Genomic DNA, 288,358 nt, shown 5'->3' on the forward strand with positions numbered 1-288,358 from the left:
GAAATTCACATTTTTGAACACTTGTTCGCTAAAAACAACTAAGTTTCGTAAAAAAGAAATAATGGAACTTACAATTCTTATTCAATTTAGACCAAAAACGTCTTAAACGATTTCTCTTGTTTTTTAGATATGACATTTTTGGTTTAGGTTTAATAAAAACATAAAAAAATATTTATTTTGACCTTAAACTTCAAATGTATTTTTTCTTGTTTATGCAATATGAAACAACTAAGTTTGGATCTTACATTTCTTATTCAATTTAGACAAAAAACATCTTAAACAGTTTGATATAACAAGCTTTGTAGATATGACATTTTTGGTTTGGATTAAATAAAAACATCAAAACAATTTTTTTGACCTAAAACTTCAAATATATATATATATTTTTTTATTCTAAATAATACAGGGTTTCTCAAAGTGGGCAATAATAGATATTCAGGGGCCATGAGTAGCAAGAGATCAAGGGGGGCACGAGATCATAATTTGAAGCTTACACTAGATATTCTGGAGCTACAAATGAAGAGCAAAAAAAAAGGTCTTAGGTGTTTTTAAAGGTAATTTCTAAACTAACCCTAGATGTTCTGGAGTTGCTGATAAAGAACAAAAAAAAAAAGAAAAAAGGTCTTAGATTTTTTTAATGGTAATTTTTTGAGTAATTTTGTTGGAGGGGGCCATAGCTTTTTGAATTTCTTTAAAGGAGTCCTATTGAAAAAAAAAACTGGAAACATTGATAAAAAACAACTAAGTTTCGTAAAAAAAATAATGGAGCTATTTTATATGGGAAAACTCCATTAGACCAAATAAATGCGGGGTTACTTTTAAAATGCTTTCCGAACAAAAAAATAAGCAGAACGGAAAATGGGTTGACGATATTATTGAAACTAAAAAGGCATTTGATTTTTAAGATAACTATAACTTTAAGATAAATTATATAGTGTCAAGAAATACGAAAACCAAAGGGTTAGATTTAGATATAAATGTTTATAACATCTATGTATAATTGTTTTTAATTACTTTAAAGACACGAGTTTATAATATCAAAATGTTATACAATAGCCAAGTTAAACATTCAATTGGGCAAAGTTTTTTGTTTTGTAAAAACGTATGTTTGTAGCTTGAAAGAATACAGGTATTTGCAACAACTTGACTTTGATGTTTTTAAGTGTAGCTTCTATCTCGAGGAAAGCTTTAGATTGCTACTTCATTTATTTAAAAAAGAAAAATTCTCAAGTCTTTACATTGATGCGACTGGGCCTGTACTGAGAAAAATACCGAACGTAGGAGAGAAATATCTTAATACTGTTCATCTGTGAAAAGTTTAGTTTTATTTGAAAAAAGCTAAAACTTTAAAAACTTTTCAACTAATATGTTCAATATAAAGGAAATGGAAAAGAAAACCCTCCATTGCCACTAACCCAGTTCATACCCTGTGGACATGCTATAAAACATGAATGTCGCTGGCTTTTAGAATTTTTTCTAAAGTTTAGAAAATTTTCTACAAAAAACGTTTAAGACTTTAGATTTTAGTTGGGTTTTAATCCATTCAGTATTGCTTCCAGTAAAAAAAGAAAGCCTTAACGACTATTTAAGCAGGTAAAATACCAAAGTACAACATTTTTTTTATGTTATTAATCATTGATGAAATTTAGTTATAGTTTAAGATAACATTAAAAAAAAACTATTTTGATCGTACCAAATATTTACAAACAAAATTCTTAAATACAAAAAAAAAACATTTGTTCACTTATGCGCGGCGCATTGCATAAAAAACATAGCCAGTAAAGCAAGCGAGCTTACCAAGGACACAGGCTTAAGGGAATTGTGATGATTTTCTTCTGCAAGGATGTTAAATGCAAATGATATTGAAACTACAGGTGAATTTTTTAAAAACTTGTGTACATTATTGTTGAGAATATGGTAGCGATCAAGAAGCTAGTCTCGTTTATAAATATAACATTTTTTAGTTAAGTATTAGTTTAAATTAATATTTATTTAAGAAAAGTTGATATTTTTTGAACCAAAATATTACAAATGAGAAAAAGCAAAAAGGAAACAAAGAAGAATGCAATTTTGACTCTTCCTTTTATAAAAAAACAAGATCAAAAAAAAAAAACATATTTTTTCTTATTCAAAATCACTTTATTCAGATAAAAACCAAAATTTTGAACAGTTCAACTTAACAAAAAAATGCATACCTTCTTCCAAGTTTTATTGAATACATTCCATATATATATTCACTACATGCCGTATACTCCATTGTGGGTAGGACTGCTTTTATGGCCATTTTTATAAACAAGGTTATTTTAAACTTAGTGTATAACTATGAGGAAAAATTAAAATATTTTTCTATTGCCGTCTTTCAATGATACTAATTCTTACGCTTAAATTTAGTTCAGAAAATTGAAGCATCAAATTTTAAAGGGAGAAAAAATCTGCCTCCGAAACAGTTTGTTTTGACTATTTATAAATCAATTAAAGCAAAGTTATACTTTTGAATACTTAAGAAATAGTAATAATAACAATATTTAATTACTTATAATATATTGCAGATTAAAAAAGTATAAGACTTTAAATAACATCGTTCTCCTACCAGAAAAAAAGACACAGTTCTAGCAGGAAAACAATGTCAAGATAAATTAGCTAATAATAAAAACAAAATGTTTTAACATACGAAGTGTTTCAAAAATAACGTCAAAAGTAAGTATATTTATATATACTGACAATAAAAGGTTTATGTAATAATATTGTTAATTATGTAAAAATTAGGAACCTTACAATTAAAAGTAAGTTGAAACTTAGTAAAAAAGTAGAAAGTAAAAAAGGAAAAAAAAAACTTATTTTATTTGAAACAATACAAACAAAAAGAAAGGATTGCTGACAAGGTCTAGTTTTTATTATTATTGAATATTTCTTGTTCCGTAACTTTTTTATTGATTCAAATAGAACTTTAAAGTAAAGCTTCTAAGTATAAAGATAGATGATTTCAGTTTATTTAGATGTTTTTATTTAATCTAAACCAAAAACTTCATATCTACAAAGCAAGAAAAATCGTTTAAGATGTTTTTGGTCTAAATCATGGTTTCCTAAAGTGGGCGATTTTAGTAAGTCGGGAGGCAATGACTAGTAAAGGGGCGAAAGGGGAGGGGGGCGATTTTAAAATTTGGGCGGTCATAAACTTTTTATTTTTAGCTTGCTATTTTATTAATTGTAGCTTGATATTTAAATTTTGATCCTGAGGTAAAACTTAAAAAGTTCATTTTGTTTACGTAAAATATAGAAAAAAATTAAGTGCTTAGGATTTTAAAGTAAATTACATATTTTTATTCATATTTTTTCACATATGGAATCCCTCCCACCATTTTATAACCTGACATATATGCTATTTGGGATCATAAATTGTTTGTAAAAATCTATGTTATCTATTATAAACTATCAACTCATGATATTTCGGATTGTTTTTTGAAAAGTCACTTAGTTGGAATAGAAAAAAGTAGCTATATTAACGTCAATTTTTTAGAAAAAAAAATTGTTTTATTTAAGATATAATTTGTAAGTTATGTTATGAAATCAATATTTTGTTTTTGAGCTTGCACTACTAAATTAAAAAAGTAACTTTAGATTATCATGTACTCACATGGTAATCGAAAATTTTAAGTATAGGTAGTGTGGGTAGCTTTCAAATTTGCAGAGCGTACGAAATTACACGAAGGGACAAAATTTCACGAGTGCACAAAATTGCACAAAGATACATTTGCACGAAGATATTTTTGCACAAAGGGTCATTTCTGCACAAGCAGACAATTTTGCACTGATTGAATTTTTTTTATATAAAAATAACCTGCTGACTAAAAAAGTTGTCCACCACTAACCTAAAAGGTTCATTAGTTTAAAACAGGGTTTCCCAAAGTGGGCCAAGTGGCCCCCTAGGGGGCCATGAGCAGTAAAGGAGCCACAGGGGGCCATGAGGCTATAACTTGAAACTTACACTAAATATGCTTGAGTTGCAGATGAAGAGCAAAAAAAAAAGGTCATATGTGTATTTTATGGTAGTTTAGAAACTTACACTAGATATTCTTGAGTTGCAGATGAAGAGCAAAAAAAAAAGGTCTTATGTGTATTTTATGGTAGTTTAGAAACTTACGCTAGATATTCTTGAGTTGCAGATGAAGAGCAAAAAAAGGTCTTATGTGTATTTTATCGTAGTTTATGAGTAACCTATATGTTGAAGGGGGCCATTGCTTTTTCAAACTCTTTAAAGGGGGCCATTTGCAAAAAAGTTTTGGAAACCCTGGTTTAAAAACAATTCATATTTGAATAGAAATGATTACAGAATACATAAGGCTTTTTAATAGTTAAGTATTTCTAAACACTTTACCAGGTTTATATTAAAATAACTGCAAATTATTTTCTCCAGTCCTGTAAATTACTTTGAACACAGCTCAAAAGTGCGTACCTAAGAAGTACCAGTCTAAATTACATTTCAAACACAACTTTTTTGGCTCAAAAGTGCGTACTCAAGAGGAAAATTACTGTATAAAATCATAAGGGCGATTTTAATTTCAAATTTCTGAAAAGGGGGCGATTTAGTAAATGAGTTTGGGAAACCCTGGTCTAAATTAAATAAGAATTTTAAGCTCCATTTTTTTTTACGAAACTTAAATGCTTGAAATAAAATAAACAGAAAAAAAAAAATTAAACTTTTTGGTAAAAACAATACATTTTTTGATGTTTTTATTTAATCTAAACCAAAAATGTCATATCTAAAAAGCCAGACAAATCGTTTAAAATGTTTTTTGTTTAAATTTAATAAGAGTTGTAAGCTCTTTTATTATTTTACAAAACTAAGTTGTTTTATATAAAATAAACAAGGAAAAAATTAGTTTAACTTTTGGATTAAAAGATATAATATTTTGAAATTTTTAGTTAACCTAAACCAAAAATGTCATACATACAAAGCAAGACAAATCTTTTAAGATGTTTTATGTTTAAATTGAATAAGAATAATAAGCTCCATTATTTTTTTACGAAACTTAGTTGTTTTATTTAAAACAAAAAAAAATATACTTGAAATTTTAGGTAAAATAAAATTTTTACTTTTGATATTTTCATTTAATCTTAACCAAAAAAGTCATTTCTAAAACGTAAGAAAAATCGTTTAAGATGTTTTTGTTTAAATTCAAAACGAATTGTAAGCTCCATTATTTTTTGACGAAACTTAGTTGTTTTGTATAAAATAAACAAGAATAGAATTAGTTGAATTTTTAGGTCAAAAAATATTATTTTGATGTTTCTATTTAATCTAAACCAAAATTTCATATCTAAAAGCAAGACAAATCGTTTAAGATGTTTTATTTTAAATCTAAAAATAATTGTAAACTCCATTATTTTTTACGAAAACGTGTTTATAGCAAATAAACGTTCAAAAATGCGAGTATCTGATTTTGAATATCTACGAAACTATAGCTTCCAACTAAATAAGAGTTGTAGCTCCAGTAGTTTTTTACGCAACTTAGTTATTTTATATAGAACAAACAAGAAAAAAAAAGTTGAACTTTTAGGTCAATAAAAATAATATTTTAATGTTTTTATTTAATCTAAACCAAAAATGTCATATCTACAAGCAAGACAAATCGTTTATGATATTTTTTGTCTAATTTGAATAAGACTTGTAAGCTCCATTATTTTATACGAAAACGTATTTATGACAAATAAGTGTTCATAAATGCGATTATCTGATTTTGAATATCTGCGAAACTTCAACTTCCCCTAAACCTAAAACAATTTATCCTTTTTTTTAAACATTTTCACAAAAATAGTCGTACTGGACCTACGGATTTATAAAGTTGCAGACTCTTAGTGTTGGAAGCGATTCAGATTGTAATTTAGTTTTATAAAATGTTTTATTGCGAAAATTGTTAAGCTGGGAATCAATTTGATGAATCTTACATAGTTGCAGATAGGAAAAGAAAAATACTTAAGCATGTTAACAACACATTTTTACTCAAAGAAGTAACGAATTATGATTGTTAAATAGTGTTTAAATTTTGAATCATATCAGGAACAAAATAAATAAAATGCAGTATTTTAAACTTTAAAGATGCTTGCCTAAAAAAGCTAATTTTATTACAATCACCTGTTAATATTATTTATATTTTAAAAAGTTATAAAGTTGCTTTTTTCTCTAAAATAAAATGCATACATGTGAGTTAAAGTTGTTGACAGAAGAGATGAAAAGTTCATTAAGTTCTGAAATTCACTCTGGTGTCAGTGGTCACATGGTTGGATTGTTTGTATGATTTTATTTTGGTTTAGCCCTGGTGAAATCATTGTTTTCTGGGCGGTATTTTTCGAGTTCTTTTGCTTCAGTTTTCATAATTTTAGAGTTAAAGGTGCAAGTTTTCTCATAGTCTTACAGACAGGGTTACTTTGGCTCAAAAAGCTTTTTTTTTTTACTCAACCTTAAAACCCATTTTTTTTAATTTCTTTGATGCTAACTTGAAACTTTTTTTTTATTCTCAAGAACGTTCTTTTGCTTTGCTTTTCACACTAATTTCCATCAAATTGGGGTTTGAATTTAGTAGTGGGACTGCTTAAAAAATTTAATGTTTGTTTTTAACTTTTTTACTTATTTCTCTAAAAATAAAATGAAAATTTTGCTCTTGTAATTATTAATATAATTTCTAACTTATTAAACCATTTTTTTTGGGATGGAAATATTTGTTTTTCTTTAACATTTTTCAAATAATTTTTATTATTCTTATTTAACTAAGTTTTATGTTAAAGAAATATTAGTTTTTCCTATTTTTATTTAATTTTATGACCTATGCAATTTTTAAATAAATACACATTATTGAGGGATTTTTAGCTCAAGTGCTATAAATTTGTATTAAACTTGCTTAGGTCATATAATGAAAAAAAATGGAAAAGTTAATATTTCCTTAACATAAAACTTTTTTATAAGAATATTGAAAATAAAAATTATTTGAAAAACATTATATATTTGCAGTAAAACCATGATAAATTTGAATATTTAAAGTTTCAAAGTTTTGTTTAGCTGGTCAGGTTTGTATGCTTCGGCCCTAGTTTTACCTTTTGCTGGCTGGATTCCACTTCAATTAAAAAAAAATTGGTAGGCCAGTCTCTACAAGCCTACCTGCTTGCGTACAATGCCCACCCCTAGTATAAACAGTATATATGTAAATATTACAGCTATATATAAAATATTTATTTTATAAAGTGAAAAGACTGCGATTATTATTCAAAATAGCTAATTTTTAACAAAAAGATTAAACGTCTGTCTTGTTATTTTGTAGTTAATAAAATTTATTAATATTAAAGAAATCATTAATTTCCTGAGACAGTTACCTGAAACTGTGAAAAATATATTTTAATGAATGTGAAAATGAAAACATACAGCTAAACTTGTGCATGAATCTGCTATATTTAGCTAGATATTTTTTTTCACAAAGACAATATTTTAAGTTGGTAATGAAGATAATAAAAGAACTTGTATGATATTTTGCTTACAAGTAACATTATTTTAACAAATAAGTCATGTTTTATACTTTTAGTTTTTCTATATATCTTTTAATTATTATATAAATTCCATCTAAATAAGTACAACAAAGTTCTTTTCAAATTTTAATTGTTAAGAATAACAATAAAAAATCCACAAGACATTCTGTGAACATGGTTTTGTCCTCATTAGGAATCATACAGATGCTTGATGAATTAATAAAAAAACCAGGTTAGGAATGTTTTGTAGATTATTTTTGATGGTCATGCAACACTGTCTAGTCACTAGACTCCAGTGGTTTTTTAATGATGGCAAAAATATCTTAGTAAGGATAAATACCAGCAAAATTAAACAAGAAATTAATACTAGAAAAGGCAGGAATACCTTAGCTTCAAAATTCTTGAATAAACTTCCGAAAATGTGTAGCCGCTGTGCCATGTTGCAGTGGTCTTTAACCTTTTCAAAAGCTGTGCACACTAGACTCAGGGTTCTTATTTTCCTTGATTTCTCTTAATTTGCATGGATCTTCTTTAGTTTTTGCAGTTTTTAAAAAATACTTGATTTTCCTTGATAAGTTTGATTAAAAAAACTTTTTCTTGTTTTTTTTTAAAACTATGTTTTCTCTTATAAAAGTAACCATATAGTTTATAGACTTATTGACCATAATTAACAACTACAATGTAATAATTTAAATAGCTAAATAATCAATAGTTTATTTTTTACAACAGGTCAAATGATCTTATCAAGTTCTTAAAGTTCATATTTGAAAAAAAAATCTCTATTAGATTAGTTTTTGAATCAGTATAAACCATCTGATAAGTAGATAAAAAATTAAAAATACATATATAGTAAACTAAGGTAAACTGACATATTACTCTAGTACAGTAAAATTTAGCATTCTCAGGCCAATTTTTCTGAAAAAGTTGCTGGTGGGCAGCACTTAAAAAAAGAATTCTTTGGCAGGTAACAGTAGTTTAAATGAACATAAGGGGGGGGGGTCAAATATTATATTAATATTATATTCAAAATAATTTTTGACATGTACCATGTCTAAGTCGGAGGCAACAATAGGTTCCTTATGGGATGAGCAAACTAAAACTATGCCCTTAAAATAGTTTTACCAAATAATACAAAAATACTGTCAAAAACCAATAATGTGATAAAATAAGTAATAATAAACTATAAAGTACCTTTCAATTAAAAGCCAAATTAAAAGTTGTTACCAATTTTTAAATTTTGTTTAAATATGTTGCCACACGCTCAGTATACTCAGGGTACTCAGGATGGTTTGAAATTAAAACAAAATCTCAGACCACTTATTTTCTAGATCTTGACTGAGATTTAGTTGATCCAGTTTATAAAAATGTTATTAATTAATTTATTCCAGAACTGATTTTTTGATTTTGTAAAGTACATTAATTTTTTTTGCTTTGCAACTAGTTCTTTATTTCATATAACACAAAAATTTTTATCTAAAATCTTAAACATATTTTAATTTTATGAATTTTAATATATTAACATGATTTTTATTTATGTTAATATGAAATAGATTAAAGATATAAAATTTAAGTTTTTAAAGTCAGGCTAGTTTAAAATACTTTTAGTAGTTTTTGATTACTCAAAACAGTATTTTTGACTTGAAGAGTGGCAACTATGCGAAAAAGTAAACTTTAAGTTGACTAGTACATCACAAGCTGCAGATTTTTGTTTCAATGGTCACATTTAGCCTGCTGGCTGCAGTTTGCCAATTCCTGCTGTAATACTTAGTTCAAAGCTGTACAAAAGTTAATAGATTAATTTGCTTATAAAAAGTTTTAATGTTTCACTATTTTTTCAAATTATTTTCTTAAATGGCTTTCAAAAGTAGAAATGATTATCAATTTAACCATATAATTAATTATACCAATAATTAAGGCCTATAGTCAGTAACTGCTAGGCCCACATTACATGTTTAACCAAACACAAATCCTAAGGCGTTTTATGGGAACCAAAAAGTGCTACCTAAGAGTTTTTTTTGCTGAAAAATGTTTTACATGTGGCAATTATCACAAATACTTATTGTGCATAATTTAAGACAATTTGTAAAAAGTTTTCCAAAAGTACTTATTGATTTTTTGAAAAATCAAACTAAATTTTAAAGAAGTTACAAAACATAAAAGAAAATTATATAAAATCAGGAAGTGTCTCTGTAAAACTTTCTTCAAATTGTGCTAAATTTGGCACATTGTGTTTTTTGAGTTAATTGCCACATGTAAAACAACTTTCAGCAAAAAGTTTGCACGTTTTGGTTCCCATATAGTATTAGGGTTGTTTTTAGAAAATTGAAATTTGCCACCGTTCAAGTTTTATTTTTTTTGAATTTGCTAAAATTTTTCTTACAGAGTTTTAGTGATATTTGTCAAATAACAAGCTGAAAATTAAAGGTTGAAATTTTTACGAGCACTCTTATACATTTTATACTTAATTTTATAAAATTATTATGAAAATTTCAAGGTTCTTGAAAAAAATGAGATTGCAAATCTAATTAAAATTTACCTTGAAATATAAAAAAATAAGTAACTTTTTGGTAAGGGTCAAAAGTTTTCAAGCTGTTATTTAAAATAAAATATATGAGTATATAATAAGTATACATCAAGATAGTTTTTAAATGATTAAACAATGTTTACAATTATCAGTTTAAGTGTGTAAGTTTTAATGATTGTTATGTTTTGTTGATTAAAGAAACAGAGGCCAACTTTAAAATGCCAGTGAAACTATTGCTTCACAAAAAAACATATTTATAATTAAAACATTATTCAACTTTGAACTACATACAGGGTTGCCACTTTACCTGGAATCCTGGAAAAACCTGGAATTTGACAATTTAGGCAAAAATAACCTGGAAAAACCTGGAATTTAAGAAATTTTGAAAAAAACCTGGAAAAACTTGGAATTTTGAACAAAAAACCTGGAAAAACCTGGAATTTTTAAGAATTTTAACATGTTCAGTAGAAAAATTTCGGTTTGACTCAAAAATTTTATCATAAAGATAAAAAATTTTTGTCATCATCAAAATATTTTTTATTAAAAAACACATTTTAAGTAGCTTTACAGTATCTTTTCAATCTTTTTATACTGTTTAACACTGTTTCTTACCTTAAATTTAACTTTAAACTAAAAATAAACCTGAAAATGTGTACCTTTAAAAACTTGAAAGAAATATGAAAAACCTGGAAAAAAATTTGAAAAAGCGAGTGGCAACCCTGTACATATTATTTATTGCATTTAATTTTTTTTTGATTTAATTAAATAATGTTTTATATATAACTTTTGAAACAAAAAAAAAACTATATTAACTGACTAAATAACATTATAAAATTTAGATACTTATAAATGGACTTGTTTGTTAATCATCAGTTCAAAAACTTACTACGTTTCAATTTTTTGCATGTGAAAAATGCAAATATAGTTGGTAAAAAGCACATAGGAATAAAAAGAGCACCATTAACATCTGAACAGAAAGAGTCTGTTAATAGAAAATTCAAGGACTCTTTAGGAGATAAAGATGAATTTAGCTCACAGTTTTGGTCAGGCTCACTGACTAATAATCCAGGAAAATTTTGCTTGCCTTCAGTTAGTCTTCCTGATAAGTATGTAGAGGCTACAGAAACCTTTTTAAAAAGTTATGATAGGGGAGATTTGGCAGAAGTTGGACATAGGCTAAAATCTTTTCTAAGTTTAAGAAGACCTACAACTTATAAACAACATTCATTAGAAAAATTGTTAAACAAAAAGAATAAAAAAACTGATCTCAATGATTCAAAATTTACCATAGAAAAGTTTGAGAATCTTGTAGACCAACTTGAAGATAGAACTTCTAATGCTAACTCTAAATCCATTTCAGGTTTTCAGACTGATACTTTTTGGAAAAGTGTTTTTTATGATGAAATTATTTCAGCTGCTTACTTAATGAATTTTTCAGCAGCAAATTATGCTTCAAGTCTTAGAGTCTTAAATGAATTAAAAAGACTTGATTCTAATTTTTCACCTGTATCAGTATTAGATTTTGGTTCTGGCTTAGGATCTAATATTTGGGTTTCAAATGAGCTGTGGTCTGATTCACTCAAGCAGTATATCTGTGTAGACTCTTCAAACTATATGAATAATATTTGTAAATATATGCTCTCTGGTGGAAATGTTGATTCTTATTTACCTGGAATTTTCATAAGAAATTATTTACCTGTTGCTTTTGGGTCAACTTATGATTTAGTGACCGCGTCTTACTCAGTGAGTGAGATGAGATTACCAAAAGATAGAGAAAATATGTTGAAATTACTTTGGAATAAAACAAACAAATATCTTGTTTTAATTGAAAACGGAAATCTTCATGGTCATAGAATGTTAATGGAGGCCAGAAATTTTCTAACAAGAGGTAAAATAGGGTTTGGTAAGTCAGCTAAAACCATGAAAAGTCCAATAAAGGACTTAGGAAAATCAATTGCCCCTTGCCCACATCAAAAAGAGTGTCCTATTGTTGAAACAGCAGCTGCGTGTAAAGTTACTCAAAAGTACAACTCTCCAAAATTTGAGCCAGGCTCTTCAAATCAGACAACAACTTTTTCATATTTAATATTACAAAAAGGTATAACTAGTGATGATGAAAATAGTTTACAATGGCCAAGAGTTATTACCCTCCCTAAAAAAAGAGTTGGGAATTGTGCAGATTGTATGCTATGTACTCCTAGTGGAAGGGCTGTTAATACTCAGATTAGTAAAAACAAAGATGGTAGTCATCCATATACATTGTTAAGAAAAGCAAAACTTGGTGATTTATTACCCATTAAAAAAAAACCTTGAATATTTTTATATTTTTATTTTGAAGAGAAAGTATATTAATAACTTTTAATTAGGAAATATGCTTGTGGAAATTTAAAAATGTGATTTTTTTATTATGATCAAAACTATGAACTGATAAATAATGCTATATATATATATATAAAGATATGAAGCATAGTTTAACAAAATGTTCATGCTTTAATAAGCTACTTAACTATTATTTGTGGTTTTAAAAGTTAGTAATATATGTAGTTTTTACTTAGGAAATAATTAAACCTTTCAAAAGTAAACTATATGTTTTTGGTAAGGTAAATCAAAGTTACAATGTTTATAATTAAAATTTGTACTTACCATTAAAAGTTTTCATACAACAGTAATTTTAAGAAGATGTCTAAAAGTAATTAGATCATACTTTGTTAGTTTATGTCTTAACTTGGTTTTTATACTGAATATATTAAAGTAGAACTGTTTACATATACTATTGAGTATTAAAAAAAAAAACTAAATAAAAACTGCAAAATAACTTTTTTTTTTATAAATATGAAGCCACAATTAGCTTTACTATTTAGTAAGCAATGGCTGTTTAAGTTTGTAGAGCTGTTGTTTAGAATTTAATTTTAAATATATTCTCTACTTTTTAAACCAAAGTTTTGATATTTGTCTGATACTTATTTTAATAAAAAGTATTATTAGTTAAATAAAGTTAGTAATTATTCAAAGCTAAGATACTTGTTTTTATTTTATTTTATTTTGCAAAAAATAATGTACTAATTAGTTTATTTTTAGATGTCATTGAATTTTGTAATATTTTTTTGTTTTTAATTTGTTACTTGATTGTTTGTATATAAAAGCATAAGTTAAAGTTGTATGTACTAAAATTTTAAAAAATCAGGGGTTGGTAAACTGCAGCCGGTCAAGCAAAAAAATTGAGTTGCTACGTTTATTTTAGCCAAAATATAATTAAGGCCATAGGGGGGGAGGGGTAAGCCATGTTTTTTTACAAGTTGATCTTATTTTATATAGTTTTTTCTAAGCTTCAAGATGCTTTTTATCGTTTTAAAAAATCGAATTATTTTTTGAGATATGACCAGTCAAAGTCAGGCCGCTTAATAGGTTCCCTATGGGAAGGGAAAACTAAAACAGCAAAAAAAGACTATTTTATTTAAAATCTATCTCCTCCTACATTTTTCAAGCAATCTTCTCCAAACTTTCACAGTCTAATCTTTACACAATAACAAAAAAACATTACTTTGGAATTAAGCATTTTTTTGGTAGCTTTTTTTGTTTTTGAAAAAAAAAACTATTTTTTATAATTTTTGTGATAAAAACTTTATTTTTTCTAATTATTAAAATTTATAACTAACATTTTTTCCTTTAAATATAAGGAACACTTCCTGAAAATTTGAAGAAGATTGCTTGGAAAATGAAGGAGGAGATAGATTTTAAGTGAATTTTAAAATTTCCGAGAAAATTGACCCAAATAATTTACCCTCCATACGTTTGTATTGGAAACTTTTTACAAAAAATAAAATATCTCAAAAGTTAAATGATATTTTTGAATCCTACATAAACTGGCTTGTAGTTTGTATTTAAAGCTTTTATATAAAAGCCAAAGTTAATTTTTGTAAAAAAAAAGTTTTTTACGCTCCCTATGGCCGTTACAGTTAAAAGAAGAAAGTTTCAGTGTTTTAATAATAAAAGTTAAAAAGTAAAGTATTTTTTTTGCTTCTGAGTAAACTGCTGCTATATTATTTTTACTTTATGTATTTGTTTTCATGTATGTGTTTTTTTATATATTTTAAAGAAATATTTTAACAAATATTGTGGTGGGCGATGTTTCCTTTTCATGTGATGTTTTATAAAGTAGAAGGCTACTGACCCCTTTAATTTAAATAATGCTAAAACTTTAAAATAAAATATAACTTTGTGAAGATTGAAGTTAATTAATTTATAAGTTAATATTTGAAAAAATAAATTACAGTGACCTATTTTTAAGATGCCTGAAAAAATATCTGATGAAGTTTTGTTCAAAAACAGTATTAATTCCTGGCTCTCTAGTCAACTCGGAACTGACTCTTTAAAAAATAGATTAAAAAAAAGTAGAGGTTATGTTCAATTCTGCAAGTCTGACAGTATACAACAGGCTTTTAATCATCTTATTAAACATATTAGGGAAGATGCTTCTGAAGTTAAAGATTCAGCAAAGCTTTTTGACTTGAATGCTGAAAAAGCGGAAAAACTAGAAAAGCTAAAAGTCTTAAAAAGTAAAATTAAACATGAAGAGGCAACAGCAGCAAAATTAAGAAAACAACGGGTTCAATTTCAAAGAAGCAACATACAGAAAAGTCAGTTGGTTACTTCAAAGCTTGACCAAAGATTTCACCATAAATTAAAAGCTACTACATTGGAAGTAAAATGCCAAAATACTGACAAAAAGTGTGAACTTTTAAAACCTGTGAAAAAATATTGTAAGTTTTGCAATACAGATTTTCAGGAAAAGCAAAAAATTAAAGATACGTTTGCAAATTCAGAATATTTGGATTGCTTGAGACAAACTAAAGAACTAAATGAAAATATTTGTTTGCTTCATGATGCAAAAAGTGTCAGTAAAGAAGACCTTTTTAGTTTAAAGAAACAAGTGTCATCTGTTTTTAACAACTACCCAGCTTCATACCTATCAAAGGCTGTCTTTGATTTATCCAAAACAAGAAATACAAGCGTTAAAACTGATAATAGTTCTACTTTATCAAAAGATGCATTTGAAATATTGTTTGAAAAATGGTTAAAAAAGTGTGAAAATCATGAACAAGAATATGAAAGAATAAATGAGTACATTCGCCATTTCAACAATGAAAGTAAAATTATAGAAAATATGTTAAAAAACTCAAAAGAGTCTTTGAAAAACATGTCACATTCTGATACTTCAGTTGAGTATCTTATAAAACAAGATCACATTGACAAATTGCTGGAGAATGTTGGATTAAATGCACATTTACAAGAGCTAAAAAATGGAATTTTTCAAATTGAAACTATGATAAACAGCAACATAAAAAGTGAGTCTAGCTACGAGTATTTAATTTCAGAAGTAAAACAAGTGGAAAAAAATATTGAAGAAGACCGATTTGCTATTGCAAAAACTACAAAAGAAAACTCTACTTTAAAAAAGAAGTTAGCAGATAAAATCTATATTAACTATGTAGAAGACACATTAGTTGATATTAAACAAGCATTGTCTAATATTAGTTTATTAAATGACAAACATAGTGTTTTAGCAAGCAGTTTTTTGAAGCATTTACAAGAAAAAAGTTTATCACTATTGCTTAAATATGACAAGTTACCAATTCAAAGTTTGTGCATGAGAAGTGCACACAATAATAAACAATATCACCAGCTTATGACCAAGCTTAATTTGCCTTGTACGAGTTTCTCAAGTTCCGTCCACATTAACCTTGCTAGTAAGTTTGTGGATCATCATGAATCCGACACCTATGTCACCTTAATTGACAATAAAGTTAAAACCAATCAGCCTAAGCTTAAAACTTTAAAGAAGCTTTGTTCTAAATGGAACGCGGAACAAAAGAGACAAGTGACAAAAGTTGGTCCGAAAATAATATATCTAAACAATTTACAAAAGAAAGGAAAGCAGTTTGAGAAACAACTTATTGAAGAAACTAATGAATGGAATTGCCAAAGTGCTAGACTATGTATTGATTCAGAAAAGTACATTACAAAGCTAATAACAATGGAAAATTAATTTTTTGCTCATAAATATAACTTGTATGTGATCTTAATTTGCTATTTAATTTTTTTATGATTTAAATTTTTGACAAACATTTACTTATTTTTATTTGTTACATTTTAGATTTACTATAACACAATAAGAAATGATCAATTTTAACTTTTAGGTAATGAATTTACGTTTTAGTTATATTTTATCTATAAGGACTTATTAAAATAGTATTACTTAAGCTTAAATTTTAAGCATTTTTAAGTAATTTCGTTCTAAAAGTGTCTTATTAAAAACTATAGTTCTTTTGTTTCTACACAAAACATTTAGGCTTTATTTATAACTATAAAATTTACTTTTTATGAATTTCAAGTTTTTTATGCTTTTGTGGTTGTTTGTATTTATAAAGTAATAATTGCTTACTTTGAATAGATAGTAACTGTTATCATGGAAATTATAGCTAAATGTAGCACAACAAAAGCAAGGGTGGGAAAATTAAGTTTGCCCCACCAAGTAGTGGACACCCCGGTTTTTATGCCTGTTGGAACACAGGGAACATTAAAAGGAGTTACCACATCCCAGATAAAGAACATCGGCATACAAATTATGCTTGGCAACACATACCATTTGGGAAACCAGCCAGGGGAAGAAGTTATGAATGAAGCTGGAGGTCTGCACAATTTTATGGACTGGGACAGGGCACTTCTCACTGATAGTGGAGGGTTTCAAATGGTATCACTAATAAAGTTGACCACACTGACTGAACAAGGTACTATAATTATTTATTTACGTTTAGTTTGTATAATTAGACCTAGATAAACACTTAACAAAGTTTTATAAAATTTGGCATTGTATTTTGATTTGACGAGGAGAAGAAAAGTTGATAAGAATAAACACTAATCGAGTTTACATTATTAATTTTTTGTTGTTGTTCTATTCAAATTTCTTAGCTGGCTAAAGTCATATATTTTTCAACTACAGCTACATAAGTCTTAATATTTTCTAGCACTGAAAACTTTGATAAAACTAAGTATGTCTTTTTAAATGGTTTGTTACACTTTCAAGGCTAGTCATCGTATTTCAAGCCAACTGAGGCTAGTTTAAAGTTTTTTGAAAGTAAATTGTTGATTCAGGCTGGTTTCTGATTTTTATTTGCAAATTCTAACAAATATTTAACTTAAACTTTTTTAATATTTGTATTGCTTTTATTTACTCAATTTCTGTTATCTTTTTAAACTGCATGTAGTTTTTTAGTTCATTATGAATGTATCACCAAACTTTTATATGTGTTAAAATTCAGTCTAATTTAAGGTAATCAAAACTTTTTTTCAAAACGTGGCTGCAATAATTTAATCAAAAAATAGTTTCTCACTTCATGCACAACATAGTGATATTTTGATACTTTATTTAACGTAACATATATATTTAGTAGAACTATCTATATATTTATAAAGTTTTTATTAATATATTTTTAAGCTTATTTATTTCTTAAATAGCTTGTTGTCAACTGTGTTTAGTTTTTCATTCGTCTTCTAAATAAGTATCTTAGTTGTTAACATTTTAAGTAAACTAACACAAAAATGTTATATCTGTAAATAAAATAAACACATTAATAAATATAAAGAAGCAACATACAAATGAAGCCAGGCCAATACTCATACATTATTAAATACTATTTACTAAGTATTACTAAGTTTAATCAGTTGAGACCAATCTGATAAAACATCCTTATCGAAAATAAAAACAATGACTTAATAATCAGAAAAACACTCATGCATTCAATCAATATTATGTATTTTGTTAAAAAATTTTACTTACACTAAAACAACCAGATGCAACCAGATCTGTTTACAAAATTGAAAATAATCCAACAGGTGTGGACTTTGTTCATCCTAAAAATGGAACACGCATGTTGCTGACTCCAGAGAAATCAATGCAGATACAGAACAGTATTGGGGCTGACATCATGATGCAACTTGACGATGTCGTGTCTTCAACCATGCCTGATAAAAAACGCGTGGAAGAAGCGACTCACAGAAGTATTAGGTGGTTGGATAGATGCATTAAGGCACATTCTAGGCCTAAAGATCAGGTAATTCTAGTTATAAAAGCACTTATGCGATTAAAATTGTATGCAGGGTACTGTGGGTTTTGTCTTACTTGTTCTAAAATGTTTAAAATAAAAAATTAAAGCCTTTTGTGATAAGTTACAAAATACAACTTGACACAGAATTTAATACATTCATCACTAAAGTTTAAATATCTTCCTAAGTTCTTGCAAAGTTTCGTCTACATAAAGAACATAGTGTGTTTAAAAATACATATTCTAAAATACTATATGTTTTTTTGGTTTTAAGAAAACAAATACAGAAATCTCAACTACTAGAGGAGAAATAATGAATTTATCTTTCAAGAATTTATTTTACTTACTAAGTTTCGGTCAAAGACCTCGTCAGTGCTTAAATAAATCTTATCAAATATAATTCTATTTTAATAAGATATATTTAAGATCTGACGAGGTCTTTGACCGAAACTTAGTTTGTAAAATAAATTCTTAAAAGAAAAAATTAATATTCTAAAATACATAAAATGTGATCTGAATGAGTTTTTTTTGCGTTGCAACCGCACTTAAGTCATGCTGGAAAAATTCTCTATGATGATTTCGGTAACTAGAGCAGTGGTATTCAGGATAATAAAAATCTGTGCACCCTAAAATTAAAATTCTGTGTACCCCAACGTGCGAATATCTAGTATAAGTTTCAAGTTTGCTGTAATACTTAGTACAGCATTTCCCAAACTTTCTTTCACCCTTCAACAAGATTTCTTTAAAAAACTGCTTAAAACCTTCTTTTTTTGCTCTTCACTATCAGCTCCAGAATATCTAGTGTAAGCTTCAAACTATGTTTTTTTATTCTTTTTTTTTTCATGATAAGTAATATAAGTTTAAAACCTACCATTGAAAACCTACCATCAACTCCAGAATATCTAGTGAAAGTTTCAAAATTTAAGGTAATTTTCAAGTTAAGATTCATGCACCTTAAAGTAAACTTCGTGCACCCAAAAAGTTTCGTGCATCCCTAAATAAAAAGTGTGTACATTACTGGCACTGGTGCACACGTTGAAGACCACTTGTCTAGAATGTGATTGTCGGTCAGCATTTTTGTGATTAAGCTTATGTTCCCTTGGTTCTGGACTTGTTGACTCATCTTTAGGTTGATGCATGACTAGGAAATTTAAGACATCTAAACTGTTTCTTATAAAAGTTAACAAGTTTTGCTGATAGATTTCTGCTTAAAATAAAACTCAAACTTGAACCTTTTTTTGCTAAGTAGTTCATAAGTATCTTTAACGTTAAATTTTGTAGACTTTTTTTACGATAATATTTATATACTAATGCAAAACTATAAATAATCGGTTAATTATTTCGAAATGAAAGTTTATATTTGTGTCATCCTCTAGTGACCAATAATATTTAAAAAAAAAAATAATATACATAGTTTTAAATTTTATTTTTATGTATACAAATTATAAAAACATTGTTAATCAAAGATTTTTAAATGAAAAAGTAAAGTTGAATGTAGAAAGTAGTTAAATAAAGTTTGCATTTCTAAATTGTTTTATGATTGACTTTTAAAGTTTGAAGTTTTTATATTATAAGTTTTTAAAGTAAATTATATGCTTTTATAAAGTAACATTATTTTTATAAAACATTTAGAACCTAATAAGTTCTAAAGAGCTGTTATGTGTTTTATTTTTGTATTTATGAACTACTTTTTTAGTACTTGTTTCCAATCATTCAAGGAGGATTGCACACAGATCTCAGAGATATTTGCTTAGAAGAGATGAACAAAAGACAAACAAAGGTTTTATGATATTTTATTAATTTTTTAAGAGAGCAGTCAACAGTTTTCTAATACCTTTCAAAGTTCGATCATTTTGTACTAATGATAAATTTTGTTTTTAGTTAAAAATATATATTGTAAACAGTTAATAAAAATGTTTATAAAGATGATTAAGTATTTAAAACTAAAAAGGATCTTTCTGTAAATATAGTTAAGGAGAAAAAATAAAATCAAAACTTTTTATTATTTCTAGGGTTTTGCTGTTGGCGGTTTGAGTGGCGGCGAGAGTAAAGACGACTTCTGGCGGATGGTGACCATGTCAACCAGCGGGCTGCCCCACGAAAAGCCCAGGTACCTGATGGGCGTCGGGTACGCGACTGACCTGGTCGTGTGCACGGCGCTGGGCTGCGACATGTTTGACTGCGTATACCCGACCAGAACTGCCAGGTTCGGCACTGCGTTGGTGTCCAGTGGACAGATGAGCTTGAGAGGCAAGAAGATGGCGCTGGACATGAGGCCGGTGGAAGAAGGCTGCCCGTGCACAACCTGTCAAAAGTACACCCGCGCCTACCTGCACATGCTCTTCCGTACCAACCACCCCTCTGCCTGCCACCTACTCACCGTGCACAACGTCACCTACCAGTTCCGCTTGATGGGCAAGATGAGGGAGGCCATTGTTAAGGACAGGTTTCCCGACTGCGTCAGGGAAATACTGGGCAAATTCTATCCCGAGATGAAGGACTACCCTCGGTGGGTTGTCGACGCGCTTCACTCGGTCGGTGTGACAGTAGCCTGATGACATTCTAACTAGTTGTATATTTATGTTAATGTAGCTGTTGTTGATACTTTAAAGCAGTGTAATATGTAGCTAGAAGAAAATAATAGGAAATTATTTTGTTTTAAATTCACATGCAGTTTTTAATTATTCGTCATGCAGTCTTTAGGAATAATTTTAGTACATTTTCATTAGCTAATTTTTGTCTTAGTTTTTTAAAAGTTTTATTTAATAACTTTCTAAGATGGTTAAAATTATTTTTCGTCTTGTTTTTTTATTAACCCTGATTTTAATAAATGATTTGCTCAACATTACTCAGCGTCCATATAGTTTTCTATATTTTATTTTATCTATTTGTACTTTAAATAAAAGTTAAATGGTTTAAGACTTAAAATATTATAGATTTCCAGTCAGTAAAATAAGTATCTAACAAAAATAACTAGTTAAAATAAATTAAAATCAAAACTATAATTTAGAATATTTAATTTTATTTTAATGTTTTAAAAAAATAAGGTTTATTGTATTCAAAATATCATAACATTTTACACTATAATTTTTAAAATCAATTTAAAGACTTTAAAATAACCTACTAATATGTCATGGATACGCAACAAATTGAGCGAAGGTCCAAAACTTGACATACTGGCTTCGATCAATGACATTCACAACAAACTGTGGAATAAACAAAAAGTCGAACTTGTTTGCTTACTGGGTGCAAAAGTAGGCAATGTTATTAAGTTTAGAGAAGTCGAGTTGCAACTCAATAATTTTGTTGAGAACTATCTACCTGAAAAAATAGACTATTTTTATAAGTTAGTTTTATTAGAATCATTTAATGATATTTCAGTTAAAAAAAATTATTTTATAAGTAACTGATATATGTATAACTTAGTTATTTTGTGTAAATAATGTTTGCGTGCAAATTTGTTAAGTTTGTTACATTAGACTTCTACTTTTATAGCCAGTTTAAGCTATTGAAATAGTTAAAAATTTTAATTTTTATTAATTAAGTGTGTAATGTATTTAAAGTATTTTTTTAGTAAAAATTTATCAATTTAATTTATAATGTTTAAAATTAGATAATGACGACTATAAACTTTAGAGTATTTTATTGATTTTACTTAGTATATTTTAACTAATTTTAAACATTCAGTTAAAGTTTAATCGAATTTAACAGATTACTTGAAAAAATGGAAAGTTTTGATAACTTAGAAGTGCCTGCTTTGTTGCATTTGGTTGATGAAACTCTACAACTAGTAAAAGTAAACTATTTTTTGTAGCACTTTTTGTTAGTACAGCATATGAGTTTTTACTTTCTGTTGTAAATATGCATGTATATTATTTGTTTTTTTAATTTCACAGGAATTGCACGTAAAGTTTAATGAAGTAGAGCAAATTTATAATCGTTTAGTCGACGAATCAGACAAAAATGACTTTCAGTTTTGTATTGATCCAGCTAAAAAGAAAGCTTGGGATGTTTGTGTTTGCTTTCTTGAAACTCATAACTCGGTTTTACACAGAAGGTTGTAACTCTAGGTTTTTAAACTTCATAATTAATATTAAAAACATAAAACAAATTAAATAATTTCTTATCGGTCAAATTTAATTAAAAATTTCACTTTTTTTTTTTTTTTAAACTAGTCACATATGCCCTAGTATAGTCGTATTATAGCCAGTAAGCTCCACAAATTTATACTATATTTTATTGCAATCGTTGTATTGAAGCAAATTTTCTTTATTTAAATCTATTGATCTTAGTTTAGTAAGATGGTAACTAAACAATAATTATTTATTTTATGATATTTTTGATAAATTTAAAAAACGTAAGCCACGATTTCAGCTTAAAAAATTTAAATTAAATAAAAAAAATCTAACAAGATCTTAAACATATTTTTATTATTGTTTATTTTTTTTTACTTCCAGTTGTTGCTGCAGTTTACAGTTTAAGTTGATGCTAGTTTTGGTAATATTAGAATTTTATATTTCTTTTGTTTCAGAATAATCAATTTAAAAGTGAAAGAAGCTGTTTAAAAAGATTAAATATTATTTTTACTCTGAAATTTACTTTTTTAAGTCTTCAAGTTTTAGTTTTTTGTTAATTTAATAGGTGCAATCAGTTTTATTATCAAATTAAAGTAAAAAGGATTGCATGTTTCTATATACGTATAATATTAGTTATAAGCATCGAAGTCGTTTTCTAATTTAAAGCCACATTTTAATATATTAAACATAGATAAAAGTAAAATAAATAATATTATACTTAAATTGATGTTCAATAGTACACAAATCCATTAGTATTCTGATCCAACACAAATGTAGCAAAATGTAGCTGGATTTCAATAACTTTAATCATATTTTGTTAAAAACACGCAATTCAGTTTTTATCTAAATCTAAGTGTGTATATAACTATGCCACTTAAGCATTTTTGTAGATTCAAATACTTTTTGTATCTTGATTTTTAATAAAAACAACGTTCTTAAATATTAGTGAGAATTAATATGAAAACTTAAAGCTAATTGTAGTTTTTTTATAGAAAAACAAAGCATCGAACTACAGTCAAAGTTCGAGATTTACGGAGTTATTTGGACGAAATTTATGTAAGCGACAATGAAGAAAATAAAAATGAAGAAAGTAAGGCTTTGTCAATAGTTACGTATGTCTGTTTATTTACTAATATAGAATTTATTCATTACTAGTTCAGATGTTATTTACGACTTAACTATAGATCTTTCTCAACAAAATAAGTTGATCTGTGACCTAAATGATTTATTTGTAAATTGATTTGTAAAATTGTGTTGTTCTTTTTTTGTAACTTTGAATTATATAGTATAGTTAAATACTGGTAATTTGTTGATAGATCGCTTTTTTAATGGCAGAAAACAATTATAATTCATTTAAAGTTTTTTTGTTAAATTTTTAACCTGAATTATAATTCTTAAAGATTTAGGGTTCCAAATGGTTCTAGTACTAAATTCTCTTTTATTACAACCGTTGGGTAACATAGATAAAGTGAAAACAATAATGATTGATATTTTTTCTTGTATGATAGTAAAGTACTTTATTAACTGTTGTAGAGCATTTAAAACTACACATTGCATAAGTATTATAGTTTACATTATAATACTTCCGGCCAAATATCATTAGTTATATACTTAGAAAAAATCTAGTGGTAGGCAAACTGCGGCCAATGAATCTAATGCTTCCTGTAAAAGGCGATGAAGTTTAAACTAAAAACATTTTTAAAACTTTTGTAAAATCAAACTATTATTACCAGGCACGTAGCTTGGTACGTTTCTGCAAATCTACAGAAACATAAACATTTGTGCGAAAAAACTCGCTTTTGTTTCGATTATTCAGCTTTTAAGACATTGTTTCTTAAGCTTTCAGTCGTTTATACTAGTTTTGCACTCCTGATAGATAATTTTTACATTAACTGTACTCTCTAGCACTTTTAGTGTCGTAAATATTGAACAAATTGAATACATCTAAATTGTATACAAATTGCTTGGTGTAGGTTTCTGTTATCAAATAGAAAATTATTGTAGCTGTAGATTTGGTTTAAATGATGTGAGAGAATAAAAAAAGTAAGTGTGAGTGAGGATCTTGTACTTTTGAAATGTTTGTGGTGAGTCAAAAAGAACTTAACATTTTTTTGAAATTTACATTTTTTGTGTTACAAAAAAGCAAATACAGATAGAAGATATATAACAAGATAAATTTTAAAATAGATGAACCTTAAAGTAAACTAACATGAAGAATTTACTTTTGTTTTAAATCAAATTGACTCTCTGAGTTGAATGTCTTAAGGTTAAATCCCTGTGGTTGACAAATATACAAAAATGAAAAACTTTTGAAACAGTGATGATAATATCATTTCCTGAAGTTTTATCAAGAAGATTAGAATATATTATATCAGAAAAAACAACACAATAAGACAAATAGCTTGCAACAAAAAGACAAACTAAAAAACTCATTAATATAAACATTTTTTTAAGAATAATATAAACAAATTCTAGTTTTTTTTTTTTTTATATTTTAGAACTTTTTCTTTTAATTAAAACTAGTTTTAAAGATTTTATAACTAACTTATTTTTATTTTTAAGAATATATAACTTTTTCAATCTAAGATTAAAAATAATAAGATAATAAAATAGATTTATTTTAACAAGTGTATAGTTGTATTATTAATTCATAACAAGTTTAACAGTTTTTATTTCACAAATTTCTTTAGTAAGAAAATGTTTCATTCTTTTTTACAGCTTAAATCTTTATTCTACTAAAGCTAGAATTAACATTTACAAAGACGTGTACTCTTCATTTCTTTATGAATTATTGTTGACAATAATAAAGTAATTGTACATCTGAATTTTATCTAATTTTGTAAACTTTTTTATTTTATATCTCTTTTGGTTTTTATTCAACTCCTAGAGTTTATGATTTTTATCTAGTAAAAGCAACAATTTTTGCAAATTCTTTCTGAATTGGGGAAACTGTTTTCAAAGTTATATATTTTAGGCCTATCAGTAATACTATTAAAATTAAGTTCTTAATTAATATTTTTATTTTAATTGAAAGGTTTTATAGGTTCATAAAAGTTGCAACACATAAAAAATTATAGGGGGTCAAGAGCAGTACAAATTGCCTTGTATTCAGTTATTCATTAATTATACTTTAATATTCAATTTATTTTTAAATTTTTAACAAAACTGCACACTTTCATAAAAAATTAAAGGTAGTTAAAACTTTTCTATTCCCGCTTTGACGTTATCACACGTTATTCTTGATTTTTTTTTGCAGATTCGTAACTTTTTTGAGCTAGCTACGTCCCTGCTATTTACTATTGCTATTTTATTGCATAGTTTGTCAAATTTTTGTTTTAAATAGTATTTTTTAACTAATTTTTACCTGTGTTGAAATAATTATGGTCCAAAATTTTTTTTCTGCACAGTACTGCCCGCGAGCAAATTTTTGTGGAAAATTAGCCCGTTCCCAATGTTAGACTGCCGAACCCGTTGTATTTTAACTAAAATATTTAAGTTTACAAAATGACGTAATAATTATACAATTTTATTTTTACTACTTGAAGAGTAAATGATTAAGTATGTATTATAGACACTTAAAGTTGTATTATACTTGAAATAAAGTTTTCTCAAATATTTCAGTAAAAAAGTACGGTAGGAAAATCAATTAAGTAATATGTAAAAACATTAATAGTTGAAAAATTCTGTATTTTAATATTAATTGTAGAATTTAATGAAGATGTTAATATTGTATTTGTTCAAAGTTTTTAAAATTATAACGAATAACTTCATATAAGATATAAAAATTTCAGATAAAGTGTCGGAGTCTGAAACTGATGTTGACATTCACAGCGATGAAAGTTACAAAGAAGTTCCTGATAAGTTTAAAAATCACAAGGTTCTTTTTTACTAAATTTTTAAGGTATAAAAAGTTAGTACAATTAACAAATAAAAACTAGTTTTCTTATTTTAACATGAAATCAGTTTCTTAATGCATGAAGATACATAATTCTAATGTGGATTGTATTAGTTTTTAACTTATCCTTTTCTGTTACAAGTAATATAATATTGGTCAGATCAAGTAAAAATAGTATATAAGTTTTCATATCTGTTTGACATTTAAAAGAAGCGTTTGGTCAAAAGCTCTTACTGATACTTTTAAAAAGGTAAACTATTGTCTAAAAACAGCTTATTATACATATACAGGCTACCTCAGATTATTTTGAGCTTAGTTGTGAAAAATTTACTTATCTAGGTTAGCTTAAAGTTTTGTAATATAGTAGTTATTCATTTGGCATTCAGCTACTTTTTTCCTGAATCTTTGTTTTATATTGTGATCACTTTAAGTTTTCTAGTTATTAATATTTTCATTACTTACTATTTTATCTAAAGTTTAGCTAAATGATTAGATTCTAAACTATCAATTAACTTTTTACACTGGGCTACACTTCTATTTTAATAAGTGATTTTAATAGTCGTATTTAAAATTAGTTTATTTTTAATTAAATCACACGTGTACTTATAAAACACAAAAATTGGTTCTAGATCAAAAATAAAAGCTTAGATTAGTAAGAATATTTGAGTAAAATTTTAAAACAAATGTGTTAAAACAGTAGTACTATTTAACATAGTTAAGAACTTAGCATATTCACCTACTAGTCTTTCAATTATAAATTTAAAAAATATTTATCATTTTAAGTTAGTTCAATTGTTTACCATAAATATCTTTTTAAGCTCCTTTGCAAACATTTTAAAGATAATGTAAAATTTGCAACTAGTAGTTGTACAATCAAAAGGAAGTTGAAAGGGTTGTGAAATAAAATAGATTTAAATTAAACGCAAATTGTTTAGTAATACTTTTGGTTAATAGTTCAATATTTTTTGTTTTGTTTCAATTGCATTTTTTTATAACTCATATTTTTCTTGGTTCTTATTTTTAGTTTAGTTGTTTCGTAGTAAATGTTTTTTCATCGTTACAACAAGTATTTTTATTTGTTTTATAATGTGTGAATGTTTTAAATATTTTTACGATTATGTTACTTAATTATATAACAACTTAAAAAAAGTATAATATTTTATATTATATAATACATTTAATGGATAAAATATAATAATTAAATAATTAAGTTAGAAAATCAATTAAAAAAATCTTTGAAACTCTTCTATCCTAGTAGTTAGACCTTATTAAATTAAGTCTGAACTTCCAATAATTTAATTGTTTTACAGTACTTTACAAAGTAAAATCTAGTTACATAACAATTCAAATTAGATAACTTAAATTGTTAAAAAAATATTTAAAAATCCTTATCTCTAAATTTAAAATATATTTAAAAAAAAAAGGTATGTAGGATTATTAATGTCTACAAGCCATTTTTCCTTAAATGCAAAGTTTAAATATTTTCAATAAAATTGAAAAGTTAATAAAAATAACTGTATTTTAAAACTTGTTTGAGCCATATCACAAAAAGTATTAAAAATTTTGCAAAAAAAAAAGGCTTGTATATATTGGTAAGAACTACAAAGCTATTTTAATTAAAAGAAAGTATATAACTTTTTGAGTTGTGGCCCTTAAAAATGTTATCTAAAAATTTGAGTAGTCATGCACCCATAAAATCTGGTTAAGGTCGAATTGGCATGTTTTTTGTTTAAAGAACAACTGTTTTATCCAAAAATTTTCAATCATTTATTTTAAGTGATTGGCTGATGTATACATTTTAGATAAAAATATTTTTAGAATTAATTTTTTTGATAGTTTCAAGTTTTTTAATACTTTGATTTTGGTACTGGTTTTAAGTAAAGAATTTAAACATAGTCATTCATTAAAAAAAGCTTATTAATTAATTTCATTTAGCGCGTCATCAGAATAATGTTGCTAAAAATTGATAAGAATATAGTGTAAAGTTGATAAAGACTATAGTGTAGTTATATACAATGATTTTGAAATGTCTAATTAAAAATAGTTACGTCATAAAGAGTTAAGTATAAACGTCTGTTTAAAAGGTCTAAATTAGAGTTAAGTTAAACTTTGCTGATTTAAAGTTGTTTATAAGACAAAATTGTTAAAATAAAAACATTAAGATAGTAGAAATTCTACTTAAAATTAAATCAAAAAGTACATAACAAAACACGAAAAAACGACACTAATAATACTAAAAACACGCTATTTATAAAGTTTTGAGTAGTATAAATCTTGTTGTTTACAGATTTGACTCGCGAGTTCTAATAAACAATGATTCTAGAACTGAGATTGTAAGAGTATATCGCTCTGGATAGAATTTCAAATCTACTATCCAGGTAGTTCTCAGCACAACTAGGATTGTTGAGGAGGTGTTCATGGATGAATGATTGTTCACATTTTGGCTTTACGTCGTCATTTAAAATAAGCCTTTTTAGCTTTTTTGTGACATGCTGCGAAACGCTACGTGTTGTGTTCAAATCCAACCGCCCGCTAAAGGAATTGTGAAAGATGCCACACCTACCCATGATTTAAGTAATGTAGTACCTATTTTTGAATGTCATTGCGAAAATGACTACGTAGGTCGAACTTCTCAACGTTTCCACGTCAGGCGAGAGCAGCATGTCACGAAAAAGCTAGAAAGGTTAATTTTAATGACGACGTAAAGCCAAAAGGTGAACAATCATCCATCCATGAACACCTCCTCAACAATCCTAGTTGTGCTTAGAACTACCTGGATAGTAGATTTGAAATTCTATCTAGAGCGAGAAACATTACCATCTCTCAGTTCTAAAACCATTGTTTATTAGAACTCGCGAGCCGAAAATTTGCAAACAAAGAGATTTTTACAATTTAAAACTTTATAAATAGCGTGTTTTTAGTATCATTAATGTCGTTTTTTGTAGTGTACTTTTTGATTTAGTTTCAAGTAGAATTTCTACTATCTTGAATACTTTATTTAAACAATTTTGTCTTATAAAAAACTTTAAATCAGCTAAGTATAACTTAACTCTAACTTAGACCTTTTAAACAGACGTTTATACTTAAATCTTTATGACGTAACTATTTTTAGCTAGACCTTTCAAAATCATTGTATATAACTAAATTTACACTATATTTTTATCAATTTTTAGCAAGAGTAACTGATGACGCGCTAAATGAAATTAATTAATAACTTTTTTAAATGAGTGACTTACGTTCAAGTTTTTACGAAATTTTTTTTATAAAGTATGGATAAATTCATTTTGAAAAATATATTAATTTTTCATACAAAAAAATCTTTACTCCTTTGAATAAAAACTAATAGTTTCAAAACTTCTTATAAATTTAATAGTTTGAGATAAATATAGTTTTTTCGTAGGAATTGTCAGAGTTGTACTTAGAAATCGTACTTTTACATGAAATAGTCGAAGAAGTAGAAGATTGTTATGAAGATTGCATACAAGAAGAAGTTGAAGATGAAAAACCTACCAGCAAATCTGAAAAAGTTATAAAACTAGTCAAAGTTTGTTTATGTTTTATAGTTTTGAAACTAAGTCAAATTTTATAACTGTTAACTAATGAACTATATTTGTTAAAAATTTAGTCACATCTAAGTAAATAACTTATAAAATATAATGTATTTTTAATCTCAAAATCTAAATCCTGAAATAGCAGTTTTAAATTTTTTGAAAATTTGAGCTACTTTACAATACTACTTCAATTGATAATTTTCCGGAATTTCTTACTTAAATTCTTTCATTAAAATGAGTAGTTAAAAAAGCTTTGAACAATTTATATATAACTAATGATTGCCACCTAGATAATGAAAATTTAGTAACTGTGTATTTTTTGATATTGTTTAGTTATTTTTGATGAATTTTGTAAAATAGATTTTTGAAAATCTGTATTTTTCTTGGTAATTTAAAAGAGCAATTTAATAAGCACTAACTTATTTATTGCTCCAGATATTACTGAGTATTAGTTTGTTTTTCTTTACAAAAAGAGTTAAGTGTTAGTTAACTTTTAATGATTTTAATAAAGTGTTGAATTTATTTGTATGTAAAGTACGCCCAGTAGTCTTCAATAACAAGTTAAACCCTGTTTTATTTATACTAAGGCAAGCCAATAAAGTTTTAAAACTGCTACTAATAAAATTGTTACATACCTTTTAGCTTTTATATATTATAAATTATTTGCTTTTTTATTTTTAAATTATTTTTAGTTTTCAAAGCATAAAACAGTCATATTTAATTGTTTATTGTAAAATAGTCGTAATGAAGTCTTTGTTACTAGGTTTATGACATAGTGATTAATTTCAGTTTAGTGACTAGTTTAAATATTTTTTAACTCTTGAACTAAAATGATATGTTTTGTTAGTTTTGCTTTGAATCATCAGATTTAAAAATCATTAGTTAGTTTGCTAATCTTAGAAAAAAAAATCGAGTAAAAGTGAAGCACCGGTATATTTTAAAATCAACATTTTTTAGTATTCATTTAAATATTTGGTTCTTTTTTGAATTTTATTGGTCTTACTACTTATGAGCTAATCGTTTAACAAAAATTAAGAATTTTAGACCACAAGAATATTTTTACGAATTTTATATTAAAGCTTAGAGTATGAACTATAAGTTAGTTTTTATAAAATAGAAATATTTTCATTCACTTTTATATATATTATCTTTTTTATATTAAAACATATGTGTAGATCGCAAGTTTTTTATTGCTATTATATTAAAAACTGCTAAATTTTTTCAATGTTTTGAGCGAAAGACATCAAATTTATAGAAAATAGTTGAAAAATTTTTTAGTGTTGGAAATTTTGTAGAACTAACACCAATTTTAAGATAAAAAAGAAAAAGGATATTTTAAAATCAACCAAAGTCTTTTATTATAAACAACAAAATATTACTAATCGACTAAGCATAAAAGTTTCAAGAAGATTGATTTAAAATTGAAGGAGGAGTAAAATTTTTACTTAAGTATTATTTTTTCGCATTCTAGGTTTGCACTTTCTATAACGAACCTGTTCAACTTAATGAACTTGTGTCCCTCATGTTTAGAACTTTTTTTTGAATTCTGTTAAAAGGTGAAATGTTTTCGATAATTAAAATAAAATTTTTACAAAAATAGATCAAATTGCAAATTATAATATGGAATACCCTATTCCGTTGAACATTTTATAATATATTACATCGTTTTTGTAAAACGAGCTAGTTGTTACGAAGCATACTTTATCTTAGTCTTGAATTTTATAAAAGAAGTATAGTATAAATCGTTTAGGTGTTTCTTAGTTGAAGTTAGCAAACTTTAGTTTGTTTTACTTAATGTTTTGTTTGCTGAACTTTGATGGTTTAAGTTGATAAAAGATTCTTAAAACTGAGTGAAAAGCTTTAAAGGATAACTTACAAAGGTAAAGCTAAAAAATTAGGGCAGGCGTTTGGTGGTTGCGAACCATTTTTTTTTGAAAATAAAAATATTAGTGTACCGTAGTTTTAGTTTTTAATCTTCGATAAAAAACCTGAAATATCTGATGTAAGTTTCGGATTTCCTGAAATTTACTTGAAACTTTTTTTGCTTTTCATTTCAAATCTAAGAATATCTCGTGTAAATTTCAACATTTTCTTTCGCGGACCGCAGATTTTACATTTTATAAGCAGCATAAAATAAAAACATGATTGCAGGCCGCAGTTCGTCGACCACTTATTTAAGGGTATGTAATATTATCCGATAAAAAGTATTCGAATTAGGTTTTTCAAACTTTTGTTTAATTTTTTTGAATCATAATTTAAAATTTTATATTTTAAAACTTTTATTAAATAACTAGAGCTCTATAATCAAGTTACAAAAACATTGTAGGATATGGGTTGTGGTACACTTAATTTATTGTTACTACTCATCATAATTAAATCCTACCTTATGTATTTACTATATTATAAATACTAGATGCAATTTTAGTCTACTTTATATAAATTAGACAACACAAATTGAGTAATGTATCTATCATAAAAAAGAATCACAAAACACTATTATAACAACACTGTTTCAAAAGTATAAGTTACTTTTATAAATAACTTGGAGTAAATAAAACTCAATAACAATTTAAGTTTAAGTAAAAATTACATAAAATTTTAGATAGTGTAAACTATAAAGTATTTAATGAACTCTAAAACAATTAAGTATTGTAACCAGTGGTGTAGCATGGTATTTTTGTCAGGGGGTGCGCAAATTTTTTTCTTAAAAAATCCCCTAAATTAAAATTTTTTTGGGGTCAATTTTCTCGGAAATTTAAAAAATTACTAAAAATCTATCTCCTGCTTCATTTTTCAAGTAATCTTCTTCAAATTTTAGAAAGTGTTCCTTACATTACAAGAAAAAAATTTACTTATGAATTTAGATAATTAAAATAAATAAAAAAATTATAAAAAAACTAAAAAAAGAAGTCTTTATTTTTTCAAAAAAAAAAATTTACTACAAGTTTATAAATTCACAAGTAATGTTTTTTTGTTATTGTATGAAGATTAAACTGTTTAAGTTTGAAGAAGATTGCTTGAAAAATGTATTATGAGATATATTTTAAACAAACTAGCCTTTTTTAGCTGTTTTAGTTTTCCCTTCCCATAGGGAACCTATTATGCGGCCCGACTTTGACTGGTCATATCTCAAGAAATAGTTCGAATTTTTTGAAACAACAAAAGCATCTTAAAGCTTTAAAAAAAGTCAATAAAATAAGATCAACTTCTAAAAAACATGGCTTGACTTCTCCCTCCCCCATATGGCCTTAAACTACAAATAAATAGTCAACTAAGTATAACAATTAATACCTCAAAACATTTTTCTCTGTGCAATTTCTAAATAATGTTCAATATCTATTTTATATCAGCAAAAAAGAATTGTATTAAACTCAAAATAGCTCATACTTTTAGTTTGTTGCAGCTTTTAATATGCTATTTTAATCTTATATATAAAAATGTTAAATGTTCAGTATTAAAATTGAAAGTTCTAATTTTTTTTATTTTTTGTAGAAGAAATCTAAAGCTCTAGTTTTTTTCTTAACTTCTACATTTTTACCTATATTACAATATAAAACTGTAAAAATAAATCTTAACAAATGAAGAAAAATTATAATATAAAGAAATTAAAAATAAAAATTTCATACCACTTGAACTGCAGTCTTGAGTAATAGCAATATCTGATGTTGGTCTGCTATTTTTCAGTTCAAGCTTTTGAACTTCAGATAATTTTACTATCTGACATATTTTTAGACTTGCAACATTCCATACAATATCACTTTGCATATTTTTTTAAAAATTATACTAAAAATTAATAAAAACAAGTGTTTACTTTTTCTTTAGTATAATAAAACATATTTTACAAAAAAAAAACAAAAAACAATTAACTTTGAAGATATCAGGATTGCCTTGCCCTTCTTTGAGTCGAAATAACTGTCCTGAATTAGTTTTTTATGTCATGTGTCATCATAAGCATTTTAAATTCTTTTAAAGAATTTTTTTATTGTTTTTAAACTTCTAGAAACTAGGCAATTTAACAAAGCTTTTAAAACCACTAAATCTACCCTGAGTTAAAAAAAACAAATCTATCCTTAGTCAGCCTGAGCTTAAAAATACTTAAAACATTCTGAGTTATCCTGATTTTTACTGAGACATACTAAAGTTTTCCAAAACTTCATAAAATCCTGAGTTATCCTGAGTGTGTGGAAAGATTTTACTAAATGTTTTTGATACAAAACAAAATGTTTAAAAGATAAGTTTTTTAAGGTCAACTTTTTCAATGCTTTTAAAAATTCACAAGAAATATAACTAAATTTAAATTCAAAATTAATCTGTTATGTCTTTTAGACTAAAAATTGATTGTAAAAATTTTGTTTTACAAGTTGCTATAAATTATTTCATGATGTGACTACAGAAATTTTAAAATAACTTGCTACAAAAATTGTTTAATTTTTAAACTTTATGGCTGATAGAATAACAAAGTTTGATTTGTTTCTTATCTTAATAAAAAAAGAAACTACTTTTAATAATAATTTTAAGTTTAAATAATTTAAACAATACTTTTTGTATAGTAAGATTAAAACTAATCACAGTATGAACTGTTTGTTTATTATTTTATTTATTTTGTTATTTGTTATTTTCTTTTTAGTTATGTTGTTACTATTTTTTATTCTTATTATCAATTTATTTTTATTTATTAGCAGTTGTTTATTGCTATTTTTACTACAATTTGTTTATTCTTGAATCATTATCACTATAAAACAGGTTTAGCTTCATGGTTTGTTAACAAAATGTTAGCATTTGTCCTTGTAAAAAAATCTGTCATAAGGTTATACTACTGCGGTGCACTAACTAGTTGCGTACTGTTTGAGTCTAAATTCTTATGAAGTTAATGAAGTTATAAAATGTTTCCTTATGGAGTTTTTCATCAACATCGGTGCGCATTTGCAATTACGCACCGAATTAGTATACTGGGTAATTTCCCTAACTTGTCACTAACTGTTATTCAAAATTTCGTTACACTTTTCAAATACTAAAAAAACATAGTTGAAAAAAGGCAAATTAAGCAGAAGAAATAAACAATAAAGATATTGCATTTTATTTGGGTGGCAGGCATGCGCCAGCGTCCCTCCCCACGCTACGCCCCTGATTGTAACTTAAATGATAAACATACAAAAATAAATAACATGCTGCTCTAAAAAGGTCTAATATTAACTTTTAGCAACAGCTCCATACAAGTGCTATATCTAATGATAACCCTAATCTGTATCTTTGTAATGTTTTTGTGCAATTACACGCTTCATTGGTTGAGCTTATTTTATTAGACTCAACATTCAATGTTTAAACAGTTAACATTAAAACAATGGAAGAGCATGTGAAAGATGCATTCCATTACAACCAAAAATATTTATAAACAATGCAAGTACAAAACTTATGCAGACAACAGCGTTACCGACGGTTTGCGGTGTTGTTGGTGCGATCACGTTGGGACCGTTGGGGGCGATGGCCGGTGCGAAGATTGGAGGATTTGCCACCGTACTGGCTACTACTGGAGGAATAACAGGGTTAATAACCGGATACAAGGTATGTTAAGTTTTGTTCCAATTTTCAAAACCTGATAAAAATATGTGTAGATTTTTATTTTTCTTATATTTTTTAGATATTTTTCACTCTTATGTATTTATTCTTTATGTATCGTTTAACTCTTTTGCAATTAAACACATATTAAACTCAAAGTATTAGCAATTTTAAATTTTGTCAATCTTTTGCATGTTTAAGTCAGTACATAATTATATAATGTAGATTAAAAATTGAACACATTTATTTATCTATCATTTCAAAGTAATGAGTAAAGTTTTAATATTACAATTGTTAAGCTTTTTCTGATAGTAGTTATCGTTTCGCTTTTTAATAATAAGTACTAACATTCATATACTTAAGAATGGACAGAAAATCAATAAAAGAATAGTGCAGGATGATGTAAATAAAACTTAATTAAACGTTTTATTTTTGTTTACACAAACCCATATTTTTTCTACAATACAAGGTTAGAGACGCCAAAATACTGTTAGGCTTTTTTGGTTACCAGTAAATTTAGTTTTGCACATGTTGAAATATTAATACCGTTTTTTCCTTGCCTTGTTTTGTTCTTTGTTTTTAAAAAACATTTTTTTTTCAAAAATATATTGTAAAATAGTATGTAAACTTTTTGTTTTTTTTTGTTTTATCGAATTATATTTACCACTTTATATATAATTTTTCTTAATAAAAGTTAAAATTTATTTGTATTTATATCGTTTTTATGGACCACCGAATTAAAAAAAAAACATTGGTTTAATTTTTTTTTTCAGCATGCAACTCGTACTTTTAATTTTTATTTGATGTGTATTCCAAACAAAAAATCAACAAATATAATTCTTAATTTGAAAAAGTGCTTAATGTAAAATAAAATTGCCAAACAAAGTTTTTATGTTATTAAAACTATAAATTTCAATGTATAATATTTTTAAATATTTTTCATATTGTTTTTTTCATATAAAAATAAGATCTTTTCGTCTAAACTTTTACAAATATGTTGATGTTAGTGGTTTTATATATTTTTGTACATGGTGTATAGGTCAAGATATAAATATCCTTTTTTAAATACTCAGTATTTTTTTGTATGTTGTTTTCATTACAATAAAAAACTATATACCTTAGTGTAATTTGTTTTTAAGTAAATTAAAATGAATGCTTTATTTCAATTTGTGTACGTATCTTTTTACCATGGCAAATAAATGTTTTCGGTTACATAACCATTTTCCAAAGTTTCAAATTAAGGTGTTTCAAAAATTTCAAGTTACAACAACGGTAAAATCTATAAATTTAAAAGCGATTAATTAAAAAATTAAATAGTTGACTTGTCACTAAACAAAAACATTGAAGTTTAAATTTCTTTATAACAACCATTAAGATATTTCAGTTGTCATAGTTATAATTATTATATTTTGTCGTCGTGAACCCAAAATTTTAATGTTCAATAGTTGAGTAAATAATTTTTTAGTGGTTTAGTAATTGTAAAGCTAAATTAAATATTATTCAAACCTCAAAACCTATAAAACAGTCTAAACAAAGTTAAATACCTTTTAGATAATTATAAATATAGTTTAAGTTAGTTATTTATATGGAAATTAACAAATATAAAAAATCACTTTTGCTTAATTCAATGATATATAAAGTATCTTCACTTTATTAATAATATTATTTACATATTACACTAACAATTCAGATCCTAACAGAGATCCGGCCGGACCCCGATCTAGTTAGTAAAAAAGAGCATACTGAAAAATATTTTTTTTTCAAAAACAAACCCTGTGTAAATTGTTAAGAGTCATTTTCGTCAGTTAAAATTAAACACCTACCGTGATTGGCTCATTTTGTACACGTGACTAATTTACATTTGTGTACATTTAAACTATGAAATAAACATTTCATGAAATGCAACTCTTTACGTATGTTGTAAAATTGAAAACTTTGGAATGAATACTTGCATTATTTATTGTTTAAAGTTGAGCTCAGAGAATATTTAGAGTTTATACGGTTGAATGTACGAGCCAATGAGAATCATATGACGAAATGTTTCAAACTAAATACTGATGCAACAAAACATCAGAACATGACAGGCAATTTATATGTAAACAGTTAGTTAGTTTGGTGTGTAGCTTGAAGCAACAAAATATCTTGAACGTTTTTGTGAATGCTTATTGTAAGTAGTGTTTTGTTTTAAAAGCGAATAATTCAATTGGTTTTTAATTGTTTTAGTAGTTAATCCAGGTTTATAGTTTAATAGTTTATTAAAAATTTCACAGTTTCTTGTTTACTAAAAGTTTTATTTAATTTTTAGTTTATTGTTTTAAGTATTTTGATATAGATTTAAAGAGCTTCCAGTTTTTAAAGTGTTACCAAAGTAATTAATAATTTTGTATATGCTAGTATTTCTTGTTGTGTTTTATATAAAAGATTCATCACTCGAAACTGTCGTGTCCGACAATAGAAAGTAGTCTCAGTTAGAATTTAGTATTTGTTAGATATTAATTGAATAAGGTAGGATTTAATTATGATGGGTATTACTAATAAGTTAAGTGTACCACAATCAGTCCACAACTTTACTACCAAATTGTCAACCTTTGCTAGCTGTTCTACTGATTATTAGATTAAAGTATTTTTTTTAGTTTTTAAAAACCTCATTCTGACTCAGGCTTGTTTATACTCACTCTAGCTAGTTTTATTGACTTAAACAGTGGCAACCCTTCTAGTTTGAAAATTTTTGGGAATTTTAGAAAATCTTGGACTGCCTCAGGCTAATTTAGTTTTTATAAAAACTCAGGCTAGTTTTCTTTTAGATTTTGAATGAGTTTGAGCTGATCCAGTTTTCAATATTTTGTAATTTTCTAGTGTATTTTCTTCAAGAACTTGATTTCAGATTTTTAATTGTAAATAACACCTAAATTTGTAAACCTTGTGGTTAGCTGTTCTACTTATTATTAGATTAAAGTTATTTTTTCAGTTTTTAAAAACCTCATTCTGACTCAGGCTAGTATATACTAGTGATGTACCGAACTCACTATCCGGGTCCGGCCGGATATTGCCATTTTTGTCTGATATCCGGATCCGGCGGATTCTAGTTAAAAAAAAAAGTCCGGATCCGGCTCCGGCCGGATTCTAATTTGAAAAAAAAGTCCGGATCCGGTTGCGGCCGGATTCTAATTTGAAAAAAAAAGTCCGGATCCGGTTCCGGCCGGATTCTAATTTGAAAAATAAGTTCGGATCCGGGTCCGGTACATCACTAGTTTAAATACAAATAAATAAGAAATTCTAAACTGTAAAAAGTAGTAAAAGCAATAATTAGTTTGAAAATAATAAATCTTGAAACTTTAGACTTCTTCACTTTGGCGTCTAATAAGCACATTTGATCTGAAAGGTTCGTTGTGTCTAGATTCTCAAGATCACTTAACTTTTTTGTTTTGCTAAAGTCACGCTAAACGTTTGTCAGTATGTTCCATTACTTTTTCTATTCAGAATAAATTACTTACTGTTTTTAGTTAGTTGTGTACTACCTTAACTAATATAATACTAAATAGATAACAATACAGACATCAAGTGAGTGGAGTTCTATTCACAAAGATTGAAACTCTTAATTAAATAAATTTAAATAGTATACAAGTTAGCAGTAAGGAAACCTACTATAAAAACTCTAGCTTGTAACTTTTGAAACACAATTATTTGTTGGACATACTCGACTAAATTGCTTTTAAGTATTTTATTTTAATTACAAAACTAAACACTAAAAAGAAGGCTTCTTAATTTTTAAGACTTAACAAAACACTAAAATTGCAGCACGAATAATGTTCTTAACTGTTCAAATAACAATAATAAGTTCAAAATTTAGTTTTGGATGGGATGCAACTATATGCTGCAGCCTAGTTTGTATCAGTCCAGCTGTATTCTGAAATAACCATTAAGTTATATCAAGTAACTTAACTCTGGAAATTTATCTTTGTTAGCTGCGGCTCTTGTTATTCTTTTTAAAGTAGAAGTTGAGAACATTTCAGGTTGTTTGGGTGTATTCTGTTAAATTTAGTATAGGACTGACGAAACATTTTTTCTGTATTAATCTAGTTATGGTTCAAACTTTGTTTGCGATCCTTCAATACTATTAATATTAGATTACTTTTAATTACATCTGATTTTTATAGGATACTTAAATTAATCCGGTATATTCTTTAAATTACTATTACACTTAAACCATAGTTTTTTAGCCCATTAAAACCGACATTTTCTACTAAATGCAACATACTGTAAATTTACTATAATAACAATTTTTTATTTAAAATCTTATTGTTATGTGAAAAAATGAGATTTTTTATATAGTATCATGTAACTATACGAAAACCTATTTTTTATAACTTAACATACTATCCTTTTGAAATGCATTTAATTATGTACAAGAACTTTTAACCAGTTTTTGTTTCCACTAAATTGCAAAAAGTGTTATTTAAACAAAGAACTTTTCTTAGCATTATTCTTTTAACATTTATTTATGTTGTTTTGTCATATTAAATGAGCAATGTATTTTTGGTAGAATAATTAAAGGCTAAAATTTCTACTTTGTATAGTTTTTTAGTTTTCTGCATCTTATACTGTAATATGTTCAGTGTAACTACATCTGATAACAAAAATTATTTAACTTATTTTATTTTATAATAACAAGTCAGAAACCGGGAGCCTTTTGAAAGTCAACGGTAATTTTTTTTTTAAACGTGTTTGCGGGCAGCAGCTAATTAATAAAAAAACTGTAATTTTCAATATAAGAACACTTTTTCAAAGAAAAATATGTTAAAACAAAAATAAAGCGCTAGTGGTTAGTAGAAAAATAAATATAGAGCCTAATTGTGACAATTTACAACAAAAACTTTATTTTAATTTGTTCTAAAAAAGTATGTATTTAGCTTAAATTGCGGACTGTGGATTTTCTCTTTGCAGGTGGAAGTTTTCCGACCCATGTATTAAAAGTATTTGAAAATATATTTCAAAAGCTTATAGCACTTATTAGCTAAAACATTCTAATTAAACTAACCATTGATTATTTTTTATTATAAATGTTTAGTTTCCAAAAAGTAAATAAGTTTTTACGAGACTTTTTATCATTGTTAGTTTAAAATTCATTTATCAGTTATACAATTTTTTGTTGTTAGTACACGTTAGTAATGCGATACAAGTGTGGCAAGATTTATTTTACAGTCCTTATAAGATTTACCATAGTCAGAGAACAATGATTTTGTTTTTATCAATATATTCTAGTTTTGAATTGATATTTAATTATAAAACATTTATGTATGTATGTCCTTTAACACTAAATAAATTTTTATACTGCATACTTTTTTGTTAATAAACTATGAAACTTACTACTAGTAGAATTACAAAAAAAATTTAAAACATTTTTGAAAAAAAAAAGTGTTAATCTGTCATATTTATTAAATAAAGAATCTAATGATAGAATAACGTATTTTAACTAATAAAAGGAAAATCATTCGAATAAGCAAGTTCTTACCGAGTTTAATAATGATAAATATCTAATCATGAATTAAACACTTTTTAAAACATATGTTCTTAGCTATAGATTTTGCATTTGAAAACTTAAATACAAGTTTTGTTTTAAATAATCTAAGTAAAAAGAGCTTAAAAGTTAATCAAACAAAAAGATTAATTTTTTGAATCTAAAGAACTAGACACTTAATTTATAATACACTAAACAAGTGGATATTGATTGTAGCAATATAAAATTTAGTTACAGTATACCAAAGAGTAGAAAACCAAACCGTATACACCACTTAGATAACATGTGAGGTCAGCTGTCTTTATCTGTAAATTTTAATTCTATATAAAAACATTAAAAAGTAATATTAAAAGTAGGCATTTGTGTTTATACCATATTTTGCTTAAGCTTACCCAAAAAGCATGCACATAAGTCTGCAAAAATGCATACTTTTTAAGTGTCACGTTTTAAATTTATTAGTCTTATTAACAAAATACAAACAAGTTAGTAATTACATTTTTATTTATCATTGTCGTTAATTATATCTATAAAGTTAAGTTTTTGATTTATAAAGGTATTAAAATTTTCTTAACTCTGTGAGTTTAAAGATTAAGATTTTTAATGAGGTTGGAGAACTTACTTAAAAAAATTCATCAATATAAATACCTATTGAAAATTTTTCGTTTAAATTACACAATTTTAATAAAAAACTATTAAAAGTCACAAACACTAGCAATGCGGTTTAACACAACCTTATAACTGTTGTATCTACACATAGTACATAAAGCATAAAATTTAAAAATAAATGAAACTTTAGTTAAGCTGTGCATGTGTACCAATATAAAATATTACAATAGATATAATTCTCAAAATCGTTTGGAGTTAAATAAAATGATATACTTGAGACTGTTTATAAAAAAAAGTAAAGAAAACTTTTTTTTAGTGATCTATAAAATAACAACAAAATTTTAGAAGATCACATCCTGTAATATGACTTATGAGCAACCATTAAAATTATGCATAGTACCCGGATATTAATTACTATGGTAACAGCTAATTTGGCAGAGATTATTAAATACAGTACTTCCTCGCGTATCCAGTCTTGTTATACATTTTTTGTAAATAAGGTCGGATTAATCTTTGACCGGACTCTTAATTATCTATTAGTTTATTTTATTTGAACTTTCTCCAACGAGCTAAAAAATTAAAACTGACAAAAATAAACGAAAGAAAACTTTGTAAAGTTAAAGATTAATTTAACGAAAAAAAATTTGCATCGTAAATAGTTTAACTAATATCGAAACTTTAAAAAAAAAAATTGAGGTTTTTTTGTAATAATTTTAATTTTTCTTAGCATAAAACTCATGGAATTGGATAGGTTTTGAAACACTTTCTAGAGTGGTTTATGTTTTTTTTTTTCATCCAGCCGGTTGTGTACTAATGCTAAGATATGTACTAACAACATTTTAAATATAATCCGGTTTCATCGCAATTAAGAATTTGATGTTTGGATTAGCCCTCGGTTTAATATTCTTATATTTGTATAGCAAAAAAATATTGAAATTAAAACATTAAATTATTCTTTTCAATAAATGTCACATGACTATAAACTGCATGCTTAGTTATTAGATTCTAATTAGACAAGTATTTTTATTAAAGCATTTACTTTAGCTGAATAAAATAAAACCACTTATTGACTAAAACTAGCCGGATAAATAAGAAATCGGATAAGCGAGGACCGGTTATGTGAGGAAGCACAGTATTTATTTAAAATGAAAATTTTGAATGGTTTGTGTAATTTTTTTGCCTTAATAACTGAATATAGCTAAAAAAAATTTTTAATCGAAATCAAAAAATTCAACACTAACTGAGTTAAGGTTTATGATTAAATCTCAATAGTTTCAACAAGTTTGCTTATAAGCTTCTAAAAATTGTATAAAAATGAATTCGTTTGTAAAATTTTGTAGGTCAGTGCTATCACAATTATCACAAAGTTAAAGTTTTACAAACAAAGAATAAAATATTTTAGTTAAATAACGACATTTTAATTCTTTCCAAATGCTTAATTAATCTTTTATTTTACTGTAAACGTACTTGATAACAAAATCATAGTTTAACATTTGTTTAATTTTGAAATAAAAAAAAACAGTATCCGTTGATAAATTTTCTGTTAAACAAAACATTTGAATGAGTTTATTAAATTAAGATTAGCTTTATAGTTTATACATCATAAATGACTTCTTAAAACTTTAAGAAAGTAAGACACTAATGTTTCATATTTGTTTTTTTGATTGAAGTTTGAAGATCACTGTAAATTAATAGTTTTACACAACCAGTTTAATTTAGATAACTATATAAAAATTAGTTTATAGATATACTAAAACAATATTATAGTGTTACAAAAACGTTTTTTCCTAGTTAAAAGCTGTTTAATATAGAAGTAAACTACTAGTTGATGCTAAGCTATACGATTCATTAAAAACAAAATAGAAGTGTCAAGTAATATATTTTGCAGTTAGGAACGTGTTTCAAAAATATCTAATGTTAGTGTTTAATTACTTATGTTCAAACATCTGCATAAATAGTTACTATAAAATATAAGAAATAAAGTAAATTTAAAATATCGTTTAACTAAAGTGCTCTTAAAACTTTTAGAGCTGATTTAAATCGAGTTATTTTGTGCGGTTTTCAAAAAGCTGACAAAAAAAAAATTAAATGAAAAAATATATAGTTACTGCGTTGATAGTAAGTGTCTGAACAAAATATAATTTAATCTACTCAGGACTTTCATTTAGCATGACTTATTTTATCAGTTGGATTTTTCTATTTTTTTTAAATTAACTCTAGGACACTAGTTGAATCCTAAACTAAATATTTAAATTAAATGTTACAAGTTATTTTTGATTTAAAAATACAAACAAAGTTCCTATTACTAAAAATACATTTTATTAAAATTTCAAAACTAAACTACTCACAGTAAACAGAGACTTTAATGGATTTACAAAAATGAGTTGGTATTTAAATGGTGTACTATAAAAATAGGAGAACATAACGTGAAAACAAAAGTTTATTTTACTCTTCCTCAACTTTAGGCAATGGGGTTTCAATCGAATCTGTAGTGAGATGAACTTCTGGTTTGCCTTCTTCGTCATTTCCAAAAATTTTATCCATATCTTTTATAAACTCAGAGTCCGGTTGTATTTCAAGATTGTCTTCATCTTCTTCTTGAATCTCCTCTAGAGCTTGATTGCTTTCAGTTTTAGGTTGAATTGGTTCGGGTTCTTTTGGTGAGATTTCATTGGCTTCACTTTCTTTCTCTTCGCTTTGTTCTGTTTCTTTCGGAAAGCCCCCAAGAGGACCCGACTTATCAATCACCAGTTGTTCGGAAACTTCTCGTATGATCATGTCTGTGATCAAACGGGACGCCAACCTATTTTCTTGAATTTCAACCACTTGGTCGAGTATTCCCGGCAAAAAGTGTTCTTCGACATCTCTTTCAACTGGATCGAAAAAGTAACCTCCCACTCTCAAAGTGCTGAAAACGGACGGCACCAGATCGGCTAAGTAGCTTCTTGCAAAAGCTCTGGCAGCAATTTTATCTGCAGTTTCCTTTTCTTTAATAAGTGCCTCTTTCTGTTGTCTAACCCTCCTTTCTTTTTCTTCTGTTAGCCTCCTGTCCTTTTCTCTCAGGCGTTGTGCCTCCACCAGCTCGGCGTTTCTGAGCTCTTGGAACTGACGCTGCTGCTGACGCAAGTTGGCCAGCTCTTCTTCTTCCATGACTTCTATGAGCGCCTGCTCCACTGTCTTTCCCACAAGAACTTCGAGAATGGGCTTCACTTCGATGTCAAAGTCGAACAAGTCCCCTTCGTATATTTGCGTTTCGACGTCCATCCCGCTCTTGGCTGGGACGAACAGCGGCGTGGGCGGCCTATCAAGGAACTCGTCCGTCTGCGCCGCCACATCTGCCTCCTCAACTTGATCCGTCAGCGCTTCCAGGTATAGCTCCGTCTGCAGCTCCACGTGCTGCCTGCCTTCAACCGGCGGCGGGGTCCTCCTCCTCATTTGCTCCCGAGCCCTCGCTTTTGCTGCCGCCCTTCTGCGCGCCTCCTGCCGCCGCTGGATTTCCACGGGGTCGGGCTGCTGGGTGAGGGGTAGGGTTGATTGCGAGTAGGTGTTTCCCCTGACGACGCGCCTGTCGTACATGATGTTGCCGTAGGTAACGTATTCGTCGTCGGCGCGGTACCTGGGTCTCGACGCAATGGCAGTCGGCTTGCTCTGAAAGGTGTAAGTCGACCCTGCGTCCTGTGGGGGTTGAACTGCAGCCATTTTAGTTAACTATAGGGCTAAATAGGATTTTTATAAAGTTTTCTATAAATTTAGTTTGAGCTTATACTTTTTCAAACTATCAAAAATATAAATACTTAATTACTTAAATTAGTTTTACTCTAATGTAGTGTTTACCTTAATTCAAACTCTACTTAAAATCAATTATTATAATCTTTTAGTTGTATTCAATAAAACAGAATAATTTTTAATAAAAAAAAGTTTTACCTTTGTCCGTATAAAAAAGAAAATAAAACTTTTATTAGTAGACTGTAATAAAGTAGTATATTTTTTCAAAGATGATACGTTTCTACAATAAAAACTTTACTTTTTATATCAGTTAAGCAGAATATAATTTGTAAACAATGTATGGGTGTATGTATGGGCATGTAAATCTAACTAAGTTTATTTATTGATGAATCTGTCCTCTTTTAAAAATTTTCAATTGTATTTTAATTTTAAGATAAAAAAATATATTATGCTAGATTGAAATAAGTCATCGTTTTTTTTTATTAAATAAAGACTTAACACTAACTTTAAAACTAAAAAGTTTATTGCCATGCTGTTTTCTTTTTTAATTTATTAATATTCAAAAATTATTTAAGCTTCAAAAAAATTGATGTTTTTTTTTAACTGCAGTTGTTAAATTTTAACTTTTGTAATTTTCTTATCTTGTAAAAAAAAGAGCTTTCAACAATATTTATAATAATTCTCGAAAACACACTTAAGTTTCTATTATCAATGTTTACTGTCAAAAACAAAAGTAAAAAACAAATTTTGTTATAAAAAAAACATTTAATATTTGCTTAAATTAAAGTACTTGTATCTACTTGTTAAAAAATTATTTGATCAATTAATATTACTAAGAGGTAACATTAAAGTTTTATCGGAAAATTTCGAAGTTACATTAAAATAAACAACTTTATAAAACTGTAGCAACATGCTTTAATATACAAAACCAAAGTTATTATTCTGCTTTATAGCAAGCTTAGTAACAATGTTATTTTTGCATAGAAACCCTTTTAGCGGATAAATTCTTAAAAGTTATTTAAGCGGTATTTTGTTATTCAAAAAATGAGAAAAGTTTCACTTCACGACAAACTATAAAAAATATTTTGTTTATAAGTTATAACATTTTTTTAATTTAAAATATATTGTTTTATAGTTTAGTTGTAAATAAATTAAAACTTAACTTATAAATTAATAGTTTTATTTAAAAACATTCATTCTTTTTAGAGCTAAAACAACATGCCGATGTTTTTTTTTTATAATTTAAAACCACCAAAAAAAATCCTTCTAAATATTTAACAAGAAGAAGTTTTGCAATAACCAAATCAATATTTATAGTTGGTGTTTGTTTAAACTACTTTTAAATATATCACACAATAAATTATAAATGTTCGTTGTATATATATTTTTTTGTAAAATACTGTTTTTAAAAATATTATCAAAGTAATTCCTAAATTGTTTTAAAATTATAGAATTTGTGTACTTCCCAAACTTGTAAAACTTATTTTATAAAACTTATCTAGTTAACTTAAAAAGTGCTAAAATTTGCTAACAAAAAACCCTAAACTTTTTTTCGGTAAGGTTTTGCTGTATTTATTGTATAAAACTTGATTAGTATGAAACGAAATGCAATAAAACAAATCTGATGTTTTAATTAATAGGATAATATAGCTGATCTTGTTTAAAGTTCAATTAAAGAGAATAAAAAGTATATATATATATATATATATATATATATATAGCTTACTTTTCTTTTCAAAAAATGACGTAACAGCTTAATTGTAAAAAAAAAAGTCAATTAAGTTTTCAGACTAATATTAAAACTTATCAATAATAACAACTATTTGCTACTGATGTACCGGACCCGGATCCGGACTTTTTTTTCAAATTAGGATCCGGCCCGAACCGGACCCGAATATTTTTCTCAAATTAAAATCCGGCCGGATCCGGAACCGGATTCTTAATCTCCAAATGTGCCAAGAGTTATAGGAAAAAATTATCAAAAATATGTGTCAAAAATAAAACAAATCTGTAATATTTCCTTAATTTTATTCTAGTTTTTGAACTTTGCTTCTTTTAACTTGAAACTCTAAAACATAAATATACTTTATAAAAAATTATATTATATATATCATAAAAATTGGTCCAGCACTAAAAGAAAAGTAAAATCTAGAGAAATCTAGGAAATTTATGATTTTTTCAATTTTGTTTAGGGAAATTTAGTTTTTTTTTTGGAAAATTGCAAAAATCTAGGGATATCTAGGGATATAAGAACTATGTAAAGTGAGTATAAACTAGCCTGCGTTAGAATGAGGTTTTTAAAAACTGAAAAAAAAACTTTAATCTAATAATAAGAAGAATACCTAGCCAGAAGGTTGACAATTTTAGGTACTATTTACAATTAACAATTTGAAATCAAGTTTTTGAACAAATTTAACTAGAAAATCACAAAATATTGAAAACTGGATCAGCTCAAGCTCATTCAAAATTTAAAAGAAAACTAGCCTGAGTTTTTCAAAAAATTTTAAAACTAGTCTGAGTTTTTATAAAAACTAAATTAGCCTTAGGCAACCTAAGATTTTCTAAAATTCCCAAAAATTTTCAAAATAGCAGGGTTGCCACTGTTTAAGTCAAAAAAAAAACTAGCTAGAGTGAGTATAAACTAGCCTGAGTCAGAATGAGGTTTTTAAAAACTGAAAAATTACTTTAATCTAATAATCAGTAGAACAGCTAGCCATAAGGTTGACAATTTGGCAGTAAAGTTTTTGATTTTACAACATAGGAAAAGAGTTGCATTTCTGAAATGTATATTTCATAGTTAAAACGTAATTACATGTAAATTAGTCACGTGTACAAAATGAGCCAATCACGGTAGGTGTTTAATTTTAACTGACGAAAATGACTCTTTTTAATTTACACAGGGTTTGTATTTGAAAAAATACTTTTCTGTATACTCTTTTTTACTCCGGATCCGGATCTTTTTTCATATCAAGATCCGTCCGGATCCGGATATCAGACAAAAATAGCAATATCCGGCCGGAACCACACCCGGGTAGTCAGTCCGGTACATCACTACTATTTGCAGAGTATGACTTTATTCAGCTGACGTTTCTCTGTAGAGTTATTCCTTGTTATACCTAATATATATAAATGACTTACAGAATGGTACTAGTCTTAACTTCCTCAACTTTGCAGATGATACAATTCATACAAAACATTCACAAAAGACACTTACCTAAATGGCAGTAAACATTTTAACACAGAACTAAAAAAGGTATCAGATTAGCTTATAGGAAACAAACTAAATCTTAACAAAACTAGAAGCATGATTCTACGTTAATCAAAAAATAGTTTTTAGATAAATATAGATCTTAATGTAAAAGTAGGTAAAACAGTTATAACAAACACAAATAGCTATAAATATTTGGGAATAATTAAAGACAGAAATTTAAAATGGTCAGAACACATAGAAACTATAAAAAAATTACAAAAAAATTGGTCGTATTATATAAAACCAGACACTTCTTTAATGAAAAAGCATTATATTTGATCTTTAATTCTTTGCTTATGAGAAATGCTAGATATGGCTTGTTGTGCTGGGGAAGAGCAAATAAAAAAAGTATAAATGCTATCTATGTTCTCATAAACAGAGCACTTAGATGCATACATTAAAAAAAATGATGATATTATGAGAGAATTAAAAACTCAGTATAAAATATTAGATGTTGAAAGTCTGTATCTATATGAGTTAGGTCTGTTTATGTTTAAGTTTAACAATAATTTGTCACTAAATAGCTTTAATAATTACTATAAAAGTGTTAAAAATGTCCATAATTATCATACGAGGTCTTCAGAAACTAATTATTTTCTGCATAGATTCAACAGCAAAATAGGTCGTAAATCGCTATCTTACCAAGAAAGTAACTTATGGATTATTAAGCTACTATTATGTTTAAAAACTATAGGTCATTTTGGAAAGTTACAGGATAAACTTAAAAGTTATCTATTAAATAGTGATTATCAAGGGTATTAGTGATCATTGCTACTCGCAAATCTATTTTTGTTTAAGAAGTTAATAGTATTTGACATTTAATACCCAACTTTTTTATTTTAATTTTATTTTTTTAGCATGCCAATGAAAAAAAAAAAGTTATAGATGTATCTACTTTACAGAAAATTAAGTATTTAAAAAGTAAGCTGAGATATCTGTTACAAGCAAACTTATGTTAAAAAATCTCTTTTTCTAAGGAAATCAAAGAAAAAAAATCTTATTTTTTATGTTTGCAAATATCGTTTGTTTTATGTTATTACAATTTTAGACTTAGACTTGTATTTAAAACAATAAAAGTATATTTTAAAAAAGAAGGAAATTTGTTGTTTTTAATATTATTATTGTTCTTTTTTTTCTTCTTAAAAGCATAGAATTTACAATACTTATTTTTATATTTTAATTTATAAAAGTTAAATTAAGTTATGATTCACTTTTAAAAATTAATAAAAAATTATACAATAGTTTATTTATCTATTCAAATGTAAAACTATTATAACTTTTTAAGTAAAATTAATAAACAAAACAAAATATACACTTTTAGCACAAAATACTGATAATATTTAACGTAAAAATATTTTAGCGTATTAAATTTTTACTTTCTTTAAAAAGTATTACTTTACTGTTAGTATTATCTATCTCCTTTTATAATTTAATTAAAGGTTATATACATTTATTAGTTGTTATGTTACTAAACAAGTATTTAAATACATTTTTAAACACAAAATTTAGTTGATTTTCGTTTAGTTTTAATTTTTTTCATTTCGTTTAGTTGATTGTTAAAATACTAAAGATTTAGATATTTAAATGATGAAAAAAACATATGTATAATAGCTCGTAAGAAACATTATAAGAATGTAGTGTACGACTCGGTAACCGAAAGGTTCCTTTGTACACCAGGTCCTTAGACCAAACTTTTTGAGCGGTTTTTTCTGTCGTTCAATAAACTATATTTATATATATTCTTTAAGTTTTTCATAGTTGAAAAATTTACTCAGAGAAACTTGCGCCAGTTGAATACAAGAAAAAATGTTGTTTCTCTTAGTATTTGCTGAGTCAGCAAAAGTTTTTTTAATAGTTTTTTTATTTTTAGTTATTAAAAATATTTTTTGATAAATTTTTGTTATGTTTGGATAAGGTGGGTTAAGGATAAGGGTATAGATTAAAAAAAAACTTAAAACGTTTTTTTGTTTTACTGACTCAACATGTATTAGGGATGCACCGTTACATTACAATAGAACCCATTATTGTATATTCAATGAAATTGTTTCGTTAGGTTCTTACCAGCAAACTGTTAGAAATTATTTTTTGTATATTTATAAAAACTATCGAAAAAAAAACAGTTTTTATAAAAAGCAGAAAAAGTTGCTATAATCTTTGGATTTCTTGGTAACAATAAAAGTAGTGCTTGTTCGATTAATACCAACTATAAAGGTGTTTGAAATTTTATAAGCTTACTAAAGTCTATTATTCTAGTCCAGGGGTCGGCAAACTGCGGCCCGCGGGCCAATTGCGGCCCGCGAAGGGTAAATCTGCGGCCCGCGAGCATGTTATTTTTTTGAATGGAATGCGGCCCGCGAAAGAAAATTTTGTGGCCCGCGAGCATGTAAATGTGGCCCGCTGAGCAAAATTATATTTCTACTTAAATTTTTTCGGTAATTCGACTTAATTTGATTAGTTTGATTTTAAGTCTCTCTATAACATTTTAAATTAATTTCAAGTAATTACTGCTTTAGTTTAAAAGTGAAAAAGACAGATTAGCGTTCTAACAGGATATGTTTCTCAGTTTCATAATTACTTCTTTTTTACAACAGTAAGTAATTATCTGGAAAAAGAGTGTCAAGAGTGCTTGGATTTAATAAGTTGGTTATATAATACCTATTTATTAAATAAACTAAATGCAAATATTTTCCATTTTGTACAAAAGTAATGCACAGTAATTAACTAAAGTGTCATTTCTTTATAGCTTAGATATTCTTTTTCAATATTTTTTATACCTCAATTTCTTTTATAATTTTTTTATTTGTAAATGTTATATTTTAGTGTGAATACATTTAAAATAACATAGTAATAAGAAATAAGGTTCATTTGACTTTTGTTTTGACACATTTTAATTTTTTATAAGTTTTTTATGCACACCAACTTAAAAAAAATGCTCATATTTTAAACCACTTTTTATTTAATACTTTAGTTAGTTTAAGTTTATTTTATGCATACTTTTCTAACATTGTTACTTATACATGTCATATCTAAAATTGTACAGACACATTTAAAACAATATATATGACATAAGTTAATATAGTTTTTGTTTTGTATACATTCAATTTTTCAAACATTGTTTATTTCAAGCTAAGTTAATTTTTATGCCTTGCATATCAATACACACAATTGCTGTTTTTTCGAGCTACCTATTTAATATAAACTAGATATAGGGATGGTAAATTTATAGTTCAAAATAGTTCAAATTCAAGCAAATAAACAACTAAATATTGCCACACACTCAGACTATCTCTATTTGAAGACTTCAAATCTCAAGCAAACCAAGCCATTTTTTAACTTTTTGGCTAGAATTGCTTTTTGTATACAAAAAAATCAGGAATGTTTTTGTTGACTCAGACTGGCTTTTTTGCTTGAAAGAGTGGCAAATTAAACTTATGATGTATGTTTTGCTCAATCCACAGTGTTAGTTTGAGTTTTAATATATGTTAAATTTTAAGTCTTGCAGCTGATATAATTTAAAATACTATTTATATTATTGTTTACATTAAAGAATGAACAATCAGTGTTGCTAAAAAAATTGAATCCCGGAAAAGCTTTGAAATTGTGAATTTACGGTTAAAAATTCTAGAAAAAAACTTGAATTAGAGAATTTTTGAAAAAGCCTGGAATTTCAAACAACTTTTTCACTTAAAGTAATGAAATTTTGATTTGACTCCAAAAATATTACAAAATAAATGTTCTTTTATTAAAAAATATATTATAGTAGCTTAGTAGTATTTTAAATATTGATAAATGTTTTAAGACATTTTTTTAAACTTAAATTAAACTTTATACTAAAAATAAAAGAAGGAATTGTACTTCCAAAAACTTCGTATTGGTACATTGCACCTTTACTTGAAAAATTTCACCGATTGTTGTGCTTCGCGTTGGAACTAAACCAAGAAATTCTACTAATATGTCAAAATTAGTAAAAACATCTATAATAAAAATTCTCAGATGAGCAATAGTTTTTCTATCAGTGCTCTCATGTTAACAGTTTGATTAAAGTCCTAATTTGATTTATGAGACTTTATAACCTTAATGCATTTCCTAAACACGACTTCATGTTGTCATTGAAGAAATAAACAAAAGTTTTTCATTACTGCAAATATCAATTCTTTATAAAAGTTTTCAATTATAAACGATAACTCATTTTAGGTAACAAATTTTTCTACTTTATTACTTGCTTTAACAATAGTTACTGAAGATAATAATGTGCTTTGTCGAAATTACTTTGATGATTTTATTTTATTGTTTCTCGCAATAACTCCTAACTAACGCTTTTTTTTATTCTTGTACCTCGTCTTATATTTTACAATTAACATTTTTAAATGAAATATTCTTATTGCAAATAAAGAATTGCTATCATGCTTAATAAAAAAAAAATTCTACTGTGCTAATGACTTAATAAATTTTTATAATTTTGTTAAACTTGTTTAAGAAACTCAATTTTCTATTCCAGCTTACTTATATATTTTTAGCATGTAATTTATTTACTGTTAATAACCTTTGTTATTTCTTTATGTAGTGAACTTTATATTAACTGGATTGCTACACAAACAGGCTATTTTAAAAGCTTGAAATCTCAGGTGTGTGTGTAGCTTTTATTTCAAATACTTTAAAAAAATCTTCCATTTCTCAGAACAGTTTTTATGACTGTTGTGTAGTTTACTAATTGTATTTTTTCTTGTTTTTTTACACTTTTTGTACTTTTTGATAATGATGATATTTTAACTAGGTATATAAGCTTGATAAACAACTATTTATCAGCTTTTTCAAATTTTATTAAATTTAAGCTGGTTTGATACATCTCAGACATTTTTGCTTATTAGTTGCAACCATTTAAAAGTCTTATTACTGATAAAATATTTTATTAAAGTGTTTGAGAATTAATTATGTTAAATCATTTGTTTTAGCTTTTTGGAATACAAACAGGTATTAATTTTATTATGTTAACTAATTACTAAATTTATTAATGAGTGTAAATTATTTAAATCGCGAAAACTTTTTTTGAAGTAAATATTCTTAGAAATATGAAAAAGTGTTGATGATATAACAAATGTATAAAAGTAACCCATAAATCGTCTTTCAAGTTAGGTTCTTATAGAGAGTTAGGTTGTAAGTAAAATTAAAAAAGTATTAAGTTTAACTTATTAAGTGCTTATGAAAGTACATATATTATTAACAATATTAGTACATAATTATTAAAGTATATTAGTCAATGTAAATCATAATCTAATGAGTATTAATCTGAATAGGCATTCTATGTATAGCTAAAAGCCATTTTAAATAATAAGGTGAATAAAAGTAAAACTTTTCTCTAGTGTGACTAAAACTAAAACCATAAGATTATTCAAACGTCACTAAAACTAAAACTGCGGCCCGCGAAGACTTTGGAAACTAGAAATTTGGCCCGCGACCACCAACTGCCTGCCGACCCCTGTTCTAGTCTAATGATATAAAAATAATAATTTAAAAACTTTTTAGTTTGCTTTTCTTTATTTTTAGATTTTTTAATATAATACAATCCTTACCAAAAATATCATGTTATAACTAGTGATGTACCGGACCCGGATTTGGAATTTTTTTTCAAATTAGAATCCGGCCGGAACCGGATTCGGACTTTTTTTTCAAATTAGAGTCCGGCCGGAACCGGATCCGGACTTTTTTTTTCAAATTAGAATCCGGCCGGAGCCGGATCCGGACTTATTTTTTAAACTAGAATCCGGCCGGATCCGGATATCAGACAAAAATGGCAATATCCGGCCGGACCCGGACCCGGATAGTGAGTTCGGTACATCACTAGTATAAACTAGCCTGAGTCAGAATGAGGTTTTTAAAAACTGAAAAAATAACTTTAATCTAATAATAAGTAGAACAGCTAACCACAAGGTTTACAAATTTAGGTGTTATTTACAATTAAAAATCTGAAATCAAGTTCTTGAAGAAAATACACTAGAAAATTACAAAATATTGAAAACTGGATCAGCTCAAACTCATTCAAAATCTAAAAGAAAACTAGCCTGAGTTTTTATAAAAACTAAATTAGCCTGAGGCAGTCCAAGATTTTCTAAAATTCCCAAAAATTTTCAAACTAGAAGGGTTGCCACTGTTTAAGTCAATAAAACTAGCTAGAGTGAGTATAAACAAGCCTGAGTCAGAATGAGGTTTTTAAAAACTAAAAAAAATACTTTAATCTAATAATCAGTAGAACAGCTAGCAAAGGTTGACAATTTGGTAGTAAAGTTGTGGACTGATTGTGGTTCACTTAACTTATTATTAATACCCATCATAATTAAATCCTACCTTATTTAATTAATATCTAACAAATACTAAATTCTAACTGAGACTACTTTCTATTGTCGGACACGACAGTTTTGAGTGATGAACCTTTTATATAAAACACAACAAGAAATACTAGCATATACAAAATTATTAATTACTTCGGTAACACTTTAAAAACTGGAAGCTCTTTAAATCTATATCAAAATACTTAAAACAATAAACTAAAAATTAAATAAAACTTTTAGTAAACAAGAAACTGTGAAATTTTTAATAAACTATTAAACTATAAACCTGGATTAACTACTAAAACAATTAAAAACCAATTGAATTATTCGCTTTTAAAACAAAACACTACTTACAATAAGCATTCACAAAAAAGTTCAAGATATTCTGTTGCTTCAAGCTGCACACCAAACTGACTAACTGCTTACCTATAAACTGCCTGTCATGTTCTTATGTTTTGTTGCATCAGTATTTAGTTTGAAACATTTCGTCATATGATTCTCATTGGCTCGTACATTCAACCGTATTAACTCTAAATATTCTCTGATCTCAACTTTAAACAATAAATAATGCAAGTAATCATTCCAAAGTTTTCAATTTTACAACATATGTAAAGAGTTGCATTTCTGAAATGTTTATTTCATAATTTAATAAAAACAAATGTAAATTAGTCACGTGTACAAAATGAGCCAATCACGGTAGGTGTTTAATTTTAACTGACGAAAATGACTCTTATTAATTTACACATGGTTTGTTTTTGAAAAAATACTTTTGTATGCTCTTTTTTACTAACTAAGATCCGGCCGGACCCGGATACGGACTTTTTTTTCAAATTAGAGTCCAGCCGGAACCGGATCCGGACTTTTTTTACAAATTAGAATCCGGCCGGAACCGGATACGGAATTTTTTTTTCAGATTAGAATCCGGCCGGATCCGGATATCAGACAAAAATGACAATATCCGGCCGGACCCGGACCCGGATAGTGAGTCCGGTACATCACTAGTTATAACATTGCTAAAAATTATACAAAATGAGTCTTCCTGTTAAAAATAAAAGTAGTGTAGTGAGAATTAACTAAAAATATTATGTTTGCTGAAACATAATTATCAAGAGTAAAAAAATGTTATGTTAAATTTAAACAAAATTTAGTGATGCATTAATTTTTTTTACAAAAACATTTTAAGAATTTTGGTATTTTATATATTGCTCAGTAGGAACGGAAACATAGGTCTTTATATGTTTTTAAGTTCTAATAAAAAACTCTTTAAAGTTAATTTTCATGTAATACATTTCAACCTTTTTCGTCAGCGACGTATATTAGATATTTTTTTGCACTATACAGTAAAAGTAAATATTTTGAAGTACTTAAAAAGAGATATAAGAATAGAGTTAATAAAAGTAATAGCTATTGATAAACATAAAAACATTCAAACTATAAATATTGGACTATCAACTAAACAAAAGTTTTTTTAATCAAAATAATTTTGTGAATAAAATCTTTATATAACTTTGTTTAATTATTTAACTTTTTTTCAAAAACGTATCTGACGTAAGTTAATCGAAATGTTGTAGATGAAAATAGATACTTGAAATTTTTTCATTCATAGTTCGTAAGTAAAAGTTACATGTTGTTTGACTTTTTACTGCTGCTAAAGATCTTTTGACCTTTTTTTAAACTTAAAAAGTGTTTTTTTGAAATTAAAATATAAAACTATCATCTTTTAAATCAATCGAATTTAACACAATTAAATATAAACAAAAGAAAAATATTTATCATAAGTGCAAAAATAATGAACATTCAAAATATTTTTATAAAATACATCAATTTCCTCATGATTGACTATGAATTTGTAACAATTGATTGAATTTTAGATGCTTACTCTAAAACATTAAAAATATTCTCAGCTGAGGTGAATACTAAACATTAAAAGTATTATATATACAACCAAACAAACAAAAAAAAAGTTTGATATTAGAGTCTAAACTAAATTTAAGACCATTAAAAACATAACAGACATCAAAGATTTTTATTGATGTAAAAATGTTAGAGTTAAGATTTTTATTAAAGTTTTACATATAAATTTTTTGTTTTGATCAAAATATGTACTTAATTTATTTTTCTATAAAAATTCTTTTAAATTTTTATAATTTTTTTAAGTATAATTCAAAAATAACTGTTGCAAGCGAATTAATATTTCTAGTTTCTACGGCTGTCGAGCCGTGACATAGAAACTTTTAACATTTTTTAAACAGATTTTCTGTTCTGTTATGATAAATTATAATTTAGTTTATTTTTCTAAGTTGTTATTTTAGTCCATAAAACTAAATTTCTAAACTATTACTTTATATCTGATATCTCCTAGCTCTCTATTAAATAAATAGTTACTGTGAGACTCAAAATTTGATTGTAGTAAACAATAAGTGTAAGCACATAAACCTCTAAAAGAAAGATTTTATTGAACTTAAAAGTATAATTTAAAAATTTCCAGTATAATTTATTTTCATTTTAGTAATTAATATTAAGTTGAAGCAAAAAAAAACATACGCTTTGACTGAAACTATTTCTAAATAAAAGTTTTTATTTTTTTTCTTCAACTATTTACAAAATAAATTATTATGCTTAGCTATAAAACTTGTCATAAACTTTTTATCAAATGTAAATGTGTTATTAAGATAATAAAATTTTATTACAATGTCTATTAAAAAATTAGAACATCAACTTATATTAAAGACTCAGAATTATTTCAGTTTTATATTAATTCTAATTTTTTGCTAAGTTTTCGAATAATTTTTACGATAGAAACACGATAATTTACTTAACTAAACAGTTGTTAATAAACTTGATTTTAAATAAATATTAAAGTAAACTAAAATTTTTTATAATAACAAATGTTAAGTTTAAACATAACGCTAAAGCAATTGTCGGTAAATAAAATAATATAACAATTATCCTTTAAATTCAAGCTGTTATAATATGTTTTTATTCCCTTTTTCTGACTCTAGCCGTAATGATCGAAGATTTCGGAACAGTTTAAGTAATTGAGAGTTTATTATAAGAACAGAATAAAATGGTGTTTAAACGGCAACAATGTGAATTACCTAATAGTTTAACCAAAACAAATGTTGTTAAATTTTTTTATATTAAACACTTTTTGTAGTAAAAATTCGCACAGTTTTTTTTAATAAAAGTAAATTTAATATTCAAGTTCAACATACTTTTCTGTTTTCGTTAATTGCAATCGACAAAAGTTAAATAAAATAAGTTCAAGCAAAATCTAAAGTACACAGCTTTTGTATAAAGGAAGAAGCGTTTTACGAAAGTATCAAACATTTGAGATTAAGCTACTAAAATTTTAGCTTTGCATGTAAGTTAGGTTATAGATATATCAAGTAAACGTAAGCACTGACTCGGTGAGATTAAAAAAATAACTAAGTATCAGCAGTAGTTTTTCAAAATTGCACGATCTTAATCCCGAATATACTGCATAGCGAACTTAAGCGACTCTCCAACGCCTAAAAATCACTTATCAACGTCAGTCCAAAGTTTATGTGACGTCACATAACAGAGCACGACTTCCCGGTTTTTCGCTGCGTGGTCGTTGCCACCACTTCTATTTCGGAAAACTTTCTGTTTTGCACTTTCCTGTTTCTTTCTTCCCGACCTTGCAACGACGTAGTGTTAACGTCACCCGTGACATCACAATCGATCTTGTTGTTTTTCTTCTTTTTAGGGTGACAGTTGGCGAGGGGCCAGCCAATCGACGAGCTTCCTCCGTGCTGGATGCTCGTCGATGATGACGTGCTTGGAGTAGCTTGGTTGCCCTGTGACGTCAGCACTAGCATTGCGACGTCATCTTGTTGTTTCGGTGCGTTTTTGTTCTTTTTGCGCATGGAAGCGCGAAAAGACGATGCAAAGTGTTTTTCCCGTTTTTCGTTGAGATTCGGAGTCCCGTTTTTCTTCTTCGGCGAAAAAACAACCCTTTGAATTTCAACCTGAAAACAAAATCTGATGGCTCATAGAAAACATAATACAAACATAGTTTAATAAAAAAAAGAATAAACTTTTAACATAATCATTTTTTTATCTTTTGCACTGAATGTATTCAAAAAAACTCACTTCAAGTAGATTGTTGTTTGGTTGCAGAACAGAAGCAAGTTTCAATTATAATTTATTATTTTGAGTTTAGTAAAACGTATATATTTTTAAATTTTATTCAAAACAATAGTTAGTTTATATGGTCCCGAATTTTATTATAGAATAACAGAGATTTGTCGTAGGGCAGTTATCTCAAATATTTGGATATTTTTTTATTACTTACCTATGAGAATGAATGCATAAAAAACTAAATATACTTAAACAGATGACTAAAAACTGCTTTACTTTGTGAGTAATGAGAAAGTAAAAAAAACATAAGCATTTCTACAAGATTTTCAGATAAAAGAAACTCTTTTTTATAAAACATCGAAAATACTTAAACATACTTTTAAATTCATATTATAGTGGTAATACTTAATTTGTTTTAAGGTAAAATAAAAAAAAACTTAAACGTAAAACAATAAATAAGTTTCAAATAAAAACTTACAGGCGGAGCTTCGTCGTTAGGGTCGATTCCCCAAATAAAGTTGTCAGGATCTGCATTCCAATATTTGACCCACAAGCTTTCGTATTTTTCACCTTTTATGTCTTGCTTGTCGTCTTTTTGACTTTCTACCGACTTCTGCTCATTCTTTCGTATTTCTAACATGAATTTATCAAAAGTTGTCTAAAATTAAATACATTTTAAACAAAAAACATATAACTATTAAATAATGGTAAATCATTTAATATCACAATTAGCTTCAAACTACAATATAAAAAAGTTTAATTACAATAAACTGAACACAATTTACTCAATACAACTAAAACAGTTATCAAAAAAAAAAAGTTTTCAATTTAAATTCAAGACTAAATGGTATTGTGCAATTAAATTTTTTTGTTACTATATTCGTCTCAGATTCAGTCGTTTCATCTAGTTTTGATAAAGCTACCTAAATTTATCAGCTTACTTAACAGCTTAATCAAACTTATAGTTTTAAAATTTCTGATTTTTAAACCTGCTCTTCTAACCCACTCATCTCTGTTTTCAATAAGTCCCTGATGAAGAGGAGAAAATAAAGAACACGTATCTTTCATCATCTGTAACAATTGTTTTGGATAAGACAAAACTGTATTTACGTTATGTCTTAACTTGTTAGTACTCAACCTTTTTTTCAAACTTTAAATTTTAATTAACCAGTAAATAAAGTTTATGCATATCGACGATAGAATTAAAAGAAACTTTGAAAACTTAAAATTAAATATAAAACTACGAAAAATAAAACTTTATTTGTTACAAAAATGCTGATAGTTTTTTGGTTAATAAAATAAAATAGAATTCGTGTGTGATTAATTTTTCAACTTTGATAATTTAAGTTAGGGTTTGAACAACATTTTAGTTATCAAGCTACATTTATCAGAAAAAAATATTTTACGGGCCAGACTTGTAAGAAAATTCATAGCAGGCTGCTTAAGTTGAAAAAAAGTTAAAAAAAGTACACTATAGAAATAGTATAAAACCTTTAAATAGTAAAAATGCAATTTAAAAAAAAAGCATTACTAAGTATTGAAAAATGTTTTAAGTGCATATTTCATAATATTTGTTATCATAGGCTAATTTTTTTATATGCATAAGATGTTTCCAAACTCAAAAACATGTCGCAGGTCAGATATTTTTGTTTGTGGACTAGACCAGGCCCACGGGCCGTACATTGCCGACTCCTATTTCAAGGTAAAGTGATATTTTTTTTTAATAACTGTTACTATGTTATATAAAGTTACATAATTTCCGAAAAAACTAAAGACAATGTTGCTAATGTTTAGATTTTAGACTAAGCCTCTACTGTATTGCTTATATTTTTAACTACAGAGTGTTCAGTGTATTTGCGTTATTAGTATTTTGAGCCTTGTGTAACGGAACTACTGGAATATAAATGATTTGATGTGCCCTTGTAATAATAATATATATTGTATCTATTACTAACTATTAATCTACAACAGTCTATAGTACTTATTACTATTTAAATAAATACATTATATACCTAGTTTAGCTTTCATTCTTTCCTTACAGTATTTATTATTTACAGAGCTCTGTAGAAATGTGTTAATTTGTTAACACACAGAAATATGTGTTAGTGTAATAAAAAAAGAGTACTGTTTAAATTTGTTATTATTATATATTCTAGAGAACTTGAATAGCTAGGAAGTTTTTTAGCAAACGCTTAAATTTATATTTTGAATAGTTATTTAGATCAGTGCTTCTGAAATAGGGTTCCGTGGAACCCTAGGGTTCCGCGACGCCTCTCAGGGGTTCCGCGAAGCCTTTTGAAATTTAAAAATTTATGTAAAAATTACTTACATTTTATATAAAATTAAAATTAGGGGTTCTGCGGAAGAGTTGAACTTTGGAAAAGAGTTCCGCCACTACAAAAAGGTTCAGAATCACTGATTTAGATTATATAAATATTTATAATATGTAACTAACATACCATTCGAATGCAACTACGTTTAAAGGTATCGAATAACAAAAATAGTATTATATTAGATATACAATATCTTCAACTTTTTTTTTCTCATAGTATCCCTATAAGAATAAAAGTTGATTTGTATAAGCTCACACACTGAGTACTGCTTTGTTAATTGTATACTTTTTTGTTTATGTTTTCACATGAAGTTTCTTTTTGAAATTTCTCTATAAATAACAACTAATCATTTGATAAGTATTACAAAACTAGCATCATCACTTTTAATAACGGACATAAGTTGTCAAAGTTTTTTAAACTTCTCCAAAATCAAGAAATTAATCTCATGTTCTTCAACTTTTGTTTACCTAAAAACGTTAGGATTAAGAAACATATGACTTAACTATAAAAAAGGAAGTCACATATAAGACTTTCGAAGTAAAAATTACTTGTAAAAAAACTAATTAATTCTATGAATCTGTCAAAAAAACTTGCAGATAAAGTTTCTTTTTCATTTTATTTATATTGAATTTTTTTGTTATAGTTATCTTAAAAAAGTTGATGAGGTTATCAGTTTCTTTATAAAAGGGCTGTTTGTGCGTTGATTCTGCATTTGAGTACTAGAAATTATTTTTTTATCAGTTAAAATGTGATACCAAACTAACATTTATCTTTATTTTTTTTACAAAGAATGCTAATTAAATATTTTAATTTTAAAGAAAAATGATAACCATTTTGTTCTTTAAAACTGTGTAAAATCTTTTAAAGGACATATTAGCTTAGAAAAGAACCTGATTTTTGTACTTTCAAATCTTAAAAAAGGTAACTTTCATAAATAAACCATTTTCATGAGTTTATAAACTAAATTTAGAGGCACGTTATTGCCTCAAAGTACTCCAAAGGATTGATACGGTATTGTTTCACTTAGTTAAAAGTAATTTTGTTTCCTGAATTAAAACAAGTTATATTTATTTTGATCATTGTTAAATATGCAGTTTTATTTGAAAAATATATAAGTTATTAATGATCAACTCTTGTGTATTTATTTTCTCCGATACAAAGTTTAATAAAATTCGGGTTAATTTTATTCGCTTCGTAGAATAGTGTGATGTAGAAGCTTACAATTTTATTTGATAGTTGTAATAACCCATCAAAATCTAGAAATACAAAATATCTTTTTTTACATTCACTTTTAGTTAAATATTTAGTTCGAAAAAAATTGAAACTATATTTTATAAGAAAATAGTTTCAATTAAAAAAAAATTCTTATGAATATATTTTTTAGCGACATAGTACCCAAACAGTACTTTAAAAGAAAAAATAAATAAAAATAGATTAGATTTAATGGTTTTCAATTAATGTTTGTGTATAATGTTTTATGAGTAGTTTCCTTTATCCTATTTCAAAACTTTATAAACGCGATTTAAAAAAAACGATTGGTTTTTTTTCTGCAATTTAAAGTCTAAAATACATTTTTAAAATATGATTTAAATAAAACTTTGTAGTTGTTAAATACTTTTTTTTTCATTAGGGCATTGTTTGATTAAAAACTAGCTAAAACGTAAAATCAAAGTAAATAATAAACAATGTATACAGAGTTACTAGTTTTTGTTGTTATAAAAAATATATTAATAATTATTTAAAACATAACAAGATTAAAAGATGGTCGTTTTATCTATGAATTAATTTTATTTTAGTTTGTATAGAAACCTATCTCAAGCTGCTATATGTCAAAAAATATTTTTTTTTAGTATCAATTTTGACCTTTTTGTTTGTTATATGTTCATAAAATACATTATAAAATCTATTACCTTAAAAATATTTTTATTGCTTATGTTAATTTTCAGTTAATTTTGTTGTTTTTAAATTTTTAACTAGATCTTTTAGATAAAAAGAAAGTTTGTGTATTAATTTGATTTTTATATTTTTGAGAAAAAAATAATAACAAGCTAGATTTTTGAAAAGTTATTAAGTTACTTATCTAAATGCTATAAGAAATAATTAAATCAATCATTTTAGAAAAGCGGTTATAATAATTTTTTAGTATTTTTACTGCATGAATAACTTCAAAAAAAAAACCTTTTTTTATTTATTGTTGTTAAATGTACACTTTGAACTCAAGCAGCAAACCGGTAAGCCCTATATTTAAACCAGTAAACTTGAAAACCAAAACAACAGCGCATAACGTAGATATAAAATTACTTTATAGTAATGAAGACACTTGCATCTTGAAAACTTTGTTAAACTAGTTAATTATTTATTACTAAACGACAGTTGAAAACAATTATTTTGATTGAAAACAGGACAGAAATATCGCAAAAAAATCTTAGATAAAAGGTTACGGTGAACAAAAATGAGCACTACTTTTCCAGCTCAAAAATTTAAATATCCAGTTAAGAAATATATATTTATACTAAATTATAAAGCGTGAACGTTTTAATAAACAACAAAAATTATAAATGATATAAAAAATATTTATAACAGTTGGGTTTACTGTTCAAATTATTTACCAAAATTATTTTTAGTTACAGTTAACAGTATTTCATACAATCATATTTAAAAAAGAACGATTATTAAAAATTAAAACAAAGTGTAGTAAAACCTGGTACACCATGGAGCAGACACCGTCGATGAAACCAATTTGCATTTTTGCAATATCTCCGTCTTGCCTCCTATCCATCATTGGGACCGGTTCCGTGTCAAAAAGCTTCCTTTCAAGGTCCCCTTGATCGTAAAACTCTGAAGTTACGTTTTTTGCTGTCTGAAAGTTATTTTGTTTTTTATCTTTCTAAATCTTAATGTTTTCAGTGAGTTTAAAGTTTGCTTCCACTGTATTTGTTTCTTAAAGTGTATTATACTCCATATGTTTCTAAGGTTTATCTTTACGCGAGCTCTTGTTAAAATGACACATGTATTATAACCTGCTTAAATAAACAAGCCCTAAAAGTTTCTTTCTGTCAAATAAAGAAACAAAACGTAGAAATTATAATCTATTTTTTCCTTAGAAACATAAATAAACATTAGACACTTATTACTGAAAATTTTAACTTGAATTATATTTATTTAGTTAATTGTTAATAAAATATATAAGAAATTTAAATATTTTATAGTAGTTTATAAAAACAATGTCTTTTTGTAGACAGCTTTACGTAAGAATAATCTTGACTAAATGTTATAAATTTATAAAACATTATTGAATTTGTAAAGAATATTTTTCAATATTTTATGCTTGCGCGGCTTCTTATAATTAAGTTTATATCTGATGTCTTTATACAAATAAAATTCCAGCACTTATATTTATACTATATATAAAAGTACTGCTTTTATAAACTTTATTTATGATAAAAATAAAAACTCCCAATACAGAAAATAATGCGTTTTTATGTAACAAAACTGTATTTTGCTCTAGAAGTTGACCAAATTTTTCGCTTTTTTTAAACTTAAATACTCTAAAAGTCAAATAAGAAATCTTTAACATTTTGTAAATTTGTTATTGGATGTTCAATATAAAATGTTTAAGTTTTTAAAAGTAATTATCAAACTTTAAGTATATATTTTGTACATAAACGTTCTGTTAAGAAATCTATAAAAGATGAATTCATATTGTTTTTTTTAGCTATATGATAAAAAAAAATCTTTATTGGAAATTTGTATTTATTTATCTTAAAATTTTTAATAGTCTATTATTTTGCGTAAATTTATACAAACAACAAAGTATATATATGACAAAAGATTCTTACAACCCTAAACCTATAGCGCTTTCTAAAAAGTACATACAAAAATTTAAGTTTTATTTATTCGAACAGCTATAAACTGTTTAGATTAAAAAAAAATTAAATTAATAAAAGAAACTTTCAATTTTCTTTACTACCCCTTACAACTCTAAAAAATTATAATTTAAATTTGATAGCTAACTTCTAAAAAATTGTTTTTAAAACTAACTTGATACTGCGCTTCCCAGGGTTTAGTCGTTTGAGCCAGATCACACGCAGTCATCATCATTGATATTAGAAGTCTTTTCTTCGAGATGTCTTTGTGAAAGTCTCTTTTTTCTGGTTTTAGTTGTTTTAACATATCATTAAACTTTCCTCGCCGCCTAACAAACATACAAAATTTAGTTTTGTATCATTTATTAGAGTATGGTGTATTTATTTTGGTGTAAGCTGGATATAAAAACTTAGTTATAACGATTTATAAAAAAGTTGAGTTTAAAAGTTATACTACTAGGTCTGCAGTTTTGTTATTACAATTCAAATATAATAAATAAAGCTTACACTGAAACTTATGTATTTAAATCTAAAATTATAAGTTGGTAAAAAAATTGCTTGAAAACTTGTTGAAAAAATTAACTAATTATAAACTGAAAATATTTTCTTGCTCCGTATAAAGTCTCTTAAAACAACTGACTGGTATACAAGTTTTTATACACATCTTTTTGAAGTTTCTTAAAAGTGTTGTATAAATATATTAAAAGTTTAAAAAGTTACATAAGTAATTAAATTTTAACTACATTAATTAATGTTATAAATAAGACGTAAAGCTTTTTAAAATATCAAAAAAAACTTTTTATTTACTAAAAAAACTTAAGCAAAACCTTTATAAATTTTGAGTTTTTATTTTTCTAGATAAACATTTATTGTGCTTGAGACATGATTTCATACTGTAAAGCAAACTTAGATCATTATGAGTGCCTTTTTTGTGGTAAAAATAATCACAAAATAGTTAACATATTATCATAAAAATTAATATCAAATGTTGTTTGATATATGCTTTGAAAGAATAAAAATTAACAATTAATAACAATTCATATACATAAAAAGAATAATTTATTTTGTAACTTTTATTCTAATTACAGGTGTTCATGACAGTTATAAAGATAAGGAACCATAACAACTAAGTATTTTATTTATTGATATAAAAAACATATTATGACAATAGTGCAAAAAATCTAGTTTATTATTCTTTAAATAGATTTTTTTTGTTAACTTACTGAAAATAAAGACCAAGGTCTGTTGCCAGGATAGCTTGTCTTATAAACTGTGTCATTGATTTGATTTTTTCGTCAGAGAATGATGAAAAAATATTACAGTTTTTAATAGACAAAATTCGTTTGAAGTTATCAAAATGATGGTGTTCTAGAGTTGAGGTAGAATATAATGATGCTAAAGGTGATTGGGATCTAAAAAAATGTAATTAGTAAGTATATAACTGTTTGTTTATTTATTAATTGTTGTTTTGATAGACCATTTTATTATTTTTTTATTATTTTGCAATAAGCTCTGGCATCTAGTGTTCCTAATATTTAACTAAAGTAAAGAATTTGTTATAAAAAATTACGAATAATTAGCAGTGTCGTTGCTAAAAGTGTGAATGAAGTGTAATTTTATGTAATTTTTTACACTACCCTTTTAATTGAGAGCTTATAAACGTTTAAGGTTCAGACTTATTGTTTATTATAGACTATTTTTTGAATTTAAAGGAACGTATAAGTCTTACTGTAATAATTTTCTATTTAAAAACTATATTAGTTTGTAAAATTCAAAGAAATCTACAGAAGCTTTTCTAAGCGAGAAAAAGTAAACAAACTAATATAGTATATATGTTTGTTATGATATAGTAGTATACATTAGGTTGATTTATCCATAAAAAAGGTTATTTTGAACTTATATTAATATGGTATTAGAATTTATAGAGCCTTTCATATTTTATAAGCAGAGAAACGACGTTAGTTAAATAAAGTATTTGCGTACAAAAAAAAGTTGTTTTGATTTTCCGACGAGCTTTACTTATCTAAATTTTTAGAAATTAATGCCCTATTACGTTATTTTTTTACCTTTATATATATCTATATATAGAGATTGTTTATTCTGTAAGCATCGGAAAAAAAAGCTGACGCTTTGTATCATAAAAAAACACAAATTACTAAAGATTTTTATAATTTCCGCTGATGACTCAGAAATAATTTTATAACCATTGAAAAAATTTGAGTTTTTTAGTATTTCTACACTACCATTTACTTATATTCAAAACTAAACTATTAATACAATCGAGATTTTTTACCTTACAATCTTAAACTTAAATCAAACGAACCTAATTAAAAAAGTGTTGTTGGTCCCCCTATGATCCGTATCATGACAAAAACAAGCTACTATCAAACAAAAACTTTCTTCTAGTGTAAAAACTTCTTTAAGTTCGGGCAACTGTACAAATTAATAGGAAGAACATTAGAATTTTACAACATTTCAAATAAAAAGGGTCTTTAATACATAAGTTAAAGTTTAAATTTATTTTACAGTACAATGAGCTTTAAATTTTAGAATTTAAAAATTTCTTCATAATAGAATGTGCCTTAATAACGTACAAAAAAAGTACATTATAAAAATAGTTTAAAATATAACCATGTTCGATAAACTTTAAGCATAATTAACTAAATAAGGTCTTTTTGTTTTTAAGAAAATTGAAATACTTTAAATTTTTTTAGTTTCTCAAGTTGTTAAGTTTAAAAACTCAATTTCTAAATAAACTTTAAAAAAATACCTACAACAACCTTTATTTAGGATTATTTATTACTTAATCAAAACAGAAAAACATTTACTGTTTTATACAAATAAGTTTTAGATATTGCATACATTTTTATCCTTTTTCATGAAATGTAATAAAAGAGCCATAGTATGGGCAACGTTGAAACCGTGTCTCCAATTATGGTATCTTACATCTCTGTAAGAACTTTTTACTGTCAGCAACCATCTTAGCATTACCTATGGTATATAATATATTTCTGTAATTGTAACTTATTAAAATAACGTCAAGTTTGTGCTTAGGTTTGTGCTTAACAATAAATTATTTAATTGATATCTTAGATAAGTTGTTACAGTTGAGACACTGATAAGGTACACACTTTAAACCCAGGCAGAAGGCGTATTTTAGTTAAAATGAATACTTTACAGTTATAAAAAAAAGATTAAAAAAACTTAGATTTCCCCTATTTTCGAGACCTAGTGCGTATCTGACACGGGTGCGTTCGTTATCAATTAGTGTACCTGATCTTTCAATACTTCACTAAAAAAGACTTTTTTTTACTTAAACACGAGATTTTTGTTTTTGATTTGATACAACCAAATGAGGAATATTAGAGTAACTTATTATAATACCTATCTGCCTAAAAGACTTATGAGTTTAATAACAAAAAAAAAAAAAAGAAGGAACAACCTATTTTTTAAATACTGTTATTTATTATCTAAACCTTACAAAAAACTTAAAATTTATTTCTTTATTTTTTGGATCAAAAACCGTGGTATAAATATCAATTTTAAAAATCTACAATTTAAAAAGATTATCTTGAGCTGTTTTCACTAGTATTCTAAACAATACTGACTATTTTGACTATTTGCGACTTTCATAGCCAAGATCACACTAAAAAAATTATAAAATTATTAATTAAGCTAATTGTAGTTTTTCAGCTATCTTTTATGTGACAAATTTTTTCTATAATAAATAATAAGTTTATAAAACTTAAAAAAACAAACAATAATTAGTACAACTAACATTTTCTTCAACTTTAAATGTGTTTAAAATTTCAAGATCATTAAATATCTTTAATGAGATAACTAGAGTTTCGTCTTCACTATAACAGCCATCGATAAACTTGAAGTCGTAAATATTTAAATTTTTCTTCAGTTGTACAACCTGTAAAGATATAAAAAAATTTCAGTAACCCATTCTAAACTGTAAACTTTTTGTAATCAATATTCTAAAGTAGTGTTAAAAAAAGTGTAAACGTAAGCTAATTTTTTTCTTCTAACAATAAAAAAAAATAATAATAAAAGGATAAATATTCTATTTTGTTTTGTTGTCTTTTTTTTCGTTTTCAACAAGCTGTACAGTTTTTTTAATAAAATTAAAGAAATCATAAAGTAACTGTTACCCAAAAAATTATTTCTTTAGTTATGAAGTTTTATTTTCATTGACTTTGCACAGCTTTTAAAAGTTTCAAAAATCACAGACTTAAACTACAGTATATTATTTTGTAAAAAATAAACTATATAAGAATACCGGGGAAAACATAATAATTATTAGTTTGGAAGCATTTAATTACACCATTCTTTAAGTTTTACACTTATAAATTATGAAAAATAACTATAGTAAACGTTATTATAAACTTAAAAATGAAATTTTGTTATACAGAATCAAAAAGAATTACTTAAAAGAAACAAGCTATAACAAGCTAAAAAAGACAATGATGTTATAAATATTTTATTATCTTTAATTGTAATTTAAGTTTGATATAAAAACAATTCTAAAAAATCAATGTAAAAATAATTTATAAAACTACGTTATATTTTTATTAATCAAATATAACATCAACTGTAAATTCTTAATCAAAAACAGTTTTTCAAAATATATTGACAAAAATTGCTATTTAAATTGTTAAAAATAAACATAATTTTTTTTATAGTTTATGTTCTGAATCTTTCTAAAATACTTTTATAAAATTTTTGACCCCAAACATAAATAGTCAATCAGAGCGACTCCCTTTTGTTAAGCATTTATTTATTTTTAGTTTTACTAATTTGTTTATTTTGATTTATGTTTGATTAAAGTTATCTGACTTTAAAGTATTTTACTTAGTTAATTTAAAAACATAACTTTCATCTATTCATATTAATATATTTGTTATCAGTAAACATACATGTTAAAAAAGTTAAAAAAGAACTTTTAAGATTTAGTTTTTGTTTACTTAATTGTACGTTACTACAGCATTCAACATAATGATGTAACTTGTTTATTTGTAAGATATTTGAATTTAAATCGCATTCAAAACCCAGTTATATCCAAAATTTTTAATAACATTCATTTTTTGTTTAAAAAAAAAGTTATCTATAATAAAGTTTTTAGAAGTTATAGTAGTTTAAAAAATACAGCTTAAAATAAAATAAAAATCTCACAAAACATTTTAATTTTGTGTTTATTTAGATATTATTTAATAAATTTGAATATATTTTTAGATAAGTGAAATATTCGTTTCAATAAAACCAAAAAATAAGCTGTTAAAAATATTCTATCTTCAAACAAAAAAAAAAAACAGCTGTGTTTAAAAGTTTAACACATCATGAGCACGGCTATCCAAGATGCAAGAATTTTGATAGTGTTTAAAATTCTATAACGTTTTATAATTTTTAACATACAAAATACTCCATAAGAATAATTTATTAATAAAAGATCATTATCACCTGCAACCTTGTGATATCAGGAGTGTGAGAGTTAGAGAGGTGATAGGCGATCATTTCTTCGTAAACTTGTGATCTTGAAATTTGCATTCGGTACGAGTTAATTGAGTTCGAAAAGAACACTCCACATAAAAGGAATCCTTGCATTGACTTTTATAAAAATACAGATATTGTTTATTTATTTTGCAACTTTTGACTGCATACTTTTTTGCCAATTTAATTTACTAAATAATTTGCTCATTAGGAACTAGAAATTATGTTTTTTTTATAAGAGTTGAAAAAATGATTTATTTTAACAAATTGGTGTTTTTGACTGAAAGTATAATTATATAATTTAAAGTTTGAGGGGATTTATAATTTTTAAGAATAAGTTAAAACAACAGTAACTTAAAATAAAATAAAATTTTTAAGCATTTTTAACAAAAGTTCTAAGCATTTTAAACATGTCGTAAAACAGTCTAGATAAATATAGTTGTTAGTGTTGTATTTTAATAGTATAAACTTCCATAAATGTTAAAGTTGTTTTATTATGATTTCTTATTTTTTAATTATTAATTTTTACTTTTACTATTTCTTCATCCTCAGAAGTAAATCCTGTTGGTTTGTTTGATAGAAGTAGAACGCACATCAGTTGATCACCGGTATAGAGAGGCAAACATAATGCATTTTTTAGAACAAAACTTTTTGATGAATCCTTATAAAAATAATTGTATAAAAATATTTTATTTGACTAAGTAAAATATGTTAAATAAAAAAAGTACAATACGTAAAGTTAATTTTACTACGAGTAGTATAACGTCAATCACTTGGTTATATTTTTTTGTACCGCTATTTTACTTTTATGTACTTTTTATTTAAAGTTGTATACAAAGAATAGCTTTTATATTTTAAAAAATATCATACTACAATTAAAATTTAAAAACTAAGTGCCTAATGTCGAACTAGATTTCAAAATAACTATATTAGCTGTAAAGATAATTTATAACACCCACTTACTTCAAAATAATAAGGAGATAATTCAGTAATTTCAGAAAGTCTTTTTATCTAAAAGGTATTTTTTTAACTAGACGTATTTTTTCTGACAATAAAAGTGTTAAAGCTAATTGTGAAGCTGGTATTTAATTACTTGCTACCAAAGCTTAAGTATTTACTTAAATGAGTATTTTATACAAAAATAAAAGTTAAACAAACTCTTGAAGTTTTACTTTATTTTTTAAAAAGTAAAACTTATAAAGGTATAAATTTAAATAGGTATTAATTTAAAATAAAACTAAAGTAAATACAATCTGATACTATATAAATGCCTACGCATTATGATATCAGAAATTTTAGTTTGCAAACAAAAAGCAATTTTTTACTTAGATTTGTAAAAAAAAACTTGTTTAATTCTATTTTAGATGAAAGTTACCGTTTTTGTCTTTAATGAATCAAGAACTAATTGAAAGTCAAGAACCCAATCAGACTTTTTTGACCTAGAAGTTGAACATAAATGGTTATATATAAAATATTTACATAAATTTCTCAATACTTATAAAATATATAACAAGCAGTTGTTTCAAAATAGTACATTCTTAACTATTAAATCAACTTAATTAACGCAACTTCCTTATTAAAACATTTATTCTAAAGTAAAAAGTACTATTATGCTAAAAAGACTTACATATTTCTATAAAACCTGTGTAAGAAACTCTTTAACAAAATTAATAAGAAATTGTTCGAATAAATTTTTACGTAAAACTATAAAAACATTATAACAGTTTAGGAATACTTCTGCCAGCCACATATTAAAAGTCATTCGACACTTTTAAAAGTAAATTTTTGTTGTGTTTCATACAATTGCTAAGTAGATAACCTTGTGATTTGTATGTCATCTATCTCTTGATTTTCGTCTCTTATGATGTCAAAATAACGATTAAGGTTTGTTACATGATCTACAGATATTGCGTCAGTACTTTCGTTGGTCAATGGATTATCAAAAAGTCGAATTGCCAGTGTGTATCTTTGGCACTTAATAGTGCTTATTAGCTGCATCATAGTCGACTTTATGATGTCATCGCTTGTGATTGAAGACCACGAGTTAGAAAGTTCGTTAATAAGAGACAAGTGAAACTGCAACGAAAAAAATTGTTAAATGCCTGGCCAAATTTTTACATAAAAAAAACTACTGCAATCAGCCAGAAAATTTTAAAGTTGATATTTACCAGTTTTATCGAGAAATATTTTATAATTGGTTAATAACTTATTTTTGTATGAATTGTTTTAAGGATATATCTTTAAAATAATTAAATTCTTGATCTACAGAATAAATACTTACTTGTTTTGAGTGGTTAAGAAGGCTTATATCTTTATTCTTTTGGCTATTTGTAATTGCTAAAGAGCATAGAATAAGAAAGTGTTCAAGAACCTTGACAAGAAAAATAATTTAAAAAACATGTAGATATTTATACATTATATCAGTAAAAGAATGTTATTTTTCAACAAGCTTTACTTAAAAAATTTGTTTTACTTTAATCTTGTATTGAAATTTTAAACATCTATGAAAAATTTCTAAAACATACTTCTTTGTCACTGCTCGTAAAAACATTACTTTCAGAACTGTCCTCTGAAATAACTTTGTTTATAACTTCCACAACACCATGTAAGATATCTTTTTCTTCAGATATTATTGGGTAACAAAGCATGCTGTGTATCTCACTATTTAAATTTGCCGGAGTATAATCATTTAGCTCTACTATTTGTTCACTTTCTTCTGTTTTGATTGAACTGCCCTTTTTAAAAGCATTGTATAAACATTTCCGTAAATAAATAACGAGTTGATTTAAATATGTATGGATGTCGCTTATGTGCATTATAGTGTCTATGAAAAAACATTGCACAAAATTAAGTTCTAAGGTTTATTTTTATTTTGTAAAAATATTATACTGTGCTAACATTTTATTAAGTTTTACACAAAATATTCTAAACATAATATTCAATACTTAGTTAAAGTTAGTTTGTAGTACTATATACGATTGAAGCAATACATAATGTAAAAAAAGTATATGCTTTTATGCTATAAATGTGCATAAAGTTTATCAAGTTTATCAAGTTCAGTAAATACGTAGCTTATAACTTACTTTAAAAATAGATACTTGAACTTTATTAAAACACTTTTTTTAAGAAAAATAACTAGTAAGAGTTATTTTGTTTAATCTAAAAAGAATTTTGTTTTCGTATAAAGACAAACCATTCTATGTGCGAATTCAAAAGGTTTTCTAGTTTGGGCAACCCGCGAAGGTATTCCATCAGCAGAAGAGACTTTATTAACTTTTACATCTTTGAAATATGATTGAGGAGTTATTCCAGACAACCGAGAAACTAGCTCTTCCTGTAATAAAAACTAAAATATATTTATTACGTACGTTTTCTTCATCTACTAAATAACTTTTTAGTTCTACATCTACACCATTTGTCAGTACAACTTTTAAAGCTTTAGAAGGAAATGTTTTACAAAAAAATTTAAAACTGTGTACATAGAGAAGTTTATGTTTTAAGTTTGTTTTTTGATATAATTTAAATGTTTGCTATAGATTGAAGTTATTATTTAAAAAAAAGTGTTAAAATTTAAAGTTTTTCCAGTTATTAAAACAAATATATTTACTTTGTTAGTTGTTTACAGGAACATAGTCACAAAAAAATCTGAAAATACTGTTTGATGCTTTACTTTTTTCTGAAATAGCGATTATTTATACCTTTACAATACCTCTATTTTAAACTAAATGAATGTTACATTAAATTAGTCGTTTAGTATTTATTACTGCTGATGAAGCCCGTATTGCAATAGCTGTAAAAATATATTAAATTAACGATTTTCAGCTTTAAAGTAAACTAATCAATATCAGCAATGCTGCTGTGGTTTTAGCTCCAATACTCTTGTTTTTTGTCTTTGCCACGATAATGGTTAGCGTATTATTTTGTGTTAATGTTTTTAACCCTTTTTGCAAAAATATATCTGAATACATCTGAATGTGAGCAGAGCACTAAGAGCTTTGGGAAAAATTTTGAAACTGTTTTTAGCAGAGATAAGTGTTCGACTATCATTAGATAGTAGAGTAAATTTAAAAGAGTTTATTATTTCTATATACACTTTATGCACATTTATAATTAAAAAACAATTTTATTCTGTTCCTAAAGAAAAACAATGAAGGTAACAAAATATTGAACAGATATATAATTGATTTTAAAATTCGTTTATGTTTTTGTGTTTAAGTAAGTATACTATCTTGGTTATAGTTTAAAATCGAGCACACTTTTACGGACATACAAACTTTATTAAAGAACTTCGATTTAGTTTTTACAAAAAAAAAGAAACTTTTAATAGTTTAATGTAGTAACAAAAAATCGACTTAAAATTTTTTTTATCAAACGTGTTGTAAGTTAACTTTGACTTAAAAGTTAAATTATACGCATTTTATCAAAAAAATACTAAACGAAAATATATATTATTTAAATCAAAAGTTTTTATTGAGTTTACATTATATTAGACTTCAAATACTTTTTCCAAAACTAAACGAAAAAAAACTCAACTGTTAACAACTAATACTAATTCTAAAAATGTCATGCATAAAAAAACTACTGTTGATAAACACTAAAACTTTATTGAATAACTTTAAAGATTTTTTTTTGTAAAACAGCATCTTCTGTTGAAAATATATATTACGTAAACAATACACTTCGATATTATACCATATTACTTATTAAGTTAAAATATATTATTTTTCATTGTTATTTTATTTTTATGATACTATATAATAAAAAAAAACAAGTAACTGATTATTAAACTTTAAAACTCTTTAAAATAATTACTGTTATACGTATAAACCCTTTTTTTTAACAAGTTTTATTTAAATTTGATTAAAGTTCATACTTAAACGTAAAAAAAAAGAATTTTTATATTTTACTTCTATTGCATATTTTTGTTTGAATAAAGTTACGAAATAGGACATACGTTAAATTTTTTATTAATTTTTAAAGCAACCATTGAAATAAATAAATTAACGACTATGTTATATAAACGTTTTTAGTTATTTAGAAAAAAAAATTTTACAATTAAAACAAAAAGTAATAGAAAACAAATGTAAGTTAAATTAAAATTTATAAAATTAAAATAATCTTACGAAAAAATTTCTGTTGATAAATAAACAAAGTAAAATCAAGTAATAAGCTAAAAATATTTATTTACTTATTTGTGTTTTGTCTACTTGTTCCCTTAACATTATTGTATTTATTTCACTATTGTAAATAAAACTATATAAAAAAACTGCTTGTGTTTGAACTATCTTTTGATGTTTTTTAATTTTTAAGCCAAGTAAATGTTTTACATTATTTTAAATACAGATAAGTATTGCATTTGTAATTAAAAAATACTACTTTATTTTTAAGTAAGTAAATTCTTTAAGCATGTTATCCTCAAAATAACTAAAATAATAATACATTTTAACACTAGGAACAATATTATTGTAAGAAGATACTAGTGGAGTATTAAAATCGATAAAAGCATGTTTTAGTTTTTAAATTAATAACTCCTTAAGATACTAACTGAAACATATTTCAGTTTTAGCTTTGAAAAATGTAGTACTTTTTATTAGCTAGCTAATGTTTTGTTATTACTTTCTACTTTTATTAGCTTTGAAATGAGTATTAAGATGTAAATCATTCTTACATGAGTCCATTGAGTCTTTTTTTTTAAAGCATGTACCTTTTTATATTACCATAGTTTCTTCCTTGATTATTTCTTTTTAGTTTAAAAAATGTTAAATATGAATGTGCATATTTTTTTTACGAGAAACTGACTTTAGCTACAAAATTTTTATTAACATGAAGTTTAGTTTGAAGTATCTAAATTTTGAATATTATTTTGACATAATTTTCTTGATGTGAAAACCCTAGTTCAGTAATAAAATCACTATATGTGCTTAATGAACTTTAAGAATTTATAGTTTGTAATTTGTTATATGTTAAGAAAAATTAGTTAATGAATTTTATGTTTAAAACGTTCGACATCCTTTAAAAGATCTAAAAATAACTGCTAAAGTTCTATAAAAAAAACTGATAAATTTCTCAGTAGTAAGAATGTTGTCATAAGAAGTTTTTGTTTTTAGTTGTAGAATCATCTTTATAATTTTTTTTATTTTAAAGAGCTAAACTTATTTGAAATATTTTCTTTTAAAATAAGTATATATGATATTTCGTATAAAAACAATCAACTTGCTAGTGGTCTAAGAATTTTTAAATTTACTAAACAAAAAGTTATTTTTTCTTTTTACAAACTAAAAAAGTTTATTTATCCATTAGTTTCTTAGATTAGAAAAACTTCAGTTTTTAAAGCAGAGAATGAATATTGTTTTAACTAATGGATCAATTTACTTAATTGGTTTCTTATTTTTTCTAAAGATTCTATATATAAAAGGTAATTTACAGTTTTTAAATACTAAACTAAGTTATTCCGCTATGCTAGTTTCAAATTTTCTGCAATTTGAGCTTTTAAATTACTTTAAAATGATACAAAGCTTTATTAGTTTAAACTTTGTTATTTAAAATTTATCTTAGAATATTTTTCACGTTTAATTTTGGTATTTTATTTTAATCAATCCGAAACAGTTAGTTTATTTAATGTTGAAAACAGTTTAAAATGTTATAAAAAAAATTTTGCATACAATATTCATAAAATAAACCTCCTAAAGCTAAATCTATTAGTTGGTAATCATTTTCTTCAAATCCTTTTTAGTTATTTCGAAACTTCAAGAATGATCTGGTCATCATGTTTTTTGTCATTTAGTGTCTAATACTTAGTTCTTTTATATAAACTTTAATTTTTAACTTGCTACTTCAATTGTTTTAGCTTAATAGTATTCAAAATAAGCTAGAAATATTACAAAGAACTACATAGGATTTTAACAATTCAGTTTATAAATGACTAATGTATGTATGCGTTAGTGTATATTGAAAAAAAAAAAATAACTAAAAAACATTTTAAAATAGTTTTTTATTGAATCTATAAAAACAGATATAATTTTTTTATAAAGTTACAAAGCAGTTAAGAAAACTAACTTTCGCACTGGAATTTTGTCCACTTTGTTGAACTCGGTACAAATTGCACCTTTCGGCTTCCAGCAGAAAGCAAACGTGCTTGAGAGCTTTGAAGCAGAATTGATCGGCATCTGATGTGCTTGTCATTTCTTTCGCCAGCTGTAGAATGATCGGCCGTTCGCTGATATATATATTTATTTATTTACTTATGACTTTTAATTATAAAAAAAAAACATTTTACAGGTTTTTTTGAAAGACACTTGTCCTAATTTTTCTTAAAACCTACTGAGATTAAAACTGTTTGAACTCAATACAATTATAAGTTTTTTGTATAAAAAAATGAGTTTTGCTTTTCTTTTGAGCAGGAATTCAACAAGAAGTTATATTTAAAGTGATAAATCTGGTTTGCTTACTTTTAAACGTTTAATATTTGAAAAAATATGAACTAAGCAAAGTTATTTATTAGAGACTTTAATATTCAAATACTTTTTAAACACTTCGTTTAAGTAAGGTTATGTATTTTAAATTTTTAAGTCTAGTAAAAGTATATCTTCTAAGCTGTATATTGTAATATTGTTGTTTAACTACCTCAAAAAATCTAGTTGTTTTTTATTTCAGTAAGCTTATCTTAAAATCTAAATTTTGTTAAAAATCAGGAAATATTCTAAATACACTTTTTTAACTTTTCAATTCTTTCTGTTTTTCAAATGATCAAGATTACATAAAGTTTATAATGTGTCAACAGCACAGATAACACCAAAAATTAGAGGATGTTTTTAATTATTCTTTAAAAAGTTAGGTTTTTTATTGAACTAGATATGTATTTTTATTTTCAGGGTAATAAAAGTAACAAATTTTATGCTCGTTCTGAGCTACAAAGACTTAATAACCGTTGAAAAAAAAACAATTCATATTTTATTATACAATGTCTCTTTGAGTCTACGGTTTTTATTTTAAGCGAAATTTGTCTCTAAAAAATATATTAAAAAATAATATAAAATATTAAAATAGTTTTATTTATATGAAATAGCTTAAAATTATGGTATTTAAAAAATTTAAAAATTCCAAAAAAAAGTTTCTAAGGAATACACAAAACAGTTTAATTTAGACTTTTTTAATTTTTAATTTACATATAAATAATAATCTTAGATAGTAGTCAAGTAGTAAATGTTCTACATTAAATTTTGAATATTTAAAGCAGAACTTTATTACAATATTTTTTCTTAATCTTAAAAGTTCTTTTTTTGAATACGTAGTGGTATTTATAAAAAAAACAAATTTAAAAATTTAAATTAACAATTTAAATTTAATTTAGTAATGGAAATTGTTATTTATTTTTTATAAATTTTTACATGTTTTAATTTTTAAAATATAGAAAAAAAAACAAAGTGTATTAACAAAAATTTAAATTAAAAAAAGTAACATAAATATTTAAATAGATACAATTTTTGAAACCCAAGTATTCTAAACTAATTCGATTTTTTGTATAGAAAACATTTAAAATCTTATATGTCATAAAAGTATTTGTCATATTTATTGAATGGAGCTCTAGACAACTTTAATGTTGCTTTTTGAAGTTTTGTTTATTCTGCATAAAAGCTGAACTAATTTCAGGATAAAAAACTTAAGTTAAACTTAAAAGGAAACGCAAAATTGGTAATGCTTTTTCAAACATTTGTTTTTGTAAGATACTATTTCAACTATTCTCTTGACATATAGTATTGGCCTTTTGACGTCACAATGATTTTGAACAGACGTAAATACAAGCAAGCTGGCCGGGCAGTTTAAAAGAGCTTTTTTGCATTCGTAACTTAATTTTAGTGTTATTACGCATTTGATCAATTTAAAAATAAATCTCATTCATTCTTTGCTTCTTTGCTAGTTCTAAATGTTTTCAAAATTTCGCAAAGTGAAAGCTGGAATAGGCGTTATTTTATGAAAATTTTTATATAATAGTTGAAAAGCTGTATTTTTTTTACTCATTTTGAGATTATACCTGATAAAATTGCACAAACTTTCGACTTAAACTTACAAAGTTATTAGACTTCTATCAATTAGTTGACTTAATTTTCATAAACTTGAAGTTATCATCTAGTTTTAGAGACCAAAAATGTATAAAATTCAAAATAGCTTATCATATTTGATAGTTAGGTTTTACTAAACTAAACTTTTTTTTTAATAATAAAGTATAAAACAAAGTAATTTAACAATAAAGTTTAACCAGTTTTACTAACTTCAATAAGTATACTTCATCTTAAATGCTGGTAAAACTTAAAGTTTTTGTGTCTTTGTTTAAAAATATTGTTTTTTGAATACAAAAAAAAACTCATTATAATTTGCTTCTCTGCCGTATAAGAAAAACTAATTGAATATAAATTAACAAATTTAAGCTTTAAAACTTGAGTTGGTGTTTTGAACTTTAATAAACTATTCCTGGTCACTAAAACAGTTAGTGCTTTAGTTCAAATTAACGAATTGAAAAAATAAATTTTTATACCAAACAATGAATAAAAATATCTACTTAAAACTACATAATGTAAATAACTTTTCACCTTTCAGGCATTAGCGACCAAAGACTTTACACTACTGATCAGAACCTCTTATTTTATTTCATAAGTTTATTTGTTTTTATTGTTTCTACTTTTGTAGTGAGTTTTTATCTTAAACGCACTAAACTTTATTTGAATGCTGAAAAAACAATTGACTTCAGTAAAGCTACAAACAAAAAAACTTTTTTTTTTGTATTGTGGAATTCACTTGCGTTTAATTTTTAGACTTGTTTTAGGTTTTTTTTTTCTTTTTTTAGTTCTATCGCTTGAAAAAGATTGATCTGTTTTTGTTAGTGAAGTACTCGTGAATAGATGGCTGTTCATTAAATTAATTTTTTATACAATAAATTGCGTTATAAATTTTAAGACAACTTGTTTTAAGGTTATTTGGAATAAAAATTTCTATATTGCCTAATAAGTGTTCAATACTTTAACTATTAAACTTTATTTGTTAAATTTTTAGGAGTAGTTTTTTACACAATGTTTATATGAAAACTTAAAAAAAATTCTACTACAAAAAATCGGTGATATAAGTATAGTCGATGTTCCTAACACCTTATTTTTTATGCTTAAAGATTACAATAAATTATTCATTTTTAAGCTATATTTTGTAACTAAAAGTTTAACAGTTTTTTTTTCAAACATGCTCTGATTAAGATAAGTTAATAGTTATTACTAAATTACTGTTTTATGTTTAGTGTTATGTCTTAAATCATTATGCCATTAAAAAAAAAATATTCTAAATAAAAAGTAAAGAAAAATTTAAAAAACTTTAATGATTTACTGTAAATAAATCATAACTATAAACTATACGTTTCTTATGTTAGATAATATTTATCTAGTCTACCGTATATTTATTCAAAGTATTTTTAGAAGACAAACTGATCAAAAAAAGCTAACAGAAATCGGTCTTTATAAAAAAAATTACTGTTGTTACACTTATTTGTAAGTTTGAAAAATCAATGAGAGCTAAATTTAAATATAGGACAATCACAACGGTGAAAAAATATTTACATTGACTAAACAAGTATAACTATTTTATTTTTGCTATAAAAACCTTGCATAGGTAAACAACGTACTAAATATTATCAAAGTTTTGTGCTTAAAAATATTTTTCAGGTTAAAATAAGATTCAGTTAAATAAGTAAAATTTAAGTATTTTTTCTGCAATTACAAATTTTAATAACGGCTTTCAAATTAAAAAAACTTTTTTTCACTTATAATTTTAAAAAACCTGCTTCGAGTTTTATTAAGTTACCAAATATAGATAATCGTAAATTAAAAAGTAAGTTAGTAAATAAGCAAAATTATATTAAGATTAATAACTTTAGTTTATTTTATTTGTATACAAGTTTTAAAGTTTTCTAAGTATTTGTACTTGTTGTCTGGTTTAATATTTAAACACGTTGGACATTAAATATATTAACTTTATTAAACAAAATAAGTCGAATTGTTTTTGTTTTTAGTTTAATATTAATTCATGAGCTTTCTTCTAAAAAGCAAAAGCGTAAGTTTTTAAGCTTACAAACTTTTTAGCCCTTTTAGTTGTAAAACTTCAAAAAGTAGCGATTTTTTGTTTGCAAAGCTCTTATGTTCAGCAAACAAGCACTAACTTCAGTTCAACACACTCAAGTTGATACAAACGCCAAGTTCGCTCGAGTTTTTAACTACTAACACGAATTCACATGTAGAAAAAATATATTATTATACTGTTTAGAAAGTATTATTAAACTAACTAAATTAATATATAACGTTTACTTAAAAAGAAATCTGTAAGCATCTTCTTAAATAAACAATCTAACCTATTAGTAGTGACGCTTGTGTCATCCATGTTTCGTTTCCCTGACAACCGTCGATAACCAGGTAGGTCACGGGTGGCTGATTCTTCGCCGTTTTTATTGCTTTTTGGCGTAAAATCGCTGATTTTCTGGCAAAACTTTAAACGGCCAGATTTGAAACATTAAACAGTTTTACTGAAAATAAAATAATTTAGTATGCGGTGGGAATGCTGATATAAATATTTCTTTATTTTGTTTCCATTTTGTTTATACACGTCATTATTCGCATATCAAATTTAATGAAAACTGTTTTAATTTACTGTAATAAAAAAAAATTCTTTAACATACAAGCAAAATAAGCTCAATCTATAAAATATACTTTCTTTAGAAATAAATGTGTATGGTTTTTGTATTATTTGTATAAAACTTTGTAATTTGTTCCTAAACACTTTTCTTTTATATAGCTCAGCTATTTTTGTTTTTTACTTTCTCACTAAAAACTACGTATTATAGTTATAAAACAATCCCAATTCAATTTAATTACTTTCTAATATTGCATAAACTATTTACATAACTTTTCTATGTATGCGAACAAAACTAAATTACGCTTTTGACGTAACTGTTTAGTTCAGTAGCAAACTGTTTTTGCAGCAGACTGCAGAACATCACTTAGATTTGTAATACGAACTTTCTTTTTATTTACAACTATGAAGGAGATTTACTAAACAATAGTAAAAATTACATAAGCGCCTTTGATACTACTTGGTTTTGATTTATTTCAGTGTTCAGCACAACTTAAACACTCATGTTTGGAATAGTATATATTACTGACATTTCATAAAATGTTTTACAACAGTGCTTGAGAATTTTCAAAATCTTAGTATGATAATTATTGCATAAAGGTTATAGTTTTAACTACTTAGCAGCATCATACAAAATTAAATAAATTAAAAAAATATATATTTGATTATTAGGATTTTACGGGTGTTTAATACATTAAGTTTAATTTTGTACCAACAGATAAAAAGTTACAAGTAACAAGCTATATTAATCGATACAAATAAAAGCTTTGGTGTTAATTTTTTTCATTGAGAATAATTATTTAAGATAATTAAAAAAAAATTTTAGATTGTTATAGTGTAAATTAAAAAATATTATATGTTAAAAATAAAAGGTGTAGATCATTGACGAATGTTGTAAAACAATTAAATTAATTGAAATTATTTTTTATAAATAACATTTAACTAGTTTTTATTATGCTAGCAATAAACTAGTTATTATTTTTATACTATTTTAGTTTATAATTTTGCTATCAAGTATTTTTGGCTATTTTGACATTAAAACCGCAATTCTCACAAGAATCAATAAAACAGCCACCGGAAGCCGCTAGAGAGATCTCATTAATAATTCACTGTTGTGCAGCAGCGTATTATGACGTAACAACTTCCAGCATCAGCTTCCTAACAGTACGAATCCTAAAACATGCCGACCGTGACAAAAGTTTGGAGCATAAGGAAAACTTGTTACGTCAGAAACAAAAGTCTATAAAATTTATAAAAACTATTTTGAACTTCATTTTATTAAAAGTATCAAATAGAATAATTAAGTTTTACAAAAACAAAAGATACTTTTAATTTGTCTAAGTAAATAAACATTTTAATGCAACAAAATTAAATAGTACAACTAAAAACAAATTTACTCGCTAACAACTTTCTTTGCACTCACAAAAATTACTTTCCTCAATTATTATTCAAAGAGCTCGTAGTTTCATCACTAGTTTTGTGTAATTGATACTCTGTATACGATAATAAATGTTACCCTTGCGGATAATAAAAGCCTATTAAAACCATGTCGTTCAATTCATACGTGTAAGATCTTTTGTGTATAGTTTGCAGTGTTGTCATTTGCGCGTTGGCTTTTAAAGGTAGAACACATTTCGTTATATACGACTTTTCTCGTTCAACTTTCGAATGCAAAAACTCTGTTGAAAGTAAAGAAGAAAAATCACTTATAACAACAACTTCCTACGCTTTAAAAAGCATGCTGCCAGCAAGCGGTTATGTTGTTATATTTTTAAACGTCGAAAAATATTCTAGCCTTTATACTCAAAAAGATGCTGAAGATAGAGTTAAAACTTTGTCAAAAATAGTTTTTATAGATATAAAAAGGAAACTAAAGAAAAAGATCATTTTCTTAGAGTGGTATTTTTCATTGAAATTATATTAGAAAACATGTTAAGAGTAATAAATTGTGTTTTAAGTTTCACTATATAAGAAGTGCTTTATAGATTTAAATATAAGTTAATTTTAATTTTAATTTATTTTAGTAGGCTGTAAATTTATGTTGTTTTGATAGAAAAGAAATAATTAAGCAATAAAAAAAAACTGTTTGAAACAAAAAAAAAACGCACATAGGGAGGTATAAAATATAGTAAGCAAAATTTAATCATTCTACTTAATTGTCTAAAACTTTGTTAAAATTTTCATCAAGTAATGTAGAAGTTAAGTTTTATGTCTTTTTAATTTATTATTTTTTTAATAAGCATACAAATGACTTTTAGCTACTTTACTGTTTAACATATTGCAATCTGTTGTACTTATTCAAATAGAACCTATAATTAAATCTGAAGCTTACAAGTGTTTACAATCATATTACTTTTGTTGTTGCAAATACAAAACTTAGTTTAAAGATAGTCAAAAACAAAAATACAAAAAGTATATGTTTAATATGTTTATAGTAATATAAAACATATGCATATATTTAAAAATAATTAGTTGTTAGTAGGATAGTTTATAAACAAAAAGTAAATTGTAACAAGAAATCTATCTTTTATATTTAAAAAAATTATTGTTAAGTGTAAATATTGTTTATTGAACGACAAAAAAAACGGTTTAAATGTTTGGTCCCACGGCCTGGTGAAAGAAACACCCCTTTCAGATTTCGAGTCGTACATTACATGGATACCTTTTAACGTCTTTTCCAGGACACGATAATTAACAAAAATAAGTTAGTTAATAAAAAGGATAGTTAACAAATAAAATATTTAACTAAAAGTAAATAAAAGTGAAAGTTGTTTTTGTATTTTTAAATAAGTTTATTTTCAAATGTTCAATTTTAGATAAACTAATATTTAAAAAGTTTATTCAACCCAATATTGAATATAAAACTATTCTATTGATCTTAATCTCTGATTTTATTTTATGAAGCTCTGATTCGCTATATTAAAGATAAGTTATTAATTACCTGTAAAAATATGAATATTACTTTGTAATTAGTTTTTTTTTTAATGTATAAAATAGTTAAAGGTTAACAGTTAGTAAAACTATTGGTTTTTTAATGTAAAATTTCTAACTTAAAAACAATTATTTTGATGAATAAAGAACTGATGTTACTAATTAAATATAAGTCAATAAAGTTTAATTGAACCTGATGAACTTTAGCAGGTGCGCAATTGTAGCTAATTTGAAAATAAAATTGTTGAAAACTTTATAAGATTGAACTTTGATTTCCTAGAGTGTCATTAGTCCTTAACTTCTGACTTGTTACAGCAAGTTTTGGGTATAGCTATACTACATGTTCTATTATCTAAAACCGATTATGAAACATTTGTATGAGTTAAAGGAATAAAAGCAAAAAAAAAATATTACCAACTTAAAAGAACTCAAAAATGAAGTTTGTCCAAATCATGTAAAACAAAATATCATTTTTATTTGTAGTCAACATAAGAAAATAATGATATTTAAAAACATTAGTCTTTTCAGTAATTATTCAAATATAGCTATGCTTGTATTGTTGCGTACAATAACGTGCGTAAATAGTTCGTAGCAAACTTAAAAACTTAAATTATAAAGAACTAGAATTAAGTTTAACAATATTTTATGTTATTTTAACATTAAAAAAAACATTATACTTTTGGGTAATAACCCTGTATAAATTAATAACTGTAGCATACTAGTGTATTTTACTGTTATGTAAAGAAACTATTATATTTTTAATAATAAAAAACTATTTAAAAAAATACTAATTTTGATATTTACAAAGTATATAACAAGCATGTACAATTTTTTTATTTTTTACCCTCGAACCAATTATTTATTTAGACTTTTTTGAATTTCATTTATTAATGTACTAGAAAAATTAAAAACGTTACAACTACTAGGTTTTTGTTGAAATTAAAATCATAATTAAGTAAAATAATAATTTCATTAAACAATATTTAAGTGATAAGCTTAAATTTATGTTACATATAATTAAAAATTGCCTAATGGTTTCTATATAATAACTTCACTTATGATAATTTTATAAAGTAGTAAAACTTATAGATATTGAACCGGTAAAAGTATATTATATAATTTTTATTTTTATCATTCTTGTTAAAAGTGAAAAGTTAAAAAAAAGTATTAGTATTTATATTTAGACAAATCTAAATAAACCTAAGTCATATCATCAGTACTTTGTATTCGTATAATAATAAGTATTTACTTGTAAATTTTCGTTTGTAAAACCCACATTTATTTAAATATAAAAGACGCAGTGTATACATACTGCATGTTTACATTGAAAAATAAAGACTATAAAATGTAATAAAATTACATAAAACAAAGAAAAAATAACACAGAAAACTTTTAGTTAAAAGTATTTAAATAAAAATGGACTCTAGTTAAACTTACTTCAACCTATTAACAAAATTAAAAAAAAACTTTTATATTACTTGTAGTAATAAAAAAATTACATCAAAATTTTAACAATTTAATTGTCACCACAATAAAGTAAATAAATCAAGTATAAGTCTTTTTTATAAATTTAAAATGAAGTCAGTTTATTAGACTAGACATGTAGTCTAAGATATAATTACAAGTTTTAGTTTGGTGACTTTTTAACGAACAAAATTAGCAAAATATCTGTAAATTATATTTTGACAAATAATGTTTAAATTATTTACAAACTGCGTATTTTAGCTAATGAATTGATAAATCGTTAGTTATTTTGACGTAAGAATGTAGCAAACTTGATTAAAAGTTAAAATAAATTACTGCACAGAATTTATATTTATTATTTCCTTGATTTTCCAAAAAAGTATCTACCTTGTTTCTAATAAACTCGCTTAAAAAAAATACATATTTACTTACAGCTTATCGAAGTATGGAATAATCTTATTTTTATTTTAGTGTGCTCTTTACTTTTGAAAATTGATCCCGTTATTAACAATAAATTTAAACTAACACTTTTTTGGTTTTTATCATCTAAGTTTTATTTGATATAGATTTCTGTTCCAACATGTCTCAACGTTTAAGATCCAAAATTCAAAGTTTTTTGTATTAAATAGTATTAGTGAGCATATAGATATCATCCGAAAATCCTTTATTTTGCCAAAACAGTTTTGATAAGACCTTAAGACTTTATAACTTTCAAGTAGAAGTAATACTGGCTAAGAAGATTCTGTTTAGAATCGTCAATTTTACCAATTAAAAAGCTTAACGACCTAAACATGTCTAATAAAATAACTAATACTTAAAAGTATTTATTCTTTTAAGTGCAGTTTAAAGAAAAACGTTGGTTTTCAATATTCTAGTTGCATTTTCGTTAAAACAAATGTAGGTTACCCGATTTAGCTGTTTTTAGACTTTATTAAAAAACTTTGACTTTTAAGATGTAACTACATACTTTCATGAAAGTTGTTCGAAGACAAAATATATGAACACTACTCTAATTTCTTCAAAAAGGTGTACTTAGTTTTTTTTTAAGTTTACATAAATAGAATAAACATATATTCTAATTTGAAAGTTTGCTTTCTTAAATCTATAATGAATAGAATGTATCCTTGAGTTTACAGGTTTTTTAACTTGGTTTAATTTAAATAAATATTTTATCAAGCTTAAAGCTCAACATATCCTGAAAATATGTTCCTTTAGTGTTCTAATAGGTATAATGTATAAAAACATATTACATAAAAGTTGTCATTGTTATACTTTGAAAAATTTCGTGTTCTAAAAGTAGTTTCAAAAAAATTAAGTCTAATATCTCAACTTAATAACTAGTGTTTACAAACTAAAGATTTGAATAGTCTCCAATTGAATTATTTTCCTGTATGTTGTGTTCAATTTACTCTAAAAGTTTGACAACATGAAGCATTATTATAAAAATAACACATCAAAACTATTACATAGCTAATAACAACTGTGTACTAATCCTTTTCAAAAACAGTAAAAATATTTTATCTTTTAAATTGTCCTTCTGGTATGTCAATCGTTTTTGTTATTTTTGTCTATATCTTAACTACTTTATATTAAAATAGTCTACTTCAAAAAAATCAACAAAGCTTTTATCTTAAACTCATTATTTTAAATTTGCTCTTTGAAAAGTATAATCACCAGTGCCTACTTTAAAAAAAATCACAACTGTTAGATTGACTACAAAAACTATTTCCCAAATTTTTAAGTTATTATTATTTCTTAACTAACATTTGGACTTTTTTTAATTATATCAGGATACTATTTCTTATCTTTTGAACCCGAGCATGTAAATTAAATAAACAAAAGATATATTAATATGATTTTAATAAAGTACGTTTGTCAATTACTTAGAAAAAAACTGAACGTCGTTTAATTCTACTTTGATCATTTAATTGGAATTAAAAAAAAATCTTTTCAGCTACATATATGGAAGCCTTATGCATTCAATCTTTAAGACCCAGTTTATGTAAGCAAATAAAGTTCGTATACCAAACTGGACTTTTTAAATCCTTATATTAAGTGTAATTTTAAAGTAATTCGTTCCTTAAAATTTTTATAGAGTGTAGTTTTATTTTTATTGTTAGTTTTTATCGCTGGTTTATTTTAGTTTGATTTTAATCTAAGAAGTTTTATTAGTACAATACATACAGCAATACAGTATGTATTAGCATTTAGTTAATTTTTACGCTTTATTATTACGTCATTTTATATTTTTGAATTTTAACCTTTATTACAGTATACTTATGTTTCAATTTCAATTAAGTTTAATTTTGTAAGATACGATTTTTGACAAGAATTATTTGAAAGTACTCAAATAAATTTACGAAAGTTTAAATATGTTTTGTTATATTTTTAAACATTTTTAATATTTAGGATACAAGTTATACAATATACATGTTAATTTTAAAACTATTAACTAACTTTATTTTAAAAATTTAAAACCTCGAGTATAAGGTGAAAGAAGTTAGCAGTATAATAAGGTAGTTTGATACTAGCAGTCCAACCTCATTGATTTAAGTTGATCTTTTAAGCGTGCTCGTTATTTTGTACAGTATTTTATAAATTAATAAGCTTTCACGTTTATTTGAATTTGCCAATGCAAAATTACACAGAAAAAACGTCTTAGTACCTCAATTGTTGAAAAGTGTTTTAACTTACCCTGGTGTTATTTTTTTACAATATAAAAACACAGATAGAGTTCCAAACTTAAGTTCTATCGTGTTTTTCAAAGTATTAACAAGTATAAAATGGTTGGCTATGCTTTTCATGTTATAAATATAAAACTATTTTTATAAAAAAAATAGGAATGTTAAAACCTATATTACTAGTCCAACAAATTTTATCCTACTTAGAATATTTTGTGAATACTCGTAAGTTAATATAAATCTTTAATTAAAAATAAGCTAACAATTTCTTCATAAATTAGTATAAGAAAAAATCATTTAAGTATACCAAAACTTGATATAACAAATTTTGTTTCTGCATTTGTCATTTATTTATTTTTCTAAATTGACTTTTATTAAATATTCTAACTAGTTTTCGCCTTACAGACCAACTGAAAAATTAAAATATACATTTTTACTGTCATATAAACTCAGTTGATAAAACAAATACCATTTTTTTTATTCAAAATGTTGAAAAAACAAGTACGAGTCTCAAGTAGTTGCACAGTGATTGCTGTTATAAACATAATAATTGCAATAAAGTATTGGTCAGTTTAAGTTTTTCAAAAAGTTTTGTACAAATAAAACATATGAGCATCAAGTAAGATACAAAACTGCTTCAAAAAAACTTTTTTTTTTAAATACTCCTATGCTGCTAAAAAAAAAGTTATAAAGGTTATATCTAAAAAATTAGTATTAGTTGCTTCATTATTTTCTTATAAGAAACATAGCTGAACCAATTTATTCAAAAAAAAATTCTTAAAATTTATAAACTTGTACAAAATTGCATTAGAAAAAACTAATTAAAACAGTGAAAAGTGACGTATGTAGTAGTCTATTGTTATTATTATAACATTCTATCTCAAGTCGGCTCTTGATCTTTTACAGGCCAGCTCGTAACGGTGTCATAGCGCTGCTTGCGGTTCTTTTTTTGAACTAATCGGAGAACAAGTTGCGACAGAGAACTTTCTGCTTGGTGTTCGTCTTCCGTTGAGACTCCACCAATGATTTGTAGCAAAACCCTCGAAACTCCGATTCTTTTCGCGGCTTCTGCAGTGCAGCCGGTCAAAAAGTATGTGGGTACTTGACCAATTCCCTTCACTTGGGTAATGCTGCGGTATTTGAACAAAAATCCCCTTTCCTTCAAAACTTTGTACATTTCTTCAGGCACCTAATATGTTGGAATCACCCATAACATTACAAAAACTTAAACACAATAACTAATATTTTATTTAACAAATAAATAAACTATTTTAATATTATCCTTTTTAATAACATTGCTAATAATATTTTTTAATATACTTTATTTTTTCTATCTGAACTGTAATTACACGTTGATGATGATTTAACAACTGATAAATAATTTCATTATTATATTCAAAAGCAGTCTTTTATAGTTATTATTTGATACCTTTATTATAAAACTTGTAAGTAATGAGATCATATGTTTAAAAAAAGTTATACACCATTAAATTATCAGTAACTATTTCCTGTTTTTGTTTTTTTTTTAAACTAAACAAAACTGTTTTACAAAATAACGAAAGACTTTGCTTTAAGTTTAAAAACTAAAGTTACAACTTCTAAAAGGTACATTAGGTTAGTAAATGTTTCTGCTCGTCAAAGTAGAACTTTTAAATTTTGTTATTTTATTCTTCTGCTTTGTATACAATCTATTTTATTTGGAAAGTTATTTGTAAAATATTATTTGACCTTGATAAAAAGTTTAAATCATTTTATATTTTTTAAATTAAAGCATTAAAAACTTGATACTTCAGCCATACTTTAAATAAGGTTCTTATTTTTTGTATAAGAACTTAAGGAACAACAACATTTAGATACGTATGATGTAGTATTTTTAATCACAAATTCTTTCAACACTCACTTGAATTTGATTATTAACGCCAGTGCTGTCCATACGGCTGGCTAAGTTGACTGATTTACCCCAAATGTCATACTGAGGGGTCTTAGCTCCAATTACTCCAGCTACAACTGGACCAAATGCCATTCCTATAAATTTATTTCTATTTAAAAAAATATCCATTTTGTAAGTACAAAAGTAGGTCTTGTACAAAAAAGTATCTACACCCGTGTAGGGATGCTCAATGTTTTAATTTAAGTTTTTAGGAGTTTTTTAAGCATTCAGTTAGTTTTAAAGTTAGTAGAAAAAATAACCCTCTAGAAACAGTTTAGAAGCTAACCTATTCTGATTTTAAGGTCGTTTGCTGTATGAAGATTTATGTCATCAATAAGGTGTTTTATCAAAAGTGCAAAATGTGCCAAAATGCACAAGTGTGAAATATCACTTGGGCTAAAGTGTGTCGCGCTGTTAAAAGCTGTCTCGCTGTACTTTTCTCTGATGAAGTTATATTTCAAAAAATAGAAAAATATGATAGTAATAACAAAACATATACTTAATTATTTGTAATTATATTCTTTAGCGTTTATAAATCTCGTGAAGTTAATATTTAAATGATAAACTTAGATATATAAGTATTTTTTAGTTTTAATTTCGAAATTATATAATAGTTTTATGTGTAAAACTCTACTTATATAGAGTTATTTAAAAAACTTTAAATTTTATCAAAGTTACAGGTTATATATGTTGTTTAATAATAAAACAAATAGTATAATTTTATCTGTTTAGAAAAAAAAATATTGAGTACATACTGTTGTCTTGAGTTAAAATAAAAATATCAAAAAGTTTATCAATATTATTACTATGGATTTTGTTTTTTATTTAAAATTTTATTTCAATTATAGCCTAAACATGAAAATAAAATATAGATTAAGATAAATGTTCATAAACAGTTAAGTAAATCGTATAATAAATCTCTTAAACATAGTCTTTCTTAACAAAACTAGCAAACCTTTGTTAAATAAATTAACAACGAAAAAAAAAAAGTGTATCAAGTATTGCTCGACCATCAAAAAATTAGTTTACTTTTTTATTGTACTAAATAAATTACTTAACATAAATATTAAGTTATTTTTTATTGCTAATTTTAGTATAAAAATTCTAGTCTTTTTCAGGATTAAACAGAGCTTGTTTAATATTTACATTTTTACTACTAAATACAACCAATGCTCAGTTTTCACTAATTGTTGTTATATTTTTCGAAGCTTTGTTAAAGTCATTGTCAATTTTTATCATTAAGTTAAACTACTATGTAAATTTTCTTTTTGAATGCTTTTAATGATTTGACGTTGTATATGAGTTAAAGTTAAAAAAAGTAATAAAGTAAAGCTAAATCATGATTGTGAGGTACAGTCTAGTGTTAAAACCTTTAAGTTACTACATTTTGAATTTATTAGTTTAAATATTTAAACATTAGTACCAATGTTATAGTTCAATAAACTCGTGTTTACCGAAATAAGTGTTTCTTTAAAAACAGACATGAAAACTATCATTGAAAAAAATAAAATACAAACTAACTCTCGAAATATTTCGTTCTTTACTCGTGCTAAGTTATAAGGAGTGAGACCAGAAGCAGCCATGTAAGTTGAACCAATCGTTTTAATCTTTTCCAAGCACAAGAACTGTTCTTGAGTGATCAACTAAAACGTACAAAGTTTGTGTAAATCAGGGTTTCTTAAACTTATTTTCATAATCGCAAACTTGGATAAAATTTTGAAAATTAATCGCTTTTTTTTCTTAAATATCGCCTCTTTACTCGATAATTAGCCATTTTGCTTTTTTACTAGTTTTCGCCCCTTGATAGCAAAAATTGTCTACTTTGAAAAACCCTAGTGTTAAGTAGTAGATTATTTTTTATGTAAACTGCAATTTACTTGAAACAAGGTATTGTCGATAATAAACTTTAAAAAAATACTTACATGATCCGGTTAAGCTTTATTTAACATAAATCGTAATATTTAGAGCTAGAATTTTATTTAGATTTGTAAAGCAATAAAATATCTAGTTTAATTTATAACAAAAAAAAAATTAAAACTTTTGAAGAAAATGATGTAGAAAGTTAGAGTAAGAATTGTAAAGTTCAAGCATGCTAAAACTAATAACTTCTCGTTCAGTATTTACATCTCTTTTAAGGTTGGTCATGAAGTTTAGTATTAAAACCATGTTATGCACCTAGAATACTATTGTTTACGACAAGTATAACACTTGATTAACAAGCAAGTAATCATAAACGAATGCAATAATTTTTATAGTGACAATGTGGAATGATAAACAAATTAACACTTTTTTTAGTAACAAGTTATAAACAAGTAGAACCGATAAAAAAATTGATTTTAATGAGTTTAACAAAAAATTAAACTTCAAAAATATTTTAAATAGATAAAGGTGTTCGTGAATAACAAAATGTTTTTTATACTAATTAACTGTTGAAATTTGTCTAACTATTACTAGTAGATTGTTTGAAGCACTATAGTTTTAAACAACATTTTATTTTGATCATTAAATAATATTTCATATATCACCCCGAAAGTAAATATACAATGAATTGATGTGATAATAAAGTATCGTTCAAGTGTATAACTGTAAGTAAGAAAGTGTAAAAATTATTCCTTTTTTCCAATTACTTAATAGATGTTTATTTTTGAGCCTGCTAAAACTTTAAAAATGTATACAAGGTGCAATTCAATGATCTCAAAATTTTATCGAGTTTTCATTGAACTGATCAGTATAATTACTGCAAATATTCTAGGAAGTCAATAAGGAGTATAACTAAAGTTGCGATTTTAAGAAATACAAAAAACACCATTTAAACTACACGTAAAGTGTTATCATAGAAAGTGAAATTTATAAAAATATACTTTTAATAGATCATATTGATTTAAGTTGAGTTAAAATTAGAATAAAGTATTGTAATATCAACGAAATCCTTCTTGCGATAACTTAATACACAAATAGAGTTTATATTTTTGTTTAGAACTAACTTATAAATATTTTTAGCAGAGAACAACTTGAAAATATCTGATAAAAATTGCCAGCCAATATATAATTTATAAGGCTGAATAATAATTTATAATGGCTTTAATAAATTTTAATTCGTTACATAAAATATTATATAATATAATAAAAGTATATACAAATATTTATTTAGCTACTTTATCATACTTACATTTTAATTAAGTGAAGAAGTTTATTAAATCAAAGGTGTCACTTGCTTTATCGCTAGATAAAACTGTGTAACACAAACGTTCTTCAAATGTAAACAACATTTTGTTTGCATAAATAAGCGACCTATAAATTTTTTAACTGCAATGACTAAACTTTTTTTCTTATTGCTTATTATACTCATTATATTATCTTAGACAATAACATTTAAAAAGTGTTTTTTATGTAATACAAACAGAACTTAAATTAGTAGAAAAACGACCACAGATTTTGATCCAATGTTTTTTTCTATTACAATATATTGGTTTATCCGATCAAAATATGTTTGTATTTTGTTTTTACGTATCCCAATAACTAAAACCTTGTATTAAAAATTATGGCACTTTTTTATTTTCTGCAAAGACTGAAGTTTTGCTTGATTCGTTTTTATTTTGCAAAGCAGCTTTAATTTTTTAAGTTTTTAGTAAACAAAAACCTATAAATCCTTTAGTTTTTTAAAGATTGCAACAGGTTTAAAAAAAACTATTTAGATTTAAAATTATATTTAAATTTATTTTTTTAGTCATCATTTTTGTTTGAAAAAAAACTTTACTTTCATAAAAAAGGTTTTCAATATGGCCTCAGAACTTTGGTGTTAAAACTAGAAAAATAAATTGTAAAGTTGTAAGAAATTTCTAAAAAAACATATTTTGTAGTCTACTTCTTTTAAACATTTTAAATAGTGTTTCTAAAAATTATTATAAACGTAGTTTGAACTAAAAATATTTAAAAACATATTTTTTTTACTCTTCAACAATTTGTTTATTTAGTTTAGCTGAATGTTTAACAATTATTTTTTTTCATTTTTAAGTTTAAATTTTGACTTTAAAACTTTAGATAAGTAAAAAAATTAGTCGCTTATTTTTTAAAATTATTAGATAGTTAAAAGATTTGAAAATAAAAATTAATAAAATAAACGTTACCTTGAACTCAATCTTAATACTAAAATTTAATTTGTTTAGTTTTTTAAGTAAAAATTTTGAGAAGAAATTTGTTTTTATTTTAATTTAATTGTTTAAATGCTATTTTTCATGACTGTCATATTTTTTTAAAGATTTATTTAAGCACTGACGAGGTCTTTGACCGAAACTTAGATTGTAAAATAAATTCTTGGAAGAAAAAATTCATTATTAGATAGCCTTGATTAAGTATATCAAACATCTGTATTCATCAAAAGGGTTATTTTAGTATTTTATTTAAAGTATGTACTTATTGTTACCCTGTGTTTTGACAGTTATTATTTTTTTTTTGTATAAGTTATTTTTTTTTTACCTGTTTTTAATATAAAAGCTGTACAATTAAGGGCAAAATTAATTTATCTTACATTTATTGGTTATAAATTTCCCTAAAATAATTAAGAGATATGAATACAACGTACAAAAGTTAAATTTTTAAACAACTTACTTTGTCAATATCAAATATAATTTCATTCAAAAGGCGAAGACTGAATCTAGCGTAATCACTCGTTGTATTACCACTTAAATCATGAGCCTTACTCTTTATCAGCTTACAATCGTCAAAATTAGGTATTGATGCAAAAATGACTCCAACACAGTTATGAGCGCATGAGTATAACTCCTAAATAAATAAACTCAATAAAATAATAGTTGTTTTTAACGAATTTGATTCATTATTAACGATTATATTAAAAAAATTATTGTAATTCTAGCAAAAAATTATATATAAGTTAGTGGAAACAAATTATACAGTAATCTTCCTTTATTGTACCAAAATATGTTTCTATGTGATGGTAAAAATATGACTCGTTAACACACAGAAACATATGTTGGTACAAAATAAAGGAAGATTACTGTATATATTTTTTTATTTATATTCCAGTGAACTTTTTCCACTGGAATCTTTTTTTAGCAAACGATTAAATCTATATTTTGAACGGTTATATAAATAAGTATAAATTTGTACTGTTGTTTTTATTATTTTTGAATTTTGTTTAAAAATAACTTGTTTCTCATTTACGTTGAACAACATTAGTTTTTTACTAAGTAAATATACATGCTTTGAGATGCACTTTTTTGTAAGCAAAGTTATAAACTATAAACTTTATCTTAATTTTTATTTGTTTCTTTAGCTGTTGAAAAAAATGGTGACACTGTTGTAATATTATGCTATGGAATTTAGGTATAAAAATAGTGAGATGATTTATTAAGGTTATTTAGTATCTATTTACAACTTTTTTTACTTGAAATATTTAAAACTTTCAGCAGTATGGTAAAAAAAGTATTTTAGTTTTGAATTTTGACAAAGCTCATAAAACATTATAAAAGTAATGAGCTAATAAAACATACACTCTGATGTTGTTTACTTTTGAGGTTGAAAAAAAATCATCTTAGTGCTTTACCGTAAAGTTTCAAAAGTTAAATTTTAACGACAAGACTTCGTAAAAAACTTTGTTATGTAATGTTTACTGCTGGTAAAGTACCGTTTAAAATAATAAAACATAAAGTATAATGTACTGTAGGAAAGATCTGTAATAACCGTATTATCAGGTATTTTAAATAAAAAGTTAATTTTTATAATCAAAAAGCTTACAATTTAGGTTTGTTAAATTAATATTTATTTTAATTTCCAAAAAAAAATATATAGCTTTCAAACTTACTAAAGTAATACACAATTTTTTATTTATTTTCGTATTTAAATAATAATGATACTCTTTAATATTTTTCATAATTATAATTATTTAATTATAATTAATGGTACTTCTTTAATATTCGTAAAAATATTACAATAGTTTATTTAACAATTCAAACGTAAAACTATGTTTACTATTCAAGTTAAATAGTTGAGTAAAATTAAAATTACCTTTTTAGCACAAAATACTTATAAACAATTTTCGTAAAAATATTTCAGCGTATTACATTTTACTTTCGTTAAAGAGGTTGTAACCAATCATTCAAGTATCTAAATGTTTGCAATTAGTATTGTCTATCTCCTTTTATAAGTTAGTTTAAAGTTATATATATTTTTTATTTTTTATGTTACTAAACAAGACTCATAGAACATTATTAAACACAAAATTCACTTAATTTTCGTTGCGTTTTATTTCCTTTCATTTTTCATTTGGTTTAACTGATTGTTTTGATACCAAAAATTTAAGTACTTAGATGATAAAAAACTATGTGTAGTAGCTCGTAAGAAACTTTATAAGCATGTGGTGTACGACTCGATAACCGAAATGTTCCTTTGTGCACCAGGTCCTTAGACCAAACTTTTTGAGCGCTTTTTTTATCGTTCAATAAACAATAATCTTTAAAGTCGTAGTAAGAAAAATTAAATATGTTATTGATATCTCACAAAAGAGAGCCAAAGTTATAATTTCAAGTACTTGTAATTCTTAATGCTAAATAATCTATTTTTGTTGATGTTACTGCTGTAAAAGCTCCTATATATCAAAAATGAACGTTGTTTTTCGGTAATATGAAATATGAAAAACATGTAAAGTTTAAAATTAGTAAGCATTGGAATAGTTTATTGTTCTATGAAGATTCAAATTAATTATCTAACCATAAGTAACAAACGTATAAAATACCTCTTATAAACACTTTAACAAACAAAATGTTTACCCATAGTTGTCCTTCTTCAATTTAAAACCTATTTTTAAAATTACCAAAATAGTAGTTATTAAAGTCATAGGGTTGATTTTACCTATTTAAATCTTTACATAGTTTTTAAAAAAATACTAATTTATGACTAGCTGTTGTACGCTTAGAATTTTATGTTGTTTTTACGATTTTTAGATACTAAAATTCTTAATTATTTTTTATACGTTTTACACCACAGTTTGTATAAAAATGCCTTTCTTAAAATTCAAGCTTTTATAAAAGTTATATAATTAAAAAGAGGTTTCAATAAAAATTTAAAAAAAAACTTCATGATCTTTTTTAGCACCAAGAAAGTGATGTGTTACGTGTTCAGGCATTATATTACGTAAAAGTAATTGATTATTTGTCCGTATATTCATCAATTCATTTTTTTCCTCAGCTGCCTGAAGTTATTAAATTCATATACTATTAGCAAGTCATAATTAAAAGTTATACTGTTTTTCAAATCTCTTGTTACTTTTAAGTAATTTTATGTAAAAAATTTTAAAACTTTAGTTTCTAAATGAAAAAGTTATATAATACTCTCTCAACACTTACATATAAATTGCTAAAAAAATTGTGTATTATACCAATAAAATTTACTTTGAAAGAATGTTATCAGAAAAAGATATGTTAGCATACTAAAAACAAATAATTTTTCACGTTTATCTATATTTACTTTTAAACTAAATATGCATTTTTAATCTAAATGAACAAAACGTACAAGTGCATCAACTTATACTATAAGTCTTATAGTATCAGACTAATATTTTTGTTTCAAAAATTTAAAACTTGGCAAGTTCTCAACAAAATTTGTACAGTTTTATTTTTGTACTTTTTTTGCCAGTAATAGTTATTGTTTAGAGACTAAGAGCTGAATTACAAGTAAATCTTTGAAAATTTGACATTTTAAGTTCCAGTAGTTATAAAGCTTAAATAAATACTAAACCTAACTCTGAGTAGTATGGTTTACATTTTTGGAAAACTCTTATTTTCCCAAAAGATATTAACGTACGATTTATTAATGTACGATTTATTAACGTACGATTTTTTATTCTATTTTATTTTCTAATTTAAATTAAAGATTAAAGTCTTTTTTAACTACTGTATTGCATTATCCTTGTTTATTACTTAACTTTAAATTGGTTTAACTCTTCTTACAGTACTTTTTGTTGTTTAAATATAATTTATTATATTGGTATACATCCATTTTTTAAACTATAGATAAATTTTAATTTGACCTATAGTTAATGATAGCTCAAAGTTTTATTCTATATAATTTAAATGGTATCTTAAAGCTAAATTACGATTTAATAGAACGTTTAATTAAACTAGTGTCGAGTTTTAAATACAATAAAATTCGTTTATTTTAACAGTTTAGACAAATTTATTGCTTTTACAACAACTTAAGTAGATCTTGCGCTCTAAAACTTAAAAATACTTTAGTGAAAATGTTACCTGTTTTTTTCGTAAAAAATCCAGTCTGTTATTGTATTCTAATCTTCTCCCTTGGTAGTATACGCAAATAGCAGAAACCCATAAAATTGCTGTGTTTAGTAGCAATTCAGCTTGTATTTTCGAACTCCTTTAAAGATATTCAAACAAATTAAAAAAATTCAAAAAAGCAGCTAATTAGTAGATTATATTTTTACACTATGCTTATTTTTTTCTAAACAGACTATTTTAAATTTTAAACAACTAAATGTGTATCATAAGAAATAAAAGGGTGAGTTTTAGATAATCTATTTTGTAAAACAAAACGCTGTATAAGCTTTCTTGAAAACTACTTAATTTATATACTATACTACAATTGTAGTATTTAAATTTTTCCCAAAACTGCAAAACAAACTTAAGTGTAGTAGATTTATACTTATTAGACACTAAAAAATAAAACCTATAATTATAGTCAAATAATTTTTATCTGTTTTAGCAGATTTTAAATCTGCAAAAGTTAATCTGACTAAATACTATTATTTTTTAAGTTAATACCCTTATGTATATAAACAACTTGTTAGTATAAAAACAAGCTATTCTTTTTACCAAAATTGAATGTTTTAGATATTTTAGTTTAAAAACTGCACAAAAAAAAAGATAAAAGTGTCATTGGTTTTTAGTTATAAAATCTTTTATATTAATCGGAATTATGGTATATTCATTGCAGCTTAGAAGTATTTTATATTGTTATTTTTAAGGTTTCTTGTGTTAAAAATACTTTTTTATTCCAGCTAGTTGAAGTAGTTTAATTATATTATCAATTTATTTAAAAAAATTGTGAAAGTTGGTTAATTATACAACTTTTTTAATGATTGCAACTAAAAATTAAGCTACTTTTTTAATTTTTATATACTATGTAAACTAAGTTTTTCGTTTTTTTTAAGTTTTTGTACAAAATTACTCTTAATCGGTATATATATAATAGTGAAAACTTAAAGCTTAAAGTATAGTGATGAATTAAAAGAACTAACCTGCAAGTTAGAATGAAATAATTTGCAAATACGTTGTTGTGAGTGAAGAAGGCGATAATTGATATTGCTGTGCAGGTAGTGACAAGTAACATTAACTTGATTAAGTGATTCAGTCGGTAAGTAATACATGAAAAAAGTACCATCAACCCATTAATAAATATGTACTGTGAAAAAGTATTATATTTTAAATTAAAGCTTTAGACTTCCAGTATGCATCAATAATGATTTTTTTTTAATTTCACGAAACATTTTAGAAATAAACCGTCGGTTGATCGCAAATGCTATTGAATGAAGTTCTGCTTTGAGAATTATTGAATTGTGTACAATTTGTTTGTATCTGCACTAGGTTGTCATCATTTGTGTCACAAAGTATCTGTGTTATTATTTTTTATGTCATGTTTTTATCTCATTTGTTAATGTTTTATAGATAAGTTTAATAAACAAGTTATAACAAAAGTAAATTAGGAACCACTTTAGTAACTTGTTTGTTTATCTTACTTAAAAATTGTTCTTAAAAATTCTTAAAAATTGTTCTTACTTAAAAAGTCTATTAATGCATTACTTCTTTTTAAATATTTACAAAGCTTTTTAATACAAAAACTGTTTACTTACGGGATAAAGGCAGAACGTTTCATATGTCATTGTTTTTAGCATATTTAATAATACTTGGTTGCCAAAACTATCGAGAACCAAATATTTTTTACTGCAATTATACTGTATTAAATAAAAACCTTTTTTAGCTATAATTAAAAGAATAGTTTAAAATTCTGACGTTAAAAGGTATCCAAGTGGTGTGCGACTCGATAACCGAAAAATTCTTCATGCACCAGGTCCTACGACCAACTATTTTGAGCGTTTTTTTCGTTCAATAAACAATAAAAAATGAAAATAATATGCTACTTTAGGTGGTCATATCATATTTAGATAAAAAAGCTTACATACGCTTGTTGTAAACATTCAGTCATTTTTTAATTTTGTTTAATGCAACTACAATTTTAACTATTTTTTTACGAAAATAAAAATTATAATTTGTTTTAATAAAAAGCATAAATATACTAAACTTAATACTTTCTTTTATTTTTAGTTTTTTATTAGCTAAAAACTACTTAAAAATGTTTTTAAACTCACCAATGGAAGTACTGAGGTACATAAAATCAGCACAAAAGACAAGTACATTAAAACTTCACGAAACCTGATGCTTTTGTCTATAATCTGTTTGTACTTTTTTATAAAACATTGAAGTCTTATAAAATTGGTTGGTACAATAAACAGAAAAAGAACGAAAAATATTGACAGACCAACAGCAAAAATAAGAAAGTTTGTCCATATCCTAAAATTTGTACATATATTTGCATAGAATAAGTAAAGAAATTACATTTATAAAGTTTTTACTAAAAACTAAATAAAGTATTAATTCGCACTTAACTAAAAAATCAGACAAATTTTTGTAGTTATTAACCAATTTAAGACAATAGTTTACGCCGTATTTCAAATCTTTTTAAGGAATAAGTTTTAAATAATATGAGTATTAGTTTATTTAGTTAAAACAAGTTACTAATTCATGTTTAAAAAACTAAGCACAAACATTGCATAAGGAATAAAGAATTGTTGAACTGTGAGAAAACTGTATAAAACAAATGTTGTAAGAAAGTTTGTTTTAAACATCTCATCTTTCATACTTTTAAAACTCTTCTCCAAATGTTTTTCATGAAATTTAAGGCTAACACCTGAAAAAAAAACCAGTAGTATATATTAGTGAGCTTAAAAAAAGATAACTTAGCAACTTTTATATATTAAAATAATGTTTTTTATTATTAACCATACATTGTACTCGTACAAAATCTTGTTAAAGAATAAAATTAAATAAGAATTATGCGGCCCACGAGTTACTTTTCAGGTAAAGGATACTTTTGTTAAACAACAAAAAGAAGTTTTTTTTGGTGAAAACACTAAATCTAGGCTCTTAACACACTAATAACTGTTTATTAGTGCTTTATAATTGCTTAGTTTTTCAAAGTATTTTTTCAAAATATCAAACTTATGGTATAAAATAGTATTTTTATAGTTATTTTTATAATTAAAATAAAACAGCTGCGGCCCACGGAAAATTTTATTTGTAAAACTTGGTCCTTGACTTATAAAAGGCTGCCGACCGCTAGTGAAGGGTATAACATAGGTTAAAGGTATTTATACCCTCATAAAAAACTTAAATTTAAAAGAAATAAATTTTGAGTGAATCAAACTTTTTTAAATATGTCTAATGGAAATTTATTTACTTACTTTTTATTCTGTTGGTTAGGTGTACAAGCTAATGCTAAAGAAGTTTATCTAAAAATTACGATAATTATGTTATTATTTTTTCGTTTAACCAATTATGTTAGCTTACTGTAAATATTTAGCTTTACAGCTTTTAGATTAAGTAAACGATCCTTTACTTGTCAACTTGTTCCAGAAAAATTTTTTTTAAATTGTTTATAAAATTTACGAAGGTTAGTACTTAATGAGTAAAAAATTAACTTTTTATATTTCTACTGCCTAATTGAATTTCCTTTTTGTCAAATATTTCAAGTTTAGTGTTTGTGTTTTTTTGTATGCAGTTATATTCTCTCTCAACAATATTATTGTTGGTGATACGATCAGATTTTAATCTCGGCGACATCTGTTTAAAAAATTGAGACTATTTAATTGTTTAACCTTTTATTATATATCAACACTTTACTTTAATCTTTCTTAAAAAACATTTATATACATAGTTATTTTTAACAAATTTAGAAGTGTTTTTGTTAGAGTTGAATTTACAAACAAACCTACACTTATGTTGTGCTGGCGTATCATGTGTGCAAACGGTAGCTCAGTACTGCACCCTAAAAACAACTTTTTTGAAAATCTGTCAACATTTACGTTTCTCCGGTTACCTAAAAATATGTTTTTTGTTTTTTACTTCATGACGCAAAACTCTTTTTAATCTAATCTTTTGTTCGCCTCTAAATACTTTTATATTTTATAATGATAATTATTGTTAGTGTTTATTTTTATTATTTGATAAGATTAAAACAAATTAAGTTTTATAAAACGGTAGTTATTAACTTATGTAATATTACAGTTTAACATGGTAATAAGTTTACAGTTTTCTATTTGCATGTTTAAGTTTATAACTTTTTATGTTGTTTTAATTAAAAAGTTCTTTAAGTAAAGATTTGTTCAAAATTACAATCACTAAAACAAACAAAGTAAAAAGCTTAATAGCTTCCTTTTTTTTTATAAAGAGTAAAAATCATACATGATAAAAGTACTAGTACATCAAACGTTTTAATTAAGCTAAATTACTGTCTATAATAGTAAAAGTTTAAAATAAATCAGTTTTTTGTTAAGTATAATCTACTCTAAAACAGCTAAATAAAGTACAAACATGTGATGCTACAATTTTTTTTTAATTTATATTTTGAATTTATCTTTTATAAAATTTATAGTTAAATTTTTTTAATAAAAACCTTTAATTTTTTGTTAATTAATGTAAGTTTTTAGTATAAGAACAAAAAGATCAAATATCAAAATTTAAATTTTCTTACTACTTTTATTCTTATAACTTGAAGAACTTCTATATATTTTAAAATTGCTTAATTTTGTAATAGTTTTAAAATGAATTTCATTGTTTTATTAGAAGGTAAATATTTTTTAAAGTTTTGATATATCGCTTTACAGTTTTTACTTTAAAAACTATAATGTAATACACTATCTCACATAAATCACTTTGTTCGACTGTTAGTTTAGTTAATTCGTCTTCTTTATTGTCTTCGTCTGAATTTAAATCAGTAGCACTTTTTTCAACTAGTAGTTTAGTTTTCTGAAAATAAATGATCATCAAACTACTATTTTTACATCTCTATTTTCGAATAATAACTAACAACGTCGTTGCTTGTTTTAGTATTCACAGGTTTGCTTACAAAACTAGATTCTTCTTCAAAGCTTGTTTTGTTTTGAATAAAACTGCTAAGCAAATTTGTATTTCTTTCATTAACAACCTTTATAAGGTAAGTTCGAATTTTGTTCTGTCTTATGTATGCATTTCTACGGTAACCATTTCCTTCCTCTACCTGTTTAAATTATTAATTTGCCAGGTTGCACAATTTTAAGCCTGATGAACATAAGATTTTTGTTTTGGTTGAAAACTTAAAAAATATATCAAAAATTAATAATATGGGAACTTTAGTAACGTAATACTTTCAATCTAGTTAATTTGACAATGTAACTTTTTGTATGCGATTTTTATATATAAATACTGATTTTGTAAAAAAAAATAAATGTACCTGTTTTGTTTAGACATATACATTTTACATGAGGTAAAAGCTAAAATATTATTACTTTTTGTTTCAAAAAATCAATTCTTAAATGAAATAGTTATCTAAAATAAATAATATTTTAGAATTTTATAAAAACATTTATATTATGGTTTATAAAAAAGATTGTGAAGCTCAATAACTAAATATAAAGATGTTTTAGACTGTTTAAGAAATCGCATTCTAATTTTAAATTATTTTTATAACTAATAAACTATACAAAGATCAAAAAATTACAAAGGTTAAAAAATAATTTATTAGACAAAAAGTAAGAAATCAGGTTGGTAAAAAAATATCAATATGTTTATCCACAACAAAAACGTTTATTACATTGTTTAATCATACATAGTTTATATTTTCTGCGTAAAACTTAGGAATAAAAATAGTAAATCAAATTTAATTAAAAAAACTCAAACAAAAACGTTGGTAAATTTTTTTAATATTTTTAAGCTCAATCAAATTGTTTAACTCATATAAGAACTTTTTTAATGATTTTAAATAAAAGAAACTTTCTAAAATACTTATGCTTAATAAAGATAAGTATAGAAATGTTTAAAATAACACTAGTTTTTGAACTATATTTAAGTATATTTTTTAATATAAAATTAAATAATTTAAACTTCAATAATCTTAATATCTTCTGTTGTTGAAAATCTAAGCTACTTTGACATAAAGTTCTTTACATTTTAGAAAGCTTAAACCTTTTATATGTCGATCGATGTAAAAAGTAGTTTTTTCAATTAACGTGTGCTTTGATCTATTAGTTTTGTGTTTAGACTAGTCAAGGCTGTTTATTAAAAAACGTTCAACTTTACAATCAATCAAATAGTTGTTTTTTTTTTATCTTGTTTTACACCTGTTTACATGGATAGCATTTTTTTAGTTTTATTGATTATCAAAAATTCATTTTAAAATTACTTACAAACTAAAAAACTAACTTTGCTATAAACATAGTTTAGTCTAACACATAAAACTTAAATTCATAAATATTTTTACCTTTAAACTTGGTTTAAACTTTCTAAGGCTCTATTGAATTTATAAAGAAAAAGTTTTTAGTTTTCGAAAAAAAGGTACTTTAAAAACTGTTGGTAATAAAGTTAGTGAAACTTTTTTGTTTGGATCATGTAACAAAAAGCATCGATAACAACTAATCTATCAAACATTTGTTAACATAACAGAAGAACTGAATAAATGTTTTAATACAAGGCCTAGTTAGTTGTATTAGTTTTGAAGTATTAAAACAGAATTTTTTAAATTGGTTCAAACATAAAAATTGCTTAACTACTTCATGTTTTTTTTCATATTGAAGAAAAACTAAATTTTTAAAAAGTAGATTTACTAAAAAAGTTTTCATAGGCTTTACTTTATTTCTAATCTAGATATAAACTAAATTTAAAGTATTTATTTACTCGGTATACATATTGCACATAAACATCGTGAACATTAAAAAAGCCCCTTAATGGTAAAAAGTTAAATATTTTGTTCTAAAAATTTGTCTTAAATTAGTACATATATGTCAGATATCAAGTTATATTTAAGTTCTTAGATTTTAAGAACTTAAATTCTACAAAATCATGTTGCAATTTTAAAGTTATTAGTTACTAAATCATTTTTGAAACAGTAAACATTTTTGAAATGATTAATTTAGTTAAGTTATTTTTTGAAATAAGTCTGTTTTATTATATTGATTAATATTTATAAATTCTATGGTATAAAACTTTATAGGTATGAAAAAATGCTGATTGTACGTTACTTTAATGCTTTATTCAACTATTCCAACTTTAGTTACCGCTTAAATTAATATTAAAGTTGTTGTAATAAACTTCTACTAATAATTTAACATAACCAATTGACATTATACATCAATTTAATTAAAAATATAAAGAAAACAATATTACTTATAGTTATTTATTTTTAACCTCAAAAGCTCCATCAAGTGCGCGATAAGTCGCTTGTGACACGTGGATCCTATCGGGTATCCCCCCTGCTTCCATGGTATTCGCTATTTTTACGTCTTCCGACCAAATGTCGAATTGCCACTTGTGAGATCCGATAACACCGCACAACACCGAACCGGTATGGATACCTGAAACAATTTTTTCATTATTTTCCAGCCTGCTTGATAGGTTAAACTTTACTTGATATCCTTAAAACATTAAATGTATGACAAGACGTGACAAAAACTTTTAAAGAATGTTTTTTTTACTTAATTAACCAATTCTCATTTGCAGATCGTAGTTATTGAGCTGACGAAGCGAAGTAATGACGTCTACCATGCCAAAAGCTAATTTAACACAAGAGCTTGCATGCGATGAATTTTTTATAGGTATTCCACTAACACAAAGGTAACAATCTCCTAATGTTTTTATGCGAAGACACTTGTTATTTTGTGCTAGTCTATGAAAAATTGAAATTTATAAAGCTATAAGTTTTCAACAAAAAGTAAAATTAATATAATCAGTATTTAAAAGTTACTTTTTTCTTAAAAATTGTACTTATTCTTAAAGATTTGCTTTGTATTTGTAATTATATACATCAGTCATAAATAATTTTCTTTAGGTAACAAAATATTTAATTACTTCTTGTAAAAGTTTTGAAACAACTTGGTATAAACTAAAAGAAAATATATACTGTTCAAATAGAGAATTTTACTAAATTTTATACTTGATTTTTAAATTGTACCAAAGTATTTTCCTAAATGTTAATTTAAATGTTATAAAAATACAATTTAATGGACCTTAAACATTTAGTTTCACTTTACATTTATCACAACTAAACTATTTAGGACTATAATAATGTTTGTACCTAGTTTTATCATCTAAAATTCTAACTTTTCAAAAGATTGTTGTTTGGAAAAAAGTTTGGCACGCATTCTCTTTAAAAATAAGAAAAAATTAAATTATACCTACTTACACTAACAAAGTAAAACTGACCGATCAAACTTTCCAAATAACTCATTCAAGGTCGATACTAATTTCTGCGGTGGAAGCTTCGTCGATAACTTAGTGAAGCCTTTCACATCAGCAAACAGTATGCTAAAAAAGAGAATTATTTTTTTAATAAAATTCTAAAAGTCTTTTTAGTATTATTTTTAATAAATCATTGAAACAAAAAAAATAAATTTTAAAAAATTATCAAAAATAATTAATTTTTATATTAATAACATATTATAACTTTTTAACTTTAATTTAATTTGATTTTAATTTGTGCTTTAATATCAAATGATATAAATAAAATATCTTAAGGTTGTAGTATCATTTTATTACCTGACATCGTCAAACTTTTCAACATACATACGATTTTTGCTAGACTTAGCTCCTTGTGACTGCATACTAAAGTTTCTTTGTAGTGTTCTTGAGTTAGTAAGTGTTTGTATATTACTCGTATCGCTATTGTGATCGCTTATGAGTTTAGTCGCTATGAATGAAGGTATCACGGAAAGTATCAAATCTTCCTAGAAAATACATTGTCCATAATACGTTATAAAACTTAATACCTTATTTAGTTGTAACAAACAAACATATCTTTTGAAAGTAAAATATAAAACCAAATTTGTAGGTCTATAAAAAATTATTTTAGAAAACTACCTAATTTTCTAAAACTAATGACGTTTCTCTGTACTATAATTAAAACAGTTTGACGATTTTTTATTAAGATGACCGTTCAAAAAAAAACATTTTATTTCAATCATGATTAGCTAAAAGTCAAAACATTTCACATTTTTTGTAAACATAAGCTGTTGTTTTTATATATAACAAATAAGTTACTTGATTTTTGTTTTCTCCTTCCATTTTTTTCGTAACATTCACGAATTTCCAAGTCTCAATAAATGTTTTTCTTCGTGCTCTTTCAATAACAAAATGCGTTAACAGTCCCACAACATGACAACATAAACACGATAGCAAGACGAAGACCATTTCCTTTCCTTTTACAAGTGATGTCATCAGTACTCGACTAATTAATGACGTAGCAGTAGTTATTGATGCGTAAAAAATCGCCTAAAAAGTGTTATATTTTATAGTTATTAAAAAAAATCTAGCTTGCATTTACAATATCATTGTAGATCTTAGTAGTTCTATTTATCTAAAAAAATTTTAGTACAAAAAACATGTCATTCTTTGCTCCAGCTCGATGGTTGTTAGATATATTCACTAATAACAAAAAACAAAGTTGACAGATTGTATTCTTGTTTATGACATAAATTATCAGGAATTTAAGAAAATTTAAGATGAAAGACTCCTAGTTTGTTTGAAAACTAAGGAAGATTGAAAATCTAATTAATGATTAACTTGTAGTAAAGTTTAAAAGAATAAGTAGTTGTTGATAAAACCATATAATCTTTTTAGGTATGTTGTATAATCTGTGTTTGTTTTATATAATGAAAAAATTGAAGTTTTAAACTTATCATTAGTATATTAATAACACAGGTACCATTTACTAACATTATTGAATTTAACACTTGTAAAACAAATAAAACTCCCCATTGCTTTACCATATAAACGATATTTTTTAATTATTTTAAAATACAAAAACTTCAATCGACTTTGAAAGTGTATACTATATAACATTATAATTAAATACTATAGTAAATACTAAACATTTTAGAACTTTTGTATCAAAAGAAACACAAAAGTTTAATATTTGAATCAGATTGTTTTAGATAATCACCAATTTAGAAAATTTAATTAAATTGAAGTGTCAACATTAAATAATAGAAAAATAACAGAAGGAACTTAATTTGAAAAGTTAAATAAAATCCTCAAATTTTTAATAGAAGTTAGCTTGTTTTTCAAGTAGATTACTACAGAAATAGCATACTATATATTAGAAGTTTACTTATATGCTAATTTACACGTTATCATTAAAAGTAACTAAAAATTATTGTGTTTTGATAAAATTTAAAACTACTCGATAAATATAAAATTAATACTTAACTTAAAACTAGTTGATTATTTATTTAGTGATTTGTTTCATAGTTACTTGATTCAGTGTGAATGGAAGCATAGTATAAGTAACGTAGGTGCAAATGAGAAGAATCGTCGTGTTGTAGCTCATATAGTTGATCTTCATCAACTCCACATCACTCCGAACAATGACATTTACAATTTCAGACGTTGTGATACACGCCCAAGTTAACAGCCCGAAAACTCTTAGAGAAAATATGATTTAAACAATTTTAAATTTTTATACATGTTTATTTTAATTTAGTAAAAAAAAAAATTCTGTTTATAAAAAAATTACAAAAAGTACTATACCTAACAATTATATTATATATTGTACGTTCAAAATTTCAAAGTAGTTATCTTACTTTAACTTTCTTAAGGAAGTTTCAGAGTTATTTATACACATTACAAGTATTGATAAGATCAGCTGAATGGAAATCGGCACGGCAAGACACATTACGAGCTGAATGTTCAAAACAGTCGAGTAAAACATCAGCATGAGCATCATAAACCCCTGAAAGTTAATATTTAAAAAACAACAACACTAAAGACTGTATATATATATATATATATTAATTGTTAGATTAAATTATTAAAGTTTAGATTAAAGTTAAAAGTAACAAAAAAAGTTACAAAAACAACCCTTAATGTTATTTCACTTTTACAAAAACTAAAGAAGATTTTGGTATTTTTAATATAGATTGAATAGAAACTTTAAACAAGTTATAAATGTTTCGTTAAGCATTTAAAAATGATTATATACAAAAGTTCGATAAAAATATTTCACTTATACGATGATTTATGAGAAAAATCGAATAATTAATCAAGTTTAGATCAAATTAATACGTCGTACCTAAAAAAAGATACACCAAGCTCGAGTTACGTCACTTTTATAAATTTAATACAAAATATGCTAAAGTTAAAACTTAAAGGTCTTCTACAATTAATATATAACTTAATGGTGATTTATGCTATATTCTTAAAAATTTAACTTAAAAAATCGAGAGTAAAATTTAATGTTTTATTTAAAACGGTATATATATTTTACTTCTATAAAGAATATCAAAGAAAGGTCTGAAACTAGATTAACACTTATTTTAGCTAAAAACGAATTTCTTACTCTTATGAAGACAAACTGCAAGTTCAGAAACGTTTGAAGCAGTTTTTTTTCTTCTATAAAAAATAGTTGAAAATTTTTTTCTAGTATTTTTTCTTTGAACCTTGTGGATAAAGATGGAATGATAAACCCATGACACTCATATCCAAGTCTTTAAAATTAAATTACTGTAATAGAATACTTCATCTTATTTTTTGTAGAACTTAATTATTTTTAGTAACCATTTTCCAGGTAAGTAAGTGAGACTGATAAAAATGTAATTTCCTGTAAGTTCGTAATTTTCTATATTTAAGCAATTAAAAAGCCGAAAATTTAAATGAAAAGTTAAATAGTACTACAGTAATATATGAAGCTTATACAGGGAAATAAAATTTGATACACTAATACTATTCAAAACCTAGTTATAACTTTTATAAAAACAGTTTCAGTTTTAATCATTTTAAACAATAGTTTATTACTATAAGTGTTGAAAAAGTAAAAGTTCTGACTTATTTATAATCTAATTTTGGCATAATTTTTAGACTTTTACCTTAAGATTTATTTTTAATCAAAAAACTTTATAAATTTAAATTTATTTTTAACTTTCGCTTTAACTTCAGTAAAAAACAAAATTAATTACTTTCAAAAATTTTATTAGTTATTTAATACAATTACTTTATTTCTTCTTTACTTTGTACCTTTTATTTAAAATAATATATTGTAAATATTTGAATTTTAAGTACCAGACTATTTAGAACCACTAACTGTAAATATTTTTAGCTTCGAAAAAACTTTTATCGTTCGCTTAAATTAACTACGCAACAATAAAACTTACGCACGCACTATATCCGGTTTCATCTTTTATTGTGTCGTCATTGGAAACGGTGTAGTTGTCCTCTTCCTCATCAGTGATTAGTTTAGAAGCTTGAACGCTGCGGTTAAATTGGAAAAGGGTACTTGAAGTCGAGTTTAACTCAGCGTTGCTAGAAGTTTTTCTGCGCACGTTTTGTTAGTATGTTTTCGTGTATAAAAATGTTATTTTTAAGTTTATAAGTGGTTAGAAATAGAAATAAACCTTTATGGTCGTTTTGGATTTGGTTTCGAACAGGAGTCGGCAAACTGGAGCTCGCGAGCATGTTTTTATATTAAATGGGATGCGGCCGATAAAAAGCAAAACTGCAGCCCGCAAAAGAATATTTTGAAACTTAAACCAGATATTCTGGAGGTTGAAATTGTAGCAAAAACTAAAACTATAACCGCGATCGGAGAATTTTATTTTCTGAATTTTGCTTTCACAAAATGCCTGTTGACCCCTAATTTAGAATAACAAAATAGTAATCGACACCCGTTTTTCAAAAGGCTCAACTTTTTTTTTTAATTGAGCCTTATAAACCAAATTCAAACACTAAAACACAGACTCTACTTATGTATATATTAATTAGAAGAAATCAAAAGATAGTTTAGCAAAATCTACAAATTTATTGCTCATTACATAACTTCAAAACATTTTCAGATTTATAATCCGCCCTCAGTAAACTTATAACAAAATTAAAATATGTATTAAAAACGTATTTATTAATTGTAGATATCGAAACTATAAAACCCAACACAATAAACAATGTTTGTTTTAGAAAATTTATTTTAGATCTAAAAAAATTAACCTAATAAATAATTTTTCTTGTAGTTATAATATTAGTTGTGAAGTTTTCTAAAACTTTTTCAAATATTTTTTTTATACTTATTAAACTAAAATCCTAATAAAGAATAAAAAAGTATACTTCGTTTGAAGTATTTTAGTTTTTATTCTTAAAGCCTTATAACTTAATGAGAATAATTCGACTTCTTTATTTTTCGTGTACCAAAATAGATTATAAAAATTTTACATTATTACACACTTGATGAAAAAATATTTACTCACTTTGTACTATTATCAAACTTTTTCTGACCCTGAGGTGTTCTCATTTGACTGACTAAGGATAGCTGCAAAACATTTAAAATTATTTTTTCTTTATTTATCTAAGTTTCAACTACAAGCTTAACTTTTTACATGTAGTTTTAAAATCTAATATTCAAAACACTTTTAACATTATAAAAGTTTCTATGTCAGTTGATTTATTAGATTAGAGGTAAAAGAGAAGTGTTTGAAATATTTTTTAGCTTGTAAAACCTTAAGAAAAACAAAAAAATTTGATTTTTTTTTTCAAAAAATACAGATAATTTAATTTTCAGTACATATCAGTGCTTAATAAATGATCATATCATTTAACTTTGTATTTTAATTTTTGTAATGTCACTTTAGAAATAATGTTTATCTGGTCCGTAGACTACGAAAGAACTAAGTCCGTATTCTCATTAAGTTTCTAAAATTAAATAATTTATAATACATTGTGTATGACGTAGGTTTAAACAAAAGTATGACGTCATACTAACAGCGTGCTGCCACTTGTTGCTTTCGTCATCAGCGCTCTTCACTTTCCTCGTGCGACACAAACGAGAAACTTCTTCATTTGATTTTGGAGAAAAGGCCATTGTCGTTTTTGTTTTTCTTCTAAACTTTTGTAAAGAAAGTTTTAATTAGTTAGATTTATTTCTGTATTTTTATTTAAACCAAGTAAATTAGAGATTTAAATTTAATTAAAAGTTACATATCAGTTTTTTTTTCTAAAGTTAAGTATTATAAACATAGTAAAAAAATGTAACTTTAATTATACTCTTTAACTAAACTATTGTTTACTTGAAAGTCTTTAATTTTTAATTTTAATAAACTTTATAAATATTTACAAAGTTAAACTACACAAGTAGATAAATCTTCAAAATAAACAATTTTAGTTAAATTTTTATCAAAATCTGATAAGATAAAAAACGTTTGAAAAAACTTTGCTTTTTCATAAACAACTTCATGTATCCTTTGTTGAGCTTTGCATTTAGTTTTTCACATACACGAATTATACTTTTTTACCTGATTTTTCATTAAACTATTTTAAGGTAAGTTTTATCAACTTAAGTAGTATAATGTTTTTCCAATCTATTTTAAAAAATAAAGATTCGAAGTTCGATGTACAAAAACACTATTTAAACATGATTAATATGTTAGTAATTGTAAGACTTATTTCCTGTGTAAAAATTTAACTGTAATTGTTTTAACAATTTAATTGTAAAAAAACCAAAAATTTATTTAAATACTTTAAATGTTTAAAATAAACAAGCTCCTTTTTTAATACTTTAGAAAGCAAATAGAAATATAATAGCTATTAAGACGTTTTTTATAGACTAAAGCATGTAAATTGCACAGAAATTAAACATATATTATAATTAAAATCATGATTATAGTTTTTTTTCGAAACAAACTCTTAAAATTTAAACATTTACTGGTGTTAATTTACAACCAAATATTTAGAAAAAAATCTCATGCTAAAAAATCAAAAAAATAACTTAAAAACACAATCAAACTAAGTAGTATAGACCCGTAATATTATAAATACAAAAAAAAAAACAAGTATAGAGTAAACTCTAAACCATTTATAACTAACTACGGTATTTTCTTGCTATAAGTAATCTTACTTTTTCTGTTAATTATAAACTTTCTACATACACGTATAAAAGTAGTAAAAAAGAAGATATAAAGTAAATATTTATTTAGAAAAAAGTTTGATCATTTCGAGTAAATCTTAAACAAAAAACTGATAAATTTATATTTATAAGAAATAAAACTTTACTTCTTTTAAACGGCTGTCACTTATATTCTTTAATCTTGTTTACAAAACTAAATGGACTGATACCAGCTTTTACATAAAGTAATATGCTTGGCTAGTTTTACAATCTTATAAAACTTTATTTATTTATCTGGAATATAACAAAGTTTGAACTTGGTTTTTACAAGTCAGTTAGCTTTGACAGTAAAATATTTTTTTAGTTTGTTTATTTACCTTGAAAATTTTATGTTTTTTTAAACAAATTTTAAATTTCAAAACGTTTTATCAGAAAATATCTAGGAGACTTTTTATAAAGTTTTAAAAAATAAAGTTGAAAAAATTCTTAAACAAAGTTATTAACAAATTTACCTTTTTTAACTTAAAAGTGTATTTTTAGTATATTAAGCTGTAATAGATAACAAACTACTTGAAATATGCAAAATTATTTCAAACATCACAGGTTAAAGCTTTTAATTAAATTTAGTGTTTAGTGATTACGACTAAATTAGTCTTATTTTAGCTACTAACATAAAAATACATTGTTTTATAATATATATTTCAAGATACTTTAAAATAAACATTTCTTTCTTTTCAATAAAAACATTTACATAAACTTTTTCTAGTTTTAATAAATGAACTAAAAGTTTTTGAACTTTCATAAAAATCTAGAAATAATTTTATAAAGAAAACTTTTATATAAACAAAAGAATTACACAGTGTCATCCTACATTGAAATCTCAAGAAACATAAATCTGCAAGCTGCCTTGAAGCATGCTTGCGTCTTACTTGATCGATATTTTATTAATTAGCTTCGCTCCATGACAACTTTTATAAGCTCTTTATTTTTACCGCATCGCTTTTAACCAACAATCCTGATAGACTATTGAGCTTTTATTGAAAGTTAAGCTTCATTTTTTAATTGAAAACTAAATAATTTACACAACAAAAACTTATTTTTGAAGTTAAATGTCTATTCAAAGATACAAAATAAAAATTTAATAAAGCTTAAAAGTTATTTTCACAGTTTTTTTTTATAATTATAGTAAATTTGTATTATTACATTATATGTATTTCAACAATATATATATACAGTTTTTATTATTTTTTTTGAGTTTAGATATTTATTAAACCTTTGCTAAGTTAAATTATTTTGCAACTTTTATAACGTTTATAATCATGTAATTGATAAAATAAACTTATTTTAGAGTTAAAACTATTAAATTTATTGTATTTAAAGTTAAAAGTTTTAGCTTTTTTTTTTCATAAATTATTTATACTTTTTATGACATTACTTTTCCAAACAGTAATTCTGTAAATCGTATGTTTTAACCTATGACGATTTAAAATGATTATTATCTGAAAAGGATAGCTGTAAAATAAAAATTTGACTGCATTTTAATACAGCTTACTAAATGATAGGAAATTTTCAATGTGTAAACTAAAACACAAAAAGATATTGAAAATCTGCCGTAAAAACTGTTTTTGAAAAAAAAAAGTTTTAAGATAAAAAACTACTTTACCTATATTTTTATACTTTTAGTAAACTGTTTACTGCATCTTTTTAAATTGCAAATTACTGAACTGATTAGGTTTCTTAGTAAACAGAAAAAATTGCTTTCGTTTCCGAACTGCTTCAAAGTAGCTCATAGAAAAGCAATACTTTTGTTAGGAAATAGCCGTTGAAAAACTTTTGATGCTTTTAATAAAAATAATACTTTAGTTTTTTTTCCACACCTTTGTATCGTTGCCTGAAGCGGCTTCATTTAAATATCAAGCTCAGTTTTCAACATTTTTATTATTCTGAACTGTTTCCAAGTCATTTCCCCGCTTTTCCCTGTGTGAATAGCATCTATCAGCTAGCGTACTTGATTGTTTGACCGTTGGTTAAATTAAATACTTTACAAGCAACACACGTCGTTTAACGCTGAGCTTGTTAGTTTTTATAGTTCTTATTGTACACAAACAAAACATAAAACGAATTAAAATTTTGATGTTCTTAAATTTAAATTTACATGATACTGCTTTTTATTTGACTTTTATATTGAAATTTAAGAATTTGTATACTTTTTAACATATTGTTTTTAGAACAAAATAAAAGTTATGTATAGAAGACACTCTTAAAAATAATTCAAAGCTGATAACTCAAAACAAAAAGTTATAAAAAACCTTAAATTGGTTTTGCATTTTACATCCATTTTCAAGCTATAATTCGACCTTTTTATTTAAATTATATTGTAAGTTAAATGAAAACAATCTAGCTAGCTAAAAATCAAACTTTTTAAAGCATCAAGCAAGCTTTTTGTATATCGGTAGTATAAAGTAAACTTTAAGCATGAAATATAAACAGACATAAAGGACCTGAATTATTATTTTTTTTATCCTTTTGTTCAAAAATACGTTAAAAAAAATCATATAATTTTAAGAATAATTTAGCAGATATTTTACAGTCTTTATAAACCTTATAAAAATTAAAAGTATAATACTAATCAAAAATACTTTCCCTAATACAGGAATGGGTAACCTACGGATCAAAAACGAATATTTATTCTCAACGTTGTATTTTTAGTAGGAAAACACTCTGTGTCTGATTTCAAATAAAATTGAAACTTTTAATAACAGATGCTATTAAACACGATCTTAATTTGAACTTTTAGTAGAAATTAGTGTTTAGTAAAGTATTATTTTACTACAAATTGGCTTATATTGAAATCATTATAATTTTTTTAGTATTTATTTTAAGTAAGGAGAGCCTTAAAAGTTTTTTTTTTAAGTCCTGCCCGAAAAAAATTATTTGGTAAATCTGACCTGCCGTTTTCGAAAAGTTGCACACTTGTACCTTAACATAGTACTGCTAAACTTATTAAATTAATTTATAATTTTGGAACATGTATGGTAATTTTTTGTTAAAAAAATTTAAAAACAAAAACCAAACGTTACTTTGTTATCATTGTAAACTTTAAGAGTTAGTTAATTCCCAACTTTATTCCGAACTTCCATTTTTTTAAGATTTTCAAAACGAAGTTGATAAAATCTTAATAAAGACTTTTTTAATTATTACCACTAATGTAATTTTTAATCTAGTAATATTATGGTCATGGTAATACATAAGTTAGCTACTTTTTTGTCTGAAACTTATTGGTAACCTTAAAGATTGTTTGTAGTCTGGTGGAAAACATTAAATTATTGAAACAGTTCAATGTAGTTTTTATCATAGAAAAACTATATTTAAACGTATTTTGAACAAGTAAACACTCAATAGCAATTAATAAAGCAGGCAGTTCTTAAAAAAAAAAGTGAGAACAGCAATTATTTCATGAATAAATTACAAAAATTTTTTAAATTCTAGAAGTAGTAATCAATAAAAAGATGATAAATGTTTAGCTAATTTATAGTTAAATCATGTGTCGGCAAACTAGGGCCCGCAAAGAAAAAAAAAGGCTTGTGATGCACTTTTTAGCTTAAACCATGCTTTACAAAAACAATTAAAAGAATATCACATAATTTATTTACTTTAGTTTTTTGGAACTATACTAGTTTTTTTTTGAAACTAAATACTTAAAGGTAAATAACTTAAGTTAAACAAAACAAGGTATGAGTCCTAACTCAAAGTTTTTAACATAAAAAATGTATCAAATTATTCCATAAAATTTTGCATAGAGTAAGAAACTCATGCGTATAATTTCCTATAAACTGTAAAACACAGAAAAAGTCGTTCAAGTTAAAACATGTATGTTTTTAGAAAAATAATTTTCCTTTTACTTGATTTAAGTAATTAAGTTTTTACAGCTGTAATTAAACATTTTATCTATAAATTCAGCTATATAAAAATAAACTATGTTAATAGAGAAAAACAATTAAACTGTATAATATATTACTCTTTTTTAAGGAAGAAAAAAAGTAAGGTTTAGCTAAAATACTATCACTTTTACATCTCAAAAGTAGTTTCATTTTTTTATTTAACAACTTGACTTAAAAAAACAATTACATCAAGCTTTTGGAAAATTTACTTACCGAAAAAAAAAAAACAATAACTAAAAGAGATTTTTTAGTAATTGTGTAAATGTTATAGTAATTGCTAAAATCTAGATTAGACCAATATCATTCAACACACTTAGTAAGGAATTATCTTTCGGTATAAAATAAATATGAGTATATTTTGAAAAAATAGGATTATGATAAATAAAATTCAACTTATTTATAATTTACTTATTTTTTTTTTGTAAAGTTTTTCTTAGGTCAAACTTCCCAGAGGTTATATGACTTTTCACATTTAGACAACTTAAATTCCCACAACTAAATTTCTTATAGAAACTTTAAAAAAGCCGTCCCTCGAAAAAAAAAAAAAATTAAAAACCATTCGAAGGTCCGACAAATAAGATTATGGTTAAAAAAAATTTAAAAAGGTAAACTAGTGAAAGAAAAAATTTATAATTGTTAAAAGCATAAATACTTTAGCAAAGTTTTGAAGTCAGTTTTAGCCATACTTCAATAATAGTTTCAAAAAAATGTACTAGAAGGCTTAATTAACAAGATTGTGATGATAAAAGTTAGTAAATATTTTAAAATGTAATTTACAATAACTCAGATTTACAAAATTCCAATGTCGGAATTTAAATGACTTTAAATCGTCGTGAATCCTAAAAGATAGCTTTGGTCTTGTAAGTCATAAGCAAGTTCAGTCCTTAGTTTACTTTACTACCCTAGAGTAGCTAAGTTTTTTGTCCACATTATTTTCGTTTTAAGTAAAAAATCTTTTATGTAATTCAAATTTTGATTAGTTAGATTGTTTACTTTGAAATTTTTCTTTTATAAATTTTAAAATAAACAAATAAAAAATTTTAGATAAAATAATTGATATAAGAAGGTTCTCACACTGGCTTTAATATTTGTGAAAACATAAAGGAGATGTTTGAAAATTGGGGTATTAATGTGTATCGCACTCACGTTTTTCTGCGTGACAATGCATTTAACATGAAGGATGGTATGTTAATGTTAGTGTCCTCTTCTGTATCCTGTTTTATTCTCACGCTTCAACCAATAATTAAAGATTCACTGTTTTCAAAAAGTAACATAAGTGTGTTAATAGCCAAGGCCCGTCAAACTGTTTGCCACTTTAATTATTCTTCTTTAGCGTGCGAGAAACTTAAAAATAAACAGGCACTTAAGGTTCATCAGTGTCAATGCAAAAAACCTTAGTACTTGTGCACGATGTTAAAACTAGGTGGAACTCAGCATACCTTATGCTGAAACACTAGAAAAATTAAAAATAAGTGTCCAGAACAAAGTGACTAACAACAAATTTAGACCCAAAAATATTCTTACATCTGAAAAATGGAAATTTGTTAGCCTCCTTAATAAACTGCTCGAATCTTTTTATATAGTAACGCAGAAGTGTAGTAAAAAACCGCATTGCTGTCAAATGTAATTTCGCATGCAGTAGTACTAAAAAAGTTTTTTGATAAAAAAATAGTCCACCAGGTAAAAGTAGTTCTACAACATTGGCAACCTTGGCAGAAAATATAGAAGAGGCTTTCAAAAGAAGGTTTTATACTATTAATAACAACATACGAATAAACCTATAGGATAACGACTTGTTTTACTCACAACAGCTGTTTATTCACGGTATCCACTTGACTTTTTCTTTATAGTCTCAAACAGAAGGTTTAAGACTATGAAATCAGAAGTAAAAGTCATAGTTGTTGTGAGACTGGTCAAAAAGGTCAAGTTTATCTAGTACCGCCTAATAAACCTAAAGCTCAACTACCTAAACATGATCCCAAAAATGTTTTGTCTTTATATTCTACATTTAAATCGGAAAGAAGTGCAAACACACATGAAAAAGAGCAACAAAATTCAGTTGATCAGGAAGTTGAGACAGAAATTAAAGCTTTATTGGCTGAAGAAAATGTATCTGCTGAAGAAGTTAAAGAAGCTAAAGTATTGTCTTGGTGGAACTCAAACAAAAAAAAATACACACATTTTGCCAGGTTTGCAAGAAGGTATCTTTCGGCACCAGCATCTTCTTTTTAATCTGAAAAGATAATTTAGAAGCTGGTAACTTGTATGAACAAAAGCAGAATCGATTGCTTCCAAAAACTGACAAAAAACTTACATTTTTTTTATCACAATTAAAAAAAATAATAGGTTTCTTTGCAGCTTAATTGCGTTGATATGAGTAAATTTAATTTACTAAATTACTTACTTTTGTATATGTAAACAGTTGCTAAAGAAGTTATTGTAAGTAAAAGTTTAAAGTAAAGCCTATCATAAAAAAAATTTCTTTATTTTTTCAAATCATTGTCACATTTGATTTAATTTCCTTGTACGTCATACAAGTACAAAACTCAAAATTAGTCCTATAGGTAGTTTGAGATTTAACATTAAAATGAGATTTCTAAAAGGTAATTTTTTTGCTTTTTACAACGTTTTTTTTCAAGTGTTCAAATAAAACATTTATACAATAACATTGTGTTGTTTTTAAAAAATATTTAAATTAAAGAATTTTTACTAATTAATAGTATTATAATAATTAAGTTTTATAAGTTTTTTCTCTTTTAAAACTACTTAAAACTTAAAACACTTAGGATCCGGAACCAGCCGGATTATAAACTAAAAATTTAGATCCATATCAGAATCCGGCCGCCGGATCTTAAATTAGAAAAAGATCAGCATCGGAATCGGCCGGATCCTAAATTATAAAAAAGATCCGGAACCGGGCAGATCTTAAATTAGAAAAAAGATCTGAAACCGGCCGGATCGTAAATAGTGGATCTGGTAAATCACTAATAAAAACAATAAAATCACTAAGACAAAATCACTGCGTGAGTAACATTTATAGACGGCGGGCAAGATTTACCAGAAAGTTTCTCCGCGGACCATACTTGTTATGGTTGTGGTTAACGTTTTTTTGAAAAACTGCTATATATAAAGATTTATTAAGTGTCTAAAAAGAAAATTGAAATTATTTTATCTTTTGATAAGTAAACTACTGTACTGTGTAATGAAATTAAACTTAGGGATGATTTCAAAGCATTTGTTAAAACAAAAAGCTCAATCTTATTAGTTTTGTAAAATTTGTTTTCAGCAAAAAGTTCATCACACGAAGCAGGCCGAACGTCGCCTACCTCTATCCAAATTATTCAGCAATTCACGTTGTTTACGCTACTAAAAGCTCTAAGGCCCCAGATCTAGTACGAGGTCAGAAAACTACGATTTAAAAGTATAAAAGTCTGTGACCCGCGAAGTACTTTTTTGCAACAGCAATACTATTTCTAAAACACAAAAGTTAGCTTTTTTGTGGTAAAAAAGATCCAATTAGGCTTTTACTTCAATGTTTACTCCTTTCTAGTGCTCTATGAATATTTTATTACAACTTTGGTTTAAAATAGTATTTAAATATTGTAACTACAATTATTTCAAAACAAGTTTTGGTCGCGGCAGACTTTTTCCTACACAAAACAACTTGCGAGCTATGTTTTTAATAGGCCCGCAACTTATAAAAGGCTGCCGATTTCTGATATACTAGGGCAGCACAGCACATTGTACCTTAACCAAATGTAGATAGAACTCCTTTAAAATTTAAATAAAGCAAAGGTGGTAGAAGGGTTTTTTGAAACTAAAGCGCAAATTATTAAACGAGAGTTTAAGAATTTATATTTTGCTAACAAAAGTCTTTTGTGTGACAATACGTTATAAAGTTAATGTAAAAATTTAAAAAGTGAACATTTCTATTCAATTTACTAAAGTGGGTGCTTAGAGCTATTAAGAGAAAAAATATTATAGAAGATAAAAAGTAAATTAATTATTAAATATTAAAGGATCGATATCTAAAATAGGAGACGATTGCTTCAAAAAGTTTCTCTATATGGGCATTTTAAAAAATAAGTTAGGAAAACTTTATTACAAAGCCATTAACAAAATAAAATAAAAACACATGGGCGGCGTAATTGTAAAACTTAATTAATCTTTAAGTTAATCTATTTAAACTACAGTTATACCTTAAATCAAATTTTTGAATAGGGTATAGAAAATTCTAAAAGTTTAAGTATTAATTAAATATTACATACATAATAAAATGATTTTACTTTGTTAGTGGTTTTTAAGTTTAACAAAAAAATCCTAAACTATATAAAAAACTTTAAATTCCCGTCTTTATTACTTTTATTTTCTTGTTTTAACCAATTTAAAAGTTGCTATTAGAACATCAAGTATTTTACATAAAAACCATTACTAAACAATTTAGACATTTATATAATCGATAAAAAATTTTTTCTTAAGGAAGTTCGTCACAAATTAACCTTAAACAGGGCTACCACAAGGTTAGGAAAAGTCCGGAAGTCAGGAAAAGTCAGGAAAAACTAATAAAAAATGACAAAAGTCAGGAAAAATCAGGAAATTTGTCAAAGTTAAAAAAAATTCAGATTTTGTAAATTTAAACTTACGAAGTTCCTTAAATTCCGAAGCCTCCAAATAGTAAAAATTTAACTAAAAATCCTTTACATTTAGACTAAAATTGCGAAATTTTCCTAATAATTTTCAAAATTATTTAATTTCCAATGCCTTCATCTGGTATAAATTAATAAAATATTCTTTATAAAACTGCAAAACTTTTCTATTAAAGTAACGAACAACTACCCTACTTGAACAAGCATTTTTTATAAGTTTTTTAATATTGATGATCTGTTGCAAGGACACTTACATAGTGAAACTGTGATATATACACAAAAGTTTATCTAGCATAATTTTGAAATCGAAGTGTTTTTGTTTAAGTAAATAATTGAGTTCTTAATAATTAAGTAGTTAGTTTAGTATTTTATGTAACAAGTTGGTGTGTATGTATACTTTATCTCTACATTGCTTTTTCAAAGTTGTTTAAACTTTTGAAAAAAATTATAAGAGAGAGGGGACCAGATGAAGGAAACCATATCTTCATTAGCTTATTAGGTTAAAGTGCTCATAAACAAACGGGGAAAATGAATTTCAGCAAATTACTAAAAAAACAGTGTTTGATTAAGTTCTTTATTGTTTTAAGGTTTTAATTGTAAAAGTTCGTTATTGTTTAAAGATTTTAGTTGTGAAAGTTCGTTATTAATTTAAGGTTTTTGTTGTAAAAATTCCTTATATGTCGTTTTGTTTATTCAGTTACATTAATGTTAGTAAATGCTAAAAAATTGTGTCTTTTTTTAGACAAGCTGTTTTTGTAAGATAATAATACACGTATTTTGCTGATAGAGCTGTTTATTACAAGTACATCAATCATACACAGATGGTTCAAGTGATGTAATGGAAGTTTGATGATTGAATTCAGCAAAAAAAAACTGTCGTTTTAACCTGAATTAAAATTAAATTAAAAGCTTTCTAAAGTTTCAATTCAAGTATTAGATTATGTATTTTAAAATAAGTTTAAATTAAGAGTTTGTCTTAGAAAAGTCAGGAAAATTTTAGTAATAAGTAAGGAAAAGTCAGGAATTTTTTATCAGATTGATCTGTGGCAACCATGCTTAAACTAAAAAATATCTACTTGTTTTTATCTTTTCTGTCAATTTAGTGTTTCTGTGTTTTTGTATAATTTTAAAGTATAATGTGCAATGCATAATGATTAATCACAAGTTAATTGAAGTTTTTTTTTGAAAAACTAAGTCAGAGTGTAGATTTTAAAAATAGATAATTATATGGAAAGTTTTCAAGATATCGATCGATATTTGTAACGAAAATTTTTGTAGAGTCTATTCGTATAGTTTTAAAACTATTATATAAAAACTGTTTAAATATAATAGAAAATTAAGGTGTTTCAATAAAATGTATCTTTTTAAAATTTTACTGATTAATCTAAAATTTTACACTGATGTAAGGTTATTTATACATATTTAACTTTTTAAGACATAATATACTGTAGTTATAAAAATATTACCCAATAAAAAAAAAACTTCAAAGCGATATGCTAGCATATTTTTAAAAATGCTTAGTTCAAGATATCTTTTTAGTCGTTTTATGATAACCAGCATAGTATATGTCTTTCTGATAAAAGTACTACAGATTAATAAAAATAATAAACATTTATATCTTCATAAGCAAAACAAACGCTTATTAATAAAATTAGTTGCCAAGTTTCATAATACATACAATAAAACTAATTTTTTTTAATAAAAATGAAAAACAAATTATGGTTTAACAGCTTGCGTTTAAAATAAAATTTAATATATAGGCAAACTTTATGTAGCTCAAGTTCTTTGATTAAAACTTATAGTAAAAAAATGTAGAGGTATAAATGGCTTAATCCAATGCAATTGGTTGATAAAGAAGCTATTCCAAACAACAAGTTAAAGCATGCATACACATTTCAATAGAGAAAATAAATAAGTCAAATTCAAAAGCTATACTTTTCTCAATAATTAAAAAAAAAAAGTTGTACATAAAATTTATTTCTAACATTAAAGCTGTATACTTGTTGAAAAGGTCTTGTTTATATATAGTGTTGTGATTTCAAAGTCTTAGTTCTTAAGTTTATTATTTTATATAAATATTTAAGATTTTTTACCATAAAAATAATTTTTTTTTTAAACATCAACATTACTTTTTCATCAACAACAATATTTTTTTTTGATATTAACAATAAATTACTTTAAAAAAATAAAACAAAATTTAAATTATCTAAAAAAAGTTACAAAGTATCAAAGAAAAAGTAACTTAGAAAAATTTTATTATAATGAAAAATAAAGTTTTTTTATTTCAACTATGTATATATAAAAAAAATACAAATTAATTTCAATTTATAAAATGTCACAGATTTGTAAAAAAATATAGTATTTATAATTTTTAATAGTTTAATAATAACTTTCAGTAATTAATAATTTGTTTGTTTTAATCTTAATATGTCTTATTAAAGCCATGAAAAACAAAAATGAAAAAGCTATTTAGAAAAAAGAAAAAGTCAGCTAGTGAAGCAGGAAGCCTTGCTGGTAGTCTATCTAATTTTGGCTATGACATATCACCCAAAAAAAACTTGCCAAAACTTCATAAAGCAGCTTATGAAGGTGATTTGGATAAAATTAAGCAATTGCTAAAGAAAGGAAGTAATATAAATGAGCTAGATAAAGAAAACAGGTAAGTCTAAGTTATTTCTATCTAAAAGTTCTACTAATCATGTTTAAATGTGGTTACTTAAAAAAACATGTTTTGATTTTTTAGTCTTTTAATTAGTGTTCTCCTTGATCCATTAACCAAATCAAGATCAATGTTTTCTTTATTATCTGGATCCTAATTTTAAAATATGGAACTAGATCTAGTTCAAGTCTGTTCTTAATTTTGTGGAAGATTATTATTCACTAGTTGTGATAGCTTGTTTTATTATGAACCCCTTGATTTATAAAAGCTTGATACTTGTATATGTTTTTTATTTAGTTTAGTAAAATGTACACCATTCAAATGTTTGTAGGTTTGTTGATAAAATTTCAATGTCTTTTACAAAATCTATAAGGTTCAATAAAGAAAAAAAAAAAAAACAATAGTTACTGTTGAAAATAACAATAAATATAAGTTATAGAATAAATAAATTTTTTTGAAAATTAGTTTCTTATAGTTCAAATACAAATCAGTATTTAGATTAGGTAGTTTCTATGATGATACAACATGTTTTAGAAACCTTCTAAAATATAATTTTTTAATTATTGTTTATAGTATTTTGAAGATGAATAAAAAGTTTCCTAGTGTAAAATAAAAGTTACGATATCCCCCCTGCAACAGCATTTTTCAAAATACACACATATGTTAAAAAGTTACATATTTGCTCACTATAAGCATACTGTAATTCAGTTCAAAATGCTGCAAAAGACAAAATTCTGTTTAACTTTCATTGTTTGTAAAACTGTGTAAATTCCTTTAAACTGTTGCTAATGTGTATACATTGTTTATATACTTATATACAATGTTTTTGAGCTATGAAATCATACAATATTTACAATACCAGTCTTAAAAAACTTTTGTGTCTCAGCAAAATGTATATATACATTCTTTGAAAATTTATAAATTTAAAGTTTACTATATTTAAAATAAACATCAACGTTGTATTAACTGATAACTTATTGTTTATTTTTTATCTACAGAATAAACTTATTAATAATTATAAGATTAAGCCAAGTGGTGGTATCCTGACTTGACTTTGAAGAAAGTTTGTATACATTTTGTGAGACACCCTGTATAATATATAAACCTAGGTAGTTTATTCACCCATTAATGTTTTTTACTTTGGATTTACTTTTTTTTTTCAGAACACCATTGCATATTGCATGTTCCCAAGGAAAAATAGGTGTTATAAAAACACTTACTAGTTATTCTAAAATAAAACTTAACTTGACTGACAAAGAAGGAAAAACGTGTGTAATGAAATGCATACAATCTGAACTTAAAAGCTGCTTAGGCATTCTTCTAAAAAAAGGTTCTTTGTTTGTTATCTTGTTTGATGTTTAACCTTTTATAATATTTCATTTAGATTATCCAAAATATTTTAATGTGTCTGTCACTTGTTTACCAGTTAAATTATAGTTAGTAAGTTTAATTAGAGATTTAAACAAAACTTTGATGAAAAAAAAACAAATATAACCAAACTCAAATGTAGGATACAATAAAATTTAAATATTTTTATTAGCCGCTAAACTTTTTTTTACAAGACAATTAAAAACAGACTTAGATTTAGAATATATTAGATTGAGTAATGTAAGTAATAGTATATTTTTTATTATTCTAAATTTTTACGTGATTTATGTTGGTTTTTATTAGATCTTAAATACTAAACACTTTGTAAAACTTTTAGATTTAAAATAATTCATTTTTATAGTCAGATTTTCATTTAGATTTATTTTTCTTCAATAAAAATTTAAATATACAGGAGCAGAATTAAGCTCAACAGATATTAATGGAAATTCTGCACTTCATTTGGCTGTTAGTATACCAAATGATGAAATTACCACTATGCTTCTCGATTTCGGTATTGACATTGACACTATTAACAAGGTATTTTATTTAAGTTTAGTTTGTATTGAAATTAACTTTTTTATGTTCTATTTTGATGATTTGTTATTTTTTAAGTTTTGTGTTCAAAAGTTAAATAAGTGAAATTTCCAAAATAAGTATTCAAAAAAAAAAGAAATAAAGAACATAAATATTTCAGACCAAATTTTTTACTTATAAATAATCAATTTAAATATGTTTTTCTTAAACAATAGTTTTTAAAATTAAGTTGTTATAAAATATCAAAATTACAGTTGTACATTAACATAATAGACAAAAAAACTTTGCAGTATTTTTTATTTTTATAAATGTTATACCTAGTATAACATTTAAAATTTTCCATTTATTAAAGTATTAGTTGTTGTATTGTGTTATTCAAGTAGAGTAGTTGTACAAAAGTTTGCAAATTATGTTCAGGTAAAAAAAAAAACTAAAAGCTGACTTACTAGTAAAGTAAAATAGTTTGTAAGGTTAGTGCAAAGGTTGGCAGTTTTTTAATTGTTTTAGTACAAATTTTCGTAGCTACTGCAACTTGCAAGGCTTTTTTAACATATACGACCTGTAAAATTTTTTTAGTAGTAAATCTAACTTGTTACTTATAAAATCCTCCCAAACCCTGATGTAGAGAATCACAATATGTGTTATATAAATTTATTTAAGTACTTTTCATATCAAGTTTTCTAATGGTAATTTTTACACATGTTTTATTGTAGCTTTCTGTTTTGTTCAATATTTGACTGAAAAAGTTCATATTGAATTGAGTATTTTTTTTAATATGAAGCAGATTTATTGTTGTATAAGACAAAAAGTAGATATTCAAATAAAAACAAGTAATACCACATTTGTAAATTAGCCAGCATTGAAAGTTTTTATAGAATATATAAACTAAATTTAAAACTAACATTATGTAAATTGTTTTATACTTTTGGGATTCAATGTAAATTATTTTATGTAATTGACAAGGTTCAATCAGAAAAAAATTGAGGCACGATTATTCAAATTCAGACAATTCATGTTTTGACAATTAAAGTTATTAAAAACTTGTTTCAAGGGTCACAACTCAAAAAGTATTCTATATTTAAAAAAAGAAAGCTATATAGGTCTAATTAATTCCTACAAACTCTTTTTTTTGGCAAATTTTTATTTTATTTTGATGTATGGCTAAAACAAGTTTAAAAAAATAATAATTTTCAATAATTTGTATTGATAAATATTTTTATCATTTTTTGCTAGTAAATTTTTATTAATTAGACATTCATACGCATATATTTTTTTTTCAAATGTATACCTTTTTAGTTGTGACCCCTTTAATACTTTCAAGGAGTTTGAATTGTTAGAATCTGACCTGTCATGTACCCAAAAAAGTAATGTTAAATTTAAAAAAAAGGTATACATACAATTTTTACATTTTTTTCTTAATTTACTAAAGGTTAAAAAGCCATTATTAAGTATAACTAGTTTTAGGGCAAATATTTAAAAAGCTTCTTACGTTTTCAAGAGTTGTACATCTTCAAATATACATCAAATATAAATTTGATTTTTATGCTTAATTACACATAGAGCAAAAACAAAAACATTATTTTTTAATAATTGCATTTTTATACTTCAAATTAGTAATACCATCTATAGTATAATGTGAGGTATGATCTATATAAATAAATATATCATTATGAGTTTTCCAGCTTATAATATGCACCTTTTTCTGTAACTTTTCTTACATTTTTTTTTTGGAGTTTTCTCACAGAAAGAACAAACTACAAGAAAATATTTTAGAGTGTAAAGTTTTGCTGTTTACTTGTTAAACAATTAAATGAAAGATTTCATAGAAATAGCAGTTTTTTGTAAAAATTAAACGTATATTAAGGATGAAAGTACACCGTTGCATGTAGCAGCATCTGTTGAAAAATCTGAAAGTGTGATCAAAATGTTGCTTCGCGAAAAAGCTGATGTAAATGCAACAAATAAAGAAGGCAGGTGAGTTAAGCGGAAATTTTTTATAAATTATTTATAAATGTTTTATGCTAAAAGCAGAGTGCTTAAAAGTGATACTGATGGTTAATCTTTATTTTAGATGCATGCTCATTTTATTGAAAACTATATATTATATATTTAAATTACAGACATTTAAAAAAAAGGTCCATAGTTTATTATTAAAATATGTTTATCTCCAGTGTTGAAATACGAAAAAGTTGCATTTTTTACTTTAGGTCATAAAATATTTTGAATACAAAAGTATTTGTTTGTTGAATGTTTCACATACTTTAATTTGATTTGACGTTGGTAGTTTCTAGTACTTTCTTTACTTTTTACTTTTACAGCTTTATACCTTAAAATTAGTTTAAGTCCTTAAACACCTCCTTTTAATTAAAGCTTTTTGTCTACTAAGTTATTATTTAGTTTTCTTGATGTTGTTACGAGCTATTTTAATATTGTCATCAACCTATGAAGCGCTGTTGATTTATTCAGTTATTTTAAATTCTATTAAGTTTATGATCAAGTTTTACCCAAGTTGAAATACTTTGATAACAAAAAAAATTTAAAAGTCTTTAATAGAATTTAAGACAGGGTTGCCACACACTCAGCTTAACTCAGATTAGTTTTATTCATTTTTAAATTTTAAGGTTGTTCAGGCTTGTTTGATTTTTTTTAGAAACTCATCTAATTATTATAGTTTTTTGATATATTTGTTGCTCAGACTAGACCTAGATTATAGTCTTTCAGGATAGTTATTTTTTGCCTTAATAAGTGGATACCCTGTTAATAACATGCCTTAAAATTTAGTTCATGTCATTTGTTTTAGTATTTTACAGAACTGCACTGATGATAGCAGCAAGCCGAGGAAATACACCTGCAGTTAAACAGCTGTTAGAAGTTGGCTGCGATGTTCTTATTGAAGATTCCAAGGGTTTCACTGCCACTGACCTTGCAAATTCTAACGGACATCATCCGTTAGTTGTTCCGTAATAAACAATCATTGTAGTGTAGTTTTTGTTTTTGAAGATAGTTACTTTACTTATATAGCTACTTATAATTACTTAGATATATAAAATGCTTATGAAAAATTAATAAATCATTAGTTAAGTTTAAGCTGTTGTACAAAAGTTGAGCAGTATGTATATAACAATAATAATATTATAGTTCTAATTGTTTGTGAACAAATATGAATGAAAATATAAATCTTATTTTTTTTACTAACACCAAAAATTGTATAATTATTTTTTTAAGCTTACTTTTTTTAAACTTTTCTTATTTTTTATCATAAACTTCTTAAATGAAACTTTTTTTGTCGTCATACTGTCATATAATAACTTAATTGATTTTATGATCAGGCCATAAGGAGGAAAATATTTTTTATTACACATTGACCTTATTTAAAAGATCCTTAATTTAGCTAGCAGCTGCTTTTTACCATTTGCAAATTTCAAATTAGTATTTTAGGTATAAGGTACGAAGTCGGCAAAGTTAGATAGGTATTTTTGGAAGAACCAAGGTAAAAAAATAAAAGGATTAGACTATTTCATTAAAACTATATTTTTTCCTACAGTTTTTAAGCAAATGTTCTGAATTTTTTTAGCTTAATCTTAAACTTTATAATAGACAGCCCTATAATTAGATTTTTTTCCAAAAAAAAAGATTATTTTTTTATTTTGGTCATGAAGTTCTTAAATTTTAAATTTTAATTAAGTCATTAAAAAGAATTTGTTTTTATGATGCAAGGAACATTTAGGATTATTGATTTTGAAATAAGGGGGGAAATAGATTATTCAAAAATCCGAGAAACTGGCAATATATATTTGTTTTTCAATATGTTTGTATCTAAAACTTTTTACATGACTAACTATAACATATATTTTTTATATCATGTTAATAGTATCTTAAAGTATATAATTTTAATTTTTGTGTATGGGCCAATGTTGAAAAAAAATCTTGGACCCGTATGGCCATCTTACATTTATGTCGTTTCTTTTATGACAAAAAGTTTAAATTTTTGCTAACATAAATTACTTCTTATATTTCAATTTTAGATAAAAAACTCATTGTTTTTGCGAGTTTAGCTAAATTTAGCAATTAGTTTACATCGTCCTATATATGAAAATTTTATGTTTACAGAATATGTTTAAAAACTCTTATACTTATCAATAAATTTTATTACCTCAAAAGAGTAGGTTCTGAAAAAAAATTAATTACAAAAAAATTACGCGTATCCCAAATAACCTAAGTTAAATTTTTTTTTAACTTAAGTACAATTTTAATTTATTTTAATTGAGCATTAGTAAGAAAACTTTAACACTCTTCAATAACAGGTTGTCATTCATAATAGGCGAGCACGTATCCGAACAACGCAGGTCCGTTCCGAACAGCAGGCCCTCGTCATCGAGAAAAGTGTCTCAAGACTTATCGCGAGTGTCCTCTGCCCATTCGAGCCGCAAATTTTCACCTTCGCCTTTGATTGGAGGACCCTTTGTTGAAAATGATGGTGGGTTTTTGTTACTATTTTCAAACCTTTAGAATTTACTATTTTACTGTTTGTTGAGGTTGTAAAATAATAATTTTATAGTTAAAAGACTTATTTTTTTAATACTCTGTTTGTTTCATAGAAGTTGATTGAGTTTGTATTTGTTAAAGAATAAATAACAACTCTCTAGTTTGAGATATTTAGTTGTCACTTTTAAGTATTTTATGAAAGTACATTTATTTACATATATATATATAAATTATAAATTATACCACAGATGTTCTTGTGTTAAAACTTTATTTCAACTAACGGCGTTTCACTACTCTCAAATAAATTTAAGAAAAGATCTACGGAGTCTATAAAATATTAACACACATTAGAAAAAAAGCAGAAAAAGCATGTATAATTATGTATAGTGTTTATGTAGGTATTAACTATAAATGAACTTTATGGTTTAAAAACAAAGTTTGGGATATAAACATAAAATTATAAAATTGTCTACAAAAAATACAAATTTAATAAAAGTAGGCACTAACCTCAAAAAGCTTTAAGAATAGGCAAGTTTTAAAAATGAAAATTTAATTGAGCTGTGCAGAAATGTTACGTCATAATAAACTTAACAAATTGGTCAATAATTTATACAGCTTAAAAACATGAAGTATTAAACTTGCAAGTGTTTGTGGTTCTAATGTGAGTGTTGTGAAATAAATTAGTACATAAGTAGACAGAGCTATTTAAAGTAGAATCGTCGGTTCTGGGGACAAATATTCGATAAATCTTGCCGCTTATTCAGAAGTAGGTCTTTATCTTCTGCTGCAATTACTGCTCTTTCTGTATTGCAAGTTGGGAAAATTCTACTTACTCCGTTGGAAGCATGTTTTATCTTTGAAACAATACTCCACTCCATGTTTGGCCTTTTACCGTACCTGTGAAAAAAGCTCCAGACATAATCCGATAAACGCGTGCTTTGTTTTTTATTTATGTTTTTAAAAGTATGTTTATGGTTAGCATATCTATACGTTTACCAGTAATATTGTTTCATTTAAAAGTTCTTGTGCACGGGAGTCTATCTTATCAGCCGGATTATTGGTACATTTTTTATATTCAGATTCAAATGATATTAATTTTACACAGATTGGTGCCGAGTTTTTAGTCGGGAAAGGCAAAGATTTACTTGTTGTACTTAATTTACTTGTATTCAAATGAGCATCAGAATTATCGGTAACATGGTTTGTTTTTTTACACAACTTTTGTTCGTAATAAAATGCACGCCATCTCATCTTTTGGATGAGGACGTTCGTGTAATGAAACAATCTAACCTGATAAGTGTGCTTGTTCGCCAAAGGGATGTTTTCAAGGGAACCATCGAAGCCAATCAATCTGTTTGTAACAGACTTCTTAGATGTAAGTTTAGATCTTCAAAATGAAAGCCATATGCTGTACAGAAAACCAAATGCGCATACGGTTTATGTGAATAGCAAGTCAAACCATCCAGAGCATGTGTTAAAACACATACCGGTCGCAGTGCATAACCGCCCCCAGAAGATTTCTAGCAGTCAAAGCATTTTTAAGGAAACAACCTAACAATACCAGGAAGCTGTAAGAGAAAGTGGGTACGATCACGAGTTAGCCTATAGCCACAGAAGCGAGAAGGGTAAGAACAAGAAAAGAAGGAGAATAAATATTTTATATTTCAACGCTCCATTCTGCAAAAAAATGGCAACACGGGTTTGGAAGCGCTTTCTAGAGATTGTGGACAATAACATTACTGAAAACCATCCATATTGTAAAGTTTTTAACAGGAAGACACTAAAAGTGTCCTACTCCTGCATGCCAAACATGAAACAACTTATAATGGTACACAATCGAAAGATGTTAGACACGCAGGACAAAGAGAGGCGAATGTGTGACTGCGAAAACAAGTATGCCCGGTAAATTGAAGTTGCCTAATGGAAAATACTATATATAAAGCGACAGTCAAAACTGAAAAACCAGACCAAGTTTTATGTTGGCTCAACTGGACTATGGTTAAAGAATCGCTACACAAAGCACAAGTACAGCTTTAAACACGAAAAACATAAAAATACGACAACTTTATCGCAGTAAATTTGGAAACTAAAAAATAACGAAGTTAATTTTAAAATTCAGTGGGAAATATTAACAAGAACGAAAAATAATTATAGTTTAAAAAACGGATGTAAATTGTGCAATGCGGAAAAAATCGAGATTTTAAAAGTTAAAAAATCTAAATCTCTAAACAAAAGAAATGAATTACAAACTGGCTGCATACATTATTGTAAACAATTTATCTAAAAACTTTGTTAATAATTTTGTCTAAAATCAACTAAGTATTCTATTATTACGTAATACCTAATTTTGTATAATTTTATTGCTGTACTTACAAGTTTGCTTTTCATTGAATAAAACTTGGCTGAAGACGCGTATTAAACGCAGAAACAGCTGTCCCAAGCAAAAGTTTATTTTGTGTATTTTAGTTCTATATATATTTAAATATACATACAGTAGACTACCGCTTAAGTACGCACTTTTTTTGGTACCTACATCGCCTTAAGTACGCACTTATCCAGAAAGACAAAAAAAATTCTATCTGCAAAAGAAAGGCTAATTTTAATGTGATATAATATAAAACTAGTTAACCAAAAAAACTAGTTACAAATTTTATAAAGTCAAAATAAACATATAAAAAGAAAAACAACAACAAAAAACTAAAGTTAAAAAAATTAATGAGCATCTTATCATTGTACAGTTATACTATAAATGTTTCTATGATATAAACTTTCTTACAAAAACAGTCCTGAAACGTTTTTCTTTCAAATAAAAAAAAATCAAACACTTTTTAGCTAATGGAAAATTATAACAAATGTATAACTTTCTAAATTAAATGTTTAATAAAAATCTCAGCTATAAAAAACAAAACTAGGTTTATTCCAAACCGAAATAACTTAGCAAATAACAGAAAAAAGGTTTTAAGTAATAAATAAAACTAAACTTAGCTTGACTAGCAATCTATTCAGAATGAAAAAAGAAAATCTTGGCTCTATTTCATCATGTCAAAAAGTGTGAGCTGCTTGGTTTTCCTTCTGTGCGAGCCCTGCTCAGATAAGGCTGCTTTGTTTAGCAAACTTTGATATATTTCATGGGTGCTTTTTAGCTTGTGATAAATAATATATGAATGAATAAAAAGACTTGTTTATTTGGCTTAATTATTTGGAGGCTAGTTGTAAAAAAGAAAACAGAACTAAAATTCATTGTATACTATGTCGTCAAAAAGTACGCACTACCCGTGCTAAGTACGTACTTTTTGGTCGGGTTCAATTTGCGTACTTAAGTGGTAGTCTACTGTACATATATATGTATTGTTGTATATAATTGATTTGTTTATTAGAAATTTATTTGTAAAAAAGTTTCTCTAGTTTGTATAAAAAAGTACGAAAAGTTTATGTGCTATATTTTATTTTAAAAAAAACTAAATATTTTAAGATATTTTTAGTTTTTTATGTATATTTTAATTAACAAATTTATTTAAATACTTATTTTGAGTCAAGTTAAGGGTTTATATTTAATTTACACAGTTAAACTATGTAATCAAATCATTAACAATTTCCAAATAAAAGTATAATTATATTATTACCGTTTTGGTCATACGAATACAAACCTTATTTTTGGATCTTTTTAAAATTTTTGTTTATCTAAAAAATGTTATAATTAAAACCCACAGATATTTCTTCATCTAGCTCTAGCAGCAGTGATAAAGTTTCTGAAAATCAAGTTGAAGAAAAAGACAATGGTGATTTGTGGGATATAACTGATGAAGATATGAGTAGCTCGTCGAGTGATCATGAAGTTAATTTTTGTCATTTTTAAAAGATTGATTTTAAAGTTATTCTAGTAGTTTGCTATAGTTTTACTGTTACGTTTAGAGAAAGTTTTTACTGATTTATCTATACGTTAAAAATTGATCCAAATCCTGAAGTAAATTTTAAACTACAGTGACCTCTCGCGAATCTTAAACATTGTGTCCACAGCAAAAGTGCGTAACTAAACGAAAGGTAGCAAATAATCTACTTATTAGCTGCTTTCTTATAATGCATTTGATTAAATAGAGTTTAGAGACTTTCTTTCTTTTTGGGCTTACAAAAACATTTTTAATTAAATTTGTACATGTATGTGAAAAGTTTTTTTAATAAAAATTGTTTATGTGTATATAAAGTATTTTTTCTACTTTGTTCCTTGTCCACCTAAGATTAAATTTGTCTTGCATGGTATTCGATAATGATTTTTAATTTTTACCACAAACACAAATTTAATATAACGTGGGCAAGAAACAAAGTTAGCTAAAAGTAAGATATTTATTGAGTTTGAAGCTTTATCGAAATCTATCTCCTACTTTATTTATAAATAATTACTTTTTTTTTTTTGAAATTTATTAAAAAAAATGTATTTTTAACTAAATACATAGAACAAATGTACAATAAAAAAAAAAAAATCAAATTTAATTTAAAACTTTTTTGAGAATTTTAAAATGCGTAACTAGACGAGAGTGCGTAACCATACCAGTGCATAGATTCGTGAGAGGTTACTGTAGATATTTTTGTTGGCCTAATTAATTTAATATAATTATATATTCATGTCCAAGTATTTTTCAGTTTTCATCTAGACAGAAAATGTTTCAAGTGTTTGGTATGCAGTGTACTTATAAGATAAATAAAAATTATTTAGTAATAAAAATATTAAATATTGAAATGAGTTTTCAAAAATGAATACATTTTCAAGAAAAAATTATTCAAAAGTGTTTAGCACATTAGATATTTTAAAAATCTTAGGTTATATATATATCTTAATAATTTATTAAATATAACTTTTAGTGACAATGTTCATTAAAAATAAAGTATTTTGTACTATTATTCTATTTGATAATAAAAAAAAAAGTTAGCTAACTTTAAGTTTAGTATTCAAGTTTATGATTAAAAACCTGATATACTATTATTCTGAATGTTTAAGGTATTTTTTAAAAATATAATGTATATTTCCGTAAATTAAATTTAATAATTGTGTCGACTTATGTTATTATAAATTATTTGATTATAAAACTTATTTTTCTTTCTAAATTGTTTAACTTAGTCTTATATACTAAACTTTCATTACACAACTAGGTTTAGACATTTAAATAGCTATGTAATAGTAGTTTTTTAAATATGATTACAATAAAGTTTAATAGTTGAGATTTATGTATAAAACAAAAAAAAATTGTAAAATGTTTATTGCTTTTTAAATGTACCACCTTACTCTTACGGAAAAATTAGTTTGTTGCTCTACGTTTTTTGCATAAACTAGTGCGCCAAAATAACAATGGTACATTTTTAGAAAGATTATGGTGGTTTATGTCAAACTTTGATCTTCTTAGTATTTTAATGTTTATTAGTTGTGAAGTATCACAATTTTTGAAGTTTTAGTATATTTTTTTAACCCTTATCGTATTGTAACACATATAAAGTATATTTAGCCTAAAAATAATTAAGAAAACAAGTACAAATATGTAAGCTATGTTATGAAATAAAGCATTATTTATTTAAACTAACTAAGTGGTATCTAAGCTCTCAATGTGTACTTACATTAGTGTACTTTACAAACCTCAAGTGTCTTTATGATAAACTATACTGCTGCTTGTCGTGATTTTACTACAATTTTTTTTTGTTATTATAAACTTGATTTGTTGTTTCAAACCTTCAAACAAAGTAACTGATTTCCGTTTTAACGTTATGCTTTAATAACAGGAAAAAAAGCCAGCGGTCAACGTGATGCAGTTTTTTAAGCAGCAGCACGAAAAGAAGAAACTGTCTGAAGATCTCGCTGCTGCCCAAAAACCACCGACGCCGACAAAAGTTCAACGGAAACCTTCGAACTCTTGGTCTGTTTCTTCAGATCTGTCGTCGGAAGGTGACAAGAAAGAGTTTGTTAACGACAAAAAATCTTTTACCCCTATCCAAACTGACTACCAGCAAAGTAATGTTCAGTCTGGTGCAAATGTTCCTGCTGAACAGGGTACTAGGTCGAACGAAAAGCTTGAAAGTGTTATTTTAGAAAACAAAAATTTGAATTGGGATACTTCTGAAGACGATTCGTCGTCCGCTGATGATTTAGATCCGAGTGCATATGTTTCCTCTATTCAACAAAAAGGTTTATTAGGATAGTTTTGATTTATTAGATGTAATGTTTTAGTTCAGTGGTTTGTGCTTTAAATTGAAAAATAGTGCTTAAATAAAATTTCTCTATATTAAAGTCAATATAATAATAACAAATTATACAGTTACCTTCTTTTATTACACTGACATATGTTTCTGTGTGTTTAACGAGTCAACACACCTCAAGTAAGCTCTGTAAAAAATAAATACTGTAAGGAAAGAATAGAAGCTAAAGTAGGTATATACATGTGTCCATTAAAAATAAAAATAACTGCTATAGGTTTTTATAGGTTAATAATAGATAAAATACTTGATGTTAAATTCGACTGTTATAAAATTATACAATGTTTGTAATTATTAAGTCTAAATTGATTAATTAAAGTAAAAATACAAAATAAAATAACAAAATCATAATATAAACTACTTACATGAAAATGGAGTAAGTACTAATTCTAAAATACTTACTGGTTACTAATCATTGAAAAAATATATCTAATAATTACGTCACAATATATATGAACATTAGGACTAGTTAATTAATTTAAGCTATAAAGTTAGATAATTTATTGATTTATTAATATCTACAAGCTTTTTTTTTTGCAAAGTGTCTATTTTTTTTTTGCGATATGCGTAAAATAAGTTTCAAACTATATAAATTTTCAGTAGATATTAAATACCTTAAAACCTTTTTACAGGGTTGCTAAAAAACCTGGAATCCTGGAAAAAACTAGAAAAACTTGGAATTTTTAATTTTTGAAGAATCCTGTAATTTTGAACAAAAATCGCTAACCTGGAAAAACCTAAAATTTTAAACAATTTTTACATGATTAGTAGTAAAATTTTAATTTGACATAAAAAATCTACCATATACATGAACATTTTTTGTCATCATCAAAATATTTTTTTATTAAAAAACACATTTAAAGTAGCTTTACATTATCTTTTCAATGATGTTATACTACTTAGCACAGTTTACCTTAAACTTAGCTTTAAACTAAAAATAGACCAAAAAACGTGTACTTTTAAAAACCTGGAAGAAATTCAGAAAGCCTGGAAGAAATTTTTTAAAAAAAGTTTAGCAACCCTGTTTTTAAAGTTTTGCAAAAAAGAAAAAGTAGCTTGTAGATATCAAAAGACCTAAATACGTATTTTTTTTTTTTTCAAGTATATATTACTTTTTGAAGTAGTGTCTCTTAAATATTTTTTAGAAGTTGAATTTTCGGAATTTGAATCGTCATGTAACCATAAGCTAATGTCAAATTTTTTTTTCTAAATTAAAAAATAACTTTTATGCTAGTATCTTATGATGAACAAAACTTTACTTCCAGGTATCTATTTTTAAGTTAAGTTACAGTTGTATTGTTACTTGAAAACTACAAAGTTTTTGAAATTATTCCTCAACATAATTTGTTTGATAAGTAGACTAATAAAGAATTCTTAGTTTTGTTAAAAAAGTGCTTTTGTCAATGCATGTAAAAATTCATTACATTAGAAAATTAATAAGAGAGTGTTTATGCAGAACCTGCTAAAGAAATTAGCTATAGTCCAGATGTAAACAACCAAGTCAGTTCAGCTACGTCATCAAAAATCAGCGTTGCGTCATCGAAAGAGACCTCGTCAGATTCGGAAGAAGAATCTGATTGGGACAGCGACATGGAAGATTGTGAGAGCATGGAAAATTACGAAACGAAGAACAACGACACCATGGGTAAGAGTACTGAGTTCTTAAAAGTAAACTACAATTAGAAAGTATAAGGCACACTTCTTAAAAACTTTAAATACTAATTAAAAAACAACTATATCTGTTCAGTATACAATATTGTTCATGTATGTGTATCATTTAGAAAATAGTTTGTAAGAAAAAATACACATTAAGTTAAAACAAAAATTTAAATTCTAACATGATTAAAACTAAAAAACATAAAAGTGTAAAAAAAAAACTAATTTTTTTTATTTTCATATACTAAAAACTTTTTGTTGTAGTATAAATATTAGTTTGTTTTGTAGTTTTACTTAACAACAAGTTGTTACTTTTCTTTTTTCTAATCAACATTTTCTTAGGTCAAAAAAAAATTCTCAAAAGCCTAAAAGCGTAGAAAAACTAATTTTTTTTCAATTCATACAATGAAACTCTGTATTTAGTGTAAACATTATTTGTTTTGTAGTTTTTTTTTACAATGAGTCCTTAGTTTTTATCTCCTTAGGCAATATTTCAAGATCTATACATCAAATTTTTGAAAGTTAATATAATTTATATTAATGTTATATTCGTAATTATATTTTTCAAGTACTTCTGTCGGAAAAATTTTTGAAAGTTCACTGTTTTATCTTCTTAAAAATACTTAGAAATGAAGATAATTTTTCCTAAGAATCTTTCTCTTTTTAAGTTTTCACCAACACAATTCAGCTTTAGCAGCGTGTATAATATAAAGTTAAAAATAAATACTTATAAAGCTACATTTCAAATAAAAATGATTATATTGTAGTGAACTACAATTTAAATTAAAAGATATTAAAAAATTATTTACCAGATAAAGTTGCAAAGCTTTTAATTTTGTTATTTCAAAACTCTTATAGAACCTAAATATATCGTCATTTTTGCACTTTAAAACCATATTATGTAAATCAAAATTTTTCTGTAAATCTATATTAACAGCATATGACTTTGCCTGAACGTTAAATATAATGTTTTACAGTTTATCTATAGGTAATAAATACTGGGGTTTATCACTTTATTCCTAGTATAAACATGTGTTGTTTTATTGATTTAAACCTTATTTTTAAAACTATTAAACATCCAAACTACCAAACATTTTTATTTTTATTTAGACGCTCTAAACGAAGCATCGAAGTTAAAGTTTGAAGATGAAAGAGACGACAGTGAGTATGAAGTAAATGAAGAAAATGTTGTTAACGAACAACAACCATGTAATGCTGAAATTGTTTCTGCAAATGAGTTGAATAATAGTATAGTTGCAAACAAAATCTTAAATAACGAAAGAGGCGATGAAATAAATATGTCAAAAAATGTAAATGATGCAGATTCCAAAGTACAAAAGTCAGACAATAATCAAACCACCAAAGCGACATTGCATGAGAAAATTCCGTTACACCAAACAACATCTGCAGAGGCACCCGATAAAGTACCTGACACTTTCAGTAAAACCGAGCTAGAAGCCTCTAAATCGCCAGTGAGCCTCAGTAAGTCTCCTGTAAATTACACGTTAATCGCCGAAAATGTTAAGCTGAAAGAAGAAAAAGAAGATTTCGCTGCGGAAAATGCGGCAGAACCACATCTACATGATCAAAAAGTATCTTTTACTGACGATCAAAAACCGGTTAATTCAGTAAATTTAAGTACTACTAGGAATTATGATGCAGAAAAAATGCTAAATTCAAGCGCTAATAGTGTAATATCGAAAACAGCGAGTTTTCTAATTGACGAAACTGGTTCACAATCCCTGCTGTCAAGCTCAACAACGAGTGAAAGTGAATCTGAAAGTGATTGTAAAGAAGTAAGTAAAGTTTCTTTTGCAAGTTGTCTTTGAGTTTTCAATGCTTTATAAATTTTCTGTTAAAAAACAAAATGTTAAACCAGAGTATAAATAAGATTATATTTTTAAAGTAAAGAAGAATATTTTTTAACAATAATATGTAATTAGTTTAGATTTAATTATTTTTAATTTTTTTTTTTATGTATTTTTAATTATAGTTTTTTCATAAGGTAAGCAAAAAAAATTAGTTGTAATTGAAAGTTTTTAATAACTATATTAAAATACAAACAGAATGAAGTCAAGTCAAAACTTGAAACAGAGGCGCAAGATGCAAGTAGAAAAAGTGCTCTTACTACTGAAAGTTCAGCTATTGGGTTAGCTAGCTTTACACCATTAACAGTTTTTAGGGTAGCCACAAAACCTGGAATCGTGGAAAAACCTGGAATTTGAGAAACTTTAAAAAAGCCACAAAAATTTGAAATTTTTACACTTCCAGTTGAGTTCGATCTTTTTACCCAAACAAAAAGTTTTGTTAAAACTGTCAACTTGTATTTTAAGAACTAAACTTAAAAAATATCTATTAATAACTAAGTATTAATTGAAAAATCAACAGTCTATATAAAGTTTTTCATAACTAAAAAATTTATATGAAAAACAAAAAAATTAAAAACACTAATAAAAGTGCAGTAAAATCCAGAACATCTGAAACCTTCATTTCTATGTAAAAATAAAATACTTTAAAAAACCCGTAATAAAACTTGCACATTAAAAGAAAATTATGATAGCACAATTTATAGTTTAAATCTGATTATAAACTTATCTAAAAGGCAATGTTTAAAATACTGATTTACTAAACTTAAATTTAGGAGTTACAAAGTCTGTAATGAATTGTTTATAGATTTAAAACGTTTATTTTTATATGTAGTTTAATACGTAGTTAAACATATTTAATAGCTACAGTGAAAATAATGTTTTTAATATATATTAATTTTATGTTTTTGGGAATTTATGTGTTAATAGTATTAATGACTTTTAATATTTTAAAGTTAGCCAATTTCTAAAAATTATGATCACAATTTCTTGAATTTGCACTTTCCGTTGAGTCTGCACTTATCGATTTTGCTAGAATTGCGAACTTAGAGGACGACTATTGTGCTGGAAAAGTTCAAAATTAGTTAAAAGTATTGTTTTGATTATTTTTTGATTATATTTTCTTTACAGATCTCCCGAAAAAAAGCTTGAATATGCTCTTCCGAATCATTTGAATGTGAGTCATATTTAAATATTTTTGTTTTATACACTTTAGAAATATTATTTAAAGTTTTAGGAATTAGCATATCAAACTTAAGTATATGTTTAAAAGTAGTTTTTTAAGCTTATCTGTGTCCAAAATAGATTTAACAAATTAAAAAATAAAAATTGACAATGTATGAAAATTAAAGCTTTAAGGTATTCATAACATAACGACATTATATTTTTTTAATGTAACTATTGCATTTTTCAGGTTTATTCTAGTAGTTTAAATGAAAAATTGAATCAAGAAACTGGTAAGTTATTTTATTTTGTTAATGAATCTATCTCTAACAAAATTTATATATATTTTTCAATTTAAGAAAGTATAAACGTCGAAGAATTATCCTTTCAAGCCCAAGATAAGGAGCAACTTCTATCTTTAGTGCGTCAGCTTAGGTAGTAATTTTACTTTTACATAAATAGAAAAATAATTTTTTTCATATAAATGTGGTATATGCTGATTATTTGTAGAATTATAAAGTTTATAATGTTAGAAAGCTATTGAAAAGTTTATTTGTTTAGATAGAGTCTTTCTCTAATCTTACACCATCTGCAACATAAATTTTCAACTCTAATAAAAAAATTAGAAGTATGTTTCTTTAGATACTTTAGCTATTTTAAAGAGAAACTTAAGAAAATTCAAAATTAAAAAATGAAGAAAAAAACAAATTTTGTCATAATTAAAAATAAATTTTACCACTTTTTAAACTTAAAAACGTTATAGTTGTTTTTTAACTGCATCAAGGCTGTTGGAAATTTTAGAAAGTTTGCAAACTTAAATAAGTGTTGAATATGTTTATAATATACTTTAGCAAGCACTTACAACAAACTCCAACCCATAACCACTACATGTCAGTTAAATATTTCATTCTTTATAAAATTTAAATCATGTATACGAATAAATATTAATACTACAAAAAATATCGCAAATCACGCAGGTTTGAGATAGCGGCTATGAAGGAGCGGGAAAAAACGTGGGAGCTCGAAACTGAAGGTGAGAGGAAAAGGTGCGGGGTTTTCAAGGAGGAGCTGGACGTTGAAAGGGGTTTAAGGAGGAAGATGGAGGTTGACTTGAGGAACGTCAGGCACGATCTTCAGCGCTTGAAGCAAAATTTTGACAATGTAGCTTTTTTTTCTTTTTTTTTTTGTACTTGCTTGTTTTACATGATTGACAATTACGTACCAGTATTAAAACGCGGTTTATTTGAGCTTTGTTTAAATTAAATTTTTGTTTAGTATTAAACGTGACTTAAGTTTTTATTGAAAAATTAGACAGTTAGCTGTAACATAAAGTTCAATGTTAAAAATATAAATTTACAATATTTTTATGATCTAAGTTTTGTTATTGCTATTTAATTTTTATCAAAAAAGTAATGCATTCTTTTCAACGGTTATAAAATATTTTAATGCAATTTCAATTTTAGTACTTAGTTTGTAATTTTACTTGATTCTTTTTTATTCTTAAATTTTAGCAGTATTTCTAAAAAATGCTTAAAAAAGTTAATCTGAGTAATATACTCAAAGTTTTTAGTGTACTCAAATAGTTTTTAAAAACTAAAAAAAAATATTGAGGATGTTTAAACATTTACAGTATATATTTTAAAACAAATTTTTCCGCTAGGTAGAGGAAGAACGCACTAGGCTGCATGCTGAGCTCGAAGAAGAAAAGCGAATGAGCAAAATTAAAGTCAAACTTGATTTTGAAAGCGACAAAGTTCAAAAGCTCACACAAAAGTAATCTCAAAAATCAGATTGATATTTAAGAAAATTATATTTAAAATGGCTTTTTATATTTTTGACAATACTTTTGCACGCTACAAAATTCATGCTGTACCTTTTTGATTTTTCAATTTTATTTTTACTTTAAAATAATTGTTATTTTTTTAGAGAAAGCATAGATTCCCTCAACCTCATGCTTGAAGAAAAAGACCAAGTGATTTCCAAAATAATGCTTGAGAAAGAAACACTCCAAAAAAGTAATATAAGGTTAAAATCAGGTTCTTTTATTACCTTTTTCTTAAGAACATTTTAAAAATTTGTATATTATTGTTACAGATACAAACAAGACCTAGAACAACTTCAAAATGAAAGTGGTGATTCTTCTGAAATACTCAGTAAATTAAATATGGAACTTAATAATAAGTTAATATTTTTTTATGATTAAATTTCTTTTTAGTAAATTTCTTAGATCAAATTTAGATTTTAGATAATAATTGCACAGATACTTTATATTGCATGTTTTATAGAAAGTTGATGAACACTTTATGTTTAGATTTTTCTGCTGACTCGTTTTATAGCTATTTGTTGCATAAATTTTATTTCATAACAAATAATAACATAAATTTAATAACGTAATTATTAACTAAAGTATAGTAATATTGTAGTAAATCATTTAATTGATTCATTTTAAAATTTATAACAAAAGCTTTTGTCAGTCGTTACATTTTATGCATTAATAATTTTATTTTTTGTTTAGCTTACAATATTTTTTATACACAAAAAGTAACAACTAGTTTAAAGTTTAATGTTTATAAAACTGTTTAAGTTTAATTACTACGTATTTTTCATTAAATAGATTTATGTCTCACGGCATACGAGAGTCGAGGCTTCTGCTCTGCAGACTTTCGCCGATGTATTTGTTAAATAGATTTATAAGTCTTATTTCAATTTGTTTTTACAATATATTACTTCAAACTGTTTTTTCACGCTATTAATATTTACAAAGTTCAAACACAACAAAATATTTTTTTTAAATTAAAATGTTTAGTAACATTTTCAAAGAATCATAGAACGCAGCAGTTTTTTTAATTTTAGTAGGTTTTTTGCATTTTTATGAACATTTGTTTTGGGTTTCCTTCACTTTAAAACTCAAGTAAATTCTTAGCAAGGTGAATATGTACTATTAAATATTAAATATTTAATATCATTTCATCTGTTGTTTTTATTTAACTATTTTTTTTGGTTGTATATAAGCAACAGTATTTTAATTTGCGCTAAAAGTTATTATAAACTTGACATGTTTTATTAATTTCGTTTTGTGGTACCTTAGCTATTAAAGTTTAAAAATAAATATTTGTCTGCAATTAAAATATTTATGTTAACCTATGTTGTTGATAGCAATTCATCTGTTTAATATAATTATCACCATTTTGTATATTTTTGATAAAATTAAAGTTGTGATGTTTTTAAAATTATTTTATCAAATAAACAAAAATATATATCAAGTTTCCAAAAGCAATTAAAAAAATTAAAAATATTAATTTCAGTTTAATAAAACCTAAAAAAAAGTTTTAACACTAAGGAAACTAAAATAATAAATTTCAACATTAGAATAGATGATCTAAGCAGAGACAAATACGAATTGGAAGAGCTGATAAACACATCTTACAAACAGCAGTTTGAAGATTTCCAGCATCAATTGTACGATCTAAACAGAAAGTTTGAAATGTATGTACGCTCTGTTAAATAAATTTATTATGTTTTATTTTGATAAGCTTTTATTTCAAAATGTAATATTATAATAAATATAAGAGCTATCATTTTTACAAATTTCTGTTTTTATATTTCTATATTTATCTTTTATTGTGTTTTGTTTTATTTAACTATGAGTTTTCTTTTAGCGAAGTTGAAGCGAAACAAAAAATAACAAATGAACTCAACGACATAAAAATTACATATGAAAAGTGCAAATCTAACTATAATGAAAGCGAGGTTAAACTAACGAGTCTGGAAGAAGCCAGAGAAAAAACTGAGAAAAATCTTGAAAAAGTTACTCTTGAAAGAAATAAGTTACTTGTTAGTCTCAAAAATTTGTTATAACAGTTTTTTCATTTATCTTTATTTAGTTTTAACGTTTTCGGTATTTGTTATTAAAGGGCAATGTATAAAGCCATATATTCAAAGATAAAACATTAAATAAGTAGTGTATGCCGTAATGAATTCTTTAAATTTGTTAGAATATGCCTTTAAACCAAGATGTCTGGATTTGAAATGGTCTTATTTTTAAAATAAGGTAAGGATTTTAAATACTTATTTTCAGACGTAATACAATTCTAAATAATATATAAACCAATAAAAAGAATTGCATAAATTTGAAGTCCGGAATTATTTCATCAGCACTAGTAACTTTGTGGTTTCAAGTAAACATTAATTTTACTACACCCAATTATCCTCCTATAAAATGTTTTGTTTTTTTTATTAGGTATTTGCGATACTATGCTCTTAAAACTTTTATCAGTCCGCTAGAGTTTGTTTTTGTTGTCGAAACTAGTTTCCCGATGTTTTATGTTTAGGTTTTTTGGTAGCAATTTATACCTAAATGTTTGCATTTGTTATCAAAGTTATTAAACTAATAATTTTAAAGTTATTAAAGTCAATATATGAGCTGATTTGTTAACTAATTAAAAGTTAGTTTTAAAATTGTAATAGTATTTGTATTTGACCATCTCGAATTTTTTCCAGTTATTTTTGTGAATTTACAATGGTTCATTCATAATCCTTTATTAAAATTACTAACTCTTTTCTGCTTACGATACAGTAAAAAACTACAATTTTCTTATATACACTTTTTTTAGATTTTATGACATAATTTTATGTCTCAACAAGTCTAAAATTTTTCAGACATTTGAAATTAAGTAAAATTGTACGATAATGTAAAAAAAAAGCTTTTTAAGAGTTACTAAATTCAATATTTAGACAAAGAACTTGATAGTTTTTAAAACTATTTTTAAACTCAAAAAATAAGCATCATTTCAACTTTTTGTAAAAAGAGTCAAGATGGTAGTTGCCAATAGTAGCCTTAATTTTCTTATACTTAACATATACCAAGCGTAAAGACATAAAAATCAAAAAAGTTATGACAACTATGCAGTTTTGAGCAAATCACTTTTTGTTTAGCTTTATGTACACGCTTCAGAAAGTAAGGCATCATTTATAAAACTGCGTATATTTTTTGAATTTCTCTTAATTAACCAAGCTATTTATTCTATATGGTTTCTAACGCCTAGTATGTTAAGTTTTCATATTTGTTTTTTGGTAAAAAAAAATAGGTGAAATTTTTCTTGATTATTATTTTTTTGTTTAATTATTCAAAGTTTTATGCCCAGTACAATTGGATTTTCATTTAAGCAGTTAGTACTTCAAAAAAATATTTTTTAACGGCCAACTAATGTTTTAACTTCCTTTAACGTTCACAATTATAAATTTACCATGTAATTAGTACTATCACTAGTTGGCGAACAAGAGCTGCTGTTAACAGAATATGTTTATATCGTTTAAATCTTGGAATTTCTTAGGATACACAAATTTATAATACTTTACAAAAAGTTAAAATCACTATTGTGATATGAAATTAGTTACTTTGCTGTTTTTTTTGTTTTATCCTATCACAAAAAAAAAGGTCTTATCCAAAATGGCAAAGTTAGCATTCATCATGTTCGTTGCAACTTTAATTTATACTACCAGCCATAAAAAATAACTTTTATTCTCAAAAACCAATTAAAATCAATTTTAATGTTGTCAATGTTAGTGTATACAAAAAAAAATCATGCAGAAAAGTTTGCACGAACTGGAACTGACTGGCAGCGGTCGGCAGCACGAATTGAACACGGCAAGAACGAGCCTGACCATGAAGGAGCACGAACTGAGAAGAGTGGAGGAAAAAATTAAGAAAGAAGAGGAGGAAGCGAGATTGAAGGAAAAGGAGCTTCAGGATTGCAGAGTGGAAGTGGCTTCCATGCAAGGAAAAATAGAATCTTTAAAGGTAACATGCTGAAACTGTTTTCCGTTTGTCCCTCATAATTACTATCACATCTTGTGCATTTCAGATGTAAAATTTTTTTTTACGTTGAATAGTCAACAGTTCTTTATCTATTACCATATTTTTATTTCGACCATAACTTTTACTTAATGCACTTCTTTTACATTTTTTACTAAAAATTTTTTTTTTGTGTTTGGCAGCTTGACTCTAAGTATTCAGACACGTCTTAAATATGAAAATTTTTGTAAATTAAATTTTATCTAATGGGATAAGTTTTGCTTCTTTCTTTTTAAACTTTAAATTTTTATTGAATAGTGAGAACCAATATTTTTTTTTTCATAACTAGTTTTGTTAGCAGTTTCATTCCCCTTTTTAATTTTCAAAAATTGGTCTTCTATCATTTTTAAGTTGAAATTCAGTTTAATACACTTGTTCTTAAGTCATTTTGTAAGTAAGACTCATGGTGAAACTTTTATTGATGACATTATCATTATAATGTCATCAATATAAGATAATGAGGATGACGGGTTAAATATGCATGTAGACACTTTTGCACGTAGGGACATTTTTGCACAAAAGTAAAAAAAAAAAAAAAAATTTAAAATATACCAAGGGCAAGGGTTAGGGGTAACAGTGATAGTAAAAGCATAAATAAAAACAATAAATATCGATAAAATAAATACTGAACAAGGGTTAAGGGTAATAGTGATAGTAAAAAAAAGAAATCAAAAAGAAGATAAAATAGTAATAAGAAAACAAAGTTACCGAACAAGGATAAGGGTTAGGTGTGAGTGATAGGGAAAATAAAATAGAAAAAAATCAATCCATGCAAAGTTGTCTTCGTGTAAAAGTGTCTTCATGCAAAAGCGTCCTTTTGAGAATATTTGACACATACCCGAAAAGGAGACAGTATCTACAGAGATAATTAAAAACATTTAAAGTGATTTTAAGAAACATAATGTAAGTTTAACTTTCATAATACAACAATTTCAAAGTAGAAAGAAACCATAACATTACTATTTCGAGATGTTGAACATGTCATAACTCAAATAAATGATAAAAAGGTTTTTTTTACATTAAAAATTTTACTAAAATTACTGCAATGAATTACACTTTTTTAAATGGAAAATCATTTCATCCATTGAAAACTTTCAAGGCATAAATATCAGGAGAAGAAAAAAGAATGAAAGAACTAAATTGTAGAAATAGATATATTGATTTTTAGTCTTAAACGAAAGGATGTGTAGTTAATTCTGCAATTAAAGACATTAATAAGAAAAAAAAAGTTGGAGGTAGCAAGACTATCTATTCTTTACAGGACAAAAGCAAAAATTTTACTTCCATATTTAATTGTTAAATGTTCTTAAACAGATATTAAGATATGATTAAGTTATTTAAATAACTCATGATGAAAACGTTTACAATAATTTCTACAATATGTTCAATCTAGATATAAAAACAATATTGGCTTTTATTATTTACTAACTAATACAAATTACCAAAATTTAAATATGTTGTATAACTTACTATTATTTAGTTTTATAAACATATTTTAATTGTTTTTTTAGCCTAAATGTGGTATTCTGTTTGTTTACTTAATTTTTCGCATTTAAAAAAAGTGCTAGTTTAATGAAATTAAAATTGTTTGTATTTGGTTTAAGTGGAAAGTAAATAAACAATTGATGGTCATTTATTGATAAAATGTTATTCTAATAATTTTTATATTTATTTACCTGACTAAAAGTAAATATTTTAATCAGTAGTTATATAGCAGTAAGTATACAAATTTCAACTTATATAGAAATAGTATTTAGAATCATCAAATTAAAATTACACTTATAGTACACTTCACGTTATTTTAATCATTAAAATTTCTATATAAGTTCAAATTTGATTTTATTTTTTTTTACTATGTAACTACTGATGAAAATAGCGTGAAATATATCTTTATTTCCTATAGTTAAGGTTTGATTATTTTGATTATTGCTAATATTATTTAACGGTAAACACTATTTAAGTTCAAATTTTTAACTTAATAAATAAATTACTATAAAAAATAGATCCTTAGCGAATTTAAGAGCCCTTCGCATTGTCTTATTATTTTGTTAACTGATGCCCGTTTAATTTGCATTCAATCCAAAATAGTTTGTTGTTTTATTGATCTCTAAATATTTAAGTTAAATCTTAACTGTTTTGTATAAATAATTTATAATCATCTCGAGTTTTCATTGAATTCAACTCCCTAAGGTTTTAAAAACTTCCTCCGGTTTAATGCTTATTGATTTTTTATGGTTTTTTTAAAAGTAAACATTTTAATGTTTAATTTTTTAGATTTTTGTCATAGAAACCGTATAAACTTAATATATTAACAAAACTATTTTTCTATTTATGTTTTCCTTTACAGTTTGTATAAGAAATTATGGTTATAAACATTTTAATATTTCCGTAGAAAAACTTTTATGTCAATCATCGATTTAAATGGCGACATTTGAATAGCGGCTATTTTATAAATTTAGACAAACAAAATATTTGTTAGTTTTTGTTGATACATTTCTGATCTCATGACAGGTCAACACAAGCTTCATTAATTGTTTAGAATGTTTTTGTTTATTTCTAAACATGAGTTGTTTGCTTTTCCTGATTATCATTTACCATAAATATTTTTTTTTGAAAATTATTGCGGTACAGCGTTGTAATTTTGAATTTAGTTTAAAGTAAAATAAAATATTGTGCTAGTCGATTAATGCTACCTAATTGTAAAATAATTAGAAAGTAAATAGTTATATGATCTGTAAAACTCAATTTTAAGTTTAATGAGTCATTGTTTTAAAATGAACATTGCTGAATAAAATGTATTATAGTCAGTAGTAACTCTAGCTAGATATTTTTGATTTTAGATTAAATACCCAGTTGATTTTAGTAACTGTTTGTAAAATTTACAATGAGTTTAATCTAAACGGTTTTGTCAAAAAAGATTTGATAATGCATTAATAAAAATATGTTTATAAATATTTTTTTCACTCTTAAATTCACGTGGTTTGTAAAGTTGAAAATTTAACAAATAAGTAATGAGTATCAATTGTTCAAGATAGTTATTAAAAAAAGAAAACTAGTAGTATAGCAAAAAATAACTAATAACTAATATTTAATAAATGAATTATTAACTTGCTATAAAATTTAAACAGTAAAATTTTCCAGTTTGTAGAATTATATTTGAATATTGACGGCATACCGTAGAATCATTTTATTAAAAAGGCACGAAAATAAAATTACAAAAAAGATATTTATTGGTAAAAAATATAACTTTTTTTGAAATATGCTTAAAGCCGAAATTAGTTGTCTAATATTATCATTAGATATTTTTTGGGCTGTAAAACTAATTTAAAGAAAAAAAAACTGTGTGCTACTACATGAAGTGCCTTACGTTAAAAATACACAATGAAGGTAATGTTTGTATTATCAAACATTTTTTACTAGAACGAAAATAAAAATTTGACTTTCGTGTAGTTCAAACTTCGTTTATTATATTTACTGTATCGATAAATAAATGGTTTTTTATTTTAACTAAATGATGAAAATTAAGGTTTTAGAAACACTGTGAGAGTACAAAATTTTATTTAACTGTTATAAAGCTTTCTAAAAATATTTCCAATATACTTAGTTTATAGATATAATGACAGCTTATAAGTATTTTTAGATGTAAAAGATCACTGATAAGTGTTTCGCTGGGTTTACTGTTGAGGTTTGCTTATTTAAAGTAAAAACAATTTAATGTTTCTCAACTAAACTTTTAAACTAAGATATGTATTATGACTACAAAGCAGATAAGTCAAATAAATTTACTTCTAAATAATAGATGAGGATATGGATTCGTGAAAATTATTCTTATTTTTATTAAGAAATACAAGAAAAAAACTAAAATTAACGGTCTAATACCATCATTAAGGGTTTAATGGGCTCAAAAACTCACTTAAAACAAAAAATGTGTCCTAGAATCTAGTTATAAATGTTTAAGTGAAATACGTTTAAAGAAATATGAAAGTATATTTTTTATTATCAAACGTTTGTTACTAGAAAGAGAATAAAAACTTGACGATTGTGTTTTTGAAACTTCGTTTATAACATTTACTGTTTAAAAAATAAAGTAATTGTTTTTCGTTTCAACTAAATGTTGAAATCAATATCAGAAGTATAGCGTGATTAAAAAGTTTCAATTGACTGTTTTAAAATTTTCTAAAATTACTTTCAATATTTTTAGTTTATATATTTTATGACATCTTACAGGTTTTTTATAACAAATATCTAAATTACTTTTAGATGTAAAAGCTTACTGATAAGTGCTTCGCTGGGTTCACTGTTGAGGTGTACTTATTTAAAGTAAAAATAATTTACTGTTTCTCCTTTAATTTTTTAATTTAAGTATTGTGTAACTGAAATTTATATAAGTCAAATCATTTTGCTTCCAAATAATTGAACTTTTAAAATAATTTTTATAGACAATTTTTTTAGGGTTATTTAGTTAACTCTTACGTTTTGTTCTACACTCGGTAAAAACTTTGGTAGATACATTTTTTTATTAAGTTTTTTTACTTAATTTACCTTTTTATAATTTTCAGATAGTTTGATATTTTAACGATTTATCAGAAAAGCTACTTTGAGTTTCATAACTTTATAAAATAATCTAAGACTAGTTTAAGAGTTTACAAATTAAGAAAAAGATGTAAATTACATATTACTTCTTTTACTTTAAAGATTTTTTGGTTTGTACGAGTTCTATTTTGTTTTCAAATCTAGTTTATCAAAACTCAACTTTCATTAAATTTGCAGTATGTTCAGTTATAGCTGAGCTTTATAAAAATTATCTTAAGTTTTTGTTTAACTTTTTAAGACCAAATAATATCCATCAACTTCAAAAAGTATATATACAAAATACTTTTATAAGTTAGTAACCCAATTTAGTTATAAAAAATATTTTTATATTGTAATTTTTATTATTTTTTAAGAACTTTAATTTTTATTTTTTATTACATAAATAAATCATGTTCAAGCGGTTAAGTTTTTTTTTAGTATAACGTACATTAAAAAAATATTTTATATGTTGTAGGCAACTACTGATAATGATTATCTTAGTTGAGTTAATAAAAATGTTAGTTACATTAGTATTCTAAAACTGATTTGGAAAACGAATTTTATAATGTAGGTTTTTATTTTTAACTCCACATGCGTTTTTCTTTTAGTTACTATACTGTTTTTTAAATGAAATACCTCTGTAAAAATTTACATATTTACTAATGTAAACTTACTTTTAAATCATTATTATGAAGATTTTAAACACTGTTTAAACTTGTAAGGTTAGTTTTAAAGCTTCCCATGACTAAATGAAATATCAATGCATGCATGTCTCTACATATTAAAAGCAAAACCAAAAAATTGAGACATAAAAAAACTGTCATGTATTTGTTATAAATGTTAATGTTTTTTCACAACAGATCGAAATTTGCAACGCAAACAGCGAAAAGCTTCAATTAAAGAGTGAATTGGACTCGGCAAAATGTTCGGAATCAGTGGGTTACAATGAACAGCAAGACAAATTCACCAAGATTATGTCAGGTACCAAGTTTTAGAAATTAAACAAAACAGCTTTATTTTTGTAAATATGCTTTTATAAGTTATTTTTTTTTGTTTTTTTATTAAAACTACTTAGATAAGATAAACAGACATATAATTAATCAAGTTAGCTTGCAAACCAATAAAAATGTTGATGTTTTTCTCAATTAATGTTAACTTGGGTTTATAACTTAATTGTTACTTAATGCAAGCGTGCTAATTCTCATAAATTTACTTTTACAAAAGTTATTGAAGATGTACGATTTTAAAAAACGGTAAAATTCAACGCATGTTGCTTAGAAATACTGGAGAAGTACTTTTGTAAAAACTGTATTTAATAAAGATGCTTTTTTTTTTGGTACAAATTTTGGTGCTTACCCAATTTAAATTAATGTTTCTTGAAACACATTTAAACTCAATAGTTTGTTTGCATGCGATTACACTATATGGCCATAATGAATTTACATGTTTGTTTACATAATTTCAATAATAAATGGTTATTATGCAAACTGTGTCAACATAATTTGCATAAAATTAAGTAGTAATGACAGTAATAACATATTTTTAGCCTTGGAAAGTTGAAAGTACCTTAGTGATTACATAATTATATAAACCATGAAATAATTATGAATTATTTTAATGCCTAAACATTGTTTTTATACCTTTAAATTCCACAATTTGAATTATTTTCGTGAGACTATTATAAAAACTTATTGTCGTTAAGTTTACAAAATATTTTACCAATTTATTACATACAGTAGTAGTAAATTTTACAAAATTTAAAGAATGGGAAATTATGAGTGTAAATTGTAAATATTATCTTGAATTTTGTCTTAATTATTGCCCAAGAAAAAAAAAAATCTCATTAATGTTAATTTAAGCTGTAACAAATAAAAATATTGAACTGCATTAATTTCATATAAATTAGGAATAAGTTAGTAGTAAATAGTAACAAAATACTTAAAATTGTTGTCAGAAGCTCATGAGTTGCTTATTGAGCACGTAGCGAATGACTGCTATTTACATGAACAGTCTTTCAGATCAGAACCCGAAGGTTAGTAAATAGTAAACTTTAGTGCTGCACGTTTGGTATTAAATTTATGTTTTGACGGTTTGTTTATGATTCGAGTTCATAAAATGGTTGTATGAAAATTATTAAATATTGTATGAAGTATAGTATATCTGTTTGACTGTTTTTCTAAACTCTGTGTTGTGGTTCTTTATGATTTGTCGTCTATGTATAGGATAAAGCTGTATTGTTTAACTTACACATATTTTATAACATAATAAAATGTTGAAGATATTCTTTTAAAATTGTTGTTTTCTAAAAACAATTTTCTGCTTCTACGTATGTACATCTAATAAAAACAGTTTACATTACATTAACGTTTTTGTTTTTAGTCTTTTAAAACTTAAATTTATTTTTTGTGCTATAAAAGATGCAAGTTTTCTACGCTTAAAAGAATGTCAGTATTATAAAAATATTATTAAACAGGGTTGTCAAACAACCTTTAATCCTGGAAGTACTTGGAATTTGACAATTTAGGCAAAAAAACTGAGTTAGAGAAATTTTTAATAAAACTGGAAAAGACTGGAATTCTAAACAAGTTTTTCATTTTAAGTAATGAAATTTCGGTTTGGTACAAAAAGTATATCATGCATATATTTTTTTAGTATCATTAAATTAATTTTTCTGAAAAATTTATTTAATAGTTTTAGATAGCTTTTTCAATGATGTTATGCTATTTAAAACAGTTTTTTATGTTAAATTAAATTTTATACTAAAAATAGAGTAGATAACTTAATCTTTAAAAAACCTGGAAAAAAGTTCGAAAAATCTTTGGCAACCCTATTTTTAATAGTCTAAAAAAAGTATGAAATATCCACTACTTTTTGTGTAAACTGTTTTGCACCTTATTAATAAGCTGCTTATGTTATGTTAACTGTTTTCAATTTAAAGGGTAATTGAATAGCAAACTAAATACACGCTACTAGAATAGAAATTATTCCTGAATTCTAATTTGATTTTTTTTTTGTTTTATATGCTTTGTATGTAAAAATTAATAGATGTTTATTTAATTTATAAATTTTACAGATACAAACAGGGAAATGATTGAATTAGAGAAGAGTAATTCTGTTTTGCGAGAACAAGTCAATCACCTCAAGGAAGAACTCGAAAAAGTTGTTAAAATTAAATTGGAAAAGGCGGGTTTTTCGCATATTTATTTCTAAACATGCTTTACTTTAGTTTTATTTTATTTGAATAAACTTATCAGGAGTCTGAACTAGCATTTGCTCAGCAAGACAGAATTGAACAGTGCAAAGTTCTTAGTTTCACAGAAAGTTCAATGAATCAACTAAGTGAAAACCATAAAACTGTATTGGAAGAAAAGCAAAAAACTAATGAAAATAATCAACAACTACAAGTAACCTTATTTAACTTGTTTTACTGTCATTTAATTTTAATGATAGATAAAGTTGTTATAAATTTTTCAGCTGTTAAAAATATTTTTCTAGTTTTCATTGTAATTTAATCAATTTTATATTTTGTGTTTGTTACTGCTTAATTATTTATTAATATTTTATTAAAACTACTTAACAGAAAAAAGTTCAGGAGCTCAATTTAAGAATAAAAGAAATCGAGTTGAGTTACGAGAAGAAGATATCAACAAAAGAAATGGAGCAAGTCCGTCAAATTGAAAGCTTAAAACTGGAACTTGGAGATAAATCAAAATGTCTTCAAAACGAACTTAACACCATTAGAATTGAAAAAGACAAGTAATATTTTTATTTTATGCGTTTAAAATAACTGCAAAATTTTAATCATTTAGTTTTCTAGCTAAAACATAAAATTTCCATATTTCGACTAAAACATTTTTCAAAAATGGAATCATTATGTCTAGCTTAAAGTATGACTTTTTATAAATATAAGTTAAAAAGATTAAAGTTTCTTTTATTATATACAAGGCTTTCTAATGAAGTTGTTGAGTTAAAGTCGCTGAACGTAAAGCACTTGAAAGTTGCGGAATCTGTGGAGAGTTCGCGCGCTGAATTGGAAAGGCAACTGTCCAAATATTCAGAAGACATCAGAGATATGAAAAATGATGTTCGCGATCGTGACGAAAGAATCAAGTTTGTTTAGATTGTAGAAAAAATAGTTAAATTAGTATTATTTTTGGTAGTATTTCAACTTTCAATTGTTTCTGTATATATTATAAATAATAATTAGTTAAAAAACATTTAAAATAAATGACTCAATTCTTTAAAATAAAAACACGGAGCCAGAGGTCTTTCATCTATTAAAAAAACATCTTCAATTCTTATTTAAATAGAGTGTAAGTATTATATATATGAATACTGTCGTTAGTTTTCAATTGAACGAAATTATACATTTAATATTAATAATTACTTTTCGACACTTGAATTGTGTCATACTCTTCACTTAAAAGTACAAACATTTTTCCATGTTTTTCGTTCTCATCATAAAAATCCAAATATATCGCAAACAACTCAGGATTCTCGAAACTGAAAAGCGCGGCCACATGGAGGCGGGCGAGAGCGAGCTGAAGCGAAGAGTTGAATTGAACTCGCAGCTTATGAAGTGCCACGACGAGAAGGAGGATTTGGAGAGGCAGGTGAAACAGTACAAGGAGAAGCTGCAAATGAGCATGGAGGAGGGAAAGGAGTTGGAGGCAAGTAGGATGATGCAGGACAGGAAGATGCAGATGGTGGTGGAAGAACTGCATGCCTCCAAGAGGTACCTCATGTGTTTTTGTCTTCATTATAGTTAATTCATAGACGTTTTTAATAAGGTCTCTTGTAACAGGATATCAAGTGCAACTTGATATCCTGTTACAATTACTAAATTAATTCTTACAATTACGTAACTAATATTTTTTAGCACACGCCTTTATGATTTTATTTTATGTACATGAAAACAAACTTTATAACTTGGACAGCTGTTTTGCGTATAACACGTGTTTTATAGTTTAGGGCATAACTCTAAAAAGTTGTAGGATTCATGCCAACCAAGAACAGTCAGAACAAGAGTCAAAACTATTCATGACGTCACAATCGCAAAAGGAAGTGTTGAGCAAGAGGTTGGATGAAATGCAGGTGAATGTGAGCAGGCTGGAAGATAAATGTCTTCAGCAGGAAACGAAAATACAGCAGCTAAATAGCGAAAAGTTTCGTTTGCAAAATCAAATAGACCACTTTGATTGCGAGTTTGTTTGTTTTTTTTTAATATTTTGATTTAGTTTATAACACTGTTTTTCCTATTTATGAAAAACAACTCATCAATTTCACTAATGAGTTACAAAATTCAAAGTTACGTCTTTGGATTTGCTTAAAGAAATTAATTTTGTTTATCAAAATAATTTTGTACTATAACTTCAGAAAACACGACAACAACAATTTCGAACAAGTTAATAAATTGAACGAAGAAATTAATTTTTTAAAACGCCAACTCGAAACAGAAAAGAGTCAATTAAAAAGTAACAGCTTTCGCAATGAAGTTGATTTTAGGCGTATTGTCAGCTCTGAAGTCAACGCAAAACTGGATCAAGTTAACAATTTCCTTCAAGTTTGTTTTTAATTCTTAAATGAGAATTTAACAATTAGATATTGATCAAGTAATTGAATACAAATTATAAATTGTAGTCTTTTCCATGTTTTGAAGGACAAAGCTTCTAAATTATGAAACTATGTTTTTTACTTAATTATATTTTAAGACTAGATCATTTTCTTACAGACATTATATTTTTGTTTTTAAAAAAACATATAATACAGTTTTTATAGTAAAGAAATATATTATCATAAAAGTATAAACATTTGCTGCTTTGGATAGCTGTATTTTATCAGTATTATTATTAATTTTGTTAGGAGCTTCAATTAAAGGTCAAACTTAAGAACACTACTAGTTTTAATAAAACATAAAAACACAAATTTTTATTCAGTTTTAACCGGTAAAAATATCAATAAATAAGCCAGTGCTTCTATTTTCACAGCAACAATCGGAGAAGCAGGAGAGTTTGGAGAAGGCGCGTCAGAAGAACGAAGACGAGCGAGTTAGGAAGGTTGAGAGGGAAGTTGGCAGGCTGAAGCGGGAACTTGAGCTGGAAAGAAGCAGGAACTCGTTCGATGATTATGAGGAACACAGGGTGCACGCCACTTACGCAAGGCAACTGGAAAAAAGCAAGAAAGAAAATATGGAGCTTATGAAAAGCCTAAGCCGGTAATTTGTAAGGAAAATTGTAAAAAATATATTTTTTAAATAAATAGTAACATAGAAAGTTCTGAAAAATTTGTTATGAAATTTTTTAAAATTAAAACATGTTTTAAGTTTGAGTATAAGTGTTAAAACAAATAATTTTATTTAACGAACTACATCAAAAGTTCTGCACAGTAAGTTTGTATATCTAAAATATACGAGTTTTTTAATAACTAAGTAATGTTTTACTTCTGTTGTAGGACAAACATAAACAAGGCACACACCTATCGACCGAGCAGCTTACAACAATATTCTAAAAACGACCCGTCAGATATCGCATGTTTGTCCCGTGGAATTCACTCTTCCCCTGCGAACAGATTCATAACGTCTACACCTGTGCGAGACAAAAACTATAAAAAGGTTAGATATTTATGACGTGTGATTGTTTATATGATATGTTTTTTAGTTTTAATTTAAGAATAAGTTTTGTTAAGATGGTAAACTTTCTTTTGTTGGTGTGTTAAATGTACAAAAGTAAAAAGATTAACAAACAAAGTTCGTTAGTACTTTAGTAACATTAAGCGTTGCAATTATGTTAAGTAATAGTAAATTAATCTTGTAATATATAATTTTGATAAATTAATTATACCAGTTATAGTCTCATTTTAAACTGTTTACTTGTTTTTACTTAAGTTTTGTGTTTAAAGTTATTAAAAATTAGTCTTGTAATGATATCTTAGTACAACTTAAAACAAAGTATGCCCATGTAAACAGTTGTGTGCTCAAAAACAGTTTGATATCAAATTTTGAAATTATTAGTATATTATAGTTTTTGTTATTTAAACATATCAATGAATTTTTACAAGAGTTTTTTTACTTAAAATTATTTTAATAACCTAGTGTGCATAGTTTTTAAACGTTAAACTAAAAGCAACTACGTAATTAAACAAAACATAAACTTTTTTTACGGGTGATTTTTATTGCTAACTTAAAGTTGGTGCATAAACTATTATGGCAAAGTATATTTTTAACAGACCCACTACCACTCCAATTCATTTTCTAACAACAATTTGTATTTCACAAAAGACTGGGAAAAAACAAAATTTTCAGATCAATGACTTCAAAAATGAGTTAAAATCGCCAAAGCTATTGTTTTTAAATCGCTGGATATATTTAAGCTTGTGTTCGAGACTTATGTTTATTTTTGCCAAGTTTTATAGTTAAATGCAGTTTTGTTTTTAATGCCAAATAATATCACTGTTATTACTTATTTTCAATCTTTTTTGGCTAAGGATTTAGGTATGTTTATTATACGATTGACAAAAAACATTCGCTGCTTTTAATTCGGATGAAATAAATACACAAACTCTTAAATTTTTTTAACGTTTTTTTTCTATTTTTATTAATTAAACTAATTTTAACAATAAATTATTTATTTTAACGGTGCTGTGTTATTATTAGTTGATTGGTTATGATAAAGCAGTCGATGAAAAGTTTTGTCTAATAACTTGGTATATAGAAAGACCTTTCGGTCACTTAGCTACACAACGCATATTGACATTATACGTAAGTCGCATTAAAATTATGCTAAAAAAACAGATAATTTAGCTTTTTATACATTTAAAACATAGATATTGATAAAAACTGTTTTGTGTTTGTAGTATTAGCAATGTTTTTTATTTAATTAGTATCAAGTTTATTGCTACAAAACTATTCATAAGTTTTAAATATATTGTAGCTTAAAAGTTTTACTGTATCAGCAATTTGATTAGTATAAAACTAGAATTTAACCAAAACGCTTTTATAATAGTTCAGCTAAATTATAACCGTTATATTGTGTTATTTATGACCAAAAAATTCAATTCATTTATGTATTGAATTTTTAGACTCAATATTGTGTAGTAGTTCTAGTAATTTAAGTGGTTGTTTTTTTATCTACGTTATATTAAGCAAGCCTGATATTTATTGCATACTCATAAACTGTTGTTTATCAATTGCGCAATTTAAATTTAGTTCTTTGCACGCAGTTCATATGCACTTTAAACTTTTATAAATTCGGTTCACGTAAATAAGTGAACAAATAACCAAGATGTAATACTGTTTTTAATAGGTCAACTAATGTTACCATTAAGGTAGCGTCATACAAAAATATGTGTTGTTTTTACTAGCAGTTTTATTAGCTTGTCATTTGACGATGGTATTTATTCAACATAACTAAATACTACTTTTTTTCAACTTTTACTTGCTCAATATAACAAACTTGAAATGCTTGTGTTGAAAAAAAAGACATTCTTAAACTTCACGGGTGTTTTTTGAAGTATGTGCACATTCACAATAGTGTGCAACGTTATCTAAAAAGTCACCTAAGTATTCTTTCATATTTAAGCGTATTTTTGTTTGAAACTATTTTTGTTTAGTTCGTGGGAAGTTTTAATTTATATAAATAAGCACAATAAAACAAATTTTGACAATACTTATACAAGTTTGTAACTAATAATGGAAAAGTGTTTTGAATTTAATAAATAACTAAACGCGTTTGCGTCTCTTGTCTTACTACTGTGTTATTATGACCGTGATAAACTTGTTGTTTATCACGTCATAAAATGTGATAAAACATATCAAGTTGAAGTGTTATAAACCCATCTAAATCAGGGTTTCCCATGACAGATACTCAGCGGACCATGAGCAGCAAAGGGGGGCATGTGCAGTAAAGGAGCCACAGGGGGCCATGAGGCCATATATTCACGAATTGTTGATGAATAGCAAAAAAAAAGAAAAAAATGTCTTAGGTGCTTTTAATGGTAATTTTTCGAGTAATCTTGTTGAAGGGGGTCATAGCTTTTTCAATTTCTTTAAAGGAGGCCATTTGAAAAAATTTGGAAAACCCTAATGTTAATAAAACAATAACTTGTAATTTTTGCGGTTTGACTATTTAGATAGTTTATCTAAAAATTCAAAACTAACTAGTTTAAAATCTTAAACTAAGCTTCAATGCTTAAAGCTTAGTTTATTAACTTAAATTGTATTTCCTTTCAACTCAATCTAGAAACTTTAAAACAAAAAAAGTTATAAAAAGTAGTAGCCGCAAAGTGGAATTTAAACGAATCAAAAGTGCACAGTGTTGTAGCTCAGGCTTTTAGTTACATCAAGTTAGCTTGATTACTAAAAAAGATTTTTATAGGTGTTAAAGATTAAAAACTGCAAAAAATACTGGTTTAAAGAATACAAAATATAAGTTTTTATTTTAACAAAAGACTTGTTATCAAAAAAAAAACAAAGAATTTGATTTGAAAGCCGCAAAAACTTGGCTTAGAAATAAAATAAATCAACCATAACCTCATTTTTATTTGTTTTACTTGTCTAAAAATATATTAGTGAAGTGATGGTTTAATTCCGAATGATTAATGTTGCGAGTTTTATGATTAATATTTTATTTATATGAGGTTGTGGCGAGAGAAATTCTTCTTATAAAATAACTTGAACATCTGTACTAAGGAGCTTTTTTTCATTAAACATTAAATCAGAACAAAATGAAAAAAATCACAGAAAAATAAAGTAATTTGGTAATTAAAATTACCAAGTACCGTAAATTGTGTGTATCATAAAATTTATAAATGTATGAAAAACTTTTAATTAAAGTCTTATTTCTTAATAGAAACTTTTAATGGAGTTTTTTAAATTTTTATGGCGTTCGATATCATCTTTCTTTATATGTTTTTTATTTGCTAATAAATTTTATAATATCATATTAATGACCAATTCAAAAATGCATACAAATATAAGCATAAAGTTTGATGCGATAAAAAGAAGCTAATAAAACCTGTGTTATGACAATTAAACAAAATTATTAAATGTAATTACTGAAATTAAATTAGTCGAACGCATTTATTTGCTTTGTAAATTTTAGAAGACTTAGCTGCAATGATCAAAGATAATTAGTTTACATTTATATACCCATAAGCTTTCATTTTTAGTTTATTCTTGACATAAAAGATTTTGACTGTTACCACAAAAACTTTTTTCATATTTTGTAGTGAAATTCTATTTTAAACAATTTATAAAGAAAATAATAAATTAACTAAAGACAAATAAAATAAAGACAAGGGTTTATCACGCATCTAGTGAGCGCATGCAAAATTTGAAAATAAAAGTGTTCGCCAGCTGCAATGGTAGCTTTTGTTTTTTTTATTGTTATAGACTCTAAAATTCAAGTCTAAGTTTTGACTCTTCCGTAAAATATTCCTAAGAATTTTATTTTCAGCTTTTTTTAAACTAAGAATATTTAGTGTAAGTTTAAAACTATTTTCCCGGATTACATTTTTTACAGGCCAAAGAGTTCACGGTTCATAGGCCACGTTCCATGTAAACTAAACACATGCTCGCAAGCCGAAATTTTACCCTTCATTGGCCGCAGTTCGCCGACCCATAATAAAAAGAATTATTAGCAATTTATATGCAAATTAAATACTCATAATTTAGGCAATAAACATCGCTTTACCTTGATATTCTTGTAAATAAACTATTTACTATCATAAAACAAACAAGCTTATGACAAATGCAGACATATATAAATAATAAAATTCTAAAAATGTAAAGAATCTAAAACTGTTAATGTTTTGCAATCAAAAGAACAATAAAAAATGTTTTGCAGAAAATTAAAAAAAATTGTTATAAGCAAGCAACAGTTTAAAAGTTTCAATTTACTATGTGTTTTATTTAAAATTTAATAAGTACCATCAAGTAGTTTGTACATGTTCGCACTCTGCTTCTATTGAAACTACCGAAACAGCATTTTTTGGTAAAAAAGTTTCTCGTCTTTATTTTATGTCAAGTAAACGTTTTAAATTTCAGGTAAATCTTTATTTTTGACTAAATTTTTTCATTTGTTTCATTGTTATTATGAAACAAGGTTTCGCAGCCATTTTTAAATAAAAGGTCATAATTACAAGAAAAGTATTTTTGCGGGCAAGATTTGATATGGTTTTTTTTATATAATTAAAACTTTACAAAAAAAAAGTACATCTAAGTACAATATTTTGATATATTAAGAATTAAATTTAGATCGTGTTAGCAACTTTTACTAAAAAATTAGGTAAACATAGGTAAACACACAACATAACTTCTGCATAATCAACTTGTTTATTTAAATGTAGCATATATTGTTTACAAAAGTGTTTGTTTTTTAAATTAGGACAAATAATACTTATGCACTAAAATGAATAATTAACCGTATAATGCAAATCTCTCATGTTAATTAGTTGTTTGGATTACATTAGCTTATGCAATTTTTGATATTAAAGCAAATAAAGGAATTATGTATAAAAGGTTGTTTTGATCACTTTAGTTGCATTCTTGAAAATGTTTTCAAAGCGTTGGTTGTACAAAAATGCAACCTAGATAACAAACTACATTAGTAAGAAAGTATTTTCTATAGACAATCTAACTATTTTTTCTACACTGCATAGAGTTGTTTAACATTTAACAATTAAAAGTTTATATAAACGTAATGAAATACTTAGGTAGTTTTCATGGAATTAAAATAAAACTTTTTTAACGAAACCTTACTCACTATAAAAAGATATAAACATTTAAAATTTATTTTATAGAAACTATAAAACAAAGTAAAGTTTTAAAAATTATAACTATAATTTTCTAAAAATCAATATTAAAGAATTTTTATACTTAAGTTAATTTAGTTTCATCCTTTTTATCTTGTCTTTATATCTTATATTGTCGGTCGAATGTTAGTTTTTGTTAAAGTTATAAAACTATTGCAAATAAACATAAACCAACTGTAATATTATTTTTATATTAAACTTTTTAATTAGATAAAAAACTAAACTAGAAGATTAACATTACCAAATGATGAAAAAAACTATAGAAGTTTTTCTTCTCCTGTTTATCGGAAAAGGTATAAAATTTTAGTATTGTAAAAAAGTAGCTAGAATAAAATAAAAATTTACAAATTTTAGCGATATCATCAAACTGTCCTGAGAACTGGGTAGAGTTCAAAAACAGGTGTTGGTATTTTTCCAATGCTAGGTATGGTCCAAACTTTGAAATGACGTGGACGGACGCTGAAAGTTTTTGCCAAAAGGCAGGCGGTCATCTTGCAAGCTACAACACGAGACTTGAAGAGGTAAGTTAGACTATTTTTGAAAACTTACTTCTATTGTAAAATAAATGTTTCTTAAAAATATAAATAAATGCCAAAAAACGTAATTTTAAATCAAGCTACTAAGATCATAGTACTTAGAAATGTGACACGAATGTAAAAGAATGCCTTATTCACTAAATAAACTATTTTTTTACTTAATTTTAAATAAGTCGAGATCATAATTTGTGCAGGACTTTGTGTTCGATAACATAAAAAAATACCAAGATTCTTATTGGTGGATTGGTCTTAACGATATTAATTCAGAAGGCAACTGGCAATGGATAGATCCTAATGTACCATATGTAAAAAATTTAGCGTAAGTTTTACATTATCTTAAAATAGATTAAAACTACTAAAATTTTTTTCTGTGCTGTAGAATACAATTTTTTGATGATAAATTTTTTAACAAGTGTTTTGTAAATGTTTAAGGAAAAATTGTGTGAACTAAAAGGTAAAAGTTAGAAAAACTATTATTTTAACTTTTCAATTTTGTTCTTAGTAACACTTTAAAAACTAAAAGGTAAAGTTTAGATAAAGTAAATTGTGCTTAAAAATTTTAAACCGGAGGTTGGAAAACTGCGGGATGTACTTTTTAGTCAAAAACAGTAATTTTAAAACAAACAAAAAGTTGTAGTAAATTCTTGCAAATAGGTCTTTAGCTTGGTAATTAGTTATCACTAGTGCTTTATTGTTGCTTGTTTTATCACATCATTTAATAAAAATTTACTGTCATAATATTTACTATTCAATATTTATTTTAACAGTTTATTACTAACAAAACAATGTTTCAGAATATATTCTATTTGAATAAGACCTATTTACAACAACTGAGGATCTCCTATATGCAAGTATAGGAGTGAAACATTGTTTTGTTAGTAATAAACTGTTAAAATAAATATTGGATATAAATCTCCTTAAAGACATTTAAGTCGAGAACTTTAAATTGTTTAATTTAAAACAAGTTACATTATTATAATATTTACAATGATCATTTAAAAAAAACTACGACCCGTAAAAGAATTTTTTTGATAAAATGCGGCCTGCGAGCAACTTTTTGAAGAAACTTTTGCCCGCAACTTGTAAAATGTTGCCGACCCTTTCTATAGAAAGTAGTTATAAATTTTATAAAGTTTAAAACATCTTTAAACAAAGTTTAAGTTGTTACAAAACTTGAATTATTTATACATATTACTAAAAAGTAACTTGATTGGTCAATAATAATGCCAAAGTATTGACTGAAACCAAAATATTTCCTCATAGAAAATCGAGGTAAGAAACTTTAAAAGATATAAAACTTGCTTTAGATAAAAGTTAAGTTGTTAAAAAACCTTAATTTCACATTTATATTAGTACTAGAAAAAATGCATCTATATATATAGAATCTAGATAATAACTTAATGGGTTAATAAAAATACCAAAGCATTGCTCAAAATATTTTCTCATAGAAAATGGAGGTACGGTTATCCTGACAACGACGGCAAAAAGGACTGCGTCGAATCGTGGGTGTTCCGACCTGTGTACCGCGGTAGATGGAACGATGAAAGTTGCGACAAAACGAACAGGTTCATCTGCTCGACACCAACAGGCCAGTCTCAGAAGTGCCCGGACGGTTGGTCGTACATGGACAACTCAGACAGCTGCTACCAGGTCATGCCAGTTTCAGCTGGTTGGCAGGAGGCCGATATAAAGTGCAAGTTCGTTATTTACATGTTGTGAAACGGTTTAACATGAAGTTTAGGTTATTTTTTAATGGAGATGCCTTTGGTATTTTTAGTTAAAAAATAAATTTAAAAGCTTGATAAACTCGCTTAGAAGCTGTTATGTGTTTTAATAAGTTGTAAGAAAGCGAAACTGCTTTTATTATATAAATTATTATTTTAATTATTTTGCTAAATAATTGTTTTTAACAAATATTTAATTTAAAAAGTAAGTTAAAAAAGAATTATATAAACTTGTTTCTTAAATATTTTTACTTACTGATACCTCGATGCAAAGTTTAAAACTAAAGTTTGCATAACGCACGCCTAAAGTGTTTACTTTAAAGGAATGTTAATACACATAAAATTTAAAGTTAATTATTTATGTATTCATATATGTAAATTCAAAGAGTTTATAAAACAATAATTGCTTTTGAATATTTTTCTTTTATTTTAAAAATTATAAAAGTTTTTCAGATGTTTCAGATTGAATTATTCTTAATGCTTAATTAGTTACTTTATGTCTTAATATTACATAAGAAACTACAAAAATATTCAAATTATAAACTTAAAGCAGTGTACATATATTTATAGCTTTTAACTTAACTTAAAGTTTTACTAATTACTTTAAACTATGTAACCTTATTGTCAATTTATTTAAATGTTTGAAGTAATTTATGTATATTTTTAATAGAACTTTTTTAATTCTATTTCAGAGAAGAGGGTGCTTGGTTAGTTTCTATACAGTCAAATGCTGAGCAATCATTTGTTGAGCAACTTATTACATCGAGCGGCTACAAAAATGTCTTTATCGGATATTCCGACACTGTAAGTAAAATTTTACAGCTTATAAAACTAACTATTAAAGTCTGAATTAAAAAAAATTCTTTGTAAAATCTGACAACTTTGTCCCAGGTGACACCAAACAAACTAGCTTGGGTCGACCCTTCGGCAGCGCTAAATTCTTACTCAAACTGGAAGTCCGGCCAGCCCGGTAATCCGTTAGTTTTTTAATTTTTGTTTGTTAATTACTACGAGTTTTCAAACTTTACGACAGTAACTTAAAACTAATCAACTAACATCCTCAAGACAAAATGATGAGATACAAGAAAGATTTTTTTTATTACATGTACTTGTAAAAAAATTAAAATACTAAATTTTTCTGAACAGAAATATAAAGTATTTTATTTTTTGCTTTCAGTGTAAAGTTTTTAGTTTATTAAACACTTTAAAAAAATATATTCTTAAATAAAAAACATTTTTAAACTGTTTTAATAATTAGTTTTTAGAATAGTTATTTTAGTATTTAAATATGGTAAAAGGGAATTTAGTGGCTAGTTTTGCTAGTTCAACTAGTTTTTTAAAATCTTATACTAAACAGTTGACTAAAAAAACAGCTACCCAAATATAACAAAAGACTAAGTTTAGCTAAAAATATTAACTTAAAGGTTTTGAAAATAAAAGTGTACTAATCAAATAACTTATACGCTAAAAACATCAATTGTGAAAATTAGAAAATGTAAATGAACTTTTTTTTGTTATGTTAACCACAACATTAACTAAAAACTAGTTTTGCCATTTTTTTATTACTTACAAACGTTATAAATGAGCTTTTGGAGCTTAAATGTTTCATTTACGCATGTCACGACTAAAAGAATGTACTATAACAAAAATTGTTTAAAAGTTTAAGAATCGAGGAAAATCAAAACTATTAACTTTATAGTATATATTTTCATCATAACGTTAACTGGAAATTAAGTTTTGGTCAAAGACCTCGTCAGTACTTAAGTTAAAATCTTATTTAATTAGAAAGTAAAGATTCTATTTGAATACGAATTTAATGTAAGTTCTTTGACCAAAACTTAGTTTACTAATTAATAATTGAAAGAATAAACTACATTAAATCTCCTCTACAAGTAGAGGTCTTTGTATACTGTTTTCAAAATTCAAAACATATGATGTCATTTATTGGTTTAAAAATATTTTAGATATTAGTTTTGAAATTATGCTAGTATGCAAATAAAATATATTAGATTACCATACTTTGGGTCTACTTGTGTTGTAATGAAAGATGTAGACACTTTAAAGTGGAGTACAGAAAAATGCAGCAACATTAATCAGTTTGTGTGCGAAAGAGGCTTAGTTGGTTTGTAAAAGCATATTTTTATTAGTTTTTTGTTGTTTTTGATATTTAAAATTTATAATAAATTATTGTTTTTACTTTATTTTGTGGTTTTTTAGCGAAAGCGGTTTATTTCTCAAAAAGTAGTTCAAGTCTTTTTTTACGGAAAAAAAATTCAAAAAGGAAACTTTTTAAGGTGACTGTCCGAAAGGATGGACGTTGCTAAATGGAATGTGTTACGAGGTTGTTACAAACCCGAACAGAGTTCAAACTTGGACAAACGCTAAATTGGAGTGTCAAAAGCTGGGTGCGCAGCTTTTGAAAATTACGAGGTTGGTTTGAATAATAAAGCTCGTTTAATGCTTTTCAAGTAAATAGCTGCTATCGAAATTGCAATTATGTTCTCTTACAATTGGGCTCCAAAACTATGATAAGTATTTGTTTTGGGGACAATTGTATCAGAATATGTTTGTTGAACACATAAAAAGCAGAAAAAAAAATCATTAAAAAAAAAAACTGTGCTTTTTTAAATTTTTGTAAAAACTGTGCTTTCACTACCACTAATTGCTAAATTTTCTTAAATTCAAATAACGTTAAAATGTTTAAAAGTTTGGCACTTTATAGTTTTTATAAAGTTCTAAAACAAACTTAATATTAGTGAAGATGATCAAACGTTTGTCGGAGCGACACTTGAAATGATTCGCAACGAGGGAATTTTAGATATTTGGTTAGGTGGTTCAGACATTGGATCAGATGGTAGATTTAAATGGTGGGACGGATCGAGTATTGAACAGTTCTACTGGGCTGATACTTACCCAAAAGAAATTCAAAGTATGCATTTGTTAGACTTTAACAAAAAATATATTAGTAGTAGTTAGTTTTAATATCATTAATTATTTTAGCTTAAATTATTTTTGTTAACAAAAATTTCAGGTCGCGACGATTGTATGACTCTTTACACGGGAAAAAACATAGAAAACTGGGAAAACGGAGACTGCTTCCGTCAACTACCATATATTTGCATGATACCAGAAGGTTCAAAACTTACTCCAAGTAGCAACGATCACATAACAAGTTTGATATATTTTAGCATAATTTATTCCCATTCGACTTTGTATTAATACTTTAATTTCTTAAACTTAATCTTTGAGTGTTAGTACAAGATAAATTCTTAATTTGTAAGAAAAATAAAAAATATTAAAACTTATAATCGAGACTTTAAGACAACTCTAATGTTATATAAGTTTAGTAAATATTAGGTTCTATTGGTTTTTTATTTGTTTTTCTAAACTCATTTGATATAAAATAAACTAAACAAAAATTCACATAGTTGATGGTTACTGCGACCAAGGATGGGTGCATTACAATGGAAAGTGCTATTTCTTTAGTGATGTAATAACTACCCAACAAGACTCAATGATGTCATGTAAAGACATTGGTGGTCAACTGACCAGCATTTTGGACCCAAATGAGCAAAGTTTTATTGTAGGTTAGTCAGTAACATCAGTAAGTAACTCAGTTTTTGTTAAGAATAAATTATTTTATCTTTAAATTTTTTTTTTCGTTTCACTAAGCGATATTTGATAAACAAATAAGATTAAAATATTTTTTGAATTTTAAACAAGTTACAAAAAAAAACTATTTTTACAAAACAAGGTCATAGTCAAATGACTTCTTGGATTGGATTAACTAATGAAGGGTCTGGATACCAGTGGCTTGATGGTTCGTCTGACAATTCGTTTTACAACTGGGACAAAACAGCCCAAAAGTCACAGAAATGCGTTCACGCTGACCAATACGGACTTTGGAAAGATGAAAAGTGCGACCAGCAGTATTCTTACATATGCAAAAAAGAAGATAGTTAGTTAGCTAAATTATAGCAGTGAATTTGCAATTTATACAAGTGGTTTTTGTATAAAGTACAAGTTATCAAAGTACTGTAAAACCTTAAACTCTAAAGTAATAAATTCTGATTAATTTCAAATAAAATGCTTAAATTTAAAAAGTGCTAAACTGCTCCTAACTTTTATAAAAAACTTTTACAGACGAAGGTACTCAAGTGATTACGAAACCAACTGATTGTAAGTTGCTTCTTATATCATTAATACTTAGTTTACTTTGTGTTTTTAATAACCAATAAAAAAAACAGTACCCGGAGACTTTGACAAGTGTGGAGGTAATGGCTGGTTTTCGGATCCATCGACAACGCAATGTTACCTTGTTGGTTTACATTTTTACCTGAAAACCTAAAAGCACTGTTTTTATTGGATTGAATTTTGTTAATTCATGTCGTTGGCTGTGCTGTAAACTTTGTTTTAATATGTAGATGGTGATCAGCAACAACCTTACCGATTAAAAACCCTTGAAAAATAAACTCTAAAAATATTTAACTATAAATTAATTACTTCTATATAACAAGGTACTTGAATACGATAATTAATGGCAGAGGCTAAATAACATATTGAAAATTGTTTATCAGTACATACTAATAATTAAAGAAACCCTAGATTTTTAACAACTAAACTAAACCGGTTTAAGGTTGTTCTAAAAAGTATTTTTAGCTTCGGCTAACTTTGAAAACTTATTATGTCATATTTTATTTTTTCAGTTAAAACAACATATTACTGCTTTAGCTAAATTTACAAGGTATAAATTCTTTTTTTTATTCCGTCCATGCAAAGCAAAAACTGTTAGCTGTATTTTCTTAAGTTATAGTAGTAATACACACTAAAAATTTAAGTTTGTTACACTTTCTTAGTAACAATACAAACCTAAAAATTTTAATATAAAAATAAGTAAAAACTTAATTTTTATTTATTTAATTTGTAAACCAATTACAACAAAAATGTAGCCAGTATCATTTGTAGTACTCACTTTCAAACAAATGACAAACATTTTGTTTGTATACGTTTTATTTTAAACAAACATAAAAGAAACGACAAAAAGTGTAAATAAGTATCAAAACATGAGATTAAAATAATTGGTAACACTAACTTTGTTTTGTTTAGTTAGACTTAGTAATAAGCTAATGAGTAGCATCATAAACAGTTTTAGTCATAAAATAAACTGAAAAATCGAATAGTATTTAAGCAGAATATGTAGATTTAAGATTTATACCTTAAAGTTCTACATAAAAAGTGGAAATCATATAATTTTAATAATAAGAAGTAAGCTGTTTATATAAAAGTTATAGTATTATAAATTCTTTAGATAAGTAATACTTTTACTCTTAATACATTATAAATTGGCATGTGTCTTTTTTAAACTTATCAAAACAATGCATACACAATAATATGTAGACTTTTTTACATTTTCTTGCTTTCAAAACAGTTAAACATAGATGTAGCACGAACTTGGGACGATGCGAGACAATCTTGCATGAATCTGGGAGGTGACCTCGTCAGCATAAACACCCCTGACGAACAAAAATTTGTTCAGAGTTAGTTTTTTACTATTTAACTTTATTTACCTACTGCTTTAGTTCTACTTATGCCAGATGAAGGTTACGTTATCATTTAAATTTTAATTAAAAAAATATTTAGAAAATAAATTATTTAAACAGCCGTATTGTCCGGAGTGCCAACTGCAATTGATGTCTGGGTGGGACTTGTTGACTCAAACCCATTTCAATACGATATATGGGATCTCGCAGACAGCGGCTGGAAATGGTCTGATCAGTCGCCGCTTCCCTTTATAAACTGGAAATCAGGTGTTTGCTAAAAATCGATGTTATAACTTTTGCTTTTGAATAGATTACATTTTTACGAGTGCGGGCTCAAATGTTTTTTGTACCCTTATACAATTAGTATAAAAAAAATACTTATTTCAATTCAAATCGATAAAAAATAATTAATAATTGTACGCTCGAGACTTTCATTTACAAATAAGAATGTACATTGCATACATGTATTAGAAACTTTCTCCCAAAATATTTTTTTTTAATATTTTATAAATTTAGGCTGACACTTTATTTATACCATTGTTTGTTTAATATAACTAATTATAATCCTTATAACAATATGAGTTATCTGTTTAAAGTAAAACAACTGAAGAAATTTTAAACGTATACATACTGCTATATAAAAGGCACTAGCCTAAATATTTACAAAACAACTTTAAAGTTTTTGAATGTTTAAAGAAAATGGCGTTTAGGTTAGAATAAGTTTCTTTATTACTACGAGTTAAGGAATATATTTTTTACGACAACATAGTATGTATTTTTTGCTACCGTGGTGCTAAGTTTTTTATGCACAAGTATAGTACATTTACTCTACTTTTAAGTATTTTATTTCAAATGTCTTTTGGCTTTAAATAATATTTTTGTATTAGATTTTAATAAAAACTAATTTCGGTTGGCTTAAAAGTTTTTATAAAATCTACAGTAGACCAGTAAATTTTTACCAACAACATTTTACACAACACGGATTCAGTTAAACACTAGCATGATTTATAACTTAAACTAACAAATTTCTTAAACTTTCAAGGAGAGCCAGCTGACAAGGGCAACGAGGACTGTGGAGAGATTTCCACTGGAACGGGCAAGTGGAACGACATCGACTGCTACAGTCTCCGCCACTTCATGTGCGAAAAGCGAGGTGATATGACCAGCATCACTGGAGACCCCGACGAAACGATCAACTGTCTGCCTAACGAGCAGTGTTGTTTCAGGTAAGAATATTGATAGTTTGATTTTAGCTAGTTATAAACTAACTTAATATGAAATATTTCAGGCATTTAGGAGCTGAGTATGGTGGAGATTTATCAGATGACGCAATTTCTGCGTCCTCGGAAGCCGATTACTATTTCCGCGCTGCCAGAGGAAGGCTCGGAACTCCCGACGACGTCGTGGACTTTGTAAGTTTTAAAGAGTAAATAAAAGGTTTTTGTTGGTTGCGCTTATTTACAAAAACTTGTATATAAGAGTTACAATTTTTTGTGAATTTAAACTTGACTTTTTTTGTAGGAAAACTTTCAAAAAGGCAAAGGTCACGGCGGTTGGAAGTCTGCTGATTCAGACAATAGCAAATGGATTCAAGTAGACTTTCCGTTTTATAAAACAATTAAAGGAGTAATTACACAAGTAAGCTAGACCTAGTTTTGTAATTGTTGTAAAAGTTTACACAACAAATACTTTATCGAAAAATATAAACTCATAGAAATAACCAAACAAATAACCATTGTTTTAAAATCAGAAAAATAATTGACAAACACTAAACTAAATAATAACACTTAAATAATTATTTTTGTAACCTTAGAATAAACAATAACAAAACTGCACTTGTTCTTAATCATGAACATCTTTTTTTAACTAAAAAAATAACTGAGTAAAACTCAAATTTTCAATTTTTAGGGAAGAAATGGAATTGGTCAAATAACAGATCGTGATTGGGTAACAAAGTTTAAGATTGCTCATAGCTCTGATCCAAAAAACAATGCTGCAGCAGTGACCAACTGGGAATACATTTCTAACGCTGAAGGAAACCCAATAGTCAGTTTAAAAATTTAAATGATAAGAAAAAAAAAGTTAACTTTAATAAAACTTTTAAATAGATTTTCAACGGAAATCATGACCAAAACACAGAAATTACAAATATTTTTCCGAGAGAAGTAGTAGCGTTACACATGAGGCTGTACATTATTGAGTACAAAGACGAGCCTATCATAAGACTTGAGTATATAGGTTGCTCTACTTGTAAGTCATTAAAAAGTCTTTAAAGCTTACAAGTTTTTAGTTGCGCTAAGAGCTGAAGTTTTTTTTTCCTTTTTACAGCTTGCCTGAACGCTTTAGGAATGGGCAACGGCCTGTTTACAGATTCTTCTATTCAAGCGTCTTCAATAACGTCGGGACACGAAGCAAAGCAGGCTCGAGCGCCAAAAGTCGACGGTGAGTGTCTTGCGAGCAGCTCTGATATCGGAACGGGATATCGAGGCTACATAAGCAGAACGGTGTCTGGCATCGACTGTCAGCCGTGGAAATCACAGTCTCCACACAACCATCAATTGTGAGTTTTGAATATAAAAAGATAAATTAAAGTTCAATTTATAAGATGCTTTTTAAATTTACGTGAATATGCATACTTTACAACTTTGGGTTAAAAACTTTAGTAAAAAGATTATTAAACTAAATTAAACTTTTTTTAGTTTGATATAGAAAAATATATATACTAAAAGTATTTAATTAGCGTTTTTCATTGAAAGCTTGCCGGAAAACTACCCGGATGCCAATCTGCACGGAAACAGGTGTAGAAACCCGGATGGTAGGTCTACCGGACCGTGGTGTTACACTTCAGATCCAAATGTTGAGTGGGAGTCTTGTGTCGTGCCTGTTTGCCCAAGTAGGTGCTACTAATAAATAAAAAGTGAACTTTAATAGTTAGGAAATACTATTTTTAAACCAATATTTAGTAAAAAACAAAAAAAAAAAATATTTAATATGTTTTACTTTAATTTCTAAAATATTAATAAAAGTTATTCTTTGAAAAATACATATGTTATTTGTTTCATTTAAATAAACAACTGATTTTCTAACTTTAAGGTTATACTCCAACTGGATGGCAACCAAACAATCCAGCAAACTCTTGGATTGAAGTTGGGTTCGGAGACTATTACAAGGTAAACCAACATTAAACTATTTAATGAACTTCTCAAGTCAAGTAAATACTACTTTTCAAATGAAAATATTTTTGCAGGTTCAAGGTATTGCAGTTATTGGATCTACAACAAACTACTTGAAGACTTACTCGGTTTCATTTAGCGATGACGGTGTAAACTTTTATAAGTACACAAACCAAGCAAACGTTGAGCATGTGAGTGTATTTTGAATAAATTTGTTTTCTCTATATAATATTAGTTTTAATCTAATCATTTATATCTTGTGCAATGTAAAATTACTGTAGATCTGTTTTTAACTAAGTAGTTTATAGTTTTTACTTATCTTAATTATTCAATGCACGTTAAGTTTGAAATTATAGTATTCTTTACGGATAAAACTTCTGTTTCAAAACATATATATAAAAATATAAGTAATTCTGCTAATAATGTTTCTAAAAACTACTTTGAAATATTTTAAACATTGTTACAAAACCTAGTAACAAAAAGATGTAAAACATTGTTTTTTATCGACTTTTTAGATAAATTTCTAATTTTTACTCTTTTAAAAAACATACAAACCTTATGTAGAAATAAAGTTTAACACATTTAAAAAAAATGCCTAGTTAGTTTTGGTAACGTAGTTTCAAAAATAGGTTTGTTATTTCTCAACAAATAACGTTTTTCTCATTGTAAGAACTTCGAAAGTTTATTGATTACAATAACTTTTAGTTTATAAGTGTAATACTCAACTTAATGAACTCCAAATACAATTTTTCAGAAAAAAAAAGTTCGTTTATACATAAATGTTTAAGTAAAGTTTTTATATTTTTTTGTGGATAGTTAACCATTGGCTTATTGTTTTTTACGTTTTAATATTAACAATGTAAATATTAACAAGGTTTTAATATTGTACCTATAGGTTTGTGTACAAACAACAGTTTATAAAATAATTTACGTACAACTATAACTCGTATAGACTTTCCGAGGCTTAGACGGACGAGATACAGTTTTCGAGGAAATACTCAGAGAAGCAATTGGTACTAAATACTTAAGGATCTACCCAAAAAGTTGGCAAGGAAGCCTAAATTTACAGTTTGAAGTGAACGGGTGCTACAACAGTGATCGAATTTCATGCTCTGGTATTTACAAAATAATAATATAATAATTTACATGTAGTAGTACAAAGTAATAGAACTGATTTATATGGTTTTCAGACACGGCTAAAATGTTTCTAACAAGTTATAACGAGGACACAACAATTGATTGTCCCGCTGGATGCTTGAATGATCCTATAGATGATCCAGTTTTTGGTGGAAACCCAAACTATTCTGAGGTAAGAATAATGAACATTTACCAAAATCATGATTTTTATATTTAGTTTATGTTAAATATTTTTGATCCGTATAAAAATTTTTACACATAAAATATTCTAAATACATTTTTAGGACTCATCAGTTTGTCTAGCTGCAATTCATTATGGTGCTTTAAATGAACACCACGGAGGTTCTGTTACTTTTAGAAAAGAGCCTGGACAAAGCAATTACACTGGAAGCTTTAAGAACGGTGTTTTATCGAACGAGTAAGTTTATTTTCTTATTCAGTGACTAATTGACTGTTATTAGGCGTAACTTTCAAGTATATCCGTTATTTTCATAAAGTTAAAGTATTTTTGTAACTTTATTTTACACTAAAGTTGTTAATCGCTTTGTTTACTGTACTCTTGTTTACATATTAACAACTAAATTTTGTAAAATGTTTAGAATAAGTTAAACAAAACTTTTACTTAAAATCAACATTCTTTAAAATTAATGTAAATGATTAAACCTATAAATACATATATCCTGAAAATATTTAAATAGTTAATTTTAAAATAATCATTTTACAAAATATTTTCAGTGCTCAGGCATCCTCATCGTCAATTACATTCGAGGGCAAAGAATACAGATGCGACACCGAAGATGGATGGCTTTCTTGGAAAGACCACTGCTACTACTTGTCACCACAAAATGTCTATAAGAACTGGTATGATTCCAGACTGGCCTGTCAGCAAATGGGCGGTGAAATTGCTTCAATTTCTTCCAAGGGCGAAAACGACTTCATTGAGTCTGCTATTTGGCAAGCTCGTAAGTATTAACTTTTTTAAAGTTTTTAGATTATAAATAAAAAACTTAAAATTTCACAACTTTTGACTAGTGCGATTAACGCTAAACAGTTTGTTAGTAGTTGTAAAAATGTTTGAGTCTTTTAATACAAGTTTTAAATCATAATAGGCGACAAAGGAGATGTGTGGATCGGCTTATCGGACAACGACATGCAAAATTATTATCAGTGGGTTGACGGCACACCTGTGACTTATACTAAATGGTCATTTAATGAGCCTAGCGCCGGGGTAATTATTTTGACTTTTTTACCAACAGTATTAAGAAAAAAATTAAACTTTTTTAATAGGTTTTTTAGTTTGTATTCCAAACGTTTTTTATATGACCTACAACAATTCTTTATTATTGTTTGTAAAAGATATAGCTAGGTCGTATTCACTTTAACTTATTAACTTCAAAAAGGGAAGGTTATTCTCAAACATAAAATGTATACAGAACGAACGTTGTGTGCAATTCATTCGATTGGAAGGTTATTGGAACGATTTGACCTGCGACAAGGAAATTTCTTACATGTGTAAGAAGGAAAAGCAGCTTTTACCCAAGATACCTGAAGATCAAACTCCAGTAGATGAAGGGTGTGAACGTGGCTGGACTGCTTTCGGTAACTATAATAAACTTAAAACATAAATTATAATAAAACTGATGAAACTTTGTACGAAATTTACTAGCCTTGGACAAGTATAAAAATAAATTATTTTGTGTTCCTATTAACGTATGTTATTTAACCTCCACTTAAAAAAAATTAAAGAAAATTTGTTCATTATTACAACATAATAATACTGAATGATTTAGATATTTTTAATATTTCATTTAGAAATAGTAAATTATGTCTGTTCGCTAATATAATACTTATTTTTGTAAACTTTATTACAACTAAATAATAGGACTAAAGAGAATTATACCTAGTAAGTTGTTTAAAGAATATTGAAATTTAAATGTTACTTAAACTTTAATAGCTATTTTAACTTTGTAAAATATCTTTCATACTTTACCTCTACAACTCATAAACAAAACTTGTTTAGAATCGTCGTGCTACAAAGTAAGTGACGATAAGCTAATTTGGATGTACGCACAGGAATTATGTGAAGAAAGCGGCGGAAATCTAGCAAGTATTCACGATCCATTAGAACAAGCATTCGTGTCTTCATTGGTTCGTTATCTAGTTTCTTTTGACAAGCTTTGAAAAAATATGATTCCAGAAAAAAAAAATACACAATAGTTTGAATGAGTCTTTTACATATTAGCAGTGTTTATAAATATGTTTTTATAACAAACATGAGCATGCGGTTAGTGTAATTTTTTTTTGTTTTTTTTTTGCTTCGTTCAATTAATCATTTTGAAACATTAAAAGGGTCAAAAATGTTTTGTTAAGTTTACAAACTGTTTTTTTTTTTCTGAAATGCTAAAGTTATGTATTTTAGGTCGACACAAGCCTCCCAAAGGGTCTAAACTACACAGCATACATCGGATACGCCGGAAGCATTAATGATTTGGGCGAAATGTCTTATGTCTGGTCATCTGGAGAACCTGTTGCTTATTCTGCATGGAACAAGGATCAACCAGGTAAGCATAAATAACGTTAAAGTTTATATAACTACTTAAACTTTTAAAGTTTTGTTTATTATATTTTTAAATTAAAATTACTGGGAGCTTTTTAGAAGCTTTAACCATAGACCAATAACAGCAGCTGTAAAGTTCGAAATAAGATTTTCAAAATAAAATAAATAACACAGCTACAAAGTTTGGATGTGCGTTTCCGTTCAACTATCGTGGAAAGACTTACTACGACTGTGCTACTGATGTCAGGAGTCCATCGTTGCAGGACCGACCATGGTGCAGCATGACGACAACTTTCGTCGGCTTTTGGATGAACTGTGGGTTTGACATTGAGTACGACTGCATTACACTCGACCCAGTTAATGGTTAGTTATTAAAAATTATAAATACTTTTTTTTTTTTTTGATTTCTGTATTTGAAAAAAAAAAAGTTGTACGAATTTTTTAAACAATTTTTCTTAAACACGTGCTTATTACTGTAATACTGCTAACACCAGCAACTTATAGGATTATGGAACAGCGAAATTTGCACTAGAGACTGGTATTATGTTTGTGAAAAGCCCAGGGTCGGGTACGAGCAGCCTGTTTACACGACCCCTGATCCCGGTCTTCAATGTGCAAGAGGATGGGATAGTGATGATACCCTGTCATACTGCTACAGGGTAATTTATAATCTTAAACTTGTGAAAAAAGAAAAACATCGAAATAAATCAAGCTTTAGTTAATAGTTTAATAACTTATTTTAATACTCACTTATATGGCATGTTCAAAACAAAAATATCAAAGTATTCTACACATATCTATATTTTACACCAGATAGAGGAGCTAAGAACTGATTATGCGGATCAAAGGAGAAGTTGGAAGGAATCAGTAGACTATTGTCGATCGCTAGGTGCCGACCTTGTTTCTATTCATAGCTCCGAAGAGCAGCAAGCAATTGTCAATTTCGTCGAAAAAAGAACTACAAACTCAAGAATTGAGTTTTGGATCGGTTTGACAACTAACGGAAACGGAGGATATGAGTGGAGCGATGGTTAGTTTATTTTAAATCAATTCGAATTTTAAAAAAGTATAGGCTTCTCAACTTTAGTTACCTTATACTAAAAATTTTAACTCAACTAAATTTGTAACTGTTTTTAAGATTGATTTAATTAAAGTTTAAAATTTCAGTATTCTTTTTAAAAAAATTATAACTTTACAGCATCACCTGTTGACTTTGATTTTTGGAGTTCTGGCGAGCCAAACAACCAAGGAGGAGTTGAAAACTGCGTGGAAGGTCAATTCTATTCCAACACTGACGGGTTTGTAGAGTTTAATGTAATTTAAAGCTGTTTAACTTGTTTTAATTAGCTTGCTGTTAAAGTGTTTTTAATAACTATCAGCTGGAATGATAACAACTGTGATAAGCGACTTAACACGATATGTAAGATCGAAAAGGGTAAAACACCTGGTGAAAAACCAACCAACCCGCCTCCACAAGGATATGAAGACCCATCTTGTGGTACCGATAACACCTGGGTGGGTAATGTAATATTAGTAAATTATTTTTTTTTATTTTACTAAATTTTATGAGTTTAAAAATGTTTCATTTTACTTATAAAAACGTTTTAGTTGTATAATTTTGTACTCTACAGATAAGGTATGAATCATCTTATGGTTCAAACAAGTGCTACTTGTTCATGAACGAAAGTCAAAAAATGACATGGAACAATGCGAACGACCAATGCAGGTCTTACGGTGGACAGTTGGTTTCAATTCACAGCCCCGATGAAAACATGATGATTATGAGTAGAACTGTGATTAGCAATACTGGCAGCTTTTGGATTGGTCTTAGAGTTAGTTTTTTTAATTTAAATGCTCTCTAATAAGTTCTTAAAAATTTAAAAGCTTTTTTTTGATCTCTTTAAAACTTTTACTTTGAAAACTCGTCCAAAAAAATACACTAAGCTTAAATGCTAAAAGTTTAAAACTATCATTTGAGTAAAAACCTAAACGAATTTTAGGATAAAGGAGATAGAACTTTCATGTGGGCTGATAATTCGACAATTGACTATGTTTATTGGGCTAACGGGGAGCCAAACAATTATTTAGATAGCGAAGGTATAAAAGCTCTTAATTTAACAATTTAACTATTTTAAACTGTTTAAATAAAGGATAAATTACTTTTTAATTTTAAAATTTATACAAATAACTAACCTTATTACACAAAAACAAACAACAATATTAAAAATGTTTAACTAAATAAAAAGTTTTAGCTTATTTATTAAATAATTAGACAAAAACTAAAAATGGTTAGAACCATCAAAAAATCACTCTTAATTTTATACACACACTTAGAAGAGATCTTTCGTTCATTAAAAAACAAAAACTTTCAATTCTGTAGAAAACAAAAATATATACTAGCAACTTATTCAAATAGAACTTTAAATAATTAGATTGTGTGAACCTCTACTCTGACTCGGGCTTGTGGAACGATGAGAACTGTGGAGCTTCCAATTACTTTGTATGCGAGAAAGATTACGGGTCAGCTGCTGCCACTGTTCCCCCAACACCTGCTCAAGCAGGGAACTGCCCTGCCGGCTTCACTGATTACGGTAACAACTGCTATTTGAGCAGCGAGAGTGTCGTGTTGAGCTGGGATGACGCTAGACAGTGGTGTCAGAGTAAAGGAGCTGAACTCGTTTCGATCACAAATGACTACGAACAAGTATTTATTTTTGTATATGAATCAAATCAACCATTTATATTTTATAACAAATTATAAATTTAAGCAAAATTCAAACTTTAACAAATACACTTTTCTGTTTGCTTGAGCAGCTTAATCTATTCAAAAATTTTACCTCAAGGCATTTTTGGTGAACTTTTTGTGGGGCGACGCAAACAACTTCTGGATAGGTTTGACCGACAGAAACACGGGGTATTATGTTTGGATAGACCAATCAGATTACGTTTACACCAACTGGCAACCCGGAGAGCCAAGCGGAGGAAACGTTAGCTTATTTTAATTTTTACTTGATAAATCACGTAGTCAAAATACTTTATTTCTAATAAGTTCATCACTAACTCATGACTTAAAACTCATTGATACTTTATATGGTTATGAGTTTTTCATTATTATTATTTTTTGCTTAGGAAGGCTGTGTCGAAATGAGAATAACTTATGACACCCACGGAAAATGGAACGACTTGGACTGCTTAACACAACTCCCTTTTGCGTGCAGCGTCAGGAAAAAACCAAGTTTACCCGCCCCGTCTCCTCCAGTAAGTTCCATCAGTTGTCCAGAAGGGTATTATACATCCGAAGAAAGCAAAAGCTGCTTTAAGCCTTTCACGGCTGCAAAATCTTGGAAGGAAGCCCGGACGTCCTGTCAAAATGAAGGTGAAAAATGTTTAATTTATTAGTGAATAAGTGTAAAAAGTTTCTAGTTTTATTATTTGTTGCAGCTTCAAATAATCTAAAATGTTAACCATCTAAAAAACAAAAACAAATTGTAGGAGAAGGTATTGAGTTGGCAAGCATTCAGGAGCTTTATGACAATGATTTGCTTTACAGTTGGTTTTTTCAAACTTTTAAAGCCGATGCGGCATGGATTGGCTTACAATTTACTGTTGTTAGTTGAAATATTTTCAAATATTGTTGTTGATTTTAGATATATTTTTCGGTCCAAAGTACCTTGGTTTTTTTTAAACTATTAAGGAGGTACAACTATTAAGCTTAACTTACTTTAGAATGACGTTTCGGCGAAAGTGAAATACTCTTGGACTGACGATTGGCCAGTAACTTACACTCAATGGGACGCATATCAGCCAAGTGGAGAAGTTTTACAAGATTTAAAAGGCTGCACAAAAATAAATAAGTATGTTGGAGTATTTGTAAAACTGTAAAACCTTGTTTGAAACATTTTAATTTTTGTCATTAGTTTATTAAAAAAACATATATAAAAGTTGAAACTTAAGTTATAAAGCTTTATTCTGTTTTTAACAAATAAATTTGAAAACAACTAGAAACGGAAATTGGGAAATAGTTTCTGAAAAAACTTCTTGCAAAGACAAGCTACCTTACATTTGTAAGAAAAACATGGGACAAATACCAGAACCATCAGGCGGAATAGATGAACAAGGAACATGTGATAATGATTGGGAATACGCCGATGGATCAAGTTGTTATTATATTGAGGTTAGTGCAAATTAAATACAATTTTGTTTTATTTTTAATTTAAGTTCAGTTTTGTTCATTTCAAGACAAAAAGTTGTCTGAAAAACCAGTTTCATGAAAAAAAAAAGCTTGTTAGTTTACGTAAGAGGGTAACTTTAATTTAAAAAAAAAAAAAAACTTTAAAACTTTTCATCGGTTGAGTAAAAACATAGAGAAACAAAAAAAAACAATATTTTTCAACTTTCTACAAATAATAAACATTTTTTCCAATATCTTAACAAAAATAAAAACAAGTTTCCTCTTGTTAGAAGCTTAATTGTTTTTAATTTTTAGTAAAATATACTTTAAGTTATGTCGTTAAGTACTAGAGTACTAACGAAGTTCAGTTTTAAAACTTGTATGTCAATAAAGTAAAAGTTTCTTAAAATGTTTTGTACTTGAAATTTTAAGTTTCTCATAAAAAATTTAACAAACCTCTAAAGTTTCTAATGTAACAATTAAATATTGTTTTTGCAAAAGATAAATACAAAATAAAAAATTTAAAAAAATTATAAATCTGCTAAAATAGCATTCTAAAATTTAAAATTATATAAGCAAAGGTATGTTTATTATCAAAACTCTGTGTGGTTTATTTTTTATCATTACCTCTCATTCTACTTTATATGGATAACATTTTGATTATTAGTATGGAACTCGCACGAGTGAGACAAAAACGTGGATAGAAGCACTCGCTAGCTGTCGCAAGAGAGGCGGTGATCTGGCAAGCTTTCACTCTCCAGATCAAATCGAAAGCTTAAATGTGCAGCTCCAAGACAAATCTTCCCACAACTTGTACATTGGTCTTGCAAGCGATGGATTCCGTTAGTTTTGCTATTATATACAAACAAAGCAAGAACTTTAAAGTAAATTTGTGTTTTTAATGATACAAAATAACTTTTTTCTTTTGTTAAAAATGATAAAGAACAAATTTAATTTTTAACAGAGGGCTGGACTTGGAGTGACAAAACTCCTTACGACTTTAGCAACTGGGGTGAAAATGAACCTAATCAGCAGTATACAGAGGAATGTGTTGAAATTTACCCATGGAACGGTAATTGGAACGATGTTAGTTGCTCAGAAAAGCGCGGATTTATCTGCAAACGACCAAAAGGTTGGTTTTTATTAAAAAAATACAGTTTGGATCATTTAAGTAACCACATTTGTTTGTAGAATACTCGCAATGCAGTATTTCCCTTTCTAAACGAGAGGACTGTGGGTTTGCAGGAGTTGACGAAGATTATTGCGTCGAATCGAGAGGATGTTGCTGGGATCCAACTTACATTGGAGGAAACGTTTCCGGGTGCTTTTATCCGAAATCAGGTAACTATTTTACTAATGCAAAGATTCACTTTAGTAAGATAGAAACAATTTTATATTTTTTTACTTATATCTATAATTTTTTACTATAAAATTTTTACTTTGCTTTATTTTATATATTTGTATGATTTATACATAAAAAGCATCTTTTTTTTAATTATTAATGCTTACTTTCAACATTAACCAAGTTAACTTTAGGTGGAATCGCACCCATACCACCGAATGATGTTGACTCGTCTGGATTGAGCGGAGGAGCAATTTTTGGTATAATATTAGCTGTCGTAGTCGTTGTTGTTCTCGGTTTTGTAGCTTACAAATACACATGTTCGCAAAATATAAAATCTTTCTCGGATTTCTCTCCATCTTATAAAAATAAGATCAAAAACACCTCAAAAAGTTTCGAGACATCACAAAGCTTTGACAATCCAAATCTAGATGTAAGTTTATAAGCTTATCGTTTGTTTATGCATATAACTTAAAAAGATAAAATTTAAGTATCACTCTTTACTTAAACATTTAATTTTAATTTGATTATTTCATACTGAGTTTGTTTGCATTTACTTTAAAGCTCATCTATAGTTGTTTTTTGGAATATTATAAGTTGTTTTGTTTTGCTACAGTAATTTAAAATAATACTTAGAAATAGTCTTGTTTAACTTTTTTTTTGTTAAAAATTAGTTTTAATGTTGTTTTACGTGAAAGTAGTTCAATCATATTTAAGCTTTAACAAATATCTTTTCTAAATTGATATGAAAAAAAAGATATTACTGTCTTATGTTTTTACAGAGCAACGCCTGAAACAAACCCATATTCAATAGTTTCTTCTCTACACAAATATGAATAGAAAAGAATTATTTGCATTTTCAACATTATTGAGTACTTTTATTTAGTTGTTTTTTACTTTACAATGTGTCTTGAATTATGGTATTCCTTGTAGAAATTTGTTATTTTTTTGTGCTTTTATTTTGCTTTTGAAAATAAACCGGCCGCCAAGTTTTAATGCACATGAATGGTTGTTAACTAAAACTAAAATCAAAAAGTTTTATTACTTAAAAACGAAAAGTATACTTAAAGATCAGTGTGATTTACATATTTGCTGAGTCAGCATTTTTTTTCTTTCTATCCTTATCCCTAACTCACCTTACCAAAACATCTTAAAAATTAGTCAAAAAACTAAGTTTTAATAAATTCATAATAACTAAAAAAAAAGGGTTATTTTTCTGACTCAGCAAATATGCAAACTAGACTGAGCTTAAAGTATATTAACCCTTAAAAACTAACAAAAACTAACCCTATACATTCGGTTTTTTTTTAACGGTTTTCAAACTTATTAAGCAGTTCAATACAAGAAAGAAATAGTTTATTTAACTTCGACACTAGAACTTGTTTTTTTTTAGAACTTTTGTATGGTTAAAACATTTTTTGCTCTAAAAAATAAGTCATCTTATAAAGTACGTGAGTTTATTTTCCAATTATTTTTAAAATCATAACATTAAAAAAAAAAAGTTCTTTGAATATGAAAGCTAAATTACATAATAGTTTATTAAAAAAATTCTATTAGTAAAAGAAATATTTTATAATGTTCAAAAGAGTATAACAATAAGTACATTTTTCGAACTAGTTTAACCAATTATAAAATAAAACAGACTATGTTATTTAATAGTATCAAAATATAAAAATTTTCATGAAAATTCTGTTTTCTGGATTCTAAAACTTTGCATAAATTTGTCATTGTATATATTGCTTAAAATAGCAAAAGTTAGTTGATACGAACTAAATTTGTAAAGGAACGATATTTTGCTCTATTTTCTATGTTTTATTTAAAACAAGGTACTTTTCGAATGAAAAATTTCTACGTTTTATCTTCAATTCACTCTTAAATAGAACATTATATGAGTTTATTGCATTGCAGAATAGATTAATCTCCAATCAACAAAGTCAATGTAATTGTTATTAAAAAAGCAATTAGATGTACTCATATAAAAGATTCAATGAAAGTTTAAGAAACCTAAAAGTTGAAAAGAAACATTAAATTTAGATAACTTAATTAACAAGAACTAGATGTATTTGTGTATAAACTTACAAATAGTTTTTTACGAGCTAATTTTAAGTGTTATTCTAAAAAATAGGTAAAGTACGTAACCATTGAACCAGATCTTATAAAGTAAAGGTTGGCTATTTTAAGGGCAAGATTTATAAAAAAAAAGTTAATCACCGACTGGCCTTTTTTTAAAATGACTACGTGGGCCACAAATTTTTATAAATTTTAAAGGTATTCAGAAGCAAAATTGTATTAGATAACTGTATAATAAGCACTAACGTGTATAAAAATTAAAGTCAAGAGCACATTTTAAAATGTTTCTTACAGAAAAATCAACTTCTTTGTTTCGCTTAGTTATTTTTAAGCTTGAAACACATACAGAAGAAAAAAGTTTCCTTTTAGGCCGTACGTTGCCAACTCCTAAACTTATAAATTTGATATTAACAGAAAATTGTTTCTAGCTAACCAGTTTAGTTAACTGTGAATTAAAATACCTAATGACTTAAAAGACCAGGGCCGTCTTGAAAAGTTTCAGATTGATCTGCGATAAATTTTACTGGAAGAACAATTAAATAAATAAAGTATAAATAGGCTGCATTGGGGAACAGCGTTTATTTTTTTATAACGTACTGATGATTAATTTATATCTAAAAATCGATATTACTGAGGTTTTGATTAGATTCTAACAACACTGGTTCAATTTATATGTTAGCAACTACTACTATTTTTTAGACTACCTTTTGAAAAGTTTTAACAATTAGCATGCCTTTTACTACTTTTGTGTAAGTAGGTTTACTTATTCCTTGCAATGATACTTTAGAAATGTTGAATACTTAAATCATTAACTGAAAATACTTTAAAATATCAGTTTTGTAATTATTAGATTTTTTTTGTAAGTTATTTTCTTCCTGTAGACAAAATAAAATTAGATATAACTAAAGTTAATTTTTGATAGGAAGCACTACGACTTTCTCTTAAACTTAAGTCTCTATAAAAAAAATTATACAGCTCAAAATAATTAAAGTAATCAAGCGGTGTGTAGCTCGATGACAGAAAAGTCATTTTATTCATTAAATCCTTAGACTATGTTTCTTTGTCATGTTTAAAAAACTAAGTAAGTAATTATTTTGTTTTTTATCCAAAGCTGGTTTTAATTAATTATTTTTTGTTAAAGCAAAAAGTTTTTAAGGACTTATTAGTTGAACTACTAATGATAAAACTTTCTATAACAAGTGTACATTTTGGTATATATCTAATAGAAATTATGATTGTTATGTTTATTATCATACCGAGCTACGTTATTTTATTTTGGTTTTGAATACAATTAATTTTTTTTAAATACATTTTTTTAGCGAAAGTCTGTTTTAGCGCAATAAAATTTGGTTAAAAACGTTTATTGTAGCTTGCATTTTTTTACAAAATGTTAAAATAGAGTAAGGTGAATGAATAAAACTTTAGATTCTTGCATATGAAGTTTATATAATAGAGTACTTCATCCAAAAATTGTTTAAAGGAATTTCATGTTCTATCTACTTGTTTATATCTTGTATAAAAAGTATTAACTCAAAACTAAAATAATAAAAACAAACAAGCTTTTATTTATTACTGTTGTATTAAATAATATAAACTACAGTAGAAACTACTTATAATAACTGTTTGATTATATATTATATGTAAAGTGTACCATCTTACGTTATTATGTATCAAATACTTATTGTCAACTCTTTTAATCTACATTTATTGTTTCACCAAATGAAACAAAACAAACGATATAGACGTTTACTTGCAATAACACAGTTTACAATTTATTTTTTTAATTTTCAAAAAGTCTGGTTAGATATTGAAAAATAACATACATAAAAAAAAAGTTTCGAATTTTTAAATTCATTATATTTTTACAAAAACAGCATAGATTTTAAAGCGTTTATTTCAAAGTAAAAGCAACATAATAAAGAAGATGCAGAATATAAATAAGTGTTTAAAAAACAAACACTGCATAATATATTTTCTAAAAACACTTCAGTATTTGAACAAAACATCTCTGTTTCTCACTTGACAACTGCATGCAATCGGCACTAAAACTGTTTTATTTGGATCAAGACCATTAATGTACCTTGCAGCAAATATTGGTTTTGTATCTAAGATAAGATTTCTAGGCTTAGTCATGCCGTAGCTCTCGATATTGCAATTTGTATTTTGACACAACGCGGCGTAGAAAACTTCTCTTAAATGTCTGCATCGGATCTCAACTATGTCCCATTTTGCTAAAGACTCATATGGCACTGGAATTTTACGAATTTTTTGAGCTTTCATTGTAATAAAACAACGGTGATAATCCAGAAAGTTTCTGAAAAATTTAAGTTTTAAACTTTTCAGTTAAGTATTGACATTAATTTTTGAGTATAACCTTTGACACGTTTAATAAAATTTGTATGTTAAACAACCTAAATAAAACAAAAATAATATAACTTTTTTTTAATGGTACATGCAATCTTTATATTTCTACAATATAGTTTACATATTAACATGTAATTAACATTACCGCCTTTAGGTACTAATGATGATAAAATGTTTTATATAAAAAGTATTGATACGTTTTATACTATTTTTGTACGTTTAAGTAAAGCATATATATCCACTAAACTTTATATTACTATTTTCTATGTACTTTACCTAAACTTTTTTATCGAATCTAAAACATTTTACATGAGTTTTTCGAAAACGATAACAGTGACTGTAGCAAAAAAAAAGCATTCCTTTTAAAAGATACATTAACTTTAACCTACCTTTATAGCAATATAATTCGATTTATCAAAACAAACAACTAATTGATATTTAGTTTGTTAAAGAAAACTCAATACCTGAAAGTTACGTATACAGGAATGTTTGGATAAGCTTTGCTCGCAGTGCCACCTGTAAGCCGTTTCTTCCTTCTAGCTGTGCATGAGCTTATTAAAAAGAATACTCCAAAAGCAAAAGTTAAGGCGATCTAAAAAGGATTATTTATTTTAAAAAGATTTAAAAATTAGAGCGAAAATATAAAAGAGAACAAATTTAGATGAATGAAACTGCTTCTTTTATTTTTTATCGAAAATAACTTTGTAGTTCAATTCATTTCTTTTATTTTAAAATTATAATTACCCTTATACTTAGAAAAAAATAAACTTGTTTTCTTTTATCATATAACTTTTTACAAGAGTACATAGATTAAACAATTTTTGATAGTTTATATGATAAGTAGACAGACCTTTAAGTTTTTCATTCTTTAATTCCTGATGTACCTTTCTTTTCAATCTAAGATGATTTATAAATATTTTTTTAAATCGTTCTTATTTTATACAAAAATTTCATTTTAATTAAAATTTTTCCTTACAACTGTATGTAAATTGCAAACTAAAAAAAACTTTTTATTATAATTTTAAACGCAGGTCACTTAATACACAGTTTAAACTTAATATTTTAGTACTAAATATAGTTATTTTAACTGGAAATTATTTTATGGTTTAGTTTAAATTTAATATCTAAGAACTAAATTTAGTACTTTTTAGAGTGTTAAGTGATCACTTATCATAAATCATATCATAAATCAATATTATCTTTCACAATATAAACGTAATATAAGTTTTGAATTATAAAAAGTAAGTAAAGCCTTAGGTATCAAAATAATATACATAGTCATAAACAAAAGTGTTAGTTACTTTTTATACTTTTTAGAAATATTAGAATTTTTTCAATTGATGATAAATATCTATTCATTGCTTTTTAAACAAATAACACAAATGTTTATTAACTCTTAGTTTTAATGTGTTTTTTTTAAAGAGTTAATGTACAATTTTGACTACATAACTTAATTTTACTTAACAATATATTAATCCCGAGTATATTTTTTGCTTAGAGTAACAGATTTGGCCTACGGTCGTTGTTTTTTAACGACTATTAACTTAAAATGTGTTACAATCATAAACTAAAGTACTACATTATTTTAAAAATATGATTAAAACTATAATTTAGAACTTTTTGATTAAAAATAAACACATAGCTGTTAAACTTATATTATAAACAAAGTAAATTTTTTTAATCTATCTAATTTTGTAAGTCATTTGTCAAAACTTGCATTTAACTTAGTCTTTAGAACTTTTATGCTTATAGCATAGTTTATTAAATAGTTGTCTGTATTTATTAATTAAAAAAAGAAATTATCATTTTTAAAACTTAACTATAACTTTACACTGTGCTTTTCTGGTTGAGTTCATTTGTAAGTATATAAATGAAACATGTTTATATACTTTTGTTTTAAAATTATCAAGTTTCTATATACTTTCACAGACCTATTGTATCTTTCATTTTATATAAAAGTTAATTTGTTTAAATAGTTTGTAGAAATAAATTGAGCTATAAACATTTATACATAACATTTAAAAATTCTTTAAACTTTTGCAAAATATGTAGTTAAGATAGAAAATGCTGAATTAATTTAAAAATAAAAATAGCAAATGACTGGTAATTTTACGATGTCTTTAAAAAAACTAATACTTTTTTTGTTTAAAGCTGTATATCCTTACCCTGTAATCTTCTTTGCAACTTTATTTCTTTAAATCTTTAATATTTGAATTAACCTGACTCTATAGTAAAAAGCACAATACTTAGTTATATCTGCAAAAAATAGTGTTCTACAACATTCTTTTTAGTCTACGATATAACTCAATTTAGTGAAACTTTATCGTGCATATTATTATATGTTATGTAACATTTTATCACTTTATATTATTTGGCATAGTTTTTGAATTAGTTATATTATATTTTATTGTTTTTCTTTTTATGACCTTTTTAATTGTATGATGACCTTATATAATAACGGTATACTAACCTATATTTTACTATTCATATAGTATGGTGTAAGTATACAAGAGAACTATTTTCATTTTTCTTAGATTGTTGTAAAATAAATTTTAATAGAAATAGCGTGTCTTTTAAACTTTTTTCGTTCACAATTTCACTTACATTTAGTATCTTACTAAAAATGATTCGGTTCTTTAAAATTAAAAAAAAATTCAAATGATTTACTATATACAAATTGATATATCAGTAAATGACACATAATTTATCAAAACTATTTATAATTTTAAACATTTAGTTATAGTAGTACATATATTTAATTAAAAGTAAGAAAGTTTAGTTTTTGCAGCATTTTATGTACTTTAAAGAAATTATTAAAATTAAAAGTTAAAAAAAAATTTTATTGAATGCTTGTTTTTTTAAACAATAAACGTATGTAGTTGATTGTTGGTAAAAAAAAATAATTAAGCGTTTATCGTGTCATTCAGTTGATTTTATTCTGCTAAGTATGCAACCCAAATAACAACTTGAAATGCATGGAACTAAACTTAAGTTAAATGGTGGTAATTTCATGGACCTATCATGTGAATTCTAAGAAAATTAAAGCAAACGAAGTTTTAATGATGATATTTAATGTTATTTAACAAGTAAAATTCAACCTTTTATAAAATTAAGACAAAATGTCGTTTTTAAGAGGCTGACGACAGTAAAAAATGTAACGGTTATTTTAAAAACTATAAAGAACGAAATTACATGTTAGGCACGAAAAAGTTTTGTAAATAAGTTATACTTCCTTAGGTTTTTTTCAAAATCTATTTAGCATATTAGCAAACGATAAATTTACAACACCATTGCTGTAACTTTTAACGTTAATACAAAAGACTTGCATACTTACTTAAATATTTCTATTAAAAGTAGACGGTCTTTGGATTGTTTTTCAGAAAAGTTTTTGTTTGTTTTTTAATTTATTATAATTGAAGAAAAATAATTGTGTTTTAACTCTACGTTATAATTAATTAGAATGTTTGTAATTCAAATCAGTTCAACTGTTTTGTATTGTACAGTATTACTAAGCTAAAACCTAAGTTTCACAGAGCTTATAAAAGCTATTATTTTTGTTGTAAGTTATATAAAAACACTTTAAATAGTTTTAATGCTGTATAATTTTTTGATAAAGTTTTTTAGCTTTTAAAAGTATCTAAATTTGATAAGGACCTAGATAAAACAATTAAAAAGTATTTATTTTTATATGTTACTGTACAGTGTATAGTACCCTATAGTCTTTTTACGTTTTTTGATTTACACTGAAAGTCCAAATTTTAGTTGTACATTTTTTAATTTTTCAACTTTATAGTTAGTAATTGTAGTTTTTAAAGTTTTTTAATTTATACTAAATAAGTTTGAGTAAGTAAAACTATATTGCAAACTGCTCACAACTGTAAAGAAAATGAAGTTAAAATAGAACATTAATAAATAGAATAATATAGACTTAATTATAATACTCCTACCATATTAAAACAAACAATTATTCAGAAGTCAAGAAGAAACACACAAACACTTATTTGTAAAGAACTTAGACTGATCAGTTTGATACGTTAATCTTGATTCTGAATTGTTTCCTACAAAGCTAGTAGTGCAATTCAAAGTACTTACTGTATTCTACGTAAATCAAATATATCAAACACTGATTGTTTTATGTCATAGTCTTCATTTTTTATAATATAAAAAGTTGTTTAACTTATAACAACTCATAATACATACGTCCTAAAAAGTTATTATATTTTTCTTATATTTTTATTACAGACTTTAACGACTTTAACACTACTTTTTTAAATACTAATCCTACTTACAAAAAGTTTTTGCTTTTATTACTAGAGTTTACTTGGAGTAAAAACTTTTTTTTATTTGTCCTGGACATGACGTTAAAAGGTATCCATTTTGTACGATTCGATAACCAAAAGGTTCTTCGTTTTTCAGGTCCTAGGACCAAATGTTTTGGGCGTTTTTTTGTCGGTCAATAAAATAATGATATTTACTACTTGCAAACTTTATTTGCTAAAATAACAAAAAGCGCCTTACATTAAAATATTGAAAAGTAAAAATTGATTGTTTGAAACTTTTTGTCTTTTATAGTTTTAGATTATAAACGATAATTTCGATCAATTATGATAGAGTTCTTATTTTTATTTTCTACTTTGCTGAAATTTGTCGATAAATCATAACTTTAACTGAAAACCAACGATGAAAAACTATCGTTTGAATCTTAAACAAAAACAGGCCTTAACTGCACGAACGCCACTTTTTCACAGAATTTTTTAATTAGTTTTGAATAACATTCAGAAGACATTAAAAAAAAAAGTTAGGTATTACAAATTAAAGATTAATTATGCTTATGGAGAAGTATAAGATAAGTGATATAGGTTAAATGTTTGGAGTAAAAATTATATGATAATAGTAAAAAGGTTAAAAATTGGAGTTAAATTTGAAAAAAGGTCTAAATTTAGAAATTAAAGGATAGAGTGTTAAAACTTTAAGGTTTAAGAGTTGGAGTTTATATATTAGAAGAGAGTGCTATCATAATTAGGGTGTAAACTTAGTGGCATAATTTATGGAACAGAGATTATAGTGTCTGCCTTGTAAATCTAAAAACTATCCGCTAATACGTATAGTTTATAAAACTAACGAGCTTAAGCGAGTATAATATTTGTCTAACATAATTTTGCTAAAATATTCAAAAAAACATTTTTTTTTGGTTTATAAAAAAATATTTGAGATTATTAAAATAAAATGATGTTATTATTACAATTACTTTGGTTTATAAGCTTAAGTTTTAAAAAAATTTCGACGTGTTAGTTTTATAACCTTAACAAAACACTTTTCAATATCTAAAATCTAAAACTTTAAATAAAATTAGTTTTTTAAACTTTCTTAGTATCCTTGTAGCTATACTAAGACAAGACTAAAAAATGCTTATCTTTTTTTAAAATTTTCGTATTTTTTTTTAGACTTAAATATAGAACTAGCTTTAAAGCTAGAACACTACTTTACTTAAGTTTTCTAAGCGTTTTTATTTGAAATTGAATAAAATCTGTTATAGAATTATTAGGGTACTTTTTCTAATAACAATACTATTGTCACTAAAACTTGGATTCTTAAATATAATAACTCAAATTTTAGTTTGAGTCGACAGTTTTGTTTAAAAAACTTTAGTATACATCGAGGTACTTGTAAAGATTACCCTTTCCTAAAAACAATACTTAATATTTAAGAGTATAAAACTAAAATGTTTTTTTTAATGTTCAAGATCACTAAAACCTTTTTTTTATTTTTTATTTTAAAAATTTTAACATAATTTTTGAAAAATTAAACATATTTTTCGAATAGAATATATTTATATACACAAAAAATTATTTTATTATTGTTTGTTACTAGTTCGTAAACAACAGATTTAATCTTATAATATTTTAAGTTCCAGAAAAGATAATTCTATATTGTCAAATCTTAATTACAAGAATTTGAACAACAGGTTGTTTGTCGATTGTTAGTTAAACCAAGTTGCCAACAAAGTTAAGATATTACTTAGAATGCTTTTAATAGTAATATAACATCACTGAAATTTTAATTAAAAATTTAAAACAAAAGTTTATAACTTTTAAGATGTTGAATTTCTAATAGGTTTTTGGTTCAAAAATAAGTTGAGTTAATTTAATAAAAGTTGAAAATGTTTATAAAAAGTAACTTCTTTTAAAAACTTAAATACAGTAACCTCTCGCTTATTTACGTACATTGTGTCCACAGAAAAAGTGCGTAAAGATACGAGAGATCGTTAATACACGAGAGGTACCAGATATACTTAATATAATGGCAGTTTTTTGATATCGCTACTAGTTAATAGCAGACTGGGGACTTTCCCACTTTTAACAATTTGTTCACTTTATTTATAAACATGGAAACAAAACATAAAGCTATACATATATTAAAAACATATATATAAATCTATATAAAATAATAATACTTATAGAACAATTTCACTAATTTTAACAATAAGTAGACTTTATCTTTATTTATATATAACTTATTTGATACTTAACATTTATATTCTATTCTACTTGGCAAATTCAATTATAATTAAGCATTTGTTTACAATTAGGAAATGGCGTGGTGTCTATATTAAAATTTATTTCTAAAGCCTTTTACAAAAATATGCATTTGGTGCTGTACTAAATTTCATTTTTTGAACAAAAAACACTGCTACTTTTTGTTAGATAGTTTAATTAGATTTCTTTTTTTAGATGTTTATTCATATATAGGGCAAGAGTCCTGTATTGTTTATTTGTGTTTTAAACTCTCGTTATTTCATTAATCTTTCATTTTTTAATACAGTCATATTTCTTTCAGAATCTTAATTTAATCTCTTATTGTTACTGATATACTGAGGTATAACTAAATTTTTATCAATTAAAACTCAAAGAACATAAGTTTACAAAGTCTAAAGATAGAGAGAGGTGAATTGGCATTTCAAAAAGTATTTCAAATTAAAAATACACAATAAACCTAATTTAGGCAATATTTCAAAAAAATATTTATTTTTTGAATTTTTAGACTTCTAAAATGCGTAACTAAACGAGAGTGCGTAACGTCACGAGTGCGTAAATATGCGAGAAGTTACTGTAGTCCTTAACTTCTTACATTTTAATCTTTCATAAAAGTATATAAAAGTATAAAAAACTTTGAATGATGACTAGGTTCCTAAAGGTTTTTAAAGTTTAAAGATTTTCTTAAAATGAAAATAATGCTTTCAGTTTTATTTTTAAGTAGTTTTCATTATAATAGTTTCGAAGGCTGTTTATATTTTTGTAAACTTCTAAAGTTTCTGAGAAAGTTATAACAATCAGTTTTGGTCTTAAAATACAAAAGTTTAAAACCACCTTATCAAGTTTTGTAAGAATTACAATATTTTTTAAAATTAAATTCTGATTTTTTTTACAAATATTTAAAGTCATTACAAAGTTAAACTCTAGTATATAGTCAAGCTTGTTAAAACTTGGTAATTAATTTAAAACAGGGTTGAGCAACGTTTTTAGTCGGCGGGCGGCAAAGGTTTAAATAATTTTAGTCATTAGCTGGTTGGAGAATTTTAATTTAATTTAATTTACGAAAACTTTTCAAGTATCCAATTTTATGTGACCTTTGTTTCACTACATCTAGTGAAAGTTTCGTTTATACCATAAATTGTACCTCAAACCTTTATTCTCTCTTCAAATCAAACCCTAAATATCAAATAAAAGTTTTAAAATTTTATTTAGCTGGCAAGATTTACATACACGCGGTGCGCAGATTCCATTTAAGTATGTAAGCATTGGTGGGCCGGTAACTTTTACTCTGTGGGCTGTACGTTTCCCAACTCTAACCTATAAGATGCTACTCTACAAAAAGTGTATCTCTTAACTGATATAACTTTTATACGTAAACAAAAATTCAAATAGCTTTACAATTTATAAACAAAAATTATTATATTTTTATTTGAAAAATACAACGTATTGATGTTTTAAAATTAAAATTACTGTTTTTATATCTCAATTATTTACAGTCTTTTTCTTAACTGTGTTCAAATATTAATTTTGTTAATTTTTTTTAAGTATTATAAATAAACATTTTTATACGTTTTAAATTTAAACAACTGTTTATTACTTAGTTTACAAAGTTTTATGTATTAAACTTTGTAATAATGATGTTTTTATTACTGCCTTGTAAGTATGTGTACTCACAGTTCAGTAAAATAAGTATTAAATTGCTCTTATTAGTCCTGGACAAGACTATAAACGTATCCGTGGTGTGCGACTCGATAACCGAAAGGTTTTTCGTGCACCAGGTCCCAAGACAAAATATTTTGAGCATGTTTAATAGAAGTAGACTAAACTGTATAAAATTGACTAAGAATTTTTTTTTGTTTTACACTACAATTTCAAGTTATAATGTTTTGCAACAGTATTAAATTCATTATCAAATTGACGAAACAGACCAAATAAATTTTTTACCATTTAAATTTAAATACAACTTATAACAAGAGGCGTGTCATTTTATTTCAAAAATAATTTAACACAATTTATAAAGCATGATTAAACAAAACTAAGAAGCAGTGAAAAGACGATATTTTGAATATTTTTTCCTTAGCAAGTAAGTTTGCACATAATTAATCAAATTTGCTTTGCTTGGCAACTGCAAGCAATTGGTACCAAGACAGTTTTGTTTTGGTTCATCCCACTAACGTGCCTGGAAGCAAAAATGGGTTTGCTTTCGAAAACTATGTTGTTCGGTTTTGTAATGTCATAGTCGCCAATGTTGCAGTTTTTATTTTGACAAACAGCCGCGTAGAAGTTCTCGTTTAAACTTCTACATCTTATTTCAATAATTGCCCATTTGGCGAGTGCTCCGTTAGGAATGTATATTTTGCGAACTTTTGAAGCACGCATGCAAGCTGAACAACGATAGTGGTTCAGGAAATCCCTGTAAAAATTGTTTTTTCTTTTTTTTAAAAAAAACAAAAGCTTAGATACATGTTATTTAAATTTAATCAGTTAAAATTGTCTCATACTATCGAGATAACTTAAGCAGTGTTTGCGCCTTAGAATAGCAGTCAAAAAATATTTTTTCATACCACAGCGCAAGTATCTTGCAAAGTCTTGATAATTTAAAAGTATTTTAACCATTTTTAATTTTCAACTTTACTAAATAAATATGTTTTTATTAAAACTTTTTGCTAACACTAAGCTTACATATATCACTTTTAAAATTTACAAACTAACCTAAAAGTCACATAAATAGGGATGTTCGGATAAATGCTGCTTGCGTTCCCCCTTCGTCTCCTCGCTCTTTTTAGAGACAGACATGAACTCAGCAAAAGAAGCAGACCAAAAAACACAAGTACCTTCATCTAAATTTAGATAAATTACTAATAAACTGTGTTTAAACGCGAGTGATTTAATTTTTTACACATGAAAATAAAATTTTATGTTGTAGTTTAAAACGTATGTATATATATTTTTTTCAAGCTCAACTGATCTTAAACTACTTCATTGTCGTCAGTTTCTGGTAGAGCAAAAGATGTACTTTCAACAAATCATTAGCTTTATATAGTCTTACACTTTTACAAAAATCCTGATTTTTATTTTTCGAAACTGTAAAGGAGACTATTTTTCCTTTAATCTTATCTTACTTATAAAAATGTTTTCCACGAGTTTCATTTTTCTATATAATCACCTTTTATAAATATTATCAGTATCAAAGTAGCTAGTTAGAAGAGATCTAATTACTTTTTCAATATAAAATAGACAACAAAATATAGCTGTTTTTGATTGTTCATCATGTTTAGTTTCAAGTTTTAAGAATAGTTAACATTCTCAATAAGTATAACTTAGGTAATTTTATTGAAACTAATGTTTTAGACAGCTTTTGACTTGTTAACAATTGTTCTTAAAATATGTTTAAACAAACTTATATTTAAAGCTCACTTTTAATATTGTGTTTCTTGAGCTTGATGTAAAATTAACTACAATAGCCTTTTTTTTAAAGATTAGTAAGTTTACAATTCTATATTATTCATCCTACTTAGTTATTTATCCTACAAACAAGAAAAAACTTAAAACACAACTAGTTTTTCATGGATTTTAAAATTTTACTTATACATAATTTTGCATTTAATTACATTAGAAATATTGCAGCAAATATAAAGAAATCTCGCTAAAGTGTGTTTTTTCAGCTTAACTCAGATTAGTTTCTGTTTATATTCCTTTTCTCAATCCAAGAGGAAAAAACCTTATATCTAACATTTTTATTGGTCCTCTTCTTTATTTAATTTACATCAACGATATCACTTTAAATACTAACATTCGAAGCGAAATAAGTCTATTTGCAGATAACGCAAAAGTGTTTAGCAAGTCAGAAACTTCTTTGCAATAAAAATTAGATAATATTCACGAATGGCTAAAAACAAGAAAACTTGATTTAAATCGAAAAAATGTAAAGTTCTAACCATCAATAAAAATAAAATCTATTAAACTTTTAATTGATATACCCTATTCACCTTTTAATTAATAAAACTAAAATACCAGCAGTAACATTTTTTAAAGACTTAGGAACATATATATCTGAAAATTTAAAATGGAACGAACATGTAAATTATTTATATAAAATTGCTCAAAAGTCATCTTATCAAATACTTGAAAGTTTTAAGACCAGTTCTGCTAGTATTCTTACTAAATTATTTAAATTCTACGTTCGCCCTAAACTCGAATACAATACCCAATATGGTCCCCCTATTTAAAAAAAGACATTATTAAGATTGAGTCTGTCCGAGAAACTTTACCTGTTTTGTTTATAATAGATGCAACATTTCAAATACCTCATACAAAGATGGATTGGTAAAGCTCGGATTGAAGTCTCTAGAATATAGAAGATGGCACTTTGATTTGGTAACACTTTTTTAAATTATTAATGGTAAGTTTAAAATATTTATTCAATCAGTTTTTGTTTTTTCTCAGACCAATTATAATTTGAGAAGAAATGATTAAAAAAATGTAAATATAATTTTAATAAAAGTCAGTGGCATAATTCTTTTTTCTGCAGAAAAATAAATATGTGGAATAAGTTACCGCAGGATGTGGTTTCGTGTGGGAGGGTGGAACATTTTTGATTAAAACTAAAAAAATATATATAAACACCAGTAAAATACAGTGATTATCGACTAAAAATTCATTATAATGTTTGAAGTAATTTTTGTTTACTTATTTCAAAGTATTAGTATCACTAAGAATAATTTTTCTTCCCTACGCCCTTCCCCTACAGATTATAAACTGTTATATATATCTTTTGTAAATGTGTAATCTTTTATAATCAATACATAAGTTTATATATGAAAATTTATTTTGTTTTTTGTGCTTACTAAGTTGTATTTGATCATACAGGACTATTTGTTTGTAATTTTTTTCATTTACTATGTTATGTTTATTTTTTTAATTTTAATTAAATGTAATTTATTTGTTTCTTTTTTCGTGTGTATTGTTTAAGCGTATTAATAGTAATAATAATAATAATAATAATAATAATAATAATAATAATAGTAGTAGTAGTAGTAGTAGTAGTAGTAGTAGTAGTAGTAGTAGTAGTAGTAGTAGTAGTAGTAGTAGTAGTAGTAGTAGTAGTAGTAGTAGTAGTAGTAGTAGTAGTAGTAGTAGTAGTAGTAGTAGTAGTAACAATAATAACAATAACAACAATAACAACTATAAGCTGTTTGGTTATAAAAGCAAAACTATAAGTAAGATAGTCTATATCTACAAAAAAAAAACATGTCAAGATTTAATTGTTTTTTCAAAAGGTTATAGTTTTTCTTGACGGTTATAAAACCTATTACAAGATGTAAAACAAAAATTTTACATGACAGTTTTAGTCAACATAAGTTACTTTTACATAACTTAAACTTTATTTATTTCTAGTTATTGTATTTTGGTAACATCATGGGCAATTGTAGAACTTATTTTAAGAAAGCTTGATAAACTATATGAAAATATGAATTCAATAAAGTTTCAATAGTAATTTCGTTTTGTTAAGTTTTATTTTTTTGATGTACTTCAAACTAGGTATCTTTTTACAAAAACTTACAACTTATAAAATTATAATGTAGTTACATTATTCGAGTTTTAAAACTATTTCGTTATAGCTTTGATACTTCTTTAATAAGTAAAACTTTATGTCAAACTATCACAAAATTGAATAAAATATGTATTGTGACGGCATAACCAAAGTACAAAGTTAATAGCTTCAATTTTATTGAAGTCAGTTACATTAAAACTCATTTAGTTACATTGAAACTAGAATCACTGTAGTTATTTGCACAACTTTGAATTTTTACAAATAGTATATATTCTAATCAAACCGTAAGTTACTGAAAGATTTTTAATAAAGAGCTATTGCAGGTAGAATTTGATATTATCTAGCCGATACGTCATAAAAGCCTTAATTAAACTGAAAAAACAAAACCTTCTTCAAAAGCTTATTTTTTATAGAACAGATCTAAACAACATCCATTGGCAAAATTTTTGAATAAACTATTATAGCAAGTTTAAGAGTGTTTTTGAAATACACTTATTGTTAAAAACTCGTTTACTTTCGTTGATACATTACTTTTATTGGTAAATTAAATTGTTTAAAAGCTAATGATGCATTTGTTTTATGTTAAAAGTTTGTATACAAACGTATCCTTAAAAAAGCTAATAGTATTTTTTGCGCTGATAATAGCTAAGAAAAGCCGTTTCTTAAAAAAAAAGTTGTTTTTTAAATAATTATTCAAATATATAATTTTAGGCGTTTGTTAACAAAAGATCCTAGCGAAACAAGTTCACTGGAATATATAATAATAATAACAAACTATACAGTGTTCTTTCTTTATTACATTAACACATATTTCTGTGTGTTAACGGATTAACACACTTCAACGAAGCTCTGTAAAGAAATAAATACTTTAAGGAAAGAATAGAAGCTAAGGTAGGTATATACATGTGTCCATTAAAAATAAAAATAGTTGATGTACATTTATAGAACTCCGTTTAAGTGTGTTAATCAGTTAACATACAGAAACATGTGTTAGTGTAATAAAGAAAGGATACTGTATAATTTGTTACTATTATTTTTTTTAATAACATTATTAGTAACAGAATAAGCTGAAATTATTTTATTAACGCAATGTGTCGTCAAGCTAAAAATATAGAAATAGAGCTCTCAATAAAGACTTACGCTGACTAATATTTTCATAGTGATCTTAAAAACAACATAATGAAAGATTTTTTTTATAGCAACCATTTTATGTATAGAAAGATAATTTTCATATCACAAAAGTAGTAAAATAGCAAGTTTTTTGTTATATATATGATCAAAAAAAGTACATAATGTAATCAAGCTTAGCAAAGGTAAAAATATTTTTTCATAATTAAAATAATAGATGATAAGTTTTTTTACAAAAAGCCAATGTTTACTGGGCACTATTTAATTTGACTTTGATTTTTATCACAGTAAAAAAAAAAGTTAGATTATCAAATTTCTGTATAACAAAACTATAAATTCAGCACGCCTGATATTTTTCGCTTTAATTAATTTGTAAAGGACTTAATTCAAAAGAATGTTATTTCTTAGCTTTTCAATTAAAACCATATTGAAAGTAGAACCCACAAAATTAAACAAGAACAAACTTAAAACAAAACTTGTTTTTCTTGGATTTTAAAAGTTTTCTGTCTCATTAATTGTGCCATATGAAGGTATTAGATTAAAATATATTGCAACAAATATAAAGAAATCTCGGAAAGTGTGTTTTTTCAGCTAAACTCAGATTAGTTTCTGTTTATATTCCTTTTCTTAATCCAAAAGGAAAAACCTTATATCTAATATTCTAATAATTGTTTGGTTTATGTAAATCCTTCTGTATAAGCGGCTTTATAAGTAAAACAAAAAATTACCGTTGTTGTTACGTTTTAACAAAATGAAATAAAATTGGTATCATTTGATCTAACAGGGATGTATCTATTAAATACTGTGTTGAGGTTTAAAAACCAAGTTAATGCTAAGATTTACAAATGACAAAACTATAGTTTGAACTTGTTTAACCAAAAGCAAAATGTCTAAGAAAAGAAACCGAAAAGCTAAGATCTGGTACTAACACCAAACATGTTTAAGTTGGCTATGAACAATAAAGTATAATTTCATTTGAAATACTTTCCTTGCTTAACTATCGGTATGTGTGAACATATTCGCTGACTATTATTGATGTCTCTTTCGTAATACAAACAAGAGTGGGTAATATATTTGGTCGCAGCAAGATCCGAATACTATCGATTTTAGTCTCAATAGCATATTAATATATTAATATAACGCTTTAACACATTTTAAACGCCTAAAAAACATGAGATCTATTTCTTTTAATAAGGCAAGACTAGTTAAGCACGTCTTCTTACGAGTTGCGATATGAACTCTAAGACAAACGATTTGATTCTTAGTAATGACAGTTTTCATTCATCACTAGTGCCTACACAAGTGAAAACAATAAGAATAATAGTCATAGTACGACGTGTAAGAAGTCTAAAACTTGTGTTTTCGTTACGTCTATCATTGTAAGTTGACTTATTGTTTACTTTAAATTTTCAAATTACTTCTAACTCTCATACACCAGATGAGGAAGGTAACTGTGGAGTATCAATGCCTTATCGACTAAAAGCTGCTCAATTTGACACTAGTTGAAAGTTTTCAGACATAAAATATTTTAGCGTTGGAAACAATATCTGCATATATCCCTGGCCAAAAAAATTAACTTATATCATTTATTTATCAACATTGATTTATGTGAAGATATTCGCAGCTAAATTGACTTCTTCAAGACATGGAGCCTGAGCTAAAGATTATTGAGAACATGTATTTATTTTTCAACGACAGTGTGAAGCGGCCCAATGAAACAGAAAGGTAGATACTTTAAATATATCCAGAAGCTTCCGGAATGACATTGTACACGCAGATCCGTCTATTTGATTAAAATTGAGTTGTTTATCCGAACGAATGAGTAAGTAGTAAGGGCTATAAAAAATTCTAAAGTTTACCCTCTTTATCTGTTTTGAAACCTGTTTTTTACTAAAAAACGCTACCTAGACCGTGATCTGGTGTAGGAGCTTTTGTTTATATTCTTGACGTAATTCAGCGTTTCATGTTAAACAATGATATAAGCCTCTTTTGATAGTGACACCTTTTTTAATTAATTATAATCTAAAAAAACAAACTTCAGTAACTAGAACCCTTATTCGTTACTTACTTGTTACTTTAGACTTTCACAGTCATTGTTTGGTTTTTCTTTAAAAGTTTAGGTAATTTAACCAATTATGTCGTCTTTGAACAATATACTTACTTGAGTATGACAAAAATATCTAATTATTCTGTTTCAAGAGTTTCATTAATTCGTATTATACATTTTTTTAGATAGTTCTAATAATCTGAATAAATATTTAAAACTTATTCTGAAAACGACCTAAATTAAACAATGTTAACAAATTTTTAACTTTATAAGTTTTTTTTTTTTTTTTAGTTTTCCTTTTGAAAGACTTTTATCAACTGGACATTCTGTCTAAAGTCTTTTTAGTCTTGAAGTCACTTGTACTGCGTACCTCTTAAGTTTATATGTTTTATTATACTTTATAAAAACAATTTTATGATCAAATAAGTAATTTAAATTATTTATTTTAATGAAAAATTGATAACTCTGAGCCTATACTTATTTGATTATTAAAGTTCAAATTTCAAGAATTAAGCACACTCTGATTATTTTTGATTTGTTACTCTTCGTAACATCATGCCATACAAACCTTTTCAATAAGTTACTAATCATTAGGAAATTATTTAAGGTCTAATTAATGCTGCACTTTACTTTATTGATGCTTATTAGAATTGCCTGATGAATATAGTTACATATTAAGCTTAATATAATGTTTTTAAATAAATAAACAAACTTGTACGGATAACTTCATCTGTAAAACTTGTATAAAACAACTAAAGACTTTGAATAGTGTTAGGTTTTTAAGTTTTCTGTCAAAGTATGTATTGTATTTGCCAAACAGGAGTAGTAACACTTAACATTATAACACTAACCAGGTTGTTTACTCGTTCTTTATTTTTGCTTAATATTATTGTATATAATAATTGTTTCAAGTTGATCGTCCTAAAGTAAAACAAAAATATATAAGTTCTATCCTTGAAAATACTTTATCATATTAAAATTTAAAATAATTTAATACAAAAATAGCTACTATGTTTAATAAGTTTTCACTGCTTGTTAATTTAGTAACTTCAAATGCGTTTTAGAATATTTTTATACCTGTTTTACTTTAGGATAAAGTATAAAGTTTAAAATATTTTCAAAAAATTTCAAATTCAAAATCTATTTTACAATAGCTTGCTTTATCATTAAAAATAGTGCATAAATAATCTGAAAAACTACTGAGGTAACAGTTTTATGATAATAAAACACATACAAAACAATACGTAAAACTCAATATGTTTCTTTTTTTAAATACTTTAAAGTGAAAAAAAAAGTAGAATTAAGTTCTACTTACATTGAAAGTACTAGTAGTTGTTAAGGTTGTCGTTTTAAATTATTCTTTTTCAGAAGCTATACTGCAAAACAGTAACAACTAAACTTATTTATGTTGTATTATCTGTATACTAAGAAAACAAATAAAACTAATTTCAACTACAATAAACGTTTTAATTTCTTCGCTTAAACTTTTTAATACATGTCTATATGATACGACTAGTTAGAAAAAGCTAAATAACGTTTTTTTAATCGAAAAGTGTATAAAAACTACAAATATTTCACGGACCCTATTAAGACTAAAAGAAAAAATATGTTAACTAAATTGTATACTTTTACATAATTATAGTTTTAGAAACAAAATTCTTTAAAATATACTTAAGGGCATGAATTTTTTTACGTTTTAGTTTTTTAAGTGTAAGATAATTTATTTGTAATGTATTAACAGCAACTATCATAAATTGTAAAATTCCAAATACAAAATAAACATTAAAACCTCACAACATTGAATTATTTTTAATTGACACTGTGTACACGTTTTTAGTATAATCTGTAAAGTTTATAATAAATAGTATTTATAGTCATTCGAATCGTGCACAATTTCTACCACTAAAACTAATTAAAAGTTTCTTCTTCGGAACAGGAAGACATCTTTGTTAAAATATTTATTACATACAAACAGTCTTGTAATGTTAAAAGTTATAAAAAAATTGCAACAATTGTACAAACTTTATGTATTTAGTGTATACAAACAATCTTGTAATATTTAAATTCATAAAAAAATTGTAACATTAGTACAAATTCTATGTGTTCTGTAATAAGTATAACATTTTTTGTAGCCTAAATAAAGTATTTATTAATTAATTTTGTAAAGTTTTTTACAAAAGTTTTGATTACTTATTCTCTTAAATGTTATTTCCTTATTAAGTAAATTTCCTAGAAAATTACATTAACCATAGATAGTAGTACTAGGTAATAATAAAATGGTCTAAAAATGTGTAATAAACTTAATAAAACAAAAGGAAACACAGAACATTAAAAATTTTTGACATATAACTTTTTATACGTTTACAGATATTACATAGACTTGAATTGTATAAACTTGACCTGTCCTTGACAATATTTAAACTGTATCCAAGTAGTGTACGATTCGATAACTGAAAGATTTTTCACACACTAGGTACACTGAGCCTTGTTTTGTCGTTCAATAAAGTATTATTTTGAAAAAACCAACATTTAAACTTAATGTTATGAACATCTGATGAAAAACTCCTGCTATTGTAACAAAAATTGTTTTAAAGTTTATGTTTTCAAATTGAATAATACTTTTTGTCAGTTTACATTATTTAAATATTCTATTCTGTAATTGTTATAAGTTTCACCATTTTCAGTGTTAATCAGCATGTTTAAAAAAAATAAGTTTTTATCATTGTTAATAAAATGAAACTGACTTTAATTTGATAAATCTCGTTGAATTTTTTTTTTAAATACATATATATGCATATATGTAGTCGAGTTTATACTCTAGCCTTAAAAAGTAGTACTATCGAAAATAAATACAGTGTACTGGAATTTTTCTAGTAGTTACATCCATAGTTTTTTGACAAAGTTATTCAACTTTACTTACGTTGAGTTTTTTTGTTTAAGAAAATTGTGCTGAATTTTAGACCTTAACCGACATTTATTAATGTTTTTAAAGTCTACTTGAAAAGATAAAACAATAACTTTTTTTTTTATGTTAAACAAAATGTTTTTTTATAATCGCTTAGCATGGACGATTAGTTATAGAAAGCTATTTAATAACTTTATCATGGAATAAGTATACAAAAGTTATAAATGCTTTATCTTTCTAAGTACAAAAACTATTAAATATCGTATATTTATTTTCTTGTCTTTAATAAAAGTTTTTCAATTAAGCTTTAACGAAAAAAAAGAGAAATTCAACTGATTTTTTGTAATCTATTTTTTAAGTTACATAATTTAAAATTAAATAAATTTATAAATATTAGCGACTACACAAATGTTTTTGTAGTCTATTAAAAAAAGTTTGTAGCTTAGCTTTGTGGATTTATAAAAAGATTACACATAACAAGTCACAAAATAATTTTTAGTGCATACTTCAAACCTTGTAGCTAGAACAATAGTAATTTTAATAGAAAAATAAAGTATGTTTACTCTTTAAATGATAAATATCAAGTTTAAACAAGCCTTAATTAAAACTTTTGACAGGTTAAAGTACAACACAACCAATTATTATATCGAGTACGTGTGAAAACAATCATAAAAAAAACAACAACTAAATTACCTTTTTTTTAGGAGTACTATTTTGCAAAGTTTCAGACATGTAATTTAAACTTTACACCAAAATCTATGCAAGAGTTTTAAGTTTTGCTACATTTTATATCTGTATCAACGAAGGGTCGGCAGCTTTTTACAAGGAACAGGCCATATTTACTCAAATAAACTCTTCGCGGGCCGCATATAATTGAAAAAGTCCTTTACTTATTTTTTTTTAATATACAAGAACAAACACGTTTCAAAACAAACAAAAGTGGCTATTACAGTTTACTTATAAGCAAAATAAGAGCGCATTTTTGTATATTTTTTTCATAAAGTATTTCAAACTTGGTTTTATACATTAGGTATTTGTTTGAAAAAAAAGCACGTCGTGCACAAAATATTCCTAAAATCTTTTTGGCCGCAACTTGCCGAAATTCGGTCTAGACTAGAGTTTCCTAAGTCTCTATTTGGGAGATTCTAGTAAGTCAAGGAGTAATACATAGTAAAGAGCCTAAAAGAAGCGCTTTCAAAATTGTCGACAGTTATATAAAATTATTTTTATTATCCAGCTGTTCTAATGATTTTAGTTTGCTTTTTAAGATTTTATTTTGAGGTTGGATTTAAACCAAGGTTTCTCAAATAGGCCATATCAGAGGAAAATAGCTGGTTAGGGGGCTTTAAAGTAAACAAGTAATTAACCAACAAAGTTTAAATTATTTAATAAAGTGGAGTAATTTTATTTCAAATTTCTGCAAAACGAGACGATTATGTGTATGAGCTTCGGGGTTCTGGTCTAGACTATAGATCAGTGGCCTTCAACCTTTTCGAAAACTGTTCACACTAGTTACTGGAAGATTAACTCAATGCACAGTACTTTATAACAAACTAAAATTATTATCAAATAACAACTAAATGATTAAAAAAGTATAGATCGTTTTAATAAGTGTTAATCCACATTAAAATTACTTCAATTGATAAATCTTGGAAGGAAGCCCGGACGTCCTGTCAAAATGAAGGTGAAAAATGTTTTATTTATTAGTGAAGAAGTGTAAAAAGTTTATAGTTTTATTATTTGTTGCAGCTTCAAATAATTTAAAATGTTAACCATCTAAAAAACAATAACAAATTGTAGGAGAAGGTATTGAGTTGGCAAGCATTCAGGAGCTTTATGACAATGATTTGCTTTACAGTTGGTTTTTTCAAACTTTTAAAGTCGATGCGTAATGGATTAGCTTACAGTTTACTGTTGTTAGTTGAAATATTTTACAAATATTGTTGTTGATTTCAGATATATTTTTCGCTCCAAAATACCTTGGTTTTTTTTAATATAAAGTTGAGGTACAATTATTAAGCTTTACTTACTTTAGAATGACGTTTCGGCGAAAGTGAAATACTCTTGGACTGACGATTGGCCAGTAACTTACACTCAATGGGACGCATATCAGCCAAGTGGAGAAGTTTTACAAGATTTAAAAGGCTGCACAAAAATAAATAAGTATGTTGGAGTATTTGTAAAACTGTAAAACTTTGTTTGAAACATTCTAATTTTCGTTATTAGTTTATTAAAAAAACATATATAAAAGTTGAAACTTAAGTTATTAAGCATTATTCTGTTTTTAAAAAATAAATTTGAAAACAACTAGAAACGGAAATTGGGAAATAGTTTCTGAAAAAACTTCTTGCAAAGACAAGCTACCTTACATTTGTAAGAAAAACATGGGACAAATACCAGAACCATCAGGCGGAATAGATGAACAAAAAAACATGTGATAATGATTGGGAATACGCCGATGGATCAAGTTGTTATTATATTGAGGTTAGTGCAAATTAAATACAATTTTGTTTTATTTTTATTTTTAGTTCAGTTTTGTTCATTTCAAGACAAAAAGTTGTTTGAAAAACCCGTTTCATGAAAAAAAAAAGGTTGTTAATTTACGTAAGAGGGTATCTTTAATTTTTTTAAGGATACAAAAAACTTTAAAGTTTTTCATCGGTTGAGTAAAGACATAGAGAAACAAAAAAAACAATATTTTTTAACTTTCTACAAATAATAAATATTTTTTCCAATATCTTAACAAAAATAAAAACAAGTTTCCTCTTGTTAGAAGCTTAGTTGTTTTTAATTATCAGTAAAATATACTTTAAGCTATGTCGTTAAGTACTAGAGTACTAAAGAAGTTCAGTTTTAAAACTTGTATGTCAATAAAGTAAAAGTTTCTTAAACTGTTTTGTACTTGAAACTTTAAGTTTCTCATAAAAAATTTAACAAACCTCTAAAGTTTCTAATGTAACAACTAAATATTGTTTTTGCAAAAGATAAATACAAAATTAAAATTTTAAAAAAATTATAAATCTGCTAAATTAGCATTCTAAAATTAAAAAGTAAATAAGCAAAGGTATGTTTATTATCAAAACTCTGTGTGGTTTATTTTTTATCATTACTTCTCATTCTACTTTATATGGATAACATTTTAATTTTAAGTATGGAACTCGCACGAGTGAGACAAAAACGTGGATAGAAGCACTCGCTAGCTGTCGCAAGAGAGGCGGTGATCTGGCAAGCTTTCACTCTCCAGATCAAATCGAATGCTTAAATGTGCAGCTCCAAGACAAATCTTCCCACAACTTGTACATTGGTCTTGCAAGCGATGGATTCCGTTAGTTTTGCTATTATATACAAACAAAGCAAGAACTTTAAAGTAAATTTGTGTTTTTAACGATACAAAATAACTTTTTTCTTTTGTTAAAAATGATAAAGAACAAATTTAATTTTTAACAGAGGGCTGGACTTAGAGTGACAAAACTCCTTACGACTTTAGCAACTGGGGTGAAAATGAACCTAATCAGCAGTATACAGAGGAATGTGTTGAAATTTACCCATGAACGGTAATTGGAACGATGTTAGTTGCTCAGAAAAGCGCGGATTTATCTGCAAACGACCAAAAGGTTAGCTTTTATAAAAAAAATACAGTTTGGTTCATTTAAGTAACCACATTTATTTGTAGAATACTCGCAATGCAGTATTTCCCTTTCTAAACGAGAGGACTGTGGCTTTGCAGGAGTTGGCGAAGATTATTGCGTCGAACCGAGAGGATGTTGCTGGGATCCAACTTATATTGGAGGAAACGTTTCCGGGTGCTTTTATCCGAAATCAGGTAACTGTTTTACTATAAATATTTTCACTTTAGTAAGATAGAAACAGTTTTATATTTTTTTACTTATATCTATAATTTTTTACTATAAAATTTTTACTTTGCTTTATTTTATTTATTTGTATGATTTATACATGAAAAGCATCCTTTTTTAATTATTAATGCTTACTTTCAACATTAACCAAGTTAACTTTAGGTGGAATCGCACCCATACCACCGAATGATGTTGACTCGTCTGGATTAAGCGGAGGAGCAATTTTTGGTATAATATTAGCTGTCGTAGTCGTTGTTGTTCTCGGTTTTGTAGCTTACAAATACACATGTTCGCAAAATATAAAATCTTTCTCGGATTTCTCTCCATCTTATAGAAATAAGAACAAAAACACCTCAAAAAGTTTCGAGACATCACAAAGCTTTGACAATCCAAATCTAGATGTAAGTTTATAAGCTTGTCGTTTGTTTATGCATATGATTTAAAAAGATAAAATTTAAATATCACTCTTTACTTAAAAATTTAATTTTAATTTGATTATTTCATACTGAGTTTGTTTGCATTTACTTTAAAGCTCATCTAAAGTTGTTTTTTGGAATATTATAAATTGTTTTGTTTTGCTACAGTAATTTAAAATAATACTTAAAAATAGTCTTGTTTAACTTTTTTTTGTTAAAAATTAGTTTTAATGTTGTTTTGTGTGAAACTAGTTCAATCATATTTAAACTTTAACAAATATCTTTTTCTAATTTGATATGAAAAAAAAAATATTATTGTCTTATGTTTTTACAGAGCAACGCCTGAAAGTAACTCATATTCAATAGTTTCTTCTCTACACAAAGATGGATAGAAAAGAATTATTTGCATTTTCAACGCTATTGAGTACTTTTATTTAGTTGTTTTTTTACTTTACAATGTGTCTTGATTTATGGTATTGCTTGTAAAAATTTGTTTTTTTTTAATGCTTTTATTTTGCTTTTGAAAATAAACCGGCCGCCAAGTTTTATTGCACTTGAATGGTTGTTAACTAAAACTAAAATTAAAAAGTTTTATTACTTAAAAACGGAAAGTATACTTAAAGATCAGTGTAATTTACATATTTGCTGAGTCAGAATTTTTTTCTTTCTATCCTTATCCCTGACCCACCTTACCAAAACATCTTAAAAATTAATCAACAAAAAAAGTTTTAATAAATTCATAATAACAAAAAAAAGGTTTATTTTTCTGACTCAGCAAATATGCAAACTAGACTGAGCTTAAAGTATATTAACCCTTAAAAACTAACAAAAACTAACCCTACATATTTGGGTTTTTTTTAACGGTTTTCAAACTTATTAAGCAGTTCAATACGAGAAAGAAATAGTTTATTTAACTTCGACATTAGAACTTGTTTTTTTTTAGAACTTTTGTATGATTAAACATTTTTGCTCAAAAAAAATAAGTCATCTTTCAAAATAAGTACGTGAGTTTATTTTTCAATTATTTTTAAAATCATAACATTAAAAAAAAAAAGCTCTTTGAATCTTAAAGCTAAATTACATAATGGTTTATTAAAAAAATTTCTATTAGTAAAAGAAATATTTTATAATGTTCAAAAGAGTATAACACTAAGTACATTTTTCGAACTAGTTTAACCAATTATAAAATAAAAACAGACTATGTTATTTAATAGATATTATAAAAATACATAAATTTTCATGAAAATTTTGTATTATTGGATTGTAAAACTTTGCATAAATTTGTCATTGTATAAATTGCTAAAAATAGCAAAAGTTAGTTGATACGAACTAAATTTGTAAAAGAACGATATTTTGCTCTATTTTCTATGTGTTATTTAAAACAAGGTACTTTTCGAATGAAAAATTTCTACGTTTTATCTTCAATTCACTCTTAAATAGAACATTATATGAGTTTAGTGTATTGCAGAATAGATTAGTCTACAATCAACAAAGGCAATGTAATTTTTATTGAAAAAGCAATTAGGTGTACTCATATAAAAGATTCAAAGAAAGTTTAAAAAACCTAAAAGTTGTTAAGAAACATTAAATTTAGACAACTTAATTAACAAGAACTAAATGTATTTGTGTATAAACTTACAAATAGTTTTTTACGAGCTAATTTTAAGTGTTATTCTAAAAAATAGGTATAGTACGTAACCATTGAACAAGGTGTTATAAAGTAAAGGTTGGCTATTTTAAGGGCCAGATTTACAAAAAAAAGTTAACCACCGACTGGGCTTTTTATAAAATGACTACGTGGGCCACACACTTTTATAAATTTTAAAGTTATTCAGAAGCTAAATTGTATTAAATAACTGTTAAATAAGCACTAACGTGTATAAAAATTAAAGTCAAGAGCACATTTTAAAAAGTTTCTTACAGAAAAATCAACTTCTTTGTTTCGCTTAGTTATTTTTAAGCTTGAAACACATACAGAAGAAAAAAGTTTCCTTTTAGGCCGTACGTTGCCAACTCCTAAACTTATATATTTGATATTAACAGAAAATTGTTTCTAGCTAGCCATTTACTTAACTGTGAATTAAAATACCTAATGATTTAAAAGACCAGGGCCGTCTTGAAAAGTTTCAGATTGATCTGCGATAAATTTTACTGGAAGAACAATTAAATAAATAAAGTATAAATAGGCTGCATTGGGGAACAGCGTTTAATTTTTTATAACGTACTGATGATTAATTTATATCTAAAAATCGATATTACTGAGGTTTTGATTAGATTCTAACGACACTAGTTCAATTTATATGTTAGCAAGTACTACTATTTTTTAGACTACTATTTAAAAAGTTTTAACAATTAGCATTCCTTTTACTCCTTTTGTGTAAGTAGGTTTACTTATTCCTTGCAATGATACTTTAGAAATGTTAAATACTTAAATCATTAACTGAAAATACTTTAAAATATCATTTTTGTAGTTATTAGCTATTTTTTGTAGGTTATTTTCTTCCTGTAGACAAAATAAAGTTAAGTAGAATTAAAGTTATTTTTTGACTGGAAGCACTACGACTTTCTCTATTTTTAGAACTTCAAACAAATTATTATGCCTGAATTTATTACTCTGTGCTGAAATCGCTAATTGTCCCTGCTTCGTGATAATAGTAAATAAGTTTACAAATTGAGTAGTTGTAACACTGTGAAGTTTAAATTTTTTTAAGCATTATGAAGTTTGCTTAACGACCAATTTCTAATACAAAATGCTATTCTTGTTGTAGCAACGGTCAGTTACTGATGAACTCTGATGAATGACACATAACTTTCGATCACTTTGAATTGAATCTTTGAGTGGAATTCAGTTAAGCGTTTGAACTTTTATAAATTTGTTGCTTTAAAAGAAAGTACCAAATTTTAAATTAAACTTATTTGCTTATAAAAGAAAGTACCAAATTATTAAATTATTCTTTAGCTTTATTAACTTTTTGCACAATTTCAGTTGATTTAATACGTATTTTTTAAAATTTTGTTATTAAATTATTGTATATTTAACTTTGCTGTGTAACCTGTAACCAGTTGTTTTTAATTTAAGTTATTATTTAAGTGTTTAGTATACTAATAGAAATGATTAGACTAAGAAGGGCTTAAGACAAAAAATAAGTTAACGGGTCTTGCAGATACTGAGCCATCAGCATCTGCTGACTTCAACTCTAATAAAAAAAATTTACAACTTAATTTGTAATGTCAAGTTAATCTAAGGTTAATTTAGTCTGTTATTTTTGTTATTTGTACTTTTTATATTTTTAAAAAGTTAAGTCTCTATAAAAAAAATTATACAGCTCAAAATAACTAAAGTAATCAAGCGGCGTGTAGCTCGATGACAGAAAAGTCATTTTATTCATTAAATCCTTAGACTATGTTTCTTTGTCATGTTTAAAAAACTAACTAAGTAATTATTTTGTTTTTTATCCAAAGCTGGTTTTAATTAATTATTGTTTGTTAAAGCGAAAAGTTTTTAAGGATTTATTAGTTGAACTACTAATGATAAAACTTTCTATAACAAGTGTATATTTTAGTATATATCTAATAGAAACTATGATTGTTATGTTTATTATCATACCGAGCTACGTTATTTTATTTTGGTTTTGAACACAATTAATTTGTTTTTAAATACAGTTTTTGAGCGAAAGTCTGTTTTAACGCAATAAAATTTGGTTAAAAATGTTTTTTGTAGCTTGCATTTTTTTTTACAAAATGTTAAAATAGAGTAAGGTGAATGAATAAAACTTTAGATTCTTGAATATGAAGTTTATATAATAGAGTACTTCATCCAAAAATTGTTTAAAGAAATTTCATGTTCTATCTACTTTTTTATATCTTGTATAAAAAGTATTAACTCAAAACTAAAATAATAAAAACAAACAAGCTTTTATTTATTCAACTATTGTATTAAATAATATAAACTACAGAAGAAACTACTTATGATAACTGTTTGATTATATATTATATGTAAAGTGTACCATCTTATGTTATTATGTATCAAATACTTATTGTCAACTCTTTTAATCTACATTTATTGTTTCACCAAATGAAACAAAACAAACGATATAGACATTTACTTGCAATAACACAGTTTACAATTTATTTTTTAATTTTCAAAAAGTCTGGTTAGATATTGAAATATAAAATACATACAAAAAAAGTTTCGAATTTTTAAATTCATTATATTTTTACGAAAACAGCATAAATTTTAAAGAGTTTATTTCAAAGTAAAAGCAATAATAATAAAGAAGATGCAGAATATAAATAAGTGTTTAAAAAACAAACACTGCATAATATATTTTCTAAAAATACTTCAGTATTTGAACAAAACATCTCTGTTTCTCACTTGACAACTGCATGCAATCGGCACTAAAACTGTTTTATTTGGATCAAGACCATTAATGTACCTTGCAGCAAATATTGGTTTTGTATCTAAGATAAGATTTCTAGGCTTAGTCATGCCGTAGCTCTCGATATTGCAATTTGTATTTTGACACAACGCGGCGTAGAAAACTTCTCTTAAATGTCTGCATCGGATCTCAACTATGTCCCATTTTGCTAAGGACTCATAAGGCACTGGAATTTTGCGAATTTTTTGAGCTTTCATTGTAATAAAACAACGGTGATAATCCAGAAAGTTTCTGAAAAATTTAAGTTTTAAACTTTTCAGTTAAGTATTGACATTAATTTTTGAGTTTAACCTTTGACACGTTTAATAAAATTTGTATGTTAAACAACTTAAATAAAGAAAAAATAGTATAACTTTTTTTTAATGGTACATGCAATCTTTATATTTCTACAATATAGTTTACATATTAACATGTAATTAACATTACCGCCTTTAGGTACTAATGATGATAAAATGTTTTATATAAAAAGTATTGATACGTTTTATACTATTTTTGTACGTTTAAGTAAATCATTTATATCCACTAAACTTTATTTTACTATTTTCTATGTAGTTTACCTAAACCTTTTTATCAAATCTAAAACATTTTACATGAGTTTTTCGAAAACGATAACAGTGACTTTAGCAAAAAAAAGCATTCCTTTTAAAAGATACATTAACTTTAACCTACCTTAATAGCAATATAATTCGATTTATCAAGACAAACAAATAATTGATATTTAGTTTGTTAAAGAAAACTCAATACCTGAAAGTTACGTATACAGGAATGTTTGGATAAGCTTTGCTCGCAGTGCCACCTGTAAGCCGTTTCTTCCTTCTAGCTGTGCATGAGCTTATTAGAAAGAATACTCCAAAAGCAAAAGTTAGGGCGATCTAAAAAGGATTATTTATTTTAAAAAGATTTAAAAATTAGAGCGAAAATATAAAAGAGAACAAATTCAGATAAATGAAACTGCTTCTTTTATTTATTATCGAAAATAAATTTGTAGTTCATTTCATTTCTTTTATTTTAAAATTATAAATACCCTTATACTTAGAAAAAAGTAAACTTGTTTTCTTTTAGCATATAACTTTTTACAAGAGTACATAGATTGAACAATTTTTGTTAGTTTATATGATAAGTAGACAGACCTTTAAGTTTTTCATTCTTTAATTCCTGATGTACCTTTCTTTATATTTCTAAGATGATTTATAAATATTTTTTTTAATCGTTCTTATTTTATACAAAAATTTCATTTTAATTAAAACTTTTCCTTACAACTGTATGTAAATTTCAAACTAAAAAAAACTTTTTATTATAATTTTAAACGCAGGTCTCTTAATACACAGTTTAAACTTAATATTTCAGTACTAAATATAGTTCTTTTAACGGGGAATTATTTTATGGTTTAGTTTAAATTTAATATCTAAAAACTAAATTTACTACTTTTTAGAGTGTTTAGTGTTTCACTTATCATAAATCAATATTATCTTTCACAATATAAACGTAATATAAGTTTTGTATTATAAAAAGTAAGTAAAGCCTTAGGTATCAAAATAATATACATAGTCATAAACAAAAGTGTTAGTTACTTTTTATACTTTTTGGAAATATTAGAGTTTTTTCAGTTGATGATAAAAATCTATTCATTGCTTTTTAAACAAATAACACAAATGTTTATTAACTCTTAGTTTTAATGTGTTTTTATTAAAGAGTAAATGTACAATTTTGACTACATAACTTAATTTTACTTAACAAAATATTAATCCCTAGTATATTTTTTGCTTAGAGTAACAGATTTGGCCTACGGTCGTTGTTTTTAACGACTATTAACTTAAAATGTGTTACAATCATAAACTAACGTACTATATAATTTTAAAAATATGATTTGAACTATAATTTAAAACTTTTTGATTAAAAATAAACACATAGCTGTTAAACTTATATTATAAACAAAGTAAATTTTTTTAATCTATCTAATTTTGTAAGTCATTTGTCAAAACTTGCATTTAACTTAGTCTTTAGAACTTTTATGCTTATAGCATAATTTATTAAATAGTGGTCTGTATTTAGTAATTAAAAGAAATAATAAATTAAATTTTTAAAACTTAACTATAACTTTACACTGTGCTTTTCTGGTTGAGTTCATTTGTAAGTATATAAATAAAACATGTTTATATACTTTTGTTTTAAAATTATCAAGTTTCTATATACTTTCACAGACCTATTGTAACTTTCATTTTATATAAAAGTTAATTTGTTTAAATAGTTTGTAGAAATGAATTGAGCTATAAACATTTATACGTAACATTTTAAAATTCTTTAAACTTTTGCAAAATATGTAGTTAAGATAGAAAATGCTTAATTAATTTTAAATTAAAAATAGCAAATGACTAGCAATTTTACGATGTCTTTAAAAAAACTAATACTTTTTTTTTTAAAGCTGTATATCCTCACCCTGTAATCTTCTTTGCAATAATATTTCTTAAAATCTTTAATATTTAAATTAACCTGACTTTATAGTAAAAAGCACAACACTTAGTTATATCTGCAAAAAATAGTATTCTACAACATTCTTTTTAGTCTACGATATAACTCAATTTAGTGAAACTTTATCGTGCATATGTTATGTAACTTTTTATCACTTTATATTATTTGGCATAGTTTTTGAATTAGTTATATTATATTTTATTATTTTTCTTTTTATGACCTTTTTAGTTGTATGATGACCTTATATATAACGGTATACTAACCTATATTTTTCTATTCATATAGTATGGTGTAAAAACACAAGAGAACTGTTTTCATTTTTCTTAGATTGTTGTAAAATAAATTTTAATAGAAATAGCGTGTCTTTTAAACTTTTTTCGTGCACAATTTCACTTACATTTAGTATCTTACTAAAAATGATTCGGTTCTTTAAAATTATTAAAAAAATTCAAATGATTTACTATATACAAATTGATATATCAGTAAATGACACATAATTTATCAAAACTATTTATAACTTTAAACATTTAGTTATAATAGTACATATATTTAATTAAAAGTAAGAAAGGTTTTTGAAGCATTTTATGTACTTTAAAGAAATTATTAAAATTAAAAACTAAAAAAAAATTTATTGAATGTTTTTTTTTTAAACAATAAACGTATGTAGTTGATTGTTGGTAAAAAAAATAATTAAGCGTTTATCGTGTCATTCAGTTGATTTTATTCTGCTAAGTATGCAACCCAAATAACAACTTTCATTGAAACAACTTGAAATGCATGGAACTAAACTTAAGTTAAATGTTGTTAATTTCATGGACCTATTATGTGAATTTTAAGAAAAAATGAAAGCAAACAAAGTTTTAATGATGATATTTAATGTTATTTAACAAGTAAAATTCAACCTTTTTTAAAATTAAGACAAAATGTCGTTTTTAAGAGGCTGACGACAGTAAAAAATGTAACGGTTATTTTAAAAACTATAAAGAACGAAATTACATGTTAGGCACGAAAAAATTTTGTAAATAAGTTATACTTCCTTAGGTTTTTTTCAAAATTTATTTAGCATATTAGCAAACGATAAATTTACAACACCATTGCTGTAAATTTTTACGTTAATACAAAAGACTTGCATACTTACTTAAATATTTCAATTAAAAGTAGACGGTCTTTGGATTGTTTTTCAGAAAAGTTTTTGTTTGTTTTTTAATTTCTAATAATTGAAGAAAAATAATTGTGGTTTAACTCTACGTTATAATTAATTAGAATGTCTGTGATTCAAATCAGTTCAACTGTTTTGTATTGTACAGTATTACTAAGCTAAAACCTAAGTTTCACAGAGTTAATAAAAGCTATTATTTTTGTTGTAATTTATATAAAAACATTTTAAATAGTTTTAATGCTATATATTTTTTAAATAAAGTATTTTAGTTTTTGAGAGTATCTAAATTTGATAAGGACCTAAATAAAACAATAGAAAAGTATTTACTTTTGTATGTTACTGTACAGTGTACAGTACCCTATAGTATTTTTCTATTTATTGATTTACACTGAAAGTCCAAAATTAAGTTGTACATTTTTTTGATTTTTCAACTTTATAGTTAGTAATTGTAGCTTTTAAAGTTTTTTAATTTATACTAAATAAGTTTGAGTAAGTAAAACTATATTGCAAACTGCTCACAACTGTAAAGAAAATGAAGTTAAAATAGAACATTAATAAATAGAATAATATAGACTTAATTATAATACTCCTACCATATTAAAACAAACAATTATTCAGAAGTCAAGAAGAAACACACAAACACTTATTTGTAAAGAACTTAGGCTGATCAGTTTGATACGTTAATCTTGATTCTGAATTGTTTCCTACAAAGCTAGTAGTGCAATTCAAAGTACTTACTGTATTCTACGTAAATCAAATATATCAAACACTGATTGTTTTATGCCATTGTCTTCATTTTTATAATATAAAAAGTTGTTTAACTTTTAACAACTCATAATACATACGTCCTAAAAAGTTATTATTTTTTTCTTATATTTTTATTACAGACTTTAACGACTTTAATACTTCTTTTTTAAATACTAATTCTACTTACAAAAAGTTTTTGCTTTTATTACTAGAGTTTACTGGGAGTAAAAACTTTTTTTTTGTTTGTCCTGGACATGACGTTAAAAGGTTTGGACGAGTCGATAACCAAAAGGTTCTTCGTTTTTCAGGTCCTAGGACCAAATTTTTTGGGCGTTTTTTTGTCGGTCAATAAAATAATGATATTTACTACTTTTAAACTTTATTTGCTAAAATAACAAAAAACGCCTTACATTAAAATAATGAAAAGTAAAAATTGATTGTTTGAAACTTTTTGTCTTTTATAATTTTAGATTATACAAGATAATTTCGATCAATTATGATAGAGTTCTTATTTTTATTTTCTACTTTGCTGAAATTTGTCACTAAATCATAACTTTTACTGAAAACCAACGATGAAAAACTATCGTTTGAATCTTAAACAAAAACAGGCCTTAACTGCACGAACGCCACTTTTTCAAAGAATTTTTTAATGAGTTTTGAATAACATTTAGAAGACATTAAAAAAAAAGTTAGGTATTACAAATTAAAGATTAATTATGCTTATGGAGAAGTATAAGATAAGTGATATAGGTTAAATGTTTGGAGTAAAAGTTATATGATGATAGTAAAAAGGTTAAAAATTGGAGTTAAATTTGAAAAAAGGTCTAAATTTAGAATTTAAAGGATAGAGTGTTAAAACTTTAAGGTTTAAGAGTTGGAGTTTATATATTAGAAGAGAGTGCTATCATAATTAGGGTGTAAACTTAGTGGCATAATTTATGGAACAAAGATTATAGTGTCTGCCTTGTAAATCTAAAAACTATCCGCTAATACGTATAGTTTATAAAACTAACGAGCTTAAGCGAGTATAATATTTGTCTAACATAATTTTGCTAAAATATTCAAAAAAACATTTTTTTTTGGTTTATAAAAAAATATTTGAGATTATTAAAATAAAATGATGTTATTATTACAATTACTTTGGTTTATAAGCTTAAGTTTTTAAAAAATTTCCACGTGTTAGTTTTATAACCTTAACAAAACACTTTTCAATATCTAAAATCTAAAACTTTAAATAAAATTAGTTTTTTAAACTTTCTTAGCATCCTTGTAACTATACTAAGACAAGACTAAAACATGCTTATCTTTTTTTAAAATTTTCATAGTTATTTTCTTTTAAGACTAAAATATAGAACTAGCTTTAAAGCTAGAACACTACTTTACTTAAGTTTTCTAAGCGTCTTTATTTGAAATTGAATAAAATCTGTTTTAGAATTATTAAGGTACTTTTTCTAATAACAATACTATTGTCACTAAAACTTGGATTCTTAAATATAATAACTCAAATTTTAGTTTGAGTCGACAGTTTTATTTAAAAAACTTTAGTATACATCGAGGTACTTGTAAAGATTACCCTTTCCTAAAAACAATACTTAATATTTAAGAGTATAAAACTAAAATGTTTTTTTTTAATGTTCAAGATCACTAAAACCTTTTTTTTTTTTTTTTTTTTAAATTTTAACATAATTTTTGAAAAATTAAACATATTTTTCGAATAGAATATATTCATATACACAAAAATTATTTTATTATTGTTTGTTACTAGTTCGTAAACAACAGATTTAATCTTATAATATTTTAAGTTCCAGAAAAGATCATTCTATACTGTCAAATCTTAATTACAAGAATTTGAACAACAGGTTGTTTGTCGATTGTTAGTTAAACCAAGTTGCCAACAAAGTTAAGATATTACTTAGAATGCTTTTAATAGTAATATAACATCACTGAAATTTTAATTAAAAATTTAAAACAAAAGTTTATAACTTTTAAGATGTTGAATTTCTAACAGGTTTTGTGTTCAAAAATAAGTTGAGTTAATTTAATAAAAGTTGAAAATGTTTATAAAAAGTAACTTCTTTTAAAAACTTAAATACAGTAACCTCTCGCTTATTTACGTACATTGTGTCCACAGAAAAAGTGCGTAAAGATACGAGAGATCGTTAATACACGAGAGGTACCAGATATACTTAATATAATGGCAGTTTTTTTATATCGCTACTAGTTAATAGCAGACTGGGGACTTTCCCACTTTTAACAATTTGTTCACTTTATTTATAAACATGGAAACAAAACATAAAGCTATACATATATTAAAAACATATATATAAATCTATATAAAATAATAATACTTATAGAATAATTTCACTAATTTAACAATAAGTAGACTTTATCTTCATTTATATATAACTTATTTGATACTTAACATTTATATTCTATTCTACTTGGCAAATTCAACTATAATTAAGCATTTGTTTACAATAAGAAATGGCGTGGTGTCTATATTAAAATTTATTTCTAAAGCCTTTTACAAAAATATGCATTTGGTGCTGTACTGAATTTCTTTTTTTTTGAACAAAAAACACTGCTACTTTTTGTTAGAAAGTTTAATTAGATTTCTTTTTTTAGATGTTTATTCATATATAGGGCAAGAGTCCTGTATTGTTTATTTGTGTTTTAAACTCTCGTTATTTCATTATTCTTTCATTTTTTAATACAGTCATATTTCTTTCAGAATCTTAATTTAATCTCTTATTGTTACTGAAATACTGAGGTATAACTAAATTTTTATCAATTAAAACTCAAAGAACATAAGTTTACAAAGTCTAAAGATAGAGAGAGGTGAATTGGCATTTCAAAAAGTATTTCAAATTAAAAATACACAATAAACCTAATTTGTGCAATATTGAAAAAAAAAATATTTATTTTTTGAATTTTTAGACTTTAAAATGCGTAACTAAACGAGAGTGCGTAACGTCACGAGTGCGTAAATATGCGAGAAGTTACTGTAGTCCTTAACTTCTTACATTTTAATCTTTCATAAAAGTATATAAAAGTATAAAAAACTTTGAATGATGACTAGGTTCCTAAAGGTTTTTAAAGTTTAAAGATTTTCTTAAAATGAAAATAATGCTTTCAGTTTTATTTTTAAGTAGTTTTCATTATAATAGTTTCGAAGGCTGTTTATATTTTTGTAAACTTCTAAAGTTTCTGAGAAAGTTATAACAATCAGTTTTGGTCTTAAAATACAAAGGTTTGAAAACACCTTATCAAGTTTTGTAAGAATTACAATATTTTTTAAAATTAAATTCTGAATTATTTTACAAATATTTAAAGTCATTACAAAGTTAAACTCTAGTATATAGTCAAGCCTGTTAAAACTTGGTTATTAACCTAAAACAGGGTTGAGCAACGTTTTTAGTCGGCGGGCGGCCAAGGTGTAAAATAATTTTAGTCATTAGCTGGCTGGAGAATATCAATTTCATTTAATTTACAAAAACTATTTAAGTATCCAATTTTATGTGACCTTTGTTTCACTACCTCTAGTGAAAGTTTCGTTTATACCGTAAATTGTACCTCAAACCTTTATTCTCTCTTCAAATCAAACCCTAAATATCAAATAAAAGTTTTAAAATTTTATTTAGCGGGCAAGATTTACATGCACGCGGTGCGCAGATTCCATTTAAAATATTTAAGTATTGGTGGGCCGGTAACTTTTACTCTGTGGGCTGTACGTTTCCCAACTCTAAGCTATAAGATGCTACTCTACAAAAAGTGTATCTCTTAACTGATATTATTTTTATAAGTAAACGAAAATTGAAATAACTTTACAATTTATAAACAAAAATTATTATATTTTTATAAGTAAGAAATACAACGTATTGATGTTTTTGCATTAAAGTTACAGTTTTTATATCTCAATCTTATATATACAGTCTTTTTCTTAACTGTGTTCAAAAATTAATGTTGTTAATTTTTCTTAACTGTTTTTAAATATTAATTTTGTTAATTTGTTTTAAGTATTATAAATAAACATTTTTATACGTTTTAAATTTAAACAACTGTTTATTACTTAGTTTACAAAGTTTTATGTATTAAACTTTGTAATAATGATGTTTTTATTACTGCCTTGTAAGTATGTGTACTTACAGTTCAGTAAAATAAGTATTTAATTGCTCTTATTAGTCCTGGACAAGACTATAAACGTATCCGTGGTGTGCGACTCGATAACCGAAAGGTTCTTCGTGCACCAGGTCCCAAGACAAAATATTTTGAGCATGTTTAATAGAAATAGACTAAACTGTAGAAAATTGACTAAGAATTTTTTTTGTTTTACACTACAATTTCAAGTTATAATGTTTTGCAACAGTATTAAATTCATTATCAAATTGACGAAACAGACCAAATAATTTTTTTACCATTTAAATTAAAATACAACTTATAACAAGAGGCGTGTCATTTTATTTCAAAAATAATTTAACACAATTTATAAAGCATGATTAAACAAAACTAAGAAGCAGTGAAAAGACGATATTTTGAATATTTTTCCTTAGCAAGTAAGTTTGCACATAATTAATCAAATTTGCTTTGCTTGGCAACTGCAAGCAATTGGTACCAAGACAGTTTTGTTTTGGTTCATCCCACTAACGTGCCTGGAGGCAAAAATGGGTCTGCTTTCCAAAACTATGTTGTTCGGTTTTGTAATGTCATAGTCGTCAATGTTGCAGTTTTTATTTTGACAAACAGCCGCGTAGAAGTTCTCGTTTAAAGTAACATTTTTATTGGTCCTCTTCTTTATTTAATTTACATCAACGATATTACTTTAAATACTAACATTTGAAGCGAAATAAGTCTATTTGCAGATAACGCAAAATTGTTTAGCAAGTCAGAAACTTCTTTGCAATAAAAATTAGATAATATTCACGAATGGCTAAAAACAAGAAAACTTGATTTAAATCCAAAAAATGTAAAGTTCTAACCATCAATAAAAATAAAATCTATTAAACTTTTAATTGATATACCCTATACACCTTTTAATTAATAAAACTAAAATACCAGCAGTAACATTTTTTAAAGACTTAGGAACATATATATCTGAAAATGTAAAATGGAACGAACATGTAAACTATTTATATAAAATTGCTCAAAAGTCATCTTGTGTTGAACAAAAGTTAGTTCGAATGATGTGCAATAATTATTTTTCGATGCAGGTTGACGAGTCTACTTTGCCGGAAAATAAATATCTTTTCTGGTTTGCGTGCGTTTAAAAGTTGATGATAAAACATACGAAGAACTAGCGTTCTCCCAACTAATTGAAACGCATAGCACAAAAAGGTCTGTGTTTAAAGAATTAAAAAATATTTTTAAGTGAATAAAATACCTTCAAAACATCTTATAGAAATTGCAACAGATAATATTCCTTAATGATAGGAAAGTATCGTGAATTAATCACATATTACAAAGAGTTAAACCCTGATAAATTCACTAATCATTGCGATATACATCGCCAACATTTAGTTGCACAAAATTGGAGCGTCCGTTTAAATGACTTATTAAACTTTGTGATAAAAGTTGTCAACAAAATAAAAAGGTATGCTTTACAAAGTCGTCTGGTTAAACAGCTGTGCAATGACAATGATAAGGTTTTTTATAAGTTGATAATGTAAACATAAATGAAATGATTATCAAAAGGAAACTGTTTAGAAAGTTTTTGGCAGTTTTTAATTTAGTTATTGATTTTTTCTGAAATTGATAAGGTATTGGCAGACAATCTTGTTAAAAGAATATTATACATTACTTACATGTCAGACTTATATGATAAGATCAACAATCTGAACACAACTTTACAAGGTAAAAACTTAAATCTTGAAAAAGTCAAAAGTAAGATAACCAGTTTCTGAAACCAAGTTGAACTGTATGGAAAAAATTTCAAAAGTAATCAGTTTTCACAATTTGCAAGTTTGGAAAACTTAAAACTTCAAATAAGTGAAGGTGAAGTAGAAGTATTTTCATCTCATCTGGAACAGCTTAATGTGATTTGATAAACGGTTTACTGACGTTTTTCAATTTAACGTCCCGAATTGGATTATGGATCCCTTCGAAGCAGATCTTTTTGAAGTAAACGTTGACTTACAGGAAACTTTCTCAGACTTACAAACTGACCTTGAATTTAAAGTAATTTTTTCAAAGAAAACGATATGAAAGCTTTTGGACTCAACAAAAACTAAGGCAAAAGTATTCAATCATTTTGGAGGAAGTTAGATTGTTGTTTATAGCTTTCCCTTCTAGCTATTTGTTGAGAAAGCTTTCACTTCAGTTATCAACATATTGAGCAAAAGATATATTCTAGATACTTATAAAGAAGGTGACTTGAGGATTTATTTGACTGATTTAGAACCAGATATAGAAGAACTTGCAAGCAGTCGTGAAGCTCATCCTTCTTATTAGATTACACTTCAGTTGCAGACATTATTTTCTGCAAGGTCTTCAATTTTAATTGATTTTTTGAAAGATTTCTTATTTAAGCTGGTTTGTATTGTATTTAAGTAGTCTTTTTATAACGAAAATTTTATTAAGATATTTAATCTACAACAAGTTTGCTTAATGTCTAATGATTATTGATTACGGTAGACTTCTTCTTGAGTTCGCACTTTTTACCCAAAAAAAAAGTGCAAATTTATAATCTCTTAACTTTCGCTTAAATAAAGTATATAACTAGCTAAGTTTTAATAAACGAAAATTTTATTATACTTAATAGCTTATATAGATCAATCTTTTTTAATGAATGTTTATTTTATGTTTTAGTGGATTTTAAGTTTGTTCATAACATTATTGCATTATAACATAATGTAATTTGCCATTTTGTAAAAAAAATGATAATTGAATTTAATGATTTTTCTGCATTAACAGAAGCTATTGATAAAATCACTTTTAATGTGAGATAATCAACCAGTCGGTCAAACTTCCTAAAATTGGATAAGCAATGATGTTTTAATATTTATTTTATTATGTGTATAATAAGCTATTTATTCTTTTGTAATTTTTTAATCTAGGATAAAGTAATTTTAAAACATGCTTATTTATAAAATAATTTTAGTATATTGTGCGACTTAAATAAGTTACTTAGCATTCACTTCTAAATGTCAGAAATTCGTTATATGTTAGATTATTATAATGTCAGATTTCAGTTACGATTTTAGATGGGTAACGTACGGTCTAGATTTAGTCAAATTTCGGCCCGCTTAACAACTTGAAAACTACTTGTACAAAACAAATAAAATTTAGCTTTTTGGTACTTAGTACTTTGAAGTACGCTTTCAATTTGGTTTTCAGTTAACAATAGTACTTCCTAGATCACAATAATAGTAAATCAATTTATTGCAATTTTGCTCGAGTTTTTTAATTTTCTTATATGTTAGTTTTTTAAATTATGCAGCCCACAAGTACATTTTTTTAACAAGTCGACACTAGAAAAGACTTTTTAGTAAAAATGACTTGTGAGTACAAAAATTGTCCTCAACTAACCTAAAAGTTTCATTAGTTTCAAAACAATTCATATTTAAATAGAATTGATTACAGATTACAAAGGGCTTTTTAATATTTAAGTATTTTAATACACTTTACTGGGCTTATAAGAAAATAACTGTAAGTTATTTTTTCAAGCCCTGTAAATTACTATGGTTGCACCCTAAATGCGTGCAAAGAAGTTTCAGACTAAATTACATTTCGAATACAAATTTTTTGGCTCATAAGTGCGTACTCAAGAAAAAAAAAATACTTTATATAATCATGGGGGGGGAGGGCGATTTTTTTAAATTTCTGAAAAGGGGGCGATTTAATAAATGAGTTTGGGAAACCCTGCTCTAGAATATAGAAGATGGCAGTTTGATTTGATAACACTTTTTTAAATTATCAATGGTAAGTTTAAAAAATTTTTCAATCAGTTTTTTGTTTTTTCTCAGACCAATTATAATTTGAAAGGAAATGATAAAAAAATGTAAATATAATTTCAATAACAGTCAGTAGCATAATTCTGTTTTCTGCAGAACAATAAATATATGGAATAAGTTACCGCAGGATGTGGTTTCGTGTGGGAGGGTGGAACATTTTTGATTAAAACTAAAAAAAAAAATAATGATAATATAAACACCATTAAAATACAGTGATTATCAACTAAAAATTTATTATAATGTTTGAAGTAATTTTTGTTTACTTATTTCAAAGCATTAGTATCACTAAGAATAATTTTTCTTCCCTACGCCCTTCCCCTACAGATTAGAAATTGTTATATATAATTTTTGTAAATGTTTAATCTTTTATAATCAATACATAAGTTTATATATGAAAATTTATTTTGTTTTGTTTTTTGTGCTTACTAAGTTATATTTTATCATACAGGACTATTTTTTCGTGTGTATTGTTTAAGCGGCTCAGGTTTTAATGCCCGAGTCCATCTTCGCGCAATAAACTCCAATAATTATAATAATAATAATAATATATTTATCATTTCAAAAATTTATTTTACAAAGTAAGTTTCGGTCAAAGACCTCGTCAGTGCTTAAATAAATTTATAAAAAATATGTGACAGTCATGGAAAAGAGCATTTAAACAATTGAATTAGGATAAAACCAAATTTTTACTCAAAATTTTTACTTAAGAAACTAAACAAATCAAATTTTAATATTAAGACTGAGTTTTAGGTGAAGTTTAAATTTTAGCTAGGTTTTAAAATCAATACAACAACAATAATAATAATAAAAGCTGTATGTAGGTTTCTTTTTCTTCTAGTTAATTTACAGAGTAAACATTGCTTAAGCAAAAGTGTAATTAATAAAGTGAGCTTAAAATTGAATTGAATTTGATGTAGCTTATTTTAACTGTGACTTAATTATTGAAAATTTAAACAATCTTCTGCTTTTAATCGCTATTAAAAATTAAAATCCCGCTCAAATGCTTTATATGAAAACTTATAGTTGAAACAATTTTTTTACCTAAAAACAAAACAAGTTAAATTATAATATGTAATAAATTTGAATTTTTGGCAAAGTTTAAATTTTAGTTAAGTTTAAGAATCAAAAAACAACACAAATAATAATAGTAAAAAAATAAAAAATTATGTAGCTTTCTATTTTCTTCTAGTTGATTTTCAAAGTAAGCATTGCTAAAATAAAAATGTGTTTAATAGTAGTAAGCGGGCTTAAGTTAAGATGCATTTTAATCAAGCTAAATTTTATTTTGAATCGAATATTTAAATTTAAGTTATTTTGTGGTTGTAATAGTTACGAAAATTTGAAATTTTGATTGAATAATTTAAAAAAAAAAAAACTTTTAACTTTAAGAAAATTATAGCTACAATAATTAAAAAGCATGCATAAAACCTGTATTACGGGTAACTTAAGTTTTGAAGTGGAGTTTTCGAAAGTGCGGGCAGGAATAAAAAAGTTCGTACCGTTTGTTTAGATTATCCCTTCTGTCTGCTTTAGCGATCGCGACCTTTTCTAATATGCAAGTACTGCAAATGCTTTGTGGGTTTTTGGCTTTGCCAATATGGTGGATAATCGCCAATCTATTTTGTAGTCAATGTTATTATTTTTAAGCTTCCATATATACTTCGATATTTCTGTTCCGTTCTCTTTATAGTTTTTAAAGTCACTAATATGGTTGTACCATCTTTTTTTGAAAGTTTCACCCGTTGAGCCCAAATAGTTTTTTGTTTCGTTTTCCGATCTGATTGTTGCTTTATATACCACATTTTCAACTAAGCATTTATTCTTAAGGGGACATTTGTTTTTTGTTCGGCAGTTGCAAAATGTTTCGTTTTGTTCATCGTTTCTTGTTTTTAAGTATTTTCAATTGTGTTTTTGGATTAGTTTCTTAAAATTGCTCATGCAGCTATATGAAATTTTAGAATTATTTCTGTTTATTATTTTGTTTAACTTGTGGTCTTCTTTAAAATGTTTATCTATTAGTTGCAAAAAGCTTTACCTATATTGGTTCTTATATATTCTTATCAAACCGTGAATTACTGAAAGATTTTTAATAAAGAGCTATTGTAGGTAAAATTTGATATTATCTAGCCTAGGGGTGGGCAACGTACGGCCCGCGGGCCGGATCCGGCCCGAAGAGTGAAAATGACCGGCCCCCAAATCTTTTTTAATTTTAAATGGAATCCGGCCCGCGGACAACATTGATCCGGCCCGCTAAGCATTTTCAAAATTTATATTAAAATCCGGCCAGCCAATTTAATTATTACAAAACTTGTACAAAACTTTTTTTGAACTATTTCATTAAACAATACTGTAAGACTTTGACTTTGAAAACGTTTGTTAAAATAGCTTATTATTTTGTGGTGATAAAACACTGTTTTGATATAGTATCTTGTTCTGTTTCAAGTCAGTTGAAGTAATCCTTTCTCAAATTATCCAAAAGCAATTGTTTGCTGAACTAACTTTGATGATGTTACCTACCATAATGTTTTCATAAAAAATAGACGTGTCAAAATCTGCTGTCTTTTCAGATAAGTATTGAGTTTATTTTTAATGTTTAAAAAAGTAAAAAAAAATATCTTTTTAAACATCGACAAATTTTTTAATTCAAACTGCTCAAATTTAAATTTTGTCAAATGTTTTAAGTTTAGACTACAATTTGCACTTTTTCTGCTATTGTTTTTTCATTAAGGACTTTTTGATTAAATATATGGTTAAGTTTAGTGATGACCAATTGATGACAATAGTTTCACTTGATAATAAGTTTGGTCGTCGTTTTGCAGACTTTTAACAATTAAGTGAAGAATTCTACATTATTTCATCACCGTCGACGTTTGACACCGAAAATGTACTTAGTAGAATTGTTGAACTTCAATGTGGCAGTACACAAAAAGAAAATTTCAAAACTGAAAAATTGACAGATTTTATGACTTACTTAACAAGTCAAAGTTTGTTAATTTAAAAAAGATGACAATGAAGTTATTTGTTTTGTTTGGGTCTACATATTTTTGCAAACAAACATTCTTAACCATGTGTATAAACAAAAGTAAGCTGCGTTCAAATCTTACTGATACCAATTTGCAGTCATTACTGAGAATATCTACTTCAAATAAACTTACAGATTTTAAACAACTTGTTAAAAAGTTTTATGATCCAAAAATGTCTCATTGACTTCTTTTTAGTGTAATCATTCTTCCTAAGTTTTTTAAACTTAAAATTTAAAGTATAATGTGACAGTGTTATGTTTTAGTTTAGTAATATTTTCACTAGTGAAATCGATCTTACTCTAAAAGTCTATTAAACTAAAATGTTTTTTATGCTAAAAATATATATTAATTTCTTTTTTGTTTCAATATTTCGTTATTTTATGTTTGTACTCTTATTAAAGTATTTTAGGTGCACTGTTTGATACTAAATTTTTTAAAGTAAAGAATTTAGTTAAATTGCGTATGTTAACTATAACTATTTGATATTTTGAAAGTAAAAGTGTTAAAATTTCCTATCTAGGCTTAACTGTTTTTTAAATAAGTTAATAAGAAAATTTGAAATCAAACATACAATTTTTGTTGCTTTTATAAGAATTTTAGATAGATTTTATGTATTATTGATCGAGCCAAAGTTTGTCAACTTCTAAAGATGAACATGGAACTAGTTGTGTTGTTCGATACTTCATACATTTGAAAACAAACATTTCCGACCATAAACATTAACAAGGATAAGCTAACTTCAAACCTAATCGGTATTTCAGTGCTCTTGCAGATTTTCCAAAACTGTCAAGTAACTAGATTTAAACAACTATAATACATGATCAACCTTAAGTGTTTCATCGAGATCTATTATTTATTTTTTTTGCTTTTTAAGGTAAAATTATTTGTTATATCAGAATTATGTTTTGTTTTGTATCTTTTATACATGCAAAAAAATGTAATGAATCTTCTTTAGCTTAATAAATTAAATAATAGTAGTTTAATATTGTATTGCTTGTTAACTTTTGAAAAAATATTATCTATATAAACTCCATATATGGATTTCCAAAATTAATTAATTTCGAATAGTTAGCAGTTTTTTATGTCTTAGCTAGAAATGTTAGGCTCGAGTAACATTTAGTAACCAAATTATAATTTTTTTAGGACTAATTAGTATTAATTCGGTCCAGAGTTATAACATACATAGAATTATGAATACTTAACTAAATTTAATATAAAATTTTATACTTGAGAACCTTGGTAATTTATATATTGATTCAAAATTCTGAAATACCCGATCAATAAGCATCTAACTGAAACCAAATCTTTTTGAAATTAGCTTCCATTCGGATCCAGATCTTTATCTAAAATTAGTATTTAGCTTGATCCGGATAATATGTTTAAAATGAGTCCGGATTTATAAAAGGATCCAGCAGAATCCAAAAGATCACTAACTTGAAATGATCCGGCCCGCTGAGGACTATATTTTTCTGGATCCAGCCCGCCAACTATTTACGTTGCCCACCCCTAATCTAGCCGATACGTTATAAAAGCCTTACTTAAAATAGAAAACAAAATGTTCTTTAAAAGCTTATTTTTTATAGAACAGATCTAAACAACATCCATTGGCAAAATTTTTGAATAAACTTTTATAGCAAGTTTTGAAGTGTTTTTGAAATACACTTATTGTTAAAAACTCGTTTACTTTCGTTGGTACATTACTTTTGTTGGTGAATTAAAATGTTTAAAAGCTAAAGATGCATTTGTTTTATGTTAAAAATTTGTATACAAACGTATCCTTAAAAAAGCTAATAATATTTTTTGCGCTGATAACATCTTAGAAAAGCCGTTTCTTAAAAAAAAATTGTTTTTTAAATAATTATTCAAATATTTAATTTTAGGCGTTTGTTAACAAAAGATCCTAGCGAAACAAGTTCACTGGAATATATAATAATAGCTAGTTATACAGTATTCTTTCTTTATTACATTAACACATGTTTCTGTGTTAAAAATAAAAATAGTTGCTGTACATTTTTATTTTTAATTGACACATGTATATACCTACCTTAGCTTCTATTCTTTCCTTACAGTGTATATTTTTTATAGAGCTTCGTATAAGTGTGTTAATCAGTTAACATACAGAAACATTAGTTAGTGTAATAAAGAAAGGATACTGTATAATTTGTTATTATTATTTTTCTTTTATAATATTATTAGTAACAGAATAAGCTGAAATTATTTTATTAACGCAATGTATCGTCAAGCTGAAAACATAAAATTAGAGCTTTCAATAAAGACTTACGCTGACCAATATTTTCATAGTGATCTTAAAAACAAGATAATGAAAGATTTCTTTTTTATTGCAAACATTTTAGGTATAGATAGATAATTTTCATATCACAAAAGTAGTAAAATAGCAAGTTTTTTGTTACATATAAGATCAAAAAAAGTACACAAGGTAATCAAGTTTAGCAAAGGTAAAAATTTTTTGTCATAAGTAAAATAATAGATGATAAGTTTTTTTTATAAAAAGCCTATGTTTACTGGGCACTATTTAATTTAACTTTGATTTTTATCACAGTAAAAAAAAAGTTGGATTATCAAATTTCTGTATAACAAAACTATAAATTCAGCACACCTGAAATTTTTCGCTTTAATCAACTTGTAAAGGACTTAATTCAAAAGAATGTTCTTTCTTAGCTTTTCAATTAAAACCATAATGAAAGTAGAACCCACAAAATTAAACAAGAACAAAATTAAAACAAAACTTGTTTTTCTTGGATTTTAAAAGTTTTCTGTCTCATTAATTGTGCCATATGAAGGTATTAGATTAAAAAATATTGCAACAAATATAAAGAAATCTCGGAAAGTGTGTTTTTTCAGCTAAACTCAGATTAGTTTCTGTTTATATTCCTTTTCTTAATCCAAAAGGAAAAACCTTATATCTAATATTCTAATAATTGTTTGGTTTTTGTAAATCCTTCTGTATAAGCGGCTTTATAAGTAAAACAAAAATTACCGTTGTTGTTACGTTTTAACAAAATGAAATAAAATTGGTATCATTTGATCTAACAGGGATGTATCTATTAAATACTGTGTTGAGGTTTAAAAACCAAGTTAATGCTAAGATTTACAAATGACAAAGTTATAGTTTGAACTTGTTTAACCAAAAGCAAAATGTCTAAGAAAAGAAGCCGAAAAGCTAAGATCTGGTTCTAACACCAAACATGTTTAAGTTGGTTATGAACAATAAAGTATAATTTCATTTGAAATACTTTCCGTGCTTAACTATCGGTATGTGTGAACATATTCGCTGACAATTATTGATGTCTCTTTCGTAATACAAACAAGAGTGGGTAATATATTTGGTCGCAGCAAGATCCGAATACTATCGATTTTAGTCTCAATAGCATATTAACAGTTTTAATAAGGCTTTAACACATTTTAAACGCCTAAAAAACATGAGATCTATTTCTTTTAATAAGGCATAAGCACGTCTTCTTACGAGTTGCGATATGAACTCTAAGACAAACGATTTGATTCTTAGTAATAACAGTTTTCATTCATCACTAGTGCCTATACAAGTGAAAACAATAGGGATAATAGTCATAGTACGACGTGTAAGAAGTCTAAAACTTGTGTTTTCGTTACGTCTATCATTGTAACTTGACTTGTTGTTTACTTTAAATTTTCAAATTACTTCTAACTCTCATACACCAGATGAGGAAGGTAACTGTGGAGTATCAATGCCTTATCGACTAAAAGCTGCTCAATTTGACACTAGTTGAAAGTTTTCAGACATAAAATATTTTAGCGTTGGAAACAATATCTGCATATATCCCTGGCCAAAAAAATTAACTTATATCATTTATTTATCAACATTGATATATGTGAAGATATTCGCAGCTAAATTGACTTCTTCAAGACATGGAGCCTGAGCTAAAGATTATTGAGAACATGTATTTATTTTTCAACGACAGTGTGAAGCGGCCCAATGAAACAGAAAGGTAGATACTTTAAATATATCCAGGAGCTTCCGGAATGACATTGTACACGCAGATCCGTCTATTTGATTAAAATTGAGTTGTTTATCCGAACGAATGAGTAAGTAGTAAGGGCTATAAAAAATTCTAAAGTTTACCCTCTTTATCTGTTTTGAAACCTGTTTTTTACTAAAAAACGCTACCTAGTCCGTGATCTGGTGTAGGAGCTTTTGTTTATATTCTTGACGTAATTCAGAGTTTCATATTAAACAATGATATAAGCCTCTTTTGATAGTGACACCTTTTTTAATTAATTATAATTTAAAAAAACAAACTTCAGTAACTAGAACCCTTATTCGTTACTTACTTGTTACTTTAGACTTTCACAGTCATTGTTTGGGTTTTCTTTAAAAATTTAGGTAATTTAACCAATTATGTCGCTCTTTGAACAATATACTTACTTGAGTATGACAAAAATATCTAATTATTCTGTTTCAAGAGTTTCTTTAATTCGTATTATACATTTTTTTAGATAGTTCTAATAATCTGAATAAATATTTAAAACTTATTCTAAAAACGATCTAAATTAAACAATGTTAACAAATTTTTAACTTTATAAGTTTTTTTTTTTTTTAGTTTTCCTTTTGAAAGACTTTTATCAACTAGACATTCTGTCTAAAGTCTTTTTAGTCTTGAAGTCACTTGTACTGCTTATAAAAAAATTGTATGATCAAATAAGTAATTTAAATTATTTATTTTAATGAAAAATTGATAACTCTGAGCCAATACTTATTTGATTATTAAAGTTCAAATTTCAAGAGTTAGGTTTTTAAGTTTTCTGTCAAAGTATGTATTGTATTTGCCAAACAGAAGTAGTAACACTTAACATTATAACACTGACCAGGTTGTTTACTCGATCTTTATTTTTGTTTAATATTATTGTATATAATAATTGTTTTAAGTTGATCGTCCTAAAGTAAAACAAAAATATATAAGTTCTATCCTTGAAAATACTTTATCATATTAAAATTTAAAATAATTTAATACAAAAATAGCTACTATGTTTAATAAGTTTTCACTGCTTGTTAATTTAGTAACTTCAAATGCGTTTTAGAATATTTTTATTCTGTTTTACTTTAGGATAAAGTATAAAGTTTAAAATATTTTCAAAAAATTTCAAATTCAAAATCTATTTTACAATAGCTTGCTTTATCATTAATAATAGTGCATAAATAATCTGAGAAACTACTGAGGTAACAGTTTTATGATAATAAAAGACATACAAAAAACACGTAAAACTTAATATGTTTCTTTATTTAAATACTTTAAAGTGAAAAAAAAGTAGAATTAAGTTCTACCTACATTGAAATTACTAGTAGTTGTTAAGGTTGTCGTTTTAAATTATTCTTTTTCAGAAGCTAAACAGTAACAACTAAACTTATTTTTGTTGTATTATCTGTATACTAAGAAAACAAATAAAACTAATTTCAAGTACAATAAACGTTTTAATTTCTTCGCTTTAAACTTTTTAATACATGTCTATATGATACGACTAGTTAAAAAAGCTGAAAAACGTTTTTTAATCGAAAAGTCTATAGAAACTACAAATATTTCACGGACCCTATTAAGACTAAAAGAAAAAATATGTTAACTAAATTGTATACTTTTACATAATTATAGTTTTAGAAACAAAATTCTTTAAAATATACTTAAGGGCATCAATTTTTTTACGTTTTACTTTTTTAAGTGTAAGATAATTTATTTGTAATGTGTTAACAGCAACTATCATAAATTGTAAAATTCCGAATACAAAATAAACATTAAAACCTCACAACATTGAATTATTTTTAATTGACACTGTGTACACGTTTTTAGTATAATCTGTAAAGTTTATAATAAATAGTATTTATAGTCATTCTAATCGTGAACAATTTCTACTACTAACACTAATTAAAAGTTTCTTCTTCGGAACAGAAAGACATCTTTGTTAAAATATTTATTACATACAAACAGTCTTGTAATGTTAAAAGTTATAAAAAAATTGCAACAATTGTACAAACTTTATGTATTTAGTGTATACAAACAATCTTGTAATATTTAAATTCATAAAAAAATTGTAACATTAGTACAAATTCTAGGTGTTCTGTAATAAATATAACATTTTTTGTAACCTAAATAAAGTGTTTTGTAATTAATTTTGTAAAGTTTTTTACAAAAGTTTTGATTACTTATTCTCTTAAATGTTATTTCCTTATTAAGTAAATTTCGTAGAAAATTACATTAACCATAGATAGTAGTACTAGGTAATAATAAAATGGTCTAAAAATATGTAATAAACTTAATAAAACAAAAGGAAACACAGAACATTAAAACATTTTTGACATATAATTTTTTATACGTTTACAGATATTACATAGACTTGAATTATATAAACTTGACCTGTCCTTGACAATATGTAAAACTGTATCCAAGTAGTGTACGATTCGATAACTGAATAATTTTTCATACACTAGGTACACTGAGCCTTGTTTTGTCGTTCAATAAAGTATTATTTTGAAAAAACCAACATTTAAACTTAATGTTATGAACATCTGATGAAAAACTCCTGCTATTGTAACAAAAATTGTTTTAAAGTTTATGTTTTCAAATTGAATGATACTTTTTGTCAGTTTTCATTATTTAAAAATTATATTCTGTAATTGTTATAAGTTTCACCATTTTCAGTGTTAATCAACATGTTTAGAAAAAATAAGTTTTTATCATTGTTAATAAAATGAAAACTGACTTTAACTTGATAAATCTCGTTGAAATTTTTTTTTAAATACATATATATGTATATATGTAGTCGAGTTTATACTCTAGCCTTAAAAAGTAGTACTATCGAAAATAAATACAGTGTACTGGAAATTTTCTAGTAGTTACATCCATATTTTTTTGACAAAGTTATTCAACTTTACTTACTTTGAGTTTTTTGTTTAAGAAAATTGTGCTGAGTTTTAGACCTTAACCGAAATTTATTAATTTTTTTAAAGTCTACTTGAAAAGATAAAACAATAACTTTTTTTGTTATGTTAAACAAAATGTTTTTTTATAATCGCTTAGCATGGACGATTAGTTATAGAAAGCTATTTAATAACTTTATCATGGAATAAGTATACAAAAGTTATAAATGCTTTATCTTTCTAAGTACAAAAACTATTAAAGATCGTATATTTATTTTCTTGTCTTTAATAAAAGTTTTTCAATTAAGCTTTAACGAAAAAAAAGAGAAATTCAACTGATTTTTTGTAATCTATTTTTTAAGTTACATAATTTAAAGTTAAATAAATTTATAAATATTAGCGACTACACAAATGCTTTTGTAGTCTATTAAAAAAAGTTTGTAGCTTAGCTTTGTGGATTTATAATAAGATTACACATAACAAGTCACAAATTAATTTTTAGTGCATACTTCAAACCTTGTAGCTAGAACAATAGTAATTTTAATAGGAAAATAAAGAATGTTTACTCTTAAAATGATAAATATCAAGTTTAAACAAGCTTTAATTAAAACTTTTGACAGGTTAAAGTACAACACAAACAATTATTATATCGAGTACGTGTGAAAACAATCATAAAACAAACAACAACTAAATTACCTTTTTTTTAGGAGTACTATTTTGCAAAGTTTCAGACATGTAATTTAAATTTTACAACAAAATCTATGCAAGAGTTTTAAGTTTTGCTACATTTTATATCTGTATCAACGAAGTGTCGGCAGCTTTTTACAAGGAACAGGCCAGATTTACTCAAATAAACTCTTCGCGGGCCGCATATAATTGAAAAAGTCCATTACTTTTTTTTTTTTAACATACAAGAAGAAACACGTTTTAAAACAAACAAAAGTGGCTAGTACAGTTTACTTAAAAGCAAAATAAGAGCGCATTTTTGTATATTTTTTTCATAAAGTATTTCAAACTTGTTTTTTATACATTAGGTTTTTTTTTGAAAAAAAAGCACGTCGTGCACAAAATATTCCTAAAATCTTTTTGGCCGCAACTTGCCGAAATTCGGTCTAGACTAGATTTTTTTAAGTCTCTATTTAGGAGATTCTAGTAAGTCAAAGAGTAATACATAGTAAAGAGCCTAAAAGAAGCGCTCTCAAAACTGTCGACAGTTATAAAAAACTATTTTTATTATCCAGCTGTTCTAATAGTTTTAGTTTGCTTTTTAAGATTTTATTTTGAGGTTGGATTTAAACCAAGGTTTCTCGAATAGGCCATATCAGAGGAAAATAACTGCTTAGGGGGCTTTAAAGTAAACAAGTAATTAACTAATAAAGTTTAAATTATCTAATAAAGTGGAGTAATTTTATTTCAAATTTCTGCAAAACGAGGCGATTATGTGTATGAGCTTCGGGGTTCTGGTCTAGACTATAGATCAGTGGCCTTCAACCTTTTCGAAAACTGTTCACACTAGTTACTGGAAGATTAACTCAATGCACAGTACTTTATAACAAGCTAAAATTATTATCCAATAATAACTAAATGATTAAAAAAGTATAGATCGTTTTAATAACTGTTAATCCACATTAAAGTTACTTTAATTGATAAATCTTGGAAGGAAGCCCGGACGTCCTGTCAAAATGAAGGTGAAAAATGTTTTATTTATTAGTGAACAAGTGTAAAAAGTTTCTAGTTTTATTATTTGTTGCAGCTTCAAATAATCTAAAATGTTAACCATCTAAAAAACAAAAACAAATTGTAGGAGAAGGTATTGAGTTGGCAAGCATTCAGGAGCTTTATGACAATGATTTGCTTTACAGTTGGTTTTTTCAAACTTTTAAAGTCGATGCGGCATGGATTAGCTTACAGTTTACTGTTGTTAGTTGAAATATTTTACAAATGTTGTTGTTGATTTTAGATATATTTTTCGGTCCAAAATACCTTGGTTTTTTTTAATATAAAGTTGAAGTACAACTATTAAGCTTTACTTACTTTAGAATGACGCTTCGGCGAAAGAGAAATACTCTTGGACTGACGATTGGCCAGTAACTTACACTCAATGGGACGTATATCAGCCAAGTGGAGAAGTTTTACAAGATTTAAAAGGCTGCACAAAAATAAATAAGTATGTTGGAGTATTTATAAAACTGTAAAACTTTGTTTGAAACATTCTAATTTTCGTTATTAGTTTATTATATAGTTATTTGCCTTAACTAAAAAAGAATGCTCAATTTACTGGGATGCAAAGAGCTTATATAAATAGATTTATGCAAATTTTATGTTTTATTCGCGACCAGTTTCGGTGGAAAGAGATTGTGACCTTTTTAAGCAAAAATAAAATATGATACTGCATATAACAATGTTAGTTAATTATACTGTTGTTTAAAAACTTATTCATGCGTGAAGAATATAAACAAAAACAAAAATGTTGCATATTCGAAAATTCAAGCATATCAGAGTATATTTAGGTAAAATTGGTACTAGTTTTTAAAAAAAGGATTGAATTAATATTAATATAATGAGTCAAATAAAAAAACTAAATCCAGAGCTTTTCTTTAAAAAGAAAATAATAAAAATAATAAAATATTTATATCTTTAAAAAAAAAAAAAAATAATAATAAAATATATATAACTGTTCAAAATATAGTTTTAATTGTTTGCTAACAAAAGATCCTAGTAAAGTAACTTCACTGGAATATAAATAAAAACAAATTATACAGTAATCTTCCTTTATTCTACCAACATATGATAAATTTCAAAGTATAAACATTTTTTTTATTGTTATATTTTTTAAAGAAAAGGTATAAATATTTTATTATTTTTATTATTATTTTTTTAAAGAAAAGCTCTGGATTCAGTTTTTTTATTTGACTCATTATATTAATATTAATTTAATCCTTTTTATAAAAACTAGTACCAATTTTACCTAAATATACTCTGATATGCTTGAATTTTCGAATATGCAACATTTTTGTTTTTGTTTATATTCTTCACGCATGAATAAGTTTTTAAACAACAGTATAATTAACTAACATTGCTATATGCAGTTTCATATTTTATTTTTGCTTGAAAAGGTCGCAATCTCTTGCCACCGAAACCGGTCGCGAATAAAATATAAAATTTGCATTAATCTATTTAGTTATTAATTTATTAAAAAAACATATATTAAAGTTGAAACTTAAGTTATTAAGCTTTATTCTATTTTAAAAAATAAATTTGAAAACAACTAGAAACGGAAATTGGGAAATAGTTTCTGAAAAAACTTCTTGCAAAGCCAAGCTACCTTACATTTGTAAGAAAAACATGGGACACATACCAGAACCATCAGGCGGAATAGATAAATAAATAAACATGTGATAATGATCGGGAATACGCCGATGGATCAAGTTGTTATTATATTGAGGTTAGTGCAAATTAAATACAATTTTGTTTAATTTTAATTTAAGTTCAGTTTTGTTCATTTCAAGACAAAAAGTTGTTTGAAAAACCCGTTTCATGAAAAAAAAAAAAAAGCTTGTTAGTTTACGTAAGAGGGTAACTTTAAGTTTTTAAAGATACAAAAAACTTTAAAAATTTTCATCGGTTGAGTAAAAACATAGAGAAACAAAAAAAAAACAATATTTTTTAACTTTCTACCAATAATAAACATTTTTTTCTAATATCTTAACAAAAATAAAAACAAGTTTTCTCTTGTTAGAAGCTTAGTTGTTTTTAATTATCAGTAAAATATACTTTAAGCTATGTCGTTAAGTACTAGAGTACTAAAGAAGTTCAGTTTTAAAACTTGTATGTCAATAAAGAAAAAGTTTCTTAAACTGTTTTGTACTTGAAATTTTAAGTTTCTCATAAAAAATTTAACAAACCTCTAAAGTTTCTAATGTAACAACTAAATATTGTTTTTGCAAAAGATAAATACAAAATTAATATTTTAAAAAAATTATAAATCTGCTAAAATAGCATTCTAAAATTTAAAATTAAACAAGCAAAGGTATGTTTATTATCAAAACTCTGTGTGGTTTATTTTTTATCATTACTTCTCATTCTACTTTATATGGATAACATTTTAATTTTTAGTATGGAACTCGCACGAGTGAGACAAAAACGTGGATAGAAGCACTCGCTAGCTGTCGCAAGAGAGGCGGTGATCTGGCAAGCTTTCACTCTCCAGATCAAATCGAAAGCTTAAATGTGCAGCTCCAAGACAAATCTTCCCACAACTTGTATATTGGTCTTGCAAGCGATGGCTTCCGTTAGTTTTGCTATTATATACAAACAAAGCAAGAACTTTAAAGTAAATTTGTGTTTTTAATGATACAAAATAACTTTTTTCTTTTGTTAAAAATGATAAAGAACAAATTTAATTTTTAACAGAGGGCTGGACTTGGAGTGACAAAACTCCTTACGACTTTATCAACTGGGGTGAAAATGAACCTAATCAGCAGTATACAGAGGAATGTGTTGAAATTTAACCATGGAACGTCAATTGGAACGATGTTAGTTGCTCAGAAAAGCGCGGATTTATCTGCAAACGACCAAAAGGTTGGATTTTATAAAAAAAAAATACGGTTTGGTTCATTTTAGTAACCACATTTGTTTGTAGAATACTCGCAATGCAGTATTTCCCTTTCTAAACGAGAGGACTGTGGGTTTGCAGGAGTTGACGAAGATTATTGCGTCGAATCGAGAGGATGTTGCTGGGATCCAACTTATATTGGAGGAAACGTTTCCGGGTGCTTTTATCCGAAATCAGGTAACTATTTTACTAATGCAAAGTTTCACTTTAGTAAGATAGAAACAATTTTATATTTTTTTACTAATATCTATAATTTTTTACTATAAAACTTTTACTTTGCTTTATTTTATATATTTGTATGATTTATACATAAATAGCATCTTTTTTTTAATTATTAATGCTTACTGTCAACATTGACCAAGTTAACTTTAGGTGGAATCGCACCCATACCACCGAATGATGTTGACTCGTCTGGATTGAGCGGAGGAGCAATTTTTGGTATAATATTAGCTGTCGTAGTCGTTATTGTTCTCGGTTTTGTAGCTTACAAATACACATGTTCTCAAAATATAAAATCTTTCTCGGATTTCTCTCCATCTTATAAAAATAAGATCAAAAACACCTCAAAAAGTTTCGAGACATCACAAAGCTTTGACAATCCAAATCTAGATGTAAGTTTATAAGCTTATCGTTTGTTTATGCATATGATTTAAAAAGATAAAATTTAAATATCACTTTTACTTAAAAATTTAATTTTAATTTTATTATTTCATACTAAGTTTGTTTGCATTTACTTTAAAGCTCATCTATAGTTGTTTTTTGGAATATTATAAATTGTTTTGTTTTGCTACAGTAATTTAAAATAATACTTAAAAATAGTCTTGTTTAACTTTTTTTTTGTTAAAAATTAATTTTAATGTTGTTTTGTGTGAAAGTAGTTCAATCATATTTAAACTTTAACAAATATCTTTTCTAAATTGATATGAAAAAAAAGATATTATTTTCTTATGTTTTTACAGAGCAACGCCTGAAACTAACTCATATTCAATAGTTTCTTCTCTACACAAAGATGGATAGAAAAGATTTATTTGCATTTTCAACGTTATTGAGTACTTTTATTTAGTTGTTTTTTACTTTACAATGTGTCTTGAATTATGGTATTCCTTGTAAAAATTTGTTATTTTTTTGTGCTTTTATTTTGCTTTTGAAAATAAACCGGCCGCCAAGTTTTAATGCACATGAATGGTTGTTAACTAAAACTAAAATCAAAAAGTTTTATTACTTAAAAACGGAAAGTATACTTAAAGATCAGTGTGATTTACATATTTGCTGAGTCAGCATTTTTTTCTTTTTATCCTTATCCCTAACTCACCTTACCAAAACATCTTAAAAATTAGTCAAAAAACTAAGTTTTAATAAATTCATAATAACTAAAAAAAAAGGGTTATTTTTCTGACTTAGCAAATATGCAAACTAGACTGAGCTTAAAGTATGTTAACCCTTAAAAACTCACAAAAACTAACCCTATACATTCGGTTTTTTTTTTAACGGTTTTCAAACTTATTAAGCAGTTTAATACAAGAAAGAAATAGTTTATTTAACTTCGACACTAGAACTTGTTTTTTTTTAGAACTTTTGTATGGTTAAAACATTTTTTGCTCTAAAAAATAAGTCATCTTATAAAGTACGTGAGTTTATTTTTCAATATTTTTAAAATCATAACATTAAAAAAAAAGTTCTTTGAATCTTAAAGCTAAATTACATAATAGTTTATTAAAAAAAGTTCTATTAGTAAAAGAAATATTTTATAATGTTCAAAAGAGTATAACACTAAGTACATTTTTCGAACTAGTTTAACCAACTATAAAATAAAAACAGATTATTAAATAAATATATCTTTCTTTGTTGAGTTTATTCACAAACTAATTAAAAGAATGATAAAATCTGTACAAGAAAACATAATGAGAGCTAGGTAAATACTTATACATCTCCCCCCAGATTTTATCACCAAGGAGATGAAACGACACGTCTGGCTAACAAAACAAATTATTTACAAAATTGCAAACTTAAATACAGTTTTCTGTGCTAACATCAACGAAACAACACTCAAAACGAACGTAAATCACTAAAATGTTACAATAAACATAGTTACAATTTGTACAAAAACATTAATTTTAACAACAGTTTAAACAGGTTTGTATGTACCGCTTTCGGCATCATAAATCTTTCTCCGGGTTCTTACACGACCGGAACGACGCAGTTCATTTTCTGGAAATACTCCATCGTCATTAAAATTTCTTTCAAATACCCTAGATTTATCATTAGGGTCCAAACGAGACAATACACCATTTTTCTGATTTGTAGAGGATTGGCTTTCATCAGTGCAATTTGAGTCCTCAGGTGAAAGGAAGGTAGCTGGTTTCGCTTTGCAAATTTTGTCAAAGTTATCTCCAGCTTTGAAACGTATTCCTTTATGGGAGCGCACACAATCAAAACTTTCCTTGGAATCTTTTCTCTCATAGTTGCCAGAAAAAAACAACTTCTGCGTTGGTATGTTTGCTTTTCTAAGATAAGGGATACTATTTTAAGATTTGCAAACAGGAGGATTAAATTTTCTTAAAAACTTTCGATTTCGTACAGTTAAGCGACCTGATCCATCAATCTTGACAACATACTGATGATAGTCTTTTAGTTCTACTATTACACCACTTTTCCCCCACTTGTTAGGGAAGTTACCTGCTTGATTCTGTATCATGACATGATCACCGCAATTCAATGGTGGCAACAATCTTGTGTGCTCACTTAAATTCTCGAGAGACTTAACATAACGAGACCTAAGAGCTTCTTCCTTTTTACTCCATGCGTTACGCCAAATGTTTAAGATCTGCGGGTTATTGTAAGCCATAATACTCTTCCTGAGGTAAGGCAAGGAGTCCTTTAAATTTCTTCCAAGAAGGATCTGTGCAGGTGATAGTTTGCATCCTGGATCAGGCGTGTTTCTCTGCGTAAGTAAAGCTTGTACCATTTTGTCATTATTTAGTTCACCATTTGAACCAACATTCTCCATTAACAATCGCTTAGAAGCCTTTACTGCTAATTCCGCCCTACCGTTTGACACTGGATGATATGCAGATGACATACGATGGTGTATACCCCATCGTTTCAGAAAATCTTTGGTAACTTTTGCAGAAAACTCTGGACCTCCATCAGAAGATATTTCAACTGGAACACCAAAAGTCACAAAAATACGACGCAAAGCTTTACACAGCCCTTTTGAACCAGAATCATTTGTACCCAATTTGATTCTTTGTTGTTCTGTCCATCCTGAAAGTCTGTCGGCAGCTACAAAATAATACCAACCTTTGAACTGAAAATAATCACAAACAATTGACTCAAAAGGAACCTTTGGAATCAATGGTTCAATTGGAGGTAGGCGAGGATTGCTTGGTGCAATTAAGTTGCAACTATTGCAATTTTCCCGACAGCCTTGAATGTCATTTGTTATTCCCGGCCAATAAACAATCGATTTTGCTCGCTCGTTCATTGCAGTGACTCCTTGATGAGCAGAATGCAACACTCTTAAAACCTCTTTTCTTAATGATGGAGGAATAACAATTCTATACACATCATCCTGAAGTATACTGCTAGGTGATAGAAGCTTATTATGATCAAGTTCTCGTTTACGATCACCACACATAATGACCCCATCCATCATAAACAAAGAATAGCGAACTATCCAAAACTCATGCAATTCTAATGGTAGGTGGTCTTTGGTCTCTGGAAAACCAGCTTGAACATAATGAATAAGCTTCATCATTTGTTTATCTTTTAAAGTTTCTTCTTTAACTCGGTCAAAAGTCACAGCTTGAAAATTGTCACCTACTTGATTACTTGCAATGATACACTCACTGTCTGGCAAACGTATTCCAGCTAAAATTTCAGAAGCACTTATCTCAACTTCATCTTTTGTTTTATATACGGTTTCCACTGGATGACGTGACATTGCATCTGGAGCAAGGTGTAGTTTACCAGGTTTATGTAGAATCTTGAATCGCCATAAAAGACTTCTCTGCTTTAACCGGAAAAGGCGGGGGTTTGCAATTTCATCAAGTGTTCTGTCTCCAAATAATTTACCAGTGGTTTATGATCAGTCAGAACCAACAAATTATCACATCCTTGTGTGAAATACCGTGATTGCTCAAGTGCCCATACAATTGCAAGGCTTTCTCCCTCTACCGCAGCATAACGTGATTCAGAAGGTCTAAGAAAGCGAGAGCCTGCTAAAACAATACGCCATCCGGTTTGACAACATCCTGGCACAGCAGACTTACAAGAGCAATGTTTCTGCGACAAAAAGTAACCAATACCAGTTGTAGACCAGTCTGGCTGTATACAAGTGGGCTTTCCCAAATCAAAAATTTGTATTCCCTTTGTTATGGCTGCAACTATAGCTTCTCTTGATTTGTAGAATGTATCATCTAGCTCATCATTCCAGTAAAATTTAGTTTTTGGACTTAATAATGGCTTAAACACAATCATCAAAGAAGTCAATTGGTTGTAGTGTGAAACTTGGTGCACTAAACCAAACCATACATGATCGCACATCTGTTATTGACTTTGGTATAGGAAAATCTCTAATAGCATTTATGAACTTTTCTTGTGGCTTAATTTCACATTTCGTAATTGTAAAGCCAGCAAAATCTATTTCTTTTTGTGCAAATTGAAACTTTTCAGGATTGAGTACAACTCCATTTTTTCCCATTAAATCTAAATAGTCAATCATACGCCACCAATGATCAGCCAACTTCTCATCCCATAAAACAGTGTCATCAACGCATTTTGTCTTTCTAAGTATGTCTATTATGATTTCATCATACCTGCGCGTATATGCATCTCCACTTGCCAAATAACCTTGTGGTGCTACTTTGTAGTAGTACCTCCCCCATGGAGTGAGAAATGTTGTGAGATGATGATCTTCTGGACGAAGTGGTACTGAATGAAACCCATTCCATGCATCGGTCACACTTTTCCAGGTGTTTGCAGGAATTTAACATACTTGAATGAATGGAGGCTTTACATGATGTGTTTCTCGTACACAATACTTATTTAAAGGTGAAAGGTCAACAACTCTCCTACAGCTACCATCAGCTTTAGCAACCACAACCATACGATGTACCCAAGTAAACGGAACACCAACTGGAGTCTTACCAAGCACACCTAATCGAGTATCCCTATCCAAAGTATCTTTTACTTCATTTTCCCAATGTTTTGGAATTGGGGAAGCAGTTGATATTGCTTTTGGAATGGCATCTGGGTCAATATGAATTTTCAAAGGTGGACCTGTCTTTTCTGGAAGCAATTGGTGAGTACATTTATTAAATGTAGATGATGCGTACCTTTCTAAAAGCCATTCTTTCATCTTTTGATTGTTTGCAGGAATGCAAACAAATGGCAACTCCTTTGGCCTATCAGGGGGAGGAGTTCTAGGTATACAGTCACAAGTTTGCAGTTCTTCATGGACAGTGCAGGATTCAATGGTCGCACCAATACGAGGAAAATCATGATTTATTATGCCAAGTGTTATACAGGCATTTCTTGAAAGGAAAAACCTGTCAGTACATGGGCTTATATATACCATTTCTTTTGCAACATGAACTTTACCTTGTACATCTTTAGCCATTAATTCCATAAATATAGCACCAGTTATTTTGATCTGTTCTCTGTTGGCCGCTAACATTTTCCTTTTAACTGGTATAAGACTTGACTTCTTAAAACCATGTTTGAGGTAACTATTAAGGTCCCATAAGCATGACTGAGCACCCGTATCTGTGACAACGTTAATTTTGCAATAATTTTGTCTAGGATACGGGTGCTCAGTCATGCTTATGGGACCTTAATAGTTACCTCAAACATGGTTTTAAGAAGTCAAGTCTTATACCAGTTAAAAGTCACAGCTTGAAAATTGTCACCTACTTAAAATTTTAGTGGTAGTTTTGTCTAGGGCATTTTATATTCATCTGAGTGTATGCTTGTTCATCAATAGAAGCTTTTAATTGAATTGTTGGATGTTTCAGTGACACTGATGCTTTCCATCCATTCAAACAATCAAAGACGTAATGATCAAGTTTTACTACACTATCATTAACATTAACTGACTCATCAAAATTTTGTGTATATGATCCACCAACTAGAAGTGCATTCGTCTCATCTGCACAATTGTTGTCACCATGATAAACTTTTTTCCTGGATTTAATCCAGCATTGCTTACATGTAGAACACTCAATATACTTGTTATTTTTCCTGCTCCAAATAAATTTTGTAGATGTTTTACTACATATATTACAAGTTATTTTACCACTTGGTCGTTTTGTAATTTTCCTAAAGGATTTGTACGAGGAAACTGAGGCAGTAACAGCAGGTTGTGTCATTGCATCACGTGCCATCTCTTTTGCTTCAATAAAACTAATTGTCTCATTGACATCTTTCTCGTCTAAATAACCCCATCCTACACCTCTTTGCGTATATCCTCATCAGCTAAACCGGTTACCATGACATCTTTAAGGATAATGTCTGTGAAATCTATTATTTGGTTACAGCCATCCTTTGGGCATTTACATGAGTACGAGCATGTACTAGCTTTTCCCTTTAAACGGGCAGCAAATGATCTCGTGTTTTCAGTCAAATCTTGTCTTGTACTAAGAAAGTCTGATCGTCGTACAACAACTGAAACAGGAATAAATGCAAGCTGCTTGATCATCCTTAAAAGCTCTTGCTCACTTAAATTTACTACATCATTATGTCCCTTCAAAATAGCATCGCCTAGATCATCCTCACAGCACTGGTACAGTTGACGATGCTTTTCTACTTCTGTCATTTCCATACTATCTTTAAAAATAGTCCACTTTTGCAAAAATATGTTCCAACCCTCTTCATTGCAGTCTCTCCCTATTCAAGGACGGTCCATTTTTGGAGGCTTTGGTTTTGAAGAATTTGCATTAATGTGAACGTTGTTGTGAATGATAAGTAAAGAAGCAGCTACAGAAGCATCAACGTCTGGTGTTTCATATGTGCAACACTCAAGAGGGCATTTAATCACAGGCATTGTAGATTCTATTTGAATAAGATTTTATCATAAATAAATATATCTTTCTTTGTTGAGTTTATTCACAAACTAATTAAAAGAATGATAAAATCTGTACAAGAAAACATAATGAGAGCTAGGTAAATACTTATACAATTATGTTGTTTAATAGATATTATCAAAATACATAAATTTTCATGAAAATTCTGTATTATTGGATTGTAAAACTTTGCATAAATTTGTCATTGTATAAATTGCTTAAAATAGCAAAAGTTAGTTGATACGAACTAAATTTGTAAAGGAACGATATTTTTCTCTATTTTCTATGTCTTATTTAAAACAAGGTACTTTTCGAATGAAAAATTTCTACGTTTTATCTTCAATTCACTCTTAAATAGAACATTATATGAGTTTATTGTATTGCAGAATATATTAGTCTACAATCAACAAAGCCAATGTAATTGTTATTGAAAAAGCAATTAGGTGTACTCATATAAAAGATTCAAAGAAAGTTTAAAAAACCTAAAAGTTGAAAAGAAACATTAAAAATAGACAATTTAATTAACAAGAACTAGATGTATTTGTGTTTAAACTTAAAAATAGTTTTTTACGAGCTAATTTTAAGTGTTGTTATAAAAAATAGGTAAAGTACGTAACCATTGAACAAGATCTTATAAAGTAAAGGTTGGCTATTTTAAGGGCCAGATTTACAAAAAAAAAGTTAACCACCGACTGGGCTTTTTATAAAATGACTACGTGGGCCACAAACTTTTATAAATTTTAAAGGTATTCAGAAGCAAAATTGTATTAAATAACTGTATAATAAGCACTAATGTGTATAAAAATTAAAGTCTAGAGCACATTTTAAAATGTTTGTCAAAGAAAAATCAACTTCTTTGTTTCGCTTAGTTGTTTTTAAGCTAAAAACACGTACAGAACAAAAAAAATTCTTTTTAGGCCGTACGTTGCCAACTCCTAAACTTATAAATTTGATATTAACAGAAAATTGTTTCTAGCTAACCAGTTTAGTTAACTGTGAATTAAAATACCTAATGACTTAAAAGACCAGGGCCGTCTTGAAAAGTTTCAGATTGATCTGCGATAAATTTTACTGGAAGAACAATTAAATAAATAAAGTATAAATAGGCTGCATTGGGGAACAGCGTTTATTTTTTTATAACGTACTGATGATTAATTTATATCTAAAAATCGATATTACTGAGGTTTTGATTAGATTCTAACAACACTGGTTCAATTTATATGTTAGCAACTACTACTATTTTTTAGACTACCTTTTGAAAAGTTTTAACAATTAGCATGCCTTTTACTACTTTTGTGTAAGTAGGTTTACTTATTCCTTGCAATGATACTTTAGAAATGTTGAATACTTAAATCATTAACTGAAAATACTTTAAAATATCAGTTTTGTAATTATTAGATTTTTTTTGTAAGTTATTTTCTTCCTGTAGACAAAATAAAATTAAGTATAATTAAAGTTAATTTTTGATAGGAAGCACTAGGACTTTCTCTATTTTTAGAACTTCAAACAAATTATTATGCCTGAGTTTATTACTCTGTGCTGAAATCGCTAATTGTCCCTGCTTTGTGATAATAGTAAATAAGTTTACAAATTGAGTAGTTGTAACACTGTGAAGTTTAAATTTGTTTAAGCATTATGAAGTTTGCTTAACGACCAATTTCTAATACAAAATACTATTTATGTTGTAGCAACGGTCAGTTACTGATGAACTCTGATGAATGACACATAACTTTCGATCACTTTGAATTGAATCTTTGAGTGGAATTCAGTTAAGCGTTTGAACTTTTATAAATTTGTTGCTTTAAAAGAAAGTACCAAATTATTAAATTATTCTTTAGCTTTATTAACTTTTTGCACAATTTCACTTAATTTAATACGAATTTTTTAAATAACAGTTGTTTTTAAATATTGTATATTTAACTTTGCTTTGTAACTTGTAACCAGTTGTTTTTAATTTAAGCTATTATTTAATTTTTAGTATACTAATAGAAATGATTAGACTAAGAAGGGCTTGAGACAAAAAAATAAGTTAACGGGTCTTGCAGATACTGAGCCATCAGCATCTGCTGACTTCAACTCTAATAAAAAAATTTACAACTTAATTTGTAATGTAAAGTTAATCTAAGGTTAATTTAGTCTGTTATTTTTGTTATTTGTACTTTTTATATTTTAAAAAAGTTAAGTCTCCATAAAAAAAAATTATACAGCTCAAAATAATTAAAGTAATCAAGCGGTGTGTAGCTCGATGACAGAAAAGTCCTTTTATTCATTAAATCCTTAGACTAAGTTTCTTTGTCATGTTTAAAAAACTACCTAAGTAATTATTTTGTTTTTTATCCATGCTGGTTTTAATTAATTATTGTTTGTTAAAGCGAAAAGTTTTTAAGGATTTATTAGTTGAACTACTAATGATAAAACTTTCTATAACAAGTGTATATTTTGGTATATATCTAATAGAAAATATGATTGTTATGTTTATTATCATACCGAGCTACGTTATTTTATTTTGGTTTTGAACACAATTAATTTGTTTTCAAATACAGTTTTTGAGCGAAAATCTGTTTTAGCGCAATAAAATTTGGTTAAAAATGTTTATTGTAGCTCGCATTTTTTTTACAAAATGTTAAAATAGAGTAAGGTGAATAAATAAAACTTTAAATTCTTGAATATGAAGTTTATATAGTAGAGTACTTCATCCAAAAATTGTTTAAAGGAATTTCATGTTCTATCTACTTTTTTATATCTTGTATAAAAAGTATTAACTCAAAACTAAAATAATAAAAACAAACAAGCTTTTATTTATTCAACTATTGTATTAAATAATATAAACTACAGAAGAAACTACTTATAATAACTGTTTGATTATATTTGTTTTGATTAATATGTAAAGTGTACCATCTTATGTTATTATGTATCAAATACTTATTGTAAACTCTTTTAATCTACATTTATTGTTTCACAAAATGAAACAAAACAAACAATATAGACGTTTACTTGCAATAACACAGTTTACAATTTATTTTTTTAATTTTCAAAAAGTCTGGTTAGATATTGAAAAATAACATACATAAAAAAAAGTTTCGAATTTTAAAATTCATTATATTTTTACAAAAACAGCATAGATTTTAAAGCGTTTATTTCAAAGTAAAAGCAATAATAATAAAGAAGATGCAGAATATAAATAAGTGTTTAAAAAACAAACACTGCATAATATATTTTCTAAAAATACTACAGTATTTGAACAAAACATCTCTGTTTCTCACTTGACAACTGCATGCAATCGGCACTAAAACTGTTTTATTTGGATCAAGACCATTAATGTACCTTGCAGCAAGTATAGGTTTTGTATCTAAGATAAGATTTCTAGGCTTAGTCATGCCGTAGCTCTCGATATTGCAATTTGTATTTTGACACAACGCGGCGTAGAAAACTTCTCTTAAATGTCTGCATCAGATCTCAACTATGTCCCATTTTGCTAAAGACTCATAAGGCACTGGAATTTTACGAATTTTTTGAGCTTTCATTGTAATAAAACAACGGTGATAATCCAGAAAGTTTCTGAAAAATTTAAGTTCTAAACTTTTCAGTTAAGTATTGACATTAATTTTTGAGTACAACCTTTGACACGTTTAATAAAAATGTATGTTAAATAAGCTAAATAAAACAAATATAATATTTTTTTTTTTAATTGTACATGCAATCTTTATATTTCTACAATATAGTTTACATATTAACATGTAATTAACATTACCGCCTTTAGGTACTAATGATGATAAAATGTTTTATATAAAAAGTATTGATACGTTTTATACTATTTTTGTACGTTTAAGTAAAGCATTTATATCCACTAAACTTTATATTACTATTTTCTATGTACTTTACCTAAACTTTTTTATCGAATCTAAAACATTTTACATGAGTTTTTCGAAAACGATAACAGTGACTGTAGCAAAAAAAAGCATTCCTTTTAAAAGATACATTAACTTTAACCTACCTTTATAGCAATATAATTCGATTTATCAAAACAAACAACTAATTGATATTTAGTTTGTTAAAGAAAACTCAATACCTGAAAGTTACGTATACAGGAATGTTTGGATAAGCTTTGCTCGCAGTGCCACCTGTAAGCCGTTTCTTCCTTCTAGCTGTGCATGAGCTTATTAGAAAGAATACTCCAAAAGCAAAAGTTAGGGCGATCTAAAAAGGATTATTTATTTTAAAAAGATTTAAAAATTAAAGCGAAAATATAAAAGAGAACAAATTCAGATGAATGAAACTGCTTCTTTTATTTTTTATCGAAAATAACTTTGTAGTTCATTTTATTTCTTTTATTTTAAAATTATAAATACCCTTATACTTAGAAAAAAGTAAACTTGTTTTCTTTTGACATATAACTTTTTACAAGAGTACATAGATTAAACAATTTTTGATAGTTTATATGATAAGTAGACAGACCTTTAAGTTTTTCATTCTTTAATTCCTTATGTACCTTTCTTTTCAATCTAAGATGATTTATAAATATTTTTTTAAATCGTTCTTATTTTATACAAAAATTTCATTTTAATTAAAACTTTTCCTTACAACTGTATGTAAACTGCAAACTAAAAAAAACTTTTTATTATAATTTTAAACGCAGGTCACTTAATAAACAGTTTAAACTTAATATTTCAGTACTAAATATAGTTTTTTTAACTGGAAATTATTTTATGGTTTAGTTTAAATTTAATATCTAAGAACTAAATTTAGTACTTTTTAGAGTGTTAAGTGATCACTTATCATAAATCATATCATAAATCAATATTATCTTTCACAATATAAACGTAATATAAGTTTTGAATTATAAAAAGTAAGTAAAGCCTTAGGTATCAAAATAATATACATAGTCATAAACAAAAGTGTTAGTTATTTTTTATACTTTTTGGAAATATTAGAATTTTTTCAGTTGATGATAAATATCTATTCATTGTTTTTTAAACAAATAACACAAATTTTTATTAACTCTTAGTTTTAATGTGTTTTTACTAAAGAGTAAATGTACAATTTTGACCACATAACTTAATTTTACTTAACAATATATTAATCCCGAGTATATTTTTTGCTTAGAGTAACAGATTTGGCCTACGGTCGTTGTTTTTTAACGACTATTAACTTAAAATGTGTTACAATCATAAACTAACGTACTACATTATTTTAAAAATATGATTTGAACTATAATTTAGAACTTTTTGATTAAAAATAAACACATAGCTGTTAAACTTATATTATAAACAAAGTAAATTTTTTTAATCTATCTAATTTTGTAAGTCATTTGTCAAAACTTGCATTTAACTTAGTCTTTAGAACTTTTATGCTTATAGCATAGTTTATTAAATAGTTGTCTGTATTTATTAATTAAAAAAAGAAATTATCATTTTTAAAACTTAACTATAACTTTACACTGTGCTTTTCTGGTTGAGTTCATTTGTAAGTATATAAATGAAACATGTTTATATACTTTTGTTTTAAAATTATCAAGTTTCTATATACTTTCACAGACCTATTGTATCTTTCATTTTATATAAAAGTTAATTTGTTTAAATAGTTTGTAGAAATGAATTGAGCTATAAACATTTATACATAACATTCAAAAATTCTTTAAACTTTTGCAAAATATGTAGTTAAGATAGAAAATGCTTAATTAGTTTAAAAATCAAAATAGCAAATGACTAGTAGTTTTACGATGTCTTAAAAAAAACTAATACTTTTTTTGTTTAAATCTGTATATCCTTACCCTGTAATCTTCTTTGCAACTTTATTTCTTTAAATCTTTAATGTTTGAATTAACCTGACTCTATAGTAAAAAGCACAACACTTAGTTATATCTGCAAAAAATAGTGTTCTACAACATTCTTTTTAGTCTACGATATAACTCAATTTAGTGAAACTTTATCGTGCATATTATTATATGTTATGTAACATTTTATCACTTTATATTATTTGGCATAGTTTTTGAATTAGTTATATTATATTTTATTGTTTTTCTTTTTATGACCTTTTTAATTGTATGATGACCTTATATAATAACGGTATACTAACCTATATTTTACTATTCATATAGTATGGTGTAAGTATACAAGAGAACTATTTTCATTTTTCTTAGATTGTTGTAAAATAAATTTTAATAGAAATAGCGTGTCTTTTAAACTTTTTTCGTTCACAATTTCACTTACATTTAGTATCTTACTAAAAATGATTCAGTTCTTTAAAATTGAAAAAAAAATTCAAATGATTTACTATATACAAATTGATATATCAGTAAATGACACATAATTTATCAAAACTGTTTATAATTTTAAACATTTAGTTATAATAGTACATATATTTAATTAAAAGTAAGAAAGTTTAGTTTTTGCAGAATTTTATGTACTTTAAAGAAATTATTAAAATTAAAAGTTAAAAAATTTTTATTGAATGCTTGTTTTTTTAAACAATAAACGTATGTAGTTGATTGTTGGTAAAAAAAATAATTAAGCGTTTATCGTGTCATTCAGTTGATTTTATTCTGCTAAGTATGCAACCCAAATAACAACTTGAAATGCATGGAACTAAACTTAAGTTAAATGGTGTTAATTTCATGGACCTATTATGTGAATTCTAAGAAAATTAAAGCAAACGAAGTTTTAATGATGATATTTAATGTTATTTAACAAGTAAAATTCAACCTTTTATAAAATTAAGACAAAATGTCGTTTTTAAGAGGCTGACGACAGTAAAAAATGTAACGGTTATTTTAAAAACTATAAAGAACAAAATTACATGTTAGGCACGAAAAAATTTTGTAAATAAGTTATACTTCCTTAGGTTTTTTTCAAAATCTATTTAGCATATTAGCAAACGATAAATTAACAACACCATTGCTGTAACTTTTAACGTTAATACAAAAGACTTGCATACTTACTTAAATATTTCTATTAAAAGTAGACGGTCTTTGGATTGTTGTCCAGAGAAGTTTTTGTTTGTTTTTTAATTTCTAATAATTGAAGAAAAATAATTGTGGTTTAACTCTACGTTATAATTAATTAGAATGTTTGTAATTCAAATCAGTTTAACTGTTTTGTATTGTACAGTATTACTAAGCTAAAACCTAAGTTTCACAGAGCTTATAAAAGCTATTATTTTTGTTGTAAGTTATATAAAAACACTTTAAATAGTTTTAATGCTGTATAATTTTTTGATAAAGTATTTTAGCTTTTAAGAGTATCTAAATTTGATAAGGACCTAAATAAAACAATTAAAAAGTATTTACTTTTATATGTTACTGTACAGTGTATAGTACCCTATAGTCTTTTTCCGTTTTTTGATTTACACTGAAAGTCCAAAATTAAGTTGTACATTTTTTTGATTTTTCAACTTTATAGTTAGTAATTGTAGTTTTTAAAGTTTTTTAATTTATACTAAATAAGTTTGAGTAAGTAAAACTATATTGCAAACTGCTCACAACTGTAAAGAAAATGAAGTTAAAATAGAATATTAATAAATAGAATAATATAGACTTACTTATAATACTCCTACCATATTAAAACAGACAATTATTCAGAAGTCAAGAAGAAACACACAAAAACTTATTTGTAAAGAACTTAGGCTGATCAGTTTGATACGTTAATCTTGATTCTGAATTGTTTCCTACAAAGCTAGTAGTGCAATTCAAAGTACTTACTGTATTCTACGTAAATCAAATATATCAAACACTGATTGTTTTATGTCATAGTCTTCATTTTTTATAATATAAAAAGTTGTTTAACTTATAACAACTCATAATACATACGTCCTAAAAAGTTATTATATTTTTCTTATATTTTTTTTACAGACTTTAACGACTTTAACACTACTTTTTTAAATACTAATCCTACTTACAAAAAGTTTTTGTTTTTATTACTAGAGTTTACTAGGAGTAAAAACTTTTTTTTTTTTTTCCTGGACATGACGTTAAAAGGTATCCATTTTGTACGATTCGATAACCAAAAGGTTCTTCGTTTTTCAGGTCCTAGGACCAAATGTTTTGGGCGTTTTTTTGTTGGTCAATAAAATAATGATATTTACTACTTGCAAACTTTATTTGCTAAAATAACAAAAAGCGCCTTACATTAAAATATTGAAAAGTAAAAATTGATTGTTTGAAACTTTTTGTCTTTTATAGTTTTAGATTATAAACGATAATTTCGATCAATTATGATAGAGTTCTTATTTTTATTTTCTACTTTGCTGAAATTTGTCGATAAATCATAACTTTAACTGAAAACCAACGATGAAAAACTATCGTTTGGATCTTAAACAAAAACAGGCCTTAACTGAACGAACGCCACTTTTTCACAGAATTTTTAAATTAGTTTTGAATAACATTCAGAAGACATTAAAAAAAAAGTTAGGTATTACAAATTAAAGATTAGTTATGTTTTTGGAGAAGTATAAGATAAGTGGTATAGGTTAATTGTTTGGAGTAAAAATTATATGATGATAGTAAAAAGGTTAAAAATTGGAGTTAAATTTAAAAAAAGAGTCTAAATTTAGAATTAAAAGGATAGAGTGTTAAAATTTTAAGGTTTAAGAGTTTGAGTTTATATATTAGAAGAGAGTGCTATTACCCTTTCCTAAAAATAATACTTAATATTTAAGAGTATAAAACTAAAATGTTTTTTTTTTAATGTTCAAGATCACTAAAACCTTTTTTTTATTTTATATTTTAAAAATTTTAACATGATTTTTGAAAAATTAAACATATTTTTCGAATAGAATATATTCATATACACAAAAAGTTATTTTATTATTGTTTGTTACTAGTTCGTAAACAACAGATTTAATCTTATAATGTTTCAAGTTCCAGAAAAGATCATTCTATATTGTCAAATCTTAATTACAAGAATTTGAACAACAGGTTGTTTGTCGATTGTTAGTTAAACCAAGTTGCCAACAAAGTTAAGATATTACTTAGAATGCTTTTAATAGTAATATAACATCACTGAAATTTTAATTAAAAATTTAAAACAAAAGTTTATAACTTTTAAGATGTTGAATTTCTAATAGGTTTTTGGTTCAAAAATAAGTTGAGTTAATTTAATAAAAGTTGTAAATGTTTATAAAAAGTAACTTCTTTTAAAAACTTAAATACAGTAACCTCTCGCTTATTTACGTACATTGTGTCCACAGAAAAAGTGCGTAAAGATACGAGAGATCGTTAATACACGAGAGGTACCAGATATACTTAATATAATGGCAGTTTTTTGATATCGCTACAAGTTAATAGCTGACTGGGGACTTTCCCACTTTTAACAATTCGTTCACTTTATTTATAAACATGGAAACAAAACATAAAGCTATACATATATTAAAAACATATATATAAATCTATATAAAATAATAATACTTATAGAACAATTTCACTAATTTTAACAATAAGTAGACTTTATCTTTATTTATATATAACTTATTTGATACTTAACATTTATATTCTATTCTACTTGGCAAATTCAACTATAATTAAGCATTTGTTTACAATTAGGAAATGGCGTGGTGTCTATATTAAAATTTATTTCTAAAGCCTTTTACAAAAATATGCATTTGGTGCTGTACTAAGTTTCATTTTTTGAACAAAAAACACTGCTACTTTTTGTTAGAAAGTTTAATTAGACTTCTTTTTTTAGATGTTTATTCATATATAGGGCAAGAGTGCTGTATTGTTTATTTGTGTTTTAAACTCTCGTTATTTCATTATTCTTTCATTTTTTAATACAGTCATATTTCTTTCAGAATCTTAATTTAATCTCTTATTGTTACTGATATACTGAGGTATAACTAAATTTTTATCAATTAAAACTCAAAGAACATAAGTTTACAAAGTCTATAGATAGAGAGAGGTGAATTGGCATTTCAAAAAGTATTTTAAATTAAAAATACACAATAAACCTAATTTGTGCAATATTGAAAAAAAAAATATTTATTTTTTGAATTTTTAGACTTCTAAAATGCGTAACTAAACGAGAGTGCGTAACGTCACGAGTGCGTAAAGATGCGAGAAGTTACTGTAGTCCTTAACTTCTTACATTTTAATCTTTCATAAAAGTATATAAAAGTATAAAAAACTTTGAATGATGACTAGGTTCCTAAAGGTTTTTAAAGTTTAAAGATTTTCTTAAAATGAAAATAATGCTTTCAGTTTTATTTTTAAGTAGTTTTCATTATAATAGTTTCGAAGGCTGTTTATATTTTTGTAAACTTCTAAAGTTTCTGAGAAAGTTATAACAATCAGTTTTGGTCTTAAAATACAAAGGTTTGAAAACACCTTATCAAGTTTTGTAAGAATTACAATATTTTTTAAAATTAAATTCTGAATTATTTTACAAATATTTAAAGTCATTACAAAGTTAAACTCTAGTATATAGTCAAGCCTGTTAAAACTTGGTTATTAACCTAAAACAGGGTTGAGCAACGTTTTCAGTCGGCGGGCGGCCAAGGTGTAAAATAATTTTAGTCATTAGCTGGCTGGAGAATATCAATTTCATTTAATTTACAAAAACTATTTAAGTATCCAATTTTATGTGACCTTTGTTTCACTACATCTAGTGAAAGTTTTGTTTATACCGTAAATTGTACCTCAAACCTTTATTCTCTCTTCAAATCAAACCCTAAATATCAAATAAAAGTTTAAAAATTTTATTTAGCAGGCAAGATTTACATGCACGCGGTGCGCAGATTCCATTTAAAATATGTAAGTATTGGTGGGCCGGTAACTTTTACTCTGTGGGCTGTACGTTTCCCAACTCTAACCTATAAGATGCTACTCTACAAAAAGTGTATCTCTTAACTGATATTATTTTTATAAGTAAACGAAAATTGAAATAACTTTACAATTTATAAACAAAAATTATTATATTTTTATAAGTAAGAAATACAACGTATTGATGTTTTTGCATTAAAGTTACAGTTTTTATATCTCAATCTTATATATACAGTCTTTTTCTTAACTGTGTTCAAAAATTAATGTTGTTAATTTTTCTTAACTGTTTTTAAATATTAATTTTGTTAATTTGTTTTAAGTATTATAAATAAACATTTTTATACGTTTTAAATTTAAACAACTGTTTATTACTTAGTTTACAAAGTTTTATGTATTAAACTTTGTAATAATGATGTTTTTATTACTGCCTTGTAAGTATTTGTACTCACAGTTCAGTAAAATAAGTATTTAATTGCTCTTATTAGTCCTGGACAAGACTATAAACGTATCCGTGGTGTGCGACTCGATAACCGAAAGGTTCTTCGTGCACCAGGTCCCAAGACAAAATATTTTGAGCATGTTTAATAGAAATAGACTAAACTGTAGAAAATTGACTAAGAATTTTTTTTGTTTTACACTACAATTTCAAGTTATAATGTTTTGCAACAGTAATAAATTCATTATCAAATTGACGAAACAGACCAAATAATTTTTTTACCATTTAAATTAAAATACAACTTATAACAAGAGGCGTGTCATTTTATTTCAAAAATAATTTAACACAATTTATAAAGCATGATTAAACAAAACTAAGAAGCAGTGAAAAGATTATATTTTGAATATTTTTCCTTAGCAAGTAAGTTTGCACATAATTAATCAAATTTGCTTTGCTTGGCAACTGCAAGCAATTGGTACCAAGACAGTTTTGTTTTGGTTCATCCCACTAACGTGCCTTGAGGCAAAAATGGGTTTGCTTTCCAAAACTATGTTGTTCGGTTTTGTAATGTCATAGTCGCCAATGTTGCAGTTTTTATTTTGACAAACAGCCGCGTAGAAGTTCTCGTTTAAACTTCTACATCTTACTTCAATAATTGCCCATTTGGCAAGTGCTCCGTTAGGAATGTATATTTTGCGAACTTTTGAAGCACGCATGCAAGCTGAACAACGATAGTGGTTCAGGAAATCCCTGTATAAATTGTTTTTTTTTTTTGTAAAAAAAAACAAAAGCTTAGATATATGTTATTTAAATTTATTTAATCAAAATTGTCGCATATTATCGAGATAACTTAAGCAGTGTTTGCGCCTTAGAATAGCAGTCAAAATATACTTTATCATACCACAGCGCAAGTATCTTGCAAAGTTATGATAATTTAAAAGTATTTTAACCATTTTTAATTTTCAACTTTACTAAATAAATATGTTTTTATTAAAACTTTTTGCTAACACTAAGCTTACATATATTACTTTTAAAATTTACAAACTAACCTAAAGGTCACATAAATAGGGATGTTCGGATAAATGCTGCTTGCGTTCCCCCTTCGTCTCCTCGCTCTTTTTAGAGACAGACATGAACTCAGCAAAAGAAGCAGACCAAAAAACACAAGTACCTTCATCTAAAATTAGATAAAATACTAACAAACTGTGTTTAAACGCGAGTGATTTAATTTTTTACACATGAAAATAAAATTTTATGTTGTAGTTTAAAACGTATGTATATATATTTTTTTCAAGCTCAACTGATCTTAAACTACTTCACTGTCGTCAGTTTCTGATAGAGCTAAAGATGTACTTTCAACAAATCATTAGCTTTATATAGTCTTACACTTTTACAAAAATCCTAATTTATATTTTTCGAAACTGTAAAGAAGATTATTTTTCCTCTAACCTTATCTTACTTATAAAAATGTTTTCCACGAGTTTCATTTTTCTATATAATCACCTTTTATAAATATTATCAGTATCAAAGTAGCTAATTAGAAGAGATCTAATTACTTTTTCAATATAAAATAGCCAACAAAATATAGCTGTTTTTGATTGTTCATCATATTTAGTTTCAAGTTTTAAGAATAGTTAACATTCTCAATAAGTATAACTTAGGTAATTTTATTGAAACTAATGTTTTCTCAAGACTAATTTTTTTATTAAAAAAAAAAGTATCTTAAAACTTAAAAGTATAGCCTTCAAAATACACTCTAATTTTACTGAAAATTAGCTTACATAAGTGAAATAAATACGAACATTAAAGTACTTCTGAAAAAACGTTTAATATTTTTTAGGAAGTTATAAATATCTTAAATATCAAATTATTTATCGAATGACAAAAAAAGCGCTCAAAAAGTTTCGTCTAAGGACCTGGTACATACATAGTTGGTTTTTACTTTTTCAGATACGTATAACGACATCTTAAAAACATAGTTTACTTAATAAGCAAAAATTTTAATTTTTTGATCTAAATTACTAGCTAAAGTTTTAGACAGCTTTTGATTTGTTTACAATTGTTCTCAAAACATGTTCAAACAAACATATATTTAAAGCTCACTTTTAATATTGTGTTTCTTGAGCTTGTTGTAAAATTAACTACAATAGCCTTTTTTTTTAAAGATTAGTAAGTTTACAATTGTATTATTTATCCTACTTAGTTATTTATCCTACAAACAAGAAATAACTTAAAACACAACTAGTTTTTCATGGATTTTAAAATTTTACTTTTACATTAATTTTGCATTTAATTACATTAAAAATATTGCAGCAAATATAAAGAAATCTCGCTAAAGTGTGATTTTTCAGCTTAACTCAGATTAGTTTCTGTTTATATTCCTTTTCTTAATCCAAGAGGAAAAAACTTTATATCTAACATTTTTATTGGTCCTCTTCTTTATTTAGTTTACATCACGATATCACTTTAAATACTAATATTCGAAGCGAAATAAGTCTATTTGCAGATAACGCAAAAGTATTAAGCAAGTCAGAAACTTCTTTGCAACAAACATTAGATAATATTCACGAATGGCTAAAAACAAGAAAACTTGATTTAAATCCAAAAAAATGCCAAGTTCTAACCATCAATAAAAATAAAATCTATTAAACTTCTAATTAATACACCCTATTCACATTTTAATTAATAAAGCTAAAGTACCAGCAGTAACATTTTTCAAAGACTTAGGAACATATATATCTGAAAATGTAAAATGGAACGAACATGTAAATTATTTATATAAAATTGATCAAAATTCATCTTATCAAATACTTAAAAGTTTTAAGACCAGTTTTGTTAGTACTCTTACTAAATTATTTAAATTCTACGTTCGCCCTAAACTCGAATACAATACCCAATATGGTCCCCCTATTTAAAAAAAGACATTATTAAGAATGAGTCTGTGCTGAGAAACTTTACCTGTTTTGTTTATAATAGATGCAACATTTCAAATACCTCATACAAGGATGGATTGGTAAAGCTCGGATTGAAGTCTCTAGAACAGGGTTTACCGAAGTGGGCGATATCGACCTCCTGGGGGCGAATTTTAGTAAAGGGGCGAATGGGGGGCGATTTTACAATTTTGGGCAATCATAGAATTTTTACTTTCTATCTTGCTATTTTAATAATTTTTAGCTTGCCATTAAAAATTTTACCTTGAGGTAGAACTTTAACAAAAAAAGTTCATTTTGTTTACGTAAAGTATAGATTTCATTCCGAACATGTATATAAGAGTATAGAGTTTTTTAGAAAACGTCGAGATGAGAAAACAAAACAGTGCAAAATCACAAAAATGTTCAACAAATTTACACAAAGTATTGAAGATGGACAATTAACTTCTTATTATCTGTCTCTCATAGTTGCTTAACAAGGACTGCCTCACACCATTGATGAAAAATAAAAATACCAGTAATGTTTTACGTTCTATTCCTTTAAGCAAGAACACTGTGAAAATACGTATAGATGAAATGTAAGAATGTGTTGAACAAAAGTTAGTTCGAATGATGTGCAATAATTATTTTTCGATGCAGGTTGACGAGTCTACTTTGCCGGAAAATAAATATCTTTTCTGGTTTGCGTGCGTTTAATAGTTGATGATAAAACATACGAAGAACTAGCGTTCTTCCAACTAATTGAAACGCATAGCACAAAAAGGTCTGTGTTTAAAGAATTAAAAAATATTTTTAAGTGAATAAAATACCTTCAAAACATCTTATAGAAATTGCAACAGATAATATTCCTTAATGATAGGAAAGTATCGTGAATTAATCACATATTACAAAGAGTTAAACCCTGATAAATTCACTAATCATTGCGATATACATCGCCAACATTTAGTTGCACAAAATTGGAGCGTCCGTTTAAATGACTTATTAAACTTTGTGGTAAAAGTTGTCAACAAAATAAAAAGGTATGCTTTACAAAGTCGTCTGGTTAAACAGCTGTGCAATGACAATGATAAGGTTTTTTATAAGTTGATAATGTAAACATAAATGAAATGATTATCAAAAGGAAACTGTTTAGAAAGTTTTTGGCAGTTTTTAATTTAGTTATTGATTTTTTTCTGAAATTGATAAGGTATTGGTAGACAATCTTGTTAAAAGAATAATATACATTGCTCACATGTCAGACTTATATGGTAAGATCAACAATCTGAACACAACTTTACAAGGTAAAAACTTAAATCTTGAAAAAGTCAAAAATAAGATAACCAGTTTCTGAAACCAAGTTGAACTGTATGGAAAAAATTTCAAAAGTAATCAGTTTTCACAATTTGCAAGTTTGGAAAACTTAAAACTTCAAATAAGTGAAGGTGAAGTAGAAGTATTTTCATCTCATCTGGAACAGCTTAATGTGATTTGATAAACGGTTTACTGACGTTTTTCAATTTAACGTCCCGAATTGGATTATGGATCCCTTCGAAGCAGATCTTTTTGAAGTAAACGTTGACTTACAGGAAACTTTCTCAGACTTACAAACTGACCTTGAATTTAAAGTAATTTTTTTAAAGAAAACGATATTAAAGCTTTTGGACTCAACAAAAACTAAGGCAAAAGTATCCATTCATTTCAATCATTTTGGAGGAAGTTAGATTGTTGTTTATAGCTTTCCCTTCTAGCTATTTGTTGAGAAAGCTTTTACTTCAGTTATCAACATATTGAGCAAAAGATATATTCTAGATACTTATAAAGAAGGTGACTTGAGGATTTATTTGACTGATTTAGAACCAGATATAGAAGAACTTGCAAGCAGTCATGAAGCTCATCCTTCTTATTAGATTACACTTCAGTTGCAGACATTATTTTCTGCAAGGTCTTCAATTTTAATTGATTTTTTGAAAGATTTCTTATTTAAGCTGGTTTGTATTGTATTTAAGTAGTCTTTTTATAACGAAAATTTTATTAAGATATTTAATCTACAACAAGTTTGCTTAATGTCTAATGATTATTGATTACGGTAGACTTCTTCTTGAGTTATAACTAGAGAGTTTAGAACAAATAAACAGGACACAGTAATCTATCCACTAATAGGAGATTGATAGTTATTAATTTATTATTTTTGAGAATAATTATTATAATAATATTATAATTATTATAATAATAATTCTTCTTGAGTTCGCACTTTTTACCCAAAAAAAAAGTGCAAATTTATAATCTCTTAACTTTAGCTTAAATAAAATATATAACTAGCTAAGTTTTAATAAACGAAAATTTTATTATACTTAATGGCTTATATAGATCAATCGTTTTTAATGAATGTTTATTTTATGTTTTAGTGGATTTTAAGTTTGTTCATAACATTATTGCATTATAACATAATGTAATCTGCCATTTTGTAAAAAAAATGATAATTGAATTTAATGATTTTTCTGCATTAACAGAAGCTATTGATAAAACCACTTTTTATGTGAGATAATCAACCAGTCGGTCAAACTTCCTAAAATTGGATAAGCAATGATGTTTTAATATTTATTTCATTATGTGTAAAATAAGCTATTCATTCTTTTGTATTTTTTTAATCTAGGGTAAAGTAATTTTAAAACATGCTTATTTATAAAATAATTTTAGTATATTGTGCGACTTAATAAGTTACTTAGCATTCACTTCTAAATGTCAGAAATTCGTTATATGTTAGATTATTATAATGTCAGATTTCAGTTACGATTTTAGATGGGTAACGTACGGTCTAGATTTACAAATTTCGGCCCGCTTAAGAACTTGAAAACTACTTGTGCAAAACAAATAAAATTTAGCTTTTTGGTACTTAATACTTTGAAGTACGCTTTCAATTTGGTTTTCAGTTAACAATAGTACTTCCTAGATCACAATAATAGTAAATCAATTTATTGCAATTTTGCTCGAGTTTTTTAATTTTCTTATATGTTAGTTTTTTAAATTATGCAGCCCACAAGTACATTTTTTTTAACAAGTCGACACTAGAAAAAACTTTTTAGTAAAAATGACTTGTGAGTACAAAAATTGTCCTCAACTAACCTAAAAATTTCATTAGTTTCAAAACAATTCATATTTAAATAGAATTGATTACAGATTACAAAAGCTTTTTAAAATTTTCAGTATTTCATACACTTTACTGGGCTTATAAGAAAATAACTGTAAGTTATTTTTTCAAGCCCTGTAAATTACTATGGTTGCACCCTAAATGCGTGCAAAGAAGTTTCAGACTAAATTACATTTCGAATACAACTTTTTTGGCTCATAAGTGCGTACTCAAGAAAAAAAAGATACTTTATATAATCATGGGGGGCGATTTTTTTGAGTTTCTGAAAAGGGGGCGATTTAATAAATGAGTTTGGGAAACCCTGATCTAGAATATAGAAGATGGCAGTTTGATTTGATAACACTTTTTTAAATTATCAATGGTAAGTTTTAAAAATTTTTCAATCAGTTTTTTGTTTTTTCTCAGACCAATTATAATTTGAGAGGAAATGATAAAAAAAAATGTAAATATAATTTTAAGAACAGTCAGTAGCATAACTCTTTTTTTCTGCAGAACAATAAATATGTGGAATAAGTTACCACAGGATGTGGTTTCGTGTGGGAGGGTGGAACATTTTTTATTAAAACTAAAAAAAAAAATAATATAAACACCATTAAAATACAGTGATTATCAACTGAAATTTTATTATAATGTTTGAAGTAATTTTTGTTTACTTGTTTCAAAGTATTAGTATCACTAAGAATATTTTTTCTTCCCTACGCCCTTCCCCTACAGATTATAAATTGTTATAAAAAAATTTTGTAAATGTTTAATCTTTTATAATTAATACATAAGTTTATATATGAAAATTTATTTTGTTTTGTTTTTGTGTTTACTAAGTTATATTTTATCATACAGGACTATTTGTTTGTTTTTTTTTTATTTACTATGTTATGTTAATTTTTTTAATTTTTTTTTAATTTAATTTGTTTGTTTCTTTTTTCGTGTGTATTGTTTAAGCGGCTCAGGTTTTAATGTCCGAGTCCATCTTCGCGCAATAAACTCCAATAATGATAATAATAATGATAATAATATAAATAGTAATAATAATAACATATTTATTATTTCAAAAATTGATTTTACAAACTAAGTTTCGGTCAAAGACCTCGTCAGTGCTTAAATAAATATAAAAAAGATATGTGACAGTCATGGAAAATAGCATTTAAACAATTGAATTAGGATAAAACCAAATTTTTACTCTAAATTTTTACTTAAGAAACTAAACAAATCAAATTTTAATATTAAGACTGAGTTTTAGGTGAAGTTTAAATTTTAGCTAAGTTTTAAAATCAATATAACAAAATAATAATAATAAAAGCTGTATGTAGGTTTCTTTTTCTTCTTGTTAATTTACAGAGTAAACATTGCTTAATCAAAAGTGTAATTAATAAAGTGAGCTTAAAATTGAATTTGATGTAGCTTATTTTAACTGTGACTTAATTATTGAAAATTTAAACAATCTTCCGCTTTTAATCGCTATTAAAATTTAAAATCCCGCTCAAATGCTTTATATGAAAACTTATAGTTAAAACATTTTTTTTACCTAAAAACAAAACAAGTTAAATTATAATATGTACTAAATTTGAATTTTTGGCAAAGTTTAAATTTTAGTTAAGTTTAAAAATCAAAGAACAACACAAATAATAATAGTAAAAAAATAAAAAAATATGTAGCTTTCTATTTCCTTCTAGTTGATTTTCAAAGTAAGCATTGCTAAAATAAAAAAATGTTTGATAGTAGTAAGCGGGCTTAAGTTAAGATGCATTTTAATCAAGCTAAATTTTATTGTGACTCGAATATTGCAAATATAAGTTATTTTGTGCTTGTAATAGTTACGAAAATTTGATATTTTGATTGAATAATTTAGAAAAAAAAAAAAATTTAACTTTAAGAAAATTATAGCTACAATAATTAAAAAGCATGCATAAAACCTGTATTACGGGTAACTTAAGTTTTGAAGTGGAGTTTTCGGAAGTGCGGGCAGGAATAAAAGAGTTCGTACCGTTTGTTTAGATTATCCCTTTTGTCTGCTTTAGCGATCGCGACCTTTTCTAATATGCAAGTACTGCAAATGCTTTGTGGGTTTTTGGCTTTGCCAATATGGTGGATAATCTCCAAATCTATTTTGTAGTCAATGTTTTTATTTTTAAGCTTCCATATATACTTCGATATTTCTGTTCCGTTCTCTTTATAGTTTTTAAAGTCACTAATATGGTTGTACCATCTGTGCGACTTGTTAGGCCTGTATGCCTTAAGCAAACTTAGGCACTTCTACAACTATAAAGATATCGGACTCTATAGAGATGACGGTCTCGCAATAATAAACAGAAAAAGTAACCAAGAGCTAGAAAGACTAAAAAAGAACACAATAAAAACTTTTAATGATCTCGGTTTTTAAATAACGATCGATATAGGCGCGACTAAATGCAATTTCCTAGATATATCTCTAGACACTAATAATAATAATACATTCAAACCATACCAAAAAGAAAACTCAAGCACCAATTATATCAACAAGTATTCGAACCACCCGTCCATTATCAAAAAGAACCTACCAAAAATGATCGAAAAAAGACTCAATAAACTCTCAAAAACCAAAGAAATTTTCAATGAATCAATAACCGGATACCAGAATGCTTTAACCGACTCAAATTTCAAACACAAACTCAAATACTCCAACCACCAAAACAACCAAAGCAAAAAGAAACCAGCACGAACAAGAAAAACAATCTACTTTAACCCACCCTACTGTCAGTCAGTAAGAACCAATATAGATAAAGTTTTTCGCAACTAATAGATAAACATTTTAAAGAAGACCACAAGTTAAACAAAATAATAAACAGAAATAATTGTAAAATTTCATATAGCTGCATGAGCAGTATTAAGAAACTAATCCAAAAACACAATTGAAAATACTTAAAAACAAGAAACGATGAACAAAACGAAACACTTTGCAACTGCCGAACAAAAAACAAATGTCCCCTTAAGAATAAATGCTTAGTTGAAAATGTGGTATATAAAGCAACAATCAGATCGGAAAACGAAACAAAAAACTATTTGGGCTCAACGGGTGGAACTTTCAAAAAAAGATGGTACAACCATATTAGTGACTTTAAAAACTATAAAGAGAACGGAACAGAAATATCGAAGTATATATGGAAGCTTAAAAATAAAAACATTGACTACAAAATAGATTTGGAGATTATCCACCATATTGGCAAAGCCAAAAACCCCCAAGCATTTGCAGTACTTGCATATTAGAAAAGGTCGCGATCGCTAAAGCAGACAGAAGGGATAATCTAAACAAACGGTACGAACTCTTTTATTCCTGCCCGCACTTCCGAAAACTCCACTTCAAAACTTAAGTTACCCGTAATACAGGTTTTATGCATGCTTTTTAATTTTTGTAGCTATAATTTTTTTAAAGTTAAAAGTTTTTTTTTTTTTTTTCTAAATTATTCAATCAAAATATCAAATTTTCGTAACTATTACAAGCACAAAATAACTTATATTTGCAATATTCAAGTCACAATAAAATTTAGCTTGATTAAAATGCATCTTAACTTAAGCCCGCTTACTACTATTAAACACGTTTTTATTTAAGCAATGCTTACTTTGAAAATCAACTAGAAGGAAATAGAAAGCTACATAATTTTTTATTTTTTTACTATTATTATTTGTGTTGTTCTTTGATTTTTAAACTTAACTAAAATTTAAACTTTGCCAAAAATTCAAATTTATTACATATTATAATTTAACTTGTTTTGTTTTAAGATAAAAAAATTGTTTTAACTATAAGTTTTCATATAAAGCATTTGAGCGGGATTTTAAATTTTAATAGCGATTAAAAGCAGAAGATTGTTTAAATTTTCAATAATTAAGTCACAGTTAAAATAAGCTACATCAAATTCAATTTTAAGCTCACTTTATTAATTACACTTTTGATTAATCAATGTTTACTCTGTAAATTAACTAGAAGAAAAAAGAAAGCTACATACAGCTTTTATTATTATTATTTTGTTATATTTATTTTAAAACTTAGCTAAAATTTAAACTTCACCTAAAACTTAGTCTTAATATTAAAATTTGATTTGTTTAGTTTCTTAAGTAAAAATTTTGAGTAAAAATTTGGTTTTATCTTAATTCAATTGTTTAAATGCTATTTCCATGACTGTCACATATCTTTTTTATATTTATTTAAGCACTGACGAGGTCTTTGACCGAAACTTGGTTTGTAAAATAAATTTTTGAAAGAATAAATATATTACTTTTCCTCCAGCAGTTGAGATCTCTCTATTTGTTTTCTTAAAACCAAAACATATAGTATAATAATATTAATAATAACAATAATAAGAAGAATAACAATAATAATTGCTGTTTGGTTATAAAAGCAAAACTATAAGTAAGATAGTCTAAATCTACAAAAAAAACATATCAAGATTTAATTGTTTTTTCAAAAGGTTATAATTTTTCTTTAAGGTTCTAAAACCTATTACAAGACGTAAAACAAAAATTTTACATGACAGTTGTAGTCAACATAAGTTACTTTTACATAATTTAAACTTTATTTATTTCTAGTTGTTGTATTGTAGTAACATCATGGGCAATTGTAGAACTTATTTTAAGAAAGCTTGATAAACTATATGAAAATATGAATTCAATAAAGTTTCAATAGTAATTTCGTTTTGTATATGTTTCATTTTTTTGATGTACTTCACACTAGGTATCTTTTTACAAAAACTTACAACTTATAAAATTACTATGTAGTTACATTATTCTAGTTTTAAAACTATTTTGTTGTAGAGTTTGATACTTCTTTAATAAGTATAACTAAATGTCAAACTATCACAAAAATGAATAAAATAAGTATCGTGACGGCATAACCAAAGTACTTTGTTTACTTCACTTTGGTAATACATATGAATGTTAAAAGCTTCAATTTTATTGAAGTCAGTTACATTAAATTTTAAACTCCTTTAGTTACATTGAAACTAGAATCACTGTAGTTATTAGCACAACTTTAAATTTTTACAAATAATATATATTCTAATCAAACCGTGAATTACTGAAAGATTTTTAATAAAGAGCTATTGTAGGTAAAGTTTGATAATATCTACCTGATACGTTATAAAAGCCTTACTTAAACTAAAAACACAAAGTGTTCTTTAAAAGCTTATTTTTTATAGAACAGATCTAAACAACATCCATTGGCAAAATTTTTGAATAAACTTTTATAGCAAGTTTTAAAGTGTTTTTGAAATACACTTATTGTTAAAAACTCGTTTACTTTCGTTGGTACATTACTTTTGTTGGTGAATTAAAATGTTTAAAAGCTAAAGATGCATTTGTTTTATGTTAAAAATTTGTATACAAACGTATCCTTAAAAAAGCTAATAGTATTTTTTGCGCTGATAATAGCTTAGAAAAACCGTTTCTTAAAAAAAAAGTTGTTTTTTAAATAATTATTCAAATATATAATTTTAGGCGTTTGTTAACAAAAGATCCTAGCGAAACAAGTTCACTGGTTTATATAATAATAACAAATAATACAGTATCCTTTCTTTATTACATTAACACATGTTTCTGTGTGTTAACGGATAAACACAACTCAACTAAGCTCTGTAAAAAAATAAATACTGTAAGGAAAGAATAGAAGCTAAGGTAGGTATATACATGTGTCCATTAAAAATAAAAATAGTTGCTGTACATTTTTATTTTTAATGGACACATGTGTATACCTACCTTAGCTTCTATTCTTTCCTTACAGTGTATATTTTTTATAGAGCTTCGTTTAAGTGTGTTAATCAGTTAACATACAGAAACATGAGTTTGTGTAATAAAGAAAGGATACTGTATAATTTGTTACTATTTTTTTTCTTTTATGATATTATTAGTAACAGAATAAGCTGAAATTATTTTATTAACATCGTCAAGCTGAAAACATAGAGTTAGATCTCTCAATAAAGACTTACGCTGACCAATATTTTCATAGTGATCTTAAAAACAACATAATGAAAGATTTTTTTTATTGCAAACATTTTAGGTATAGATAGATAATTTTCATACCACAAAAGTAGTAAAATAGCAAGTTTTTTGTTATATATAAGATCAAAAAAAGTACACAATGTAATCAAGTTTAGCAAAGGTAAAATTTTTTTGTCATAAGTAAAAAAATAGATGATAAGTTTTTTTTATAAAAAGCCTATGTTTACTGGGCATTATTTAATTTAACTTTGATTTTTATCACAGTAAAAAAAAAAGTTGGATTATCAAATTTCTGTATAAGAAAACTATAAATTCAGCACGCCTGAAATTTTTCGCTTTAATTAACTTGTAAAAGACTTAATTCAAAAGAATGTTCTTTCTTAGCTTTTCAATTAAAACCATATTGAAAGTAGAACCCACAAAATTAAACAAGAACAGACTTAAAACAAAACTTGTTTTTCTTGGATTTTAAAAGTTTTTTGTCTCATTAATTGTGCCATATGAAGGTATTAGATTAAAATATTGCAACAAATATAAAGAAATCTCGGAAAGTGTGTTTTTTCAGCTAAACCCAGATTAGTTTCTGGGTTTAGCTGAAAAATTTGTTTATATTCCTTTTCTTAATCCAAAAGGAAAATCCTTATATCTAATATTCTAATAATTGTTTATTTAAATCCTTCTGTATAAGCGGCTTTATAAGTAAAACAAAAAATTACCGTTGTTGTTACGTTTTAACAAAATGAAATAAAATTGGTATCATTTGATCTAACAGGGATGTATCTATTAAATACTGTGTTGAGGTTTAAAAACCAAGTTAATGATAAGATTTACAAATGACAAAATTATAGTTTGAACTTGTTTAACCAAAAGCAAAATGTCTTAGAAAAGAAGCCGAAAAGCTAAGATCTGGTTCTAACACCAAACATGTTTAAGTTGGTTATAAACAATAAAGTATAATTTCATTTGAAATACTTTCCTTGCTTGACTATCGGTATGTGTGAACATATTCGCTGACTATTATTGATGTCTCTTTCGTAATACAAACAAGAGTGGGTAATATATTTGGTCGCAGCAAGATCCGAATACTATCGATTTTAGTCTCAATAGCATATTAAAAGTTTTAATAAGGCTTTAACACATTTTAAACGCCTAAAAAACATGAGATCTATTTCTTTTAATAAGGCAAGACTAGTTAAGCACGTCTTCTTACGAGTTGCGATATGAACTCTAAGACAAACGATTTGATTCTTAGTAATAACAGTTTTCATTCATCACTAGTGCCTATACAAGTGAAAACAATAGGGATAATAGTCATAGTACGACGTGTAAGAAGTCTAAAACTTGTGTTTTCGTTACGTCTATCATTGTAAATTGACTTATTGTTTGTTTTAAATTTTGAAATTACTTCTAACTCTCATACACCAAATAAGGAAGGTAACTGTGGAGTATCAATGCCTTATCGACTAAAAGCTGCTCACTTTGACACTAGTTGAAAGTTTACAGACATAAAATATTTTAGCGTTGGAAACAATATCTGCATATATACCCTGACCAAAAACAAATAACTTGTATCTTTTATTTATCAACATTGATTTATGCGAAGATCTTCGCAGCTAAATTGACTTCTTCAGAACATGGAGCCAGAGCTAAAGATTATAGAGAACATGTATTTATTTTTCAACGACAGTGTGAAGCGACCTAATGAAACAGAAAGGTAGATACTTTAAATATATCCAGAAGCTTCCGGAATGACTTTGTACACGCATATCCGTCTATTTGATTAAAATTGAGTTGTTTATCCGAACGAATGAGTAAGTAGTAAGTGCTATAAAAAATTCTAAAGTTTACCCTCTTTACCTGTTTTGAAACCTTTTTTTTACTAAAAAACGCTACCTAGACCCGTGGTCTGGTGTAGGAGCTTGTGTTTATATTCTTGACGTAATTCAGCGTTTCATGTTAAACAATGATATAAGCCTCTTTTGATAGTGACACCTTTTTTAATTAATTATAATTAAAAAAACAAACTTCAGTAACTAGAACCCTTATTCGTTACTTACTTGTTACTTTAGACTTTCATAGTCATTGTTTGGTTTTTCTTTAAAAATTTAGGTAATTTAACCAATTATGTCGCTCTTTGAACAACATACTTACTTGAGTATGACAAAAATATCTAATTATTTTGTTTCAAGAGTTTCATTAATTCGTGTAATACATTTTTTTAGATAGTTGTCATAATCAGAATGAATATTTAAAACTTATTCTGAAAACGATCTAAATTTAAAAATGTTAACAAATTTTTAACTTTAAAAGATTAATGTTTTTAATTTTTTTTTCTTTAGTTTTTCACTTGAAAGACTTTTATCAACTGGACATTCTGTCTAAAGTCTTTTTAGTCTTGAAGTCACTTGTACTGCTAACCTCTTAAGTTTATATGTTTTATCATATTTTATAAAAACAATTGTATGATCAAATAAGTAATTTAAATTATTTATTTTAATGAAAAATTGATAACTCTGAGCCAATACTTATTTGATTATTAAAGTTCAAATTTCAAGAGTTAAGCACGTCTGATTATTTTTGACTTGTTACTCTTCGTAACATCATGCCATACAAACCTTTTCAATAAGTTACTAATCATTAGGAAATTATTTAAGGTCTAATAAATGCTGCACTTTACTTTATTGATGCTTATTAGAATTGCCTGATGAATATAGTTACATATTAAGCTTAATATAATGTTTTTAAATAAATAAACAAACTTGTACGGATAACTTCATCTGTAAAACTTGTATAAAACAACTAAAGACTTTGAATAGTGTTAGGTTTTTAAGTTTTCTGTCAAAGTATGTATTGTATTTGCCAAACAGGAGTAGTAACACTCAACATTATAACACTGACCAGGTTGTTTACTCGTTCTTTGTTTTTGTTTAATATTATTGTATTTGAATAATTGTTTCAAGTTGATCGTCCTAAAGTAAAACAAAAATATATAAGTTCTATCCTTGAAAATACATTATCATATTAAAATTTAAAATAATTTAATACAAAAATAGCTACTATGTTTAATAAGTTTACACTGCTTGTTAATTTAGTAACTTCAAATGCGTTTTAGAATATTTTTATCCCTGTTTTACTTTAGGATAAAGTATAAGGTTTAAAATATTTTCAAAAAATTTCAAATTCAAAATCTATTTTACAATAGCTTGCTTTATCATTAATAATAGTGCATAAATAATCTGAGAAACTACTGAGGTAAAAGTTTTATGATAATAAAAGACATACAAAAAACACGTAAAACTTAATATGTTTCTTTATTTAAATACTTTTAAGTGAAAAAAAAGTAGAATTAAGTTCTACTTACAGTGAAAGTACTAGTAGTTGTTAAGGTTGTCGTTTTAAATTATTCTTTTTCAGAAGCTATACTGCAAAACAGTAACAACTAAACTTATTTTTGTTGTATTATCTGTATACTAAGAAAACAAATAAAACTAATTTCAACTACAATAAACGTTTTAATTTATTCGCTTTAAACTTTTTTTTACATGTCTATATGATACGACTAGTTAGAAAAAGCTAAATAATGTTTTTTTAATCGAAAAGTGTATAAAAATTTCACTACAAATATTTCACGGACCCTATTAAGACTAAAAGAAAAAATATGTTAACTAAATTGTATACTTTTACATAATTATAGTTTTAGAAACAAAATTCTTTAAAATATACTTAAGGGCACCAATTTTTTTACGTTTTACTTTTTTAAGTGTAAGATAATTTATTTGTAATGTATTAACAGCAACTATCATAAATTGTAAAATTCCAAATACAAAATAAACATTAAAACCTCACAACATTGAATTATTTTTAATTGACACTGTGTACACGTTTTTAGTATAATCTGTAAAGTTTATAATAAATAGTATTTATAGTCATTCGAATCGTGCACAATTTCTACCACTAACACTGATTAAAAGTTTCTTTTTCGGAACAGGAAGACATCTTTGTTAAAATATTTATTACATACAAACAGTCTTGTAATGTTAAATGTTATAAAACAATTGCAACAATTGTACAAACTTTATGTATTTATTGTATACAAACAATCTTGTAATATTTAAATTCATAAAAAAATTGTAACATTAGTACAAACTTTATGTGTTCTGTAATAAGTATAACATTTTTTGTAACCTAAATAAAGTTTTTTATTAATTAATTTTGTAAAGTTTTTTACAAAAGTTTTGATTACTTATTCTCTTAAATGTTATTTCCTTATTAAGTAAATTTCCTAGAAAATTACATTAACCATAAATAGTAGTACTAGGTAATAATAAAATGGTCTAAAAATATGTAATAAACTTAATAAAACAAAAGGAAACACAGAACATTAAAAAACACTTTTGACATATAACTTTTTATACGTTTACAGATATAACATAGACTTGAATTATATAAACTTGACCTGTCCTTGACAATATGTTAAACTGTATACAAGTAGTGTACGATTCGATAACTGAAAGATTTTTCATACACTAAGTACACTGAGCCTTGTTTTGTCGTTCAATAAAGTATTATTTTGAAAAAACCAACGTTTAAACTTAATGTTATGAACATCTGATGAAAAAACTACTGTTATTGTAACAAAAACTGTTTTAAAGTTTATGTTTTCAAATTGAATGATACTTTTTGTCAGTTTACATTATTTAAAAATTCTATTCTGTAATTGTTATAAGTTTCACCATTTTCAGTGTTAATCAGCATGTTTAAAAAAAAATAAGTTTTTTTCATTGTTAATAAAATAAAAACTGACTTTAACTTGATAAATCTCGTTGAGATTTTTTTTAAATACATATATATGCATATATGTAGTCGAGTTTATACTCTAGCCTTAAAAATTAGTACTATCGAAAATAAATACAGTGTACTGGAAATTTTCTAGTAGTTACATCCATAGTTTTTTGACAAAGTTATTCAACTTTACTTACGTTGAGTTTTTTTGTTTAAGAAAATTGTGCTGAATTTTAGACCTTGACCGACATTTATTAATGTTTTTAAAGTCTACTTGAAAAGATAAAACAATAACTTTTTTTTTAATAATGTTAAACAAAATGTTTTTTTTATAATCGCTTAGCATGGACGATTAGTTATAGAAAGCTATTTAATAACTTTATCATGGAATAAGTATACAAAAGTTATAAATGCTTTATCTTTCTAAGTACAAAAACTATTAAAGATCGTATATTTATTTTCTTGTCTTTAATAAAAGATTTTCAATTAAGCTTTAACGAAAAAAAAAGAGAAATTCAACTGATTTTTTGTAATCTATTTTTTAAGTTACATAATTTAAAATTAAATAAATTTATAAATATTAGCGACTACACAAATATTTTTGTAGTCTATTAAAAAAAGTTTGTAGCTTAGCTTTGTGGATTTATAAAAAGATTACACATAACAAGTCACAAAATAATTTTTAGTGCACACTTCAAACCTTGTAGCTAGAACAATAGTAATTTTAATAGGAAAATAAAGGATGTTTACTCTTTAAATGATAAATATCAAGTTTAAACAAGCCTTAATTAAAACTTTTGACAGGTTAAAGTACAACACAAACAATTATTATATCGAGTACGTGTGAAAACAATCATAAAACAAATAACAACTAAATTACCTTTTTTTAGGAGTACAAAAAGTTTCAGACATGTAATTTAAATTTTACATCAAAATCTATGCAAAATATTTAAGTTTTGCTACATTTTATATCTGTATCAACGAAGTGTCGGCAGCTTTTTACAAGGAACAGGCCACATTTACTCAAATAAACTCTTCGCGGGCCGCATACAGTTGAAAAAGTCCATTACTTATTTTTTTTTTAATACAAGAACAAACACGTTTTAAAATAAACATAAAGTGGCTAGTACAGTTTACTTATAAGCAAAATAAGAGCGCATTTTTTTATATTTTTTTCATAAAGTATTTCAAACTTGTTTTTTATACATTAGGTATTTTTTTGAAAAAAAAGCACGTCGTGCACAAAATATTCCTAAAATCTTTTTGGCCGCAACTTGCCGAAATTCGGTCTAGACTAGATTTTTTTAAGTCTCTATTTAGGAGATTCTAGTAAGTCAAAGAGTAATACATAGTAAAGAGCCTAAAAGAAGCGCTCTCAAAACTGTCGACAGTTATAAAAAATTATTTTTATTATCCAGCTGTTCTAATAATTTTAGTTTGCTTTTTAAGATTTTATTTTGAGGTTAGATTTAAACCAAGGTTTCTCGAATAGGCCATATCAGAGAAAAATAACTGGTTATGGGGCTTTAAAGTAAACAAGTAATTAACTAATAAAGTTTAAATTATCTAATAAAGTGGAGTAATTTTATTTCAAATTTCTGCAAAACGAGGCGATTATGTGTATGAGCTTCGGGGTTCTGGTCTAGACTATAGATCAGTGGCCTTCAACCTTTTCGAAAACTGTTCACACTAGTTACTGGAAGATTAACTCAATGCACAATACTTTATAACAAACTAAAATTATTATCAAATAACAACTAAATGATTAAAAAATTATAGATCGTTTTAATAGCTGTTAATCCACATTAAAATTACTTCAAATGATAAAATAAGACTGTACAAACGTCACTTAAAAATTATTTTTTCATTTTATTCAATTTTGCACTCCGTAAATTTCACTGCTTTAAATCCGTACATTTATTTATTTGCTTTACAAAAAATTATATAAAGTCTTTTTTTTGAGTAAAACACAATTTACAGAAAATTTATTAGAATAAAATAAAGTTATTTATATTTGGTAAGAATATAAACAAAAAGAATTCAATACTAAAGTTTTGCTTTAAACTTTTTATAGTATTAATTTTTCATACTTAAAGATATTGTATACTTTATTTCAAATTTTTATAGAAAAAACTCACTTTTTCTGTTTTGCTTAACATAAATCAACACGTTCTAAAAAATTATAGGTATAATGTTTGTTTTCTTCAAAGCAATTCTGATTTTAAAAACGAATAAATCTTTTTGTAATAAAAACAAATGCTCGTTTTAAATGGCCTCCGTTATTGATTTGCTTATACTAGTTTAGTTTTAATTTAGTTAGTAATTTTTATTACTCAAATTTAATTACGAGCTTTAAAAAAACAAGTGTGAACTAACGGTTTTAAAAACTAAATAATTTATTATTTCTATAAACAAAACTGTTTTGTAATAAAAAGAACTAGAAAAGTTACTTATTTTTTATTTTGATGTTTGAGTTTATGCTTTGCTTAGAAAAGCTTTTTTTATTTATTCAAGATTATAACTGTATCTTGAATCCGATCTCCAAAAAAAAAAAACAATTAGTAAAAAAACACACTATTTAATAACTTCATGTTATAATGATAGCAATAGAAAGTAACTTAAGTTTTTTTTGTCACTTTGAAATTTTTATGCTTCTAAGTTTAATACATGTAAACAACTAAACTTTATACTTAATTAGTTTTCTTAATCAGATTATAAACTAGTTCCTTTTTTTAAAAACATTGTTTTGTTTATTAATTCTTTTAACATTTTGTTTTAAAAATATACGCTAAACGAACCTTTATTTAAATGAAACTTAAAAAAATAAATAAAACCAAAAAATTATCATGTGATACTTTATAAATAGTATTCGAGTCATTATTAAGCTAAGAAATTACATTTAGAACAAAAATTGGTGAGATGTTAGTCATTTTCGTTTTACAATCGAATATGTTTTTTTCTAATTTGCTAATTTAGATTTTTTCACACTTTAATAAAATTTAGAATAAAACAATTTTGATTGTAATCAGTTGTGTTGTGTTGCATTAAAAAAATAATACCATTACTTTGTAACAAAGTAGTTTTAAGACAAAAGTTTCTACAAGTTTTTATACGTTTATATCTCTAATCAATCAAACTACATTTTAAAATTGCAGTGGCTGGTAGATCTATCTTTATAATATTATAAAAAGATCCAGTTTAGAAAACGTCTCGAGAACAATTTTCAACTTATGTTTGTTTTTTTCGACCGTGCTTTACACGACATTACCGTGCGAAAGCTAAAAAACTATGTATCAAATGACTATAAGAAATCAAATTAAATATTATATTAAATCAATTCGAATCTCAAGCTAAACCGATTTAGTCTTTTTAGTTGAGTTATAATCTTAAAAACTTAATAAAACTTCTACATAAAAACTTAATAATACTTTAATTAAATTTTGTTTTATTCAAACTATTATTCAAAAGAATTAAATGTTTCGCTTATAATCAAAATTAAAGTCTCTACTAACAAATCTTACCAATTCTATATTTTTAAAACCATAAGTACAACTTGTTTTAATATCAAAACGGTTCTTATAATAAGAAAAAATTGTTTAGTAAAAACTAAAATCTTACCAAAATTGCAACTTTTTTATAAACTAATATTTTAAATAATTTACAAATTTGTAAATATTAAAGTCTATCTGTAGAAAATCTAATATTTAAACAAAGTTTGCTTTTTTGTATAATTTTTAAGCTTAACAGTTTAAGGTTTAATTCTTAATAAGCACATTTGAAAAATTAATAATAAATAATGAAATAAAATAAAAAATTGTAAACTTAACCTGATCTTAAAAAATTGAAGTTTTATTTAAGCTAAACTATACTTACTAGTATTTATTAATAATTTTTACCTCTTTTCTAAAATTATATATTTTTTGTAGTTTTAGATGCTTCACACTTAGAACACTTAATTCTTATGAAAGTTGTTTTTGACTTTTTTATAAATTATATAAGTCAAGCCAATTATCACAGAAAATTAAAATAATGTTTGTAAAACTAACTTTATTTATTTTGTTTTAAATATCTTTAAGGTATTAAAAAACTAATTTTATGAAAATTATATGAAAATTTTAGAAGAGTTTAAAAAGTTTTTAAAGAAGTTTTTTTTTTGTGTTTTCACAAAAATTAATTAATTTTCGCTCAAAGAATCATCAGTGCATCAAAAAATCTAAAATAATGTAAAAATCATAAAAAGAAAAATTATAGGTCATATTTTCAAAATATTTAAGGTTCATAATTTCAATACTTTTTTTTCTTAAAACATGGACTTCTTCTTAAAAACACATTTTAAATTGAATCGTGCGTTTGTATAACACAAGTTTTTATAACTAAAAGCATACAACTACAGTGATTTAAATAGTAAACTGTAAAAAAGTCTACATAATATAATGTAAAGACATATATGTAGTTTTATTGTGGTCAGAAAAAGGTTGTGGACTTTGAAAAAAATTATAACTGCTCATCGAAAAAGTCAGTTTTCGCATTACTTTATTTTCAAGCAACATTTGTTTCAAATATCAAATTAGTATTGTAATTCACAATGCATTAATTAGTGTTTACATAATTCTGTTTGCTCATTAAACGACTGTTGACTTTTTCGTTCCTAAAAAAACTAAATCATTAAAAAAAACTTTGAATCAAAAGTCTTAATGAGTCTACGACCAGAAAGCTTTTTGACAGTGCAGTCGGTTCAAGTAAATTGCAACCGATAAGAAAAACAAAATATCAAGTTGCAGCTAAATGAAGTGAGAAGGGAAAATAAAGACTTGAAAGAGTAATACTAAATTGCCTTTAAATTGCTGCTGATATGGGAAGGCGGTGAGGTTTGAAGCGACTACAATCAAACTTATGTTTACGGGATGCCCCTTTGATGTGTGCTGTTAATTGCAAAAATGTCCTCGACGAATTACGAAGTCTTTTTTAATGAAATCAAAAATAAAACTGTGCACTCAGAAAACTTTTTAAGCATTTAAATTGGGTTGTTGAACATTAAAAATTAGTGTATCGAGTGAGATCTGCAGTTTATGTTACAAAAATTGTATGTTTATTTTCGTTTTGTTAACTTTTTTTACACTTTTGTCTTGAGGTTTAAAGTTTAACATCGAAGTACTGACATTTTAGTTATAATTTAATTAGTTAATCATACAAAGAGTTTTTTTTAAATACTTATACCTTAAGTTTTGTTATAAATTTTGCCAACGTTTAAATAACAAAATCAACTTAATAAGTAATAAATAAAATTTAGCAATTTTCGTTCAATACAAAAACTACAAAACTATTAAATTTTAAGCACTAAACCATTATTTATTGACAATTTGCTATGTTTCAAAAGGTTGTCAAACTATAAAACATATGAATTTATAACTTTCATTGATTTTTTAAAATTACTACAAGTAAATACTAAAACTTAATTAAATGCTATGTTTAATCAAGGTGTTAGATGACATCTTGTTTGTAAATAAGTTTACGCATTCGTTCATAAGTTATAATTGTTCAAGCGAAAATTTGCTCTGGCATGAAAAGTTTTTTAAGCTTTGATATTATTGTAATTAGGTAAAAGTAGTTTTTTATTAACCTATATGAAGTTTAGTATTTTATTATAAATTGCACTATTGAAATTTTATTATTATTATTATTAATTATGTTTAGTACAACTAAAACTCATATCTTAGAGTTTCTCGTTAACTATTTTTGAAATTAATTTAGCCCTACTTATGTTAGCCTTTTTTTAATTTTTGAAGTAATTTTTAAATTACTTTCTAAATTAATTTCAAGATTTAAAACTTCAATATTTTAGTGTTTCTTTTTTTTTCTTTTTCAATATTATTCTAATAAAATAAGTTAGAATATTTTTAAAAAATATTGTGTTTTTTAATTGTTACCGTAATTCTGTGTTCATTATGAAAAAAAGTCAGAGATTGTTTTCAAACTGTTTAGTAATATATATTAGTTTGTTTTAAAGGTGTTTGTTAACTTTTTAAACGACTACTTTTGGTCAATGATTTATTTTTTTTAGTAGGCAAGTTAATCAATTTATAACCAATCTCTGAGCAATTTGAGCTGCTGCAATCCTAAAACTTTTTAATTCTAAATGTGCTATTTCTAATTTAATAGAAATTCTCAAGTTAAAATTTCGTGATTACTTAGCGAGTGAAAACCCTTTTTTTTTAAATTATTTACTGTTCTAACAATTTATAAGTTACAAAACATATAACTTTAATTAAGATAAACACAAAGAAATGCGACTTTATAAATATTTTTTGTGTTATCATATTAAGATTTAGCTACTACTTTAAAAAAGCTTTGCATTTAAAGTAACAAATAATAAAAATCATTTAATAATAGCTACTAAACTGTTTAAGTTATTAAAATATTATTTATTTTTATATTACCCTTAACATAGAAATATCTTATAGTCATTAATGTTATTGTCTACCAAATTTCAAGAAAATATTTTTTAGATTTTTTTTTATTTTATAACTTTACAACTTTTGTTAAAGTCATACAGCAGTTAGATTTATATTTCTAACTCAATAACTATAACCTCAACTATACTAAAGTATTTTTTAATTTAAATTTTAAACTAATAATTTTTAGAAAAAAAATTTTTTAATTAGCCTACAAAAGTTTTATTAAATTTTTATAGGTTTTTATTTAAAAACAACAAAAAAGTATTCAAAGGTTTACATTTTTATTTTTCTATCCATATGAAAAAACAATTTTTTATTTAAAAAGAATTATATTTATAGTTTATAAATTTTACTGCTAAATATAGTTAAACAATTTATATAATTTTAGGCTTTATTAATTTAGGAATGCTATCAATTTAATTATCTCTATAGTGCTTTTTGATTATTAATAGTTCTGAAGCAAAAAAAAAAACTTTTCTTTAAATGCACAAAAAGTTTAATAAATGTTTGTTTATAATTAGAATTAAACAGGCTTAATTTAAATACGTAAGGTATTAAAACAGTATTTTATTACATTAGCACACTTTTTACGTTTAAAATAAAAAAATCTACATCAAAACACATTACACATACATAATAGTTTGAAATTTTCGTTGTTGTTTCTACAATTAGAGTAAACAACGTTATTTTTGTTTTAATTGTTTCGTCATATGCAATCTAAAATCCATTAAAAAAATTAAACCATTGTTTGAAACAAATGTTTCATTTTTAATGTAGTAAACTTACAATAAGGTTGTTTCTTAGCAAATGATAAACAATAAAACTATAACATTATACCCTTTTGTAATTAAAAATTACTTAGTACAAAAAAGTTTTACAAATTAATTATGTTTACCACAATAAAAAAAAACAGAAAAATATATTTGTTTAAAATCGAATTAAATATGTCGGATTGTTTATTGAAACTAAAACAAAAAAACACTTGGATTTAGTATATCTTTGTTTAAAGGCTTCAAACTTTTGAACCACGAGAAAATCTGCTTCTGTTAAATATCAATAAAATATTTAAAACACTTATCTGATTGGCTTTTGTTTATGATTCTAGAAAATTTTCTCACACTATTTAAAAATTTATAACATCTATCAAAACGCTATTATACTTTTTTTTCTTAATTAAATCAAAAATTAACACTATTTGAGTATAAATTCATAACTTTTGATAAAATGACTAAACCCTTTTGACAAAAAAACTTGATTATACTTGTAAAATCTAAAAATCTAACTTTCCTTTATTGAAAGTTTTGTTTTAATTAAAATGGAGAGGTGAAATTTTATACTTTTTTGTACTTTTTTCAAATAGAAATTTAAATAAGTTCGACCTTCAAAAACCTAATTAAGAATTTTGAAAAATGAATTTTTCTGTTTCGAACCTTATTAAAAAGTTTTTTTATATTTTAAAACACAACCTTTTTTAAATGTTTACTTTAGATTTTAAATCAAAGTGTTTCAAAACTCTTATTAAAAAATTGATGAAACTGCATTTTACGGTCTACTTCTGAAATTTTTTGACACTTGCACGTAAACAAATGCTGTGCACATTTTGAAATTCTCAAACAACAATGCTTATTTTAACATCGATGTACGGTTATTCATGATGTAATAACGTGAAATTAAAGTGATTCACCTGAAGTTCTCATAATAAAACAACCGTTTTTTTCTGCTTGATTCTTTGAGAAAGTTTAATGCATTAAATACACAAGTGATTTTATACTTTAGTAGTAATACTTGTAACCTATGCTTAAATCAACGTTAGGTAGCACGGTGCTTTAATTAACTTATATGAATATAAACCAATATGTTGTATTGTTGTATAAAAAACTCTGGTGCTTTAAGTATAAATGAACAAGACTAGTTCATATAGGTAATTTCAAAATTTTATAAATTTATTAAACATTTTAAGAATAGCATTGGTAAAGTATATTTTTGAATTTTTTAAGCTAGAATTTTTTTTTGTTTTTTTTTTTTGATTATTAGATTTATATATAAAAACAGAATATATTTTTTTCTTTTATGATTATTTTATACTTCTATGATAAAGACTTTTAAAGTAGTTTACTTTCACAACTATGGGCTCTCATTTTTAAATTATTATAACTTTTTGCTATTTTACGGCTTCCATTTACAAGGTATTTACTATACAAAATTTTTATGTTTTGCAACTGTATACTTTTAAGTTATTCATAAAAGTTTGTTTTAAATACAAACTAAATTATATAACACTTTACAATTTTTCTAATAGGTTCGTATAAACAATATTATTTTACAGCCATACAAAAAAACATATTTTAAAATTTCTAAGTTTGATAATAACTTACAACTTTTTAGATATTTAGTTAAGTTTTTATTTAATTGATTGTTACTTTTTTTAAAATTAGAGACTTGTTAGGCAATTACTTTTAAAATTTTAGTTGTTTGATACTTTTGTTAAGCTTTTATTTGAACATCTTTTAAATTTAGGTTAAAAGCTTTTTTTTTCAATCTAGAACTTCTTAATACTAAAAAAAAATTCAAAGATTTATTAAAAAGAGAAAATTCTTTTAAGACACTATAACTGCTTGCATAAAAAAGAAAGTAAATAGAAACACGGGAAAAAGTTTACAGCGTAAGTGAAAATAGAAAGTAATTCTAGGATTTTAACCATATTTCGCTCGTTTACTAGCTAAATTTATACGTTTATTCAAGTTTATTTTTTACTTATTTTATTCGTCAACAAAGTTCATTAGAATTTTTTTCTTTTAAAAAATAAACTATCGATAAAATATTGTTTTTAGTCGAGATATAAAGAAACAAAAAACATTTTTTAAATTTAATTTTTGAAGAGTAGAAGCACGCATAGTTAGAATTTAAAAATAAGTTTTACTATTTTTTTTTAAACACATATAAAAATCCATGTTACTAATTATGAAACCACGTGTACGACAAATAACAGTAGAAAGTTGTGCAGTTCACGAGACACTTGCGCTCATTAACGTGATTGATTGATGCTAATGAGAATTTCACCGGCTATCAGTTGTATTTTTATTTAGATAAAGCTTGTCCGACGGGCCAAAGGGTTAAGAAAACAAGAATTTGAACATTTTAATTACCAGCATACTTTTGCGGTGTACTTTTCATAGTGCTAAATATTTTTTTAAACAAAGTAAATTTACATCGTACAGCAGATATAAAATGTTTAGCTCTGTCATAAAGAAACTTCAACTTTTTTTCGTTTTACTCGCATTTGTTTCCTGTAGCGAGAGCTATTGGTGGTAAGTTAGTGTTTTAATAGATAGAACAAAGAAAAATATATACTATACATAGTTTTTAATTTTAATTAATAAATTATTAAGCTATCACGATTTATAATT

At 25.8% G+C, this 288,358-nt stretch overlaps 11 protein-coding genes across 17 annotated transcripts; 5 read left to right on the forward strand and 6 right to left on the reverse strand.

The window, feature by feature from the left end:
* The first annotated feature begins 11,332 nt into the window (after nucleotides 1-11,332).
* LOC145835857 (ribosome assembly protein METTL17, mitochondrial-like) lies at nucleotides 11,333-12,706 on the forward strand. Its single transcript, XM_082943596.1, has one exon. The coding sequence runs from the start codon at nucleotides 11,465-11,467 to the stop codon at nucleotides 12,350-12,352; it is 888 nt and encodes a 295-aa protein (XP_082799722.1). The 5' UTR covers nucleotides 11,333-11,464; the 3' UTR covers nucleotides 12,353-12,706.
* A 3,790-nt stretch (nucleotides 12,707-16,496) lies between these two features.
* Nucleotides 16,497-20,955, forward strand: LOC145835394 (queuine tRNA-ribosyltransferase catalytic subunit 1-like). The gene is made up of 4 exons (XM_082942963.1): nucleotides 16,497-16,827; nucleotides 17,933-18,150; nucleotides 19,838-19,921; nucleotides 20,154-20,955. The coding sequence occupies exons 1-4, from the start codon at nucleotides 16,506-16,508 to the stop codon at nucleotides 20,694-20,696; spliced, it is 1,167 nt and encodes a 388-aa protein (XP_082799089.1). The 5' UTR covers nucleotides 16,497-16,505; the 3' UTR covers nucleotides 20,697-20,955.
* Nucleotides 20,956-21,252: 297 nt separating this feature from the next.
* On the forward strand, nucleotides 21,253-36,091 carry LOC145836117 (uncharacterized). Its single transcript, XM_082943926.1, has 8 exons — nucleotides 21,253-21,487; nucleotides 21,853-21,937; nucleotides 22,038-22,198; nucleotides 23,210-23,307; nucleotides 26,009-26,094; nucleotides 29,513-29,656; nucleotides 35,082-35,225; nucleotides 35,583-36,091. The coding sequence occupies exons 1-8, from the start codon at nucleotides 21,270-21,272 to the stop codon at nucleotides 35,634-35,636; spliced, it is 990 nt and encodes a 329-aa protein (XP_082800052.1). The 5' UTR covers nucleotides 21,253-21,269; the 3' UTR covers nucleotides 35,637-36,091.
* A 6,849-nt stretch (nucleotides 36,092-42,940) lies between these two features.
* On the reverse strand, nucleotides 42,941-45,068 carry LOC145835596 (radial spoke head protein 3 homolog B-like). The gene has a single exon (XM_082943264.1). It carries the CDS (start codon nucleotides 45,040-45,042, stop codon nucleotides 43,789-43,791), a length of 1,254 nt encoding a protein of 417 aa, XP_082799390.1. The 5' UTR covers nucleotides 45,043-45,068; the 3' UTR covers nucleotides 42,941-43,788.
* A 12,155-nt stretch (nucleotides 45,069-57,223) lies between these two features.
* On the reverse strand, nucleotides 57,224-82,051 carry LOC145835440 (cGMP-specific 3',5'-cyclic phosphodiesterase-like). Of its 4 annotated transcripts, none has more exons than XM_082943029.1 (19): nucleotides 81,828-82,051; nucleotides 77,498-77,657; nucleotides 73,635-73,787; nucleotides 72,967-73,176; nucleotides 72,723-72,812; nucleotides 72,261-72,517; nucleotides 71,817-71,880; nucleotides 71,405-71,452; nucleotides 70,971-71,102; nucleotides 70,412-70,558; nucleotides 68,727-68,867; nucleotides 67,811-67,939; nucleotides 67,272-67,381; nucleotides 66,172-66,360; nucleotides 65,124-65,277; nucleotides 63,784-63,942; nucleotides 59,739-59,820; nucleotides 59,228-59,382; nucleotides 57,224-58,637 (listed from the first exon to the last, which is right to left on the reverse strand). In XM_082943029.1, exons 1-19 carry the CDS (start codon nucleotides 81,854-81,856, stop codon nucleotides 58,200-58,202), a joined length of 2,847 nt encoding a protein of 948 aa, XP_082799155.1. In that variant the 5' UTR covers nucleotides 81,857-82,051; the 3' UTR covers nucleotides 57,224-58,199. The 4 variants fall into 4 exon arrangements, with proteins under 4 accessions (XP_082799155.1, XP_082799157.1, XP_082799158.1 ...); XM_082943031.1 differs by lacking the exon at nucleotides 81,828-82,051 and adding an exon at nucleotides 80,029-80,156; XM_082943030.1 differs by having other exon boundaries at nucleotides 57,226-58,637; nucleotides 73,635-73,775.
* Nucleotides 82,052-89,667: 7,616 nt separating this feature from the next.
* LOC145835506 (adenylate cyclase type 8-like) lies at nucleotides 89,668-114,590 on the reverse strand. Of its 3 annotated transcripts, XM_082943141.1 has the most exons (27): nucleotides 114,472-114,590; nucleotides 113,186-113,308; nucleotides 112,674-112,735; nucleotides 111,595-111,750; nucleotides 110,780-110,927; nucleotides 110,025-110,173; nucleotides 109,697-109,865; nucleotides 108,484-108,714; nucleotides 107,983-108,170; nucleotides 107,650-107,751; nucleotides 106,932-107,113; nucleotides 106,636-106,802; nucleotides 104,285-104,473; nucleotides 104,121-104,223; nucleotides 103,191-103,294; nucleotides 102,897-103,038; nucleotides 101,965-102,106; nucleotides 101,508-101,709; nucleotides 100,642-100,752; nucleotides 100,380-100,543; nucleotides 99,373-99,499; nucleotides 98,202-98,318; nucleotides 95,720-95,893; nucleotides 92,633-92,754; nucleotides 91,398-91,552; nucleotides 91,082-91,206; nucleotides 89,668-90,370 (listed from the first exon to the last, which is right to left on the reverse strand). In XM_082943141.1, the coding sequence occupies exons 2-27, from the start codon at nucleotides 113,282-113,284 to the stop codon at nucleotides 90,062-90,064; spliced, it is 3,939 nt and encodes a 1,312-aa protein (XP_082799267.1). In that variant the 5' UTR covers nucleotides 113,285-113,308; nucleotides 114,472-114,590; the 3' UTR covers nucleotides 89,668-90,061. The 3 variants fall into 3 exon arrangements, with proteins under 3 accessions (XP_082799267.1, XP_082799268.1, XP_082799269.1); XM_082943142.1 differs by lacking the exons at nucleotides 98,202-98,318; nucleotides 114,472-114,590 and having other exon boundaries at nucleotides 113,186-113,338; XM_082943143.1 differs by lacking the exons at nucleotides 112,674-112,735; nucleotides 113,186-113,308; nucleotides 114,472-114,590 and having other exon boundaries at nucleotides 111,591-111,701.
* A 10,702-nt stretch (nucleotides 114,591-125,292) lies between these two features.
* LOC145837256 (uncharacterized) lies at nucleotides 125,293-161,240 on the forward strand. Of its 2 annotated transcripts, none has more exons than XM_082945052.1 (32): nucleotides 125,293-125,550; nucleotides 126,714-126,880; nucleotides 127,331-127,455; nucleotides 129,317-129,426; nucleotides 130,263-130,400; nucleotides 131,757-131,929; nucleotides 135,648-135,772; nucleotides 137,704-138,106; nucleotides 139,631-139,819; nucleotides 140,941-141,626; nucleotides 141,897-141,979; nucleotides 142,827-142,872; nucleotides 143,110-143,152; nucleotides 143,219-143,294; nucleotides 143,837-144,020; nucleotides 144,520-144,632; nucleotides 144,786-144,884; nucleotides 144,954-145,040; nucleotides 146,229-146,345; nucleotides 146,519-146,693; nucleotides 148,450-148,659; nucleotides 154,146-154,266; nucleotides 156,359-156,468; nucleotides 156,540-156,689; nucleotides 156,866-157,041; nucleotides 157,231-157,395; nucleotides 157,778-158,020; nucleotides 158,274-158,489; nucleotides 158,662-158,848; nucleotides 159,273-159,499; nucleotides 159,736-159,895; nucleotides 160,510-161,240. In XM_082945052.1, exons 1-32 carry the CDS (start codon nucleotides 125,348-125,350, stop codon nucleotides 160,591-160,593), a joined length of 5,391 nt encoding a protein of 1,796 aa, XP_082801178.1. In that variant the 5' UTR covers nucleotides 125,293-125,347; the 3' UTR covers nucleotides 160,594-161,240. The 2 variants fall into 2 exon arrangements, with proteins under 2 accessions (XP_082801178.1, XP_082801179.1); XM_082945053.1 differs by having other exon boundaries at nucleotides 158,280-158,489.
* Nucleotides 161,241-165,536: 4,296 nt separating this feature from the next.
* LOC145836639 (uncharacterized) lies at nucleotides 165,537-186,067 on the forward strand. Its single transcript, XM_082944425.1, has 49 exons — nucleotides 165,537-165,614; nucleotides 165,824-165,948; nucleotides 167,078-167,326; nucleotides 168,046-168,157; nucleotides 168,245-168,330; nucleotides 169,363-169,475; nucleotides 169,648-169,783; nucleotides 170,110-170,282; nucleotides 170,385-170,525; nucleotides 170,782-170,940; nucleotides 171,108-171,311; nucleotides 171,601-171,671; nucleotides 172,782-172,890; nucleotides 173,014-173,160; nucleotides 173,936-174,119; nucleotides 174,182-174,305; nucleotides 174,415-174,531; nucleotides 174,802-174,939; nucleotides 175,002-175,143; nucleotides 175,222-175,453; nucleotides 175,650-175,786; nucleotides 175,987-176,063; nucleotides 176,141-176,257; nucleotides 177,019-177,181; nucleotides 177,257-177,375; nucleotides 177,488-177,621; nucleotides 177,939-178,165; nucleotides 178,313-178,431; nucleotides 178,637-178,802; nucleotides 179,224-179,351; nucleotides 179,623-179,764; nucleotides 179,935-180,123; nucleotides 180,265-180,419; nucleotides 180,574-180,790; nucleotides 180,959-181,058; nucleotides 181,140-181,275; nucleotides 181,392-181,592; nucleotides 181,761-181,857; nucleotides 182,193-182,464; nucleotides 182,604-182,747; nucleotides 182,890-183,136; nucleotides 183,253-183,368; nucleotides 183,487-183,614; nucleotides 183,763-183,934; nucleotides 184,599-184,773; nucleotides 184,896-185,063; nucleotides 185,123-185,272; nucleotides 185,468-185,706; nucleotides 186,056-186,067. The coding sequence occupies exons 1-49, from the start codon at nucleotides 165,537-165,539 to the stop codon at nucleotides 186,065-186,067; spliced, it is 7,287 nt and encodes a 2,428-aa protein (XP_082800551.1).
* A 3,262-nt stretch (nucleotides 186,068-189,329) lies between these two features.
* On the reverse strand, nucleotides 189,330-190,596 carry LOC145836640 (uncharacterized). The gene is made up of 3 exons (XM_082944427.1): nucleotides 190,558-190,596; nucleotides 190,172-190,299; nucleotides 189,330-189,657 (listed from the first exon to the last, which is right to left on the reverse strand). The coding sequence occupies exons 1-3, from the start codon at nucleotides 190,570-190,572 to the stop codon at nucleotides 189,330-189,332; spliced, it is 471 nt and encodes a 156-aa protein (XP_082800553.1). The 5' UTR covers nucleotides 190,573-190,596.
* A 25,890-nt stretch (nucleotides 190,597-216,486) lies between these two features.
* Nucleotides 216,487-217,754, reverse strand: LOC145836641 (uncharacterized). The gene is made up of 3 exons (XM_082944428.1): nucleotides 217,714-217,754; nucleotides 217,328-217,455; nucleotides 216,487-216,814 (listed from the first exon to the last, which is right to left on the reverse strand). Exons 1-3 carry the CDS (start codon nucleotides 217,726-217,728, stop codon nucleotides 216,487-216,489), a joined length of 471 nt encoding a protein of 156 aa, XP_082800554.1. The 5' UTR covers nucleotides 217,729-217,754.
* A 44,369-nt stretch (nucleotides 217,755-262,123) lies between these two features.
* Nucleotides 262,124-262,997, reverse strand: LOC145837151 (uncharacterized). The gene is made up of 2 exons (XM_082944918.1): nucleotides 262,743-262,997; nucleotides 262,124-262,443 (listed from the first exon to the last, which is right to left on the reverse strand). The coding sequence occupies exons 1-2, from the start codon at nucleotides 262,868-262,870 to the stop codon at nucleotides 262,134-262,136; spliced, it is 438 nt and encodes a 145-aa protein (XP_082801044.1). The 5' UTR covers nucleotides 262,871-262,997; the 3' UTR covers nucleotides 262,124-262,133.
* Between the last annotated feature and the right edge of the window lie 25,361 nt (nucleotides 262,998-288,358).

The sequence above is a fragment of the Thalia democratica genome, chromosome 5, assembly GCF_965202585.1.
Source record: "Thalia democratica chromosome 5, ktThaDemo2.hap1.1, whole genome shotgun sequence".
In the NCBI taxonomy this organism is placed as follows: domain Eukaryota; kingdom Metazoa; phylum Chordata; class Thaliacea; order Salpida; family Salpidae; genus Thalia; species Thalia democratica.

Coding starts and splice junctions, on each gene's coding strand:
- LOC145835857 (XM_082943596.1), top strand. CDS start 11,465: ATGAATTTTTCAGCAGCAAATTATGCTTCAAGTCTTAGAGTCTTAAAT.
- LOC145835394 (XM_082942963.1), top strand. CDS start 16,506: ATGGAAATTATAGCTAAATGTAGCACAACAAAAGCAAGGGTGGGAAAA. Junction 16,828..17,932: donor GACCACACTGACTGAACAAG/GTACTATAATTA, acceptor ATAATCCAACAG/GTGTGGACTTTGTTCATCCT. Junction 19,922..20,153: donor TGAACAAAAGACAAACAAAG/GTTTTATGATAT, acceptor TATTATTTCTAG/GGTTTTGCTGTTGGCGGTTT.
- LOC145836117 (XM_082943926.1), top strand. CDS start 21,270: ATGTCATGGATACGCAACAAATTGAGCGAAGGTCCAAAACTTGACATA. Junction 21,488..21,852: donor AAAATAGACTATTTTTATAA/GTTAGTTTTATT, acceptor CGAATTTAACAG/ATTACTTGAAAAAATGGAAA. Junction 35,226..35,582: donor GGTTAATAACCGGATACAAG/GTATGTTAAGTT, acceptor CATATACTTAAG/AATGGACAGAAAATCAATAA.
- LOC145835596 (XM_082943264.1), bottom strand. CDS start 45,042: ATGGCTGCAGTTCAACCCCCACAGGACGCAGGGTCGACTTACACCTTT.
- LOC145835440 (XM_082943029.1), bottom strand. CDS start 81,856: ATGGATGACACAAGCGTCACTACTAATAG. Junction 63,943..65,123: donor CCTGGGAAGCGCAGTATCAA/GTTAGTTTTAAA, acceptor AATAACTTTCAG/ACAGCAAAAAACGTAACTTC. Junction 59,383..59,738: donor TGAGTGGGTTAGAAGAGCAG/GTTTAAAAATCA, acceptor AATTCATGTTAG/AAATACGAAAGAATGAGCAG.
- LOC145835506 (XM_082943141.1), bottom strand. CDS start 113,284: ATGGCCTTTTCTCCAAAATCAAATGAAGAAGTTTCTCGTTTGTGTCGC. Junction 103,039..103,190: donor TACGCCAGCACAACATAAGT/GTAGGTTTGTTT, acceptor TTTTTTAAACAG/ATGTCGCCGAGATTAAAATC. Junction 92,755..95,719: donor TTATATTTGATATTGACAAA/GTAAGTTGTTTA, acceptor TGTACGTTTTAG/TTGATCACTCAAGAACAGTT.
- LOC145837256 (XM_082945052.1), top strand. CDS start 125,348: ATGAAAAAGCTATTTAGAAAAAAGAAAAAGTCAGCTAGTGAAGCAGGA. Junction 129,427..130,262: donor GCAACAAATAAAGAAGGCAG/GTGAGTTAAGCG, acceptor AGTATTTTACAG/AACTGCACTGATGATAGCAG. Junction 146,346..146,518: donor CTAAACAGAAAGTTTGAAAT/GTATGTACGCTC, acceptor GTTTTCTTTTAG/CGAAGTTGAAGCGAAACAAA.
- LOC145836639 (XM_082944425.1), top strand. CDS start 165,537: ATGACGTGGACGGACGCTGAAAGTTTTTGCCAAAAGGCAGGCGGTCAT. Junction 174,306..174,414: donor CCGACGACGTCGTGGACTTT/GTAAGTTTTAAA, acceptor CTTTTTTTGTAG/GAAAACTTTCAAAAAGGCAA. Junction 179,765..179,934: donor ATGGAACAAGGATCAACCAG/GTAAGCATAAAT, acceptor TAAATAACACAG/CTACAAAGTTTGGATGTGCG.
- LOC145836640 (XM_082944427.1), bottom strand. Junction 189,658..190,171: donor CCTGTATACGTAACTTTCAG/GTATTGAGTTTT, acceptor TAAATTTTTCAG/AAACTTTCTGGATTATCACC.
- LOC145836641 (XM_082944428.1), bottom strand. Junction 216,815..217,327: donor CCTGTATACGTAACTTTCAG/GTATTGAGTTTT, acceptor TAAATTTTTCAG/AAACTTTCTGGATTATCACC.
- LOC145837151 (XM_082944918.1), bottom strand. CDS start 262,870: ATGAAGGTACTTGTGTTTTTTGGTCTGCTTCTTTTGCTGAGTTCATGT. Junction 262,444..262,742: donor CCTATTTATGTGACCTTTAG/GTTAGTTTGTAA, acceptor CAATTTATACAG/GGATTTCCTGAACCACTATC.